At 49.4% G+C, this 281,768-nt stretch overlaps 3 protein-coding genes across 8 annotated transcripts; all 3 read left to right on the forward strand.

Annotated features, from left to right (window-relative positions):
* Positions 1 to 71,129: 71,129 nt before the first annotated feature.
* Positions 71,130 to 203,877, forward strand: GRIK4 (glutamate ionotropic receptor kainate type subunit 4). The gene is made up of 19 exons (XM_054223167.1): positions 71,130 to 71,258; positions 127,822 to 127,986; positions 135,152 to 135,249; positions 138,719 to 138,884; positions 144,508 to 144,686; positions 147,811 to 147,864; positions 159,554 to 159,715; positions 166,121 to 166,273; positions 167,406 to 167,510; positions 175,619 to 175,726; positions 176,733 to 176,936; positions 185,933 to 186,046; positions 193,515 to 193,624; positions 195,815 to 195,988; positions 196,129 to 196,294; positions 198,067 to 198,292; positions 199,722 to 199,850; positions 202,870 to 202,988; positions 203,512 to 203,877. The coding sequence occupies exons 1-19, from the start codon at positions 71,177 to 71,179 to the stop codon at positions 203,875 to 203,877; spliced, it is 2,880 nt and encodes a 959-aa protein (XP_054079142.1). The 5' UTR covers positions 71,130 to 71,176.
* An 11,968-nt stretch (positions 203,878 to 215,845) lies between these two features.
* Positions 215,846 to 238,362, forward strand: TBCEL (tubulin folding cofactor E like). 6 transcript variants are annotated; one of them, XM_054222907.1, is made up of 8 exons: positions 215,846 to 215,870; positions 219,911 to 220,060; positions 222,339 to 222,478; positions 225,634 to 225,815; positions 226,878 to 227,134; positions 229,895 to 230,021; positions 230,471 to 230,587; positions 235,680 to 238,362. In XM_054222907.1, the coding sequence occupies exons 2-8, from the start codon at positions 219,928 to 219,930 to the stop codon at positions 235,996 to 235,998; spliced, it is 1,275 nt and encodes a 424-aa protein (XP_054078882.1). In that variant the 5' UTR covers positions 215,846 to 215,870; positions 219,911 to 219,927; the 3' UTR covers positions 235,999 to 238,362. The 6 variants fall into 6 exon arrangements, 4 of the variants coding, with proteins under 4 accessions (XP_054078882.1, XP_054078881.1, XP_054078883.1 ...); XM_054222906.1 differs by lacking the exon at positions 215,846 to 215,870 and adding an exon at positions 215,935 to 216,040; XM_054222908.1 differs by lacking the exon at positions 215,846 to 215,870 and adding an exon at positions 216,657 to 219,226.
* Positions 238,363 to 244,485: 6,123 nt separating this feature from the next.
* TECTA (tectorin alpha) lies at positions 244,486 to 272,820 on the forward strand. Its single transcript, XM_054222903.1, has 23 exons — positions 244,486 to 244,549; positions 247,583 to 247,716; positions 248,981 to 249,268; positions 253,238 to 253,375; positions 253,907 to 254,072; positions 256,409 to 256,821; positions 257,107 to 257,677; positions 258,226 to 258,818; positions 259,269 to 259,842; positions 260,986 to 261,596; positions 261,916 to 262,477; positions 263,812 to 264,011; positions 265,414 to 265,797; positions 266,692 to 266,978; positions 267,064 to 267,344; positions 267,510 to 267,620; positions 267,965 to 268,167; positions 268,810 to 268,973; positions 269,120 to 269,368; positions 269,920 to 270,082; positions 270,335 to 270,422; positions 271,089 to 271,205; positions 271,872 to 272,820. Exons 1-23 carry the CDS (start codon positions 244,486 to 244,488, stop codon positions 271,970 to 271,972), a joined length of 6,462 nt encoding a protein of 2,153 aa, XP_054078878.1. The 3' UTR covers positions 271,973 to 272,820.
* Positions 272,821 to 281,768: the final 8,948 nt, after the last annotated feature.

The following is a 281,768-nucleotide window of genomic DNA, read 5'->3' on the forward strand; positions in this document are numbered from 1 at the left end:
GCCCCCCGCACCCCAGCTCCCTGCGCTCCCTCCCTCCTGCCTTCGGCCCTCCCTCTGTCCCCGGCCTCCCGCCCCCTCTCCGTCCCCTGCCCTGCCCGCGTCCCTCTCCGCCCCCGCGCCCCCCACCCCCGGCAGCCCCTTCCCGCGGCGCCGTGCCCCGGCAGCCGCCCCCCCGCCCCCTGCAGTTCCCCCGCTCGCCGCCGGGGACCCGCCGCCGCCGGAGCGGGGCCGGAGCAGCCGCGGGCAGAGCCGCCGAGCCCAGCCCAGGTAGGAGCCGCCCGGGGGCCGCGGCGGGGAGGGGGTCGCCCGTCCCCGCGTCCTGCCCGGGGGAGGGAGGGTCGGGCGGGGAGGGGGCGGCGGCGGGTCCCCCCTCCTCGCTCGGAGGCGGCGTCTCCCCCCCACCCCCGGCGGCACCGCTCCGCGGGGGTGCCCCGCGGCACGCTCGCCCCGGCCCCCGGGGGGAGCCGCTGCAGGGCCGGCAGAGGCTGGGAGCCCCGGGCAGGCTCAGCCCCCGGCGGCCAGGTGCGCACCGGAGCCGAAGCCCGCCGGCCTCTGGATGGTCGCCGGCGGCGGCGATGCCCCTCCGCCCGCTCGCAGGGCAGCACTTGCCGGAGGACTTTCCTGCTAGCCCTTTGCGGGGGGGGCGTCGTTGGCAGCCGCAGTGTTTTTAGCGTAGCGAGAGTTGCAAAATGTCATGCTCCGGGTTTCGGGAGAGCTGAAGTTCAAGGAGTGCGGGGAAAGGGGGGGGACTCTGTGTGGCTACAACTCCCATGGATAACCTGGGAGCGATTCCCGGGATGGCTCCAGGATGGGGAAGTGTGCGGTGGACATCCGTGCGGGAGAAGAGGAGCGGGGCTGGCTGGGATGGATGTTCCCCCCGTACTTGCGTGTTGCTGTATTCACAGCCTGCGTGCTACAGTCAGCGGCAGCGAGGAAAATGCTGTTTAGCAGATATTTTTCTCAGGCTTTGGATGGGAAAGAAAAGGCTCATTGTTCTGGAATGCGTTTTAGTGGAGTTGTGCTTGTGAATAATTTGTCTTAAAATGCATGAGGTACTCAGCGTGTGTGGAGACATGCAGGTTTGATGCTGAGACGTTCTCTCCCTTAATGAACATGCGGTGTTGTTTCTGGGCAGTGGGGGAACGCTCCATGCAGAAACCTCTTCCTAGGCCCAACTTTATTCTGTGTTATTTCTGCATAAACTATGGCATAGCCTGCAGCTCTGGCAGGGAGCTCTGCATAGGTGAGAGATGCTGCAAGTGCGATTCAGCTCTCGTCATCTATCAGGTTTCTTTCTTTCCTAGCCTTGGTAGGCTTGAGACCTCCACGTTGTGACCCCGGGGAAAGTTAACCTAACACACAGGGGTTTTGCTTTGTCTCCCACTCTGCCTCCTTTGCGGCGAGGTGCTGCTTGCTGGAGGCTCCAGAGCTGCGCCCTGCCTCCCCTGGAGGCCTTCCGTGAGCAGGAGGTGCTGAGGGTGAGGGGGATGCTCGCCCTGCCACCGCATCCTGGGCAGTGCTCCTATGTTCCTGGGCACCAGCTGCCCTACGCCGTGGCGGGGGGAGATTCCCCCTCTTTACCCCCAGCAGGAACCGGTCCTTTTGTCTCTCTGAGGTGAGACAGCCTTTTCTCCGAGAAGATGTTGAGCAGCCACATCCCGGTGGGACATGCCCACTGCCGTTAGCCGAGAGTGGAGCCTTCCCCGGACAGGGAGCTGAGGGTCTACGGCATCGGGGAGCGAGCGTCCCCATGGAGTCGCTGGTGCTCCTGTAGAGCTGCCGGCAGCAGCCAGCGGCTGCGTGTGCCACCAGCGCCTGGGCGTTAGGACGTGTGTGCTCACAGGTAGGAGGTGGATGTCAACTGTACTCGGTGCTTTTCCGCCGTGCCTTGCTTTCGTCGTCGTTTCGCATAGGGGTAGAAGCGTGCTTGCTGAAAGCAATCTGCAGCGAGGCTCCCACCGTGCCAAGGCATTTTTAAAGTCTCTCGATGCAAGTCTGCCTTAGTATTTATGCATATTAGGCTGTGTATTTGAAGGGAACCATCTGGGTAGAGAAATAGACGGTAAGCGGCTAAACCTTTCCCCGTTGGTTTCTGTTTCAGGGTTGGGCCTGATTAGTGAAGCCAGAAGTTGGGAAAGTTGCTCTGTGGCTCTTTGTGGTTTGCAGGTGCTTCTTTCCCCAGGTCTGGTATAATTTAACACCCTGAGATGAGAGACTTGTAGCGGGGAGGTGGCGGAGAAGGAGCTGACAGGCTGTGATGAGCAGAAGAAGGGCTATAGTGTCAGCACGGCAAAGGAGAATGCTCTTTTTTTTTTTTTTTCCCCTTTAAATGGCCATTTCTCTTAACCCTTTGTGGGCTGGCTCCTGTGGGGATGGTGTCTCTGCTCTTGGTGATGGGAACAGGGTGCCTGAGGGAGATGGACCCTGAAATGAAGGGCTGTTTGGGGGGCAGGCCAGTGGCTCCCGCAGTGGGAAGGGGAGAGAGCAAGGCTGGAAAGGCACCCTCAGAGGAGTCACCTGTGAAAGGCTGGCTCTAAACCGGGGGCTTAGAGCAGCTGCCTGCAGCTCGGAGAGAGACACAGAGACCGTGCTGCTGCCTGCAAGTTTCTTGCTGGAGATTTCTTTTGCAAGCTGTGCAAGGAAAAGAAGCCAAGGAGTCATGTGGGCTGGCAGAGGCCTAAATACCCAGATGCCAAGGAGCATGCAGTAATCTGTGGGTGAATGGCAAATGATTCGAGGGAGCTGGTCTTCAGAGAGCTCATCAAAGGAACGGCAAGGCAGGTATGTGGGGTGCTGCCTCTAAACTATCTATTCTGAAAGCTAAAGTGTGTCAGGAAATCCCATCTCCACTATTGCGTGTGTGTGCTCATGCTGATTTTTTGCTTGATGGAAAAGCAGCGAGTGAACTTAAAACTCACCCGGGACTTGGGGCAGACCCTCAGCTAGATGCCAGCTGATTGCACGAGTTCTGGTGGGAGAGCATCTGACTGCAGTGTAGGAGCTCTGCTTTCTGCCACAGCACCTGCTTTGACTGTGTTGGTTTAGATTGCTCTTTCCGTGGGAGAAGCCGCTGGTTCCGCCTGTGCAATAGGGCCAGAGGAGACCCAGGAAAGGCCTTGGGCACTTTGGCTGGACGAGGAGCTGTGTATTTCTACTGGGTGTGTGTGCAGGGCAGGGGGTGCTGGAGCCTGGGTGGGTGGAAGGGTGGGCTTTGGTGTCAGAGGAAGAGGAAGGAGGGGGAAGCAGGGCAGAGGAAGAGCACGGGGTGGCAGAAGTGATAAAGGACTGGGAAGGAGCCAGATGCATGCTTAGATTTGGCTATTGCTGGGCCGTATGGACAGAGAACTCCCTCGTCCCAGAAACTTCATTGTCTCTGAAGATGGTTTCAGCTTTATTCTGTATTTAGTCGGGACTGGGCATGTGCAGGTGGTCAGTGTCTTGCCCTTTTTAAAGGTTTGCTGATGTGCCTGGGTTGTGGGTATTGATTCTCGCTGACGTGGGGGGGAGGTACTCATGTGCAGCACTTGTTACGGTCAGAATTTCATGCTTGCAGGCAGGCAGAAGGCGAGACCAAAGTTTCTGGAAGTCTTCTCAGAAATGTTTTTCTGCTCTGGGCAAGAGGCTCCAAGGCAGCGTATACAAGGCCGAGGTACCTGTTAATACAAGGAACCTCTTGCTGTCTGTGAAAGTGGGGCCTAACAAGATGAGAACAGCTTGAAGGGTGTTTCTTAGACTTGAAGGAAGAGTATGGAGAAATCAGTGGGGTATTAGTGACTTCATGATGAAAGCTTTATACAGGAATGGAAAACTTAGCTTTCAGCTTTGTGCAGAAAAGGGACTGTGGTACTACTGCAGAGCTGTTGCTGGGCACAGGAGACTAGAAACTCCAGTTTGTCTGGCTGTACCCTCTCAGGGCAACTGTTAACACTGTTGTGGGGTTTCTGACAAGAAAACTGGGGGACTTGGAGAGATAGAAGAAGTTGTAAAACCTGTGAGGAGGTAATGGAGCAGTGTTAAGGATCCCCATAATAACTTTTCATCTTATCTGTGGGTCGTGGCTTGGAAGGACAATTTGTGATGTTAATGTGACAGTGCTTTTTGTGTTGTTTGTTCTGGGGCCTGTGCAAGACTCAGCGTGCTACAGGGGATGGGGCCGGCCGTGGCAGTTACTTTCAGTGAAGGTGGAGGAAAATGCAGTGAGGACCAGCTTGAACAGCGTTATTTCCACGTTGGTCAACAGCGAGTGGCTGCTGGGTAGAACAAAGCTGGCAAGCTTCAGGCAGTTCAAAAGCTATCAAGGCAGCAAGCCCAGAAATGTTTCCTGTACCTTAAAATGTTCAACTAGTGTCAGTAGGAGCTAATGTAAATAAAGAAGCGAGCATGGGACTCCTGGGGTACTCTTCAGCCGTACATCTGCGGGTCCTTTACAAGAGAGATGAGAAAGAAGGCTCGGCTGTGATTTATGCAGCTCTGTCGATACCAGCTTCTCTGTATGGCTATGCCGAATGAGGAGAGCTGGACACGGGACCTGTCAGCTGCAATGTTGTCCTCTGCTTTGTTTGCTTTGTCTCTGTGGGAGACCTTGCTGGGGCCGGGAAAAGTCTCCTCGTGTCCCTGGGTGCAGCGTGGCATAGGCAGCGCTGTGTAGGTGGTGTCTGACACGGATAAGCAACACCAGGATGCTGAAATGCCTCCAAAGGCAGTGGTAGTGAACAGAGGCTCCTGGATCCCCAGGAGGTAGGAGGAGCTGTGGCAGAGAGATGAGCTGGCTGGGGTATGAGGGGAGTCATTTCCCTGCACCAGGAAGTTGAGGAAACCCCAATTTGCAGTAAATGAGCAGTGATTGAATTGCTTAAAGAGGAAGTAATGGACCAAAGGCAGAAACCTGGGTGTTGTAAATCAGTGGACTGGGGATGGTTCTTCCTAAGGCCCCTGAAGTAAATAAGGTGTGAAATAGCAGCAGGTGTTAACGTGGAAGGGAGGACTCTTCCTCCTCACTGGAAGTTACCAAGGTAGGAGCCCAGGCGGTCAAAGGGAACTGCCAGAGACAACAGGAGTGGGTTTGCTGTGCAATACCTTTATAGAAATCAAACCTGAGGAAGAGCCAGGACGTTGGGCAGGTGAGTTCCGTTTCTGTTGTGTGCCAGCTGGGAGGGCCTAATTATCACTCAAAGATTTGTATGGGTCTAACCATGGAGGGCGATTCGCCATAGCTTATATGAAAAGGATGGGTGTGCAGTAGGGAAACCTACCTTCCTAATGCTGCTTGCAGTTTGGAAGGCTAGTAGAACTGAAAATGTACCAAGGGACCTAATTTATTTGGATTTTTTCATTAGATCCACCCAAAAGGGACTATTTTAGGAAATGAATAGCAGAATGTGGGCAATAAATAGCTGTAGAGTAAGGGGCAGAGTTCGGTGCCAGCTTTCCTAGTTAAGCTGTAGAAAATAGCAGTGTAGTGGAGGAGTGCTGATTGGAGCATAGATAGGTGATTATGTGAAGGTTCCTCACGCTGAGGCTAGGTTTATTTATTACCTTTAATGGTTTGGAGGTGGAAATGGATCAGAGCTGGGTTACAGAGAGCGAGCGTGCCAACAAAAAGGGTTTGCCTTTGCTGCTAAACCCGTGGAATAATTAAGAAACAAGGCTGCTGGATTTGAGCGTGCCAGTGGTTCGGCCGGCATAGCAGCAGTCAGCGTGTAACTTGTACTGGAGCATTACAAGCACATGAAAAAGGAAAAAAACCTGAGCGAGTCTTTCCCTAATGCTGTAGCCCACAGTGCTTCTGTGGGCTTCTACCGCGAGAAGGTGCAGGGGCGTGAAGTGATACGCACAGTTTGTGTGCGTGGTGCCCCGTGGCTGCGTGGGCACGGTGTGGGGGAGCCCCAGGAGATGCCCTGCTCTGGCACAGTGTGGTCCAGGGGCTCCGTGGAGAGTGGCGTCTGCAGTGCCACGGCAGTGACAGTCGGTTCTTCCCAAAGCTTCTCCTGGCAGACCAGGGATTTGTGGCTGCTGGAGCAGGGGCTGAGGGCACCCAGCTGACATCCAGATAGCCTGGCTGGCCTTAAAATGAATCAAGGGCAACTTTGATGAGTCCTGGTGAGCTCCTCCTTGTCTGGTGGGACCTTCCCCCGGATTTTCCAAGCGGGTAGATACCATGTTGCTGATATATCAGGGAAGGAGGAGCCAAGATGTAAACTGTCCATCCACATGGGTGGCCATCCCCAGTGCCTCTCGCCCAGAGGCCAGGGAAGTGTTTATGGTGTTTGAAGGGGAGCGTTACTGTGAAGTGCAGTTTTTGAAGAGGCTGCGGTCTCGCCGAGGCGGGAGGGAGATTAGAGAGCCCAGAGGGTTCGTGTTTCGGCTTGATTGTAAATCCCCGAGCCGGGTCTCAGTCAGGCGGCAGGGTAGCAATATTTATTCTGACCATCCTTTGCATGGAAGCGGCCGCATAATGCAATACCCAAGCAATGTCTCAACTGAGCACCCGGTGAGCCATCCAGCACAAGGGGATTTTCATGTCTGCTGAGATCTCCTGGCTTCAAAGTCTGCAGAATTTATTTGCATCCTTCATGAGAGAGAGAGCCAAGCATACGTTTTTTTCCCTGAGTCTCTCTGTTCCTCTCCCCCCCCTTCCCCACTGGCTTTTCAGTTTGTTTATTTCGTTAGCTCAGCATCAGCACAATGATGTGGAAATAAAGCAAAGGAGCTTGGTATTGGTCTTATTGCATATGCATAAATGAGAGAAATAGATCATACTGGCAATCCCTAGCTAGGCTACAGTTAATGGAAATTCTTTGGTGACCTTATAAACCCTGCTTTGCAAGGATTTATAATGAGTCTGCAAAAATTCATTCCGGGCACAAACAAGTCATCTGAGGTCTTAGACCCTGTGAGCACAAAGTAATAATAGTACTAATTTCCCACCCACTCAGGCCTGTGCTCGGGTCCTTAAAGATTTTGCTATTTTTAAAAAGCAGGTTTTTCCTTTCTGGGACTGTCATGGTGTGTGTGTCGGGGTGGGGGGGAGGAGGATGGCTGGTGGCGACCAGCTCTCTCTGTGCAGCATCACGCCAGCTCCCCTGCATCGCCTCCCTTGGGAGAGTCACTGTGGTCCTTCCCGCGGCTCGAGCTGAAGCGGTTTACGTCATTAACATTGCAGGCTGATGAACTGTGCGATCGCACCTCAGCTGTTTCAGCAGAAAATCAGCTCTTTCTACATGATCGTGGCTCTGCACCCTTCGCCCCCTTCCTACACGGACATCTGAATCTGATATCCAAGATAGCCTGGGCATGAGCAGGAGGGGATGGATTGTTAAAAATCTCTGCAACATTTTGTTCAGCCTTAATTTTTTTTTTTAACTTTTTGCTGAAAAGCTGAGAGTTTTTGGTTCAGTGACAGAAGTTGACATTTTTTCTGATGAATGTGTTGCATTTTGATGCTGAGGTTTGGGGGTTTTTTTTAGTGGCTCTCTGGCCCTGCTCAGAGACAGAGGGACTGCAGGGCTAGTTGTCACTGATGTTTGGGTCTGTAGTGGGATTCGTGTTGGGCATCAGCCCTGTGCTTTCTCCTTGTAGACTATGATGAAGCAGCAAATTGCAGTGTCCGATAGAGTTGTTCTTAATGTGGCTGGTCATGGGTGAAGCGGCGAGGCTGGGAAGTGTCTGAGCCTGGCTGCAAACATGCCAGTACAGTACAGTACAGCTAGTATGCACTTCGTTGAAGCCAACGCTGATCTGCAAACTCTTACACGGGCCAAATCTGCTTTTTTCACCCAAAGGGTTGATCTAAATATATTTTACTCTACCTGTGCTCATCGTTTGCCCTTGCTCTTTTCGTGTTTGGTGTCTGCTTATTTTCCATTTTTGCTCCACCTTGTGTGTGATCTGGTAACATCTGGTGTTAAATGGTTGTATGTGTGCATGGACAGCTTTGAAAGCAGGCTATCACATCTCTTTTTAGACTGAAAAATGTTTGGGGCAGAGACTGTGCTAATGTTCACAGAGCATCTGGTCCTCTCCAGGTCCAATTCATCACTGTCTTGCAGTTTGCATTATTGTTCACACCAAGGGAAAGGGGGTGTGAAGCTGGAATAATAATGTTTCACACTTGCTTTGCATTGTTTTTGATATCCAACAGCACTTTAACCTATCAGAAAAGGCATAAAGAAATTGGGTAGTTGTAACCTGTGTTTTCACCTTCCAAATAACATGTTAATTACCCTTGCTGAGGAGATGACCACTGTGCTCGATCCTGTGTCAATGGCAAGTTTAAAATCAAGATGGGATTTTGAAATTCGAACTTAAGGGTTCAAATCATTACTCAGGATTTAGCGGGTGAGGGCCTGTGTCAGGCAGCAGCGGGGCTCGGTGCAATGGTTCCCTCAACCTTCTCACGCTGAGCAAATCTTCCAAACGTAACTCCAGCGGGGCTGGGCAGCAGGATATAGTCCCGAGTCTGCAGAGGGCCCTGAACAGTATCTCTGTATATATGCCCTGCTTGTTTAAAAAGGGGATGGTGGGAGTACTAGTCATGAAATGTTAGATGTCAACGTTGTAGTTTCTTTAGTGAAACCTAATGGCATAAACATAGAAAGCATTTAATGCTCCATGCTGTATCTGAAGTTTTCTGTTTGGGAAAGGGGGCCTTTTGGTATCGTGGTAGTTGGACTTCCCAAGGGTCTTTAAGGAGACATGTCTTTCGGTGATTTGGACTGACGTGCCTTTTGTTCTGTTCCTGCTGAGTGTTAAATAAGATTTAAGTCTCCTCAGTCACTCTTTAGTTATTGAAGAACATCACAGACAACACAAATGCAAACAAAACTGTCTGGATGTTTGTTTATGCAACAGATCATTAGAAAGTCTGTAGGAAAAAAAATGTTCTGGTCTGTTAGATAATTAATCTGCATTTTAAGAATTGTCTAAAGACATATTTGCAAGCTAGTCCATTGAGCTGCTGCTCATCTAGTCAATAATCCCCATATTTAATGGTCCCTAAGAATGTATTTCCATAATGTGCTGTGAACAGTTGAGAAATCGGCATCTTTTTTGTCTTAAGATGTCAGTGCTTGCACATTTTCTGTGATAAATTTTTTTTCCTGACTGTTGGTGAAACTTCCAGACGCATTAGTTTCCAACTGGTAGGGCTGGGGATGAGGAGAGTGAAGGCCTCTTAAAGCAAACCCCTGGGTCCGGAGCCCTTCAAACACTGGATGAGTTTGCAATTTCTATCTGGCGGCAGATGCCAGTGTCGAGGCGCGAGCCCGCAACGTGCTGGCAGCGTTGCCCAACGCGTGCCTGGTGGCTAGCAGCGTGGGAGAGGGGCTTCGCTGGCTCCTTGTCCCTGGGTGTCAGAGAAGCAGGAGCATGTCTTGGGAAGGAGGATCTGAAGGACGTCCCGAGCGACATCTGAAGTGTCGCAGGGGTAGCTCTGCTGGAGTGTGAAACGCTGTCGTCCTCGCGTGGTAGATTGATTCTGGCAGGAGCCTGGGGCACAGACACGCTGGCACTGCTCGGCTCTGACCGATGGAGCTTATTTGGCTCCTGGGAGCTGGCTTTACCACGCACAGTGCGGCGTGGGACCTGTGGTCGTGTCTGGGCAATGCACGCCCTGTTTCTGCCCGGGATCCTGACAGCAATCGCGTTCGCTCAGGGATGGTGGACTGGGCTCTGTGTCCGCAGCAGAACCAGCTCCCTGTGTCATCTCAGCCGAGGTAAGCCCTGTCCCCATGTTGTGACAAATGAGAGGGTTTGAGAAAGGGCGTGAAGTTTTAAGTCAAGTTAGCTTGCATTTATAGTGGGAAAAAGGGTAAATGTACAGACAGCTCTTGCAGCGTGGCTGGCATGTGATAACTTACTAATCCACATTAACGAGAGCAGGGAGTAAAACCCACACTTCGAGAGAAGAACCCCTGGGAGTCGCCGCATCAAGGTGAGAAGTTGGAGCTTAATTTCATTATCTTATCAATAACTAGCTGGTCTTGTGCCGTGTTGTGAATTCTCAGGAGTGTTAATGCTATCTTTGGCTGTCTAAGCAAAGAAATAATGAATACAAGTAAGAGAAGCATTGTGTGCAGTCATGGTATCTATACCTTAAAAATGGTGTTGGCAAACTGGTGAGAGATAAGAGAAAAGCTACAAGGATGATGCGAGGTCTGTAAAGCATGCTGGAGAGAGAAAGAGAATGAAGCTCAATCTGTTTCTTTTAATAGAGAGAAGGTGAAGGGTGATTTGATTATTGTCTGTAAATACTTAACCAGGGGAAGAGACTTCTGCTGGCCAAAGGTATGAAGGCAGGACATGGTTCTGTGGATGGATGCTCGAGCTAGATAAATTCACATGAGAAAAAGGTGTGTTTTATTTTTGTACAGCTTTATATTTAAGCACAGGAGCAATTACCCAGGACTTGGTACATTTGCTGTTTTTAAATTGAAATGATACATCTTGCAGAGTTCCTTTAGGTCAATTGCAGTCTGTGGAGGCTTGGTGCCGGAAAACTCAGCATGAGTCAGTAACAAGTAAAACAAGATTTTCAAAATGGTCATTATCGTCGCTCAAATCTTTCAGTTACGTCATGAATCTCTTCTTATTTTCTTTTTTCTTTTTTTTTTTTTTTTTTGGCAGGGGCGAGCGATATCCAGCAGGGTTTTGGGCTGTAGTTTAGAAGGATTTGGGTTAGTGTCAGCTGAGCCCATTTCTAGGTCTTGGCCAGAAGCTCAGGCCATAACAGCACAGTGCTGGGGGTCCTAGCACTGTCCCCGTGTCACCCTTGCTGAGTTTTTGTTTTTGAGGGTGCCTCCTTTGCTTAAACAACAATTAAAGAATCCCCTCTGCCACTGCTGTTACGACAGGAACAGGCAGCATAAGCTTTGTCCAGAAACTGACCTGCTTCTGCTGTGACTTTATAGCTGGGACTGGAAATGTCTTGGCCAGAATTGCTCCTTATGGAGGGCGGAAGGTAGCTAGAAATCTGTGCTTACCACTCGAGGGCACTCGGGACGAATGGAGTCATATATTTACCGTACGAGGCGGGACAGTTCTGTTCTTTGGACAATGATGCAGAGTCCCGGAGTTTCCCGTGCACTAAATTTCAAAACAGTTCTTTGGCCTGTCGTCCCTCCCCAACTGACTTCTCCAGCAAGCTTCCCCCTCTTCCACTGCTTTCCTTCCATCTGAGAAAGCTGGTGTTCGGATGTGCTCAGGGCGGCTGAAGGGGTTCTGCTGTCATCAGACCCACTTTCCTCTTACTCTTCCATGGAACACACCAACCTTCAAAGCCTCCAGCGTACGCCTGCAACAGAAACAAAGGATGCTGCAACCACAAATCCCTTGTGCTACCACCTGACACATGTTCAGCAAACTCAGGGAGAGAGATTAAGAGGCATCATTACCATTCAGTCGGTGGCTGGCGTGTTAATTAGGGCACACGGTATGCTCAGGAAGGTTACTCTCACCCAGTACCTAGCTCCTCACCAACTGTAAAGCCGCAAAGCAAGGCAGAAGCGGGAAAGGAGCAATGGCAAGAAATTGCAGTGACACATTGCGCCTTGGAATGAAGTGTGTTTCACAAGTGACTGTGGCGGGGGATGGCCGAGGCTGTGTCTCCAGGCTGTTGAGCCAGTGCCCTCTTGAAGGACTGCACTGCCTCTCCCTTCTGGATGGAAGGAGTTGCCAGGTGGTCATGCTGCAGCCTTGTCTTGTCTCCTTCCACCCCTTTGACTCATCTCTTTGCAGAATCGAAGGGTATTTCCTTTCAGATGGCGGCATCTGAGTTTTTTTTCTTTCAATGTTTGATGTTGGTGCATTGAAGAAAATTGAATTAGGGTTGTATCGGTACGAGGGAGAGATTACCATTTGCAAAAACACATTTTGCTTAAGTTAGTAATATTGTAACTGTTAATTGAGTGTTCATTGATTGTCTGTCACTACCTTGATGTAATCTGTTATTCTCCTTTCAGGCGGATGGCCTACCACTGATTAAATGGTGTAGCTGCTCTTGCACCACTTAGCTGTCTTGACCGTTCGCTTTTTCTCTCCCAGTGATTCCATTTTACTGGCGGTATAATTGGCATCATCTCCTCCTCTTTGGAGTGATCTCAGCCTGCATGCCATCCTAGTTCTCTCCCAAGTGCCTTTAACGCACCTAATACTTCAGGGTTTTTAAGTGGCCCGAGACAAGAATTTAAGCAGGGGATGCATTTGGACTCAAGAGTCCAAGAGCTGTTGTCTGCCTGGATTTAGGGGCCAAATTTCCCCAGAAATTGCTTCATTCATTAGAGGTTCTTTGTTGCTGAATGTTCAATTATGGAAGCGGATAGTGTTTTATGGGAATGGGGGCGGGAAGAAAACCCAAACCCTGTCTCTCTTATGGTGTCTTTCACATAAACGGCTCCCTAGCCAGGTAGTGGTGGGCAAGTTGTTTGGGGTAACTGCTATGTAACAATGAGGCTGTGTGTGTGCTCATGGAATGCTTTTCCCTGGAGACTCGCCGAAGCCTTTTCCAGCGCTTGAGGCTCCCTGGGGAGGCGGTGAGCGTACAGGTGTGGACGGGTTCCTGTGCGGGGTGCGCACACCGGTGAGCGCAGGCAAGGGCTGGCACAGCGGGAGAGTGGGAGGGTTTGATGTAGCACCCGGATCCACAAGTCCTCGAGTCCTCCAAGTGCTTCTGTAGCACAAGTCAAGGAGCTGGCAGTATGTTCCGCTAATCCCCTGCACTAAAGGATGCTCCTCTTCTGTATCCACTGTCTGATTCAACGTGTCCAAAGTAATTGCGTTTTTTCTCAAAGAATGAGACTCATGACACAACTTGGTGCGGTTTTGCATATTCAATTATTTCTTCTCTGCCAGATTTTGCAGGAAATCTTTAAGATTTGCAGTGGGCTTTCCCAAAACTGTGGACTGGTCTTTAAGATCTTTCTGCTGTTTGTTTGGTGGACTTGAGCACTTTTGAAAGATTAATTAACCCTAGGTGAGACACTTTGATTGAACATTTATATAGGGTAGAGGGAAATTAATATTCTTTCTGCTATTCTGAGTATGTTTAAACTTCTGCTTTTGGCTTGTCTGACTTGGAATATCTTCTAACTAGTACAAATGATAGAACAATTTATTTTAGATGATGAGTTATGAGAATATTGCTCATACACCTAGAACACGACATTTTCAATCACATCTTCATTGCACTGGTAAGAAAAAAATGATCTTTGTTTCTTGACATGTTTATCCTTTGGAGACTGAGTCAATTATCATATTGTATAAGAGTTCATGCTATAGCTCTTAGGTCTCTGGAAACATCATCGTGGCAAGAGGAAAATCCTGCAGGGTTTATTCCAGCTGCTACAAAATTGGAAGGATAGCACAAGTTAAGACATATCTACAGGTGGCATTCAGGAATAGGAAAATGACTTAATAAAGGCGTGGTGTTAAAATATGTAAGCTAGAGCCCATTAAGTTCTATGGAAAAGCCGTCACGGGGAAGGACATTTGTCCTCTAATACTTTTTTGGTTTAACCTGCTTTAATTTCATGAGTATAGCCATGCAGACAAAATCTTAGAGGGACTGGGGATTACCTGGTCAGGCTCTCTGCTGTTTTATTACTGCACTATTAGTGTCAGTCCCCCTGGTAGCAGCCGTGCGTCTGGCCACCCTGGGCTGCTGGGGACTTTGTCATAGATCCCGAGCAAAGGATATTTTGCTGCTGGGTGGTCCTGAGAGTTCCTGTGTGCTCCCTGACTGCTTTCACTCTCTCTCCGGCTCCAAAGTTGGGGTGCAGGTAAGTTTTCCCCTCGCGGTGTGTCTGGGCTGGCAGAACAGCATCCTCCTGACACCTTCTTTCAACTGTTCTGCAGACACAAGGAAGGAAAGGGGACTCCTTACAGGACCGTAGGCTCCTAAATCCCTCATCATAGTGAAGTTTCTTCAGCTTCTCTTTCCATTGCAGGGAACTTTTGGCTCCCTCTTTGTGGTCTTCCTCCAGAGGCTGCAGGGCAGGGAGAGTTGTTGGGAAACGATGCGAAGTGACTGTTCAGCTGGGACATCCACATCGCTGTCTTTCACTGCTGCGCGATGATGAGCTTGGTCAGCCCGAGTATTCATTGGTGTCCTCTGAGAATGGCTCCTTGTATGAGATAACCTGGAGTGCAGAATGTGAGTGCTGCTGCCACTTCCCAAAAAGGCCCTGAAAAAGCAAATCGGCTTAGAAATGAGCATGTTTATGTCCTGAGGGCAGGCTGTGCCAGGACTGTGGCTGTGCTGGGCGCGGGTGGCCTGAGGAAGGGGAAGGCAGAAACGGCAGTGTGTGTGCACAGCGAGCTTGGCAAGACTGGGTATGTACGTGAGGCAGGGGGCTTAAAGCTCCAAAGAGAAATCAGTGACATCTTTATTTTATTTTATTATTAAATTTGCCTATTCAGTTTTTGGCAGTGTGCAGCTTTAAACTTTTCAGGGCCACAAGAATCAGAAACTTGCTTTCCATCGGCCTGCTAAAATGAAGGTGGAGATTCTCTTGCAAACTCTTGAGCTGGGGATACAGGGCTTTTAGCCATAGATCAGAAATCGTGAGCTGAATGATCAAATCAGTTTTGGCTTAAAGCTCTTTATAGCCCTTAGCTGAGGTAATTGATGGAATTTGTGCATTGCTAGCAGTAGTCTGCAGGGTTCATCCTGCTGCCAATTACATCAGTTTGAGTTGTTCTCCTCTCCGTGCTGGTAGATTTGCCGGTTGTTTGGTGGGGGGCACTGTACTGGAAAGCTTCTCCTCACTCCTCTCTGCATGCAGAGCATGGACAAGACTGTGCTCCTGGAAAGTGGCAGATAAAGATGGGTCGATGCTACAGGAGGTGGAAATACTGTGCTGAAACTACAACTCAAAGCAGTTTTCTCCTTGACTGTATGTTGAGCAAATTCCCAGTCACAGCAACAAAAATATCTGAGTCCCATTTGCAGACAGTGGTGTTAATACAGTGCAGCTGATATGCTCCATTTGCTTGCATAAATGCAGCTTTTAAAGCTGTCACATATGCTAGATGGAGCCACTACCCCTCACCTGCTTCTTCTTGGAATGGCAGTGTTTAGCAGGGATTCCCAAGACGATGGAGACGATGGTTGTATCTATGCGTTTGTGCATATGTCAGGACTAGAAACCCACCATTTCCAAGCTGGTGTGTATAGCAACACTTCAGATGAAATGCTCGAAATGCAGTTATACAGATGGAATTTTTGAGCTATATACCTTGGCTCAAGCGTCCCTGTTTCTGCAGCTTTGTTTACGTGGAGGTTTTGTGCTGGCTTTTGATTTTCCCATTATTGAGGTTGTTATGTTTTTATAGTGTTGCATTACTCATTGGTTCCTTTTATTCCTTTCAAGTTTGCCAGCCATGACTAATGAAGAGTTTTGCTGCAGCCCTTTTATGGAGCGGAGGCTCAAGCTGGGTTAAGGGGCACCTTTTCCTTTCCCACCACCAAAATTTCGTGCTTCAGTGCATTCGGTGTGGGAAGCTGCAAGCTGGCTGGTTGTGACTCCTTTCTCCCCTCACAGCCAGCCCAGGAGGGGATGGTTCAGGAGCGCTGGTGTGGTATCTCCAGTTTGGATGTGGCATGCTGTGGGCTGGTCTTTCTGGTCAGAGTAGTGCATCCCCTGGTAAAGTAAAAAATGTCCTGCCTTTAGACGAGGGGATTGTCCTTGTCCCTTTTCTTCAAAAAGGCATTGCGGGAGGATGAAGTGATCTACCTGTGACAAAATGAAAAACCCTGGGGCAGAACTGAGGGTTGAACACGCATCTCCTGACCTGTCAAAATTAGCCCCACTCATCCCACAAACCTGCAATGCTACTTCCCAACCGCCTGCTGTAAACATGTAGTCACTGCTCTGAAATTAAATTTTTGTGCATGTTCCTTCTGCCAGCCTTTGGCTAATTTTATTTCATTTTTTCCCCTGTACCTCCTTCTCTCTCTGTCACACATAGCCTGTCTAACAAGAACTGCATAATAGACTTTTAAAGGCCATTTAATGATGCAAACTTAAAAGTGCAGAGAAGGCATGGCGAGACAAAGCGGAGGAGCTTGCACAGGGCCAGGGAAGATAGCGGGCTGCTATCTAATCTTTAAGAGCCTCCTGTAGTGCAGGTGAGTGCAGGAGGGTCCCCCGGGAGCAGGTGGTAAATGGTGCCCCGGAGGGCTGTGATTACCGCTTTGCACGTGCAGTGTGCTCCCCCTGGGTGGCCCCCTGTGCATCCATTCTGTATTCTGTCTTCTTAAACTTGCTTGTAATTAGGAGGGCTGTGGTTGTCACAAGCATCCCAGAGAGCAGGAGCTCTGCTGCTTTTCAGTGCCAAGGCGTGCTGATAAACGTGGAGCCAAGTGTTTACAGGACGAAGAGGCTTGGGGGTGGGAAAAAGCAGGAATGTCTGCAGGTAGGTTTCGGTTGTGTACAAAGGCGGGTTCCTGGGTGTCGTTGTGAAACCCTGGATCTAGGTAGAGAAGTGACATCCCAGAAGAAGCTTGCTGGATCCGAGTGACCTTCTCACTGACTGTAAATGCCTTCTGTCTGCCTGTTGTCTGTCTCGCTATCTGCTTCATGCACACCGGCTCAAGCAGCCAAATTAAATGACCTAACCCTGAGTGAGATGGGCTACGACAGTACAGGGCTGAGCAAAGCCAGAGTCCCTCTATGTAAAGACTTTAGCTTTGGTGGACACCAGGAAGATCCCTTTCACCGCTTCGATTCTGCTGTAGCACCCGCCTGGTTAGAGGTAGCAGCCAAGCATGGCCCGGCTGGGGAATCTCTGAACCCTGCTGGACGCTGGCCCTCAGCAGGCAAACCTAAGCCCTGCTTCTTGCCCTTTCTCTCCTCTTTGTGCAAGCAGTCCCTGAAGTCCCAGTCCAGAAAAGTGCGTGAGTGGGTGAGTTCAGGTGCTGTGCTTTGACTATCTTTTGTAAACGGGGAAGGTCTTTTGAACATGACGTGAATCCATGAGCTCATGAATCCATGAGCTTTTCTGGGCAGCAGCTGTCCTGTACCTGTAGAGCACCTAAAACCAGAGAGCTCTGAGCACCAGCGAGGGACTCTGGTTGCATGGGATCCCACTGCGAAGGATTAAACGGTTGGAAAAAACTGAATCCAGTTTAAAAAAAACATCTATGAGGTTCAGTTTTGTAATGATAGGCAGGCTGGGTTCACCTGTGGTATGCTTTGGGGTCATGGCATTTTAGGATCTTGGCAGTGTTAGGAATCGCAAGCGGACACTATTTGAGTGGTCTTTCACTCCATCTTCAAAGTGAAATGATATATATGTTCATAAAAGATGTTTTCTTTGTGACAATTTGGATGCTTATAAGCCTATGTTACCCTTCTTAACTGTGAATAATTTGGGATGTGGAAACAGGTAGCTTTGGACAAGCATGCATTACTTAATTTCTATTAAAAATTTCAAATACACTTCCTATACTTACACAAAAAAAAAGGCAGTGGAAAACAGATTGAGATGACTCTTTTTTAATTGAAGGAAGTTGTTGACTTGTGTACTTGGATGTTCCCACTGAGATGACTAGCTTTTGAGTTTTAATTCACTGCACATTTTTTGTTCACTTTTTTCCCATATTGTCTTACTGAACTTTGCCCTGTGGGTGGAACTAGTGTTAGCCTTGTTAGAGCATCTAAAACTTCTAATTATTGGAGACATGGCTTTCAGTGGATGAGAATTATCAAGTCAGCTGCTGTGTATGTGTTGGCTGTTTTTCTTTTTTCCTAGGTGTAGATGTATCTTATTTAATTTAAACAACAGGGAGCGTATAAGCGTGGCTTGATTGGTGTGTCTGCATTACCAGCCTAGTCTAACAGAGCGAGGTGTATTTGTGTGTGTATGTCTTCATGTCGTGTATCCACTCCTGGCCAAGGGAGCTCAGAATTGTTTTGTATTTGGGGTATTGTTATTTTGAAACTGAAATGAAGTAACATGGAATTTTATTTTAAAAAGCACAGGGTAACGTGGAGCCGCCGGCAGCAGTTAGTGAATACGAAAAGGCAGCAGTACTAATGATGGCAGGGAAAAGTTCTTTATGGGATCTGGGAGCAAAAGGTAGGGAACAAATGGATACAGCCTGCAGAGCACAGGATGGAATTCATCAGGGAAACGGGGCTTGCAAATAATTGCATATTCAGTTGTTAAACTTCTCAGGTGATTAGTTAGGGCCTGCTGTCCCATCCTTCTTGGGCGAAGTGCCTGTAAGAAGGAAAAAGAAGGTTGCATGAACTAAAGGGAGATAAAGAAGCGACACAAAGGGTGTAACAGCATTATAGAGTAGTCTGTAAGAATGAAAAAGAGGAGGAAAGTATTGTAATGGAGGCATCTATCTGGATTCTAGCTATTTGCAGTCAAGCAGTTACTGGTGAGATGCTTAGTGTAAGTGTGTGAAAGCAAGCCTCCGGCACATGAAATGGGGAGGACAGTTAGCTGCCTTGTTTTCCTTTGCCATCTGCCTGTGAAGATGGTAAGGTAGTGAGTCCCGTGGTCCTTGCGGTGTCGGGCGGGAAAGCTGGGCAGTAGAAGACAGGACTGACTGATTTAGGAGCTGGTGGGTGTCTTCCCTGTCCTTAAAGCATGGCACAGCGATGGAGGCTGCAGCAAATGAGCAGGATGAGCTGAACGACAGCCTTCCATGGGGGCTGATGGGGAAGGGCAAGGACCACGGGCTGCCTTTGGGTGGGTCAGTGCCATTTCTTCGCGGATGAGATGCAGACAGCTGCCTTCATCACACATCGCTTCTTTCGTGGTCTCTGGGGAAATGGGAAGGATGGCTCTGTGCAGGACCAAACTGGCAAAGCCGGCTCTGGCTGTGGGCTGGAGTACATCCCGGGTGGGCAGAGTCGCATCCCTTTCAGAGTGGAATGCCGAGGAGGAAGAAGGGAGCGTAGAGCTGGGTCAACAAGGAAAACCCCTGTGCGTAAGGAGGAGCTGGGGGCAGAGAGGCTGCTCAGCAATTCTCCTTCAGCAACAGGTGTGAGGTTGTGCCCATCTCATTTGCATTGTGGTTAATCAGAGAGCTTTGCTTCTCCTTTCATTGGCTTCCCAGCATGCTCCGATTTCCCCCCCCCCCCATCTATTACTTTGTTTAAAAACTAGTTTGTGTTGCCTTGGCCCTCATTGGCGGTTGCTAGGTCCCAGCGATCTGGCACGGCACTGCTTTCCTCTCCTTCTGGTTTCCCAAGGCCACAAGCCAATGTTTCAAAGTTGGGAGCCCGAGGCTGAACTCCAACGTCTGCAGTTAAAGCACGAAAATAACCCTTCGGCTGTTGCGTCTCTGAAGGTAATTAGCTGGTCAGAAACAGAAACTGATTCTTTGGGTGCCCAAATCTGACTACTGGGCTCTGCCTGCTCTGTGGCCAGCACGTAAGGGAAAATCAGGCCAGAGCCTTTAGAAAGTGGCTGTTTCTAGTGGTTTCCATTTTAGTTGCCAGTATGAGACTCCAATACACAGAACTCCTGTTTGTGCTGTTGCTTTAGCCGTGCCATATGCATAGGCTTGGATGGTCATACAATGACAGCAAATTTCTGAGCTGGGCTTGCAGAGGGCAGTTCAGATAAGATGGTCCATCAATTCTGTTCTGTAATGTTTGATTTATTAAAGCATGGAAACCTGCGGCCATCTCGGCACTGAACACATGCCCACAGGAATCAGAGAGAAACACTCTCAAAGAAAGGGAATGAACTCTTCTCAACGGCATAAATTGCAGCAAGAAAAATTGAGGCTGGACATCAGGAAACATTGTTGAACAGTAAAAATAGTGAAGCACTAAAATAGATTGCTAAGGGAGTTTGCAGAGTATCTGTCACCGGAGATTTTAAAGAACAGATTAGACAAATGGCTTGGAAGGATTGAGCTTGTTGGATAGACGGGGGGACTAACAGAGCTCTTCATTTACTCCCTGGTTCCCATGGTGCCTTCATCGGGGCCAGGGCAGAGGGTGCGTTTCTCCCCGAGCCTGGCTGAGGCTGTACCAAGAGCACTTCACTTAACCTCTGCTGGGCAGGGTCTGGTCCTGGGGCATGCAGACCCCTGGAGGCGGGGAATTTGGGGTTTCCCTTGCACTTTCTTAGCACCGTATTTTTCCCTTTCTGACTGCAGAGGCGTCTGTGACAGGTATTGACAATAATACATGAGCAGCAGTTCTGGGCTACTACAAACTTAGGTTTAATTCATAGCTCCGTCACAGACCTCCCATGCAACCTTGGGCAAGTCATATTAACCTCTTGGACATGGGCCAAATTAAGCAACAAGTAGAGGCATCCATGTTAGGGACTTGAGATGAGTTGTGTTCTTTTACAGTTAAGGGATGATTGAGATAGTGATGATTAAGTGGAAAAGATCTCGACTTGTGTCCCATGATTTCTGAGAATGAAAGCAGGGCCAAACTTCACAGTAATAAACCTGTTTTCCTCTGTATCCAGGCCTCTGCACCCCTTCTTGTGCATGCTGGGAGTGGTTCTGCTCCCCATGGTGTGCAGTCCTTTCTTTCAAGCGGGTTTTATGTAAATTGGGATGGGCGTTATATGAAAACGTTGTATCTCAAGACTCTCAAGACTTTCAGGATCCCTGGAAGGAAAAAACCCCATGCATTTGGAAAATTAAGTATTTCTGTCAAGAGCATGATAAATCTTTTGCTGTTTAGAAAGGTGAGAGATTAAAATTGCAAAACAGGCAGCCAGGGAGCAAGTCAGCATGCGTGGCAGGGTTGGCTGGGTCGCCTGACTTCAGAGAGACACTGGGAGGGAATCAGCAGAGAGACAGAGCTCGTTCGTATTCAGAGAACTGGAGGAGCCCTGGTGTGGATGGCTGTGGTCTTTGTTTGCATGTTCAGGGTAACAGCAAGCTCTTACCGGGCAATGCTGAGCCTGCTTGTGTCTATAGTTATTTGGCTTACTTATGAGTGTTTTCCCTTGTCTTTGTAGTTCTGTGATATGGGAGTGCTGAGAAGATGGTGGGGGGGGCGCATATATTTGTGTGCTTTCACTGTGTGTTTTAATCTACAAAATCTCTACAAAGATAAATTGTGGGGTGTGCTGAATAGTAGATTACCAATGAATAACCAATTTACAAATATATAAGCATGGGGAGAGGGAAAAGAGAGAAACGCATGGGTTGCCTGATGATCTGCTAAGCACTGGAGTATACCGTAGAGCTGAAGGTTCAGATGTGCGATGGGGTAACTTCTGACTTGTCCTCCCTTTAAAAGGAAAATCACAGGGTGTTTTATTTGATCTGGAGAGACTGCATTCTCTGTCTTAGCAGGCTGTGTTAGCACTCTCAATGTACAAAGCACAAATTATGTCCTCCCTGTGTAAGAAAACCACTTCTGTTCAGCCTTTGCTGGTCTGTTGGATCCCTAAGGCCAGGTTTTTGCTATATAAAGCAGAAGACATCGTTGCCTTTTATTTCAGACTGAAGTACATTCTCGGAGGGATAGCTGACGCATTAACCTGTCAAGCATCCTTTCTGTGGTCGTGTTCGGTTGTATGTCCAGGCCCTCAAATGGGGAAGAACCTTTGAAAAACCTGGATTATAATCTCTGGGACTGCAGCGAGGGCTAGACAGGTGATTTGGTCAGGTCAGAGACCCTGGTCTGAGGCGTGAAGCTCTGGCTGGGTCCAAAGGGTGGGCTCGGAGCAGGGTGGCAAAGTGGCAGCATGGTATCCCCATTTCACAAGGGGGTGGAGCGGCTGGTCCGGAGTCACTTGAGGACATCTCCAGCAGATGCCAGGAGCTGATTCTCCATCTCCAGGGGCTTCTCCCTTCTCCCACTCAGCGGGAGCTTTGGGGCCCGAGCTGACCCCGCAGAGGGGCTGGGGGACCCCTTACCCATCCCCCCAGCCCTCCGCAGGGTGGTGGCAAGCGGGGTGCCAGGCAGCAACCCCTTCCCTCCCCTGCAGTGTGGCCCTGGCAGCTCCAGCGCCTCCGTTACTCCGGCAACAAACTGCGATCAGACAGCACCAAGCAGCTGAATTCAGCCCCTTGTTCCAGGAAAAAAATGCTCTCATTGAAGGCGAGCCGGAGCAAAACTCTCCTGCCTTCATTCTGCTGAATGACACCACCATCCATTCGTGCGCTTATTAGTGTGTGCGTGTGCGGTGGGGAGCGTGGGAGGAGGCGTCCTGCAGAGAGGGAGCCATCGGGGCCACCAAGTCGCTCGCCTCGTGCCATGTCCCTGGTATTTGGAGGTGGCGGAGCCCCGGGGGATGCAGAAAGGAGATGCAGGCTGGGGGTTAGAGTGCAAGAGAGCCCAGGGATGAACAGAGTGGGGAGATGCTGGGTAGACGTAAGAGCAGGAAGACCCGCTTGGCAGCACAGGGACCTGTCACCGAGGGCTCGACGTAAGAGGGAGGTGGAAATTCCGCCCTCATCCCGCCAGAATAAAAAAGTCTTGCAAAGCCTTTCTCTCTCTCTGCTTGTTTGTCAGCTTACAGCGGTAACAAAGGAATTTGTGGCACCAGGGATGTGCTGCTTCTCTGGGATCGAGGGAGCTGCCCGGAATGATAATTGGGTCCTTGTTCATTTTTTTTTTTTTTAAGAAGCTAACAGGCTACTGCACAAAGTAATTAACTGGACAGATGGATACAGCAGAATTTGTGAATGTTGACAGCAACAATAAGGCACCTTTTTTTTTTTTTTTTTTTTTTAATGGCCTTGTGTCAGCAGAAGGGCTCCAAGTTGGGGCTACCTTTCAGGGAAGCAGCTAGAGTAAATGAGACTTTAAAAAATTAATAATCTTGATAGCTGCATATGATGCAGGTGTCTGGTCGTGGCTGCATGGATAGCCTAAAGATGGAGAGGAGAGCAAAAAGGCCAGGATTTCAGTATAGCTCCTTGCTTGTGTGTGTATTTTGTTTTGTCTATGCAGAGCATCCCCTCTTTGTGCGTGTTAAGGGCTAGCTTCTCACCAAATGTGTAAGAAGACTGAAAAAATATGGTTGCTGCAGTACCAAGCCCAACCATGTGTTTTTCAGATTGTTACCTATACTCTGGGGCTGTCGGATCTATTTCAAGGTGTCTGTAACTGGTGATCAAAATGCTTATTTTGCTCCTGCCTGTAGTGTTTGGTTAAAGAGCGAAGGCGCATTTCTCCCACGCTTGTGAACCAGTGCTTTCAAATGTCTGGGTCTTTCCTGTACAACCTCAGTCTTTTCAGTCCTTGCCATTTTCTGGTTTCTCAGGGCAGTGAGCTCCACAGGTTTAATTATGTGTGGGGTGTTCATTAGTTTGTGTTGGAGAAGTGCTGGTCACTTCCTACAGCAGCCACCTCCCAGTTGATGGCCTGGGATATGATATAAAATACAAAGTGGAGGGCAAGCTCAGGGAGAGCTTGCTTGGGCACCACTAGACCGTGCTGCACTGTGCAATTAGCCTGACCTAAACAAGAGCAGAGTACTGGTGTTGGTTTGTAACAGCTTATTGGCTCTCATGCTCGCGTCGGTCCATCCAGCAAGACTTGGAGGATGTTGCCCTCCAGCATCAGCATCCCAGGAGACGTAAGTTCGGCGAGAAGCCCGTTTTCCCTGACAGCTCAGTGTATATCATAAGAACATCCATCCTCCAGATGAAATATTGTGGACACGGGAAGAAACTTGTTGCAAATGTGTCCCTGTCAATACAGCCAGCAAACAGGTTTTCAGGCTGGCTGGCAGCTCCAGCCCCGTTCCCACATGCCAGTGGTTGTGGCTCGGTCTGTGGCTCTGGCGTCAGCCGGCCATGGAGCGTCCCTGTGCCTGGGGGAACGGTTTGGTTTTGGGGGTTTGTTTGCGTATTTGTTTGTTTTTAGCAGCATAAATGCGTGCTCTCATTAGGGCTGGAGTAGTGTGGTTTATGGCATGGGGGTTATGGTAACATCACAGTAAGCGCAAAGTTGCCACAAAGATTTTGATGCTGCAACCCAAGGAGAACATCTCCGTTGGCATCTACAGACTTCCTTTTCTTTAATTAGCAGGCAGGAATGGGGACAAGTTGCACTGACTGCGTACGTGGGGGCATATGGGGAAAGAAACTGCGAAAAACTGGTGTTGTATTAGTGTGGCAAACGTCATTAGGGAGAGAGGGCGAGTGAAACGTTAAGAGGCGAGTGGTGTGAATTTGTGACAACCCTGCCTGGCTGAAACGCCCCTCACTGGCAAAGGGACTGTAAGGCATTTGACAGATCAAACCCTGTCAGGGAAACAAGGGACACTGGCGGGGGAACCTTGCCTAAATCATGCTTGGCTAATCAAGTTAGCTGTTTTATGGGATTGTGATTAGAGCTTTCAATACATTGATGATAAAGAGACCTTCCCTATGGTTTGTGCTTCTGGTTTTCTTTTTCCTCTCCTTGTAGAGGTACCCTCCTTCCTCTCCCCTGAGAATTATTTTAATTTTTTTAAATTTTTTTTTTGAAAGATGTTGCATTGGAAAAGGTTTAGTTTTCAATTTTTTTAATAGGAAAAAAATAAGTCCTGTGTTTCTCCCCTGGGTGGGGAAAAAGAAAGAGGAAAAAGAGAAGCATCATTATTACCTGTGTTTGGATGCAACAGTTTGAATTACTGTTGAAGGTTTGTTTTGTTTTTTCCCTGCCCTGCTGCAGGATTGAAGAACCTTATTCCAATCTAAATTGTATCGCCTTCACTAATTTTGGAGATGAATTAAGAGGTTTCCCTTACTTTCCACTTCCATTAGTCGAAAGTGGTGTTTGCAATGAGGAGGGGCGTTGGGCTGATGTGCCAGGGATTGCGTACCCTCTGCAGAAGCAGGGCAGGCGAGCAGTGCCAGCATCCCCCTCTCGTCCCCTCAGAGGGTTTTGGCTGGGGTCTCATGGGCCGGGGGGCTCTGCTGGAGTGTGTCCTCTGCTCTGTTACTGGGTCTCCACATGAGCAATGAATTCGTCTTTTTCCATATAACTCCACGTCTGCCTGCGGACCTGGTTGCCACGAGATATCCTTGAGACCAAAGTCATTCAGATTGGGCACTGTCAGGGATAACAGGAGAATCAAAACTAAGAAGAGCAAGAATTATGCAGTCAGTTTTTGGGTTTGTTGTTGGTGGGGTTTTTTTGTTTTTTTTTTTAGTGGTTTTTTTTTTTTTTTGAATGGATAGAAATCTTTCTGATGCTGGACATGGCAAAGGCTAGGCTTAATTCTCCCCCTGGTTTTCCCTGCAACTTGTTCCAAATCTTCCAGGTTGGTCAGAGAGCACATCTAGCACCGGGCATGCCAGCACTCTAACCATCAATTTATGAATTTTGGTGGTGATCTCTTGGCTTCTAGAAACTGACATCCAACAAACTCATGGGCCGCTATACCTCATGTAAGCAGCAGGCACAGGAAACAATCTTGAAATCCTTTCCAGCTTTGGTAGCTATAAAAGCAGCTTTACAACAAATTGTGTTGTGGATGAATTGTCTGCAATTAGACTAACTACGTGTTTTCCTTTTATGGGAAAAGCCTCCAACCATTCCTGGGTGCCTTTACTGTTCAAAGCAAGATGATGGGAACAGGTGAAGTCCCATTTATCTGAAGGCTCTTTCATAGACAGAGGCATTGCTGGGAGCACAATACCAGTGTTGCGTCCCTTGGATTTTTGTGCTCTATGCCAAAACGTTCAGGTCACTGCTTCATAAGATAAAAGACTCCTGACTTGAACATAACAGCTCTGCTACAAACTGCTTTAGTTCATTATGGTTGGGTAATTAATAGATGCTCTTTCAAACCTACCGAAGCTCGGAGCTGTCGGGCAGGGAGCAGGGGTAGGTTGTGAGCCTTTGTGCCTAGCAGGGACACAGACCAAAGCCAAAAACTGTCCGTGTTCGTGCAGAAGCCCAGTGCGGCTGGTCTGGAGGCAGCCTGTGCTTGTGCCACTGCCTCGGTCCTGGCAATGCCGGCGTGAGTTGAAACTGGTCCTGGAGCTGAAGGAAGCGTACGTCTGTCGAAGCTCCGCTGCGGAGCGCCTGGAGCAGGGGAGGGTGACTGGCAGAGCGAGCATTGGGTGGGAGGAGGGCAGCAGGGGTCAGAGACGCGAGCATACGTACATAGCACCTTTGATGGGCTGCTTCTTGCGTAGCACTGGGCTTTTTCTCGCACTTCTGCTGTTTGCTGCACTTTTTGCCAGTAATGAATAGATAATAAAGGAATGGAAATATCCTAGGAAAGACACAACAAGTCGATGACAGCATCTGGAATAAAGCTGAGTCTGTCCATTCACACTTTTTCTGGGTGAAAATGTGGAGGTGTGTAGCCCAGTGGCAACGAAGGGCCAGGCTGGGCGTCAGCATCCAGGCGGAGGAGGGAGGTTCTGAGCAGTTGTTACAGGAAACTTCTTCAAGCCATTAAAGCGTAAGGGAAAGCAGTAAAATTTTATATGTAAAAATATATGAATAGTGTAATCAACTGGAGTATTAGCAGGCTAGAAGTACTGCTGTGTCCGTGGATTGAGGCGCCTGCCTTCTAGGTCACGGGAACAATTACACTGGGGAGAGGAGTTAAATGCGGGTTATGTCCCCAGTGCTTGTCAGCCCTCTCCCTCTGCTCTGACAATTTATGTGCAGATATAGGGCAGGGATGACCATGAGCATGTTTAGCACCTTCCTCAGAAGGGGGTCTCCGGGAAATGTGTATCCCCATCCCCCTGCGGTCTGGTCCCTGTGGGCAGGGAACCTCTTCTCCTCAGCCTGGGGCTGACCCAGTCCAAGAGCAGACGTGACACAGAGGAACCCGAATTATCCCATCTGCCTCCTGCTCTGTGTAGGCTTAAGCAAACCCGTGAGCGTTGGAGGAGGCTCCAAAATGGCAAAAATACATACATGGAAAAGCAGTTGCAGTTTTGGAGATGAAAAGCAAAAGTCACGTTGCTCCTTCTCATGGTCTCTTTTCCCTTCTGCTCTTTTTTTTTATTTTCCTTTTTTTCCCCCTTCTGGTAAGGGCTTTTTTCTTCAGTAACCCCAAATAAAGGAGATAGAAACTGTGTTGCTTGAAGGGCTGGTGGGAAAAATTGGAAACTTCTCGGTGAGGGGGCTGAATTGCAAAAATTATCAATTTTTGGAAGAAGGCCATTCTCTTGACAAAAACTATTTGAGAAATTCTCCCCGGCTCTAGCTATAATGTGTTTTGGCCACCATCCTGTGTAATCACAGTTCATTATTTCTGAAGCACGGATGCTGCCTCATCGGAAATATTCCTCACGTGAGGAACGATTATGCCTCAGTCGGGCAGCAGCAGAGACCTGCTCTCCCCTCCTGACCCTGCTGGGGAGATGCGACGGCTCCCCTCTACCCCGGACATCTCAGCTCTGCGGGCAACCTGGGAACAATCTGATGGCTCGATAGAAAACAGCATGCTTATGCCTGGTAAAGCTTGGGCTTTGCAAGGTTTCAGGGTCACAGGGATGCTATCAACCCCCCTTGGTCATGCCCGCATCGTGCTGTAGCAGACGTGGGCTGCCCAGAGCAGCGTGGCTGTTGAGCTTGTGCTTTGAAGCAACAAGGAGCTCTGGTCCTTGTTTGTTGCAGAGTTGTGGCTACTGTCTTTCCTAACCTTGCTGCCACTGTTTTCCTTCTTTTGTATGAACAGTATGAAGCTGTTAAAAGGTTTAAGAGCCAATCAAAGGGGGGAAAAAAAATAATAAAAAATTAAGGCGTGTGGTTCTGCCCTGTCGCTCTGAAGCAGGAGCATTCCTGCCTCCCTCCCCTCTGCCCCTTTTCCTGCCATCGCCTCCCTCTGTCCCAGAAAGGCCTCCGGTTTCTGCTGTGCCCCTGCCCGTCCTCGTGTCCCCGTGACCTGGGCGACGGCAGCTCTGCCTGGCTGGCAGTGCCTGGCCTCCGCGGCACCGCCAGGGCAGAGTGAAGACTGACTTTTTCTTTGACTCTTGGTTATGGGCTGATTATGCAGTTTAAAGCTCCTTCTATTTTTTCTCCTTGAAGCAGACATGAGCATTTTGCAAATGTTTTGAAGTGCCAGTGACAGCAGTACAATACTGGTACCGTTCTATTTAGTTGCTTACTCTACCTCTCCTGCCTTCCTCCTCCCTTCAGCCTCCACTCCTCCCCGAACACCTGCCTTTTATCCAATTTAATTTTCACACCTCCTCCTGCTGCTGCTGTGTCCTTGCCAGTTATCTCTGTGGTTCTGCAGTGGGTGTCTCTTTCCTTTATTGGAGCGATTGCCTTGAAGTCTCCCATCCCATCCCCAGCTGGCTTCCATGATCCTGCCAGATCTGGTCCAGAGCTGACTCTGCCACATCTTCCCTCTGTCCTGGGGGAAAACACCTCCGAACGCCACCAAGACAGTACTAAAGCATAAGGTTAACTTCAAATTTGTGCTGAAGTCATGTTGATTTCATGCTGATGTCCCTTCATCAGTTTGGTTGTCTGTGTGTTATCACCACGCCGGTGTGGTGGAGAGAGAATGGCACATTCCTCCTCTGTGGACTTGTCTAGCTGCAGGGTGCAGATGCTGCTGCAAAGGCATCAGTCTGGGTACCAATTACCTTGTTTGGGAAGGAGATGAAACTATTGCTAAGATGCCTTTAGCAGCTCTCTTCCAAGCTTTGATTATGAATGTGGGGAGAATGGTTAGCATGATGTTTCTTAGTGAGGCATAGCTGTTTCCATTTCAACCACGGTACCTAACGATTCTCTTAGACACGTGCATCTCTTCTTGATGGCAGTGACCATCTCACAGTCGCTTTAGTATGGTTTCATCCTTAAGACACCTGTCTGCTTTTAGTCAGACCTCCCGGTGTTTATTCTCCTCCTTGCTCCTGCTATCCCTGCAGAGCCACCCCAGCAGCTGGAGAAGTCATCATCTGCTCTGGCTCGGGTATCACCAGAAGCACTAATGAAGCCTCAGCTGAAGGGCCAGGCAATTGCACTTCTATATCCCCCAAAACAGAGCCAGATTCTCCTGGGCCCAGCGGCCTCACAGGCTGCATTTGGCTTGCCTGATCTTTATGACTCATAATGGCCAGAAAGGAAAAGACCCAGCATGAGTCTCCAGCTCCCATCTGAGTTTGCAGGATTGGCAGTTAAGAAGAGGAGAGAGAGAGAGAGAGAATGATGTGCTCTTAACAGAGAAAACTGGGCTCATTTGGTCAGCGTAACTAATGTGCCAACAGGGATGCTTGCTCTACCATCCCATTTTTCAGACTGCGGATACCTTTTAAACAGGGCTGGGAAGGCAGGCCCTGAAAAGCGAGGCCAAGAAGGGTACTGGGTTGTGCACAACCTCCTCTAGCGAGGGGCATCCTGTTTATTATTAATCTCTGCTTGAGGATTTCTGAGCACCTTGCTAAGGTAAAAGAAAGGTGCTGAGAAATCCTCAACCAGAGGTTAATAACAAACAGGGTGCTCCTCACTAGGAGGGATGTATTCCCTTTCAGTTCAGCATCTGGTGCCACACTAGAGAGGGTGCAGTCACTTGTATAGGACTCTGCCTTGTCTCCACAGAGGATTTTCCCAACTCAGCTGCATCAGGGCTAGAAGAAACGGGAGGGAAGTGTTGGCACTATTCTGTGCAAATGTGCAGGACCTCATAACCATTGACCTCGAGGTACAGGTGCAGCGCAGAAGAATGAAGAAGACTCAGAGTGTGACAGTTATGTCCTTTTAAAATGGATAAACTGTACCCCCCAGCTATTTTTCGAAGTATTGTCTTTACTCTGTGCATAATATTTAGCACTTGTGTGAAATGATGTGATGTGGCCATCACTTGGAGGTACCATTCTGGAGAGAACAGCAGGGATTTGTAATTTGCTGCCGAGGACACAGTGGCTAGAAGGGTGGTGACACCTCCAGGGGTGGAGAGGCCCCGTGAATGAGCACCCAGGACTGCGGTCTCTCCAGTCCACTGTCACTGTACTGGTGATCTCTGTCACTGCCTTGCCTCTACCGAGATCTGAGCTGGGGTAATTGCAGCAGGGCAGCTAGTGTACATGTACTGCACACTGCCAGTAACGCCAGGACATTCCCTACTCAGACGAAATCTCTGTGTGCGTGTGTCTGCCGCCCCATGCTGATTTATTCAATAAAGGATGCAATCTGAGATGATTATGGGGGGACCTTGATCAAAACCACAGAGGTTATCCTAACTGGGAGGAAGAAAAGATGGCACCTGCACAGCAGGGCTGTCTGCAGCTGGTAACCTGCCGTACATCTCCTGAGTGCCCCTTCTGACTGAGGAAGCAGGGGAGGGGGGAAATTGCCGTCTTTTTCCTCAGATGAAAAGAAAACAAAGTATGGATGGTCATAATTTAGTGGGCTCCTGGGTAAATTTGTATTTCATTCCGATTATTGAGTGCATTCCCTAATTGCAGCAATAAAAAGGAATAGTCCATCTTCTAAATGCAAACGGTAGTGCTGATTGTTATTTAATTAGTTGATTGCGGTGGTCGAGGGGTGAGCTTGGAATTACAATTGCAGCTTGTATTATTTCACTGAGATTACCGAATTAATTAGAACAACAGGTTTCTTCATTGTTGACATCTTAAGAACTTGTGACAATAACTTTTAAACTGAAGGAATAATAAAAGGCCACGGTGGGTTCTTCTCCTGACACATGGAGCACTGCAGAGACACACGAGGGTCCCCCTATCCCCTGTTTCCTCCTCCACTGCCGTTCCCTGTTGTAGAAGATGAGATGTTTACAGTGAAGGCTCTAGCCTTGCTATGGAGAGCATCAGAGTAATGTTGTAGGAGAGAAGGAGCAGCTCTGCCACTCTGCAGCCATATGATTAGGTGTGTGTGGAATAGCAATAGCTGCAAGTGGGCTCAGCATCAGGTGCTGGAGCAGAGCTTGCCATTGGTGTGACATGGAAGAGAGGAGTCCTAGAGCATGGAGGGAGGAGCACAGCGTGCATCTCTTGCTTGCCAGTGTGCAATCATAGAATGGTTGGAGTTGGCAAGAACCTTAAAGATGATATAGTTTAACCCCCCTGCATGGGCAGGGACACTTTCCACTAGACCAGGTGTCTCAAAGCCCTGTCCAACCTGGCCTTGAACACCTCCAGGGATGGGGCAGCCACAGCTTCTCTGGGCAACCTGGGCCAGGGGCTCACCGCCCTCACAGGAAAGATATCTTCCTGATATCTAATCTAAATCTCCCCTCTTCCAGTTTAAAACCCTTCCCCCTCGTCCCATGGCTCCCCTCCCTGCTCCAGCGTCCCTCCCCAGCTTTCCTGGAGCCCCTTTAGGGACTGGAAGGGGCTGGAAGGTCTCCCCGGAGCCTTCTCTTCCCCAGGCTGAACCCCCCCAGCTCTCTCAGCCTGTCCCCACAGCAGAGGGGCTCCAGCCCTCCCAGCATCTCCAGGGCTTCCTCTGGCCCCCGCTCCAACAGCTCCGTGTCCTTCTGCTGTCGGTGCCCCAGCGCTGGAGGCAGCGCTGCAGGGGGGTCTCCCCAGAGCGGAGCAGAGGGGCAGAATCCCCCCCTTGCCCTGCGGGGGATGCAGCCCAAGCTGCGGGGGGTTTCTGGGCTGTGAGCGCACATTGCCGGGGCGTGTTGAGCTTCTCATCCACCAACACACCCAACTCCCTCTCCTCAGGGCTGCTCTCAATCCATTCTCTGCCCAGCCTGGATTTGTGCTTGGGATTTTCCCGACTGACGTGCAGGACCTTGCACCTGGCTGGTTGAACTTCATGAGGTTTGCACGAGCCACCTCTCTAGCCTGTCGAGGTCCCTGTGGATGGCATCCTTTCCCTCCAGTGTGTCAACCGCGCCACGTAGCTTGGTATTGTTGGCTGTGATGAGCAATGCTCCTCTTCACTTTATCATGCTTTCCCTCCCCTCCTTGGCTGTGGACCTGGGGAAGGTTAGGGTCTGGGCAAGGAAACCTAGTGCAGGAGGGTGATGGTGCTGGTGCTGGAGGTGACCTGATTGCTGCGTGACTTTGTTCCGTGTGGTGCCAGGGGCACGAGGCTGCTGAAGCTCTTGTCTGCTGCGGACCGAGCTCCCCTGGGCTCGCTAGCCCCTCTGCAGTTAGCCAGGCACACAGGAGACACACTCTGAAACAACGTGCAGCGGCACAGTGGTTGCAATACTTGTGCGGTGTGATTGTGTTGGCATCTGAGGAGGTTTGCTAATGGGATCTGGAGGCCAAACCCTACATGATTAGACAAGTTCACAAAAAAAAATAAATTCCTTTTGCTGCATTTGATGTGCAAGGTTTCCTCTATGATGAGCAGACAAAAACGTGTGGAGCGATCATTCAGGCAAAACCATCAGGAAAGACAAGGCAATTTAAAGTCAAACTTGAGTTGCTGACGTGGGTTAATTCCTAAGTATCGTGGAAAAATAGCCCATGGTATTCATTGTCACACAGTATAATTGAAGCTGAGAGTAGATATTTATGTGGCTTATCAGACATTTTACGGAGTTGTAAGTGTAAAGGCATAAATGAATAGAAAGTTATAAATTCTTATGCTTCAGGATATGACCTAACTTCTGCTTAATGAGAGCTGAGCAGAAACTTAACCTCGGGACAAGCTGCCTCTCCTCTGACTTTGCACTTTCTTCTCAAGTCCTCGCTGCTGGCTGCTGTCAGGCCCTGACAGCCAGACCAGAGAGAACACTGGTCCGTCCCAAGGGAGGCTGGCTCCGTGTTGGGAAGTGGTACGTTCACCTTAATGATCTGCTGGCCCTCCACCCCAGAAGGTGCCGCCTTTCAAGGCATCCCACTGTGGTGGTTTTATTAAACTGAGCAAAAATCGTGAAAATTATGTGCCCCATTCTTGTTGCTCTGCTGGTTGAGGATGCTTTGCATCCATGTCAGAATATTGATCAAGAAAATAAGGTCTTGCCCTCTCCTGCCATCATCCGGATGCACTGCCTGGGAATGCAGGCTTGTGGGAAAGCATGTTTCCCTAAGGGCTCATAACAACCTGCAAAAAACTACTCCTGAAGTGAAAAAAAGACAAGTCCTAAAAACTGAGGCAATTTGCAAGTGCGTCCATGAAACTGATGGGCAAGAAGCACGGAGGTTTTGCTCTGAAAAAGTTGGTTTTATTGTTTTTTTTCTCTCTCTCTTTTTTTTTTTAATATTTTATTGAAAATGTGTTTCATATAATGGCCTTTCAGCTGGTTTATTGTGATGTGGCTTTTATTGTAGCTGACTGAGTATTTGTGGGGATATTACAGCCTTGCAGTAGAAGAAAACACAAAACAGGTTTTCTCAAAGTACATGGGGGCATTATTATGTTAAAGTAATCATCTTTCCTGACCGAACTTGGCTTCCTCTTTCGTGGGAGCTCTGCAGAGAGTTGTTCCTTTCTTGTGTATATCTTTGTATTGTCAGGATTAATTTTTCAGAGGGACAGGTCCTCATAAGCTAAGTGTTATCCACTTCTTCCTTTTTAGAGGCATGAGGTTAGATTTCTTTTTTTCCTTTCCCCTGTAGAAATACTGTGGACTGAATGTACTACGTTGCTCGCTTTCTTCTTTTCCAGAGCCCGCTACCAACTTCACCGTTTTCCTCTCTCCTTTTATGTGAGTTTTCTGTGTTGATTGCAAGTACTTTGGGGTAGGCTCCTTTGTGGGAATTCGTAGGGATGGAGGGGAGCTTGTGAAAGGTTGGTGTGCTCAGAATAAAGCAGCTGCTACGGCTGCAGTGCCCTGGGGCTTTTGTGTCCCTCTCTGCTCCCTCAGGGCTGTCCGAGCCCGCAGTGCACGGAGCTGGGAGCCCCTCTGCCCTGTCTGTAGGCGCCGAGACGGGCGATGCTGAACAGAGTGAGATGGAAAATGCTATGAATGAGTGGTATGTTAAATATTCAGGTGTTTACCAGGGTGCTTTTTGGCGGGCATTTGTCTTCATCTAGGTAACACTGGGCAGAAACGCCTCCCCTGCTTTCACAATGTCCCGTCCTTCTTCCCCTCCTCTCTCCAGCTCCCGCGTCCCCCTGCCCCTCTCTTTGGCATGGCTTAGCTCTGCTGCTGCGGCTCATCCCAGGGGCTGTATTTCACCTGCCGGCAAGACCTCTTCACTCTGGCTGTGCTTCAGCTGAGCTTTTAGCCAGGCGTGAGTAAGTGCCTGTATCTCAGGCGTAGCCGGGAGCTTAATGAAGGAGAGCTGTGCCAGGGCAGGGCCTGAGCCCCTGGGAAACAGGGCAGCGTGTGCAGCCCGGCCCTGTGTCCTCCCGGTACCCTTGACCTGTGGCAGCGAGCATCCCTGTGAGAGAAGAGGAAGCTGGATGCTTTTTGGGGTGCAGGAGCTAGGAGGAGGTGAGTCTGTGGGCTGAGGAGGAGGAGGGGATAATGTTGGGGGAAGGAATGGGGTAGAAATCTGTGTGTGTGTCTGCAGGTTTCTTGGGAGGGGAGAGGGAAGGGCTGAGCAATGGCGGGATTCTGAGGGAGCCTTTGGGAAGGACGGCATGGAGAGGAGACTTCAAGAGCTGGGCGGGTAGGTTTGGGCAGAGCAAATCTCCTGAGCCTAAGCTGTGGTCCAGGAGCCAGGGAGTAAGTGTGCGCCCGTGTGTGAATATACAGGGAGAGGGAGGCGGGCTGCGATGGATGGTTGGTGCATGGCAATGGGGAGCACAAATGATAAAGAGAATACAATTTCCCCACCCCCTCTGGTTTTGATGTTAGAGTGCTTCAAGCTCTTGTTTGCTTGCTTCAGAAGGAAGAAGCTTGTGGCATTGGTTTCTTCTCTTTAGTCAAAATTGGTTTGAAGTACAGGGCAGAATAGTTTGCGGTATCTTCTCTTTGTAGTCTGGCTTCCCCCTTCTCCTCTCCCTTCTTCAATTATTAAACCATTTTCTCCCCTTACTTCTACTTGTACCTGACAAGCAAATGTCTCCTCTCCTTCTCCACAAGTACCTTTTCTCTCTCCATTCACTGATTTTTCTCTTCAGACTCCGGAACATCTCTAATCTCTCTTCCCGCACTGATAAGTAAAATGAGTTGTTCTTTTCCCCAGTCAGCAAGAGCTCAACTTGGACAGGGCTGAAGGGTAATTTCGCTCAGGCTGTGATCGACGGGACATCTTTGGGATATGGTGGGCTGTGGTGATATATTTCCCTCTTTCCCTCTCCTTTCCTCTGGGAGTTTGCCACCTGCAGGAGAAAGGGCAGCCGAGCTCCATCCCCGCAGTGCAAAGAGCAAGGGGAAGGAGACACCAACCGGACAGGGGCATGGGTGAGATCAGCCTTGCTGGGCATTCGTGGTCATGAGTCCATCAGCCAGGAGCTGGTGGAGAAAAAGAAACCTCAGGGGAGAGCAAGGTGAACTGGAGAGGTGAAGAAAGGAGAGCAGCAACGAGGAGAGAAAGAAAAGAATGGCACCCTGGAGATCTGGAAAAGAGCCAGAAAGAACAGTGTACAAAATACCAGGGAACTGACAGTTAATTTACAGTCTCCAGGAGATGAAAGGGAAAAGAAAAGGGGGAAAAAAAAGACTTTGTTGCAAAGAATCAAGTGATACGGAGGACAGTCGATGGTGGTGCGGAAATATGTGGCATCTTCCTGACTCCTAGGTTTTCTCCTCCTTCTACTGCCGTAGTCCTAGGTGTCCTAGGCAGTGCAAATCACATCTTCATGAGGAGCTGAGGGAAAGCCTTGTCCAGGAGCTCTCCCCTGCCACCGCGGGGAGGTTCTAGGTTAGACAAAGGTGATGGAAGGAATAAAAGAGCTGAGGTTGGAGCCTGAAGAGGAGGCCGTTTGCAGTTACGGTGCAAAGCTGCGACTTGGGGCGTGTGTTTTTGCTACAGATTGGATTTGAAGGGGGTTGTGCCCCTCAGTGGGCACCTGCCCACTGAGATCAAAGTGTGTGCGTGTGTACGTGTGGGGAAGTGTGGCTTCTTGTTTCTGTGTCTGCTTCTGCCCCTGAGGGGAACAGCACTTTGTTCTCTGGTCTGGCTTCAAGCTTTGTCTGGTGCCCTTTTCTCCTGCTTCCTGGACAATAGAGTTCCTGGATTTGCTGAGCCTTTGCCCAAATACGCTCCAGGGTCTGTTCATCAAAGAACCACTGGGAGTTGTGCTTGCTTACCTCAGAGCTAAGATTGACTTTCAACCTGCGCAATGAGGTCAGGTATTGAGGAATAAAATGGATCTTGTGTATTCAGTGATGGAAAACCTTGTGTTCTTCCTGAAGGTGACATGTGTCCCCAGAAGCAAGGAGCCTAAAGACAAGATGTGCCAAGGGGGAGGAGGAGAGCAAGCTATGAGAAATGCTATTTCTTTGTCCTTTGAGTTGAGAGTTCCCTACAGCTCTTAAGCTGGAGTTGTCGGAGCAAGCGAGTGGTGAGGCATATGGTGACACACCTCACATCATGCTGGTTCCTGCTGTTCCTACCAGGAAAGCATTGCTGGCAATTATGAACAACTGCTCCAGCACTGCCTGCCTCTCAAAAGGCTTCCTGGCAGCTGGATCTCTGTGGTCTCTGCTGCAGGACCAGTGCTCCCTGCTGGAAAGGCAACTGTTCCAGCCTCCCTCCTCCCGGGACCTGCGGCAGAGCCTGCCTGCGCAGAATCACTGCCCGCCTCCTCAGCTCCCCATCTCCCAGCTCTCTGGGACCACCGCCTGCTCTTCTGCTCGTGTCAGTGACCCTTCAAAGCCAGCGGGTCCCCCTTCACTGTAATTGCCGTTTGCTGGATAATTTACAGATTCCGTGGTCTCGGCTTAGGTGCGGTGCACTTTCCTGGAAGAATCCCCGATTCGGTTAATGGGATGCTTTAAACTGGTTGAAGCTGTGGTACTGGGGAGGGACTGGGATGCAATGGTGATCCAGCTTGCTTGGTGGTAGAATTCCAGAGTTTGAGAGTAGCACAGAGGATGTGTCCAGGTAGTTCATTTGCTGACCGATCAGCCACTGTCTCCTTTGACAGGAATATAGATGCAATGGTTCTTTTTCACTCTGTCTGAAATTGCTTTGTAATAACAGTAGGAGTTGGAGAGGCATTTTTATTGATTAAACAATTGAGGCTATTTGTCTTTACAAAACCAAAAATATAGAGGTGTCTTTTGCTTCCTACATATACATTATACATATTTATTATAGGCAGCAGTCGCTGTAATCAAGCCGATGTTTATGATGGACTGTTTATAACACTGGATTGAGATGGTATAATATGAACTGAAGTGCTCGGGAAACCTGATGTAAACATGCTGAATAACAAGGACTGGAGTCCAGGCAGCCTGTGAAGACAGAGAAGGAGGGAGGCCAGATGCTGGCTTCTTGCAGGAGATGTGTGATGCGAGTGAAAAATTACTTTTGAAATGTCTGCTTCTCTGCTCTCTCCCAGCAATGCACCAGTGATTTCCAAGACATTCCCTTGATCAAACACCATTTCAGCTATTGGAAAATTTGTAGCTGCACCTGTCTCTTGACCCTTTCTGCCAGTGTTACTGCGTGATTGCAGAGTGTCGGTGTTTCTCTGAGGCTACGGCAGGACGTATCTGTGGCACGTGTATGTCTGTGCAGAGGAGGAGCATCTCTGATGCACTCGTCTTTGTCTGCTCTGCCTTTGGCGCTTAGGTCCTCTTGTTTTGTGGCTTTCTCCGCCCTCCCCCTTGTTTGGCTTTATCAGGTTCTAGGTGGTACCCGTGATGCTCCAGTCCCAGAGCGCTGATACAGATCTCATCTTTTTATTTGTGTGTCTGTACTAGCTCATGTGTAACTGAGTGCTTGGGAATTACTTCTGACTGCATTTACTCTGATAGATTTTCTTTTTTTCTTTTCTCCCCTCCTCCAAGCGGACACATGAGCCTTTCTCTGCAAACAGGAACATGTGTGTGATGGAGCTTGGATGCCTTTAGGCACATATGGACTTTCTGAGGTCATCCACTGAATACGGTTTGCGTAACCTTTTCCAGCAGTCAGATATGAGCCCTCTCTTAGCTGTGTGCCTGCCTGAATCTCTAGCTTTGGGTTGGCAAAGGGGGGCTTGTTTTGGCAGGCCTGCATTGCATTGGCAGTAGCACACGTCCTTTAGGGTGCTGTGTTTCTCCTTGGTTTCACGCTTGGAAGCTCCCTTACCTGCCTTCCCAGGCAAGGAAATGCAGTCCAGGAAGGGAGCTGAGCCTCACCAGGAGCGGGGGAGTGAGTGGTTTGTCCAGATAGCAGTGAAGCAGCTTGAATTTGACTGACTTATTAAGCGATCGTTTAAATTTGAACACTTGATGATGAGCTGTTTGTTCCGGTCCTGTAGGCCTTCTTTAGGAAGCTGTGCCATACAGATTGGAGAGAAACCAGTTCAGTGTGAAAATGCCTTTGTAGGTGTGTTTGTTTATATGGTATCTTAGGTGCACAATATGTCTGTGTATGCCACAGCCACCTTCATCTTGAAGAAGTAGAGGGCTTGGCTGCAAACACTGTGTGTGTGGCACATATGTACGCGTTGCTCTGTTCTCCCTGTGTGATGTGTTGAAGGAATATTGGATGTAAGCCCGGACGGGGACCTTATGAGACACACAGTCCCCGCAATCACCCGTACCTGCCTCGGTAAAACTTAGCAAGCGCCATCTCAAAGCTACTGTTGTTTTTTTTCCCCGTGTTGGTTTTTGGGAAGGCTATTCTAGATCATTGCTGCTCTAATGGATGGGAACGCCTTTGGAATGCCAGCCTAAATTAATTCAGAACTTGCTTAGCCCCATTAGTTTTTGTGTCATTATTATCCTTGGACATAAATAGTCGTATGGAGGAGTTGTCCATTGAACTAATCTTCATCTGTAATTGTGCAGTAATGTGCTCATCACAGTAGCACGCGTGTTCCAGCTTACTCGGGTTGGGTTTTGCTTGAGAGTCCCTTTCAGCATGAAGCACAAAAGGTGCCCTTGCCACTGCAGCTTTGCAGGGGGTGATTTACATTTCCACAGAGCCCCCCTTCACAAGAACTTGTCAGACTTTCCCAGGTTAAAATGATAATGGGGAAAAACAAATACAATTGATAAGAAAGAGGTATCTTGTGAAAAACGTTCCGTAATGGAAAATGTCTTTTTTGATGTGACAAGCTTGTGTGTGCGTGAAGTAATGCCACAGCTTTGATTTTTGCATGGGTTAAAAACAATCAACTTTGTCATGTCCTAGAAGGGAGGAAAGGAAACGATACCAGTAGAAACGAAGTGAAATGCTTGCTGCTTTAGATGGAAGTTGTCTGCCCTCTCTCAGAGGGCCAGAGGAGGGACAGTCAGCCACGCGCTTCACGTGCCTGCCTGCAGCTTTTAGGCTGAGCCCTAAAAAAAGATGGCTGGAAAAATGTCATCTTCCTGTATCTGGTATTTGAGAATCTTTTTCATTTGAGTGCTTTCATAAAACACCTTCAGCAAGCAACAGCGTGGTCAGGGCCTTGGGGCACGGCAGAGGGTGGCCAGAGTGCCCACCTGTCCTGGCTGTGCTCTGTACAGCATGGCTCTGATGGCTTGGGGTTTTTTGGATGTCATTGTTGTATGAGGATTTTTGCATTTTAACGTGTATGATTAATGCCAGTACAGGCATTTGTGCAGTAATGGGTGACAAAAGTCCCTTGCCACCACGACATTGTGAGTACTTTTGTCCTTCAGTTTCTTGTGAGCTGAGCCAGTCCTTGCACCGGTCTCCCATCTCTTGTATTCATTTAGTGGGGCACAGGGAAACCAGGATGGTTTAAGTGGCACGTGTGAGGTTGAGGGCCGGCTATAGAAATGGGCTGGTGGCACCAGCAGCCCTGTGTGCCATGCGGAGAGGCAGAAACTGCCGTTCGGCTTTCTGCGGTGGCTTGCAGGGATTAGGGTGCCAGCTGCCTTCTACCTGCAGTGGTTTAGGGTTCATCGAGTCGTCTCTATTCTGCTACAGCGTCCCTTGATTCTAATCTTGCTATGTCTGCCTTAATTGGGTACTGCAGCAGTTATATATGTTAAAATAAATGAACTTTTTACTGCAAAAGGGGGAAAGAAGAAAGACAGATGATCCCTCAGCAACAGCTGTTTGGAGAAAGAATCCCACAGAAGGTGCTTCCTTCACTAATTAGAAATCTGCTTTCCTTTAGGAAGGATAACGTCGACATTCTTGACTCCTGTTCTTGCTTCTAATTACTTCTTGGAGAAATGAATAAAGGCACTGCTTCATATGTTTTACTTAGAGTTGCTGAGGCAGAGAATGTCGAGTGGAAATGTTTTCTGGAGATGGGAAGGAAGAAAAGAGAATGAAATAAAGATGTCAGATGGCACTTTGCATTTGAGGAAAGGGGGGTTGTGTTTATTCCAGCAAGAGCTGCATGAGTGCTGGATTAGAAGCAGTAGTAGAGCTGATATGTGGGATCTTTTGGGTCTCTGGGGAGAGGATGCTGTTCCTTAGAGAGGAAAAATCTGTGACAAACAGGTACTTGCGAAGATCACATTGCGAGATTGCCGACAGCCGAATGGGTCTGCTGTAAAGCCAGACAGCAAAGAGTTCCCTCTACGTCTGCAAATTACAGCTTGCTTGCACAGTGGCTTTCCTGTGTAATTTAAGCGAAAAAGGCGGTGGTTGTTGCAGTAGCTGTGTCCAGCCATGGGGGAAGAAGGACAGGGAACTGCTGGAGAGGGTACAGCTGCTACCAAGATGCTGAGGGGGCTGGAACACCTCTCTTGTGAAGAAAGGCTGAGGGATTTGGGTCTCTTCAGTCTGGAAAAAAGACGGCTGAGGGGGGACCTTATCAACGCTTATAAATACTTCAAGGGTGGGTGTCAGGAGGATGGGGCCAGGCTCTTCTCAGTGGTGCCCGGCGACACGACAAGGGGTAACGGGCACAAACTTGAGCATAGGAAGTTCCACCTAAACATGAGGAGGAACAACTTTGCTGTGAGGGTGGCAGAGCCCTGGCACAGGCTGCCCAGAGAGGTGGGGGAGTCTCCATCTCTGGAGACATTCAAACCCACCTGGACACGTTCCTGTGCCACCTGCTCTGGGTGACCCTGCTCTGGCAGGGGGTGGGACGGGATGGGCTCCAAAGGTCCCTTCCAACCCTGACCATTCTGTGATTCTGTAAGAATGAGTGACGCTGGGCTTGTTGCTGCCAGAAGGGATGCGGGGCAGAGCTTTAAGGAAGAGCAAGCAGACGTCAAACCTACCTATGCCTGAAGCTGGGTTTAGGTTTACAGAGGTGCTTCTGAGATCAGGAAATTGCAGGGAGGTTTAAAAGAGTTGCTGAAAGGCAGCTGTTGCGGGCTGTGGTGGGTGGCAGGCAAGGGGAGGTGCAGCCGTTCTGCTGAAGAGCCGCTGTGGGAGGGGAGGAAGGTGAGTCACGGCGAAGGCACCAGAACCTGCGCGGCGGCGGAGGGGCTCGCCTCAGGTCTCAGCTTCCCCCCGTGCTGCTCAAGGTTTGTTCCTGGGGAAGGAAGCGAATGGAAATAAGCCCAGACACCTCCATACCTAATTGCCATTGCTTATGGTGGGAATTAACTCTGTAAACCACTTTGGTGTTCTGGTTTGGGGATTACAGTACAGAGGGGCTCTACAAGTGCTCCTTGATATCTGGTGAACAGAGCAACTTCTTGTCAGAAGTTTTCAGTAAATACATCACAAAACAATTGCTTAGAAAAATGGAAGGCTAAAGCTAGAATTCTAAAAAAGACTAAATATGCTAGTTTGGCATCTTGTAAAAAAACAAGCTTTGAATGTTTTCCATTAGGAAATAATTTTGTTTTGAAATGTGTTTCATCTTTTTATTAAGGTTATAAATATTGAAGTTGGAACAAAGCATCTTACGCAACCTGAAACGAGCAGTTCTGTGTCTTCCCCAGCAGCTGATGAGCAGTTTGAGCCGCAGGGTGTCTCCTGCGGGGAGGGATGGCTTGGGCTGCTCCCCGGTGGCAAAGGCACGCAGGGGGTGGGGTTGTTGGCCTGCAGTGGTGGCCATTTGAACAAAGCTTCTCTCTGTCTCTGCTGAACTTCTTTAAGCCTTGAGCCAGGTGTTAGTTTTCAATCCAGCAATTCAATTACTCTGGGCAATAAATTTCAAGGTAAGTGTTGGAAGCTCCATCACTTCAAGAACCAATGTTTTTTTCTCCTGGTCTTTGAGGTAGTATCATCAGCAGTGGAAGTAATGAAGCCTGGTTTCCTATGGATTTCTTTCTCATGGTTGGGTTCTTTGATAACTAAATAAGTGCGAGCTTTGAATGAATGTCTTGGCCACGGAAAAAGCTTCAGAAAAGCTGTATTGTGTGTAAATTCTCTAATAAGAAGCAAGCTTGCATTGCATCCTGCCTGTCCGTGAGGATGCTGAGAGACTGTCCTCTATATTTGCGAAACTTTAGGTATTTGAGGGAGCTGGCTCTGTCAAATGTGGCTGCAGGTGGCTGGTGGGTTCATTTATGGCTGTGGGAGGCTGATAGACAGCCGCTCAGGGGAGCGTGTTTCCATGGGAAAGCAGGTTAGAAATATAGGTGGGCAAAGAACAATTTGGAAGACGTACCTTTGATGTGACCCTGGTGGAGTCAGTGACACCGCTTCTGGACTCTGAGAGGAGGAAGGAGTGTTTTTTCCCCTCTGGGAGTTGGTTTCTTCTGTGAGTGTGTGAATGAACATGTCCATTAACCAGGTGACAAACAGGACATGGCATGCAGGGTGTGTAAGCGTGGTACTTAAATTAAAACTGCTAGTTAACCATGACCGGTGGATGGGATTTAAATGCGTCGGTTGTTGTGTTTGGCGAGTACTGTATCCGCAGTTACCAGAGGGTTAGTTAAATGGCATGCAGTGTATTAAAAAATGATCCATTTCTCTACTGCAGACGCAATGTTCCTAAAATCAGTTTACCTTTTCAGTGTTAGTCATTTTCAGGAGTGTGCTTAAACAAAAGCAGTAATGAAAAGTGCATGTGTGTCTGGGCAATAAGAAGGAAGAGGAGTGAAATACGTATTTCATCTCTCGCCTAGGAGCCATACAGACGAGCTCCCATCTGCAGAACCTGTGGTTTGCCAGATGAATTCCCTTGGCTCTAAAGCTGGTGGGATGGTGCTGGCGTTCTCCAGCTTTGATTTTTAGCATCTGTCGTGGTTTAACCCCAGCCGGCAACTAGGACCACACAGCCGTTCACTCACTCCCTAGTTAGGATAGGGAGAAGAGGGAGAAAAAGGGAAGAAACAGTCATGGATTGAGATAAAGACAGTTTAATAAAACAGTAATGGAAGAGAAAATAATAAGGGTAAAAGAATATACAAAATTATGATGCAGTACAATTGCTCAGCACCCGATGATCGATTGGCCAGCCTGTCCCGAGCAGCATCGTGGATTCCTGTCCCCCATCCGGTCCCCATTTATATATCGAGCATGACATCTATGGTATGGAATATTCCTTTGGCCAGCTTGTCCTGCCTGTGCTCCCTGTCAGCTTCTATGGGAAGCTGAAGAAGTCCTTGACTTAATACAAGCATTACTTAGCAACAACTAAAACAATTTGCGTTATCAACATTATTCTCATACTAAATCCAAAATGCAGCAGCTACTAGGAAGGAAATTAACTCTATCCTAGATGAAACCCAGACAGCATCCAATGAAGGAGTAAAAATCAGGGCACAAAATCAGTATGGGAGAGCAGAGTGACCAATCTTTCCGTACAAATAACAAGTGATAAACTGATAACTGGTAGCCTGGGTACGCAATTAACACAATTGGTTAAATTAACTGATGGCAGGGATCTCCTCTATGTAGAGGTTTGCCTCAAGTCTTTATGCCCTTTCTGAAGGTTTGCGGGGAATAGCTGCGGAGGATAGACATCTTCAGAAATTAACAGTGACTTTCAAGCAGAATAGATGATTAATGAGAATTTATTGCTCTTGATGGACAAATGAAGCACCTCCAGTTTTCTTGTGAGTGATGTTCAGCTTTCTTTTCTCCAGTAAATGATTCAGCTGCTCAAACTTCTAAGAACAATTAGAAGTAAAGAGAGGGGAGAGAAGGGGAGAACTGGCCCTTCTCAGCTTGATTTATTATCTAACTCTTTTGTAGCAAGATTTCCAGTGTTGTAAAATATTAAATACAACCTTATATTCTATATCACATTTTGATACATTTCATGCCTCATTTGATACTGGAGTCAAGGACAACTTCACATTTTTCATGGCACAAGGCCCAGATTTGTCTATTTATTTATTTTTAATCACTACGTTTTTCTTTTTTTTTTTTTTACCTGTATCAATTTGGATTAAATCTTGGCAACCATAGCAACCTGTTCCACTGGGCGGTTTCAGGTTTCCAGAACGTGAGAACTTTTTGGCTTGGCTTATCCCCCATGGGCTGCTGTACAATAACCATTTATAGAGGATCATGGCTAGTAGGCAATGGGGGAGATACGGTTTTGTGCTGAGTGTTAGACTGAGGCAGGCAGCTCTGTCACCGGCAGTGTCACTTTTAAACAAAAGGCTATTTTGTTTAACAGCTCACGTGATATAATGAGGGAGATTAAGTGGAATTTGTTGCCACAGTTAAAGGAAGATGCACATAACTCCTGTTAATTAGGAAGGGCTCAGTATTTATCTTTGCCTTGATCTGTGTGGGAGTTTTTTGATTATTGCTTCTCGCATTGGGGAGCAACAGCTGAATGCAGTTGCCTTCTGTATCGAGTCACCAGTACGCAGTGACTCTGCCTCTGCAGGTAGGGATGGCAGCCTGGGAGGCGGCAGAGCCAGTGCTGCATCTTCGTAATTGGAACGCAGGCTCAATCCTATTTCAGTTGTCGGATCTTGGGTGCATCCTTTTAAATTCCCATGTTAAGCCAAGGATTTTCTACCGGACTGCCTTAACAGCTGGGCTGTGTGGAGGCTGAGTGGTGGTGTGTCTGTGTTGGCTAGGGGTTAGATTTTTCTGGGGAGAGCTCAACTCTCATACACATACCTCACCCCGGATCCATCTCACTTACCTTTGCTGAGGCATCTCATCTCCTGCTTAAGTCAATGTAGAGGGATTGGACTGTGTTCCCTCTGGAGGTGATATCTCAGATGTGAGTCATCCTCCCGGGCCCAGGGTGTCTGACTTTCTCTTTACAAAATCCTACTTTTCCTTCCTGCTGGCAAGGTGACTCCATTTTTTTGTCCAAGAAAGTACAGTAAGAGCCATTTGCAAGTAACTTGGAGCTTAAGAAACTCTGCCTAGAAATAAGACAGACGTTTTTGAACAGTGAGAGTAATTAGAAACTGTAATATCTCCCCTAAGGCTTGTGGTCAATTGTCCATGAATGGCAACTTTACATTGCGATTGGATGCTTTTCCTGAAGGATGTGCTTTAGCTGAAATTGGAATGAGCTCAAGAAGGCCCATGGCTGGCTGTTTTGGAAAGGGGCCTGGACAACCACAGGGGTCCTTGCTGATCTGTAAGTGGGAGCCGGTTTAGCAAAAGAGTCCAGTGTTCACCGATTTTTTTTTTTTTTTTTTTTTTCATCAAGCTCTTTTGAACTGCTTCAGCTTTGTCATTGAAGCCAAGTTCCTGAAAGAATGGCCAAGAAATGCAGGAGAGTTTGGCTGGATGGAAAATTTTAGAGCTAGCCTATTGATGGTGTTGCCCTTCTAGTTCTCGAGAGTGCACGTCTCCTTTCAGAAGTGGTCAGCACCCAGAAACTAAATCCTTTCAAGTTTAAGTGATAACATCTCCCAGTGGACAGGCATTTAGCTGCCTTTAGGGACAGGTAGTCACCAAGGACACAACACCCTAAAGGGGTGACTTTGATCCTTGGGTCCGTTGGCAAAAGAGTCTGTGAAAGAGGAGTGTTTCACTAATGATAAACAAACAGATTTTCTATAGAGGGGAGCTTGTATCTGTACTGGAGAACTTCTAAGATGTTGATCAAAAATACTTCAAAGCCCTTCTTTTTAAATGAAAGCATCAATAGGAGTCAGGGGCCTTATTAGTTTAGGGGCTCTTAAAAATCCCACTAGGTGCTCATTTGCCTCTTTCGGTGGCTGATGTCTTTTGAAAATCTGTCCCAAAGTACTTGAATCGCTCCTGAAAATGGAACTTAGACTTCTAAATTACCTCGTTGCCTGAAAGCTTTATCCATAGCATTGGCTTTTTCTAATAGCCGCATCAATTAAAAGCCTTTCCGCATCTTGCTGTCAGCAGGCCCTTGTGTATGGTCAGGAGTGCAGGAGTTTCACCCAGGCAGCTTTTTATGATCCCCATGGTTTGCAAATGAAACAAAATTTAGTGAGGGAACCTGTCTTTGTTCCCCTCCTTTCCATACAGGAAACTAATTGAAAACAACATGAATGTTAATGATGCATTTCGCATTTGGAAGTTAGAGGGGTGATTAATACTTTGTACGTTGTATATTAACACCTTCTCAGGGGCGTAATGAAGACAAAATATGTGCTCTGAGACGAGATTGTTTATTTCGCGGTGTGTTTCCTGTGTTCCACCATCCCTTTTCACGTTGAAATACAAGCTTTCCAATCCAGAGGGTTTTGTTTCAAAGCATAATTTTAAATCAATCAATAAACTTTTATGCCTTAATCCTTTTTTTCCTTCCCCTTTTGATTGGATAGCTGAAACAAAATGCACAAAGTGAATGGAGATGTGAGCGAGGCAGGAAGAGGAAAGAAAAGCAAAGAGGATGATGTGAAAGGCCAGTGATGTGACAAGTTCCTGAAGCTGTCTCCTCTTGATGTTGGTGGAAATGATCTGTTATTGGAGACAAGGCTAACACAAGGTAACCTGTTAGAGTCCAGGGAACGCTTTTTCCCCTCCTCTGCTCCTTGACCGATGGCTATCTCCAGAATCTTTGTAATGCTTTTTTTAATTATTGTGATAAATTGCTCTTGCAAAGTCTCTGGCGTGGCTGGAGGCTGCAGCTTGTGATTAATCTGTAAGGCATGCACCGAGTGCATCCGTGTGACAAGCAGAGATCCGTCTCCTCTGTCCCCCGTTGGTACTGGCACGACAACTGCTGTCTTAACCGGGCTGCTGTGACCCGTGACTTCTGGAGCACCCGTGCACGTGCCTCCTTCTGCATGTCCATCTGCCTTTGGAGGCACGTCTCCGCTGCTGTGGCTGAGGGAATTTGGCCCAGCCTTGCTGTCTGACTGTCCCGCCTTCTGCCCTGCGCTGATTTCAAACCCCCTTCGCTTCCAGGAGGGCTTTAGACAGGGCAGGGCTTTCTCTGCGGCAGCGACCGCAGGCCAGGTAGCCTGTTTTGGCGCAGGAATGCCCAGCGGCAGCGTGGCTGGCACTGAGCACCCGACTTACAGCCCGCCTGCGGCCTTGGCGGAGGTTTCAGCTGAGCTGTGGGTGAGCAGCCATTTCCTACTCATTTTGCAACTTTGCATTCTAAGAGAGTTCAAAAGTTGCCGACTTTCGTGGGTTTTGTTGCTGATTTTTGAATGGGCTTGTAATTTTAAGGGAAAGTTGCAATGCCTGGAGTCCTGCATCTTTTGTGCTACATCTGCTTTCCTTTTCTAAACCAGAATAAGTCTCTTGTTTGTGAAACAAACCTTAGGCACAACAAACATGCTCAGAAACGAGAAGGCAATTAAGAATGACAGCTATATTGGTATTCATGTTACTTCATATGGTAATATGTGTTTGGGGAATTGTTGCTTTTAGTGTGATTTTCTTGTAGCGACATTGGAGGTGTTTGCTGTGCTTGTGGTTTTGTCTGGGGTTGTTTATGGTGGAAAGGTGGGTGATTTTTTTTGGTAATGAAGTATATGTCTAGTTCAGTGCCTAGATGCGCTCACATGGAAGTGTGGCATCCGCTGAACTTCTCATAGATCTGCAGGGTCAGGGGAGCTGCCACCTGAGAAAGCTTCCTAAGCCCTTCAGGTGGGAAGGCAGGACATTGGTGTCGAAGGGTTTGAGTATCAGACGCTGCAAGAGAAGTCAGTGCGTCCACAACCACGTGATGGATCAAAACCTTAGCACCGGTTGGCAGCTGAAGCTGTGTCTGAAGTCTCTTAGCCCTTCTGGCTAGCCCAGGGAGCAGAGCCTCACAACTCGCGCGGATCACTTTGGCCCCTCTCTATGAGTTAGGTGTGGCGTCTACCTCTTCCCGTGGTCTCGTGGGCTTCCCGAGGAGCACGGAAGGTGATGAGCATCTGCATATTTGCGTCCCTCAGACTGCTGACGGTGAAGAGCTCTGGGAAATGACTCTGTAGCGAGATCCGTGCCGTATGCTGTAGTGTGGTTGTCGTAGGTGGGAGCGTGTGGTGGTGGCTGATGATGTAACTCACTCCAGGAAGGGAAGGAGATCACGCAAGCTGTAATGCGTCTATAATTAAGTACGATGAATAGCTATAAAACAACCAACACTTTAAAATGCCATTCTTGGCCACAACTGAATTATTTTTCTCCTTTGGCAAAGTCATTAAAGGGGAAGAGGGGGGGGAAGGAGCGAGGAGAACCATGTGTGTATCTATCCACTCTGTGTTTGCAACCTTTTTTTTTAATTATTTTTTGATGAATGAAAATTAAAGTCTGAGAATGGGTAGAAAGTCCTGGTGAGAATGGCTGAGTTCCTCCAGGCTGTTGGCAGCCTCTTATTAATAGCACCTGGCACTGCTATTCCCACCGGTTTGGTGATAAAGAACCCCAATTCTGAAGTGTTTTTCAGAAGGAAGCGGGGGGGGGAGAATCAACCCATAGTAATTACTACTTTGCAAGTTCAGTATTTATGGACTTTCTGAATGGTGAAGAATGGAAATGTGCTTTATATATTATAATATGCAAAAAGCCTTTTTTCTTCAGAACTTGACATTTTTTCCTGTTATTGCTACCCCCTAACCCTTTTTATCAGCCATTAAGCCATGTGTGTGCATGAAACCAGCTCCTTCTCTCTGTTTTGTCTGAAATGATACCAGGCTCAAATTAAGGCCCTCGAGCTTCTTGATGGCACATTCTACCTGATTTGCTTGGCTCTGTCTCGCTACCTTAGGAGCAGTATCCTGTGGCTGTGTATATGATCTTAACCTACTGTGGCTTGGCTGTATCTTAAACAGTTTCGTTGCTTGGGTCTAATTAATCTTCGATTAGTAGTGCAGCCGCAGAGATACAGTTACAGATTTCAGTAGTCCCATATAGAAGATCTGAAATTTAGAGTGATGGTACCAAGAAAAAACATGTCATCTTTCAAGATTGTGTAATAGCACAATTTTATCCTTCTTCTGTAATTTCCAGGCCAGCTGTGGTAGGAGGCAGGATTTACTGCTCCTCTTCTCTGGCAGGCAGGGTTGTTCCCCTGACCTTGTGCTCCAGCAGACATTCGAACCTGGACATAAATCTGGGGCTATTGCTTCTCCCAGTCATCTTGGTGATCTCACTGCTGCCTTGTGCTCACTGTTGCATATCTGTCTGTCTGCCTCCCTCTCCTCTTGTGCTCAGATTCCAATTTTTTGGGGGTCATGGAGCTGTGTCCTTGCTTATCTGTGGCTTGCAGAGCGCGGGAGAGACACGTGAAGGGGAGCGTTATACTTCCACAGCTTGGGCAGCATATCTGGTGTTGGCCTGAGCAAAACTTGCTGGATCTGGGAACCTGGATGAGGGGTAACTGACTGGGTTACAGTGGGCTGGAAAAAGGAGATGGTGCGGGAAACTCCAGGAGGTGGTGCAGGAGCTGCCAAGGCTTGGGTACCATCTATATTCTTGAAGTTAATGATCATTTCCTGTATAATGATTATTAGTTAATGATTAATGTAAGGGAAACCATTTTAAAGGAGGGGATGTAAGGTCCTGAATTGCTCAGCTGCTCATGGTCAGAGATTTCTCGACCCTTTTTCTCTGGCACAATCAGAGCCCGTCCTTCTCTGCTCTGGAAGTGTCTGTGTTGCATTGGCCTGGTTGCCAGCTCTCAAAAGCCTGTAAGGATTGCTGATGGCATTGCTCGAGGATCTTGAGGAGATCAGATGGGATGACCTGATGGCTGCATCAGCAGTTCGGGTGTGCTGGAATGGTCAGGCAGGAGCCATAAGTGACTGCTCTTATAACTGTTCACGTACAGAAGTTTCCCTTCTGCACCTTGATGCAGTAGCACAGCATAACTCCAAACTGTCATGATCCATAAGCGTGAGTCCTCATGTACAGCCTCTTCAGCAGACTGCGAGAGCTGCTTCCAGAACAATAACTCAGGTAATAAGGAGTCCCTAAGTTCAGTTAGTAATGGCTTGTAATGACTCCCGGAGAGTGATTTCAGCGTCCATAATCCTCCTGGCCGTGCCCACGTTCTACAGTAGTGTCTGTGATGAACCACACCTGCGCCAGGAGCACTCTGTTCCTTGTTGAAAAGCTGAATGCAGTGGTGTTGGTGGGGAGCAAAGGTACAAATCAGGTGGGGGGGCATTCTGTGAGATGGAGCATTACGTGGTTTTGGTCATGGAGTCGGGCACAGCGTGTGGGGAAACAGCACTGGGGCATGGAGGAGGCAAAGGGCACTGGACTGAGCGGATAAGGGCACAGACCTGAGTGTCATTTTAGAAACCCTGGTCGAAAAAATTCAGACTCGGAAACTGTTAAGACCAGGGCGAAGGCTCAGATCAATAGGCTTTGAATGAATTCCTATAAAAAGGAAGAATTTGGTTTTGACTCTGTAGGCACACTGCAGGAGAATCTAATCCATTGTCCCCAAAGGAGCCGTTCCAGCCCTCCTCTCATCAAGATACAGAGGGATTTTAAAACCTGCCAGGTTTTAGTGGGGTTGGAAAAGAAAAAAGGTGGGGGGGAGGCAGAAATTAAACCGTAAATGTTCACAATAAAATGGTGATAGAAATGGAGGTGGGCAGGGAAGAAGAGAGCATCTCGATTTAGTCCCAGGAGACCAGTTACTTCTCAGGACATTTTTGGCTCTTCTCAAGTCTTTTGCCTGTGTGCTGCAGGGGCCTGTGCAGGCTGAAGTCAGTCTGGTGTTGTGGTTTTGGCATATTTTGGGGTCAAGCCCTGCGATTCCCACCCAGGAAAATGCCTGGGTGCCCCCCACCTTTTGCAATAAGAGTTGTCCGAGCCTAGAGGCCAGGCCCAGAAGTGAGCGCTCATGAGGAGCGCATGCCTAAATGTTTTGCTGGAGCAGGGCCAGCGTGCCTTGCATCTTGTGGAATCAAGCTTCTGCAAGCTTGTGTTCTGCAAACAAATAGGTTTTCCACCTTGAAGCTGAGTTCTCTGTGTGTGCATATATGAGAAACTTGGTTTTTCTAATAGCAATATTTCATTTTTCTGTGGTGCTTCTCGGCACTAGCTCCCGAATCTCCTTACAAAGGGAGGTTTGACCTTGTCAGTGTGTGCATATGTTGCTGCGCACTCTGAGAAAGAGTTGAAGACATTCTTCTCTCCATGTAGCTGGTAAGAAGGCTTTACAAGCAACCTTTGAATCTGTGTTGGGACTTCCAGGCAAGCATATGGCATAACTGAAAAGACGTTTTTGAATCTCATTTGGATAGATCCATGCAGTACCAAGGCAAGAAGACCTAGTAGTGAGTACTTCCTGTTTTATAGAGGAGGAAACAGTGGGAAGAAAAGACATTCAGTTATTTAAGGATAGGGAACAGGGCAGTTGCAGAGCTAAAAATGGATTTCTGGAGTCCCAATTCAATAGACCAAACTATCACGCTGTGTGTGTTATCTTTACAGGCTCACTAGCAGGCACAAACATGTACCCACCCACACAGTTTTAATCTCAGTTGCTGTGTCAGACATTGCTGATGGGTGAACCCTGAAAACTCCATGAGGCAATTTTAGAGGCATTGCCAAAATTTTCCTGGCTGTTAGTCTAAGAATGTCCGCCCCTTGGGTCTACCAAACTGAGCTGGGAACCCTTGGAGATGCATCTGTTACTTCTAGTGGCGGATTTCCTGGGAAGTGGATTCCCCCGCAGACTGTTGAGCTTTAATTTTGTCCCTTCCGGTCCCATACAGAGCCAAAAATGGGAATGAAAGCATGAAACTCGTGCCACTTCCCCGTGAGCGTGCAAAAATCTGTCTCACGTTTTGATGGAGCATCTAGAGTACGCAGGAGAGACTAGATCCTCTTTGTGCTTGCCTTAACCTGCCTTGTTGGCAGGTGGATCAGGTGCTGCCAGACCCAAATCATATGCACTGACAATGTTTTGATTTTTTTTTTTTTTTTTTTTTCTCTTGGACCTCCTGGACTCCTGCAGAGTCCAGATACTGGGAGGTCCAAAACTGGAAGAAGTTTGCTAGCTACATTTCATGAAATCTTGCCTGTAGCATCGTTTTCTTGTTTTAGTGGGAGGATAGCATGTTTCAGGGCTTGCGGTGTTCTGCAGTGATTTCAGTTCAATGTCTTATTGACCATGGGCTCCCTTTGTCATTCTGGACAAATTGTTTTGTCTTTTTGGGTCTCAGTTTTCCCATCTGCAAAGTGAGGATTGATAATTGTGCTGAGGATGGCTAATTTTGAGGAGCAGCAGTATGTGGAGCTGTGAAGGGCTCCTTGCATCTGTCGCCTTCTGACTCTTGCTGGTGGCAAGTACCGGGTTTATCTGGACATGGCTGTTTAGAGAAGGCTACTTAGACTCCTCTCTAAACCCCAGCAAATCTGCTGTGGGATAGCAGCCATTACCGCCAAGCTTTGATACTCTATTTACACATGACAGAAATGAATTGTGGACACAGCGGATGACTAAACAGATTAGTTACCACATCGTTAATTACCTTCATCCCAGCACTGTTCTGGACGATGCTCTGAGGCAGAACAGCGACCTGACGATACCAATGCCGTGTCGCTTGTCCTGTGCCATCAGCAGGAGAGTTATTAGAACCGCTTGAACTGGTAAATCACTGGCGGCTGCTTTTCTTTAGTGTGAGAGAGCGTGTCTCTATAGAAGAAAGTTGCCTCGCCTAACCCATTTAGTTTGTGTTTACGATGAACTATCGGCATTGTTGATGTTGGAGTGACTTCCATACATCCTGTCCTGCTGTGGAGGTGAATAGGAATGGCTTGAGCTGACTGCACCACAGGACAGAAAGCCCTATGAAATTTGATGGAGATGAGGATGTTGTTAAAAGATGTTATCTTCTCATTTTACTGAATATTAGTCTTTTCTGTGAGTACTGGCTAAAAACTTTACACTGTGGAATCTTAATGGCAGCATCTTCTTAGTGAGCACAGCACTGCATTGTGCAGGCTGGGCTCTATTTCGGGTTCCCCTCCTGACTTTGATTTGCTGTGCGGAAACAGGGCTTATCTTGGTTTGGATGACAGGAGCGTAGTATCTGGGGACATGGTATCTTTGTCTGGCACCTCAAGGGTTTCGTTTGGAGTGCTGCTATAGTTCATAAATGACCAGTTTCCACTAGGCAGAGGATCAAGGTGTGGGTTTACTGAGGTTGGAGGGAGGGAAACACATTCCAAATGCAGCTGGAAAAATGCTGCTCCAGGTTTCCAGCCTCCGGGTTATTCCTGGCCAGAGCTAATGATGATATATGAGTCTTACAGAACACTCTTCATCCTGAGACCTCAAAAGCCCTTCACTGAAGAGGGCTGCAACATTATTCTCACTAGGTACAGGTGGTAAAATTAATACATTAAGAGATAAAGTAGTTTAGCCAAGCAGTAGAACTGGGGATGAAACCTGGGAGTCCTGAAACAGTGTCATGCTTTGCCTCATAGGAACCATTGCCTTTCCCAGCTCTTGGACGTTGCTGGTGCTTTGATTACTAAGTCAAGCCCTGCTGTTTTGGGAGGTCAGCAAGCTTACGCTTCTTGTTCATGCATACATCCTTGCTTGTCTGCTAGCTTCAGTGAGACCCTCTAAGGCGCTTTGAACCCTCTCTCCCAGCATCTGCTGTGTGCTTACAGTGACAAAATCAAACACAAGTTTATCATCATCATCTTCCTTCTGCTGAGCAGCTGCTGTGGATACCACATGCCAGTGCTTTAACTCTCGTAAATGGCTCACAAAGCCTGGGCAGAGGTGTTGCAAATTTTTAGGCCATTTTTTTTAGGGACCTTAGAGCTTCTGTAGCCTTCTAAAAAGCCCTGGAAAAGAGCAGGACCTGTGGCTGTTTTGGGACGTGGCCCCGTGCTCCCTGTAGGGTCACATTTCTACGTGCAGCGCTGTCTTGTCCCGTTCTTTGCTAGGAAGTGACTGCAGGCGCACAGGCATCCCTTTTCTTGTTTCTGGCTCTGGGGCCGTCTGGGTTATAATCCTCAAATTAGCATGGTCAAACCAAGTTTAAGGGCTGAATTACATCAGTGAGAGAGTCCAACACATTGGCTGCTCCTGAAATGCATCTGTATTCCTTCCTCCCTCTCTAGTTCCTTTCCTAGAGCGCTGAGCAGCTTTGTGACCCTCTGCCTTTTCTCTGTTCCCTGCCCTGTGGCTATCAACTATTAACTGTGTAAGCTTATTTCTTGCAGCTTGTGAGTTTTTGTCTTTTTTTTTTTCCCCCTGCATGGATCCTGATAAGCCATTTCACACCAACCCAGATACCTGCCAAGTGTGTACCTGGCTCTCTCCCTCCTCTTTGGCTGCAGCTAATGCTGTGCCACCCTTGCTCAGCACATGTGTTAACTGTGGGTATTTTTCTCATCCCCCAGGATGGGTTCAGTTCTCTCAGTCCTCTCTCTGCCGTGCACTGTGCTGGCTGGCTGTGGGCATCTCGCTTGGTTTGAGCTCAGCCTCAGTTTCTCGCCTTTATATAAGGCCAGTGCTTCTACCCTAGTGCCACGGGGAACGTGAGGAGCCGTGAGGCAGCCGGGTACCCAACAGGGAGGAGTGGAAGCAACGGTGTAAGCAGGACCCCGCAGAAAGTCAAAAAAATTGGGAGACCTTCATTGGAGAGGATCTGTTGCTGCCATCCTGGCAGAGCCCCCTCCGGGAGCATCCCCTCCTGATCCTCTCTTTTCCTTGGCTTCCCCTCGGTCGCCTGGTGCAATTCGAAGGTGTTGGCTCTGCTCCCTCGGCTTCTTCCTCGCCCCGGGGAAGAGTTGCGTCTCTCGGTTGCGCAGGCAGGCTGCCACCGCTGCGGAGAGCCCGGGCTGTGTAGGTGGCTGCCTCTTGCCGCTGCCGGAGCGCGGAGCCGGCGGTGCGTGGGAGGGAGTGGGCTCCGCATCCCTCCTTTGCGCTCCGTGGCTCCCTGCGTTGAGCGCCGGTGAGCTCACCCTCCCGAGATGTTAACATGCAGCACACAGATGGCCCGAACAGTTTGGGGAGCAGACTCTCTTCATTTGTGTAAAGGCAAATAGGCTTTGAAGTGGCTAAACTGCTACAGCAATAGCGACGGGGGAATTCAGATTATTATTTTTTTTTGGGTTTGTTCTTAGGCTTGGTTCCTTCAGTTGCAGCTAGAGGCTTTGGCACAGGCGAGGAAATCCTCTGCATGTTTGCGCTTCCCGGGTGGCATCCTGAGCTGCCTCTGACTGCGGCAGCTCCTGCGGTTTTGCTCTGGACTGTGGCGTCGTGTCACCATTTGTCCAGCATCTGCTGATAGTCACTTGGAAGGGGATATTGGCTCTCTATTGGGAAACTTCTTGTTCATTAAGGAGTTTATCAGTTGAAAAAGTCACCGGGGTGGCAAGAGCTATTTCTGCCCTGTGGAAAATCCCTGCCGTTTATTTTGTGAGCTAAAGGTCAACTCGGCAATCTCCCCTGTTTAGATAAAATGTGAAACCTTCACTTCTCTGCTGTAAGCCTATGCTTGCTGGACCGCTGTTTGGTATTTCAGCCTGCCGGTAGGAGGGAGCAATGGACTGGGGAGACTCTGGTGCCCTTTAGGTTTCTTACTAACTTGGAGGCTTCACTCGGTGCCTACCATACGCGCAGAGATTGCTGCTGCCGACCATGAGCTGATTAAATGCGATGCATCGAAGTTAAAGAGAGCTTGAGATTACCACTGCAGCTGTGATCGGCTGACAGGATGTGGCACAGACCAAAATTCTAGTCAGGCTAAAATCAAATTAAAGTTTCCCAGCATGATATTTTAGGAGGGGAAAAAAAAAAATCAAAAAAGAGATGGGAAAAGAAAAACCCCAAACAAAAAAGCCCCCCACAGAGTTCATCTGGTGGATGGAGTTACATTAAGCGAATGGAAATTAAAGGCTTTTCATAGAGATCTTCAGTATAATTTGATGGAAGACTTTAATTATTTCAAAGTGCCTAAGAAAAGGAGCTTGGAAAGATTTGGAGGGGGTGAGCTCTCATAAAAATATCTCTCTTCACAAGCGTTTTGAGCTGTTGTTGGGCTGAAAGGCGGCTGTCAGCTCAAAAAGAGGGATTTGAAAATCCTGTGCCCCCCATCCTCCCCAGAGACCGATTCCTGCATGAGTGGCAGTCAGTCTCGTAAGAGAAGGCCAGGGAGCTGCGAGGAGGCGGGTGAAGGAAGAGCGGAGACTTGAGTGCTGCCAAGCAGCTTTCTTTATCAGCTTTCACAAGGCACGGAGGATGAAGGGGGCTCCTGGCCGTTAACGTGAGGACGGTGGGCTGTGGTTGATTTGGATCTCTCGTGGCATTTCGGACAGCAGAGCCAGAAAGAGCATCTTCTCCCTGGCACCCCGGGGAGATGGTCCATTGAAGTCATAATGCTAAAGTTGTCACTCATCCAACTCTTGCTTGGACAGCCCAGGAATTAATGGGTCTTTGTCTAGTCTCCAGGTTGACATAAATTCAAGTATCTGGAGACCGGCCATTCTTTCCCCAGGACTTGGATGCTCTTCTGTCTCCAGCCTGCTCACTTTTAGGCAGAAATGTGGCCTCTTCAAGCTCTGAATGCTCAGTGTTTTCAACAGATTCTCTTCCCCAGATGTGCCATTTTTAGGTGCCCCTCTCCACCTCCATATGCGCCTCTCCGGGAGGGTGGCCTGATGGTGTTGCAGGAAGCTGCAGGCAGCACGGGGGCAGGACCGTGCCAGCCTGTACATCAGATAATAGCACTGCCCTCCTCTGCAGAGATGCTCTGAGGATAAACAAGGCCAAGGAAGTTCATAGCAAAGGAGTGGGAAAAACATAACCAACTTAGATAAATAAGTGTGACGGGGAGAACAGCCGGATCCAGTCCCAGGGACTGGATTTGATAGCAGTAGAGGGCAAGTACTCATTTCTCCTGCCTGTGATGGTGGGTGTTTGGCAGATAACTGGCAAAAAGGCATGCTTGGTAGCTATGGGGATGGGAGAAGGGGGATGCTCAGGTGCAGGTAGGAGCCAGGGCAGAAAGGAGGACAGACACACATCTAACGGGCTACACCAGGCAGAATAGGCAGATGAGCTGTCTCTGTTTTCGGTAGCCTGTCCTGAGCAATCGCAGCTGGCCTTGGGGAGCTATTGGACTTGCATGGCTCATGGGTGGAATGGGTCCAAAGTGGGAGCCATTGGGATAATTGTCCACACCAACTACCTAGAAAAATGAGCTCTGTATTTAGGAGGCTTGAGTGACAACAGAGTCACGCAGCCTGCCTGCTTGCGACGGGAGAGGGAGAAGGCGCTGCAACTTAAGAGGAGCTTGGTCTGAAGGGGCGTTGCGTTTGCTCAGCCCTTGATGAGCAGCTCCCTGGCAGTGCGGGCAGGCAAGGTCCTGTAGAGTGGTAGGTCTGAGGCTCTTTGGGGGCCAGAGTTAATCCAGCACTTCAGTAATAGGAAATTATGCACAGTTTATTGCTGAGAATGTTTGTTTTTTTAACTTGACCTGTCAAAGGCTTTCTGCACTGATCGTTCTTTGCTGCATTTCCTCCCGAAAGCTGCTCCTGAAAGAGTTTGTGCTGCGCGCTTGGCCAGGCTCCTGGCTGGTGTTGCTGCAGAAGTTTGAGCATTAACCGTTTCTGCCTTGCTGTGCCAGTATCAAACCACCCTCCTCCCACATCGCATCTCCTGCGCTCTGCAGGCGCCGGTGCCGACGCACGCTTGCGTCACCGGGCAAAATTAGAGTCCCTCATGAACCCCCGTGGGCCCCCGCAGACGACGTTCAGATCAGTGGCTGAAATCCAGGTGTGAAATAGCCTTCCCGACGTGCGTGTCATCTTGGCAGAGATGCTGCTTTGGTAGAATAGCTGTTTGAGCGCAGACAGCGCGGTGGTGGATGCAGACAGCTTCCTAAGCAACATGTCTTCAGGGCAGGGACTATTCGTATAACAGGATGCAACTGTGAGGTGATGGAAGTTGGTTATGTCTTTAATTTAAGGGTCTATTTGCACACACCGGGCTGTCCTTGTTCTGTTAATAACAGGATCTGCACACTGGGGTCACCATCTCGCTGCACTCTTTGAGGATTTGTTGTTTATGCAGCAGCATTTGAGGGGGGTGGCAGAGAGAAAACAGCCCCCTAATGTTGGGGATTTGAATTCTGGCAAAGCTGAGAGACAGAGAGGAAGGAAGAGCTGCTCCGCGTGGGGCTGGGGGAAGAGCTCAGGCTGGAGGTCTGACAAGTGACTGCCTTCCTTCACCTTCAAAATGCTCAGCATTGTCTGTCCCTCTGGGTATTTGAACCTCTTCCGCCAGCAGTATCTAAGCTACTTTTGGAAAGGAGCAATGCGGAGTTTAGCACTAATAGCTTTTTTTGGGGGGGGCGGGAGAAGATGCAGTGGCTGCCAGGCTGCCATTTGACAGCAGTTAGCAACAATCAGCTGGGCTGATGGCTACTGGGCAGCTGGAATAGTTGGAAGCCTGCTGGGCTCAAAACTGGTTCAAAACGAGTTGTGCTGAATCACAGCCGCTCAAAACTTCCTCTGCTTGGAGAGAATCCGAGCTGAAGTGAGTCCCAGAGGGTGGGGAGAGAAAACCCAAGTGGTTCCTGTAAGCTGGGGAGTTAAGGCAGCCTGGCGTACAGTTTGTGCCTCATGGCAGAGTTCACTAAGCTCTAACTGATGATTTTCCCTATATTTGGGGCATGTGTAACGTCTTTCTCTTGTGGACTCCTTGGTGCCTAACGGGAGTTGAGCTACACTTGCAGTCCTTCCCTCTGTGAAGAATCTTTCTCTCCTCTACTAGACAGCAATTTCGTGAAACTCATAGGAACTGATAGGTTTGTGGGTCTGCATCCCCATGAAATTTGGTTGGAAACCAGCCGTCATATTCCAGGTTGATTAGGGGTGGACACATTGATGGGTATTGAAATCACAGCTGTGTCAGTCTCGCTTTCTCTGGTGTCAGAAAGAGCAAGTTCAGGATGTCTGAGTCCTCTTGGCTCATCTGGCCAGACGGGCTGGAATTCGAGTTTAAGGATAACAGCTGCATTAGAATACAGTGCTGGATTTTGGATGGGTTATAGGGCAAGATGCAAACGTTGAAGTTGGGCTAAGGCTGGTTAATGAGGACAATTTATGCTTATAGCTGGAAGAGAATGATGTGATCAGGGTTTTCAGAGCGCTCAGCATGGGCATAACTTAGTCCTTTTGTACTTCCCTCATTTAACTGGAATTGATGTTAAGCCAGTGATGAGTACAACTGAAAAGCCAACTCTGGAAAGGTTTGTTCCTTGCTTGGTTTGGAAATGGGATATTGCTGATGAGGATGAGCGCTCTGGGAGCAGTTTTGAGAATGCTGCTAAGTCAGGAGCACAGACAGCCTGATTATAGCTAACTTGGAGCAACAGAAAGGCGAGGTGGTCGGAATGAATTTGTTCTGTGAACAAATTTGTTTTTCACACTGAGGCAATGTCCTGTGCCTTTGTAGGCCTGTGTGTTATGCTTCATTAATGAAGCCAAGTGGTCTTTGCTTGCTCCACGTCAAACCCCTGGATAAAATCCACAAGTGTGGTGTCATTCTTCTGCTTATATCGCACTGCAGATAGGAAGGAAATTCTTGCACACAAGTAAGAATGAAATGAAGGTCTGTTAAGTGTCTGTGAGATTTATCCCATTCTTGACTCTTTACAGTGGTGGTAAAATGCAGACTCCATTTGGATCAATGGTGAAATTCTTTGCTGGGTGTGGGGTTTTACTCCGGGCTTTCCTAAGGCTAGTTCTCATGACAATTCAGGAGTGTGAGTCCCATTGGTACTTTTAGAGATCTCTGCTGGCCTTTGGTGTGGAAGAGCTTAGATCTCTTGGCAAGGTCTCTGTAAGGGAAGAGACGTGATGGCATTTGGCTTGCTAAAGGGAGGGATGGTAAATAACTTAGGCAAAAGCCCATGTGAAGTCTGGAGTTGTCCAGAAATTGTATATGTTATGGCCATATCTGAAGGAAGGTGGCCAGGTACTTGAGAAACAAAGGATAAGGCAGACATAGAGCAGTTGTCTTGAGGCTTATGAAACTTGAGTGGTGCTTTGTTCAGAAGCACCACTTCTGTCATCAGACAAGCTGTGCTGTGCCTGTATTCCCTGTTACGCAAAAGACTCCCCGAGCCTTAGAATAAATACATTAAAGGCCATGAGACAGAGAGAAGAGGAAACTGAGAGATGGCAGAGCTAAGACCATGGAGAGTCATGTCTCTTACTGAATTCTTTGTGCTTTCATGAGGGGGAAAGCTGAGGAGCTTTTCGCCAAGGATGTGTGTGTGAAGATTGCTCTGGTCTTTTGCCTAGTAATGTATCGACAGGCCTAATAAGAAATTTCCTTTTGTTGGCAAACGTCGCCTCTCTTCTGTCCTTTCACCATCACCGCTACAAGGGTGTTCCTCCTGCTGAGCCAGAAAGGTGAGGGCTCATTTCCCAGTAAGGTCTTTTTAAAAAAATCTCTATTGGATTAAATGAAAAGCCTGTTCCCTCAGGCTCACATCCTCTGCAGTGACCCGGTGAGGGAGGTTAGAGATTTTTTTTTTAAATTAATTTTTTATTTTTCTTCCCCCCAACCGCTACCCCCAGAAACATTATATACTTGTACTTGTCTGGGTGGTATTTCTCATGTGGCCAGGACTCCCCTCATTTCTCTGCTGCTGCTTGGTGTGGGATTTAGCCTGTTGTTGCAATAAATAGGGGAAAAATGCCAGAGCTGTCCATTTTCCTCTGTCTCTCTGGGATTTGAACGTTTCATCTCAGTAACGCAGTAGCACTGCGCCTCTAATTGGATGCTGTTTGGTGTTAAACTGTTAATCAAACACCCAGGTTGCTGGTTTGAAATCGTTTTTGTGTCACTTATGCTACAAGCAGGATTAAAAGCTTCTCTCATGCGAATTAATTCCTTTTAAATGCAACATCACTTACCAGTTTGGACTTCAGTCCTGCTTTTTCTCATGCAAGACTATTGCTACAAGTCAGTCCGTTGCTCCAGCAGCTCTTTTGCATCTGGTGGTTGTGTGCAGCTCTGCTGTTGCATGTATGTGCATCTCCCAGCTCCCGTGTTCTCCTCCCCTGCTTTTGCCAGTTTCCTTGCTCTCTTGGGCAGACTCTTCTCCTCTGCCCCTCCTTTGCCTGCTCTCAAGCCTATCACCCCTGTGCTTTCTTGTGCATATTCTTAGCTTGGCATCTGTCCTCTTTCCCACCTCCTTTCAAATGCATATGCTTACTGTCTTCCAAATGCACACCCAAAAATTCTTGCTCCATTAAAATATACAAACCAAGTCTTACAAACATCATCTTCAGCCATTCATAAATTACTTTCTCCTTGCCTCAAAGTACAGGCTTTTTTGAGCTTGTGTGTATCAAAATGTTCTTTGGGTGATAGATGGGAGATTAATCTATTTATTTCACTTACGGTTTTGGCAGCTATAAAAAGAAGCAAAACTAGCTTTTTGGCCATAAACCACTTCTTGCAGGTTGATTTGGTAGAGGCTTCTTTGTTTTCCTTTCTTTTCCCTCTTGAATCTGCCAGAGACTTTAAGTGAAATAAATAGATTAATCTTCTTTCTGTAGCCCAGAGATCAGGTTGATGCATTTAAGAGCTTTCTCTCCCCCTGGACTTCAGATATGTTCACAGATCTGATTCATATTTTAGAACTTCCTTCATGTGTAAAGAGACTCAGTGGTAGCAGTAATTCTTCACTAACAGCAAATAGGGGTTAGTGCTTGTTGGATTTCTTTTCTTCTGAGAGCGCTGAAAATTTTCCATCAAAGCGTTTTTGATAAAAGGAAATTTTGTGGAAAAATATCAGTCTTTGTGTGTGGGGGTAAAAAAACAGCCAAAACCCGAGGATCTCCTTCAAAAGAAAAAGTTGGTATTCGGCAAGACCGTGTGTCTTCAAGAAGGTTCAATTGCTGCGAGCCAAACAGCTGAAAGCAGGTTTCCAAAAGTGTATATACTTATCAAAACAGAACTGTGAAAAAAGTGAAAGAACTGGGAAAATCACCAGTTTTGAGGAGGGGAAAATGGTTTTCTGAGCAGCTCTGCTTTCTGCCGTGAAAGGTTATACAGTGAGTCTAAGGGGGTCTCAAGGAATGGATTTCTTAAAGCAGTTTATTCTGGACACAGTCCTTGGCACATTATAGAGCTGGGGTCCTGCTGATTGGTTTTTTCTTCCAGCGTGTGCGCTCATATCACAGCTCAGCGAGAAATAGTCAGGCCACTTTGATGAACTGAAGGTTTAATGCCATCTGAGTCTTACGCTTACTGCCCAGGGAAAGCTATAGCATTACTAAAATTGTGTGGTGCGTCTGTGTCCTTTCGCAGCACTGCACTGGGAAAACACGAATGCCTGGCTTGCCCTTTCTCCTAGCTGGCTGCATAGCGATCCCCAGCCGCTTGCTAGATGAAGCCTGTGTCTCCGGTAAGGTAAATGTTTGACCCTGGAGAGCTTGACAGAGGCTGACTTGTGTCAAACCAGGAAGAGCGCTAGTGGCCCAGTAGGAAATGGCACCAGGGATGCTTTTGCCCTTACACTGACTCTTCAATCTTACTTTACTCTTGGCTCTTCTCACCCCCATGTACATGACCCAAGAGGACGCAGAATTTGGGCTGAGCTTGTGTCCTGCCACCTGCTTTCGAGGAGCACTTTGGCTTGGGGCTGTATATACCCTCCAGTGAAAGGAGCTTCTTTGCTTTGCGTTTCCACGCTTGCTATAGGACAGGGGTGTTGGAGGTGGGTTTTTTCTGCAGAAGAGCTCATGTTCCCAATTTCATTCGGTGGCTTGTGCCTGTATCACATGTTCACATCGGATTTGTTCTCTATTGGAACAAAACTGAAATTTCAAACCACCATTTTTATCTATTTCTTAATGTAAAACAATTGTTGGTTTAAAGGCTTTTTCTTTTTCCTGGTTAAGCTTTTTATGAAGCCAAGGCTCTGACTGTTTTTATTTATTCAGAGTCCCACAGGCCTCTCTGCAAGAAGAGGGATGTTGAGCAATTGAGATTCTGCTCACCTAGGAGTTTCCCCGTGCCACCTCAGCTGGAGAGATCAGTTTGTATTGCCCCTTCCAAAAATACTGGCTTGTACTCAGCTACGTGTGTATGCAGTGCAAACTACCCGCTCTCTCCCGCACCAGAGGTGGTTTAATGGAGGTGATGACCCGCAGAGTGGGTTGGAGTCTTCTGCTGAATAAATGTGGCATAATGTTTGATACGAGAGCCCTGGCCTTTATATATGGGAGAAACAGCTGGTGCAAGGCTGTACACTGAGGCTTTCCTGAGTGCCAGGTGTGGGGAGGCAAACAAAGCTTGTCTTGCTGCTTTTTAGATGATTTGGTGTCAAACCTGTCCATAAACTTTATCCAAGGTAAACAGCCCCATAACAGCCTTGTAGTTATAATTATCAGTATGCTTAAAATGGTTAAAAAATTGAGGTGATGTCACGACGTCCAGCTCCTTCGATGAGCGGAGCAGTGCTGGTGCGGAGGGCCCTGGCCCTCTTCAATGGCAGCTCGCTGTCCTTCTCAGCCGGAGGAAAACCTGCCTTTTTCCTTCCACCTACGGACGCTCCCCTTCCCCCAGGCTTGGCGTGATTTTTCCTTTAAGAGAACAGCTTCAAGCCAATTAAGAGTGTCTGAAGTGGGTAGAGCAGACATCGCTGTGTGAGACCACAGTGCTTTTAACTGCTATTGTTTATTAATAAAAATAAATTGCGGGCACCAGGGAGGGAGAAAATCCCACATGATTTCAGTTTTATCTCTTTGTTATTTTTCCCCGGTGAGAACTGAATTGTCGCAGCCAGGGAGGCTTTTGGCAGATGATGTCAGGAGGGTCGTGCTGGGATGGTTTGGAAGGATACTGGTCCTGTAGTCCCCTTGCACGTGTGCCCCGCATCTCCTTGGCTTGGCTGCTCTGTGTGCACTGTAAATCATTGCCTAAAAGCTTCGATGCCGGGCTGTGAAGCAGAGGGTGCTGAGGCATGGGCAAAGCCGGCGTTTTGCTGCCTCCGCTGCTGGGAGCGGTGGCTTGTGGCCAAGGGATGGGGTGGCCGAAGGCAGCATCCTCTTTGTCACACTGTGAAGCTGTCCGGAGCTCGTCTGTCACTAAACAGCCCTGTCAAATGGTCCTAGCTCTGTATCGGGGTGTTTTGCTCATGGGGCTGTGCACGTGTCCATCATGTTACGCGCCTTGGTGTCTATTGTCTCAAAAAACATCTGACTTTCTTTGTTGCTGTGGTGCTGTAAGGCTTTGCTGTGGAGCAGGGCAGAAGGACAGGGGACGGCAGCATGCAGACGGGCTCCTTCTGTGTGCCCGAAGAGTTTTGCCAGTGTGGTTGTACTGGCAAAATTTCCTAGCAGAGAATCAGCTTAAACCTGTTCCTAGAATAAAATAAGCTGCCCCAGCAAATGAGTTTTAATGCTCTCAAGTCGATGTCTGTAATGGGACTTTTGTAAGCACGACTCTGAGGGGGCAGGTGGGGTTTTCGCACTCATAATTCACTCCCCAGTGCCAATAGAGCTTTCAAGTATTGACCGACCCTGGGGGGCCTGATAGGTCGTGTGACAAGGCTGCGGAGGAGCGGATAATTGAATGGAGAACCCGGTGACTCAGCCTGAAACTCTAACTGCTGAAGTCTCCGTGTGTTCACGGGTCTGTGGTTGATAATGCTGGGGAAAATCTAACTTTGAGATAGCTGAGTCTATATGCAGCTTGTATGAGGAATTAGGATGGGTACATATTGCTTTTATCTCTGAGCAATGATAGGAAAAGTTGATCAGGCTTTGCTAATACTGGTGAGGATTGAGAAGGGTGAGACAAGAGAGAACTCAGGATTGTGGAGAGAGAAAGTTAAAGAAAATAATCCACAGGAATGAGAAATGTCAGGAATACATTTGTCCTTCTGCTTCACTGCCTCCAGAATTCTTTTCTCCTTGAAGTTTCTTGCTGCTTTTTCTGGAAGTCACGAAGGGGGGAGGGAGAAAAGAAGGAGAGGGAGATAAAAGAACACAGCCAGAAGAATAAAAATATATCCATTTTATGTATCAGCTGAGCAGGTGTTTATCACTAATATCACCTTCCCTCAAATATCACCTACTCTGGTGCTGACTGCCTGACCCTTCCTGGAGCTGTGCCGTCACTGTGGTGTGATGGAGAGACAGGGGTCCTTTTATCCCCCCGGCACCTGGGGAGGTGAGATACCCCTGGTCTGTCTCTCACCTCAGATGAGTTCATCCCCGACAAGCCACAATGTGAATATTGCGAGGGCAATGCGAGAAGAGGAAAGGCATGGTGGCTGCAAGTCGAGCAGGCTCTTTAAAGCTGATGAAATCTAAAAGGAGACATAGTTTTTATAGGAACATAGAAATTGCTAGACTGGAACAGAACTGTGCTTCATATTGTTAAGTATCCTTTTTTAGTGGGAGCTGCTTCCAGAAGCAGCGTAAGGAGGCTTGCCCCGAGGGGTGATTCTTCTAACCCTCAAACATAAGGAGTTAACCAGTGCCTTGCAGCGTGAAGGGTTTACGTGTCATCCAAAATCTTATTTTCTCTCTTTTTTTTTTTTTAAACTTTGCTATTGTAATTCTAGCTACTCATTCTCTTTGTAAATGTCTGATCCTTCTCTCAATCTTACTGAGGTTTTGACTGCAACAATACCTAGTGGTAATGATTTACCCATGGTAATTATGCATTTTGCAGAGGAAAACATATTGTTCGTAGCTTTAAGTGGAGTGATTTTTCAGTTTAATTGAACTTACATCTCTGTATCCCTGGGGCAGGCTTGCAATTTAGTTCCTCCTCTCCCCCTGAGACACACAGGCACTTTCTCAAGCCCAGCAACAGTCACCTGTTGAAATGTTTTTCAGGTTCTTTCCCTCTCGTCAGTTCCATTTAAATTTGAGCCTCTCTGCAGATGAAGCTTTGCAAAAGGAAATAGCTCTCTTTGCATGTCGAAAGAATGAAAAAGGCTCTGTTAAGTTGTTTGTTGATATTTTCTGACAGTTTTTCAGAATTCCTTGCTGCTCTGCAGCTGTTAAATTTGTTGTCTCAGCTGTGAGGATTACTCTAGCTTTGCTTGAGCTGCATTTTCTCACCATTCGTCAAGCTTCTGGTGATGCACAGATCCATCAACACCAAAGCCACCTCCAAACTCGCGTTTGGGTAAAAGTCTGCCTCCCGATTGCCTGGATAAGATTGAAGTTGCTGCCAATTTTCAAAGGGTGTTTGTGGTTTCTCAGTGAGCTTGCAGACGATGGCGTAGGGGTTTTGCAGTAGAAGTAAATGGAGGTTGCATCAGGATAAAGCGCACGTTGAGGTCTTTGAAAGCCTGGTCCTGGCACTGCCTTCCAGGACCGTGGAGCCAGGTGCCAGTGCAGCTGGGGATGCTGGGCTCCGTCTTGCCCATCGCCAGGGCTCCCCAACTTGCTGGGGCCAGATGTGGCAGGGCAGGTGGCAAACAGCTTTTGCAGGATGGCGGTATCTTGGGAAGCGTGACCAGAAATAGCGACGCATGTGGATTTCTTGAGTGTCCTTGGCAGGGTGGGCAGAGGGAACAAGAGGGAGAGCAGAGAGGTGGCTGGTGTTCAGGGATATCTTCACTATTGGTGTGGCAATAGTGAGAGTTTTATGCTGTGATCTAAAATTTTATTCTGCCTTTTGGCTTTTGCTATATTGTCTAAGAATTTTTCTGCAAAAATCTCAAAATATCAGGATGATGTGGCAATAGCAACGAAGAAAAGTACCATCTCACACAGTCATTAAAAATGTATAAGTAGTTTCAGAAGCAAGTTGCTTCCTCTGAGAAGCAAATCGTCCATAATTCTGCTTGGTATTTGGAGACTTTTATCTCCAGAGAGAACTCAAAACTATTCAGTATAGTCTTGAGTTATTTTATTCTCTTGAATTTTCAGAGCTAAAGATGAAAAAGGGCTTAACAGAAAAATTTCCTACTTCTGCTGTGCAGAGGGAGAAGCCAGGGGCCAGCCCGTGATCCACCAGCTATCCAGCAATTCATGTACCACCCTGAAGTATCTATAAAACTCTTTTCTAGCCAGCCCAGTTCTTTTGGGGTAGCAGATTCAGACTGCTTTATAAACAGCTGTCCATCAACCAGGCTTGCTTGCCACCCTAGCACACTGCCAGTACAATAAAGAGGAACCATTAATGCAAGAGCTGTAAATATACAGGCTGACAAAACTTCTCACATGGAAACTTTAGTAAAGTTTGGTTTGGTTCCACTCTTGGTGGAAACTTTAGTAAAAGAAGTTGGTTTGATTTATTTCCCGCAAGCTGTGGTGAGGGTGAGTTGGGATAAGTCATCTTCACATGTGCAAGAATTAGTGCAGCAAGTTGCTAAATATCCTTTTTCTCTTAAGTGTTTTCTTGGCTTGTAAGGCTTCCTGCTTTGTCTTGCATGAAGGAAGAATGTCATCTTCCTTCCCTCTCTGTGGAATTTTGGGCTGCACTGGAGTCAATACCTGAGTCGTACCTGCGATTCATGACTGCACTTGGACAGAAAGCACGTTTTATGACTTCTCGTGGGGACATGAGAGAGAGACAGATGCATCTTGCAGCTGTAAGGAAGCAAAAGCTGTTGGGAGGATGGCTAGCTCAGCAAGGCGAAAATTACTTTACAATGAAGGGTAAGGAGTTTGAATTGTGTTTACCACCCTTTCATGCCTGAATTCAGAGAGCAGGAGGCGGGAAGAACCTGGGGACTGGGGAGATGAAGAGAGCCGTGAGGACTGAAATACCTTTGTTCCTTTGAGAGTAGAAACCTTGATGTTAGGCTAGGAACAAAAATCCTCACTCTCTTTTCCCTCTCATTCTACATCTTGAATTCCAGTGTCTATTCCCACAGCTTGGTGGCGCAGGTGTGGCGGTGGGGAAGTGTCCTTGTGTTGCACTCCCTGGGTATTTTGCAAGCACCTCCATCAACCAGATGGTCTATGGGTACAGGTCGCAGGAGCCCATGTAGTTCTGCTGTTTGGCGAACCCCAAGGTGTATTTCTATTGCTGACAGCTGTTCCTTGGGTTCGTGCTCAAAAATCAAAGTACTAGGAAGCCTTTCCTAGCGGTGGGTAATGCGTTAGGTGAACGCAGCATCCCTCTGTGCTCCATGCTCTAGGTAATTACAACCCTGCCGCTCACGTAGCAGAGCACAGCAGGTGCCCTGTACTTATTATTTAGCTTTGCTATTAACTCTGAGCTGGTGATGCAAAGGCAGTTGCTTCTCTGGGAATCTCGTAATTCGCCTCTTCACCAAACCATGCTGCCAACAGGAGAGGTGGCTTTGAGGTCTGTCCCTCGGAGCTGAAAGTCGTGGGATCCTTTCCCAGACCTTGGTTGTTTGCCTGCAGTGGTTACCCTCCCGTAGTTTGTCTTTGCAGGGCCTAGAATGAGAACCACCCATTTTAGCATGGCGATCTTTTGGCAGAGAACAACGGGGATGTTAACTCCAGCATCCTCCTCAAATGGCAGGCAGGCAGTTCCCTCCACTGCTTTGGCTAGAAAATTATTTTGTTATTTTTTTGTCTGCCATTCCTTGCCTTAGTCCAGAGGTGCAGTTAGGCTGCTGCCCTGCTTTTTCCTGCCTTTTAGATGCAGATACGGAGTGTTTGCTGCAGGTGGGATCGTTGTATTTATCTGCACAAAGGCATGATCTTAAAACTCCTTGCCAGGTGATGCTAGGTGGATGTGGCCAATGTTAAGGAGGCACGCTGGCAGAGCAGGGGCGGGTAGTGGGGGGTGTAGCCAAAGGCTGTCATCTCTCACTGTCTCTACCAGAGGAACGAGCTCAACGCCGTAGCAGGGAAGCCTGCTTTAGCACTGGCATCTTCTCAGGCCTGGCTCTTTTTGCATCTCTGACCTCTGCGTGTGGGTGCTTCTCTTAATCCTTCTCATTTTGTGGGAGAAACACTGATGAGTGAGTGTCTGCCCCCGCTTTTCCCTGGGACCAAGCCATAGCCCATGTGCTGTCTGTTGATCCCTAAGCCCTCCTTGGCGAGTGCTGCGGGCAGCTGTGGGTTGAAGGGAAGGGTCGCACGGGCAGGAGGGGACAGTGGAGGAGAAAGAAAGCAAAACACACCTCGTCCTATATCAGATGCTTTGCTAGTTGAGATGTAGCTGTTACTCGCCACCGGCTGGCTAGGGCAGCTCAGGATGCTTTTTGCACTGAAAAGCCCGCCTAGGGTAGCGGTGCAAGAAGTGGGAGCTCAAGGAGGAAAACAAGACTGTGAGATGTGGGGGGCAGCTTTGGAGCTGATCCTGAGCGCGATGCAGCTCCTGGGGGTTGCAGACCTCAAGCTCCTCGTGAGGTCCCTCCAGCTCCTTCTCCGGCTCCGCAGGGGAGGGTTGGGAAGAGACGGCTGTGTGCGACAGTTCAATACTGCAAGGGCTGGTTCCACAGCCCAGGCTGTAATACCAGTGCGAGTAAATTTGACGTGATCCTGCTGTTTTGTCAATAACTTGGAAAGTTTTGAAATAACTGCTTCAGAGCGCTCAAATGATACGTTACTCCACAATCTGTCTCGGCTGCTGCCAGCCCTTCTAAGTAACCAATTTACCATGTGCTTAACCTTTTAGGGCTCTTCCTCCCTAGGCATTACTCTGTAACTCCTGCTTAAAAAAAGATAAAATTGCTATTGCCCTTCTCAGAGGTGGCTAATGATTTCCAGGTGTTTTTTGTCAGCTTCTGCTTTTTAAAAATGTGTTGAACACACAACTTTGGAAAATGGGGATGCTCTTCAAATGTCCGGCTGACGTTTGAGCCTGGCCTCCCTCGATTTTCTCAAAACTGAAAGAATTGGGACTCAGAAGCCAGGGCTGCTGGTGGGAGCTTCCCAAAAGAGACGTGATCAAGGCCCAGGGAGTGGAGACATGCAGGGGCTCCGGGCTCAGCCCTGCGTTGCCTTCATTTCTATGGCCACGTATCAGTATTTCTTCAGCCTCTCTTCCCTGTCTGTAAAAAGTGGATAGCCCCTCTGGGGAGTGCTGGGATGAGCTGGAGGAAGTCTAAACGTAATCTAAAAAGAGGTGAATTGAAAAATTACAAGTAAAAAGCGATGTCTTTCTCAAACAAAACTCCTGGTAACTTCAAAGGCAGATTAAAGACTTTGCCTGTGTCAGGACTTCAATATTTGGCCCAAGAATTAGACAAATGGAATAGTGTGAGAATGTTTGCCAGAAAATTGGAGAAGGGAGAGATAAGGTAACAGATGAAATACTCAAAGTCAGCATTTAAGGACATTGCTGCCTGTGGAGATAATTTTATCAACTTGAGGGACAACCGTTTCTCCTATAAAGTAAAATTTACCCTCTATGCAGCTGTTTAAAATGGTATGTGTTAAAAATTTGTTTAACTGTGCTGTGGTAGAGTGCTGTGGGACAACCAGGGCCGATATCTGTACTAGTAATAGCTTTGTGGATTCTCCGCCTGCTGCTCTTCGTTTTGACAGTGTTTCAACTTTGAAAGTTAGACCTCTGTGTGTTGGGGTGGTGTTACCTTGTAAGGGGAGAAAAAAAATGGTCTTGCTCTTGGTCCCGTGCTGAGTCCTCTTGTGCATGAGAGGGAGGGAAGGAGCTGGTGACCATCATGGGGGCTGGAGCAGTACCAAGACTTGGTTTCTCATTTGGTGGCCAAAGTGACTCTCTGTCTCCGACTCCCATCCCTCAAATTGTGTTTTGGTATGAAAATGTTTTGTTCTATACTAAAACCAGAAGCCTGTATTTTATTTATTTTATTTTAAGTTGCATGCTGCTTTGAGTAAAAAAAAAAAAAAGGGGGGGGGGAGAGAAAAATTAGATATGTGACTCAGTATTGATTTCCACTTGTTTTTGTGGAAATGCTAAAACTGCCAAGATGAAATATTTGGACTTTTCCATGTGTTTCTTTTCCATTTTTTGTTAGAAGCTCTTTGCCCAGTTTGACTCCAATTCCTGAATAATTCATAGTCTGTAAATAGCTTCCTCCTCCTCCTCCTTTGGTAAATAGACTCTTTGTCCCAAGTGCTTGGCAAGCTCGAAGCAGTGTCATCCTGCTGAGTCGCTGGTTGGAGAGCCGAGGCGCTCACGGCGGCGTGTGCTCTCTCTCTGCAGAGTTATGTCATGCCCAGACCACCGAAGGGCTCCATGAGGATTTATAGAAGATGCCCCGTGTCTTGGCACCTCTGGTGCTCCTTCTGCTGTGGCTGATGAAGATCACTGCCAGCCCCCATTCCCTGAGGATCGGTGAGTACAAAGCTTGCTCTGACCTGCGTTTAGCCATCCTTCTGCTCAGTGTTTGGACCGCTCTGGGTAGAAATGCTCGGACAAGGGAAGCCAAGCCTCGCCGGTAGTGGCTGGGCGCCCTGCCTTGGTGGTGGGCTGAGGCTCTTCCTGAGCTACAGTGTCCCACCTGCATTTTGGAAACGTTCTCTCCTTCATCGTGTAAATGAAATGCAGTTTATATTGAGTGTACATATTTGCATGGATTTTTATGGTGGTAGTGTTACCCGACGGGAATCTCTTTCTGTACAAATTTGAAGTGAAAGCCACTCCTCGAAGAGGCACTGAGGAATGAAACTTGCTATGCCCTACCCTTCTTGATGCTCTCCTAAGCCCCGCACAAAAGGAAATAGTTTTTTTTGTCACAAATTTATTTGTCCCCACAGTGATGAGCAAGGAGTGTTTGAGCCCAAACTGAATCTAGTTAAGTGGCGCCACAAGAACATTAATAACTCCAAAATGCTCCATTTGTAAGAGAGTCCTATGCATGTAGTCTCCTCTGGGCTTTATTAAAAAGTGTTTAGGAAGAGGGACCGTAATCTTCACTGGCTGCCTCTGTGGATTAGGGAAAAGAACTGCATCCAGAAACCTTGTAAGGAAGCTTGCTTTGTGGTATTGACACTTCACTCTGTTGTTTAGAAAGGAAACTGCTTTTCCTGACTGTTCTCTCTGAAGTTACTTGCTGGTTTTATTAACTATTTGTTGCAGATAAGAAGCAATTCTATTCCTGTCCCCATTTGCAACTTTCACAGGTGACACTTGAAGTAAAATTACTTCTCCCCTCTGCTAGCGGAGCATGGAGTGGCTCAGAAATACAGCAAGGGAGCGTCTGTGCTGGCAGGAGTCTGGGAAGGGCGTCTGGGTGTTTTATATCCCCGCATCTGTGATTCATGTGGGGCACTCGTGCTGCATAGTCTCAGCTCCGCAGGCTGCATTTCATGCTGATGGGCAGTCCTCCACTTGAGCCAGCGGACGTGTGGGGGATGCCTGGTATATTATCAGGATGCTGGAGGCGAAAGATCCTTCGTTAAGCCTTGTGCCATCTCCTTCTGTGGGGAAAGTACTGTGGGTGCTTGGGAGCGTGAAAGCAAGGGGAGCACGGAGAAGCACTGGGCTACAAACCAGTAGCTTTGGCCTCCCTCCCAGAGACTGCTCCATCAGTGGTTTTCAACTCTCTCGCACTGAGGTCATGCTCTCTTGGACCCGTCTCTCCAGTTTCAAGATCCTCGTGCATTTAGGGATTCTTTGCTTTTGTTTTACCTTTGCAAAGATAACGGAGCTGCTCCAGGCACTGTTGCTCGTAAAACTTACACCACGGCTGCCTAGTCCAGGATGGAAATGCTGGATTTCCTTAGCCTGGAGGGGCAAGGAAGTCTGTCTGTTGAATCCTCCTAGGACTGAAGAACTTGCATTAGGATGTTGCAAAGGCAATGTAGGAGTCAAGATTTCAAAGAAGGAGTAATGTTGTTGAGGGAATGGGAAGGAACTTTGCCGATCCTTCTAAAGGGCACTGGAGGTTGTGGCTTCTGTGCCAGACAGTGTTAAATGTAAGAGTGGGCAGAGGCCCTGCAGTCAAGTCACAGGTGTCTCCAGTCACCTCCTGCCTCCTGAGAATGGGACACCAGCAGTCCTGACCTTGGACCTGGCTGATTCCCACACGTGAGCTTAAAAGAAGAATTTCCTGAGGGAGGGGAAGCTCAGGTAGGCACACGCCTAACTGCTTTTGCTTTGCTCATGGCCGCAGAGCTGCCTTACCTGAAAATGCTGTCTGAAGCAGATGGGCAAAGAGCTGGGGAGGGGTTTGGGGTTTTGGTTTTGTTTCTTCAAGACAGTTTTATTTTAACAATATATCCAGCAAAAAAAGTTAATAAAAATAAAGTACAAAATAAAAGGAGAGAAAAAATATTACTAGCAGCCCTGAAATCATTCCCAAATGCATGCTTTTGGCAAGGCAGGGAGATATGGTATCTAGCAACATAAATCAATGCGCTGCATAGAAAAGGAAAACAGACCAGCATGAACATTTAAATATTAAAAGGAAATGCAAGCTAACATTTAAAATAATTCTGAAGGCCATCTGGTAATGGGCGGCTCAAATGCACAGTTTATGTGATTGGTAATGTGAGGTAAACATAGGCAATGCCGTGTCTGGTTTCTTCACCAAGTTGCTAGAAGAGATTATTGCCTGCTGTGCTTGGCTTCAGGGTGGAAGGAGGCACCGTGGTGCTGAGTCAGGGGCACTGGGCTTTTAAACTAAGCCCCGAGCTTCCCCACTGCTGCTTTCTTGAGCTTTTGGGTGGATCTTGGCCCTGCTGTCTCTCAGTGGAGTTTCTAGGCAGCAGATCGCTTAATCTTTGAGCTCCCGGTGACAGGGAGTTTTGCTAGCCTGGATGGGGCCAGCAATGAGTGTTGCATTGCAGTGAGCTTTACAGGCATCATCTATGCAAAAAAAGTGAGCAGAATATAGGATACAGGGTGACCTTCCCTGTGCCTTTGGCATGCATAGGAACAATCTGTAGACTATCGTATGCTCTATTTCTCTCCTTGGTACACAGGAGAAAACAATGGTGCAAACCTTTTTTTCAGCCTTTTTCTTCAGCTGTAAATTCTGTGTATTCTCTTCTGATCCAACCCTGGAGAAAGCCTCCTAGTTCACATTGTTCTGGAGACCTTTGTGGGGAAAAACACCGACCCATGTGCTTTATCCAAATAGTATCTTTTTTCTAAGAGTGTCTCTGTTTATCGGTCAGCTCACTTGGTCTGCTTTGGTGAGGTATTATCTCCCTGGATGCTCAACAGTCGATTGTGGTCGGGGATGAAGAAGCAGGGAGGAATGGGCATGTTCTTGGAAGTTTTCAAGAGCTCCAGGAGGTATGTAAGGAATTGCCTCGAGACATCCTGTGGCCCTTGAAAGACCCAATGTATGTCCTATCAAAATGTCCTGGGAGTAAAACCCAACAGTTGGTGCCTGTCCAACGTGTGCCCTTGCACATGCTGTCTTGCATCCAGCCCCACCAGAAGCACGGAAACACCAGCTGCCTGCTGCCTGCCCCCATGGCAGGCTAGCAGGATGGCTGGTGCAGTGTGCTCCGGGCCAGCATCTCCCCTGGCTCTGCTTTCCTGCAGCATAGATGGGCTGTAGAAGTAATTCTGGGTTTGTTTTTCGTTTGTTCACTCATGCTCAATAAAGTGTCAGGAAATTTACTTGAGTTATTTACTGAGTTATTTACTTGGTCTTGTAGAGCAGACTGTCAGAGCCCTAAATTGGTATTCTCTTGCTAGATTCATTGGGTGTACTAACAGCTCATTTAAAATTCATATACAAGCCAAAGTTGTAGTTTATACATGGCATTGCCCTAACTAGCAGTAGGCTCAGTAGAACTGACATACGATCTACTGACAAACTCCGTGCAAGGCCTCCTTCAGCTCTGCAGCTCTTTAAAGTGCTCTTTTCTGTAAATGCCTCTGTCTGTCCAAATCCCTTCCCTCCCTCTACCTCCCAACTTTGCAAACTTTATACAAAAGATGCATCTCTAGCATTAAGGGTATTTTGTTTGGTGAAACTTGGTGGTCTTCTATCCCATACCCAGTGAACATGCATCTATTATTTGCTCGGCTGATAATTGAAGCAATTTGCACTGCTGTCCCGGTGCTTGTGGTAGGGTTTCATCCACTAGAGAAGCAACGTGTGTTTGAAATCCCCACGAATCCAAACTGGTGGTGGGGTGTCGCTAGAAGTGCCAGCCTGGGACGGTTGTCCTTGTTTCTGGGCACGTTTCCAAAAATCTAGAATACCTAAAGGGCTGTGAATCTCCTAAATCTGCTCTGATCGTGGAACTATAATGTCAAGAAAATGTTCTTGGGATTCCCCAGAGCACGTGGAGTCGTGGGAAAGCACTGGTGTTTAGCTGCGCGTGCTGAAGGACGTGGGAAGAGGCAGATGAGAGACATGCATCCAGCTTTTTCTCTATCATGTGATTGTATAGTGCCCCTCTATTTGCTACCTATCACCCTGTCACAGACCTATGTAGCAGAGCATCGTTTGTGTGGCCTCGCATACCTCAGTAACGACCCTCCTGAGGCGCTTACGATGCTGAGCCGCTTGCGTAGTGAGCTAAAGCCCCCGTAGCTGCACGGTGTGTGCTTCTGCCCTGTCCAGTGGAGTTTGTACGTTGGTGTGTCTGAGCCAGAGGAAGAAGCACTGACCATTAAAAATGTGTAAGGCAAAAATGAACGATAATGGCAATGAACAGAATTGTGGACCATTTAGTTCAGCTTCCCCAGCTCCCAGAGGATATACATGATTCTCCTAAAGGCACAGCAGAGGAGATCCCACTAGGCAGCATGTTATTTAACATTAACATTTTCAAGCGTGATAGTGCCGCTGATGATGAAGGTGCAGCCGGTCCCCTGGATGCTGTAAATGAAAAATGGCGATGTCAGCCCCTGTGGGCAGGTACAAACGCTTCCTCTCAGCTGTGTGGTCCAAGATGGGGAGAAACACGACCCTGCCCTTTGTGGCAGGCGGGGAGAGCTGTGGCTTTGTGGTGGCTTGGCTTGTACCAGCCCCATGCCCTGACTGCGGCGAGCTGGCATGGCTTGAAACTCCCCTTCTCGCGCCTGCGCGGAGCCGGAGGAGTGTGTCTAACACAGGCAGATAAAGCACAAACTCCTTTCCTTATGCAGCGCTGCTTTCTGGCGTATCCAAGGCCTTTGTGGATGATACCAATGCAACCGCAATAAACTGCTGTCCACCACTTCGCTATTCCCCAGCAGAGAAACCGGCTTACCCTGGCTTTGAACCCAGCAAGGCTGCTGCGATCGGCTTAAGGCAGGAAAACAATCTCCGAGTCTCACATGGTGGTGCTGTTGCTGGAAAACCTTTCCGCTTGTAATTACAATTAGTGTTTAAGAAAACAAAGCTTCTGGTGGGGGTTAGGTGTCACTCTCCCTGGCCAGCTGTCCCAGCAGCGGTGGGAGCAGAGGCGTTAGGTGCCGCCTGTGCAGGGGGGGCACAGCTAATGACTGCTCGCCAGAAGGCAGCAGAGTGGAGCAGAAGAATTGGGCTGGGAACAAAGCAGGTCGCCGGGACACGTGTGGTTAGCTGGCGTCTCTGTGCGTGGACCTTACTGTTTTTAAAGGATTAAAAGTAATCCTTAAAAAAATCCTTGCAAAGAAACCATTGGAGCTGTGCGGCCCCAGTGCCCAAGGCTGTTCCCATGCGCCTGGTGGCAGCAGCGGTCGTTGGAGATGTGCTTTCAAGTCCCGTCGTGTTTGGACTGTGATAATACCAGCCTGAGGAGTGGGGTGGGAGGAGGATGTAGGGGTCAGGTCGAGGGGTACCTTCTGAGCGCGAGGGACAGTGGAGGAGTTAACTGTTTGCGAAATCTTGGCCTAGTTGCATCTGGAGAAACGAGGCATGGACGGAGGGCTGGCCCCGTCCTGCGGTGCCAGGAGCAGGTGTGGGCAGCAGCTAGGTTGACATTCAATGTGGGTAGATAATTTTCCACATGTATGTTGGTGTCCTAGTCCCTAGGAACCCAAGCTAGAGGCTTTCCCAGGCATGCCCCGTGGTTCCCCTCATGTCCAGACAGTAGTTTCCCGTCTCCTGGAGACCTGCCCTGGGATGTGGCCCACCAGCACACCCAGCCCTTGGAGCAGGGAAGCGCTACTGGCTGCCCGAGTTCAGTTCCATCCCCTGCTCTGTTCATGCCTCACTGGGCTCATTTGAGCACTTGCATCTAGGGTTTGGCCTATATTATCTTATTTTTTTTGAAAAGGCTATCACATTTCATTCAGGACTTTCCTGGAATCTGAGTCTAAAGAAACGGAATTGTGGAGGAGGAGGAGGAGGAGGAGAAGTATCCACATCTTTGTTGATGCATGATTTATTAAATTTGTCTGGCTGAAACATTGTAAATGTTTAATGTCCCCTAATATTAAAAAGGCCCAGTTGAGTTCATTAAGGTGAAGTAGATTCATAGTTATTTGTCATTTGCTGCTGAAGAGTAGTGAGAAGTAGGGAAAAATACAATATTCATTTATTAACTATTTGCCCTTTTAATTTTGTTTTCATTATTCTTCTAGGAGAGTGATATTTTATTTGTGTTTCACGATTTCTGTGCATAAATCTTTATTTTTAAAAAAGTCACTAGTGTAGATGCGAGGCCCTTTTCGCAGTGCCTTGTCTAGACTTGCCCTTTGGTTCTTTGCGGTTCTGCCAGGTTCTGCTGTTTCACGGTGCTAGGAAGAGTGGCTAACAGTGCCCCGTCTCCTAGCCATGCCTTCCCTGCCCTGAGTGGCCTTGTAAAGGCAGCTCATCCATGGAGGCTACTTCCAGGATAAAAGGAGCCTTTTTTCCCATGAAAAGGCAACTGAAGCTGTTCAGAGGGGCTGCACGCTGCTGGCAATTGCTGTGGTCTCTAATCTAACCCGTTCTCTGAAATGACCGGGCGAAAAGTGGTTGTCTTGAATGCTTGTGATGTTGGATGCTAGGGCAGAGCATTGAGGCTCCCTGCACACGTGCTGGGGTTGGTGTCTGAGGAGAAGGGGGTCGCTGGGTGGTCACCATATGTGGGCTGGGTTTGCAGGCTGCTCCCGCTGGCTCTGGGAACGCCAGTTGTCCTAGGGGTGCGCTGGGCAGGTTCTCTGTCTACAGAGGCAGGAGGCTCATTAGCACCACCGAAGCGCGAGCGAAAACTGCAGGAGCAAAGGGAGCGCTTCCGAGCCCTGGGAGAAAGCGAGCGGAAATCGGGTTGAGCTGCAAGCGAGTACTTGGGGGATACAGAACTCCGGCATCCCTGCTTCATTTTGCTTTGATTTTAAACAGTGAGGGGCCTGTTTGGCATACTGGCTGAGGACTGGGTACCAAAGTGGGAGGGACTGATGGGTTCCTCCACTGTAGATGTTTCTACATTAATTGCCTGTGCTCACAGAATCACAGAACGGCCGGGGTTGGAAGGGCCCTCTGGAGCCCATCCCGTCCCACCCCCTGCCAGAGCAGGGTCACCCAGAGCAGGTGGCACAGGAACGTGTCCAGGTGGGTTTGAATGTCTCCAGAGATGGAGACTCCCCCACCTCTCTGGGCAGCCTGTGCCAGGGCTCTGCCACCCTCACAGCAAAGAAGTTCCTCCTCATGTTTAGGTGGAACTTCCTATGGTCAAGTTTGTGCCCATTACCCCTTGTCCTGTTGCCGGGCACCACTGAAAAGAGCCTGGCCCCATCCTCCTGACACCAACCCTTTAAATATTTATCCCACACTGTAATAATATGAATAATAAATAATAAGCAGGTTTATATCTTAGATCAATGCTGCAGGGCACAGAGTGAGGAGAGGTGTGGATTCAGTGAGACAAGCCATCTCTTTATGTGTTTTGCACCTCTGTGGCCGTTATTTTTACTGATCTGTTCCTGCTCATTAATGTCTGAGATGCAGGCTACATCGTACATCCCAAGAGGCCTTAAGCTTTGTTCTGATTCATTATATATCCCCATACATATGATACAGGTATAGATCTCTCTGTGCAGAGCATCTGGATGGGCAAGTCAGCTGGTAGTTATGGAAAAGAGCCATGTTGCTTAAGTAGCAAGTCGGCACAGAGCTCTATTTTTTCGTTTGCTCGTTTAATGGAAGTTATTTGCTCAGGAGCACGGGTAAAGCGGTGGTGCCTGGGCACAGCGGCCAGCTGCTGCCCCCGTGCTCTGCTGCTTTGTACATCTGGAAAGTGACCGGCTTCGAAGCAGGTGCTAATTCAGCAAGAAGAGGAAAATTTGCTTTAAGGAGAGGAGCCAGGGAGAGAGGGACTGGTCGCTGGAAAGGTCATATATATAGATATAGATATGTATCTTACAGGCATAGTCCCGGGCACTCACAGGGGAGCGACAGAGGATGGACACGGACAGGGGCACGTACGGAGTTTTGCTTCAGGGGTCTGAGTTTTGACTTCTTTTCCTGAATGTTGATGATTCTCCCTGAGCCAAGGATCAGGATCTGAGCACCGTATAACCTTTTTTATATCTAAATACTGTTACTGCCCCTGGGCAGCACTTTGTGTATTTGCCGCTGAGCCATTTTTAATACAGATCTTTTTGTTTTGTGGAGTGAAAGCTAGTCATAGCAAGAGCTACTCTTTCATTTCTTTCATTATTTTTTCATGTATATATATGAATAAAAAAGTCAATTACATGAATGAAAGATGTTTGGTTCCCTGCCTAAACAGCTGCCAAAATTAATTCCAACACTGAGCCAAACTCGGCAAAGCTGGAATTTCTGCAGAAAGCTCCAGTGCGGCGTGAGATAGGCTTGTGCATTAGTCTGCATTACAGATTACCGCTGCCCTTGGCTATCCGTGTGGGCAGGTGAGGAAGGATGAATTTCACACGCTCTGTGGTGAGCTTGACTTCACTGCAGAATAAGCCTGAATTAAACAGCCTTAGCAGACCCTTGCTGGAGTGAGTGCCATCACACTGCAAAGCAGTGCTCACTTGATAGAGAGCAGCTGTCTTGGCAGCTCAGAGCACCTGAAAACTTAGTGCCAGCATCAGCAATACTTCGAGCTTCAGATTTGTTCCTCCCCGTGGACCAATTAACTTGCATTTAAAGAACTACCTGGATCGAACAGGAGATTTTTGGGATGTGGGCAGGAGCTGGGCTGAGTTACAGAACTTGAATACGCACGCAGGGGAAGGAAGCCCTCTGTCCAGGCAGCAGCTGCTGGTGTGGGAGGGCCGGGAGCAGTTATAAGGCTGATTACTGAGGACGGGGCACCTGTGGATGCATGGCTGAAGAACATGGTTGCTTGCTTTTAGGGAGATGCATATAGTGACTATAACTAATGGTTTGGAGGTTGTTTTCAGGAAGCGAGGTGGAGGATAGCCTTGCAGATTAAGGCAAGTTTCTAAAGGTGAGGTGAGATAAAGCCAAAGTCATTACCTGTTCGCTGTTATAACCTTTCGGAGAAGGCAAGCTGGAGGATGGCAGATGGGGAGGAGGAAGACAGCAAGGCAACTCCAGCTTGTAACAGTCCGTTGGAGCAGAGCTGAGATCCTCACACTGAGCGTAAGGTAGGGTTTCTTTCTCTTTGAAGCGATACGCCTTGTGCTCAGAGGTTTATTCCTCGTTCTCCTGCTGTGTAGCTCTTGGCAAGTTCACTTGTCCTTGCTCTGTAGATGGCTGGACTGCAAGCTCGGGGGCCAGCTCTTAAGGTGCGCAGCTCAAGGTGCTCAGCTCCCCGAGGTGTTAAAGCCCTTTCGCTAGCATTAGGCACTGCCGGGCTGTTGGGCAACCTTCCCAGAAAAGGTGCTTTTGACCTGAAAGGGCACTTATCTCAAGTGCCCCTCTGCAGCTAATTGCTTGTGACTCAGTTTAAGATAAACACATTCCTGTAAAGCTAAAAGCCCAAATTGTGCTGGCTTGGATTCAGAAGCTCTAGCTCTTGACATCCAGGTGTTTTGAACCTATAGCATTTTAAAAAGTCCCAACCCCAGAAGTAGAGAACAACCAGCTGACAAAGCAGGAGAGTCAGATCCTGGCTCCCTGCACGCTGGGCCCTGGGCAGGGCTCTGGCCGCTGTGAGGGGGAGGACCTGCCCTTCCCTGCAACGCCTTGCTCCTGGCTTTGTGCTCCCCTTCCTCCTCTTCTCCCTCACAAAGACCTCACAGTGATGAGACTGAAGCTACTGGCTGAGATTGCTGAGGAAAAAGGGAAGGATGGAAGAACTTGAAGGAATTCGAGTTTTGCTATTCTGTAGGATGTCGGCTGGGAAAAGCACAGAGCTGTAGGCTGTGCTGATGGGCAGGGGAAGCAATGTGCATGTGGGAGAGAAGGGGGCAACACCTAGGGCACGATCCCTCCCTAAAATAGCCATGAGCAGGCTGGAGAAATGGGTGCCTTCAGCCCTTATTTGTTGTTGGGAAAGCCATCCAAGAGGTCGATGTTGTGTTAGGGTAGCATCGTTCCCCAGAGCCCTTCTTTGGGGTGTTATCTCTGGAGGAGAGATGGGTGTGGGAGGCATGAGGAGCAGAAGGTGAAGAGCCCGGCTGGAGGAGAGCGGTTGAAATGAGGAAGACCTGGGAGATGCTCATAACCATGGCTGGTTATGCCTCGGCGTGGCAACCTGGGGCAGTGGCAGGGCATGGACCACAGGGCTCTTGGGGCCGGCAGAGACCTCCCTGCGGGGAGGGACGTGCAGACCTGGTGCTCGTAGGGCTGGGAGAATGAGGGAGCTCCGTGGCCCGTGGATAAAAATGAAGTGCTAAGCTCAGTGGGCAGAAACTCAAAGAAGGCAGATGCTCATGTGTCAGCAAAGAGGTGTGGACTTGAGCACGGATTTAGAGGGGAGCAACAGGGGGGATCTGCAGTGGAGGGGCAGCTTAGCCCGTTGCCAGCTCTGACTCGACCTCTGCCAAATGAGGACGGTGGATGTAAGAAGGCTGCAGGGAGGGATGGCTCATTTTCCCAAAGACACCACTAATGAATTCCTCTTGCACCTCCAGACGCTGTAGGGGTTTGAAGAGACTAAATGGAACTTTATGTGAAAATGATGGCTGAATGTCAATTCTGCTGTCGAAGCCAATTTGGGAGCTGGAAAGTGCTAAAAGAATTAAGATTGTTAAATGGAAATAAGTCTACTTGGTTGAGATGAAATAGGGTTTAAATGAGTGAAATTATCTGTGGATTACCCTTGTTAGAGTACTGCCTTATTTAATAAACTGAGTTTTAATCTGCTGCAGGGATTCCTGAAGGAAAAGCTTAGCCTACAGGGGTACATGTATGTCATGAAGGGGAAGGACCAGCTGTGCTGTCATCCTCCAGAATGGAGACACAAGAGTAAAGGGGAGGTAATAGTTTGCCCATGAGCGCGTTGTACTTTCTTGAGCATCTTGTTTGCTGCTTCGTGACTGGTTTGGTCTTTGTGCAAGCTTCTGGGGTAGTTCTCTTTCGCTGCAGAAAAGGAGGCCACTTCTGGTTAGGCGATGCCTGTTCTGGGTACCGCCTGGGCAGCATTTCTAGCACAGGGCCATGCAACACTTCGTGCTTCCTGGGGTAAATGTAGTCAGACCCTGAGCGCTGTAAAGGAGGGCTGCAAGGGGACGAGCTCTTGCTGTATTTAGGAGGGAAAAAGAGTGTGCTGGAAATCTTGAGGGCTGCAATTTCATTGCAAAGAGAGAGTCTAGTAATTTTTAATGGGCACTGATTATCTGCTTCTACAAGAGCAGGTCTGTTGCAGAGGAGCACCCGGTACCTCTAGCTAACTTAACTGGCCACCTGACTTAATGCAGATGTTGCCTGTCTTGTCGCATGTGTTTCTGACCCATCTCTCTTTAGTGATAGTCACGAAAGCATGACTGCTCCAGATGCTTCTAAAATTGTCCGTGGAGGGAAGGACCTGGTCTTAGTGCTAAGCACTTTGATTTTTCAGCACGGTGGGACTCCTCTCTTGGCTGCTGGAGCTTGCGATATGCAGGAGGGGCACACGGCTTAGAGGGGAAGGTCTGAATGTGAGGTATAAAAGGCTAATGCACAAGGAGGGATGGGGCTTGATATTCCTCTGACTTTTCAGAATGTTTTATGTTCTGTACTTGGAAGATTCAAGAATTTACAAGGTGTTTTCAGGCAGTATTGAGAGAGAAATCAACTCCAGAGTCATTGGTGGGTTAGGAGTCTCAGAGGTGATGCAAGAGATCCAGGATCAACCCTGTAGGAGTCTGTGGATAACCTGTCTGGGTTATGCTCCTCTCTGTTCAAAGGAGACTGTGTTCTGTAAATATTACATTGTCGGTAGCCCTTGTTGTTGCTGTCAGGAGAGCTGATAAAACTGGATGGCAGGCAGAGCTGAGCCATTGCTTGCCAGAGCCTTCCCATCCTATATTTTTGGTTTTTTTCCTGGGACTGTCCTGACAACCTGGTCTCTATAATTGCTGAAAGTTCTTGCATCTTGTGCTGCTAAAATTGTGTTCAGGGAGGAAGTTCGAGCTGGGATAGCAGGAAGAAGGCAAGGAAGGGGCTCTATTTTCCCATATATTTTTCCCTTGCTGGGGGGATTGCTGTTCACTACCTCATACTGTAGAACAGAACAGACTCACTGGAGCTGGGCTGTATGTGCTGTGTCCTCTGGAATTATTCCTGCTTTCGTATCATAGAGGTGCAGGCCGGGATGAATGCCTGAGATCTAGCCTGAGGCTCATCCCACATGAGCTTTAGACTTCTGTGATCTTCTTGCCAAGCCCAAGGGATAATGAAGTCTGAAAAGTCATAATGTGGTTTCAGCTTGTGTTTGTCTGAGGATCTACACATTCTCATTACAGTTTCCACCCCCTTCGCAACCCTGATTTGAGGTTCTTCTGCTTGGCAAGAAGAATCGCTAACCTATATCCGATAGGACCAGCTGCCCCATCTCTCTGCTAGAGGGTTTTGTAGTCGCCAGTGTCTTACAGAATTTGTGCTTATGGATGCACGTGTGTTCACACCATAATGTTTGACGGTACATTTGATAGCCTCCATTTATTTTTACCATGGCGGGATGCCCCTAATCATACTCCTTCGTTCACCTCGCAGAGTGGTTTTCTGGTTGTGTTCAGCTGCCCCACACATCTTCCCATTTGACCGGAGGCAGAAGTCCATTCTGTCGTTTGGCTTCGACACTTCAGAACATTTTGTTCCACATCCCTTGCACAGAAGATAGCCTGGCAGTTGCAGACCTTTAGCATTTATTATCTGTTGTGTTCCTGTCCGTTTCGGTGGCATGTGGAATTTTTTGGCATGCTTGTTTCACTGGGGGCCCTGGTACAGTGGGAAGAAGTCTTTTATTATTCCAGGCATGCTCAGAAATATCATGATCTCAGCGATCACACAAGACAAAGCCAAAGAATGGTTGAATTGGCAATGAAATATCTCAAAGTACTTATGCAAAGTCTTGGGTATCCCATGCAATAGCCACCGCAGATGCCTCATCAGCCCCACTTGTGCTGCTTCACTGCACAAGCTGGTGTTGGGCTTCTGGGGCCAGGTGAGGCTGCAGTGGCTTTGCCCGGGCAGCCAGCAGTGCCCCGAGCACTGCAGCGCCCAGAGCTTTGCCTCAGAGCCTCCAGCACGACCAGTCCTTAAGAGGTGATGTTACAGGATAGCTGCTTACCGGCTCTGGCAGAAAGCAAGGGCCGTGGTTGTCCAGCGTGGCATGCCTGAGGAGCATTACCAGGGTAGGACGGGGTCTAAGCACTTGGGTTTTGGAGCAGAAAGCTTGTTTTCGTTGTAATGGCTGTGGTTGAAAAGCCTGTGCTTCTCTCATGCGTTTAAATCCCATGGAGCATCTCATTAGGAACAAATGATGCCTCAGGCTAGTGGAGCTATAGAAAAGTAATCTTTATTAAGCACCCTCAGTGGTCAGAGTTACTTGATGAGCTCCAGAGTTTTATTTGCAGGCAGCTTGGGTTGTCATTTAGCTGGAAAGCGCTTTGAACTCCCTCCCTTCCCTGTCTCTAGGTTACTGTTTTCTATTTCTGTGTGTTTTCAGTCCCTACAGCCCTGTGAATACTGCTGGTAAAATTGTTGACACTGGGAACAAAATGAATGGAAGAGACTGAGTGTGCATAGGCCAGGAACATGCAGCCGTGCTTGCAGAAGGGATTACAAAGTGCCTGTAGCGCATCCTGAGTTGCCCTGAGCAGGACACAGGCACAGCTGTTTCCATGGGAAATGGTGTACAGAACCCACAGATTGCTGTGGGAACATCTATGGGAAGTTCTGTCTCCGGATGCTTCATTGCGGCATATTTGGGGCAGGAACAGCCACTGGGAGAGCAGCACCTCCTCTAGGAGCCATCCTTTCTGCCTCTCTGTGCTGGCACATACAGTAACCTGCACATCTGGTTGTCTTTCATCTCTGGACTTTGCAAGTTCTCCACAGGTGGTAGAAAATGAGCTATAAACTGTAAGCACAAAGACCAGTGAAAACCAAAACACATTTAAAACAGCATCCTGTCAGATGTTTTGCTTTTTGCTGGCTAGCTAGAGGCAGAAGGAATAAACAGCTCAGAAAAATAAAGCAAGAGGTGGGGTGTGAGCATGAAGGTGTTGCACACCTCGGCAGCATAGCTAACCCCGATAGTTGTTTGAGGCTGTGTGTGGGATATTTCCAGATTGACCTGGAGGCAACCCTGGCGTCACCCTCTGCTTGAGTGATATCAGGGCATCTCAAGCTAAGTCCGGGAAGAGAAAGGGAGAGAGAAAAATTAATCTGTGGCCACTGTACTTGTCTTTATGAAAAGGAAATGAAGTGAAGGCAGGAGACTCAAAAGTTTGCCTGCGTCTGTCTTGTCAGGCACGTGGAGCTGACACAATGATGGAGTCATTACAGGCTCCTGTGTAAATACAGGCTCTTCCTATTTTTTTAAATTTTTTTTTCATAACATGTCTCATTTACTTAATAGCCTGTAATTGCTCTGGAGGAGCAGTCACTGTTTATCAAGTCAGAGCCTCTTGGTCACGTCAACCAGCTCTAGCGTTCATGGTCCAGAGGAGTTCTGTGGCATCGGGGTGGGCACGAAGCGCAGCAGGGAGGAGGAGGGTTCAGCAGGGCCCTTGCACAGAGGTCTCCTGGCAGTGCCCCACGCTCTGCACTGGGACGGGGACCTTTTAGGAGGAGGATATTTGCCATGGCACTGGGGGCAGCTGTGCGTTGCCAGAGATGGCTTTGAGCTGGTCGTGGTCCCTCCGCTGCCTTTGCTTCTCCTCCTCCTCATTGCCTGGCTCCAGCCCTGCTGGATGGCAAACTGCAAGGGGTGGGTGGCTGTTTGTTATCCCGGGACTGTCCGTTTTATTGCAAGCAAACGGGAAGCATTTTCAGGCATTGGCTAGCAGCACAGAGAGTCTTTGAGCAGAAGTTCATGCCACTAAGCATGCTTTTGAAAGATGTGTCCTGATGCTTAGGGAATCAATTAACCTCAAAAAGATTTGGTGGCGTGGTTTAGAAGAGCACCGGCTTTGAGGGTTTCATTTCCTGCTACTTGAAACAAGCCACCTCTAGCATGAAGCATGGATGCTTTCTGACACCAAAAAGTGAAGTGAGAACAAAAATGAAATAAAATAAAATTTAAAAACCCACAGCAAAACTCCAGAAGAAATGCAAGAAAGAGCATCTGTGTGACTAACGCCCAGAGCCCTTCTGAAAAACAGTCATTTGCTGAATATAGCTGTACACTTTTGTTTTAAATGCCCTGGCTCTACTCTTTGCTCTTGGTCACGTCTGGAAAGCATCCAGCATTATTCATGCTCGGAAAGGCAGAAGTGTCTCTCAGTGCTGAGCTGCCCAAGCTACAGCCAGCACCTGCAGGGAGCTGTGCAACAGGTTCCCGGCCGCTTGCTTCTTCCCAGCCTTGGGAAGGGAGAGCAGAGCAATGGGTGTACAGGAGTGCGGGCGCTGGGGACGCACATCCCCGCCTGCTCCGCTTCCACGGCGCGCTGCAGCCTTCCAGGGCGAAAGCTCCCCGCTCTTCTGGGAGCTGCCAGAGTGCAGCTGTGGAAAGTGATAGTTCATTGTGGCTTGCTCTTGATGCTTGGAATATCATCGCTTCTCTGCTGGTTTTACAGAACTCTCTACTACAGCTGAATTAAACGGGTTCTCCAGTGCCGTGGGGAAGAGTGTCCCTAGCTTCCCAACCAGAAGTTCCTAACCACCGGGAACATCCTTCCCAGTTTTGCAGTGGGCTTGAGGGGGTGAATTTTGCTTTCAGTTGCAGAAATGGAAAACATAGTGAAATTAAATGCAGGCATTACTTTTTCTTGCATCTCTCCTCCCGTGCCCTTCTGCTTCTGGCAATGGACTTCAGCCAAGTGTATACCAGAGTTTTGAGGCATCTGGGTTGTCTGTAAGATAGAGCCATTTCCAGGAGAAATACCAAACTCTGTCTTTCCCTTCTCGGAAAATCTCTCCCCAGGTAGTGAATCTGAATGTATTCAGATAGAAGCTGAAAATCTGGAAATGTAAAAATATTAGCATTGTTTTCATGTATTTTTCTAGCTGGGATGTCAACGCCTGAGTGGTGAGACCAAGTGGATTTCTTGTTGCATGGAAGAGTGTCTTGGAGAGCAGCAGGGTCTGATAGCTGTGGTTGTGGTACAGGGTTCTGCTCCTGCCTGGCTTTTTTGTCTTCTTTTTGTAAGCCTGGGCACAACACACACATGCTTTAGATTTCAGTCTCAGCTAGCTAATCCGCTTTCTGACCTATAGAAGAAAAGAGCCAGTAATTATTTGTTTACTTCGTGCAATTCAACTTTGCAAGCGCTTCCGTAGAAGAGCCAGGCTAGGTGATTAGTAGAGGGGGTTTGTTTTGTTCTCCCTGTCACATTGTCTTTTAATTTGGTAGGACTGGATTTCTTGGTTTTTGCCATTTTTAGGAGGCCTGAACCCTGTTACTGCATTAACTCTGTAACAGGAGGAATCGAGCAAAATCTCTCAGTCTGAAGCAGAGAGGCGCTGTGAGGGAACGAGAAGTCGATGTATGTGGTGTATGGGGAGGGGAGCAGGGGAGCAAACCAGCCCTCCCCCAGCAAAGCGGTACCACACTGCTGGATGTGGATGGGACTGTGAAGCAGTGTTTGCTGAATCAGGTTCCTCTTTCCCCACGTTATTCCTCAAAGTCAGTCTGACCCTGCTTTGCGCTGTATTTCCGTGAAAGCTGGAGGGTGCTGAGCATCTTACAGATGACAAAAACTCGCTTTTAGGCTGGGATTATTCAACTAATCTCGTGATTATGGTGATAATCCCCTTTGCAATGGTGCCCCTCTCCAAGGAGCTCTTCCCTCGGGGACTTCCAAGTCCCAAATCACATTTTCTCCTAATGCCAAAGTGCTCTGTATTAAATTAAGGCTCTCTCCAAGGATGAGAGGTGTGCAAGTCCCCCGGTATTTATAGCTTTGGAGTCCCTGGTGTATCATCTGCTGTTTTATTGACCCTCTCGGGGTTTGGGGTAGGGATGGAGGCTGCGGGCTCTCCTGTTGGAGAGGAGATGGCTTTTTACACTTGAGCCCATGTCCTAGCAGCAGAGAAAGGCAGCCAGAGCTGAGCCGCCAGCCCTGGGCATTGTCACAGCCCGGTCAGTAATGCCTGGGGCCCGACAGCTTGCTGGCTTCGGAGGTTGGATGCTTTTCGGTTGGATTTTGCTGCAGCCGAAGAGGGCAGGCGTCTGATGTGCTGCTGCCTCCGAGGGCAGGCAGGGAGAGCGGTGCAGCTCTCCGAGCTGTAATCTCTTCCCAGTCCTGCTGCCAGGTACTTGGCGGCAAATAAATATTTTGCTCACAACTCATTGGAGGTGGCACCTAACCAGATGTGCTCTCACTTGGTGCGGCAGGAGATTTATTTGGTTGTCCATTTATAGCTTATTATTTTCTTCTGTCTCCCCCCCCCAGCTTAATAGCAGTTTGCTATCCACCAGGGTATACATTTTCTTCTGATTAAGTGCCATTTAGCCGTTGGCTGCTTGCTCATTTTACTTTTATAGACACATTTACAGCAGCACAGATAGAGGCACGAGCGCCTAGGAGCAAGGGTAAGGAGAATGGAGAGTTGCAACAGCTTGATTAGATTGGATTTTAATAAAGTTTTCCAGCTCAGCCGCATCACAACTATTCCTCACAGCGGAGATGCTGGGGGTGCTGGGATTGGACAACTTCTCACCTGGTGGGACAGCCAGCAGGACCTGCGCTGGAGCCCGCTGGAGCTTCTCGTGAAATCCTTGACCATCAGGGGTGTTTGAGTTCTGCGTATCTTGGAGCTAGTCTCTAGGGTGAAGAGCGATTTCCCAGCTTTCAGCAGCTGCTAATTAGTTGCAGATGATGAGATAATTTATAAAAATTAGGAGCGATTTTCTTCATTGTGCTAATATCGCTTGGCAATAAAACCGCTCTTTTAAAAGGGTGACTTTTCTCTAATGTAGGGATCAAGGCTAAAAATATATATGTGTGTATATCAGTAGAGCGAGAGAGCGTGATTCTTAACCACATGCGAAGAGGTATTTCAGAAGTTCATTTGAACCATAAGAATGAATTCAAATTGAAATGCAAATTTCAGTGTCGCTTAGAGCACTGTTTGGAAAAAATGTTTGACGGTGTCACCTTGGTGGCAGGGGAATAGAAAAAAATCCTCTCCAGCGTGCTGTGGAAGGAGGCTTTAGCGTGGAGCAGACAGCTTGCATTACGTGGGGGTTTTTGGCAGTGAATCAGCAAAAGGAAGGTCTCTTTTCTCCCCCTTCCCCAGGAGTGACAGTGACTCATTGCCAGTTCCTAACGTCATGCAGGAGTAGCGGCTGGCGGGGAGCAGCGGGGAGGGTTACAAGAGGAGTGTTTTGTCTCTTGTGAAGAGTGCCTGGGGGAAACGGGACGCCTGAGCCAGGGGAAGCCGTGGAAGCAGAGCGGCAGGGAAAGGCTCTGCCTATCCAGGGGCTTCCTGTGGCTGTGGAGCTGAGATGCTATGGTGGGATTCATTCCCCGTGGAGTTGGGCGTAAAACACGGTGGTGGGATTTGTTCCCCATGCCATGTCGGTGTTTGAAGGGGAGCCCTGTGCTGCGGCATTGCTGCTGGACCCCTCTGCTTCTCCTGAGCTTTGGGCATTGTTTGCCTCTTCAGCTGGTCTAAGAGTAAGCTCAGCCCTTGAGAGTACGTGTGTGTTTCTGGCTGGTCTAGTGGGACTGAGAAACCTGTTGTAGTTGTTTGGAAAAAGACATTCATTATGCTGAGGAATGAATTTTCCGCAAACTCAGGTGGCCTCCAGTACTCCATCAGGTTTCAAATGATTTTGTCAGATTCTTAATCCCTCAGGTGAGCGGCAGCATTTTGATATCAGCAAACAAATTACCTTTCCGCATAGATAACCCAATACGGAGTCAAGCGTGAGAGCAGAAGACAATTCATCAGCTTCTAACGGGGCCTGTGGATTTCAGGCAGGGCTGGACTCAGCCATGGTGCAGGAGGGAGCCCGTGCCTGGGGTAGCCGGGTTTGGCTCGTGATGATGCCCAGGATTTGCAGCTGGGATGGAGCACCCTCTGTGCCCCATGCTGTACAACGTTATTTCTAGCGAGAGGCAGCGTCTGAGCCTGAGAGTTTACAGGAAGGCACATCATGAGTAGAATGGAGAAGGTGGAGGGGGCCGGTTGCTCTGTGTCTCTCCTGGGAGGAGAACCAGAGGGTGCCGAGTGAGGCCGAAGGCCTCTCCAAGGGCAGAAGGAACAGCAGGGTGCTGGGTTTGTGCAACAGGTGATTGATGTGTTGAGCTCAAAGGATGTTGTGAGTACAGAAAGTTTTCGTAGATTTAAGGGGAAACTAGGCTAGCACAGGGAAGAGAAAAGCACTTAAGAGTTATTAAATATATAAACAACATCAGTTTCAGAAGTTTCCTAACCTGAGAGTAGCTGAAGGCTGGGAGGCTATTAGTAGGAATTATTGGATGGACTTTTGGTTTGACAGTAACATTTGTTCTTACGGTCAAGATACGAAGCCGAGGCACAGAGAAAATGAAAGGAGTTGCCTGTAGCAAGCTCTCAAATTAGCACCTATGTCCCCAGGTCTCGCTCTAGCATACTGTCCATCAAGACAGAGGTGTTGAAATCCGGCTGGGATCTTAGCAACGCGCAGTGGAAACTTGTGGCTGCACTGAGCCGTGTCGGTGAATGCCGGAGCGAAGGGCCAAGAGGCGGGTGTCAGGGGATGGGGGTAGGTGTGGGTGCAGTAAGTGGAAGGGGGGAGCAGTTTGCTGCGTGCTGGTAACGGTGGTGGTGTCTGTGTGCCGAGCCATTGCCGCTCCGAGCATCTGATGGTAATTGCCTGGGAGCCCGCATGCACATGTACGCCAGAAAACAGCACTGTGTGAGCACGAAATTGCTTTCCAAGCCAGGGGGGATGCGGGAGGGCAAGTGTGTGTGAATGGAGCGGAGCCCTGGGAGTGCATCAGCGTGACGAAGACCAGGATATGCAGCGGTGTGCGTGGGGTAGCGGTGAGCTGGCGCTGGCTGTCCATGTGTGAAATAAGCTGCAAGGGAGCAGGCGGGCGCGGGAGACCTGCAGGAGGAGCGGGACTGGCAGCAGCTGCTTGCTCGCAGGAGCCAGGCACCGGGGTGTGCCGACAAAACCAGAAGCGCCTGTCTGCTCTAGTGGCAGCGAGAATTGCCAGGGGACGGTGCTGCTGGGGTATGTCTTGGTGCAAGCATCTCATGGTTGGGATGAAATGGAGAGGCCAGCACACGCCACCTCCGTCATTGGCCGCAGAGCCACAGCGACTTCTCTGGGCCACGTGGGCTGTTACAAACTGATCAGCAAAGCCTTGTGGAGGTGGTATTTGCACAAGCCTAGCACTGGAAACTGCTGCTTGAAATCATTCCCTGGGTTTGCGGAAGCAGAATTAGCTTAAGCCTGAGTTTGTTCTTTTTCTTATGTGAAACAAAACACCCTTCTCCCATTTCTGTAGCTGCATGTTCATTTCTTCTTTTTAATGCCATCCTTAAATATCTGCTTCATCTCTAAGTGATTCTCTCTTGCACTTTATGGTGGAGCTATCTTGCTTTCCCAGTCTCTCCTACCCTCTCCATGCATCAGTTTTAGTTGCCACTTTTCTAGGAAAAAGCATGTTATGTTCCTTCAACCTCTATGTAGATGTAGATAGATAATTCTTTCCAGCATTTTCTTATCCTCCCATGGATCCCTTCTAATTTAAACTTCTTTGGTTTTACATTTTTGTGTGCCTTGCTTTATCTCTCTGTATATATACATAGAGCTGTGAGCGCAACCTCATTGAGTCTCCATTAGGAGGACTTATATCCTGGCCTAATCTTATCTGTGATATGCCTTTGAATCTTTCCTTACTGCGAGTCCTTTTCTAATTCCATCTCTCATGCATCTTTTCTTCAGCCTTGTTTTTCAAACCAGAAGTCTTCGGATGGCGTTGCCTAAGACTGCATGGCCTCAGGCTGTGGTCTCGTCCAACATGACGTGCTGTGTGAGGTCAGCTGGGGCAGGACATGGACTGGAGACCACCACAGCAGAGCTACATAAGTGGGGCAAGGTCGTTCAGCGTGGTCTGTGAAAACATTGCTTGAACCAATGTGCGGTGTACTGGGGAGCAGCTGTTACCTGTTTGTGGATGCCTCATGTGCATCCTGATGCCAAAGGCCCAGGAGATAGGACTTTGTGATAGGCACATGTAGGAGCTTTCCTAGTGATGCTGGGAGGCATGTGCTTTTCTCTGGAGGTTTTTTGGTGTCTTACTACTTTTGTCCACCCAGATGTTGGATGCCTCATAGTTGCTGGAGACATTATGAAGTCTTGTCTCTTGTAGTCCAAATGAATGATCTGAGTAATGATTATTAACCCAAATGTCAATGGCAAAGCCTTGGAATATTAGCCAGGATGCCCTGGGCTTGCCATCAAAAGGACCTTGTTTTAATTTTCCAATTGCAAGGGCTTCATGAGCTCCTGGCCTAAGTATGTAGCTCTGCCGTGTGTTAGTAACCAGCTTATGCAATAGATGGAGTCACCCCTTTTATATATAATGAGCTCAGGAGTATCATATCACCTGTCTGCTGGCTAATGTGGATCTGTCTCAGGATAAATTGATCTCACTGCATGTACCAATACTTTTGCTGCTGTGATGCTTTGTATAAGATAAAAGGCTGCTCTGCTGTAACTCATCACAACACAGTGACAAGGGTCCATTTTTGCAGCACAGTTTGAGTGCTGGAGGCTTCGTTGCTTCGCAGAGAAAGTGTGGACCAAATTCAGGCCAAAGGTATTGGAGGTTATTTTCTTTATCAGTGTACATTGTGAATGCTGTCAGCGCTGCTCACAAACCCGCTAGTTGAGCTCTATGCTGTGTGGTCACTGAAGTCAGAGAAGGCAGCTTTCCTGCCCAGTACCGTCTCCTTTGAAAACCTCTTTCCAGGTCCACAGCGGCCTTGTTCTCCTGAACAGAGGAGCCGTCGGTGATGCCTGCTCTAGGAAGTTTAGGTAGTAGGGAGGTGTGTGTTTGAAGCACAAAGAGGCTAGAAGCTGGCACGAGTCCTCTCCTAGCTTTCCAGTTTGACAACTGAGCAGGAACGCGGCAGACTTTGTTCATCACTCCTGCGAAAGTCCTGGATGGCGTCTGTGTCTGGCCTTGTTGAAATGAGGTGGATCTGAGTGATTACTATGTGTTAAAAGGAACAAAACGGGGGACAGGGGGAAGCAGCTGATGCTTGTACACGTCTACCTTTCCAAAGAAGGATTTTCCATCTAGTTTCTGCAAGGAGACAAGTCCATCTGGTACAGGGAGGGAGTCCTGCTGCGGGCGGGTTAGGAAACCTTCCGTGGCAAGGGAGGTGTGTGGATCTGAGAGTGTGTGTGCCACCGGCGTTGGGATGGCAGTATGAAATGGGTCAAGCTGCTGTCTGTGGGTTTTGGCTGCAGCCGGACAAAGCGGAGGAGGGAAAGGTGAAGCAGAGAGATAATGAGGAGGGAACCAGGCCATCTCTCATTAGCAAATAATGCTTGCTTTTTAAAAGGAAAGAACAGAACATCTCAGTCCCCTTGCCCTTCAGGTCAATAAAATGAACACTTACTAATGGCTGAATCAGAGACTCAACAACTTCATTACATGGGTAAAATCAATCACCATTATCTAGTCCTCTTTCTATTGATCCATGCTGCAGTATGTCAACATGTTCTGGCAGATGGCTGTGAGCAGACGTTGGGCTGCTTAATATGTCCATGTGCCGTTTCGCTGAAGCCCATTAGAAGACACGCTGAACAGATCGGTCTCTCCCTGATGGGTCAGACCTTCCTTGGGTCTTCCATCTGGGCTCCCTGCAGGTGACTCCCCACACCAGCATGCTGGCGAGCTGCTGGCCAGAAGGTGTACTGGTGCAGCGAGGCCACGAGCTAAGCAGACGGGTCAGCTTGCGATGGAAAAGGCCAGGCAGCCTTGTGAGAAGGGCTACTGAAGCGATTTTGTAGCTTCCGGACTGCTGCTGGGAGCCTTGGATGTAAATGACAACGTAGCTAATAAGGTCTAATTGGCTATTAAAGGAGGAAGCGGCCCCAGAGATGCTAAGGGCCAATTAACCCTGGGAGCCGGGAGCGTGACACTGTGTCGCTGTGCAGTGATGTGTGCATGAGCCTTTTGTAAATGGGTGTAGAAAAGGAGCAGTGGAGGTTCTTACCAAGATCCTTTGGAAATAACTGGGGATATTTCAGGCATACAGCAAGTTAAGCGTCGGCTCGCTTTTGTAGCAGACTGGAGGCTGGATTAGTGGCTGACTAGCGTGGGCACACCCAGCGCAGATCTTACAGAAACCTGTGGGGATCAAAGGGTTCGTAGTGAGATGGAACATCTCAGGTGGCTTTTTTTGTATTTTTCTTTTAATGTCTCCTTAGCTCTGACGAACGAAAAGCTGTCTCAGGTGGGATGGATGCATGGGGGGAAGCCTTACTCCTGCGTGTTGGCAGGGGTTATGGGTGCGTGCTGGCAGTGGGAGGATGTGCAGGCTGTGACTGAGGCTAGGGTATGGTTACAGCAGGGCATGGTCACGCAGCTGGGGACCAGGAGGGAGGCAGGTCTGCTCTGACGGGCCTTGGAAAGCTCGTTTCTTGAGCAGCACAGTCCAAAGCCTGTGGAAGTCAACAGGGGACTGTGGGCGGCTCAATCAATCATTCTGCCTCAAAACCTCTTCGGAGATCAGGGCTGTGGGGAGCCAGTGTTTTGACACAGAATTGTCACTAATTTGAATAAACAAATTGTATCTAATAGCTTTTGTCCTCTAATTGATGCCACTGCCTTCTTGTAAAAAGGTAATGGAGATATTTAATGTTGCAAAGCAAGCTACCTATTTTCATAGTCTATTTTTCTGCTAGGGGCATGCAGACAAAAAATGGGATTGGGTGGATTTGACTAGGAATTGGGACCCATCAGTCTCTGCATAATGTGGGCCATGCGGCATAAGTCAGCATCTATTGCCTTCCGAATCTTTATTGCATGAGGCTGGCTTTGTGTGTTGCCGTTGTGATGGTGATCATTCTCTCGTTCCTCTTCCTCCCATTGATTTTATTATTTCTGGCTCCTTCATTTTTGCTGCTCTGAACTTGGCCATTCTGTACTGCAGTGAGTTCAGTCCAAGCTGAGGATGGATTTGACGGCAGGGCTCAGCTTGTGGACTTGGAGGAGCAGCAAGGATGATATTGTTTGTCTTCTGCTTGGCTTTGTGCAGAATAGAGAGGAGGGGACCGTGACTGTAGGGTCTGCCTTACAGTAGCACACCCATGTTCCACTGGAAGAAATAAGACTGATATACTGCTAATAGCACAGTTCTCACCATAGGTTTCCATGAAAAGCAGAGCTGAGCAGAAGGAAAGAGCTGCTGTCCTCATTTCCTGATGGTCCCCAAGGACGTTTCTCTCTTGTTGTGTTCACGAAGCAGATGAGAAGAAGATGTAGTGCTGACCTCAGCAGTATAGAGAAAACTGATTTGCATCGTTAAACCTGTCGAACCATCTTTTAGTCTGTCTGGGTCATGAGACTCCTATTGATGATGTCTAGTTTATGCACTTGCTGATTTGGAAGTGGGCTGGCCTGAGCTGGAGTTCCCGCTCGCAAGAGCCCGGCGGTGTGCTGGGTGCTGAGACCCGCCGCGGTCACCCCCGGGCAGGGACCAGCCCTTGCAGGTGTGGGCTCTGCTGAGCGCCCGCCACAGCCTTTGGGAGAGGGACAGGGGGTTCGGAGGCCGCTTTCTGTCTTGACTCGGGTACAGGGGAGACAAAAGCTTCTTTTAGCCACGTAGCCTGAAGCACTTTGCTGAAATAATTTCTGTTACCTTTTTATCTGCCTCAAAGGAACACTTAAAAAAATCACTCTGCCCATAGCGGGTAACCTGATGAGTCTAATTTGGTGGTATGAAAACACAGCCACTTGGAGCTTTCCCTTCCATGTTCTGGCTAATTAGATATGCTTCCCCTGCTAGCTTTTGCCCGCTGTGCAGTGTTGCGTGTGTTCAAACACCCTATCAAGAGCAGGAGGTGTCTATATATGTGCATTTTGACTAATACGTTTGTGCAGGTAGGAGTTGATATTATTAATTCTCAATGCAACAGAAAATAGGATGTACCATCTCCGGCTGTAAAGGCGGCACGTACCTCGCGGGTTCCTCCGTCTTCGACAGCCCACGAACAGCAGCGTGCGGGGGTAACATCGCAGTCTGCTTTTCTCTTTTGGCTTGCGGATTTACTTATTTTAGTAACCTGTGTTTGCAGGCGACACTGGAGAGGTTTTGAGGGGAGGAAGGCTAATGTTCCGCCAGGGGAGCAGGGGCTGGGAGTCGCTCGCCGTGGGTGGTGGCAGAGCGAGGATGTGAGAGCGGCAGGACTGCAGCGCTCGTGCCCGGGCAGCAAACACTCAGCAGCTCTGGGTCACTGCCACTTCCAATCGGTAGACAGAAGGGATGATGGCATCCCATCTGGGGGAGATGAGGCCGTGCACTTGAGGGGACCACTCTGGAAGGGTGGCCATAACTGTGCAGCCGATGCCTCTAACCCTCCCAGTGTCTGCATTTACAGCTGTCGGGGTGCGTTGTGTTCGGCACAGAGATGGAATTGACTGAGCGGTTTGTGTGTGTTGGGATGCAGCACGGGCTGAACGAGAGCTGGCCACGCACTGGGTACAGCTTGCAGGTCTGGGTGTCTAAACAGAACTTCCATCCCTGGGGTTGACACGTTGGTGCCTTTCCACCAGCACTGAATTGCTTTTGAAAACAGACTTTGTTAGAGGTTTGCTTGAGGAGAAAGGTGGACCAGTTTTACTTAGGAGATGACAAAGCTTCTGTTTTCCCTCCTGGATGGAAAATGTTCTCTGTGGTTCAATGCTAGAGGTATAAACAGGACCTCGGGGCATAGACGGACAAGGCAGGACACTGAGGAGAGTTTACTCCCCCACCAACAGATTGTTTTGGGTCCATTTACAGATGCTGCCAATGCGCGTCCTGTCGGCGCACACACCTTCTAGCACAAACGTCAGCTGTGGGGAAAAGGCACAGAAATTCAACAGGCTCTGGCTGAGGTTTTCACCTCGGCAGCAAATAAATCAGCTGCTGCTGCCGCTATTCTTTTTTCTAAATTGGCGGTACCTGGAATAGGGCCAGCTTTCTCTCTCTTTCTCTGGGAGACACCTATTGCTTCTCCAGGGAAATCTGTGAGGGGACCTGGGGAACACGACTGGCTCACGGTTGTAGCAAGCAGCAGGTTGTTGCAAAGGTTAATTGCATCCAGCTGATGCGCTACTGAAAACCAGCATTTTGGGATGTAAAATTACCGTAAAACTGAATCCCTGGTGTTGCCATAGCCTCTGCCCAAGACGTGCGCGTGTTCCTGCCTCTCCCTTTCTGCAGGGGTAAATGGGCACATCATTTGGGTGCCTGGGCAGCAGTTTACAACAGTCTCACACGTTTGTACCCAAGCTCTCCTACAGGTAAGCATTCATACACTGATGAGCCTAAGAATATTATCGGTTGTGCCTCTAATGGCCAAACACATGTTGCAGATTTTCGCTTAAATGAAATCTGATGTATTCAAAAACTGCACAAATCTCTTAAAGAAAATGAGATCTCAGCAGGAAGTCTAAAACCAAACAGAAGGCTCTTTATTGACCACCGGATGCTGTTCTCGAAAGGATACTGCAGGTGGCTGTTTCTGTGTAGTAAAACATGTAGGTTGGTCTGTATGTGTTTTTTCAGACAGTTGAGAAACCAATAAAGTTAAATTGGTAGAACTGTCTAATGTGATTACAGCAAGATGGGGATGAATGTGGCTTCATTAGATCTTGTTTTGAAGTTGGAGACTGTCATTTTCTGATGGAAAACTGAGATGACAGGGAGTATTGGTATTTGAAGTGCCTTTTTTAAGAATGACCTGCTCTGTCTTTTTGACATCAAACATATGTATGCAGAAAGAGAGCACTGGTTTATTTTTTTCTAGTGCAGCAAAAAATGGAAAGCTCCATTTTTAGTCTTAAGTTTTCTATCAGAGAATTTCATGAGGGAGGGGAAAAAAAAATCACCCTTGGATAAAAATGCTTGAACGTGTTGTTTATAGCGGGGCATGTGTGCAACACCTGGGCTTGAGCTGAGACCACGGTTATGTGCAGGCGTCTCCCATGTAGTGGCTGCTGTGACCCCAGTATAGCCTGCAAATTCCAGCTGCAGAAGGGTGAGCCGTATAGTGCTGTACCGGTCTGTGAGGTGCTCGAGGGGGAGTCTACTAGTGAAGGTGCCTCCTGGTTACAAACTCATGCATTCCAGGGTATCCCAAGTGACATACTATTAGTGGTAGGTTTTAGTTTTGGTGCAAGTTCCTGAGTTGGTGGCACGTGCAGGACAAGCCACGTGCTTAGATCCGATGTTCCTATCTTTGAGGTTTCAGGTTTTGGGGAGATAGGGGTTATGTGTTGGGGTAACTCCAGTCCTTAACCATCCTGGAACAAGGAGTCTGAGTTGTAAAGATGGTTTTCTCTAGTGCAGTTGGTCTCCTTGCCATCAGCATTTCATAAGAGATGCTGAACTTGCCCCTTTGGCGCCACACAGACCTGCCTTGCTTCTTCTAGGGAGAGGGCTCAAAGCTGACGGTCAGTTTGAGTCTGGTTTCTTTGCCTCCTGGCTCTAATCTCACTGTTGGTTATGAAATGATTCACAGGGACTTCCCACTGTCCCTGGGATGTTAATTAAAAGACTTCCAGCCTTAAAAATTCCTTTGCACTGTTCCTAGCTTCTGCAAGAAGCTACAAAGTAGATTGTTATTTATGCTATTAATCCCCTGGGATCTCCAGGAGACCAGCACTGACTGGAGCCATGGACAGATTGATTTTTCCTGGTGGTCGGGAAGAGAGAAAAGTGTGATGTCTGATGCCCCCTGGCCAGGAGATGAAATCTAGGAGGCTGAGTATAGAAAAGCACCAAGGAGGACAGGAGAGAAAAGGGATGGCTCAGATCCCGTTATAGCAAAGATGATATGCCATCAAATGAGTAATGCTGATGGAAAATGTAGCAAGTGACTAATGTTGCAGCCAGAGTAATTGTTTGGAGGACTGGCATTTCTAGTATGAAAAGATTTAGAGTGAGCTTTCAGTAAATAAAGAAGAAATTGGCCCTGAAGTTCATGGCCAAGATTTGGCAGCTGAAATTGAAAAAGGGGGGTGTTGTTTTCTGTATTTTAAGGAAATAAAATAATTTTTTGAACTGCATTTCAGATAATTGAATACCAACAAGAAGGGCTGGACCAAAAATATTTATTCCCTAGAATAAACGGAACAAGTGTCACCTCACCTAGGCTGCTCATGGCAACCAGCCCTGGCCATTGAAGTGTGCCCTGCCGAGCTAAAGGGGACCTTCCACATCCCTGTGGATGTAATCCCATATAATTATAATTTCAGCCCCCCTTTCTGTGCTGTTAGGAACATAAACTAATTCGCTCCTTGGGCAATCTCTGGTGTAGCTGCTGGTGCGAGACTGCTTATGCAAGGTTTTCTGGAGTTTGCTGTGTGCGTGGTGAAAGCAACGGCAGCTTTTCTGAGCAGTGGATGCTTCCCTGGGAGCCGGGATTAGTCCATTTCCTTCACGGATATTGGGTAGCCAGGGCAAGGTAGAAATCCCTTTGTAATGGGCTGGCTTTATTGTAGTCCGTAACTGGGATTTGAGGCTGTCTAGAAGAGCATGTTTGTGTAAACTAATGATCCCATTTTCTTGCTCCCTTTATCCATCTCCTGATCTTTCTGCTCTCTTCTTCAGCAGTACCTTTCACTGGGTTAAATCAAAGCGCAAAGCTCTGGTTATCTGAGTGAGTTAGTGACCCTCAAGATACTTTAGACCAGGGATGCCATCAAACATCAGCTTTTGACCCTTGTTCTTTAAGGGTTTTACCTATTATGTGCGTGGAGGGTGTAGAAGAAGGGGTTCGTTAACGGGAGCAGAGCAAAGCCAAGATATGTTCTAATAAGCTGCCATTTAGAGCTTTTATAAAGGTTTGTGGAGCTGCTTGTGGCTTCCGGATGGGCAAGGGTCACCCTTTTTTTTCTTCCTCATTTCTCCCCGGACTCCTCTGGTCAGGATCACGAGAGCAGTTTAATGTTGAGGACACAGGTCTGGACCTGTACCTTCAGGTTCAGGTCCCAGCTGTGCCTCAGGCTTGTGTGGGGACCAGAGTGGGAATGGGGCTGTCTCCTCCCAGCCGTGCAAAGACCAAAGCCGTTGGGGGCCTGATACCAAGAGCTCAGGGGGTACCTTGGGTATGCAGAAGCTGGCAGGACAAAAGGAGATGATGGTTTCCATTCAAAGCACACTCTCTTTGCACCCTTTGTCCCTGCCTGCCCGCAGTGGGAAGGACAGCATTTCCAGCGTGGAGGAGCTGGCGGGATGCCCGTCCCCCTCTGCCTTTGGCAGCCCACAGGTTAGGAGCGTGTCATGGGAGCCCGTGAGCGCGGAGCTGAGCTCTGGGCTGCTGACGCTCTGATTAATACTGCAGCAGGGCTTGTTATGCTGGAGAGGAACCTTTACTCCAGAGACATTAAATATTAATAGCAGCAATAGAGACACAGATAAACAAGAGCGAGTTATAAACTGTTCATTTTGAGGGCATCGGTGTTAACTCTGGCAAACTTGTGTTACAGCCAGCTCGGGAACATGGGCCAAAGGCCGGTGCTGCATTTAAATCCCTGGATTTCTGTCTGTCCTTAGGGTTCCTGACTGTTTGCCCAGCTCTGCCCTGCAGAGAAAAATCTTCTTACCCACGATCAGGCCCCCGCAGCAAAGTGGCAAGGTCTTTAACCTGACACCAATGCTCTTACTTGGTCTGAGCTTCCCCAACAGCTGCCATCTGTGCATTGTGTTTGCTTGTTCTACTTCAGTGCATCTGCTCTGTTCAGGAGTTTGTTCAGGAGTTTGTTCCGCGAGTTCCTTAGACAGCTGAAAACTTACCTTCAGAAATCAGATAGCCTTGTGTCTTGCCAGGTCATTATAAAGTGTCCAGGCTGGATCCTGTCAGGGTGGGGAGGACAGCCCAGCACTGTGGGAGATGGCAGGGATGCTTTGGTGGGACGAGACCTTCCATGGCCTGGTCTCAGCTGGTGCTGAGAAGTGCTGTGCTGCTGGAGCTGTCAGTGTTCAGGTCTCTCAATGGGGCATCTGTGTCCAAGGGCCCTTGCAACACACGCCACCTTATTTATTTATAAATCCTCCCGACGCATGGTGGCACTTTATGAATCAGACAGGGTGTTGCATGCTTAAAACTTACCACTTAATGGTGGAAATGTCTAAGGCTTTTGTGATAATATTAGGTGTGTGGGCTGGGCAATCATCACATCACTCCAAGAGCTGGGCATATAGGAAAAACACTAAATACTTCCAGTGCAAACTGAGAATCAGTAACACGCGTTGTGTTTACTCCTTAGATTAACCAGCTTTCAGTTGAGAAATGATTGTAAACCCATATTTTAGTAATGCGAAGTATTATTGACTGAATTCAAAGTGCAATCGTTTATAACGTGTCGTGTCAACATTTCTACTGTAATTTATAATGGATTCTTCTTCCCAAGGGCGGGAACGGGGGAGACTGTTGCTGAATGTTGTGTCTCACTGGAAGCAGCTGTGTTTTTGGTGTTTTGTATGGTTTTTTTGGGTGCACTTTTGGCTGTACCCCATTATTTAGGGAGGACCACCGGGACCTGACCTGGAATATATAGGGAGCTCAGAGGTGCATGAGCCTTTGGGCTAACCTGCCAGTCTTTAAGATGCCTCTTTGAATAAGCAGGTCTAGAAACTGCTTCTTTTTGAAGAACGTGAGGATGGCGGGAGAGTTCCAGCCCCTCCTGCAAAGTAAGATGATGAAGCACTAATTGTGCAAAACCACCTGGGCAATGACGTGATCATCTCGCTAGGTGACTTGGGAAACTCCAGTGAAGCAGAACCGTGGAGCTGACCCAGCTGTTGGCACGCAGAGCAAAAATAATAATAATTAATGTAAAAGTAAACAAACCCCAACCAATGGCTGTGGAGGGAAAAGAGCAATAAAATGAGCATTGCTCTGCCATCCAAAAGCTGACCAGTGGGGTTTAAAATCCCCTCTTAATAATGTATGCAGCAGCAAGGAAAATCAGACGGGGAATCTAAAGGTTTAATATTAGGAAAAAATCAGTCAAATAAATCTTTGTTTAAAAATTTGCTCCCCTTGTAAGAGAATTATATTAAGTTTCTTTTTTTTTTACATGCCGTTGGGACAAACGCATAGTTTAATCATTGGATTTTAGCATGGCCAGCCTCAATATATTAAGGTGGTATTTGTACAGACCTTTTCAAGCATTAACAGATGGTGAAGAGAAGATACTGAGTTTTTTGGCTAAAGATCTAATCAGTCCTTATACACAGAGTTCTTATACCGCTCAACTGGGTAGCACAACGTGCTAAAGCACTGGTGAGTGAGATTTCTACACCCTCCTGCAGAATAAATTATTGGTACTAGTTACCTAACGAGGTTGTCTATACTGTAAGTGGCTATAAACACGTTGCTAATCAGCCCACGCTTAAAAGTAACCAGGAGAAGTCTGTCACAATAGATTATCTGTCTTCAAAGCCTGTATCTGTCTTTTATTGACCTTGGTATTTACGCAGAATATGAAGGATGCTTTCTGGCCCTTTTTTACACATGGTTGGTAATCCATATTGATGAATCTTACCCTAGGTGTCTAGCATTTTTATAAAAGTTTCAGTAATTAGCTTGGTAAAGCAATACTTCATCTTCTGTTTGTGGAGCCTAGTAGCTGGTATGAAATAGAGTCACTTTGCATGCTCAGCCCTTGTTGATGACAGCTTTGGCCATTGGAACAAACTGTCAAAAAGCCTGTGTAGTCTCCGTCTTTCCATGCCCTCAGATCAAGAGTTGATTCCTTTCTGCGAGGTCTGTCTCAGTGGATTGTGGGGTGTTGGGTGTCCTGCACGTACAATGTGACAAGATGGTGGGATCTGTGATAGTTTGCTGCTTCTGGCCTACTGCATAGTAGTGCCTTCTTGTCATAGTATGTAAACCCAAGAGGTGTGACTTTTAGGACTCCGATCTATAGCAACAACTCTTTTCCCTTCAGGTAGACATGCTTACTGTTTGCATGGTTGGGTTAAAGGTCTGCCATTAATTGTTGATGGCTTGGTTGTGTTGCTTACAACTGGAGAAAGCTAGGTTGCGTTTGGTGATGGTAACGCGAAGCTGGGAGGCAGTTAACTCCCAGGTTTATTCACTGCTGTGGCTCTGGTTGTGTGGCAACAGATCCAGTTGTCTGATGTCTCACCATCCTTCCTGCCTGAGCTCTTCTTGGCCCCTGGCAGGTTCCTGCGCCTCTCCATGCACGCCATTGCAGGTCATGGAGCCCCACTTTACGACTGATGGAGAGAGATGAGTGTTTTACAAAATTGGATGGCATACTTAGAAAATAGCCCTCGTCACTTATATTTATGTTATTAATTCACTCTTCTGTGATAATTGGCAATTGTACAAAGCCCTTGTCATCTTTTCTGGTTAGAACACTTGAATGTAGTTTGTCTTAACATGATTTATGGCAGTGGCACTTTAAAGGTAATTGAGATTGCTGCAGCAGTGTCTTGAAGAAATTCTGAAGGATGTTTTGGGTGGTGGTGGGGAATGAAGGGTACAAGCGGGCGGCAGTTAAATATCTGACTCCTTATTCCCTTGCCACTTGTGATGCTGGCAGAAACATCTGGAGGTCGCCTGTGCAGAACGTCTGCCTCCACCCCAGAGAGACACATAACCACCTCTTCCTGCACCGTATAAAGTTTACTGTCTTTTCTGGAATGAGACAGCCTAAAAGGGGAAGAAAAATACGGAGCAAAGTGTTTGGCTAATGCTTGATTTCAATGCACCAAGACTTGCTATCATTATTTCTTCCAGGACGGCTTTTGGTGGCATGGTTGAGAGATGGATGGAGCAATTGTGAACATCGTGATGGGAGTTCAGCAGTGTGGAGTCAGAGGGAGAGGGCTGTGAATCTCTTGGAAGTGTATTTCAGCCAAGATCCTACATAGGCAACAGATGTTGGACTGATTTAACAGTGGATTTTTATACATCCATTTCACCCTTCTTTGAATTTGTTGGTAAATTGCTGCTCTTTGTAGCCACTGTGGTAACACGTGAATTGCCCCATTTACTGTTCGGTGCTGTACAAATCCAGGCAGGGAGGGAAACAGAAGATCTCGCTGTTAGATGGTGAGGCACCAAAATAAACCAACCCAGTTAGAGTCAGATGGGGTAGAGCATTCACATTAGCTCATGGCTTGAGCTGTTCGGTTCAATACTGGCCATTAGAGTGGAGTTATATGGACAGAGCCCTCTGCCCACAGAGCTGAAGAAGTCATTGACATTTCCAGCCTCCCTTGAGAGCCCTCATGTCACCTTTCTGTGTACTTGGTGTTAGCTGGCTAAAGTTATTTGTGCTTTAGTTTACCTTTCCAGGAGCTTAATCTACCCAACCTTTTCTATTTGGAGCTCAGTCCCACGCTGCCAGGGAGCTGCGGAGCCTGGGCTCTACTCTGCTCTGCCCCAGGAGGTGGTGGGAGAGCTGTGCCGGGCAGCTCGCTCCCTCTTCTTCCCCCTGCGAGGCTGATGGTGATGCCACCGAGCAATAAATTTGAGCACACAAATTGCGCAGGATTTTTTGGTTTTGTTTGTTTGTTTGGTTTTTTGTTTTTTTTTTTGGTGGCCTGGCAGACTCAAAGGAGAAGTCCAGAGTGAAAATTTCTAAGTTGAGGAAATTGTTGAAAAAATTAGATTCAAGAGACCAGAAACTCTCTCCATGTGTTTTGTGACCAATCCACAAATAATTGAGGCCATGGAACAAGGAGAAAGCTGAGCTAGAAAAACCTCAGTTCTTCTCTCCTTTCCCTCTCACGGATCCAAGTCAGGAAGACTCCATCAGCCGACAAAGCAGGCTTTTTAAAAACCATGGTGTGAATGTTGCACACTTGCAATAAAAACAAGAACATTAACGATAGCCATGCCTGGAGTCTAAATTATTGTAATGCCATTTGTCTTGGTTATTGCAAAATATAACCTGGTGCAGAGCTTTGCTGACGGGATCATAAAGTTTGTGTGAAAAGCGCTGGAAACAAAACAGAAGAGAGCTGAGTTGTTTGTTTTTTTTTTAAAAACCCTAAATTGGCCCTGGCTGACAAGGGGGGCATGTGACAAGGGATGCTGTGGTCCTGCAGGGTGCACAGGGCGGGCATGTGCCTGGGCTGGGGAGGAAGCCATGCGTGTGTAGGACCAGCAGCCCTTGTGCCATGTCCTTCGTGCCAACTTAGTCTATGTCTTCCTGCTCCTGTGCGCAGCCCGTGAGCCTCTGCCCTGCCGGCATCCCCTTTGCCAGCCTTCCTTTCTCGCCCTCCTCATCTCGGGATCCAAGGGGCTTCTGGCAGCCCGTTGTTCCTGCTGGAGCTGCACGGAGAGGCAGCAGGCGAGGTGTGGAGGAGGAGGGGACCGAGAGGCAGGGTGAAGTGCTGGCATCTGCGACGCGGCTTCGTTCAGTCGGTGATGCCAAGAGGCAGGGTCACTACTGCCGAGCCTCCCTCGCCCTCTTGCTGGCTGCGCCGTGCCCGGTGGGTGAGAGGGAGGAGCAGGTTTTCAGTGAGGGCATCAGCGAGATGGAGAGCCGGAAGCCCCAGCCCTCCTCCTCGCTCCGCTTCCCAGCAGTGAGCGCTCTCGGAAGGCTGTCTGCGAACGGGCTGTGACTGTGCCAGGGCCCGGAGGAGCGCTGGAGTGCTACCCAGCAGCGGAGGAAATGAAGAACGTGTGGCATGCAGTCAGGGAGCAATGGCTGGCCCGTACTGATGCCGCCTGATGTCCTGTACTGAGGCAGTGCCCTGGGGGCTGTGCCAGCCCTGGCAGTGCCTCTGCACTGGGAGGTGACACCGCGGGGACGTCGTGCTGGTGCCCAGGGTAGCCCTCGTGCTCAGCTGGCAGCGCTGTGGGAGGTCGCTCTGGTTTGTGCTGGGGTTTTGCCCTGTCTGAGGGTACGGCGAGCTGGCACCTCGAGCCCTCTGAGCATCCAGCCTCCTGCTTCTGGTTTGTTAGTGCCTGGTGAGCTGCCCAAAACTCCTGTCATGCGGGAAGAGTGGCAGCCTGTCCGCATCCTTCTGAGCTGCTTGGTAAGAGGTGCCGTGCTCTTGCAGCACCTCAGGGGTTCTTTTCTTTATTTATTTTTAATTTTTTTTTCTTTTTTTAACCCCAACTTCGAGGTACACGTTGAACTCCTACGCTCTAGGGTAGACCCTTGGCAGACCCATTGCATTGGAGTTATTTTAAATGGGAAATAATTTCCTTGTTTGGAGTGTTCTTTTTGAAAGTGGCGTACAGAAAGTTCCTGCACAAAAGCATGGTTTGATTGATGTTGAATGAGAGTCAACCTTTGCTCCTGAGTTCGTGCATCTCATTCTGCCTCCCGTGGAAACCAGAGGCGGTGTAAGCAGCTGGTCCAGGTTCAATGCAAGAGGTGACTCTGGATGAAAGTGGTGTATTTGTAAAAAGAGGGGTGGCCTTAAAAAGATCTGGGCTTCTCAGATATAGCGTTTGAGTCCCTAATATTTGTAGCCCAAAATGGAAAGGAGGAGGTAATTGCCATGCAGCTTCCTAGGTTGAAATGCTTCAAAGAATAGCCCCAAAATGAAATTTGTTGTGTGGGGAAAACTAGTTCTCCCCTGTTCCCCTCCACATTTGTTTATAGTTAATAACAGTGTGTACTCCTCTTTGGATCTATCCCAGGCTGAAACCAGGCTACAGATTTTGCAGTACTTTGTAATGGGAAGCCTCAAATTAAATTAAATATATTTATTTCAAGCATGTATGTAGACAGGCCACCTGGTAGCAGAGATATTTATTTTTTGCTTTAAAAAAAGAGTAATAAAAGAGATTTTAGGTGATGTTACTCCTGTGGTAGCCTCAGACTGATCTTTGCTACGCAGTGTCATGGTGTGATATGGAATGTATGTATTACTTTTTTTGCTTGTACACAGAAAGCCTCAGCTCCACCGTAGGGTCCTTTTTCACTGGCATCTTGTCCTGCGTTAGATGGTTCAGCTGACTGGGCTCCTTTGAAAGATCATGGGTTTAAATTCACCGCCTGCCCGTCCCCCTGAGTCTCTGCTTTCAGGAGTCGGTTTTAATGGAAGCCAGGGTGGCCTTTCACAGTGAGAAAAAGATTTCAGTGGTGTCAGCAGTGGATGTGAGGATAAGGGCAGCATTAATCCTCTAGTGACAGCACCTCCAGCTAGGTTGTTAGTCCCACATAAGTCTTAATGTGTGCATGAGGCTGAGACTGCTTCCCTAGCCAAGTCCTAGGCTCAGCACCGTGCTTTGGCTGGTGGGGATTCAGCGGTGGAGATCTGGCCCAGGTCGGGTACAGAGCCGTGCCCATAATGGCATCTATAAGGAAAAGTATTTTCCTTTCGTCATTGTTGAGCTAATTATTTGTCAACTGTAGTCCCGCTCCAGAAATCAATAAGGAATGAAGCTTTGTTTGGCTGTTTTTTGAGAGAAGGTGCATTTTTACAGTCTTCCCTTGGCCCTGCAGCAAATAATAGCAATAACAAATCTATATTTCTGCTCGTTGTGTTTTCTGTTATCTGGATCTCTTCAGTGAGATAACACGGGGAGCAAGAAATTGTAGTGTTCTCTCTTTTTTTTACTTCTGTCTGTGTGTTTTCATATTTTTTAAATTAACCTTATCGACTCAAATATTGCAAGCACTGCTCTCTGGCTCTGGGAGGCGGGGGGGCTGCTCTGCTGTGCCTGGAGCCTCTTCTCTGGATGGGTTTTTGCACCTCTAACCGCCAGCTCCATGCATTTTCGTATATGGGGATAACGTCTGTTGACTCATGAAGATTTTTGCCCTTTCGCAATCAACATGCCTACTTGGGTCATTAAGGGCCGGTAGCGAGTGGCTGTGTCTTTGCCCTGTCTGCTCCCCAGGGCCAGCGCTGAGCCACTCTGTCAGGGGGTGTCCCGTTGACCCCATGGGCTCTCAGGGCAGGCACGCAGTGGGTGAAGCTGGGAGGGGTCAGGGATCACCCTGTGCTTGGGAATTGCCTCCCCGCTTCCCTGGGCCATGAGAGCACTTTCTCCTGTTTCTGACACCAACACCTTGTCTCTTGCAAACTTTTACCTGTCCCCACTGGAGAGTTAAAGCTGCGCTGAAGCTTTGTAGGGCACGTGATTCTTTTTTTTTTTCTTTCTTTTTTCTCTTTTTTTTTTTTTTTTAACCTTTAAGCAAGCAATATATATTCAAGACTAAAATTAAAGATACGCAGGAAATGAAATTGCTAGCATTGCTTCTGCTTGGTAGGGAAACTATTTCTGTCCCTGCTAATGGAGGGAGGGGTCCTGCTCTCAGCTCCGGAGGGTCTGAGGTGGGGGCACAGAATTAGCAGCAGCCACAAAAATAAGAGAGGAGGAGAAAGAATAACTGAACAAGGCCAGGGAAAGCCTCCGAAGGTGCTTGCATATTGGCTGTGTTCAGGCCGTGCTCCATCCCCTGGGGTTTTCCTAACATCTGGAGCAGCTGGACACCCGCCCAGCCCTGGATGTGGGAATATCACCAGGAAAACTGCCCAGGAAGCCCCCACCACCCCGCCAAAGGCTCTGCGCAGCTGATGGATTAACTGCAGCAAGGGATAAACCTCCTGGAAAGCCTTCTAGAGGAGCAAGTGATGCTACTGTAGGCCCATGTAAGCTGACAGGCTCTTAATAGAGGGATAACCCTGCCGTTCCCCTGCTATTGAGTCGCTGTGCTTCAGCTGGCAGAGAAGGGCCAGGGCACAGAGGAAAGAGGTGAAATCCCAAAAAGGCTACGAGTCCTCCAGCCTCTCCGCGGGAGAGCGGTGGCTTTTGCTGGCTTCCCCTGCAGACAGACCGCTGGGGCCCTGGCAGATCCCTGACAGAGCTGTGCCAATCTCCGACTTCGTCTCCTGGGGTGGCAGGAATAAGAACATCAGATTAAATAAGCTTTTTTGGAAAGGAAAATCCTAAGAGTGAACGAGCTCAGAAACTTAAAGGCAGGGATTCAAGTTTCTATTGCTGTTGATTAATTTAATGTGAAATACAAAGAGTGGGGATGGGAGGGAGTTCTGGAGGGATTTGAGGATTGTCTCTAAAGGAAGCCCACTGCAATAGCCTGAAGGCGACACGGGGATGAGCAAGCTCTGTGAGGTCTATATAAGAGTGGAAAACTGGCAGCTTTCTGGCCAGCTACTGAAAAATCACCTCAGGCAGCTGGTGCTACATGAAAAAGGAAAAGCAAGGAAGGCCCCTGAAATACCTGCTGTCTTGGGGGATAGTTGGGTTGATGGATCAGACCTTGCCTTTGCTCATGTTCTAAAAACTCTCTTCCCCGGGCTCATCGCCCGGCCACAGCGGGACCCCGAGGCACTGCAGACCCCAGCTCCCAAGGGAGAGCCGCGGTGCCCGCAGGCATCCTGATCTCACGGCGAGTGGGGTAAACCCCTGGCAATGGCTGGAAGATTGCTTTATCGGTGCCAACCATCAAAGCACAGCGCTGTGAAATGTAGAAAAGCTTTATGGTTTTTTGTTGAGAACTACGTTAATGTGACAGTTTTAAAGAAAATAAATAAATAGGGCTGGAGGTGAGAAAAAGCACATATATAATTTCTCAGTTACTGCTCCCATAGCTTTTTCAATTTGACTGTTTCCCCTCTGATGTGTGAAATCTGAATCTGAATCCAGGCTTTCTCTGCTCCCTCCCTGTTGACCTCGTCAGAAACACTGAATGCAAGAGAAAAAAAAAAAGAACAATAAATTGCTTTACGTAACTCCAGACAGGAAAACCCTGCACTTACCCTCACAGGCAGTCTTTCCCATCTGTTACCTCGCTGTGCTGCCTCTGGGTTACCTCAATAAGAAAACTTAATTGAGGCAATGTCATGTCAGGAGAGAATGATACATCCATTTTCACAGGCTCGCTTTTGTAACCTGTTTCGCTCTTAGCAGAACTACACTGGGCTTCGTTTCTTCCAGATTTTTCCCATCGTCTTTCTAATAATAACCTCCTTTTGTAATCTTTTTCATTCATGCACAGACAAACATTTTTGTGGTGTTACTTCTTTTGGTTTTAATAGCTGTGTTGCGGTAGCTGTCCTGTGCGTAACCATGTGTGTTTAATGCGTAGATGCATAATGAGGGAGAATCTCTGCTGCTTGCAGGCTGGACTAGATAAAGTGTGCGAGAACAGAAGGATTATCCCCCTGCTTTTTCAGACAGGGAGATGACATGAGGAGACTAATGGGAGGTTTTTAAAAGTAGTGACAGACTTAAGGGGCTGTGAGCGTTCCCTTCCTGTCATTATAACCCAAAGCAGGGAGCTGGTGTGCATTCAAAAGTTAAAGCTGAGCCTGTCCTGCACATGTTCTGCTCATTGATGGCTGGGGCTGGACCTCCGTGGTTTTGAAGAGCCTTTGTAGTGCAGGAAGCATAGCTAGTTAATTTAGCTGCCTTAGAGGCTCCCTTTTCAGGGGCTGCATCATCTAGGGAAGAGAGGTATGGACAGGCAGCCAGGAGCTCAGCAGTCTGTCTCCCGCCTTTAAAAAACACTATTTTTTTTTTTTAAACTAGCAAACTTGCCTGAAGAACAGATCAGGGATGGGGGTGGCATGCCGATGAAGCCCCCCTGGCTCCTCAGTGCTTGCAAGTTCATGACAAGGAGGGTTTGGGGCTATGGGTTTGGCCAGGGTTCCCTCCATATCTTGCCCCGTCATCTCCCAAGAGCCCCGGGGCATCCCTTTGGAGCCAGGAGGGCGGCAAGGTGTGGGGAGCCAGCCCTGTGGTGCAGCACAGCCTGGTCCAGTACCTCCCCGCGGCATCCTTCTGCACCGAGAGGTTCCTCAAACCACTTTTCAGGGAGAAGTCTGTCTGTTCCTGTCACTCTCATCCCTTTTCAGAGTCAATATGAATAAATGGCAGTTGAGCGGGGGGGGGAGCCGTGTTTATCCCGTGGATGCCAGGCAGACAATGAACCTCGCCTTGCCCAGATGGCACAGGCTCTCCTCCAAGCAGATAAACAGGGCTGGTGCCATTGAAACGGGCCCAAACGCACCGAGTTACAGTGGTAGTATGGTAATTACAGCGCCTCCAGTGACCATCTGGACACACAAACTGGTTTTCTATTTGTAAAACCTCTCCTATGTCTCCAATATTAGCCATGTATGGGGATGCTAATTGATTTAATTGAAGCTTTCAGTGTTGAGCCGCAGGGATTGCCAACCTTTTCGGTGTAGGTACGTGATGGATTTTAATGTCCGTTTGAGGGGAGAAACTGGGGTGTGCATGCTCTGCACTTGAGGTAGCTGTGAAAGGAAGGTCTGTTGGAGGTCCTGGAGTCTGGGACTCGTGAGGTTCTTCTCCAGGGTGAGGGGAGGTGGGGCTGCTGCTTCTGAGCTCCCCTAAGCACAGGGACGGAACTTTTCTGCTCCTGGTAGGGCTGGAGTCTTGTCAGCGTGTTGGTTGATTTTAAACAAAAGTTGTCTGTCCATGGTTTATTTGTACATATACACGCAAACGTGTGTTAGATTTTGGTTATATGAAAAATAGAGTCATGGCCAAGTGATTAATATCCTTTATTTTGTACTTTAGTAGCATCTCGCAACTCTGGTCATGAACCACATGCGAGGTCCTGCATGAATACCCAAAGACAAAAGAAAACATGCGTTTAAAGGCTTCCAATGTACTGAGAGCCCTCTCTGTGCCCTTGAAAAAACTGTTTACTGGGCTTGTTTTCACGAGAAATTTTAATTTTTTTCATGGTTTGAAAATTGCCAGTTTTGGCCTAGAAGACATTGTCAGGGGTTCCCATGCCAAAAAATTATCTGAGTCTGTCTCTTTTTTCTTTATACGACCTTTTTCTAATAAACAAACAAAAACAACACCCCCCCCCCCCCTAACCTTGCGGCAAAGTTATCCACTGAAAGAAATAGCAAAAAGCAACCTCTTGCAGAAGTGACATAGTCAGAACCTGTTGTATTAGAAACTATTCCCAGATGACCTCAGGCTCTTACTTAGTAATATTCCTGATCATTAACGTGCTTCGTTGTGTTAAGGAAATGTAGCAGTGTACCATCAGTGGTATGTGTTCCCCACGATAAGCAGTGTCCTTAGCACTTTACCTCTTCCCCTGTAGCTTTTTGCCACTCCTCTTGAGGGAAGTATTTTGGATTTTTTTTTTTCCTGTGCTTTCTCTTGTTTACAATAGGGGGGATGTAGTGGCTCATGTTGCCTTAATTTCCTGTTGATTTTGCTCTGTCCAGATTCCTCATTAACTGTTTAATCAGGAACATGGGAAACAGCCAAACGTTTTTCTGTGAAAGGCACGTAGAGTTTGGAGGGAGTAAAGCAGCTCAGAGGAGGCACCTGCAAACAACCGAATTATTGGCCTGAAATCTTTTTGTCCCAGTAGGCAGCTGGTTGGGAAAGGGGAGATGATCTTGGTTCTGCAGAAGCAGGGGTGGGACTTTGGCAAAAGGTGGGAGCGTATAGTTCTTCTCGCTTGGGAAACTGATGGACTCCTTTTGGCCATCGGAACAGCGGGAGCTGGGGAAAACCAAAGGATGGGGAGGGTTTTGGACTTGAGGTTTGGTGGCATCTGGTGTGAGCAGAGCCCAGGCTCGCTGGTACAGCGAGGATTAGTCCCTCTGGGTCTGAGAGGAGGCACCACAGCACCCGCTGCCCTCGGGGAGTGTGGGGGTACAGCTGTGGTTTAAAGCCAGCAGCTGATGGGAACAAGAGTCAGGGCGACTGCTTAAATGGAAAATAGTTACCATGCCCATCAGGCCCCTGTGCAACTTGTTCCCATTAAGCCCTATTTGAAGAGATACAGTGACACACGGATGTCATGTCGACCTCTCCACATAGGGCTGAATCCAGAATGAAGCGTTGTGGGACATCTTGCTCTTTCCACACCAAATAGCCCTCAAGATTGCTGCCAAGCTGATCGACTGGTAGGTGTCTAGTCAAAATACCTTTAGAGATCCTGGGCTTCTAGCATCAAAAAGCAGTGACATGCTGACATTCTCCAACATGCAAAACGTCCTCCATTGCCACCAAAGGCAAATTCTGCAAGATGGGCCTTGTGTGCTCTGGGGCTCCCTGGGGAGGATGATGTGAAGAGCGATGGCAATCTGCTGGGGAGTTTACTCGCACTTCTCAAGGGTGGAGGCTCCTGTCAACTGGCTCTCACAGGAGACTTCAGAAGTAATCTTCCCTGATGTCAGTGCACATGTTAATTGGACTTGACAGATGATAATGAAGAAGAGGCTGTAACCGAGAAAGGGTAGAGGGAATGTCATAACTCTTGGGGGAGGAGGGGAAAACAGAAAAGTCCAGATGTCCAGAAGTTACGTGAGGTAACTCAAAATATTCATCTTTGCTATTTCTGGTACGAGAGGTGGTAGATGCGGTGGAAAATCAGTAACTCTACGGTGTCTTGCCTGCAAAGGTGGTTTTCTTTATCTCCAGTTCACATTCATGGCTTGGTCTTGCTGTTAACCTTTTTACGGAAGTGAGTTTTTTGGTGAGAGATCCTCCTCTGTGCAGAATGTCATAGTGGTGTGGGGGGACCGTGCACCCAGGGGACTGAGTTACCGGTTATTCCTGGCAAATAGGGATGGGGATTGGCTTCCTGGGTGCTGTGTCTTCAAGCACAGAGCTTATAAGCAGAATGTAGCACTGTTTCTTGGAGCTGTGGTTCCGTGCCCAGGTGCCTCATGGCTAATGTGTAATTAGCCTCAATTAGCTTAATTAGTCTGGAAAACATTTTTTTTTTTTTGCCTTTGCTAGAAGGTCAGCGTGTCCTCCCCTGGCTGGCTGGATGTTCTGGCCTGGTGCTATTGGCAGCGTGTGCAGGACGCTGGCGGTGCTGGCAGAGCCATGCTGGCTGGTGCGTGGTGTACCACGTGGCGCAGCCCCGTGTGCCGCGGCATCGGAAGGGGTCTGCCAGCCCCTGGCAGTGCTGCATGCTCTGGGGTTCAGAAGGTGCATGTGCAGTTCCTCTCCCAGATGACGGGGAAGTCTTTTAGCCCTTGAGCCTTTCGTGCGTGACTCGCATAATGATAAAACTCCTGCAGAGACTAGCTCCTTGAAATAGGTGGGATTTTGCCCCCTCAGCGGTAGGATTGGTGTCTAAATGCCACTGCAGAATTGGGCTGTGGCCGTTCTCTGCCTCTGCTCCCCATGAAGTGGAGGTGACAGCACTTCTCTCACTGCTGAGACGTGGTGGCAGAGGGGCTTGCCCGGAGCACTGCAGGCAGGGGTATAGGCTGTTTCAGAGAGTCCTGTGCAAACAGTTGATAGTTGCAGACTCAGTTGCCCCATGATTGTGCAATGAAAAGAACAGCCTTGTTTATCGTCATCAAATCAGATAAAAGTGGCATCTGGCAGTTGCATTTGTAGTGTGCTCAAAAGAGGATGCTGTGTGCCAGAGGCAATGCCTTCCCTGTGGTAAGAGCCAGCACAAGGACCCAGCTCTGTTGAGGTGACTGTCACCCTCGGATTAGTTTAGAATAACCTCTTCAGCAAAGTCATCCTGTGATCCTTGCTGCAAGGTTTCAGGGAGGACAGAAATCCTCCCATTACAGCTCCTTCTGATGTGTGTTTCCTGATTGTGGGCTCTCATATTTTTCTTGTAATTACCAGCAAACTGCCTGAACAAGAGCTGAAATGCTTTTCCCTGACTGTCAGGAGCACAACACCCACTGATGAGTCAGGAGAGGAAGAGCTCCTGCTTCACGGGAGAGGGTATCGGGGGAAAGGAAGGGGAGAAGACGGGGAAGAATAGCTGCCAGAGAGTTGTGGAATAAATGACATTTGTTTAAAGACACATTAGAAGATTAATGATGGGAGTTAAACTATGAAAGCAACAGGGCCTAAGTGTACTATTAATGGAACCCATTTTCTTTGCCATCTCCTGCAGGAACTCTTTGTAAGTACAGAAGGGGGAAAATCACTTTACAGTAATAACTGTTATTTATATAAGAGAACAACATTGGATGTATCAAAATGTGAGGTTTCAAGGTAATAACTGGACCCTCACAATCATTGTTATCCATTTAAAAGGCAATTTCTGTGATGGTGAATAGATGGAGGAAATAGCCCCAATCCCACAACTGATCGTAAACGAGGTTTATTTTATTATTATTGTTATTAGTCAGTTCCCAATCTGGTGAGATTGTGTTAAGAAAAAGGGAAAAGACTGGAAGAGATGAAGGAGGAATCATCCTTGCAGAATTTTTTGGGACCGTTTGATGGGCTCATTAGTGACTTGGGGCCTCATCTTGGCTCCCTCCAGTCGGTCAAATGTCCCATTGCAGCATCGTTGACTCACATCTCATAAAGAGCAGCAAGCAAACAGATGACTTGATCTTGTAGCCTCAGAGAACTGCTCCTGTTCTCCACCTGTAATTCACACTGGTGGAAGGTGGTGTTGCAAGTATAGGGTCAATTAATAGTGCAAGCTGAGAGGATAAGGATGGCTGTAGTCAGTGATTGTCTCTTCTGGGCCATGGACCACAGGGGTTGTGCTGGCAGGTCAGCTCAAGCTCAGGCTGTGTTTGGGTACAGCTCAGGTGAGCAGACTGTGGCTCTGCTCCATGCACAGAAAATCTGTTCTGCACAAAGCATGAGCCCAGCTCTTCTGCAGGAATCAGGACAGAATCATGAATGATTCATGAGGAGGGGCTGGGGGTAGCAAGGAAGGATGATAATAATATTCTCCATGTGGTCAAAATATAACAATAATTTGACCAGCTCTAATTTTTAATAACCACTGGGTTTGTGAGCAGATGTGATAGATGAGCTTGAGCAAACCATAGCCTCCCAAGCTGGCTTTTCACTTCAGAGCAGCAAGGCTGCTCTCTGAAAAACTAGAGCTCTGTAAACCTTGTCAGACTGTGGGAGGAAGGAGCAGAAAGTTGAAAAAGAGGGGAGAAAGGGTCTGTCCTGTTTTTATAGTACTCCGATTAGAATAAGTGTCAGACATGAGCCTCAATTCATCCCAGTTCAGAGCAGTGCTTGAATGGGAATTTTATATTTAAACCTCAAGTCTCACCGAGTGAAGTCTTTTATAAGGGCCAGGGGTTTTCCCCTTCAAGTCTGCGTGCATGGCATTATCTTGAGCGTGGAGCCTCAGACTGTGATGCACGAAGTAAGAGGCGTGGCAAGGGGGGGTGATGGTGGGGGAGGTCTGGGTGTTTGATGGTGAGATAGCAGTTTGCTGTCCCGGAGGTGGCCCTGGACATCTCTCATGTTGGAAGAGGCTGGGGAGGATGATAAAGCAGCCCTGTTTCTGCAGGCAAGTTCTGCTAGCTGGGATAATGAAAAAGAATTGGATCCGTGAGGGCAGCTGACACAGCTCGCGGTCTCTAAGATGTTTTCAGTGTTGTGTTAAGACGCCTTTTACAGACTTTGAGAACTACAGGGAATGTGGTGCCGCCTGCGGCTGGCAACCATAACTCTTCGTGTGACAGCAGCAAGAGCAAACCCCCAGCAGAGGAGCCTGGACCACCCACTGAAACGCAAGCTGGTCCCAGACTTCTCATGGTTGGAGGGTGCCTTGGCAAGAGCCCCTGTCCTGCCCTTCCCTCCGGTGTGTGCTTGGGCTCGCAAGTGTTGATATGTCTGTATTCAGCTCTTGCAGGTATCCTCATTAAGGTGGTTGAAAGTAGGAGGATTTAACGATCTGAACCATGACTTTAATTAATCAGCATAAATGTTGCTTATTTATAACATAAACCAGAGCCTATGGATAACTCTGTTGTTTAATTAAGTTTATCGCTGTGAACCTGATCCAGTTCCTTGCTGCATTAATGTAATCCAGTATCCGCTCTAAGAAGCATCATAACGAACTACAAGGGATGTAATTCACTCCACTCATCCTCTGCTTTGCGAGTGTGGCTGGTTCTGGTATGTCTCATTCGTGACCCAGTGTGGGTACCGATTCCTCTCTGATCCCACCAGCCACGCCTGCCTTAGCGTGCTGCTGCTTCCAGCACGCCTAGCGCCTGGGAGCCTGCAGTAGCTTTTCCTTTGGGTTTCTTTCACCTTGTTAACTAAGGATTTTTGTGTCCAATTTAATTTAGTCCATGCAGCTGAGCTTTTTCTTCGTCCTTGCCTTTTGCTTTCTTTTCTTCCTCTTCTCTCAGCCTTTCCCGTTTCTGTGTAGCGTGTTTAAAACTTTTCCGCGTTGCACAGATGTAGGGGAATCTGTAATGAGCTCCCAAGCTGAAAGCAAAAGCTGTTTGCCTAAAAGTTGTTCTTTACCTACATTGAAGAGCATTGTACTAGAAACCTCAGAGATTCTTTGGGAAAAGTTTGAGTAACTTTTAAGGATTTTGTGGTTATTTTCTGTTGTGCCAAGGATTCTCCAGGCAATGTTTGTCACCCCACATAGGGATGGTCTCCAGAAGATGGTAAGACAGATTGCTTCGAGCGGCGATGTTACTGTGCATCACTTCAGTCACTTAGGTCTCTGTAGGTCCCTTCTCTCAAAAAGTAATCTAACAACAAAGTGGGGCTGCTTTTTTTTCCCCAACAAGAGCATCCACCTGAGAGTTTAATGTGCCGTAACTGGTGCACATTACCTTCAGATCTTAATTAATTTCGATTTTCCTGAGTATCTGTATGTTTCTGGACCTCTTCAAAATGGGCATGGTAGTGTTTCTTTGCTTCGTGGAGGTGTCGTGAGGATAAGTAGTTGCGAAACTCACAGGTTGTGTTAGAGATGGAGGGGTTTGCAGGAGGTGCCAGTGCTCAAGGCAGAAGATGGGCCTCTGGCAATCCCAGTGGCGTGACTGAGCTGGTTCAGCTCTAAGTGTCACAAGGCACCATTTGGCTTGGGCACTGAAGTCCTACGGTCACACGTCCAGCTGCAGTGCGGATTCAGTGCAAGGCAGGTGGGCACAGGTGCTGATTTGGGGTTGAACGGGAGCCACTCTGTACACAAGCAAAGAAAGAAAAAGCAGTTCTTTCCCAGTTAACACATCATCATTTTCTTAGCAAAAAAATGTACAAACTGGGATTAATTAGCGGTTTGCTGCTAAAATGGATGGAAATTAAGGGAAAACCATGTCAGAGTCCAGGGAAAAGAACATTCCTGTTTTGTTTTCCCATCCAGAAGGCAGGGGAAGAAGTCATCGGGGAAAAAAAAGCAGTGAGCAGAGCACACTAAAGAGGAAAGGCAGGAAGACATTAAAGTAACCTATTAAATTGCTGAAGGCTGAGTGGCAAAAAATAAATAAATAGAGTCTGTGTAGATTGATGGATATTGGATCTGAAGGGCTTCCACATCTGGTGTGGCAGCTCTTTAGCATCTAATTTCAGTGTGACTCAGCAGGAAAAGTTGTTTGTTCTAACAGTAAAGCAAAGAGAAGAAAACAATCCTGAGGCACGTCAGCGAAGGGCTCGCATGTCATTGTTTTGTAATTGGATCAAACTCTTTCATGCTATTTAATACATCTGGATCTTCTGCGATAGGGGTGAGGCTTCCAATGTCACCCTTTCCCACCCTTGTTCATCTTCTACTCAGCTTCTCTGTGATCACCTCCTACTCTTAGGCCCCACTCTCTTCCTTGGAGAGGGACCACTGCAGGACCCCAGGCAGTGAGGTTTCCTATGGGGCATAGAGACCAGTGACTCTAAAGTCCAGCTTGTTAGGGACAAAGTTTCAGTGTCTGTAAGTAAAAAGGCTAAGGTGCTAAACAAGGGTTTCTGAAGTCTCTTGGTGTATTAAACTCAGTTTATTTGCCATGTGGTCTTGCAAAACCTTGAGGAGTTGCTTTATCTCTCTGTGCCTCTGTTCTTCATCCATCATAAGAGAACGAAAGTCATTCCACCCATCATTTTTCTGTCTTCTATCTTTAAAGGAACTGTCATATCTGGTGTCTACATCCAGCATGGTAGGTCCTTGTCCTTGGATCCATCTTTTAGAGATTTGTAATAGTAGCAATGGTTGATGATTTGTAGTGAGTACAGAACTGGTGCAGAATACCTCTAAGCTCTCCATATTAGTGAGAGCAAAACCCGAGACCCTGTCGCTACTGCAATTTTTGTCCCCTTCTCACCTTGACACTGGGGATATGTCCAAGGCTATTTGCTATCTCTGTGTATGCGATTAATCAGCTGGTGGGGGGAAGCCTGGAACTGGGGCCTGGCACTTACGTACTCCATCATTTGGTCTAAGCTCTGCATCCTCCGCAATGCACTGGTGTGTGCCAGCCTGGGAGGAATCGGCAAGTGGTGCCAAAGCCCTCACATCCTTGGAACAGGGAAATGCTGAAAGAAGAGCAAATGCACTGTAAATGCTACGATCCCAGGAAGGCTTAAGAGCAAAATGGTCACTAAAGGCCCAGCTTACATAAATGGAAATCCACTGGCTTTAGAGGAGCCCCAAATTCCTTTAATCCGGAAGCATGCTGGAGGTTCAAGCAATGGCTCCCTCTGCAAGAGGCAAAGTGTCAGCTTTGGAAATATTGCTCTCCTTACATCATTGTCAATCAGTAAATCCTAAAGCATTGCTGAGAGTTGCGTGTATGCTGGAATAGCCTTGGCTGCCACTGAAACACAGCCGCCTCTGGGGATGGAGCTCTGGGCTTTTGTGGTCATCTGTCTTGTCGGTACAGAAGGGGCTTATTGTGGGTGTGACAGCAGGAGAGCATCCTGCGTCGTCCAGGGCTCTGCAGCGGTTTCCTTTCTGCCTCCCCATCCTGTGGCTGCTGCCTGCTCTCAAACGCAGAGTCCCACCGCTGCATTGTGCATTGCCATCCCTCAAATCTATGATTATAACTATAAATCCTAATGGACTTTCCCCATTTGTTTTTTGGCACTTTTTTTTTTTTTAGCTTAGAATTTTACACATTGTTTCTTCCTTCCTCATTCTTTTTGTTTGCCTGGAAGTGGCACTTGGGCTTTGTGTGGTTATTTTTCTTGTACTTATACTCTCTACTGACTTAATTAAGTTCTTGCTTGTTTCCTGGTCTTGCCAAGTTTACTGGCCCCACCAGGGCTTCCCAGTGCTCTCCTCCTAAAAACCACAGCTGCTGCCAGTCCAGCTGCCACCTGAGACCATGAAAATGGGCAGAAAAACTTCCTCTTGAAATTCAACTTGACATTATTGAAACAAAAGACAGGCAGGAAAACGATGTTCCCAACTTTGGACAGTGGTTTTAGGCTGGTTTCCTGAGAAAATAAGATTTAGGCTTTTAGAGTGATCTTGTGTGGGTAAGTGTCCATCCAGTAGCTTGAATTTTGTGGCAAACGGCAGTCCAGCTTGACAGATAGGCTTCACAGAGATGTAGAAAATCTGCGCTAGAGAGCACTGTTGTGAATACCTCCTGCTGTGAGCAAAGCCTCAGGGAAACAAAAACGCATCCCACCACACCACGTACGCACATGCAGAAACAGGCTCTTGGTGGCTGGAATTGCCTGTTCTCTTGCTGGAAGATTTCTGACACCCCCAGAAGGCTCTTCCCTCCTGGTACCCATTTGCTTCCGTGTGCCTTTGGCAGCAACATCCCTGGACAGTGTCCGTGGCTCTTGGGATGCTTTGAGTGAAAGGTGTCCCTCTGTGCCTTCCTGTCATTCTATTTTTAGCATTACACCTTCAAATCCTTCCCTTTTCTGTCCGCAAAACCCTGTCCACGTGAGATGGAGAGCCCTTCTTCTTCATTCTTCCAACCTGTCCTGCTGGAGCCCTCGCACATCCCTTTCTTTCAGAGCCGTAATCTTTTATTCCCTGCCTCAGCCCTGACCTTTACACCTCAGGAAGGTTAAAACAGTCATTCCTCCTCCCTGCTTTTCTCTCCTCGTTTTTGGGAAGTCTCTTGACAGTCTTTTCAGGGGATTAAGTAGGATTTGTCTGGTTGCAAACACACTATTTGAATTCACAGATCAGGACTTTACCCGTAGCTGCAGCGTGCCTCAAGTCTGCGGCTGTGGAAGCCCGTAGGAGTTTCCCTGTTGGCTTTAAAGGCCCTCAGTTTGCTGCCCTGCTTTTGTACGAGAGGCTGGCTTCAGATGGCATTAGCCAGCTCTGGTCAGGGCATTTCCATTTCAGACCCCTTCCCTGTCCCTTCATGCTCTTTCGCTTCGGTCTTCGTGCGGAGGTTGTTTGCTGGCCGCCTTGTAGCGAAATTTGTATTCGGAAAAGCAGGTGATCTTTGTCGGAAGAGCGGGACCTTGTCTCATTAGTGTGTTTTCCTCTCCACACGTGAAGCAAGGGGCTGAGAGGCGAGATGAGAGTCATCTTGCAGATGCCTGCTTTCAGAATGGCAGCTGGCGTGGGGTTCCCCCTCCCGCCCCATTTTGGACATGAACAGCCATCTCCGTTTCGGGTCGGTGTGTGCGGAGGAGGGAAGCGGAGGCTGGCAGTGCTTTTCCTGCCTGGACCACAGGGATGGTGTTTGCTGGGGCGCAAAGATGAGCTGCCCCCACTGAGGTGGCATCCCGGCACTGTGACAGGTCGTCACCTTGGCAGGCTGAGGGAGGACGAGCGGGGAAGTGTGACAGCGTTCTCTGTCTTCCTGGAAACTCCTGGTCTCAGAGAACGCTATTCTGATTTTATGTACACAAAGCAATTATTGAAGAAGAGAAAAGAGAGGTTGTGTTTCAAGCAGTAGGAACTGAAGCCCTCAGCTGTTTGTATCATGTCTCCCCTTCTCTCTCTCTCTCCCCCCTGAATTCACTCTCTCTGGATAGCAGAAATGAGAGGGAAGCGCCATTTAAATGCAGATTTCAAATGTTGGCCAAGAGCAATAAATAGCCCTCTGCTACACTGATCAGACAAACATTATCAAGTCTCTTTGTGAAGGAGGGTTTATGTTTTTAGATTTTCTTTTTCCTTGATGAGATCCTCTTTCCTCTCAGAGTAATAGCATATTGACGACTTTTTATTTTATTTTTAAGCAGCGCTTCAGAGATTATAATGGAAACACAATCCCACCTGTTTCTCCACTGGAGCTATACTTGACAGCCCTGTAATGAGGAAGTCTGCAAATTTCTTATCATTTACTGTATAGACAGCCTGAAGGGTTGATATCGTATTCAGCAGAGGTGAAGTGTGCAAAGTAAGAGAATCCTGCAACCGTTTTCAATCAAATTCCCCCTTGAATCAGGAGCCTTGTGGTTTTGGAGGCAGTTTGGGGTTAATGAAGCTAAGAGCAGCTGCAGGTGGGTCTCTGCTGATAAGGTTTGTGCAGGTGGTCGGGGAGCAGCCGGCAGGAGCAGGGGGACATGCGAAGGTCTGGGGTGATTCCCCCACATCCCAGGGCATCTCCCGAGGCTGGAATTCCCGAGCAGGACATCGGCGCTAAAGAGCAGTATTTTTTTCTGGTGTGCCTTTGATCTGAAGGGTTCCTGGCTTTGAGACATAAGGACTGATCAGCTCCAGTGGTAGGTGTTGCATTTCAACGTGTCTAAACCTGCTTGAACTGAGGTTACAGTTCTTAATTTGAGAGTCCATTCATCACGTAAACGTAGAGGATCTGAGGACTGTGTTTATGGTATAAATAAGAAAAGGTTGTAGGTGTGATCTTAACCTGTCAGAGGAGGCACTGGAGAAATATTGCGGATGGCTTTATATCTTTTTAACTTGGAGGGACAGGTTATGAGCGGTGAAATACCATCTTTACTAAGCCAGCGCTTTGCTAACTCTACGTCATCAAGAGATGACTTGAGATGGCAATTGGGTTTCTGGGTATGGCTTTACATCTCAGTGGTATGGAAAGCATCCGAGAAAATGTAACGAATCTGAATAAAGTTAACAGGGAAAGGTCAGCTGAACACTGTTTGTTGTAGCAGTATATAAACCTCCTGGTAACATCTGTTCCCTGTTACTGTTATAAAAATGCTACTTCATTAGATCTTGGTTGGATCATGAATTAAGTAGTGATATGTAGTAAAACTTGCAATCATACTAGGCTTGTCAGAGTGCATATGTTGTGAATCTGGCTGGTGGCGGGCAGCACTCTGGGGAGCCACATGGCTTGGGGGAATGGGAGAAAGGGAGGCTTTCTGCTTTTTTAGCACTGGTTGAAACCCAACTGAGGGCAGAAAGGATTCGATTTCAGCATTGTCTGTAAACTGGCTGGTGCACTTAATAGGATGAGTTGCCGAGTCTCAGCCCAGCTCCAGGAAGACAGCTGTCTCCATCGCTGAAAGCACACAAGCTGACAGCACCGCCTGTCCCCCGACTCGCTGTTTCGGCGAAAAGGAGTAGGACTGAAATGTTCGGGGTGAGAAATGAATGTCCTTCCTCTTCCTGGAGAAGTTTCTCCAGGGTAAGAGGAGAAAAGACAGAGCATCTGCCTTTCATACTGCTGCGGCTCTGCTGTGCTTGAGTGGAGTGAAAATGCTGCGCGCAGATGCCACCCCCCAGCTGTCCCTCTGCATGGGGCAGCACGTGCTGTGGGGCCGATGGAGCCTAAGGAAGCTGTGTCTCTGGGGAGCCCCTTGTCTATGCACTATGTCCCATGGGCTGTGTCTCGGCAGGGCAGGGCTTAGACCGAGTGCGCACTAACACACGTGCACACAGGTGCGAGCACACACACTCCCGCATATCGTCAGAGAGCCCCAACTCCGTCCCCCCCGTCCCCCATCGTGTCTGCCTGCCTCCAAGGGCTGGAACATCACTGAGGTGAGGGCAACCCGTGGGGAAGTTACTGAAATCTGTTTTTCTCAAAGGGCACTGTCATGTCATCTTGCATTTCTTTGGCTACCAGTAATACCGTTTTTTTCTGGTTCTTGCTGTTAAATCATTGAGTGTTGCATTTGAAATTTGTGCTTGATGAAAATTTGCAATTGAAGTCACCTGTTTCTCAAATCTTGAGCAACTTGTAACCCAGCTATTTTCATTGCATACCCAAAGCAATAATCTCTTCTGGTTTGTAGCCTCTTGGGTTTGTGGGGTTTGTGTGAAGAGTACGGAAAACCTGTGTATATTGAGTAAAAAAAGCATTATTACTATATAAAGGATGTTTATCTATCAAGATTGCAACATCCCATGGGAAAAGATGTTCCAGCCAGTTCTTCTTGAGAAAAGCTCAGCCTCTGCCAGTCCTTGCTGCCTTCGCTTGAAGCTGTTTGAGTCTCAGTCCCTGTGAAATCCTAAGCAGCCCTGAACTGGGCATCACAGACCCAGGTGCTCCCGAATCCCTCTGAAATATTTTTCTCATAATTCACAGAGAAGGCAGTCTAGATTGGAGACACTTATTATGATGGGGAAGATAGAAGTGATTTTTGAGGCCAACAAAGTTCAAAGACTTTGCTGTAAGTTTTCAGGATTAAAGATTTACTTGATGCAGCTTCCCATATTTAATAGACAGGAATAGATGAAAGGGAATTTCTATAAAGATTTTCGTTCATACTTAATGATACCACTATTAGATGAGCTTTGGCACTGTGTCCCAAGACATGAAGTTTTAAAACCAACCTTTTTTAAACATTAAATGACCTTTTTCATCGGGTAGCTTTAATAAATAAAGATTAGTTCAGCCTCATTACCTAGTCTGTTCTGGGGGATGGTTTAATATTTGGTAAAACTAACTAGTCTCCCAAAATGCAAGTGAATAAATTTTGCTGCTTTTCTATATACAAGCCCTGCAGGGAGCTAGGAAGGGTAATGTAGTTTGATTAGTGGCTGGGCTCTAGGAGTGCCACCGCCACCTCCATCCCGGGATTTAGGCTGTCCGGTTGTGTTCCTTTCTTTTCCAAAACTTGCTGTGGGCACTTTCCCCTTCCTCATGTATTTGCTCCCAAGGTGGACTGCAAAGTTGAAATTCAGTCAGAGCTAGGGAAAAGAGGGTTTTATTTGGGTTTTTTGTTGGTGATTTTTTTTTTTTTCCTCAGTTGCAGGGAAGTTTTCAAGATTTCCAAAAACAAAAATGGAAAATCCCATCCTGCATAGAGACAAAATGTATTTGTGCAAACATTTATGCCTAGGTGGCCTGAGGAAAATACTTGATATGCTTTGGTTTTGAGTCTTTTGTTTCTAAAATGTATTTAACTATACATTAGCGGAAATGAATTTTGTTTGAAAACACAATTGAAGAATACACTTGAAAAAGGTGTCCGGTTTAGTTTATTTTGAAGCTTTAAAATAGAAAATAATGAATCTAAGAATGCTGACGTACACTCTTCCACCACTGATCTTTAATTTTGCTATGTCAGCACCTGGAATGTAAAAAGCATTTTGTGATGTTCATCAGATCCAGTACATTGCTTTACCCTTTCCTGGAAACACAGCAATAGTGAAAAGTTTACACCCATCAGACAGTTTTGTGTTTGAGAAAGTGAGGCCTGGCCAGAAGTTTCTCCTCTGTCTGCTGACGCTTTCCTAGAGAAGCAGGGAGTTGAGCAAGCTGCTTCTTGGGGCACTTTAGTATCCCAGCTTCTTTTTAATTAAGAGCAGTCACCAGCCATATCGATGTCTTGAAAAGCTGTGATCCGTGCTCCTGGCCTTAGAGGAAAGCACAACCTTTTTTCTTCCATAATGAGATTAAGATTAACTGCCCGAGCTTTGCAGATAATGATGGTGCTCGCGTGTTAGCAGAGCAGAGGAGATGGTGTCGCCTGAAGGACTGGGAATGTTCGCCAAGACATCTGTGCGTATCGTAGAAGTATGGCTGTTTGTTTCTTTAGCAGTACTTAGTTCAGTTTAGCTCCCATAAAACTGGGGAAAAAGTAGGAAGAGAACGAGTTCTTGAATGGATATCATTAGGATATGAAGTAAATCAGGTTAGTATGGACCAACTTTGCTTCACCGCTGGATTTGGTATGCGGTTGCCTTCCACAGCTGGAGCTAGGGCAGGACTGGGAAACAGAGATGCTCCGCAGTTTTGTTGTGAGAGAAGGGATCCCACTGGGACAAGCATAGCAAGGCTGAGAGAAGAGCCCTTGTGAAATGTGATTCGAGTTGGTGGTTGGGCTGTGCTTTGAGATTTGGGTGGGTTCAAAGCAGGTCTCAGGGGCAGGAAAGCCCAAGTAAAAGGAGCCTGAACTCAAGACAGGTTTATTTATTGGGCCGGGCTGTGCTGGAGGTTCTGTGTGTTGGTGGCAATGAAGTGTGGTCAGTGCCCACGCACTGGGGGAGCAATGAGGACCTCCAAAGCATAAACTATCTCTCTGAGGAATGTGTTCAGTCCCACCTACGGCACAACATCACTGTGCTTCTTTTCACAGTGGTCCCAGTTAGCTGTGTCTTCAAAATGTGTGTATCCTTGGACTCTCCTCTCAGCTCTTGCTCTCAGGGAGGCGGGATACCTCCTGTTTATAGCCCATGTGCTTTACTGCAGCTGCCAGCTGATTTACATGTTTCACTCTGTTTTTTCCTATCTAAACAAAACCCACAAACAAACTAAACCCGCCACAGCACAATGATATGTTTCAAAGCTTCAACAAGGCACCCAGCTGCTGTAGTTCGTTCCATGTTTCCCTGACACACAAACTAGCAGAGCCCCTCTAATCCCTGCTTTGCCAACCTACGTGGTGCAGGACCTGATTCAGCTGCGCCTCCATCTTCTCCTGAGCAGTTCTGAATGGCATCGGTCCCATTGGAGTGGTTTTTGGAAAGGGAAGATAAGCATTGGTGCCTTTTTAATATACACAACAAAACTCGATGCTACTCTTCCCCAGGTACGACTGAAGAGCTGCAGTCTGGGAGGAGACCTCCTATTAGCTAGGATAAACCCACTGAGGTGCAGGCATCGTGCCAGCTCGTAATGAAACGCTGTGATTAATGTTCCACTCCAGTTTCTTCTTGCCTTCCGTCAAGAAAATAAAAATAATACCCTACACTATCTCCCTCTGCCTAACGCAGATTTGAGTGGGCAGGCCCAGGAGCTGAGTTCAAGAGTCAAGTGCTTTCTGTTTGAAAAATATTTGTCCCTTCCCACCCACGGCTGCCCACGTGCTTCCTGAAATATTCCAGCTCTCAGCACCGTTACCAACGCTTTCTCGAACGAGCGAACCGAGGCTATCTGGGGACGTTCTTCCTCTGTCGGGATGCGAGGCAGTGCCCGGATCCGGGCTGCTGGGTGCTGCACAGCTGGATATCCCTCTCTGGGAGCACCCGTAGCGAGCAGCGGGTGCTGGTGCTGCCGTGGGTGCCGCCAGGACCCCAGCAGTGTGGGCGGCCGTGTCGTGCTGCAGCGAGCCGGCAGGTAAAGCAGCCGCTGCTGCAAAGATTTTGCCGCCCACGTGTCTGGCAAGACCCAGGAGGTGGGCGAAGCGGCGGGAAAGGCCGCGTGTGGGAGGGAGAATGGATAGATGGATGGATGCGCTAACAATAGCAGCGGCAGGAGCAGAAGTGCCAACGCGGCGGCTGCTTGTGTGGCAGCGGAGATCCCGAAAAGGGGATGGGGATGGGGGAGTTGCATGGAGCTGGGCCGGGTCCCTGCCAAGCCTAACCGCTGCCAATGCCTTTGCTCCCGCAGCTGCCATCCTGGATGACCCCATGGAGTGCAGCAGAGGGGAGAGGCTCTCCATCACCCTGGCCAAGAACCGCATCAACCGTGCACCCGAGCGGGTGGGGAAAGCCAAAGTGGAGGTGGACATTTTTGAGCTGCTGCGAGACAGCGAGTATGAGACAGCAGAAACCAGTAAGTATGCCTCCACGTAGCTGGTCCTTCCCCAGTTCTTCTCTCCGCCGGTTTGCAGGAGGTGTCTGCTTGCTCCAGGGGATAATTGTGTGATAGTCAAGGAAGGGTACAAAGGGTAAAAAGTACCTCTCGGCTCCTCTGTCAACACTTTGAAAGATTAACACATGCTTCCATGGAATTTTGGTGTAGGAGTTGGGTACGGTCTGGATGCGGGTGCAGCATCCCTTCGGGAGGTGCCTGGCACCTTTACCAGCAGCACTCGCCGTGTGTTCAGCGCCAGCCACATGTTCACATTGGCTCCGGGGTGCATCCGCCACAGCGGCACAGTGGCACGTAAGCAGAGGTTGGGCTTGGAGGGCGAGTGCTGGGACCAGTTTTCATTTGAGGGTTTAGCGTGGTGTTGTGAGGTGAGCTGTGGCGTGGACTGAGAGGATCTAGGTCCCCGATAAGCTTTGCCGCCACTCAGCTCAGTGACTTGGGACAAATTATTTTCTTTAATCTGTGTGTCAATAACCAGAAGTAATGATACAGGAGGCGATGCTCTTTTGTAAAGTACTTAATGGTGTGCAAATAAGAGACTCTGGGCAAGTTCAGCGCAATTAAGTTATTTTTAAAACCCCACGGAACACAGTTTGTCAGCAAACATGATAGCTCTTTCAGTGCTTTAGATTGGCAGTGGATTTGTTTACACAAAGTGAAGTTTTCAAGTGATGTTTAAAATCATGTGGATTAAAAAGAGCTGATTTTGAAAGAGCAGTATACTTCCCATTTTGCTTTAAAGTCGCTTAATACAAACTGGTCTCTACTAGACGTGTTCCTCTAGATGCCCAACATATCAACCCCATGCTGATGAATAAAAAAGGAATTGATGGTCAGTGTCCCACAGACCTCTCAGGACCTTGAGTGAAAGAAACCCAAAAGATCTAGAATAGCTTCTTCCGGTAAGAGGGAAAATCCTTTGGAATGGATAGCTTCCCTTTAGAATAATTTTTAAGATGACCTTTAGAGTTCAGGGGAGGACTGTAATTTTTTATTACAAGCTGGCTTGAAAAAGCTGGAGAAATAATTTTAAATAATAGGGATTTTGACTCTTTTCCCTTTGGTTCTCTGTTCCAAGCTTGTACAGTCTGCAGGGTATCCCCGAAAGGCGTGGTGGTACGTTGTGGTCTAGAGCAGGCTGTTTTTTCACATAGCTCTGGTCCTTATTCTGCACAGCACTGAGCATCCCTGTGCCTGGGCGACCCCGTGGTACCCAGCGCTGGTGAGGAGCAGGTCTCTGGGTAACTGTCAGAACGAGCTCAATAGGCCTGCGAGATCAGCAGATCGCTCCTTCATTTCCTGAATTAGCATTTGCATTATTTATAGAAGCGTTCAGTTAATAAAGTGCATTTCAGCAAGTACCTGTATGTCTATTTATAGAGCCTGTCACCCACGAGGCAGTCTAGATTAAGATGATCACACACGGCATCACAGGGAGTGTTTAAAACAGCAGTTCTTTGCCTTTTTGGACCCCTTATCTCTTTTAACTTTTTTTTGGTCTTTCCCATCTGTTCGGGGTTGCGCACATCCTGCTTTACCCTCCTTTGGCACAGCAATAGGGCAAATCCAGTCTGACTGGCCAGGTCACGCACAAGGGATGGGGGCTGCTTGTGTTTCCAAGTCAGTTTGCCCCCAAAAGTATCCCAAATCTCTCAACGAGCCTCCTAGGAAATGAGAAGACTGCTTGCTTGCTTGAGCCTTCAATATCTTTGAAAGAACCAGCATTTTTAGTCCCATTCTTCTTCCTTCCTCATAAATCTTCTGCAGATAGCAGTGTGTCTGTTGTTTAACTTTGCTTGGGAAACAGGCTGGATTGCCGAGTGACCCCGGAGCTGCGGTGGAGATCGCCAGCGGGATTTCTTTCTCGCTTGCACCCCTGTAACACTGCTCAGAGATCTTTCTCTTGGAACATTTTTCAAGCAGCAGAATACTAATTTGCTGAGAATGAAGTATTATGCAAGAAATTGTTGATTTCGGCAAGCGTGGTGCGTGGGGAGAACATGGAAATGGGATAAGCGAGGAAGAGGCAATCTTCCATTTCAAATTTTTACCTCAGGGTGATTTTCATTGTTTTATTTTCTTTGGCTTACAGAATGTAAAAAGTAGAAATCAGAGCAAACTGATTTGATTTTGGTGAAGTGAATATTCACGTAATTTTGCAATATGTTATTTCCCTTTTCTTCAGAGGGAAAAATCTCTTGAAGCGTTTCTTATAAAAGGAAAAAATCTGGATTCTGCATGGCTCCGCTATTAGTGTCAGTGAAGTTATTCTTGATTTATACTGGTAGCAGAGGAGAATCAGATCCTTTAACTTAAATTTCAAGGCTTTCATGGCTTTCAAATGTCTGACTTCTCAGCTTTAATACGCACTGATATTTGTTATCACACGTAATATTAATAAAAGCAGTTTAGATGTTTTAACCTATGACTGCAAAGCTGTTATACATCTGTTTAATACTGTTCTCAAATTTCACGCCCTTTGAATCACCCAGAAATATCACAGCTAGCATGCTTAGCCGACTGATCTAGGAATGCTGTGATTACACCCCATCAGTGATATTCCACGTACAATTAGTGCTTCAAGAGAAGAAAGTCGTTTTGAGAGTTAGTTTTTATTTTAGTGTCGAACTATTTTTCTGTCTTTTTTTCCCCCTGACTGACTCAGGCATCTTACTATTAGGGGGCCACAAAATGACAATTGCTATAGCAGATAAAATATGAGTCAGTCTTATTCACATTCATGCATGGTTTGCCATTTCAGCTTTATATGTGAATGAAGACAAACATTGACTGTTCCTGTGTGCAACATCTGTAAAGTCCCGTGTTTTGAAATGAGTTTGCAGTGAAAGGTTATGGATAGAGCTTTTTTTGCCATTCTAAGTAAAGCCTGTTCTCTGTGTTTGATGTTTCAACTCCTTTTATGGAGATCGAAAGTGACTTGTTTAATCATATCTTTATCTAAAACACCTTATTCCTTTTGATGTCCAGGGAGGGACAGATTTTCTACTTGTCACCCTGTCCCCTATCGTCTTACCATTCTTTTAAGCATCTTTCTGTTGTTAATCCAAACATCTCGGGGCAAGTCAGCAGTCAGAGTGAGCGAGCAACTGGAGGATTTTTAGTTTTTATTTATTCACACCAATATTTTGAAGTGACTGATACGTCCATTCAGTGACATTGGCTCAAGTGTGCTATTAACTGTCCCACCATTTTTGTGGATCCTGTTGGATTTCACATTTAAGCCTTCCTCTGGTTGCGGGTTCCTGTTAAGAAGCATAAAGGATGCTGCAGGGAGCAGTGTTGGAGCCACGGCGCAGGATGCACCCTCTGTAACACCGTCTGCTTATGCACTTGGTGCTTTTTGTATGAGAATTCCAACCTGACCAGTCCCTGGCATTCAACACCCTCTGATATGTTTTGCAACCATGGAAATGTTGAGGTAATCGCATACCTTCCCTCCTCGTTTATTTTCAGTTAGAGGCAGGAGTCGTCTTTGCGTGCTGTTTGAAACCCTTGTATCAGGTATCTCTGCAGTGAAGGAGATGCTGTGTTTTGCGCTGTGGGTGGATGCTCTTACCAGAGCGCTTTGAGCGTGCTTTGAACAGGGAGAGTTCGTGGAAATGCTTGCCAAGTGCCCTGAGATCCCAGGAGGTGAAAGGCACTATCTGACCATGACTGAGTGAATGTACATACATACATAATGCAAGAGCTACTCATTTGTTGTGCTTTTTCATGTTCAAAAATAAGCACGTATTTCTATCTTCTTTTAAAACTTATCTTGCTGTTTCCTGAGTGTCCAGACCTCTAGTTAATTCCCAAATATACTTGTGGAAACTACTAAACATGGCCCTTTCTCACTCACGAGGCAGGGCAGACTAGTATGAAAGGAAGGCCACCGTTTTGCATTGCACATTGCACGTGCAGCTGAGCTGGCGTGAGGGCCACCTCCTTGCTCCAAACCGTAGCCTGTGCTGGGAGAGGGACAGGACACACTCACCCCACTCCTGCTTCTGGGCAAAGCCCATAACTGCGCAGGTAGGGGTACCATAGCAGGACATCTGAGCCACGCAAGCAGCAGAGGCAGAGAGGTCCGGGTACAAGTAGAAAGGCAGCAATTGTCCATTCACACCACCCAGGAGCTGCCCCCATGTGATGACAGGAGGGACCTGTCCTGCCTAAACCAGCGCAGGTCCCAGCAGAGAAGGGTGGACCCTGGGATGTTTCCTTTTCAAAGACTTATGTATTTTAAGAGTTTTGTTAAGAAATCTGTTTGCTAAGCCTGTTTCTTGTTTTTCTGTCCCACTGTCCTCAAGGATGTTACCTTGTCTAGTGGGAGGTGTCCTTGCCCAGGGCAGGGGGTTTGGAATTAGGTGATCTTTAAGGTCCCTTCCAACCCAAACCATTCTGTGATTTTACGATTCGATGTTAACTTAGTACAGCCGAGTGCAGGCAGTCCATAAAAATGCCTGGAATAGGAAGTTGGGCACATCTCAGGTCTTCAGATCAAGGATAGTCAGTAGTACCCACAACGCATCTCATGATAAAGAGGTTTTTAACATGGTGTCACTTCAACGTCCCGTATTTCTTGAGGTACTGAACTCTGAAAAACATAAAAAATGGACACGATCTTGGGCAGAGGTATCTGAGTCTGCAGCAATCAAAAATGTGTCCTGCACGGTATATAGCTTATGTGTCACTCGTGTTGAGGTATGAATAGACTTGAGCAGCAGGGGCTACACCAGTATCTGTGGTTACAGTTTGTGCAGTTATGGGGGATGAATTTTTGGTACAGAGCTGACATTTCTGCATCCCTGCAAGTGCTTGTCTGAATCCTCAGTGCCCACAATGGTGGCAAGGTTTGAGCCTTTTCTCCCTGCGGAGGCTAACAGCATCAGGTAATGTTCTGCAATAGGAAATGTGCTTGGATTACAAGAGAAGAAGCTTTCCAAATGTGGTCGAAACCTTTGCCTCAGGCACCTCCACTTTGTTTCCATTCATTTTTCCTTAATTTTACTGGATGTTTCACCCTTGGCGAGATAAGCCAGGTCTCTTTCTTCTGACGGTTGTTGCAACTCTGTTGCTATGACTACTTAACCCACTTTTTGTTCTCAATACCAGCGATAAGAAGAAAAGTGCTCGTCAAACTTTCCCCTGCATGCACAACAGAATTACCCCCAGGACTTTTTCCCTAATGACCTGTGGATAAAGAGGACTCGGAGCAGCTCCTTTCTCCTAGGTACTGAATCGCAGAGCACCCAAAGGGTCTGCCGTGGCTCAGAGGGACTGATGAGGGCCACTGAGATAGCATGCGGGGTTTTCAAATTGCTGGTGCTCTTATTTAAAAGGATCTTCTGAAGAGGTGTAAGTGCCCGTAAATTTTTAAGCACAGAGGAAAAGCAAGTGCTGGATTCCTTTGAAGATGCTGCAGGAAAATATCACTCGTTCTGTAGCAGACTGAGATGGTGGAGGATGAGAGAGCATGGAAGGCAGGAAAACCCAAGAGAAGATGTTTGCATATCATCGGCACTTTCTGTGAGAAGTCAAAGCGATCAGTATGTTTAGGGACTTAGTAGTACAAGGAGATTTTCCTTCAAGTGGCGCCTGGAGAGAAGTGAAACCAATTCCCCGAAGTGACAAACTAAGTCCTCAGCTTTTGGCCTCATATTCCAGTCCTGAGGCTGTGGAGACTTATGGAGTCTAAGGCCAGAGATGACCGACTTGATTAGCTGAACTTATCTTCTGCGGAAAATGAACTGTAGACGTTCACTTGCTGAACACTACGCTCAGCCCCATAGCTTGCTGTTCTAAAAAACCCTCAAGCGCAGTATAGGCTCTCACTTCACGTCCAGTCTTGATTTAAAGGCTTGAAGTTGGTAGAAAACCTGCTTTGATCTGTTGTACGGCAGTTTTGATGATGAATTCCCTTCGCTACAAAAAATATGTTCTGGTTTGAGTTTTTCTAGTTTCTTTTTCCAGCCGCTGAATCTAGATAACTTTTTACAACCATCACAAAAGCTTGTCTGACATGTAAGCCAGGGACCTGCAGTGAGGATGGTGCTCCAAAAACAGACCAGCCATTTGATACTGAAGAGGCACTATCTTTAAAATCTCAGCTTTGTGATACGGTGGTATAGTTTTTACATATGAAAATGTTGTGAGCTTGCTCTTGCCAGAACTGATAAGTGATTGCGGTACCTCCTTTCTCCCCATGGTATCCTCTTTCTTCAGAAAGCGCTCACTTGACGCCAGTTGAGCAAATGCGGCTTTGTCTGTCCGGGAAGAAAGCAGCCGAGTGCGTGGCGATGCCGAGGCAGGTTTGGTATTGCACAATAAGCTGTGGCCAGCACATGTTCAGACGAGCCTTTCGGAGTCCGGGGATTCAGGCGCGAGGGGCTCTCGCCTTCTGTTCGCGAGGCTTTGCCTGCTCAAGCTGCTCTGGAGGAGCGTTTGTGAGCAACATGGCTGATGGGGATGGCAGCGGGGAGGTGACACCAGCTGGGGTAGTCCTTAGAGTGCCATTCAGCTAAATTTGTGCTGTGAATTAAAAGGACAAAAGGTTGCAGTTGAACCTGGGAAGCTTGAGGGAAGAGATTTAGCTTCTTCATTTTGTCAGGGTCTTCTTATTGTTTTGCTAACCTTGGTGGCGTGGAGCCAGAAGATTAACTACTGCCAGAAAAAACAGCAAATGAAAAACAGTAATATGATCCTTATTATTACCACTGAGCTCTGCAGAGGATGAGGGAAGAAATTCATAAAAGTTTGTTTGCTGCTAGATGATGCTTTGAAGCTAGGTCACTGCTGTGTTTAGCATCTTCTGTAAACTGTGGGTAACATTTTATCTTGGAGCATAGCAGATGGGGCCAAAAAAGGGTGTTATTAGACAGAGTTCTGGGTCAACAGTGAGGATACCGGTGCTCTGGGGAGAGTTCAGGTGGGATTTAGAAAGCCTGGGGAAAGACGGAGAGGAGGGTGTCACAGGCAGGGTGACAGTGCTTCAGAGGGAATGGAGGGATTTGGATTTGTGTGGGAGATAAATGGTGGGGAGTATGTTGTGTGAAGGATGCAACAGGCACTGTAAGCATGAGGATGAAGTCTAACGCATGTTTCCTCTTTCTGGTGCCCACAGTGTGCCAGATTCTCCCCAAAGGAGTGGTAGGCGTCCTGGGACCTTCCTCAAGCCCAGCCTCGAGCTCTATTATCAGCAATATCTGTGGTGAGAAAGAGGTAAGTGGGAACGTTCCGTGCCGGAGTAAGTCTGTGCCCTTGCGCCGACTGACTTGGCCCCAGCACCCTGGTGGCCGGCGGCTGCCCAGGGCTGGCAGGGTGATGCGGGAGCCCGGGCTCCTTCCTCCTGGTGTTTCATGTCAGGTCTGGGGTGAGAACGGAGTCACCTGCTGTGGGCAAGGGGCTCCGCAGAGATCCTGACCCGTTCCCCAGCCCCCACCTTCTGCGTGTTGTCCTTCGAACTGAAGACGCTCTCAGCAGGCTCTGGTCGCAGCAGTGCTTCACATGGGCTGCTGCCTGGTGCTGGGCTCCCTGGGAACACAGCATTTTGCTGGTGAGTTAGTCAGTATGGATTAGGTTTTCAATTTACCACTATACCGAGCAGCAGTGTCTCCTGTGCAGATCCCATGCAGAAGGGCTTTCTGCAGCCTTGAAAGGTTTCATTTGAGACTGTCACGTCTATGCCAAGTCCTGGCTACAGCTGCACCACTTGCTGCAGCTTCCAGCTCTGCCTTACGCTGCCTTCTCCCTCGCCTGGGTCTGCCTCTTGCAGTTCTCGTTTGAGTCTGGTGCTCTGTTTCTCAGTCACCATTTCTGTGTACGCACACCTCCCCTTTCCACCCGGCTCCCCAGACCCTCTCCAGCTGATGTCCGTGTGCCTCGTCATCCCCAATGTATTCTGTTCTCGTGTCCCAGCAGCAAGGCAGAGCAGGGTTGTTAACCTCTGTTAGACAGGAAAGTGGAGTACCTGCCTGTGGTACTCCAGGACATCCTTGGCAAAGATGACTTGCTGTAGTCATCTTACCTGCTATATTGTCCTTCCCACAATCCGCCTTGGCTTCTAATAATTAGAGTTGAGAACTTGCCCCCTTGTTCCTAATGGACATATTCTTGTAGCTTCTTCCTTTTCATTTCCCCTCTCTCTTCTGCCTGCCTTGTCCTCGTTTTCAGATGTGTCACCTTTTACTTCAGCTTCCTTCACGTGCAACACCGATGTGAGCCATGTCCCCGCTGACCGGGGGGTGCTAAAACCTCAGCTTGCCCTGGTGGATGCCCAGCCTGGCCAAAGCTCCTGTGACACGACTTTCTGCACATACTTGGAAAGCTGCACCCCTTTCTGTTTGCTGCTGTTCCATCGATGCAAACCCTTTTTATCTGTGTCCAGACTATGTGCCTGATTTAATATTTCATAATCCTTGAACCATCTTACACTGATCTGGCTCTGCTCTCGGGAAAAGAAATTGAGTTCTCTTCTCATAGTTCATCCCTTTAAAGCCAGATAACATCTCTCTGCCATTTAGTGGTCTCTCTCTGGAGCCCAGCCTCCAAGGAGGGGAGTGCCTGGAACCGAGCACTGTAAATAACTTGCATTCACAAATGACTGCTGTTCTTTGTTCCCTGAGAATCAGAAGTGTTGAAGAGATGGAAGAATTCTTTTAGATCTAGTGCTCTGGGCTACAGCGGGATGGGTCTCTTGAGAGTATTTTGTAGTGCTTTCTCCAGTTAAATGTCCCAGACATGTGCTCCATCCCAGGCAAAGGCAACTCTGCAGTAACAGATTGCGAGTGTTTTTCCCCTGGATTTCATATTCAGTCTGAGTCTCTGATCTAAGTCTCCGTTTTTTGTCAGAAATGAAAGGTGAGTGCTTGTGCACTTCTAAGGTATTTGATTCACAAGCTTGATCTCGGATGCCCTCCTAGTGATGTAAACCTGCAGTAACTCCCCGTGATTTATATCACGGGAGCATCAATTGGTTCCACTGTGTTAAACGTGATGCAGCAGCCCCACCAGAGCCATTGTACTTACAGCCATCCATCAGGTAAAGGAAAGAGTGTCCCTGTTTTACCACCGAGGCGCCAGGCGGTGGAGTGACTGGCCTGGTGTTCACCAGGAGCCTCTGGTGAAACTGGGGGATGAACCTGTGTTTCCCACGCTACCCCTCTACTGCCTTTGGCCCAAAGATTTTCTTCCCTCCTGTCCAGAAAGTGGTGTTGCACTGGGGCAGTGCTCTTGGAAAGGAGAGGAGGGCTCTGGGACTGGAGGTGAGGTCTGAACCAGGGCTGTGATCAGCTCTGGGCACTTGCAGGAGCTGCCATGGTGGTGGCTGCCTGCACCTCTGTCTCTTTCTTCTCTGTCAGCGGCTGTTGCTGCCAGTCTCAGACTCCATCTGGCTCCCCAGAGTGATCAGCTCGCTTGTACTGGAGCTGCCCTGTCTGCTCTGGTTAAAGGAATTTGCCTTTCGCTTACAGTCTGCTTCTCTCCCTGTTAACAGAGCCCACGACGAGGGCTGCAGAGCGAAATCAAGGCAGATAGCAGCTTATTACTCTTTAACTTTCCTATTGCTAACCAAACAGCTTATGCTGTCAATAAAGCAGCCATCACAAGCTACTAATAGCCTTTCCCAAGAGGAAAGAGATGGGAGGCATAGGATGATAGCTTCCGGAAGGACTAATAATGGAGGAAAAGAGGACTTGACACTCCTGTAATGAAGCCAGAGCAGATGTTTCCCTTTCTCTGTCTTCTCTTTCTTCCAAATAATTCACTCAGCAAAAGGAAAATAATATTCCTTCTCCTTACTTGGCTGAACCCCTGGTGTCTGAGCTTGGTCTGTCTGCCCACCCGTTCCCTCCACGCAGAACGGCGGGATGTGCGGCAGCGCTGCCTCGCGGGGAGCCTCGGGCTGCCCTGTCCCCCTGTGCGCCTGCCTTGACCCTGCTTCCCCGAACTCCCCAGGAAACCGCATGCCGCTCCGCCCTCCTCTCCGCTCTATTAATGAGAAGCGCAGCGTTATTAGGGCTCATGGTGACGGTCCCATTGGAGCTTGCCCGCTGTATGGCCACCTGTTACCTCTCTGCTGATCAAAAAAGCCCAAAGCTTCTGGCTGCTGCATCTGTTCTTCTCTCTCCGGAGCCTTGCCAGAGCAGGGTCATCTTATTCTTCCCTTCGTCTCTCCTAATTACCTGACGACACATCGGCACTGCAGGCAGAGGTGGATTTGCAGCGCTTCATCCATCTAGCACACGGCAAAGGTCTGGGGGTCTCCGGCATGGGCTGTGTAACCCCCTGCCTGCCTGTAAAGCAGCCTCCGTATTTACCCAGGCAGCAAGCCCAAAATGAAGTGTGGGCCTGGCTACAATTAGTGCCCAAGCTAATTAGGTTGAACTCATCCGGAATGGTTTCCTGTGCTGTAATCACAGCCCCCGTTGCCTTTCGCTGAGTGGCTCAGCAAGACTTTTCCTGATCCACTCCTTCCAGTGGCTTCTAGTTGCTGCGATAATTATTTTCCTCTGCTGTTGCACAAATCCCACCCTCCTCCCCTCACTCTGGTGATGCTTCTGCAGTTTTATTGGGATATTTCACTTTTGGCCTGCTGTGCATTTCACACCAAAGGTCCTTTATGGTAGATTTACTTGTTTTTATTTCTTTTTCCTCTTTAATTATGTTTCTTTTCCCCCTCCTCCCCACTTAGGTTCCTCACTTCAAAGTGGCACCAGAGGAGTTCCTGAAGCTGCAGCTCCAGCGGTTCACCACCCTCAACCTCCACCCCAGCAACACCGATATCAGCGTGGCTGTGGCGGGGATCCTGAACTTCTTCAACTGCACCACTGCCTGCCTCATCTGCGCCAAAGCTGAATGTAAGTTGTTGCCAGGCTGGGTTCGGCTGCCCCTCTGCTCCTTCTGTTCTAACTCCTTCTGCATGTTGGGTGCTGCTGGAAAAGGTACCACAGGCAGCGTGTTGGAGCCGCCTGGCTCTTGCATCCCAGGGCGTTCGTCTCGCCTGGTTTGGGGTGGCAGGGTCTCTTCTGTTGGCAGCGGGGTGGGTGGACGGTCAGAGCAGCCCGAAACAGCGGAGACCTGTGGGGCAGGTTTCCCACCCTGTTGCCCCGTTGAGGGTGTTTGTGGTGTTTCTGAGAGGAGGAAAGGCGATGGGGGAGAGACTTGCCTGCCTTCTGTTTGACAATCTGAAGAGTGTTTTGCTTGCACAGATGGGTTTTTGAAGTGAAAAAAAAAAAAAAAGGCTTAGCCTTGTTTCTGGAGATTATTTTAGGCAAGTAAAGCTTTTTGAAATATGTCTTTCCCAAATCCACGTGCAGTTTGTGGCCTAAAAGCGGGACTTGATTAATAGTCAATACACTGCACACCCTCTTGGGCTCTGCAGCCATACATCTGTTGGTAATTGTGCATCTGGATGCTGGAGCATTCACCTCAGCAAGACCGTATTTATCTCTGCATAACTCTGCTGCCGTGGCTGGAGCAGGCTCTGCATCGTAGTGGATAGAGTGAGTAAAGTGTGTCCTGTGCTTTCTAAGGTTGGCGTGTAGGTAGGTAGTGGGTATGTAGTAGCCACATCTATTTTGCTTTTATTATCCTGTATCCAGATTCATTAGCACCAGAGTTTACCATACAAAAAAGCCTAGGAGAGGGGCTTTGAAAATGCACGTGGATCCAGTGGGAGCTTTGGGGATACTGGCAAGAGCAGTCTCTGAACGTGGGGCCAGGTCGAAAGGAAAGGTAGCATCCTTTCCAGCTAGCCCTGGGCAAACTTCACACCGCCAGCTGTGAGAGTAATGCAGTGTTGTGGCAGACTCCTGCACAGGGACAGAATGAATAAGAGTGTCTTTGCCTTTTCTTTTTGCTTTACGTGTCCTGAGGAGACCACATCCTCAGCTGATGTACATCAGTACATTGCCTGCAGTAAGCTCGCTCAGATTTACCCCAGCAGAGAACCTGACCCAAAATTACACAATTAAAATCATGCAAATGTTCTCCGACATTACTTCTAGTGCTGGAATTTTTCATTGTCTAACCTTAACCTTAAGCAAAATGTTGCGGGGGGCGGCGGGGGGGGGAGAAAAAGGAAGAAAATCTAATTAGATTTTCTCACCTGCCGTGCAGGATGCTCACAGCTCTGGGCTCGCACTGCTGCCAGGCCCGGAGCACACATCCACACCACCAACCGCCCTGCACCCCTGCCCTGCTCCCCGGTTACGTGCCAAAACATGCAGGTGCCTCCCATTGAGGCCTGGAATTAGTATGATTCTTCATTTAACTGGATCAAAACCTTGGGAACCAAATAGCTTGCATTAAAATAACACCCTTTTAATTGAATCAATCCAGTTTATTTTACTCTGGTATTCCTGGATAATTCAGTATTTAGGAGTTATCCTAAGCTCACGACCCGAGTCCCCTTCCCAGGCCCAGGGAAGCAGTGGGACGGGTGCCTTTCATGCATCCTGCTCTTTGTGCTCAGTGAGGACCTTACCTGAGCTAGGCTTGAAGCACAGCATGCTCTGACTATAGCGGAGTGCAGAAAGGCATAATCCAGCTTCACGTAGGAGCACAAGCCCTCATTTTCCCTTAGGACAAGCAGTGCTCCTAAGCGCAGTCCTGAAACAACTAACTCGAGGCACTTTGGGCTTTCGGAAGGTTCCCTGGAGGCAAATAAGGGGAGCATATGAGCTGTCTGCTCATCAGTCAGGAAATGCTGTTTTGAGGGTTGTTATTATTTAGATCCCAGGAGGTAAAGTCGTAGCTGGTTTTGTTTAAGTACAATGCTGCGTGATGGGACTCCTGGGTCCTATCCTGTCATGCTCACACTGTCACTGTGAGGAGTCGCATCCTTTGGGGACTGAAGGTAATTTCTTCTGGCAGAGGCAGAAAATGACCCTCAAAGCCCATGAACTTAGGCCAGCCTAAGTGTAATGGAATGGTGGATCGAATAAGATTATGTGACTCAGTTTTGCTGCGGGCCTTCCCTGCCCCCCAGGGCTGCTCCCCGGCGGTGGGCTGTGAGCTGTGCCGGCTGCTCTGGAGGGGACGCCGCATCTGCAGAGAGCCGGGGGCAGGCTACTCCTCCCAGCTCCAAATGTTTGCATAAGAAAAGGAAAAATAGAATAAGCAAGATCAGGACTTCCCGCTGGCCAGCTTGAACCACCGACCTCCCTCTGTGTGTACCTGTGGTCCCCATAGGAGTGTTCAGACAACGCGTGCCAGATGCAGCCTCTCTGCACACGGTGGTCCTCACTTTGTACTTCAAAGCTGTCAGGAGGTGTCTACAAGCCCTTGCTCGTGTTCGGCCCGCCGAGCAGCCTTCTGAAGTGCCAGTCTGTCAGCAGCAGCATCATCTCACATCCTCTCCTCATCAAACAAAGGGGAATCTCTTCAAATAATAGAGACTTCCCTCCACGCGGCAAGAGGAGCTGCAAGCAGGCGGCCTGATGGGGCTACAGGTAGGATCTAACATGCTGGAAATTATAATTTCCTCAAGCCAGAGGAGGAGATCAAATGCTTCCTTTCTTCCCTGGTCCCACCTCCTCCTCTCTGTGCCTGACGTGCTTTAGAAACTTTGCAGCTGGGCTCTGCCTTCCTCGCCGCAGAGGCCGGGGTGGCTCTCCTACCTGGGCTCGTGCCTCCTAGAGAAGGCTGCAGCAGAGGTGCAGGTGCAGTCAGCAAAGAGAAGGACAAAGAAGAAGCTGAGGGTCTGCTGTGAATCACGAGCTCATAGTAGTTAGCAGAAGGATGCTCTCCAGTTTGCAAGATTAGCTTCCAGCTGAGATATACAACCTTTGGCGTTAAGGAGCAGGATTTAATTTTAATTCTGCAGGCAATTAAATAGAAAAGGTGCCTTTCCAAAGGGAACGGATGAAGATTTCCCTCCAGACACCCACACCTTTAAGTGGATTTCGGTCCCCTTGAAAGCCACATTGTGGTGTAAATCTGGGCTTCTCCCACCGGCACAGAGTGTGCAGAATAGCGCAGCTTTCCCTTTTCGTCCAGGTCTGTCCAAAGCCGAGCGCCGTGGGGCTGCGAGCTCTGGCAGCGCCCTGCACCGACTGTAGTGCCAGCACTCCCTGCTGCCAGCCCCTGCTGCACCCTGCTGCTTGCCTGGGGATGCTCTCCAAGGGCAGAAGTGTCTTATGTTTGCTGTTAGTCCTGGGGACTTCAGTCTGTGGGCTTCAGTGCCAGCAATAGTGGGTCCTGGTGTTGGTGGCTGGGTGTGCTCTGCCCTCATCACCAGCTTAAATTGGGTGCAGGTTTGGCAGTGAGTGCCTGGGGAGCTGCAGCTCGTGGTGCCTCCCCTCCTCCACAGAGTTAAATGCCAGGAAATGTACATCACTGTGGGGAAAAAAGGGTAAGTTCCTATCTAGTTTTTTTATTGCAAGACTTTTATAAAGTTAGTGAAGTCCTCTTAAAATCTTCCTCAGTTTTGCAGCAGCAGATTTTGCTGGGTTGAGCTGTGAGTAAACTTGGTATTCTCAGGACTGTTAACTTGCAGCAACCTGTCTGGTTCCTTGCAGATGTGGGATGAGGTGGAAATAAACCTCACAAGGATCAAATGGAGGACTTGGGTAAAATTTGCTGTTCGCTTGAGCTAGCACACAAAAAAAGTATTCAGGCGAGGTCTAGTCCATGTGTCCTGTACACAGAGTGAATTCACTGGCTACTGAGAAAGAAAAAGAAGCTGATGTGATACAGAGGAGTCCTGGCCGCGGCTGTTTTTATAGTCCCTTGCTGAGTTCGTATCTGTACTCGGAGAAGAGGTAAGAGGCGAATGCATTGTAAAGGGCTCAGCGCAAACTTGGCGTGCTGAAAAACTCTCACTGTGAATGAGAGGCTCCTCATCTTGGATGTATCCCTTTTAATGCACTGCTTTGTTACCTTTGTGAAGCGTTGGGAGTCCTTGAAAGGAGCGCTCTCTAAGGCTAATTACATCACATTGTATTGCTTCCCTGGCCCCTGACCTTCCAGTGAATGAGTGGTTTCATGCAGTCAAAAGTACAGCTAGGTTAAGAGTAGGGCTCTGACTTGAGGGTGGGTTTTGCCCCTCCGCCAGCTGGGACGTGATTCTGCTGATAGTTCTATTTTTTTCAGTTTCCTTCAGTTTAGCTTTCCCCTTCTTCTTGGATTGTCTCTCTGTAGAGAGGGGATGTGTGACCATGCTGGCTGTCTCTGTCTTGCTAATGATTACATCTGGTGGTCTCTCTGGTCAATCAAACTCGACAGGAGGTTATTTCCTGATGAAACTCAGCAGCTGGATAGAAGAGACAGACTCTATCAAATATGCTTTCTTGACTAAGAAAAGCTGCGGCAGGAGCTTTGACATCTTATTAGACATCAAGGAAGCTGTGTTGGAAGGAGCCCTTGCTATGACCTAGCTGCAGGAAGAATCTTCAATCAGCAGTGTCGAAGGCAGTAGGGCACAAGTCCAGGGAAGTCGGGACTTATCCATGTGGGTGCTCACTAATTATTACTTCTTTTCTTCAGCTCCCATCTGAAGGGAGAGCCCAGTCCTGCGGACTGCGTGGGGAGTGCCAAGGTAGCCAGGGTCTTGGCTCTTTCCCATGGCTGATCCCATCCAGAGGCTGCCTGAGGAGGCCGCGCCATGCTGGGGCACCTGGGGGGCTCAGTGGGACATGGGGGAGGCAGAAATGCAGATGTCAAGGCAGAAAGAGGGAGGAGGACTTTGCTGTGGAGGTGGAAGGTGGGTCTCCAGAGACCTTGCCCAGTGATGCAACCGCTGGACTGCGAACATTGTTCTGCTTTACTCTCTAATTTCTCCATAAAGCACCAGATATGCGAGTTGGTTTGTTTGTTTTATTATTGGTTCCTGTGTTGCTTTAGGAATACCCAGTCCACAAGTAGTTCTGCACTGTGCTAGGACCATGCTCACAATTCTTTTTCACAATGTAGACCTGATGTATTTTTGCAATGATCTTTGCTTTGTCTGAGTCTCAGTAGAGCTTTCCATCCCCAGGGACACAATGCTCTTGGAAGATGACAGCTCCCCATCAGAGTGCTCCAAGATCTACGAAGTTTAGCAAGTTGTGCCTTGCAGGGCAAGTTTGGGAGCTAGTAATGCAAAGGCGTGGGAGGACGAATTGTCCTCCAGCAACCAGCATTAACCAGAATGATTCCGCATGCAGAAAGATAACGGGGAACTTGTCTGGACTCTGGGGTCCTGAGAAAATTCATGTCAGCAATGTTATCTATTCCCAAGAGGCCTTTGGAGCCACTTTTTGTCTGGAGAATAACTGGAGTAGCTCCATCATATGCATCTATGGCTCGAGCAGCGAGCCTGCGCTGCAGCCCCAAATCCTTTCCTTTGCAGCACATAGATGCAGAATGGCAGGACTGCTTCCTACCAGGGATGACTATGGGCCACGGGAGAAGTTCTTTTTGAACAAACATAAAATGTTAAGGTGTCTGTTTTTTGTTTTTTGTTTTTTTTTTTTTTTTTCTTCACCCTTTTATTTGAAGGCCTTTTAAACCTAGAGAAGTTGCTTCGGCAGTTCCTCATTTCCAAGGACACACTCTCAGTCCGGATGCTAGATGACAGCCGGGATCCTACCCCTCTCCTAAAAGAGATCCGAGATGACAAAACAGCTACCATCATCGTACATGCCAACGCTTCCATGTCTCATACCATTTTGCAGAAGGTAAGTGTCTATTAAGCATCACAGTGGTAAATGCTGCTGCTTCCACTGAGCGAGATACTGCGTGTGGTACATGAGCGTGCACGTGCAGGTGTTGTGGGATAATGGAGTGTAAAAATTCCTGCAGCAACACTGGAAATGGTCTCTGCTGGGAGGGGAATTGCCACTGATGGCGTTTCTGGGGAAAATAATTTGCTTTCTCCTTCCAGGACTGCATCTGTAGAAGCAATGGTTTAATTGCTCTGAGCTGATGTGTTTGCTTTCTAGAAGTGGTGTGTGCTTCTGGCTCCAGTTGCCATCCAACAGCCGTGGAGGGGCTGCTTAGGGCTCTAAAATTAGTCAATCAATGCAAATAGTATTTTTTCTTTTTTTCGTCAAGTACATTTCTAACTTTTTCCTTCCTTTTTATATTGTCTTATTAACCGAGATTTTATTTTAATCATGTTTATTTTTAAATGGTCTCTTGCTGCAGTTTTTAGCATTTGTTTTGATAGCCGACTTCAAAATTGAGCAGTGGCTCCAGATGGAGCCTAAAGTTGTGTAGAGTTTCCCACATCCTGGAAGGAACAAGTACTTTCCTGAATGGAGGCAGGATCCAAGCAGTGGGGTCCCCCCTTGGCTGTTGGTGCAGGGATTACCCGGGTGTCCTGGCTGCGCTGTCAGGGAGTCAGTCATTCAAAGCCCTTGGCTGTGTCAGGTTTACCCCTGACGACAGCCAGCAGAAACCATTAGAGCTGTTTTTATTATTCCCCACCCACCGCCTCCAAAGATTTTTATCCCACTGCTTGCCATTTTGCATTTTTAATAGGCGGGTTTGGGGGGGTGGGGGGGGTGTTTGGGTCCCCTCTGTGCAGGTGGGGAGTGGGATTGTGGTCTCTTTTCTTTCTTTTTCTCCTGGTCCCTGTTGCGTGCTGCATGGCTGCTGAGGGCTGTCCCCCTCCTCTGTTGCTATAGTGACTTCCCGCAGGCACACAGCAGCACTCTTTGGGCACCCGCAGTCTCCCTTCCCGGCTCGAGCATCCTTCTGCCACAACTGATAAAGATGTCAGAGATTGCCACGATTTTTCAGCAGTCCAGTAAAACCTAACATAGCCTTCCCGGCTGGAGGATTGTAGGAATGGAAGGTAATAAACAATGAGCTTCTCATCTAGCAACTTCTTGCACCTTGGGAGGCTGCAAAGTATTTTCTTTATAGAGGTGCAACCAGAGCAGGGAGTGAGGTTGTGGTGAGTAAGTAGGTACCTCCTTGGCCCCTGCCCACAGGTCACCAAAAGCAAGAAAAATGCACTATTAGTTTTAAAGTGCCTTGTGTCAGACCTGTCTCTGGAGACTGCTCCTGGCCTCGGACAAGGAGAGAAATTGCAATTTCTCATCTCTTCCCCTCCACATATGGTCTGGAGACACATGGTTGCTTCCTCGATTACCAGCCTGTCCCGGCCGCCCACCTGCCAGCGGGCACGTTAAATGGATGGGAGCGATGCTCGCAGGAAGCGCTTTGTTGCTCGCTTTGAATTTCTGCCCTTGAAATCAAATGCACTGGCTTCAAAGTGGGTCAGAAGGAGAGCTGACATTATCGCTGTCCCCAGGAAGGGAAAAGGGAGGGCAACGGGTGCCAGGTTTTGTTGCGTAGGGGCTTAAAAATGTGGCAGCTGTCTGGAGAGCTGGCTGAAAGGCAGGTCGGCAGCCACCTCTGGAGTCGTGCCGCTCTTTTGCTAAAATGACTTTGCTGCATCCATTTTGCCACCTGTACAAGGGACAGGGTAACAATGTGCAACCGAAGGGCTGGACGCAGTCAGACCTAAGCCACTGTCAGTCCTCTGTGGGCATACAAAGCTTTTCCTGCTGCCCGTGTCTGCTCCCGACGCGACGGTGGTGGCCTTGATTTTGCACAGAAATAGGTAAAGAACAGGGAGCTGGAAAGAGAGTAAAACCATGTAAGGAGGTGCTGCCTTTGGTCCCTCCCTCCCTGCCTCCAGCTCCTCTGTGTGGTCTGGGGTGATGGGAAAACCTCTTTGCCAAGGTCCGGAAGCATGATTTGAGACCGGCTGTGCTTGGCAGTGAAACATAGGCTTTCAGGAGGATCTGCAGATTAATCCCCCACTTCCCTAAGCATCTGCTCCCACAACCAACTCCTTGTCTACTGAGAATATTGAATTTTGGAAAAGGACTTCAGTGGTCTGGTCTGTGATCTCTAGAACAGATCATCCCATGGAAAAATCTGTGTCCTCCTCTCTGCATTTCCATACACTTTTACCCTCTTTTTTTCTATTTTTGTGGCCCTCGAAACCCTGTCTAAGTTCTGGAGAACAGGCTGAGTTACTAGGTTTCATTCATGCTAATTAATTTGTGGGACTGGAGCCCAAATCTGACTGATACACGTGCGAAAACCACCTCTGGGATGACTGTTCTTTTTCTGGAACTCCAGTGGAGCTTTTTCTGCCTTGCTCTCTGCATCGTGGTGAAAGGGGACAAGCCCTGAGCTCTCTCAACTGCTGCTTTCCCTCGTTATGTTCAAGAAGATGTTCGTAGCTGAACAGGAGAAAAGCAGCATGTATTTACAAAGCAGGAAACCTCACTTTTCTCCAAAACATGCAGTGCATCCAAGGAATTCCTCATCCCAAGGGGCTCTGGAGGCTTTGGGCTGGGGCTGCAGGACCATTTCTGTTGGGGGTGCAAAAGCTTTTGCTTCCAATGGGCATCATCCTTCCAGGTTGTCCTTGGCTGGATACACCCACAGGATGGGACCAAGTGCAGAAATCCCTGAATGTCATCTTGCGCCATGCCACAGAGGGAACGGGGGATCACAGGGGTCTGGAACTGCAGCCCGGGCAGGGTCGGGTGGTTTCTCCCTGCCAGGCAGCCCCTGTGCAGGTACTTTGTCAGCGCTGTCACGGAGAGGAGACCTCAGAGGTAGGCTCAGTCCTGCTGAAAAATTGCTTCCCTAGACTTTAATTTCACAGGTCAAATTGTGTTGCTGTGTCCCACCCATCCCCGCCTGCAGGAAGACAGCAGTGCTCGCAGGGAGCGATAAGGATGAAAAAGCAAATGTGGCCCAGTCTCTGCCTTGCCAGAGTGGAGATTGAAGATTGTCGGGCGCTGGTCTAATCTCCTTTCCTCTCCTTCACAGGCAGCTGAACTGGGAATGGCGTCTGCCTATTACACGTATATCTTCACTAATCTGGTAAGACGTTTTTCTCGGCTTTTCTCTCATGTGCGTGTAGAGTCATGTTAATGGGAGCTGATCTCCTCGGCCCGTGGGGAGAGTTGGGAAGAGCCATGTGCTTGGGGAGAGGGGAAGTCACAGATGAGGAGGGAGGGGATGCAGTCCCCTGCATCCCTCAGGGCAAGTCTTGCCCTGCTCTTGGGGAGGTGAAAGCCCAGGGGTGATCCCGCGCAGCTGCCAAAGGCTGGATTTGTAGACATTGCGGCCGGAGCCAGTGCGATGAGATGTGTGGGTCCTTGGGAAGCATCAGCAGACGGGTGGCTCCTGACCGAGGGCTCAGGAGGGTGACGCCGGAGGTGTCAGCCCCCCCGAGCCCATTCCCTGTGCCGGGGGGAGGGCAGGCTGTGCTAGGGCGGGCGTGTGGAGGGCATTGCAGCCCCGTGCTTTTCCGCTGTGCCTTTGAGAGCGGCTGTGCGAGACAAGGGAAGGATGATACCATAAATGTTGAGAGGCAGAGCGGGGTATATCTTCAGCATGGCCCCTGGTGATTTGGCTTTATAGCTACTAATAACATTAATGGGGGGATCGTGCGGTTAAATCCCTGAGTACTGTGCTAAACAAGGAGTAATGGGCTTAGGCAGCAGCAGGGGGAAACCCAAAATAAACATCAGAGAAACTTCTCTTGCTGCAGCAGCTACAAGGCTCTTGAACAGGCTGCCAAGTGGCGTGGTGGAAATGCTACCGCCGGGGAGAACAGATACCTACCTATTAATGCTGGTGCGGGGAAGATGGAAACCTGAGTGCGGCAGGATGGGCTGGATGATTAAGTGGAGGTGCCTTCCAACCCCAAATGATACTCATATTCTCTAATTTCTATTAATATTTATGCCAGGGTGTGCGTGTGCCAGGAAAGCCAAGAGCTGAATCACGCTTTGTGTTTGGGTGGGAGACAGACGGGAAGGGATGGAGCCAAATGTGTAGGCAGGAGAGCTGGAGTGGAGAGGAGGAGGGGGAAGGAGTGAAATGGAGGGGTTGAGAGCCAAGAGAGCAATTGGGACAGAGAATGGAAAAGGGATAAGGAAAGGAGATGTCAGAAGAGAGAAAAATGCAAAAAGAAAGAAAAAGACACAAGCTTCCTACCTGAACTAATAGCATTCTGTTTCCTGCTTAGCACTTGATCCATAGGTCCTAACCTTGCTCAATATCAGTCCGGCAAGAATGAGCTTCACTGCTCCCATTTATCCCCATGCAAATGATCAGTGCTGGGCAGGAAAGCCAATGGAAGAGATGTACCTGGAGGGGATGAGCCAGTGATAGATGCTGAAGGTCACTTGTTTTAAGGCAGTGGCTGCTGCTTTGTGATTTCTCACCCCCAGTGCCAGCCCCGGGTCAGAGCGTAGCTGTGCTGGTGCTGCTGGTAGAGCTGGTAAGGGACAGTGGCCATCCCCATCAGATCCTGCTCACAGCACTAAACCACTCCAGTCGTTTCCCAGTACCAGCAAGTAGTGCTCTTGTTGCCCTCTGGTCCCAACAACTGTTCCTTCTTCCACTTGCCCTCTCCAGTCCCGGCAGGACCGCAAGGACCGGGACTATGCATACAGTGTAAGGGATTTCTGTTTGCACATCACCAGCACGGTGGGGTCTGTGTTCCTGGATGGTGCTCAGACAACAGAAATAACTATAAAAATTAAGCTTCCCACTGCTACCGCCACCGCCAGACTGGTTTTGAGCATGGGTGTGATTGAGCGTTTGCTCGAGGTCAAGAGGTGAAATTTGTCTTTGAAACCCATTTGTCTAGTGTAATGCAGTTATGGCAGGTGAAACAGAAATGAATTTTGTTGCCATTCACTCTCCCAGGATATTAATCTGTTTACCCAGGTTATTTTACCACTTTGTCCAAAACAACAGCCCTCAGCAGAACTAACTGGATTTTTGGCAGGGACTATTAAAGAAAGGTGACATCGGGCAAAAACCTGGGCAGATGGAAGAGATGTTTGAGGAAATTAGTAATATTTAAATGGGGATGAGAGATGGGAGTGAGCAATTTAGACTAATAAATCTGGAGGGATTATCAAGCTTCTAATGAACCCTCTGAGGTTTCGCAATCACTACCTAATAGAAAAGATAAAATCATAGTGAACCGCTGTCAGGGAGAGCAAGCAAAAAGATGGCTTTAAATGGAGGGAGAGCCCATCAGGAGGGGAATAGACAGTCTGTATAGCATTAAGCTGCTTGGAGATGGGAAAATATTTCATGCAAAAAAAAGAAGAGAAAAGGGGATAAAATGCTGAATTAAACACCTGCCCTGTGGCACTGGAGGGGAATTCTGTTTCTGTCTTCTAGCATTAATTTTATTTAATAAGCACATCCCAGCCGACAGCTAGTTGTGTGTCGCAGCTCCTCTCTCCGCGGAGCGGTAGATGGAGGCGACTGCGACTCCCCTGGCGCCGGTCCATGGGGAGAGGGATTCGGGGGTGATGGCTCCTCCGTAGCTGGCCTGATGACTGCAGAGAGCGTCAGCGTTGCTGTCCCCACGTGAAAGCAGATGCCAGCCTTTGGCAGGAGATTGCGGGAGCAAACGAGGAGGAAGTCCTCGGCCCCCGATGCATTTCCATCCCAGCCGAGGCGAGCAGGCTGATGTAAAAATATCCACAGGCTAATTTACTGCGTGCGAATTCATTATCAGCCTCCTTCAGCCAGCTCAAGGGACCCTTTTTGTCAGCAACAGAAGCTCAACAAATTTTCCAGGAGTCCTAATGAAACTCGCAGAACAGAGCAGGTCTGTTGCATTTTTCTTCCCCCATGTCCATCATCTGCGTTACGGGGTAATTGTGGCAACTGAGCACCCTTCTGTCCCTCAGTCCCCTTGCAGAAAATCTCAGTTTGACCCAAGTTTCTTCCTGGCATCTCCACATGGAGACAACCCCGCCTTGCCGCGCGGCCTACCCTCCTGGGAGGGCTGATTTCCCGATGATTAATGGCAAACGCTGACCTGCGCCGCGGTTGTGCGGTGCTGAGATGAGCTTGGCGCTGCTCCTCCACTCTTCCGCGCTCCCCGGCAGGGCACAGGCTTTCTGTGTATCTACATATCTTATGACCATGTAAGCGGGCGATGCTGTGCTCCATAATAATAATAGTAATACTAATAATACTAATAATGGCAGTGCACAAATAGAGCATTGCAAGCAGGCTGTTGTGCGTAGAAAAAAATGTTCCTCCTGGTGCTGGAAATCCTTGAAGTCAGCAGCACAGAGCAGGGAGGGGTGTTGGGCACCTCCAAAATCCTGTGCTACAATTAATTCTTTTAGCTTCTTAATTCTGTGTAGCTTGGGCCGTTTTTTCCTCTTTTTTTTTTTTTTTAAATAATTTTATTTAATGTAACGTATGGACCTCAGGCTGGGTTTAAATTTAAAAAAAGTTTATCAAGGAGATTAGATGGAAGTAATTGAAACAATTAAAATTATTATTGTAAGAAGGAAGGTGTAAAGGAGTTTTACTGGTGCCTTGAGTCAGACGCTCTATTCATTGGACGCCGTTTTGTTCCCTGACAATATTGTGCGGAGGTGTTGTTGCTGATAAAACATCTGCCATATTCAATTTCCAGAGACTAGATAAATCAGTTTTGGTTTGGGTTTCTTTTTTTGTTTGTTTGTTTCCTGTTTTTTCTTCTTTGTTAGTGATTTATAAAGAGGTTGGTCGGTCTTCATATAGGATGATGTTTTCAAAGCTGAATTGTGGCTCTGGATGCCCTGCTGTAACTCGAGGGGAAAGTGGTGTCCAGATTACCCAGACAACATCGCAGCTTGTCATTCCGGTAACATCCTTTGGAAGGAGGGAAAGATGTGAAGTAAAGCCAGAGGGAAAGTGGACTACAGGTTAGTTTCTGGCTGGGACTGTGGAGCTTAGTGCTTTGTGAGATTACCTTCTCTTGGTGAAAGGACCTTCTCTTTCTGTGTGTGGTTGTGCGGTGTGAGCTCCAGCACGGGCCGTGGGGTTTGGCCCAGCTGCACCAGGTCTGCCGGCCACGAGCACCCTCGTTCTCCCTTGTGCTCTAGCACAAGCGAAGAACACGGACTTTCTTGTTATACTTGGGCAGATTTTACCTTATGGGCTAGCCAGCCTTCCCCATTCCCAGTAGGTGATGCAAACCTTTTTTGTAGAGCCCTGATCATTCTCTGGATTTATGGTTCATATTTTCAGTGGCATGTGGTAGCAGGGCAAACAAATCAGGTTTTTGCGAGGATGCCAAAGCAATTTCTCCTCATTCTAGTTAGCATGAGAAAAGGAGGATTTTGATGAACCAATAACTGTACCTCCCTGTGTTTTGCTGCCTGTGCTGCCTTACCTGTCTTGGGTCTTCCTTATGTGTTGTTCAGAGTCCACCCTGTGCTTGATTTCCAGGTGTTGAGTAAATCATTCTCTCAGATACAGCCCAGGCCCTCTGCTGTGAGAGCAAACCTCTCTCTTTTCCTCTGCCCTCGTGGTGTCTTGTCCTATTTGTCTTTCAGACTTTCTAGCCCTGGTTTTCCAAGAGCTGTACTTTTCAGGTCCCAACATTAGCACTTGACCTCTTTGCTCTTTGAGGATTTGTCACTCTTCAAACTGCAGGCTCCCTGCAGATAAGTTGAAGTAAATTGCTTTTACTAAGGATGTGGGCAATGTATTTTCTTAAATCGCTTTCGTTTGAAGAACAGCCTCCAAAATTTAGTAGCTCTCCTTGCATGAGGAGCTAAAAGACCCATCCTTACTGGCAAATGGCACACTCTGATGCTTTTGTGATGCATCAACTTTGTAAGAGCAACTGGATTCTATATGGACAGTTCCCCTAAATTGTCCCTAAGTTCATTGAGATCACAGTTCCTCTTTAACTACGCGAATGGCTGACTAACAGTGCCTTGGGTAGATCTCCCACATCCACTTACCTACTCAAAAGGTCACAATTTGTTGCTGTGATGACTTTTTTTCTTCCTGAGAAATTGATTTTTACATGTGGCCCATTATAAACTTATTGACTCTGTCAATACGTTATAAATAAACTGAGCCTTTCAAGAAAACCATAAAGCACTTAACATAATATTGTCCACTTGAGTAAATAAATAAATGTGTTGTTAGAGGAGCTTAAGAATTATTAACAGACTCAGCAGCTCAACCCTGAGGGCAACAGGATCTTGAGAGGCAAAGGCAGGCATTTTCTCCACTGCTACATCCAACAGAGGAGGTGCAAGGATCTCGGGGGAGAAATTGGTCACTGGTGACAGACTGCGAAGACCTGACCATTGCACAGGCCAAATGCCCCAGTCATGTAATGAGCACACAGCCACGCACGAGGCTGGTAGGGATGCTTGGGTGGCAGTCCCTGGTGTGCCTCTGCTACAAAGGAGGATAAGAGGTACCACCAGTCTCCTGGGAAAGTCATTCATTTTAATCTGTGTTTTCTGTCCTTTGTTGATTTGCACGTTTTTCTTCCTTGTTGTGCTCTTCCTGCTGTTAATGATCTCCATCAGTATGAGAGTGCTGTAGGGGACCTCAGTGGCACAGGAGCCTCAAAGTCTTTTCAAGCTTCTTGTGAGGAATCCATGTTTATTTTTTAGCCATTTATTTGGGTGTCCCTGGAGGAAGAGTAGTCCTTCTGCTCCCCTCTCTGTCGGTGAGTCTTGCTCCGGACGCAACATGTTTTTTGTGCCTGAGCTGTGAAAACCGGAGTAACTGCAGGGCAGTGGCACCAGATCCGCTCAGTGTAAATGGGAGCAGGGTGTGCCTCCTGCCCCTTCGGACTAAGCGTACCAGTCCTGCCACCCGTGGCCTGGGCGCAGACTCCCTGGGGAGAGTTTTGTTTGCCCAAAGAATGAAAAGCTGAGATGCTTTATCTCCCTGGTTAACCCTAAAATGGTGAACAATGCTGCACATTGGCATCCAGTGATGTCAGCAGTGAAGTCACTAGAGCTGCGCTGACTTTGCACTAGCTGAAGGTTTGGCTCTTACGTAAAAACTGCCAGACAATCTCAGGCTGGGAGTTGAAAGTCTGTGTTTGGAGGGTGACAGCTTTTCTAAGCACCAAATACTCTTGAAATGGAAGTTTTTGCCAGAGCGAGGGCTTAATAGAGAAATGGAAGCCTTGGCCCAGCGTTCTCCTTCCATCCCATATAAAAGCAGAGAAGGAACAGTACAGTGTGTTCTGCAGCCACAGCCTGGTGTAAATCAGTCTTCGCCGCCATCAGAGGGCCGGATCCTTGGCTGGGACCGGGGGGAATGAGGTCAGTGCAGGCTGCTGAGCTTAGAGCACCAGGAGTTTCTCCTGCAGAGCAGTGGGCAGTGACAGCGTCAGAGGGTGTTTTGGAGGCTGCTAATCAACAGACCCAAAAATCCAATAAAGCCCTTGCAGTAATTAAGAGAGGAAGATACCGCATGTGTTTGTGTGTAAGTAAGAGAGAGATGGGAGGGAGGGAGGGAGGGGGTCGTCTTACTGTCACTGTAGGTTGAATTGAGCAAATACTGTTCCTTCCAGGGGCTTGGGATGAGATCGAGCAGGATGTGGGAAGGTCTTGGAGTCACTGAATATGAAACGAGCCCATCTTTATGCTTGTTTCTAGTGTTCAGGTAGTGGTTGCTGTCTCCCTGCTTCCTGGGTGATCTAGGTTATTAAAAATGTGATAAGAATCGAGTCAGGGAGCGAGGTTCTGCACACACAAATGGGATGCAGAACAATATCACCAGCTGAATCGATAGAGCTGGAAGGAGCTCAATAGCTGATGCAGAGCGCTGAATAGCAAACTGGCCGTCTCACCACTGCGGGGTGAGCAATTACCAGCAGCCACTCGCTGAAGTGAGACCGCAGCGGGGCAGTGCAGGGGAGTCTCAAGGGTTCGCAGCTCCACACTTTAAAAAGCATTTGCTTATCGGGCAGCCTGTTATGACACTAATAATCAATCCCCTGCTTGACTTTCCACGCAGAAGTCTCCAGCCTCTTCCCAGACCTGGGAGGGCAACTGCGATCGGTGGCAGTGGGGCCATTAGTGAGGGAAGACCTGGCCGTCGTTTGTGGGGTCCACTTTAATCTGGGAGTGGATCACTTAGGTGCAGTTTTGAGAGGATATTTCATTAGTTACATGCTTAAATACAAATCCTGGCTTTGGTGCTTTGCATTGTAAGGCGTGTTGTTAATCCGTGTCTCTCTTAGGCTGAACCGTGCTGTCCAGTTTTTAATTACTTGCAGTTTTTTGCTCTGTGCCTCAGTTTCCTCCTCTGTATTGTGGGCGGAATGACTTCCTGGCAGGAGTCCCCACAGGATTTTGTACGTTCCCACGGCGCTGTGCTGTGACAGCGTGAGGAGCAGCGCGTTGCTGCTGCTGTTACCGAGCCCGAGTGAAAGGGGCAGGGCAGGAGGGGGATTTCCATCAGAAACCCAACAGGGAGTTGCGGGAGCCCCGTCGCAGGCTGAGGTGGGAGCCGAGTCCTGGTCAGGATGGGCTGGCACGCGATCCGAACGTGTGAGTCGAGAGGCTCGCACAGAGTAATACCATCGCACCTTGTGGTTTTATGTTCCTAATGGAATGGAGACTACAGCCTGTAAATCTCCCGATAGTAACTCACGGCTAGCGATGCCAGAAAATCCAAGCTCACGGCTTTAAAATCATGAATTACAGAGCTTGGCTGTGTGGCTTTTATTAGCCAGGTTCTCCCAATGATCTCAATGTTTGGGTCACTCTGTAGGTTTTGTCTGCTGCTGTAAAGTGAGAATGCGGGTCGAGTGCCGCATGAAGCACAGAAACCCAAGAGTGACTTCATCCTCTAATAACTCCTCCAGTGCCGTCTCCCAGGGAACCCCTTTGTATTCAATTAGCTAATGTGTGCCTTGCACTTTGAAAATATAGAGTGCCATAGAATTGCTAAGTGTTGTTATTTAACAGCACGTATTTAGCGGTTGCAGCCCTGTAGTAGAAGTCAGAAAATCTACGCTGTAATTGCCTGGTGCTGCTGCAGAATTTACTGTGATTTGAGCAAAGCCTGGGGATTTTTCCTCTGTAAAAGTTCATTAATGTTGGCTGCAGACCCTCAAGGCCTACTTCTTCCGATATCTCATGAAACAGGATATTGACTTTCGGTGGGTGCTTTAAAAAGCAGACTGAAAAGAGGGGGAAGAATTCAGGCAGCCAAGATAGGTGTACCTGAAATTAGCCTTGGCATGATTTTTGATGGTCTTCTCTGTGCCTCAGGTTGCACTGGTTGGCATAAAGGAGCTCGACTGAGACAAAGGGCAAAGCACTGGTCAACTATTGCAATTGTTCCAGTGTAAGGAGGGGAAAAAAGTCATGGGCAGTGGAATAGGAGGTAATGAGGGAGATGCTGTTTGCACCCATCTCTCTGATTCGCACCCGCTTGTGCACACCAGGTACCCTAATCTTGCCTGAAAGTATGTGGTTACAAAGCTGGATTTGCACATGCGGAGGAGGCTAGGGCAAGGCTTGGAGTCCCCCATTAAACAGAATCTGCTGGCAGGTGTGAGTTATTTTCCTAATGGCTCCTTGCTCTTATTGCATTGGAAAGCTATCTTCTAGCCTGCAAAAGCACCAGCCAGCGCTGCAGATAAGGAAGAGTAACTACCCGAGGAGAGGAGAGCGAAGGCGGCTGTGAAACCATTCTGTGTAAGCCCTAGCCCCACCAGCTTTGTCTAGCAGTCAAGGCAAGGTCAGGTACGTAAACCATAGTTGTGCTTGGACTGTTTAAGTTTTTTCCTAGCTTAGGCAAAAGTCAGCTTCGGTACGTCTCAATGCGAAATCCTTGGATCTGACACCAAATCCCTGTGCACCCTCTATACAGCCATTCAAGTGTTTGAGTCTCGCTTCTCAAACACGAACAGTATTTCTCTGTCTCAGTCTGATCTTTGGAAAGGGAAATGTGTTAACCCCTGGTCAGAGGAGCCATCTGAGATCCCCTCCAGGAGCAGAGTTTTCCACCCCTTTTCCTGACTTGCCAGGTGGTGTCAGAGGCTCAGCCGTCACTTGCCATTGGGAGGGCAGGGCGGGAGGCGGGACACGGGCTGACAGATGGGGCATCAAGTGCTGGAAATCAGCTGAGTGGTGCAGGGCTTGAATGGCAAATGAGTTTGTGTTTGCAAAACGTGGGTTTGGAAATGTCAAGCGTGGTGAATGACCATGTAGGAAAGGAAAAAAACAAGTAAGGACAGAAGCTGAGCCGGCAGCTACTGGAGTATCTGGATGCTCTCACCCCTTTGCCCTCCGTAGCGAGCCTGACCTTACCAAATCTCTCTTATCCCATTGCAAATGGAGTGTGTCCCCCAAGGACGGTTTATCTCCATCTCATTGCATAGGCAGGTCATGGCTCATTTACTTGTTTCTGACCTGGGTCCGTAGGATGCTCTTGTGCACATCTGATGGAAAAACATTTAAAGGCAGGGGGTTGGAGCTGGAGTGGAAGGAAGGGACAGGGAGCAGTGCAGGGAAAGGGTCGTGTCCAGGCCATGCGATCCTTGTGTGTTACAGAGACGGATGCTTTATAAGCATGACAGCAACAGAAATGGGCTTTCTGCAGCTGGAGGCTTGCCTAGGAAAAGACAGATACGGGGAGTGTTGGCTGTAGAAAAAGACCAAAGCTTGCAATGACCAGCCACCACTAATGGGAGCTGGGAAAAAGCTGCTGTTAACATTTGAACCAGAGCAAATTGTTGGCTCCGGGGGGAGCACGTCTGGGTCTGCCTGCTGCTTTGTCAGTCACTGAGCGCTGGCAGCTGCCTCCGTCCTTGGCCGGGAGCGGGAATTTCCCCAGGGAATTGGGATGATGCGGGCAGGGGTCCCTCCCAAAAGCTGCGCAGGGAGCAGAGCCGGGGGCCGGGACTGACCCCATCCCTCAGCCAGCCCCAGCAGACGATGCCCATGGGTTCAGCCTTGCCACTGCTGCGTGACCGGGGCAGAGAGTGTGCCTCTGCCTCAGCTTCCCCCATGCGAATTGAGACCAGAGGGGCTCATTCCTGCATCCAGTAATTGCTAATTTAGGAAGTAAACAACCTGCGTAACAAGAGCGTAACAAACCTGCCAGGGCCTGAGCAGCCTCAAAAGCTTAGAAATGTTTTTGGAGGAGAAAAGGCGTAATAAATAAAGGCACTAATTTCAGCTGCCTTGAGATTGGGGCGGTCTGACCTGAGGCTGAAGCCTTGGACTCTGTGGCTGTTTTGGTAGGTAACATCTCATTTTCCTTCTGCATATACCGAAGCCAAGAGGGCAGTCGGGCAGCTGCTCGTGTTGTGCCCCATGCAATTTGCCTTCCGGCTCTGGCTGGGGGCAGGTAGTATTTTGCAGGGGCTCAACATATCTCCTGCTGCTCTGCCTGCATCCAGGATCTCCTCGGGCCCAGGTCCTCATTAGCCATCTGCCCTCGCTGCGCGGGTTGACAGGATGCTGTGGGTAAATGGATAACCTGTCAGGAAGGCAGGAGGATAATATCATTCAAATGAATCAATAGTTCACAGGCAATTTCATGTTACCTAACGTTAATGCGGTTGTGTCCAAAATGCACTTAATCCTGTGTCTGATCACATTCTCGTGGGAGTTTGCCGTGCTGGAATAGTCTTGTAACTCCGTGTTTCAGAGATTTACAGACATTGTTCCTACGTGCACGCATACGCAGGAAAGATAAAAAATGACTTGACTTGCTGAAATCTCATAGTCCACGGAGCCAAAAGACATTCGTATTAGTGATGGAAGAGAATGGGTATCCAGCAGTTTCTGAAACTATTACTCCCACCTTCTCACTCCATTTTAGCAATTAGCAAAAGAGAAATTAGTGAGGAAGGCACCATTATTTCCTGCTAATAGGACAAGGAGGGCTGGACTCTTCTCCAGGAAACTGGCTTTGTCGTGTAACTGCTTACATTGATGTGAGTAGCAAAATGGAGCGCTCTCTTTTTGCTCTTATTTTTTTTTTAATATACAGTCATTTTTATGCATCTTACCCCTTTGCTCTTCAGAAATGCAAGAGAATGGCCACACTCCAAAGCCCACAGTCAAAGCACCTTCCCACCCTCCACGGGGCATTAGGGTGTCCCGTGAGTGGCATCTCCTCCTGGTACCCGATGGCAGAGAGGAGCAGGGCAGGATTGCCCTGTGGGGAGGAACTGATTTAATTTAACAGTTTAAACTCAGTGTCACCAAATTGGATATGGTGGTGGTAGAGCAGCTTTTCTGAGCAGACGATGTTGCTGCCCAGGCTGGGGTCCAGTTATAGCAGGTTACTGGCTTCATCTGAAAAATATCATCCACCTCCCTCCTCTGCTGTAACCTCTGCGTTACAGGGAACCTCCTGCCAGAAGAGCAGGTTTATAAGCTGCGGAGAATAACACCACACGCAGGTGTGGCTGCCAGGAACCACAGCTCAGAAGTGAAAATTTCCCAAACCTCTTTTGGAGGGTTTTTGGTCTTTTTGTGGAACTTAGCCAGTAAAGTACTGGACTTGCCTGACATCTTCACTAACAGCATAAGGCAGGCAGCACACTGAGTCGAGTTGTGGTTAGCACCCAGGCTCTTCCTTACTGGCCAGTGGGTGGTTTTCAGCCCCAACTTGGAGGTGGTAGGTTCCACAAGCAGGTTCTCGTAGCTGCCTGGTCCCCTCTCCTTTTCAAGGGTATTGAGTGGTTTTGAAGCTTTTGGTGCCCGTTTTCTTCCCTAATCCTGTTTTCTGTTTTGGGCTGCTTTAGGAGTTTTCCCTCCAGCGCCTGGACAGCCTGCTGGACGATCGAGTCAACATCCTGGGATTTTCCATTTTCAACCAGTCTCATGCTTTCTTCCAAGAGTTTGTCCAGAGCCTCAACCAGTCCTGGCAGGAGAACTGCGATCACGCTCCTTTTACTGGGCCAGCCGTAAGTAAAATTCATTCCCATTGTCCGCAGCCTCCATGAGTCAGAAGGTGCTATAGTCCACCAGGAAAAGCTTGTGAAAAGAGCTGTGGGCTGGTTCTGAACAGACACTGGCGATGCAGTGTGAGTGAAGACCATGCAGAGGTAGAAACTCTGGTCTCAGTCTCAAATGTATGGGTGCATGGTATTGACTAATTATTAATCCAGGTAATTCCTGCGCTAAAGAGCTTGGGCACATCACCAGGCTGCTGTTGGACTGCTGTACCTTGGATTGGCTTTTGCGGTTGTCGCTCTTGGGGAGATGGCGGTCCAGGAGTGGGAAGGATGAAGCAGACAGAGCATTTTAGTTGAGTTAAGTAGGTAGGAGAGGACTTGGGGTGTCAAGCTGTGACTTACAGGGGAGGCGTCCTGTTCTGGAGCGTACGAAAGCGATCCTGGAAGCCTGTGGTTGCCCAAAGGGACCTTGGGGAGCTGCATGGGTGCAGAGCTTTAGAGGGCTTGTCTGTGCGTGTATGGCTGTACAGCGTTAAATTCAAGCCTAATCTTAATTTAAATTATATTTATATGCGAGTGCAGGGGATGATGCAGCCCTGATTCAGTGTTTCCCTTGTGAAATTTGTATTTACCTCTAGGAAAATGGCTTGTGGAAGGGGGAGTCTGGATGCAAATAGCATGGAAAGGGCTGGCCTTAAGCAGATGCCAAGGGGCTGTGTTGCATGCTCCGACATCTCCCTGATGAGAGTGCAGATCGGCACCGAAATCTTCCCCAGGGACTCTTCATAACTGGGAAGGTTTGCAAAGCAGATTTGCCAAATCGGGGGTGCAGGGGGCTGCGGCTGGAGCTGGGGGAGGGGGCAGAGAGAAAATGCCATCAGTGGAACCCTTTGCATCATTTTTAATGAACTCAGAGTCCCCTTGACAAGCTGAGGCAGCTGCGTACTGCTGAAAACCTCCTTATTATCACTACAAAGTGATCTTAAGCAGGGAAAATAAGGAGCTTTCTGCCCTTTGTGTCCACATCCCATTGGTGTGACACGGAGCTCAGGCCATGGTTAGTATGTGACTGGGACCATCCTACTCTCCCTCCTGCACAGAGGGCAGTGAGCTTGCTGTCTGCCCTGCTAAATTTCTCTAGGATTGCTACCAGGAAGCTTCTTTTTTGGATGACAGTTGCAGACACTGTTCAGAGTCATTAAAAATAAATGTCCTTCTAATAGTACAAGCAGAAGACAGTAGGAACAGGAGTGTAGCAGGTGTGAAGGGGAAATAACTGGTCTCATTGTGGCTTCTTACTCTGTGTTATCTTGAACAACCAGCAAAATCTGTAGGTGGAAGGGGGCAAGGGTGTGCCCCATTGCAGCACTTTTTTTTTTTTTTTTTTTTTTTTTTTTTTGAAGTGTGAAGGAGTTCAGAGCTGGAAGGAGCTGTTTGGTTTGTGAGCCTGAGCCTAAATCACCCATCAGTGTAATATTAAGCCAGCTGGATGCTACTTCAATGCATTCATAAAGCTCAATCCGCCATACAGCAGGCTTTCTCCTGGGCCAGGGAGGACATGTCTGGAGGGAGGGGACGCTGCATCCCGCTGACCTGAACCTCTCCATCCCTGCTGCCATTAGGGGATCAGCCCGGGGGCTGCAGTGCCTGCCCAAGCACCTGCCTGCTCCTGGCTATGCTGGGAGGCTCCCCCTGTGCTGGCTGGTGGTCAGCTGCTCAGGTTGGACTGCTATTCTTGGTGTACAAATGGGAAGTGGAGGTGTGGAAGGGAAGTGACTTTTCCAGTTACATCAGAGTCAGGGAATCTACAGCACGATTGGAAAATGGGTTCAGTTCTTCTGAACCCTAGGGTAGAGTCTTAACCAAAAGATGATTTCTTTGTGATGATGCAAAGGTTCACTCCGTGTTTGTAGCAAGGCTTCCATCGCCAATGTGCCATGTCCCAGGTGATGAGAAAAGTGCCTTGCTCTGGGTGGTGAAGATACAGAGCAGAGGTGAGGTGAAATATTCCCAGGCAGGGCATGTGTTTCCTCCCCTGTGTCTGCAAGGGAAAGCCAGTGCCATTTTGCCATGTGTTGTCTCTGCCATTGGAAGTCTGGCGGGTCTCATCTGCCAGAGAAGCATCTCTCTGTGTAAGAACATCCCCTTTTAGTGCTGTGAAGCAGATATCTCGTGGCATAGCTCATACTAAAAAGAGAAAAGGAAGCTCAACAGCTGGAAGTGACAGGAGGGAGGTTTCCTGTGAGCTGCAAAATCCCAGGGCTTTCTTGCTAGTGCTCAGAAAGCGTCTGAGGAAGGAGGAGGGAGCTGCTTGCTCTAATGCCATTCTCATTAATCACATTGCAAAGAAAGGAAATCAGAGAAAATCATTCAAATTACAGATGGCTAGATTAGGTAATTAGAATTTAGTCTAAAACAGATGTTTGTAATTAAGTGTTTATGTCATTGAATAAAATCCAGATTGTAAAGTCTATTTCAGAGGATTTTAATGGTTTTAATTCTCTGTGTTATGTTTGGGGGCAAAGATACAGATGATAATGTTTTAGGAAGATGTGAAAAAAACCCCACATGGCAGAACCCAGACTAGCCAAACCTGTTCATATTTGCCTGGATATCAGTTTACCTTTAAGCATGGTCTTTATGTGGGAGATTACCATAAAAAAATAATAGAAGAGGGATCTTCCACTCAGGTATGCTTAACCTGCTGATAGTTTCTAGAAGGGCCGGTCTGGCGTTGGAGGAAGGTGTGCTGCATCCAACAAGGAGCTGTAGTGGAGCAGGGTAGAGCTCAGGCACCGCCCGCGCTCCCGAGGCGCAGGGCATCCCATAGCGTTAGTTGCCTTAAAGATGCTGGTGGGAATGGTCCTGCCAGCTGATGTGCGCGAGGGCTGGAGGTCTGTTTCTTGACCCTTTCTAGTTGTTCCCAGGGCTTTGTGTCGCAGTTGTACCCTGCAACAGCTCCTTAATTCTCGGCTACAGCCTCTCCTCGTGCTGACCGGTGTGCCGAGGGGAACGGAGCAGTGAGCCCGCCTGCCCACCCCACCATCTGCCCCCTTTTCTGAAGCCTTGTTCTGATGAGGCATCCATCAAGTGGCAGTTTTTATCAGCAACTTTCATTGTTACAAATTGGGCTTTGGGGATAGAGGGAAGTCCCCCATGAATCTGCGAGCAGAGGACCGCCACTGAGCTTATTTCACGTGCAGCCTGTCACGGAGCTCTGGCATTGCAGAGACAGTACAAAAACAACAGGGATCTGCACAAATCAGATGATGCACGCAAGGAAGAGAATCAATTTGTTAACAGGCAAATCGGCTTTTTGTGACAGAGTGACAAAGCTGTGGTTTAAAATGAGAACATAAAAGGTAGTGAGAGATTTTATAGGCGACATGAAGAAAGTTGAGGCGATGTACATGAGAGCAGTGAGAGTTCCCGCTTGCTGAATCTCTGTCGAGGATGTTAAAAAAGTGCTGCCTCCAGCTTTCCCTCCTCTGCTGGAGATTATGGCCCCAAGGTACGAGAGACCATGTGGCCCCTCTGCTTCTCTTCCAGTGCAAAGTCAAGGAGCTTCACTTAGCACACCACTAACGTGCGTGAGCCCTCAGGGAAGCGGAGTGGGTGTGCTAAAGTGACCCAGCGCTCATCCGAACTCTCTGGGCTGCAGGAGGTAGCTGGAAGCAGTGAGTTTGTGTTAACCCCCCCAGTTAACCTTGCAAGAAGACACCTGCCTACCTATGAAAGCCAGAGAGACCAAAGAACCCAGAGGAGCTGCTGCACTCCAATGCCATATGACTGTGAACCATTCCCTCTGCAGAGCCTGCGCCCCGTTCCATACCAAGAGGATTGATCCTGTGCATCGCAACCCCCTCCCTAATCCCTAAATTGCTTGAAATCATAAGGGGGCTGCCAGGAATCCTAACAAATTGTTCGAAGCTAAGGAGTGAAATATTCCAATCAATAATGTCAAATGCTTCACTAAGATCTACAAGTCTCTTGCTCACCAGCTAATAAGAGATCATTAACTGCTCAGGGAAAATGGAAATGAAAACCCAACAGAAGAAAATTAAAAATGCTGGGACAATATTTGGATTTGGTATGAGATAGTGAAACTTTGGGGTTATAGGGGTTGTGTTTGTTCTCATAACATTTTCGTTTGGCCAACTGGTTCCTAATTCAGGAAAGCAATTGCTAATTGTGTATGGTATTCTGTAATCTGAATGGGATTTGGTCCACAGTTAAAATTAAGTATATGCTAAAGAGCTTCATGGAACAGGGGCCAAGGGCAGGACAGGCTGGAGAGATCCTATTAGGAGAGGAGCTTGTATTGAAGGTAAAAAAGAAAGGTAGAAGAAGGATATATCAGCTCCTTTAAGAAGCTCTGGAAAATGTCTCCCAGGAGGGGGGAATGTTTAGGTCAGATGTGAATACTAAGAAAAAATAGTAGCAGACTTACCCCTGAACAGAAGGGAAGAAGCCCAGGACAGAGGCTTGTTGCTGTTGCAAAGGGAACTGTGGTATCTCATTGCTGAGGCAGGACAGGACCAGGATGCCCAGTTTCTGTTCCCACTCTGCCACCAATTCTTTGTGTGTCCCCAGGCCACTCAGCTCCTCCAGTGTTACAGTTTACCTCCTGCAAAACAGCTGTAATAAAGTTTCATAGCTCTGGAGCCAGTCAATCCTTATTACTAGCAGAAAGCTCCCAAGATAGGTGACCAAAGGTGCTGTCTGTGGCATGGGAGAAGCATCAGATTCGGGGCTGACAGATGCCGGTTAAGTTGGCCAGAAAGTCCCTGGATGCTGTTTGTGTAAAACATTAAACTGGTGTGTGCAGGAGGAACGTGACAGAGCAAATGTGAGTCTGTACCAGGGTTGGGAAAATGAGGGGTTACTGGTGCCATTAGAGCTGGTGTTGGGGGTTTTGCTAACATTAGGCTGGAATTGTGCCTTTTAACTTGTGCCGGCTTGTACGTTTTAAGATTTCGTGCTGCTTGTTAACTGCTGAATCCCCGGGCCATGCTGGTCAATGAGGTCTTACCACTGATCCGAGTAAGATCAAGCAGGGTTAAGTCTCACTCGCTCTGTTCCAATTAGTTACGCGGTTGAAGCCAAAGGTTCGTTGGGATGATTGGACTGGGCGAGATTGTTCCTGCAGGGCCACAGGCAGAAGCGAATAAACCTAATCGGGCTTTGGGAGGAAGAGGGATGCAGACGCTGCTGAAGTGCCGTAAATCGCAAACAGGGTAATGTCAGAGAAAGGAGCCCCGGGCCGGAGACCGAACCCATTGCCAGGAGCTGGGATGGTAGGAGGATGCTCTTGGAAGTAGCCATGAGGAAAATATAGCCTTGATAGTAATGAGCTGCAACGGCTTAATTCCAGTAGAGTCAGGGGGTGACAATAATTAAAAGTGAAATCTTAGGCACAACAGTGAACATGAGAGCGCAAATGGCTGCTTATTAACTAGATAAAAAACATCGAAATGGTTGTGCATGGGCGAAAAACATGGTTTGTGAGGCCTGATGGACAAAGAAATCTGATTAAAGGCACACAAAGCAAAGATGAGAAGGAGAGGGGACAAGCTCTGTGATTCTGGACATTCCTTCAGCAAAGCCATTACAGAGCAGGTGACACCCAGCAGGAAGCTGGAGGTGGTAGCAAGGGACTAGATGGTCTCTATGGCATCTGAAAGCCAGGATTTAGTTGCTTAAAAGGCAGATCTAATGAAATGTTATTTCTTGTGGATCTATCTCTCAAAACATTGTTCAAAACACTTTCTGGTGCGTAATGAAGGCTGAAGCAGCACAGTCATCTTTTCTTCTGCGGGTGCAGGCACAGGATCTTTATTCTGCCCAGCTGCCTATTTTAAGAAATCCCTGGCCAGCAGATTGATCAGAGGTCACCAAAGCACCAAAAAACCTACACCTTGATTAGAAAGGGATAGTTACTTTAGGAAGCTGAGATAGAAAAGAATGGGAAGGGACAGTGACAAATAGAGACAGAAGGACGATAGTGATGGAAGAACCCCAGAGGAGCAAGCAAGCAGAGACATAAAAGGTAAGGAAGCAAGCAAGAAGACAAGGAGAAATGTAACAGACTGCGAGTGGGACTGGGGCTGGCAATGGGTATCACTTGTCCCAGTGATACCGACACAGTCACAGCAGTTCAGGGATACCATTGCTTTTGTCTCCCTGCCCTCGGATGGATGCAGATGGGCTGCAGGGTGTTGCTGGAGCACCTTGCTGGTAGGGAAGCAGTGCTTGCTATCTGCACGGAGGAGGCCAAGGATTTTGCTCCTTTCTGACCCCTCGCTGAGGCTGTGGATAGAGCACTCTCCTGCTTGCTGCGAGGTCCTGAAGGTGCAGCGGGAGGCCCCAATTTTATCTTTCCATCTCACTTTTTTTTCTTCCTTTTCCCCACAGCTCTCTTCCGCCCTGCTGTTCGATGCCGTGTATGCCGTGGTGACTGCTGTGCAGGAGCTGAACCGGAGCCAGGAGATCGGTGTGAAGCCCCTGTCCTGTGGGTCTGCCCAGATTTGGCAGCACGGCACCAGCCTGATGAACTACCTGAGAATGGTGAGAAGGGACTGAAGTTTGCTGGTGTGCTAGGAGCTAGTGCTCGTCACTGCTGGAAGCAAAAGGCGTGTATGTACATGCTGGTGCTGGCACAGTTCTCAAGCACAGAGTGTCGGTCTGTTTGAAGGTAGCAGTGGGAACGAAAAGAGAGGAGATCTGAGGGTTGGTTTGTCACTGGCCTTGGAATGACGTGAAACTCTCCGTTTTTCAGGCTTTGCTGCAGAAAAACTGGAATTCAATGGATTTTTTTGTAAAGTATGAATGTTTCCAAGTGATTCGAGCTCTGTATTGAGTGAACTTGACTTGATATAAGGTCATGCAGTACAATTGCTTAGAGCTCAGTGGCAAGATGTGAGTTTCCCTGCGAAGGGGCTTGGGCTCCTTTGAACCCAAAAGTGTGGTTGCTGGAACCGATCAAGCCTAGTTCTGGCATGAGCACAGACCCTGAAGTTTCAGCCTTATGAAATAGTTTGTCAATGTGATTCCTCAGGGCTGAGCTTGACTGTACAGAAGGAGCATCTTTTCTGAGTCTTTTTGGGGTGCAACTGAATCATCTTGAGACTTTTTTTCCCCCCCCAAAAGGAAGGCTCAGCTGAACCTGAACCTTGTACCACTTTGGTCCATGCATGTGAACCCTGCTTTAAATCTCACCCTTTGTCAGAGACAACAAAATCCTTCAGCTTCCCAGTAGCTTGCCCTTGCTTCTGAAGAGGTGCTCCAGCAGCAAGTGAGCAGTGTCTAATCTGCACAGTGAGGCTTGACACTCATCCTGGCTCTGCAACATGCTCTTGTGTTAAATGCTGGCCCGATGCTGTGAAACAGCACATGATGCTTTGTGGAGGAATCCCCAGCTAACAATTTGGGGCAGAGCAGCACGGTGGTAGCCCGCGGGTGGAAGGAGTTGGTGAGGGGCTGCAGAGGGCTGCAGCAAAGAAATTCAGGGAGCCCTGCACCTCGTATTCCTGCTCTCTGCTGGGGATTCTCCTGCTCCCTTCCACATCTCTCTGCTACCCCAGCCAGACTCCAAAAGCAATTAGGACTGAGACACGAGGATTGCGATGCTGTACCTGCTGGGAGGAGGTGCCACCCCTGGCACCTCGATGGGCGCTGTAACTCATTCTCTCTTGGACAGGTAGAATTGGAAGGTCTCACCGGCCACATCGAATTCAACAGCAAAGGCCAGCGATCCAACTATGCCCTGAAAATCCTGCAGCACACGCGCAGCGGCTTTCGGCAGGTAAGAGCGGCCATGCTGCCCCGGGGATGGTGCCCGGGGATCGTCTGTGCCTGTCTGGGCTCAGGGTGCTGCTGCGGGGTCCAAAGGGGGCTGCAGACCCCCTGCTTGGCAAGACGAGGTGTTCAGCAAGCGACAAGCGCGGCGTGGATGTCGCAGTAGCTCTCGCAAGGCCTGGGTTGGTGAACACACAGCGTTTTGCTTCATCAAGAATGTGTCTCAAGATAATTTACATTTGTCTTAATGTATCAGGCAGCTGAGGCGGTGATGTTGGAGCCAATATCTGTCCTGTCACAGTAACCCTCCTTTACAGGAGGTAATTTAGGGCGTAAAGTGTGTGCTAGGTACAAGCTCACACTCAAGACACTTTTGTTCTTAAGCTTGTGGAGACACATTGTACTCAGAATTATTTGGATAATTTTGGAAAAATTGGAGAATTTCCCATGAAAAGGGCAAAAAAGAGTACTATGAACCTTTCCAAACAGCTGCTTCTGGGAGGGAAAGCAAAGGGGACAGTCCCGTGTCAGGAGCTCCCTACCACCTCTCCCCAGCGTGGTGTGCGGGAGGACGCGCAAGATAATTTACTTCTCGGTTTAAGGTTTATGTTCCTCTGTAACGAGTTTGCTTAGCTCAAACTTTAATTTGCTTTTTGTCCCAGAGCTTGCGGGTTCCTCACAGCACTGCGCCTTTTTCTGCTTATTGCCCTCTTTCTGTCCAAGGGGTATTTTCTGGCTTCAGCTAAGGTTAAAGATAAACGTGTGGGGCCACAGATATCAAACTGTGAGATTACGTGACACAAACCCAAGGAATTAGGGTTTTACTGGTAAATCCAAACCTCCTTCAGGAAAAAACATGGGAGTCCCAGGAAAAAGGGTTTTCATCTGTCTTATTTCCCTGCTGGCAGCTCCACGCCTGCCCTTTTCTCAGAGATTGCCACTTCTCCTAGATGCTGGCAGAGAACAAAAGCTATTGTGTCCTACCCCACACCGACAGAGCATTTTGGCATTAGGAAATCCCTCCTGGTCTGGCAGCAGGGAATTTTAGCCTTGGCAAGGATGTTGCCTGCAAGTTCTTACCTGTCAAGTGACAGCTCAGCTTTGATGCTGCCTTTGCTGAGCGAGCGGGGGATCGGGATGGCATTTTCCCCACAGTAAGATCTCTCGTAGCACCAATGCCCTTTTAATCATTTCCCAGACCCATCATACTCTGAGCAAAAGTGACAGATCCGAGCTCATCTGCATTAATAAGAGCATGCATTCAGCTGGAGCAAAAGAAGCGAAGGCTGTAAACCTCATTTCAACGGCTCTGGTTTTGATGTGTTTAAATGTGGCAGGGAGTTCACATTAAACACACCAGTCCTCTTGGAGCAGTGCTGCTCTGTAGAGGGCTCTGACTGCAGCCTAATCTGCCCTGAGACAAAAGTCTCAGCTTTTCTCCACAAACCCGGTCTGACAGGAGAACACCTTTTTTGACCTGTTGCGACAGCTGGGTAAATAAACAGCTTCATGTTTCAGAGGTCTCCAGGAAAGCTGTGCTGGGACTAAGCTTTTCCAGTTTCCCATTGGAGCTCAGTGGTGATAAGACACGGTAACACAGCGCTGGAATGACGGAGCAGCCCCTCGGTGTGCAGAGCCGCCTGCTTTCTGAGAGCCTGTGGTGGCTGCAAGCCCTCTCCTGCCAGAAACCCACCAGGGAGGAGTTTGTCTTCATAAAATTGCTCCATATGCCTGCGGCAGCCTTTCTGCCCTCTGCTCTCCCCTCTCCGGGGGGCCGTCGTTGCCTGACTGATAGCGATGCTGGGAGGGGGGTTAGGGCCCTTCGCAGGCTGACAGAGATTGTCCTGGTGTTGCATCTGAGCATCCCTGGAGAGAGCTGCGGAACCTGGGCAGGGTCCTGCCCAATCCTGCCCGCCACTCTGCTCTGCCATACATTGTTATTTTCTTCTCGCCAGCCCAGCATCTTGTAATAAAAATGACTAAATAAATAATTAGAAATAATTTCATTAAACCCACCATGAGGGGACAGGGTAAGGAACAGATATTCATATCCTGAAGACAATCTTGTTCCCAAGGGTTGTATTAACCGATTTGCTCAGACTCTTGTTTGAAACACTCCTATTCCCTCCTATTTTAATCAAGCTCACGCTCTCTGCCCATTCCTCTCTTTCTCTCTTTCTCCTCTCTCTTTCTCTGTCCCCCCCCCCATTCCTTCCATCCATCGAAGCCACAGGGACTTCCAGCTCATCAGGTTTGATAGAGAATTCACTGCATTTTGAAGCTGATCCAGCCAGCAAACAAATTAGAGACACTTAGATTTTCTAACTTGCTGTTGCTTTTGGGCAAGGAGAGACAGGGCTTTTTGACATCCAATTTTTAATACATTTATGTAACACACCAAACGTGTCTTTTCCCGATTTAGCTTAACTAGTGGAAATTTTTCCCCAGCCATATGAGAGCTGCTCTCTGTTCATAGGATGTGCGATAAAGCACGGGCTCATTAATGTGTTGGTGATCCATAGATCTGACAAGGACTGAGTTTGTAAATGTCATCTTTTTATTTTTTCCCTTTCTTTGCCCCTTTAAAAAAAACATTGCAGCACACCCCTCCAGTTTCAGTGTAGTTATCTGCAGTAAACCAAGAGCTACGGTTTGGCAGCTTAACAGGAGAAGGGAACGAAGAGGGGCTGTGACTTAGTTGGCCCCGGGGAAGGCCAAGCGTGCAGAGGAGACGCAGGGGAAGCCGCTGTCGGGGCTGGAGCCCCGCCGTGGGCACGTTGTCCCCAGCTCTGCCAGTGGCCCTCTGCTCCCCCCAGTCCTAGGTGTGGCCGATAGTTGCCCTGTAGCTAAAGGCTCTGAGACAGAGCAGTGGAAATATTGAGGATGTCTAATTGGTATGTTGACGAGATACAGATGAGTTACCAGCCGATAGCTCTGGGACCTTCTGCAATCCCCGCCACATCAAACCTTTTTAACTTCGAAGCAGCTAATCAGTCTCGATGGGACTTGTTCCTCTTTAGCCGTTACCCCCAGCAAGAGTTCAGGGACAGGTCCTGCCAAGAGCTGAATGTCTTTTGCCCCCCAGGACCTGCCGAACTCGGTGTGTGCCATCATCAGGTCCTGCCTGGGCTATGCCAGGTGGCAATTGCGTCGTTTAAAGGGGACGTCTGGGGAGGAAGGGGATTGCAGGGGTTGCTGCGTGGCCTCAGGGGTGGGTTGTGTGTGTGTGTCGTTGTTGTACAGGTTTTAATATTGGTGCTCTCTGTGTCCCGTGCTAGCTCTATGGACAAAGATTTTGCCTGCTGGCCTTGCAGGCATCAGTCTTGCAGTAGTGTCCTTTAGGAGTGCCAACCATGTGGCAGACCTGTGCAGTGTCCCCTGAGGGCTTTCCTTCATTTCTTTGTTTTATTCCCTTTCCCACCCCTCAGATACCCCCAATTTCCCTCCTCTTTGGGCCAATAGCAAGTACCTAGTTAATTTTGTCTCTGGCACGGTCTCTTTCCTGTTAGCGCTGACAAGGCTCTCCAAACCCAGACCTGAGAGATGGCAGCGCTTTGCACTCCCTTTTCCTGGGGACACGGAGGAAGGAGAGGTGATGAATGCAATCTGTAGGACAGTGCTTGCTAATCAGAGCCCAGAAGGTACCTGGGTTTGTTGAAGTGGCTGATTTTAAGACATCCATATTCAGGACTGGCTTTACCTTAATTTGGCTGGGGAGTGCAGGTGGTGAGTACCTGTGATGCCTCTCAAGCTTATAGAGAAGTCTTGCCATGTCATATCTCCCTGCCATCAGCTGCAATTCAGGCCTGCGGGGCACTGAGCAGAAGACTTCATTAGAATCATTAGCCTGAGTGGTATTTTGTCATCTTGCGCCACAAGGATGATGGAAGCCCAGGCGGCGTTAACGTGGCTGCGTCTGAACGGAGGGGCTGAAGGATTGAAGGAGTGAGCTGGGAATGCCCCACTTGCATCATGTTAGCCACTGGTGATTTTCTAGAGAGATGAGAAGTCTTTAAGTGTCACCGATGCAAATAACGCCTTTTGCAAGGCAGCTGATTTGAGGGACCTTGCCTGCCTGTGGGGATGGGGCAGTGTCACAAGCAATGGCACTTTGTTACTTATTCCAGGCTTGAGTCTCTTTGGGCTGGTTCGCTCTGAAACTGTGTGTTTGCTCCCTGCCTTTAGCAAGGACATATAGCAAGACAGCCCTTCTGCCTCGAGAGGCTTGCTGGCAGGACGGGCAGAGCGGGGCTGGCTCTCCTCACGGCGGAGGCGGAGGCCAGAGACGATGCCGTGGGGGTCTGCAGGGGGGTCACACAGCATGAGGGCATGGGGGGAACTTTTTTCCATCCAGGCCACGGGCTGTCACCTGCCACCAGGTCCTCTAATCCCTCTCACAAAGGTATTGAGCTCCAGCTTGCAACCAGGTGGCTGTGTTACCCTTGCTGCTCTTCTGGGAAAGGTATGGCATCACTTCGGCTCCTCTGATCATTAGCAACCCTCTCCTAATTTTCAGCCTGTTTATTTCTGGCTGGTTTGCATCTATTTATTTTTGTGCCAACGCTATCATTTTAGCTTCAAAAGCTGTTCTACCTCTTTGCTATGGACCTCCTCCACCTGGTGTATTTATACGGACCAATCATATCCTCTACTAAAAACTCCCAAGTCCTAAAAAACTCTTAAGTCCTAGTTCAGAGCCTTAACAACAGGATCATCTTATCCGTGTCCGTGTAGAGCACTTGATTGTTTTCTAACACGTTTTGCAGATGAATATGTTTTCTATTTTTCAGAGGCTCTTTATTCATAGATAGAGATGATTAAAATCACCTTGACATCCATCTTGCAAGAGAGGGAGAGATCTGACGATCCCAGATGTCTTCTGACACATTACACTTCAGAAACGGCGAACAGCATGAGGAGTCCATTAGTGGCTTTATCGCACTGTGAGGGGGACAGTGGTGAGCTGGAACGAGCCAGGATGGGGTGGAAGTACCTCGGCACAGGGGAGCGTTTGGCTTTGGTGCTGTGTTTAAAAGCAAGGTCAAACCCACTGCGCTGTCAGAGGAGGAGGCAGTCAATTAGTCTCAGTATGCCAGCAGGGGAGGGACAAATTTGAGAACAGTGAGGGCTGTTAAAATTAAAGTTAATCTGTCACTAATCTCTGGTTGTGAAATCTGGGAGGAAAAAAAATTAGGCAATGTTTATGACTGATCGCTCGCTCAGAGAGGCAATTGCGGCAGAGGGTCTGTTGTTTCGCAGTCACAGCAAGAGGCAAGCACCTTTGGGCAGAGTTGAGGAATATAGCCGGGATAAATCCATCCCGTCACACCAAAGCACACTCTGCACGGGCCAGTTAAAGCTGTGCTTCAAGGACTCCCTGTCCATGAAGTACACGGTAAATCTCCCAATTTGGGACTGTTGTTCCCAGAGATGAGTCCTGCACTACAGTGTCACTGTGATGCTACGAGCTTGATGGTAGTTAAGCCACAACAAGCTGTCAAGAGATCTGCTCCCAGCTCGTTCCGACACACCGTGGCTGTGCCTCCATCTCCCCGTCTGTCAGGTGAGGCTAATAACCCCCCAGTGCCTCTCCTCTTGGTGGGGAGCCTCCAAGAGTTAACACTTCCAACGTGTTCGGAGGTCCTGGCCATGACAGGAGCTTTTAGCAGAGCACTGTTAGTGTTGGAGAAGGGGCTGGGCTGACAGCTCAGAGGAATAATCTGTGTTGTGTTATCTGCAGAGCAAACAAGCTCCCCCGGGGACTCAGCTGGCTTTGCCTGCGCTGCCGCATCCCGGTGCCTCTGCTCCAGCCAGGGAGGAGAGCAGACACGCACATGGCTGTCCTTTGCTTTCCCTGCCTGCTCTTCTTCTGCAGAGCCGTCAAGTGTAAGCTGTCCTGTTTGCACTTCCCACTGCTCCTCATGCCTAGCGATGAGGAGACTGGACTTGGGACTCCTCGCAGATGGCCACTGTTGTAATGGCTTGTCAGTCGCTTGGGCTGGATTCGCGCTGACAGCCAGGAGGAGAAAGGACTGGCCCTTTCCTCATCATCCAGAGCAATTCAGTCTGCTGACAGCGTAGGAGCATGGCTGCAGTTTCAGGTTGTGTTTGGCTCAGATGCATGAGCTGGGAAGTGACTCTGAAGTCCTCGAGCCCATCAGTCATGCCAGAGGCAAAGCACTGCCAAGAAAAGCGCCTGAGTGCATGGAGTCAATCCTGGGGCGGTGTAAATCAGCGTGCCTCCCATTCATTTCCATGGCAGAGCACCCGCCTGGCCCGTAGCTCTGCGTCGCTTTCCACCCACCTCTTTGAACATAATAAGATTACTCTTTGACGGAAGAGGAATCGATTTGTTCCTACCACCCTGACAACCGTGGCACAGCGAAAGGATAACCTGCCTTAGACCGACAGCGCCTGAGACGGCTTGTGTCAGAGGGAGGGAACAAGGAACGGATTTGCTCTGGCACCATGGCTATGGAGGAGTCATGAAGACACCCCTGCATGTTGGGGTCACCCACTACCTCTTGGGGTTACAGCAGCTCACTTCAGTGGTGTCAGAGGACGTAGGCTGTGGTCAGCAATCCAGCACGCAGAGGGATGAGACCTGATAGAGACAGAGAGGATTTGCAGGAGAAAAAGGAGAGAGAAGGGGTCTCAGAGGGAGCTGGCCTCCTTCAGCCACTGGTCTATCCATGAGAAAAAACAGAGACTCTTTTAGGGAGCACGGGAGAGCAAGAGCCTAATTTGCATGCTCTGAACAAGCTGCTGGAGGTGCTGATCTCCCTGCCCAGAGCTCTGAGGGAGGGAGATTAGGCTCTTGAAGTTATAATTAGGTTATGTTGAATATTCCTCCCCCTGGCTGAAAGCAGCGGCTGGTTGCGTTGCTGTCACAGCTGAGTCACAATGTCTTCCCAAGCGCTGGGGGACTGGTCCCCACCACCAGCGGTGGGAATTAGGTTTGCTGCACTGATGCTTGGATGGGTGAATTAGGTGGTCCATGGACCTGTTGGGTGTGATGAGCCTGAATCAAAGGGTTTGGAGGTCCTTAATCATAGTAGTTGGCATCCATTAGAGCAGGTAGAGGAGATGAGTCATGGTGCAGCACTGCTGAGAACGTGGCTTCATTTCACCACTTGCCACCAAGGTGGAGCTGCTGGTTGGGGTTTGAAGGCGTCTGCCACACATCGGTGCTGCTGCCCTGGTGTTTGCAAGGGAAGCTGCTATGCTGTGATACTCCCTGAGAAGTGGCTTTTCCCTCCTAGGAACTCACAGTGGCCTATACCAGCCTCTAATTAATGTCAGTGACGCTCACAGGAGGACAGCAGGAGGTTTTGCTTGCTTTCAGCCGGGTGAAACCTTTGTTCAAAGTTACAGCTCATGAAATCATAAGACTTCAGCACTTTCTGAGGTTCTTCCGAGCTGTGTCTGTAGACATGGTGCCCATGAGAAGAGCTCAGTGTCATCCAACCTGGGCATAGTGATGACCCTGCAGTGTGTGCCGGTGCTTGGGTCTCCCTGTGGGATGGTGCAGCCGAGCCAAACCCCGGCTGTAGCGTTGCCTTTCCGGCAGCCTCCCGCAAAGCGCCTCTGTGCCCTGTCCCCTTTAGGAGTTGACCTCCAGAGATGAAGGGGTCCACCAAAATGCACGAGGTTGAGTTAAGGACCAAATCTTCGCCCTGTAGCTGTGACCGAACTGATTTACCTTAGTGTGAGGGACAGCAGAGGCTCCCACCACAGTGGGAGGGACAAACTTGCAGATTTGTCTGCGTGGGGGCTGCTGGGTAAGAATGGACCCATCTTGGTGGCATTTGGGGACAAAGCCGTGAGCCCCAGGATGCTGCCCACCGCACAGCTCTCTCCTGGTGCGGGGCTTTGCCGCCGTGAGCAGGGACAGCATTTTGGTGTTGTCACCTCAGTGGGGGTGTGCCGCAGCCGTGCACCAGCGCGTTAATCTCTCTGCTGGCCCATTGTGGGGGTGCATTGTAAAGGTAATGGAGCATTCATAAACACCTCTTCCAGGGACAGCTTGATGGTTGTCAGTCACCGGAGCCATATGGCGGGTGCGTACAGTAATTTGCCCTGTAAATTCTCTTATTGTGCTGTTTATCTCTCCAGATCGGCCACTGGCACGTTTCTGAAGGACTCAGCATGGACAACAGGATCTTCTCCTCCAACATATCAGACAGTCTGTTCAACACCACGCTCATTGTCACCACCATCCTGGTAAGTGAGAGGGTCACCTACAGTTCCCATTAGCTCTTCGCCAGCCCAACGCTTAGGGGTGTCAATCAGCTAGAATATTATTCCCTCTTCCTACCCCCCTCGGCCCCCAGCATGCAGCATCGCACACTGATTTCATAAAGAACAGACGATCAGATCTCTAATTACAGCACTGAGGACAATTCATGACAGTGTAATTAAACTCAAGTTGATGTTTCATATGGAAATGATATTTGATGAGTTCAGAAGCAGCTGGGGAGAGGGCTGGGATGGGGATAAGTTGCCATTTTACATTCATCTCTGAATGATGTTCTTGTTTTGCGTACAGCTGGTAAGTTGGAAGGGACAGTTGTCCCTTCTACCCATAAAATTACTGAAATTGGCCAAGATGGGTCAACTTTTATGAACCAAGACTTCACATCTACTGGCACCACTGTCCTTATTCAAAAAATTCCCTTTCTAGGTCCTGCCTGTCCCATGATTTTGTCCAGTGTCTCTGCTCCTTCTTTAAAGACACTCAAAATCCTGAAGAACTCTGGGCACTATTTCTTCGTCTCCCACAAAGTGGGGACAAACTGCAGAAGTGGCCATATGGCAAAAGAGGCTGGGATCTATAAGTCTTGCCATAACTCAGAGCAGTCACTGGGCTGCTCTGGCATAGGCCAGTTGGAAACAGCCACCATAGCATGATCCCGTATCCTAAACTGGGATTTATCTGCTGCACCTCCAGGACATCCCTGACAGAGCAGGGCCAGTGAATACCAGTGTAGAAACAGCTCTGCTAGCTTTACACCACTTTGGATTTCCAAGTGACCAAACCAGCTTTCCGTATCTCTTATACCCTGGTGGAGGGGCGTATATCGGGATGGGGGGTTGGCTTGGGTGCCCCTTATCCAAAGCCTCTGCCGTCCCAGTGCTGCCAGGGATGCCTCTCTGCCCCATGCTCGGCGCCGTGCTGATGGGATGCCTCGGCTAAGATGGGAATGACAGCTGCCCAGTTTCAATGCAGGAAAACCCTTACTTAATGCTGAAGTGGAACCATCAGGAGCTGGAAGGTAATGACCGCTATGAGGGCTTCTGCGTGGACATGCTGAAGGAGCTGGCAGAGATCCTGCGTTTCAACTATAAGATCCACCTCGTTGGCGATGGCGTGTATGGAGTCCCTGAGGCAAACGGCACGTGGACAGGGATGGTCGGGGAGCTGATTGCTCGGGTAAGTGAATTAGCTGCTCTTTTTAACTGTGCTCTAGTGGGACTTGGCAATGAAAAGCCCTGGTGCTTTATTAAGTGCTCCGTGACGATCAGGATGGATGGGGGTTTTAGTCCATTTGTGAGACTTTGACCAGAGAATCTCCATGTAATGTGTTCTCCCAATGGCAAATGTATTTGTTGTGTTGATGTGACAGTGTGGGAAGCAGTCAGAGCAGGAGTCAGGGCCCCTGGGTGCTCCCAGGGGTGCTCTCTTTGTTGGAAGGGAGGCCTGGACTCTGGGATCCCTTTGTAAGAGCTCGGATACAGAATGGATTATTTTTTTCCCCAGTGGAAAAATTATTGAAAACCTGAAACAGGAAAATATGCGGGCTCTGGCAGGGTTGGTAGAAGCTGAGGAAAACTTACAAAACCACACTGTTTGGGAGGGGAAAAAAAGTAAGAATCACATTTCTACCCAGGGAAGTTTTGGCAGATTCATTTCAGCTCCTTGACTTTGAGTATTGTTTTTGGAGAGGAACATTTTTTGTTTGCTTGAAGTGCGTGGATTGAGGTCTTTTTGTGGTGTTGCTGCACAGCAGCTAGGCTGAAAGCTGAATGCTTTTTTTGGGTTTGACAACACTTCTGCGTACGTGTGCGCTCAGTCAGCCTGCACACCCCTCCCTGCTCTTTGTTTTCCTCCGCAGCTAAAGGTAGTCCTTCCCCAGGGATCCTGAAGCTTAAATACAGTTCATGAAATGCTCTAAGATCCTTAGTAAAACAGGCTTAGCGAGAGCTAACATTAAGACTGATGTTATTTAAACTAATACTTCCTTGCTCACTGATTTCTACCTGCCTTGTTATTATCGAAGCGCCGGTGAGAACCCAGTGACAGTTTCTCAGCTGGTGGGAAATCCGCGGGGAGGTGTGTTTATGATGATCCACACCACTGTGGGAGAGGAGCTCCTGAGCCACCCCATCATTATCCTCACAACAGTGGCACGTCCTCCTGCAAAGCAGAGGAACGAGGGCCCAAATCCATCCCCTGTGGCTCCAGGGCTCCTGCCGCAGCTTTCCTCCTGGCTGCAGGAGATGAGTGAGCATCTCTAGGTGCTCTCTGCTTCTTCCCCAGGTGGCGAAGGGGACCTGGCTGATCATCCTACCTTAGGAGCTTCAGCTGAGTGTCTAAAGTCAGATGGGACAACTCTAGGTCTAAAAGACTTGCTGAGGGTCAGGGACAGGGCATGGTGTGAACTGGAGATCCTTCATGAACTTGGCACCCTGACTCCTGGGTGGCCCTTCCCCGGCAGAGCGATAGCTCTTGACGCCAGCTGAGATCCCACCTCCGTCTGCTTCTTCTAAAGAGCCTTCTGTACGGTTGTTTGCAAATGCTCTGGGCTATTGGCATAGTTTTTATACATATCTCTGTGTGTGTATATATATACACACATGCACAATTACAGTTCTGCAAGGTTTCTTTTGGGAGGCAGGAAGGAAGGCACAGAGAGCAGCGTGTGATCTGTGCAAACAAAGGAAGGGAGCAGCCATCAGATTTTTGGCCTACTAACCTTGGCAGTGCCTCTCCATTAAATGGGAGCTTCTGGAGGGATGTTTTTCTTTAGCAATAAGTGTTTTAACTTCATCTTCACATAGAAACCGTTTGTTTCTTCTGGTGCTTGAGCCTTATTTAGGAGGATTTTTACTTCTGCTTCAGCAGGGCAGAGCTGGCAAAGCCTGTGTTGAGGCTGAATCAAAAATTGGAGAAGAGAAAAAGCTTTCCCTGCTTTGTTCTTCCTAGGCCCTTTCGGGTCTTTATAGTGGTTTCAGGGTGTTTTTGATCAGCCCCGGGGACTGGCCCTTTGGATCAGGTCAGCCAGGGCAGAGCTGGCCACGTACCTGCTGTTGTGTTGATTCAGGGCTGCTTGGGACATTGCCTTCTGAGGCCATTTCACCCCCCGAGGGGTTCCTCTCCTTCCTTGACAGTCAGCCCCCGAGAGGGTTTGTCTTCGGTGCCAGCCCCTTGTTCATCCCCTATCCCACCTCAGGACACCTCGAAGCTGAAGAGCCAGCAGATCCTATGTTGGCCACACAAATTCCTCTTTCACTGGATTTGTCCCTTGGGCGCTTTTCTCCGTACAACTTTCAGCACAGAGAGGGCATCAGTTGGGACACAAAACTCTCACGGGGGTCAAAACTTCCTAAGTCCTACGCAAAATAAAAGCTCTGCACCTGTCTCTTCATGCAGTGCTGTATAATTGTAGGAAAGTGATTCCTCCTTGAGCCTGAGCAGCTGTCAGAAAGTAAGGTTTGACTCACATGCACTTAGCGTGCAGCACCGGAAGATCAGAAAATTATCAAGCTCCACGCAATACCTTTCCAGTATTTTTTTTTCCTCTATAAGCCCCCTGTGGCACTGAATCTCCTCAGAGCAACTATAGGCTATATGGGAAAAGCGTTTCATTTTATTGCTTCCAAATTAACCAGCTATTGATTTATTCTTAAGTGCTGAAAATTCTATTACAGCTAATTGTGCACTATGATATGATGGAGAAGGATGCTATATAAACATAAATTTGTTGTTGACCCAAATCCACCAGTACATATCTTATCGACCTGCTCCCAAAACTAATTAAAATGCTGAGGAAAAAGGGGACCGGGATGGCTTGGGGGTTAGTGGAAGAGCTGTAGAGACTCCTGTGTCTAGGTCAGCAGTCTGCCTCCTCGTCAGATCAGGAAACCTATACGCTTTGTGATCAGCCGATGGAGACATGGCTTGGGAGAAACCTCTTGGAAGGACCCAAGCCCATTCCTTAGTGAAAGATGTCACAAACTCAGAAAACACCGAGCTAATTGGTCCCTCTGTGCATACGGGGCAGGGAGGCCGAACACCCTGCTCATTCCTTGTGTGAGCAGGGGAGTAAAGCCGCTCTCCGGCCACGGGACTTTCCCCCGTTAGCCTTGCTGGCTCTGGCACAGACAACTGCAGTCGCCAGCAGTTCGGCTGACACTGTACACGTGTGCTATCCATAACAAGCAAACGGGGGGAACAGCAAATCTTCCTGTCTCCTATTTTTTTGGCATCAGAGCCTTAGGGGACCCTAGGGCTGGAAGAATTATGTCTTGCTCCTTCCTGCTGCAGTGAAGTCTCTGGCTCGGAGTCCCTGCTGCTTGCCTGGTCTTCCCTTTCCCTCTCTCTCCAGCACATCCTTGAGCTGAAATGAATTCACTAGTCTGATACGAGGCAACAAGTGTATTTTCACAGCAACGTGACAGCCTTCCCTTTGTTTCCACCATGCCTGCATTCGCTGTCTTGGTAGCGTAGAGCCGTGGTGGCTGTGCTCGGTGCCTGTACATCGGCTCACAGCGAGCTGTTGGTGCTGGGCTCCCTTGCTTCTCCCCAGGGAGATGGGCTTGTGTCTGAGAGATCCCTCAGCAGCAGTTTCTGAATATACCCATCTCGGCAATGCCCCTGGAGAATAGGGCTGAGCTAACAAGAGATGGTGTGGTTTGGTTTTGCCAGGAAGCTTTGTTGGCAGGAATCCGATGTTGCGGTTTTGCTCTAAGACCTCCCAGAAACCTCCCTGTGATGCAGCCGAGATCAGTACCCTGCCTGGCTGGGTACCAGCACTAGGTGACGGTCCCCTCCTCAGAGGACCCGTATCACAGGGGACGGGAAGAAAAAAGCATCCCCAGCAGGAGCACGCTCCATGGAGACTGGCCGTGTGTTTTGTGCAGCCTGTTTCAGCTGCCCAGGCTCCCTTCGGCATTTTTTAAAAAGTGTGTCATGTTTGGTGATGGTAACACAGCAGATCCATGGGTGTCTCCAGGGCAAGTGTATTTGGGTGAGGCTGGTGCTGCTGCAGAAGGTGCTTTTGGGTACATGGAGTGAGGAGGGGGCCGATTGGGGACGGCAGGCTCCTGCTTTTCCCTTCTGCATGGGATCATTCGGAGAGTGAGATGTTGTAGCAAAACGCTCGACCTTTGGTGGCTGTGTCAGTGGTTTGAACCTGACTGGGATCCATGGTGATCAAAGCTCTTTTCAAAGTCAGGGAGATGAAGTTGTCCATCTCGTGGAAGGGTCTGGCCTCAGGAGCAGCAACATGAAGAACTGAAAGGACCTTAAAGCTGTGGGGTGATGGTTTTTCCAGCTCCCTTGCTGGTGACCAAGTGCTGCTTTACAGTCAGAGTCCGTCTCCCTTCAACTGCTCCAAAGAGGGGGAATGGCAGGAAGGGGAAAGGAGAGGGAAGATATTTCCAAATTGGCAGAGTCCTGCTCTCCGCTCGGCAGTGGGTGTTGGTGTTCAGTGAGAAAAGCTGTGCGTGGGCGAGGGGAGGGAGGGGGAGTCTGTTTGCATGCTATCGCGCTGGCAAGTGTGACATGGGGGGGCTCGAGAGGGTGGGGAGCGAGGGGGAGTGGGGAAGCGAGGGAGCGGGGGATGTTGAGCAAACACAGCGAGGGGATGGGCAGAGGGGTTTGCATCACGCTGCTGATTTTGCCAAAATCACGTGGAAGATGCTGGGTGTGCTGGGAGCTGGTTAGGTCTCGCTGCTGCACCCTGTGGGCTTAGGGTCCCCGTTCCTGGTGCTTCACCTTAACTGGCGTTTGCCATGGTGAACATCTGGCACAGACATTTTCCTCCCACCCCTAGAGGTAGTCCAGGGGAAGAAACATGAGTGAAGGCAGACCTGAGGCTGACATCTGCACTGATTGCTGGTCATCCCTTCCCTGACTGGGGCTTAAATGGAGGGCTGCAGCCTCCAGGGCTTTCAGGCTGTCACTTTTCATATGGCAGAATTCATGCGCATCCTTAAAAACACCCAGACACCGGTTTTGAGTGACCCTCATCCAGCCCTGCTTTTAAACGCAAGAATATGCATCGGAGCACACAACCTGGCTGCTGCTCGCTCCATCGGGAGAAGCCGAGCAACCCGAAATAGCTCCTGTCAGATCAGATGGGCAGCTGGAGCAGAAGCAGTCAGTACATTGATCCGGCGGCCCAGCCGTACCCATCGTGCCGTGGGACAGATCTGCAGATGCAGAGAGACGGCTCTGTCATTGCGGCGGCGGCACGGGAGCCGCTGCCCAGGTGAGCAGGCTGCAGCCAAGCCGCCGCGCAGAGCCTGCTGCTTATTTCCCAGAGTTGCACAGGATAGCAGAGGTTGGAGGGAACCTCTGGAGATCAGCCAGTCCCAATCCCCCACACAAAGCAGGGTCACCCCCAGCCGGGTGCTCAGTGCCACTTCTAGGTGGGTTTCCAGTGGGGCGAGCATCTGCAGCAGCAGTGCTGATGCTGACGGGTCTGCAGTGGGGGTTATAGCTGGGGGTCTGGTGGGTCCTGAAGGTTGAACACTGATGTCAGCTCTCCAGAAGGCCCTCTAAGCACAAGGGCAGTGTAAGAAATTGCTTTCCCTGTCCTTGGCCACGCTGTCAGTGCTCTGTGGGCAGCGCTGGTGAGAAGGGTGCTCTCATATGCACCCACGGGATGCAGCATCCAAGGTGCTGTTCAAGGCAGGAGTCTCCTGCCCCTGGAAGAAATCCCAGCCTTGCGCTCCCAGAGCCGTCCTTCAGGCTTCTTGTCCCTGTGTTTGACAGAGACAGCCCAAAGCCTTACACTGCTTGGACTTCTCGCTGTATTTTCTTTCAGCGCGGTGACAGGCAGTTGTGTACTGCTGCGGGGCCGGTCTCCTGGCTTGTCCCCAGTGCTGCGGGAGGCTTTGGCGGGATCCCCTCTGCCCGGGCTGGGTGCTGACGTCAGGCCCCATTCATCACCATTAGCGCCCAGATGAGCCTTGTCAGCATCCGCAGCGAGAGGAGGCGGCCTCCTCCTCCGGACTGGCAGTCCCTGCAATTTGCTTCTTAAGGCTGCTTAATTGTTGTTCCTCTTCAGGAGCCCGGCTCAGCCCCCGTGTTTAACATCCTTTCCAGTGGCAGCGTTGAGCCTCTCTGCTAATGCAGGCAGATCCCACGGTTAATGCCAGGTACGGTGGTGGCAGCTCGTGCTTTTAGCTCAGATGCCAGCCCACCTGGGCTTCCTCTCGCCTAGCGAGAGTTTGGCCTTGTTTAAGCAGTGTTTTGTTAAAGAAGTGTCTGTCTCTACTCCCAAAATGCTCTGGGTCTTTTCCTAAGCCTATTTCATGCTGACATTTATAGCAGCAACTGTGCTGGAAGGATGAAAATCCAGCAGTGTTTGCCCCCTTTTCCCTCCATCCTTTGCCTCCTGTTTTCCCCCTCCCCAGGGCCCGGTTGCAGACAGAGCGCAGAAGCACAAAGCGAAATCCATTTCTTCCCCCAGTGCATTGTTTAGCCTATGAAATGCCAAATCCTACCCGTGCTCAGGTGGGGAGGGCTGGAGAGCGCATGGGTTTGCAGAGCTCCTCTGTAACTACGAGCCACTGGCCTCCCTGAATCACAAGAAGTTTGGTGAACGTCAGAAAGTCGAAAGCGTGAAATGGATGATATTCAGGCAGAGAATACATTGCGTGCCATTCCCAGATCAAAGTTTATTGCTGTTTGAAATCTGCTCTTAACTCGTGTGACTTCTGAGCCTGCAGAGAGAGACAGTCGTCGAGAGAGCAGAGCCCCAGCCAGCGCTCAAGGAGATGGGTCTCTGCTGGGAGCTCTGGCCCAGGAGAAGGCAGATGCGCGTGTGCGCAGGCTGCGACCTGCTGTAGCTCTGATGCTGGCAAACATCCTGAAAGGACAAAAGTTGACCAGGCAGGGAATGAGTGGCCGGAAATCAACTCTAATGGAATGGCAGGACCCTCCAGAGGCGAGAAAAGAGAGCTGGGCACAAAACCTCTGTGCCCGGGGAAGGCAGCTCTGCTCTGTGGGCAAAGGGAGGGGGATGGATTTGCATTATATTTCGCATAGGAAAGAGTGGCTTTCAAGATGTTGCTGCCTACATGATCTGGAAGGGTCCCAAAGGATGATAGTTGGGGGAACGACCGGAGTGCACAGGTTCCCTGACGGCATCCACGTCCCACCCCTGAGAAGGTGGGGGCAGGCGAGGGGTGGTGACTGAGCTGGGCAAACCTTGGGGGCTGCGCTGCTCCTTTCAGCAGCACCTTTGTATTGGCCCCTGGATGGGAATGGAAACGTCCTTAGAGCTTTTGTGTGAAGCACCTTTGATGCGGCATATTTACTGTCTATTTAGTCTACAACTTTGCTGGTAGAATCGTATTCAGTTTGGAGAACTGGGAAAAGAAATCTGTTGTTAGAATAAGGTGTATCTCGCGAGGGGCTTCGCTGGGAGAGCTCTCCCCAGGACAGTAGTACCTGCAAACCCTTTTAAGTATAGACAAGAGGGGTTTAGGAAGCTTTAGGCTTTTCTTGTGGATAAAATTCCTCACATGCCATGTTCCACAGATGAACTGATCCCATCTTAGTAATCTGCTGGTATTTACATAGGGCTCAACTGCTCACACACCATGTTGTGATTATTGGTGCTTTTTAAAAATCCTGTGGGTAACTGTCTGGCTAGGCAGAAATTCTCTCCAGCTCATAATTCATTCCAGCCTGCACCTCCTAGGAATCTGTAATAGCTGCTTGGAAACAATTGCAAAAATCTGGCACTGGGCTTGTCCAGTAAAGCAGTTCTGCATGGACTGTGAAATATCACCTTCTCCATGACCCCCCTCTTACTGGGCAGGTTTGCAGATCACCTTGTCTTTCTTTTTCCTTTCCTTCTTCCTGCGGGCTCCAGCAGCGCTGCCCTTTGCTCCTCCAATCCTGCCTTTAAGCGGGGAAGTCTGTTGGGGCAGAGGGGAGGAAAGACCCACCAGCAAAGCTCTGCCAGGAGGCGATTAGTCCTCTTTCTCTTAAGGAAAACGATGCACGAGCAGCAGGGTTAGAGAGCATGGTAAGAGTGATGCACCCACAAATTTGCTTTTGTGTGGTGTATCTGCAACTAACGCATGGATCCGGGGAGATAAGCTCCATATTTTACTGGGTTTTCAGGCCCAATGGTGCCTTGGCTTCTGCACAGGCCTTATGAAACTTAGGGACAGCAAGTGCAAATAGCTTTTTTCTTTTTTTCTCCCCCCTTCTCTTTTTCCACTTGCATAATCACCATCCTGCAAAGCAGGCAAACAAATGTATAAGGGAATGGAGGAGGTTTCATTTTTACAGAAAGCAATTACAGACATTAAAAGAGCTATAGTAATAAAAATAATATTTAAAATTCAAATCCCTTATCTATATTACAAGGGTATTAACACTGGAAGAAATTATTTTAATTTTTTTTCCCCTGATCTCATTTGCTTTGCAACTCAATCTGGAAATTTTTATGGCAGTCCTCTGAATTTTTTGGAGATCGATCTGCAATTTTGGAAGTCTGGGGTTGGCAGGCTTGCAGGCTTGGTGACTCGGGGCACAGGGGTAATGGTGCTGCTTTGTCATGCTTTCCTACCTATGGGGCTTGCAAGTAACAGCCTTGTCTGGAAGGGGACAGCTGTGTTCAGCGGGGCTTTTGGAAGGGGGAGGTGTATTTTCTTTAGATTAGTACAATATTGCCCCGATGGCCCCTGTTTTGCCAGGTCTTAAAGCATTCAAGGAGCAGAGATGGCAATCAGGCTGTGAGTACCTGGGGGCAGGGGCTGCTCTTTGTTGGCTGTTAGTACAGCTCCTAGCACAGCCGGCTCCCCACCGCCAGCTTTGTGCTTTTCCAACCTGCAAGTATAGAGATAAAAACGCCCAGGTGAGGAAAGGAAAGATGGGGAAGATGGTCCAGAGCACAAGGTGGGTTAAACTTTGGAGCGTGTGTGAACAGGGCTTATGTGAAACCAGGGAGAAGGATGAGGGAGCACAGTCTGAACTAGCGGGCATCACCGGCAACACTCCCACCATTCCCCCAGAGCCTGGGTTTTGCACCACGGCAAATGCGCTTTGTCCCGGAAAGGTGGGACATCCACCCACCGGGATTTGGTGTGGTGTGTGGCCCCGAGCACAGCTCTGCTGCTTTCCCTGCCCCGCGCCTTCATGGGCTCAGCGTCCTGATCTCCTCTGTTCTCCTTTCTCTCCAGAAAGCCGATTTGGCCGTGGCGGGGCTGACGATTACTGCGGAGCGGGAGAAGGTGATTGATTTCTCTAAGCCGTTCATGACTTTGGGAATTAGCATTCTCTACCGAGTTCATATGGTAAGAGACTTATTTTATAACCGTTTATGTCCCTCCATTATTTGCATGCAAACGTGCCTAGTTATAGAAGAAAAATGAATGACTCGTAAAAATATTTTAGTTTCTTATTTAAACGCAAATGTGCTCGACCTTTATTTCCTTCTTTTCTCTGTCTTTCTGCCTTGTATCAGCCTGGTGGATTTGATTCCTGTTGTTTAACCCCCCCGTCCCTGTTGGCTCCCCTTCCCCATCCTCCCTGGGCACACAGCACTTCCAGGCGTGATGGGGGGGCCATGAGCAGAGCCCTGTCAGATCGGTGCTACCAGGGGAGGCGTGGGTAGATGTCAGCTTGTCTGGTTCTGCTTCGGGCCCAGCGAAAGCCATAGGATGGCTTTAGCATGGCTTTGAGCCCGCTGCGGTGAGGCGTGCGAAGGGCAGGCTTGGCTGGACGGGTGCAGCAGCCCAGCAGCGTGGCTGAGTGGCTCCACGACTGCTTGGAGCCACCATCAGCTTGCACTTAGTGGGGAGACTGCCCGGGAGGCTGCTAGGACACCTATGGGTGCACTTAGTTGGCGTTGGGGCACAAATACCCTGATGTCAGCCGTGTTCCCAGCCCCTATGGTGTGCGGACTTGCTGCCTTCTCATGTCTGAGAATAAGATCAGGCCAGGAAGATAGCTGGGATTGCTTTCTTTGTGGTGACCTCCTGTAAATGCCCTCCAGGCAGATCAGTCCCCTGCCTTCTTAATCACAGGCAGGAAAAGGGCAAAATGGCACTGTTGGGGGGCAGGCAGGGCGGCAGGCTGAACTCCGCCGTGGGCATTTAGCTCCATGCCCCGCATGGGCTCTGTTTCTCTGCTCTCAGCCCTTCTCGTTTGCCTCCTCTCAGTTGTTCACCCTAAAGATCGGCGGGCCCTGCAGCCCGAGGATGGCTCCTTACTCTCTTAGGGTGCTCCTTGCCTTGCACAGGTGCTCTCGGTCCCCCTTGCACCTGCATTGGCTCGGGAGGAGCGAGAAGGGAGGCACACTGTTGTTTGGCAGCTATCTCTGGTTGTTGCTCTGCTGTGTTCAGTAATCTTTTGCGACCCCAGCAGCAGCAGTGTGGTTAGCCACGGCTGCCCGAAAGGCAGGTCAGGCGGTGGCTCGGAGCAGAGCGGCTGCCAGTCTGCCCAGGGATTCACATGTGCAAGTACCTACAGGGCGTTGTGTCGTGTCTTTGCTTAGACAACACTCCTTGTCTTAAATTCTCGTAGAAGAGGAGAGGACAGACTTTTCCGTATGAGCCAGGCAAAGCCCCCGGTTTCCCAGTGTCACAGGAGGTGAGCTCTGGCAGCCAGCTCCTTTGCAACAGGATGTCATGTTATTCCCAATCTGCATTTTGGAAACGGGCTCTGCACGGTGCCGAGTGCGACGTGAATTACAGTCTTGGTTTCCCGTCAGCTCAACAATAGCAGCCAAAAGGATAGGACAATTAAAGCTGCCTCTCCCAGCCCCCCGGCTCCATTCGCGAGGCTGTTAAGGATGCAGCGTTTGGTATGAACATAAACAAACTTGCGCATACATCTCCCTGTGCTGAGCGGCTCCTGCCAAGAACAAACAAGTAATTAAAATCTAGTTAAAATTCTGTTTTCTCTGGTACGTGCAGAATTGAGGATCAATGACTTAACTGATCAAACAGGGTCAGACACCGGGAAATCAAATGGAACTGGCCCATCCCCACTGCTCTTGCTGTTTCACACCACCAGCTGCCCTTGGATCGGGAGGTGTTTCTACTAGTATCTCTTGTCTGGGACTATAATCGAGTTTCTTCCTTTCTCGCATGCATTTTTAAGGTTTGGGGATTGAGCACCATGCGTGCTCTGCCTCTGATTTACACCATAACCTTCAGCAAGTCCCTTAACGAGGCATCATTCCCTGAACAGCATGAGGCCGATGTTGCTCCCTCCAGAGGAAACACAGGAATATTTGTGCAGGGTTTGCATGTGATCTGCTCTATAAGTGCAAGGCATTTGCTGCTGCCTCTGCGTGAGCTCGATAGAAATGTGTCTGACACATCTACTTAGAGTGTAAGCTCTTCAGGGCAGGGACCATCTGCTGCTTGTGCTGGTACCAGAGTAACGCAACACAGCTATGTTCCAGCCTGCCCTTTAGGTATTTACCAAACCGAACAGGATTAATAATTACAGTCTTAAAAAGCGTGGGGCAAATACTTCCCTGCCGTCGGTCAGGACTTTGGTCTTCAGCTGCCCAACAAAGGACCCAGTTAGGACTTTGAGTGGGGGAGCTGCCCAGTGACCCAAGGGGGCTTGCAAGGGAGACGCAGGGTATCTCCCAGGTCAAGTCACCCCACAACGAGCCCCTCTCTGCTGCATTGAGGCCACGAGGAGTGATGGCAGGGGTGGGCTGGGCTCCTGCCCTCCCCGAGAGCAGGGGGGTCTCCCTGGCAGGGAAGCTCGGAGCCCCCTCTTCCCTCCACAGAACTTGGCCCCTCTTTGCACAGACCTTTCCTGCTTAGCTCGAGGAGAGATTCTGAGCGCTGTGCAGCAATTAACTAATTAAGTTGGTAAATATTTATTTAACAAGGACAGGCAAGATAGCTAATTGCTCTGTTTTTTCTTTAAGGATGTGGTTTGCAGAGCAGCGGAAGGCAGCCCCACAGCCCCCTCTGCTCCGGTCCCTCCCTTCCCTTCCCCACCCCACAAACATCTCAGCAATGTCAAAACCTGCAGCTGACGTGTGTTAATCACAGCGCAGATCAGACCTAGCCTAATAAATAACCACAAATGAATCTCTTGCTGAGGAGTTGCCTCCACACCCTGGGTTCCTCCCAGTGTGATATTTTATTTTAATTTCCATGTAACTCCGGTGGCAAATGATTTCTCCCCCCTTTCTCCTCCCCACCCCGCCACCACAGTGCGTGTCTCTTATCACACATAACCAAATATGGCAGCTTTAAATGGAGCTGTCATTTTTCTCAATTTCACTTGTTGTGATATAATCAAGTAAGGATTTCTGACACGGGGACTCTTAATAGGCTTTCTGACTTGCAGGCTGCTGAGAGAAAAGGCTTGCTTTGTTTTATTATGTTCCCATTCTGACCAGCTGGTGGGACCTGTGGAAGGCAGGAGATGGATCACGAGTCCTGAGCAGTCACTCTGCTTGGAAGAGGGCTGAAATAAGGTGCCCCGTGCCATTTCTGCACGGAGGGATGTTGAAAGTCAGGTTTATGTGTAGCATACACACGCTTTTGCTCACCTACCTGCCCCTATGGCAGGGAGCGAGGGACTATCAAACACATGATGCTGGCTCATCAGCCCTGAAAGTCCTTACTGTGCTCTACTTTAAGATGAGAAAATGTAGATTTGGTGAGTACACTGGAATAGCTGAGTTTAGGCCAAGTGAACTGAGGCTTGAAGTGTTTCTACTTGATTGCTGCCGAAGAGACACGAAATGGGAAGGACCAAATGAATAGCTCCTTCATTCCTGCCAGAGGAGGCTTGACAGCCGAGGCAGAGGAGCCGAGAGGAGCTGAGCGCCCTCCTGACAACCCTTGCTGCTCTGCCAGCAAGCCTCCCGCTTCCCTGGAGCAGGGATGGAGCAACCGCTGGCCCAGGCATGCCCAGGACCATGGTATGCGTTGCCCTGTTGGTTGTGGACCATCCGGTGACCCCAAATTAGCCTCAAGATTCCCAGCTGCCTGTGCTTGGGTTTTGCTTATAGACTGCAGAGAAAGAACCCTGGAGAGGGAGGGATCTGGACCTGCATCTGGATCAGACATGGTCATCCTACAATGTGCACTCTTTGTTTTGGTGAGACCAAATGACTGCAGTTACGCCTAGCATGCGTCAACATTTCTGCCTTGCCAGGCTGAGTTTTCTTGCTTTCCTTCTGACTTACGGGGCCAGAAGCGAGCTCTCCTGCCTGCCTTTTTTAGGGAGAAATGTCTGTGAGAAATGGTGTAGGTAGGGCCGACTGTTTCTGTGAGAGGGAACTGGAGAGCACTGGGGTCCCTTCAGGCTCTGTGTGTGCAGGGCAGGCAGGGTGTGAGGTGTCTTATGGACCCGAACACGGGTGGATCCAGATCCATGCCCATATAGTTCTGCTCCTCCTCCTCTTCCCAGATGTCCTGCACGTTCAGACTCTTCAGTCACAGGTACCTGCCCAGAAAACTGGTTCTCTCTATCTGAAAATGAAAACTTCCAGGAATGACAGAGGAGGGCAAATGAATCTCTCTTGCATCCATCTGAGGATTTGCAGGAGGCCTTCATCGATTATTGGACATTTTGAACATTACCATTCCAGGAAAAATAGCTCTTCCAATTAACAAAGCTGTATTGGGACCGGCTAAAAATATCTGACAGACTCCAGATATTGTCATTCCTGTCTTCAAAACAGACAGATAAGAGAGAGTTTGTGCCCTCCATGGGAACAGAATATCTTTATTCTTATCCACAACTGTGAATGAAAAGAATATGTAGCAGCAGCCTGAAAATGACTGTAGCTGAAAAGAACCAGAACTACTACTACTGTAAAGTCACAGGAGAGAGTCATTGCCAAGCCTGAGACTTAAAGCTTCCAACGCAATTTCCTTAATGAGCGTAATTTATTGACAAACTGCCCCAGAAACATACAGAAGACATCATCAAGGCCTTAATTACAGAAAGGAACTTTGTTACAGGAGCATCTCACGAGGGAGTAAGAGCCAAGGCACCACCAGTGCCTGGGATTTTCCTGCCAGCTCTGGGACGCCGGGCAGGGATAAGCTGCCCGGGATGATCTGCTCAGGCAGATGGTGCCCTCCACACCTTGCAGGTTCCCATTGCCTCGCTTCATTCTTGAGTGTGTAAACACCTGTGGGAGAAGAGAGGCAGCTGCGCCAGTTTAGCTCTAGATGAAAAAGGGAAGCAGGGGCCTGTGGGGCATCCAGGAAAGCCATGTGGTCGCAGAAGAGCTTTGAGATCACTACCTTTGCCTTCCCGTTGGCATCGAAAAGTCCGTGATCCTCTGTATGGGATGAGCGAGAAGTGCAGAGGGAGCACACTTCGGAGCCTGCGGATGCATGAGACAGTCTCACCTCTCTGAACTAGCAAGAGGAGCTCCAGCAAGGTGAGCAAAGGATGTTACTGGAAATGTGAGTCCCTCTGGGACGCTGGGGGTGTCGTTTCCAGCAGTGTCTGTGTCTCTGAATGCCCTTGGTTGGAGCCCAGGTGCTGGCTGTAGCAGTCATTTGTCTCTCTCTGGGTTTCTGGGAGAAATATAAGGAAAAGCAGAACACAGCAGCAATAGACCAAAAAAAGGGAAAAGGACAAAAGAAGAAGGTAGTGTCTTTCACTGTTTGTACCTCACCTGCTTATACCAAGCACTGTACGATACCTGGGCATGGAAGAGAGACCTTGTCTTAAAGAGAGACTCTGGAATTACACCCAGGAGAACCTGAACCTTTGCTTGGCAAGTGACTTTAAATTGATCTGAAAATGGACGCAGAATGGTCTGAACCACTGATTCTTAACTCATCTATTTATTAAAAAGCTTAATAAGCCAGATTCTCTAAAAGTTCTAATGTAGATCCCAAGCTCAAACTCATCTTGTCCTTAAGGATACAGAGATAGGATGTTACGGTGTGGTGGTTCTTCATTTTGTGAAGGACAGAGTTTGCTGTAGAAGGTTTCTGAGATTTTTACGGTCCCAGCTGGTGACTGGAGCTGAGAATATCACAGTATCCTAGATATTTTTAGTAGAGGAAGATTTCTGTGCAACAACTATTGCCTTTTCTAGCAACAATTTAGTCTTCGGAAGAACTACCAAGACCTTGTGAAATTCAGGTTTTGCATAAGATTAGGCATACTTCAGTAGTAAAACAGGGTTCTTTAATGGAAATGGAATTTAAAGTGCTGCTCTGAGTCTGGGGAAGGGAAAAAAAGAAAAAGCAGCTATGTTTTGTGGGGACTTTTGTGAAACCAGAAAATTATCCACCACCTTTGGATTAAGCACAGCTCTAAAATGTCAGGACTCCGGTCTTTGATGCTCTGGGTTTCCTATGGCAATTGAAGTTAGGTGTTGTTTATTACTATTATTAGTTTACGTGGTGTCACAGACGGGCAGGGTAAGGCAGTGGACTAGGGGGAAATGAGGCCTCTGTGTGTCAAAGCTGATCCCCGGCAGCAGCTTTGGTGTAAAGTGAGCAAACTACAGCGGAGCAGCTGCCGTGCTGGAAGTGCTGGGAAACGGCTGCTGGAGTGGGCTGCATTGAGCAAACAGTGATAGACGTTTTCGGCGCACAACAGAGCAAGGTGCCAGTAAGAAATACGCTGACAGCCTGGCCGAGTGTGATAAAAGGCTGTTTCCACTCTGGCTTTACAATAAAAGCCTTCGCAGGAGCTGTGACTCGTGGGGAACTTCCCGGTTACAGGTGCTTGGGAAAAACGTAGAGCTTGAGGTTTTGTGGTGCCAGGACTGACTTTGTGGTTCGGGGCAGAGGATACAGGCTCCTGTGACCTCTCCCCATGTCCTCCATGGTGGCGTTGAGTGTGCTCGGAGGACAAGTAGTGTGGCTGCCCTTTCCACCCTGGAGAAGGCTGTGCTGCTGGGGGGCTGCACACGCAGGGCTGGTGGTGGTGGGAGAACGGCAGGTGTTCAGCTTTTGAGGTCCTTCTCCTAGAAATGTATCCTCCAATCCTTTCTTTGCTCAGATTTTGCTAAATTTGACGGGATTTCAGTGGTAGCAGTGTCCTTGTAAAAATTTAAGGTACTTTGAGAGAAGATCAGCCTGTTTTTTTTTGGTTTTTTTTTTTTTTTGCAGTCTGGCCTTACTTTTCAAGGAAAGGTGGTTTGCTGAGAAAAAACAGGAGATTCTGACGCATCCTGGAGATAAAAATATCGTGTTCCCTGAGATAAAAGTAATAATTTGATTGAGTTTTGTAGAGAAGAAATGTTTCAAGGCTGAAGGAAGAAAACCAGAAATATTGCAAACTTTTTTTTTTTCCCTTTTTCTGCACGAAAATATTTTTTTCCCCCACTCTGCTTCATGCAGAGGATCCCAGCCACCTCCCTGCTCAGGAGGGTGCCCCCTCCTGCCCAGCAAGCGTGGTGGGCAGCCTGCTTGGGTGGCCAAGGGCTGCAGACGGGGAGCAGGCGAGGGGTGCAGCACATCCTGCCTTGGGGAGGGCAGAGCCCTGCAATTATCTCGATTTTTCTGTCCATTCAGCTCTTTGTTTGCCTGGAGGAACAAAAGTGGCAGAGGTGGGGAGAAGAATAGTCTTAGGAGATGAATCCTAGGGGGGAGATGCTGCTGGACTTGGTCATTTGTTGCATTTGCTGCAGCCTGTTTTCCCTGCAAGGCTTTTGCAAAGCCGCGTTTACTTTATTTCCCTTTGTTGCTCCCACAAGTTGTCAGCATCAAGGCAGGTGTGTTTCTTTGTGTCATTTTCAGAATGGACTACTTAATTTATAGAAATACAAGCAGCTCAAACTCCTTTTTGTTTCCCTTTCAGGGCCGCAAGCCTGGCTACTTCTCGTTCCTGGATCCCTTTTCCCCCGGCGTCTGGCTCTTCATGCTGCTCGCCTACCTGGCTGTCAGCTGCGTCCTCTTCTTGGTCGCTCGGTAATGTGGCTGGCAGTGCCTTTTCCTTCCTCGAGGTGCCACCTAGCGTCACGCTCCCACACCCGGGGGGGGATGCATGGTGAGGGGCTGGGCAGGGGGACATCCTCCGGGTCACCAGTTTGGAGGGTGCAGTAAGGGGGACAGAAGCGTCCCAAGCCCCCTGCCCTCCACCAGCTGGGGACTGGGGACTCTGTCGGCAGAGGCGTGTCACCGATGCATATGGCAGCCCCTGGCTGGCCAGGTTAACGGTTGGGCTTGATGATCTTAAAGGTCTCTTCCAACCGAAAGGATTCTGTGGTTCTATGGCTGTGACAGGGTGGGCGGTGTGCTGTGATTTGGGAGTGAGCGTGGCCACAGCAGTGGGTGCGGGCGCCGAGAGCTGTGTGGCAAGGGTGGGGAGGGGGTTTGGGAGTGGGGCTGGTGCTGTGCACGTGGGGCTGCTCCCTGTCGATGCTTGATCTGCAACAGATGAACCAAGCACTTGCCTTGAGCAGGAAGGGTGGAGGTTGGCAGGTACCAGCAAATGCATTCAGAGATACTAACGCAAGTTCCAGAATTCCAGTACTGGTGTTTGGTTCCTCTGGCCCTGTAGAACCCAGTGTGTACAGAAAAAGAAAGTTCATTAATAGCCTTCAACAGCCTCTTGGTTGATGTGCAGAGCCTCGCTTGACAGCTCTCAGTTCCGTTTCCTTATGACTAATTTAAATCAGCCTTAAAATACATCACTGAGTGCTTGTCTGCAGCGTGTTTCCTGTTGAGGCCCAGGGTCCGTGCTCCGATGCTGTTTTTCCTGACCTCCTAACAAACTGCTTGTCGTTGGTGGCATAGACGGGCCTTTTCAGATGGAGTTGAGCTGTGTCCTGGCAATGTGTACCAATGACGTGCTCAGGGCTTGAAGGCTGTTTCAGGACATGGTTAATACTCAATTCTCATTACAAAAATTGGAGCTGTGCTGTCACTGGGTCCCTTGGCATGGATGAAGTTGTCGTCTGACAGGGCTTTAGTGGTTCCTCTGAATGCTGTTAGAGCCTCAGAAGCGTAGTTCTGAAGAATCCATTGAACAATGCAGTCTGGTACTCTGTGTGGACTGAGATGTGGTGCCCCTTTAGACCCCTCATCATGTTTTAAACATGATCCTCCAAAAAGTTGCCTTTACGCGGTTTCCTGCTGGAGATGGAGGTTTGGATGCTGCTTTCGGCTTTGCTCAGCAATAAGGAGTTTTTGACCCTGTGAGTTGCAGAAGCCTCTCCCAGAGCAGTTTTTTTACTGCCAGTGTTTGATCCAACCATAGAAAGTCTTCAGGAAATAGCCTCCACTTCACTGGCATCACAGTGAGGTAGGAGACACAGAAATGAAAATAAACATCTGATTTTTGTTAAATGCTGCATAAGCTGGCAGAGCCCTGCAGCTGTATTGGCAGTATCCCCAAAATGACCCTCCCAGGCACCAGCTTTGTTAACCATTAGCAATATAATGAACTGCAGAATAGGAATTAGAAGACTTTCTTAGCAACCAGGGAACTGAGGATTGGAAACAGCAAAAAATGAGAGCTAAGCTACAGCCGCTTCCGTGACAGGCTGGCAGTTATTTCAGAGTTCCACCTCTGTCCTGTCCCTGTGAGCGATGAAAGTGTGTGATGCTTTGGAACACCAGCACTTGTTTTCAAACTAGATCCGGGACCTAGACCTTGCTGGGGCAATCAGACCTTCTCAGAGCAGCCATTTGCAGTTACTTTTTTCTTGGTGGTATCATGCAGTCAGGTCTCACACACTTCACTTTTGAACTTCCCATTGGTGCTCATTCTCCAGCAGGGAACACAACCCAAGATGTTTGTTTTCAGTTTCACATCAAGTCCATGTGTATCTGGAATTCTTGTTGTGGTTGTCTGTGGTACAAATCTGCACACAGGGCTCCAGTCTCCCCCCAGCCCATGCCCAGATTTTCAGCAGAGCCTCTCAAAACTTTTGCAAATCTTTACAGAAAAGCTTCTGGCGTCTGAGCCTTAGAGCAAGCATTTCATACATACAGCTCTGAGCCCTGGGCATCAATTGACAGCAAAGAGTTTCCTCCTCAGAAAAATCTGCCTCCAGGAGAGTTAGGGCTTCACAGCTTTTCTTTTTTTACTATTTTTCTCCAAAGTGCCTCATTTCCCAGTGAATTACCTGAGCTACCCATTTCTTGTCATTCTAGGTTGACACCGTATGAGTGGTACAGCCCCCACCCCTGCTCGCAAGGCCGATGCAATCTTCTCGTGAACCAGTACTCTCTCGGCAACAGTTTGTGGTTCCCAGTCGGGGGGTTCATGCAGCAAGGCTCCACCATTGCCCCCCAGGCATTATCCACACGCTGTGTCAGCGGAGTCTGGTAAGGAGGGCAGCCCCCCTCTTAAGGGAGGCTTCTCTGTGGGTCTTTTCTGGGCAGAAGCAGGTGGAGGGTGGAGATGGAGATCAGATTCAGTCCGTGGGTAAATCTCGAGTCCCCATCTTCCCTTCCCCTTTCTGTAGGTGGGCGTTCACCTTGATCATCATCTCCTCCTACACGGCCAACCTGGCAGCCTTCCTCACCGTGCAGCGGATGGACGTCCCCATCGAATCCGTAGATGACCTGGCTGACCAGACAGCCATTGAGTACGGCACCATTCACGGCGGCTCCAGCATGACCTTCTTCCAAGTAAACCCCATTCTTTTGCTAACCCGGGGTAGGGAGTGCAGAGGGCACCCTTTAATCAGATTTAATCAGTCACCCCAGCCTGTCATGGCTGTTTCATTCCAGTTTCTGGCACAGAGTTTCTGGACCTTTGGAGAGACTGCTGGCTGCTTGCTTGCACAGGACCGGGCAGATCCACAGTGGGTGACGATGGGATGAATGGTGGGGAGGACAGGGAAGGCAGGATTTTCTAACACAGCGGCTGGCATGCTCTTGGGGTGCTGGAGGACTAGGGTCAGGACATCTGTGCTGGACCCTGGGGGAGCAGATTTTCCTGCTTGGGCTTAGAAAGCAACTGAACACTTGGAGTGTCACCGCGTGGGTGGGAAAGTGGTACACATCCTTCTGTCACAGCGAAGACACAATACAGTCTTCAGGAGAGGAGCATTTCCAGCCAAATTTCCATGGCTGTCTATGCGGTTTTGATGTGATTTCAGCTTTTACAAGAGAGTTCCTCAGGTTGGGTAAGCAAAGAAATGTTTGCAAACCCCAGGTAGGCTAGCGTATGTCAAAGTGCTGGAGTCTGTGTGTGGTCATTGGCACCGAACACAAAAAAGTCAAGTGTATGCAAACTTATGCGTGCCATTTAGCCCAATTTAATTTTTTATCTTCCCTGCTTTATTCAGAAGGGAAATAAATGAGTGGATCTTTTCTGCAGTGCTCTGAATGCACGAAGAACTGCTTGAGGATTATTTATTTATTACTTGTTGAAATTCTGAGGGGAGAGAAAGCTTTTCTCACTTTTTCCCACCTCTGAGTCTGAACTGAATTGGGAAGCCCGAGAAATCTCTCGAGTAAGCCTGAGCTTTTCAGCCCAACTTTACACCCTTAAGGGTTTGGCATAAAGCTACTTTTAAGCAGAACGATACATCTAAAATGAGTTGAACAGTGCCCAAGTGACTGAGGTGGTTCTGTACGAGGCACTCACTCAGTTCTTTTCAGGAAGGCTTTCAAGTTTAAAAACCCGACTGTGGCTTTGCGCTGCCTGGCGGGTGCTGGAGTCGCTGGTATCAGAGAAGGAATTAGCGAAAGATGTTCCATTTGCAATGTTTAAACTATGTTGGGATCCATTTGCCTCTGGTTCAACCACCAACAAAGTCTGACGATTTGGGGCTAGTTGAGCTTTAGTTTACTGCAGTCAATGAAAAGATTCCAGTTCTCTTAAGCAGGTATTTTGATTTGCCTTACGAGGGGGTGAACCAGAATCTGGATTCAGGGAGCAGCAGACTCCAAAGAACTTTGGTGCAGCCCCCAGCCCTCAGCGCCCTTCTCAGGGTGACGGTGTTTGGCTCTAATGCTGGTGAAGTGATAAGCACAAGGTTACGGTGAGAGACGATAGGGTGTGAGCTCTACAGGGAGAATTCCGTGGTTTAAATCAGCCATGCACAAGCTATTTATTCTGCCTTTTTTGTGTATTTTTGATATACTGTTATGGAAAATACGTGTTTTTCTAAACTTGAATTTATGCAGAGAGCTTTGCTGGAACCTATTGGAATTAGGCATGCATTTCATGCCCAGCTTTGCCAACAAAGTCTCAAATCCACCAAGATATTCGGGCCTCTAAATCTCATTGGAATAAATGGAGGTTAGGCATCTAAATCCTTTTTGAACCTGGCACCAGACCTGCTTTGACTCCTTTCCGCATTGTGGCCTTTTCATAGTGGTGTCTAATTTGGGGTTTGTGTTAACAGCAGGACGTTCCCACCTTAGCTGCGCTTGCCTCCTTTCTCCTGCAGAACTCCCGCTACCAGACGTACCAGCGGATGTGGAACTACATGTACTCCAAGCAGCCAAGCGTCTTTGTGAAGAGCACGGAGGAAGGGATTGCGCGCGTGCTGAACTCCAATTACGCCTTCCTGCTGGAATCCACCATGAACGAGTATTATCGTCAGCGCAATTGCAACCTCACGCAGGTCGGGGGCCTTCTGGACACCAAGGGCTACGGGATTGGCATGCCCGTCGGTAGGCAGTGAAGAAAAATTCTAGTCCTTCTCAGCTGTCGGCAGAGGACCGGAGCATTTGAAAGGCTGAACCGGCTCTAAAGCCAATGTCACGTCTCACAGCTCTGCCCAGGGTCATTTTTTTTGTCTCAGGAGGAAAATCAAATACATTTGAATTGCTCAGAGCCAGATGTGCGAGACCCTGCTCTGTTCCAGAGCCATGTGACACGCAACTGCGGCTCTTTAAATAATTCATGTGAAAGATGTTTCAAAATTGCTGCTTATTTTCTGCATGTGTGCTCTTTGCTGACTGTTTCCCTTTTGAACCAGTGTTTTTGAATCGCTTTGTGCTCCTTGTTTTATCTTAAAAGTGCTGTAGAAGTAATACTGTTTCAACTCTTGTAGTTTTTAGCACAAGCTTCTTAACAGCTGATGTTTCTTAAAAATCCAGGACAGAGAATTGGGCAATTCAGTGACTATCTCAGTTAATAATCACGTTTAACAAATGCAGGGTTTTTGTCTTTCAAATATGAGAGCTAGCAACAGAACATCATCTCCCAGGGCAGCACAGAAAAAGGATGTAGTATTTGTTATTCCAAGCAATCGGCTGATCTTTTGGCCAGTCTCGAAGGCTCAGGAAGCCTTGTTCCTGACCTTTAAGCACCTGCACTTAGCAATACAAAGTTAAGCGGAATTGCATAAGAACCATCACACAGTCAGTCACTATAGTTTAGCTAACATGCGTCAGCTTGTAAAGTCACAGTAACCTGATCGTGAGTACAAATCCTTACTTTCAGGACTAAATTTGTTCTGACATTGTCTTGTTAAACAGTGAAACTGTAGCAGATAAGAAGAGCAGAAAGCTGCTCGCTGGGACAATAGTGCAGAGTTACCAGGAGAGCTGCGGTCTTTCCCACGGCCCTGCTTCGGAATCTCCGACAGCAGACATCATGAAAACTGCAGCAGAGCTCAGTACCGAGCGCGGGACTGAGCCTCCTCTACCCAAGAACATTTAGGCTTGCGTGTATGTTGAACTTGGTGCTGTTGCAGTGCACCAGTTTTAGGGAAGGAGCGTTAGAGTAAGGTTGAAGTTAGAGGCGGGATGACAGGAGAGGGACCTCAGTGGTCTGGAGGAGCAGGAGTCAATGCTGAACTGCCTGTTCAGCCCCTGCCCATGAAGCCAAAGTTCCTCCTTGTAATGGACCTCTTTAAATGCCCTATGTGGGTCTTGGACAGGCAAAATTACCATCTGCAAGTGACATGAAGTAGTTGACAGTCCCAGTTGACAGTCCCAGCAGGGAGGCTGCAGGTTTCAAGGGCTTATGTGGACTAAAGTCCCTTCCAAACCATTCACAGAAGAGCTTTTGTAGCTGGGCACACTGGCAGGGCATCGTGGTGGGGAGGAAGGCTGGCCGAGGCGGTGCCTTACCGCGTACCTCTTGGTGTTGCAGGCTCTGTGTTTCGCGATGAGTTCGACCTGGCCATTCTCCAGTTGCAAGAGAACAACCGCCTGGAGATCCTGAAGCGGAAATGGTGGGAAGGAGGGAAGTGCCCCAAAGAGGAGGACCACAGAGCCAAAGGTAAGCCACGCCACTCTCCGGTAGCATGCTGAAGGGACCAGGCGGTAGAAGCATCCTCGCCAGCAGCAGAAGGATGAACATCCATCTGCACGTGAGCACTGCCAGGTTTTCTGCCTGAAAATTACTTTTTCCCCTTCTTCTGACCTGAGATTCCTTCCTTCACAATTCAAGGAGAAAGCCAAACAGCTCTGCTGTGCCTCATGCTGTGTGTTTTTGCCTGGGGCAAAGATAGCGGGAACAACCAAATGACAAATATTGGAGGCATATGGAGGGTAAATTAGCTTCTAATGAATGTCTGCAGCATTACATGGGAAAATGGATGGCTAACGGGATCAGACCAAAATCCTGGGTTCCTTCAAGGGAGATGGATCTCCACCACAGGCCCGCTGGTTAATGGCTCCAAGTGAAAGCGCCTTTTAAACAGCCGAGGGAAGGGACACAAGGACTTTATTAGTACATCTGTAAACTGAGGAGCAAATTCTTTTGGGTAATGCTATGCAAATTGCCATAAAAGCTACCACATTAGACTGATGTCCCAGTGTGACAGCAGTTGCCAGCTTAACGCAGTTACTGCATTTTTTAGTTTTGGCAGTCGCCCTTTCCTCAGCAAGTGCTTTCTGGGAGGCCAGCGGGTCCCCCCATTGAAAGGACAGTCTTCTGATCTTTCTGAGAGCAGAGATGGAGAGCCAAGCTGCGTCTGTGGTAGCTCTCTTGTTTCCCTGACATTGCAGTAGGAGTAGGCGTGTGTCTGGGCAGCTTGTGAGCTAGGCTGGATGTGACCTGTGAGCCATGCTCCCTCCTGGGCAGTGCTGCACCACGGGCAGCCTGGGCTGTTAGTCTCGAGGCAGAAGGTGTTGTCCCCATGCAAGACATCAGGCCTCAGGGCAAGGTGATAAGCTATTAAAGAAGTTGCTTTTGAAGGCGAGCAGGCACATGGGAGTCATTTCCTCCTTGGACTGTGCAAAAGGCAACTCTGAAGTGGAATCTGGTCCGTGGGCTGGTTGGAGATGGCTTTGGAAGGGGGTGGCTGGGAAGCAGGCTCCTGGGCTGTTTCTGGCACTACCTGGCATGCTCTGTGACCCCGGACAAGTTTTTTCTGCTGTTTTGTGCCCTCTGCGGCCTCAGTGCAGGGAACTATGTAATGGTGATGGGTGTGGTGCGGTCCTGCAGTCCTGAGCCTGTTCGTCGAGCGATAAAGATGACATCTTTCTGAAAACCCTGTGCATAAGTATATGTGGAGCCTTGAAGTGGAGGATTTGCACAGAGTCATCCCCTAGATACTTCTTTTTATGCCTAAAATAACTGGAAATGTACTTTTTTTTTGTGAGCATGGCTCAATTTCTCAGTTTGGGAAATGAGGAAGGCTGTAGCCTGGTGGTATGTGTATGTGGAGGAAGGAAATCTCTCTCAGGTGAGCTTGGTGTCTGAGGTGGCGCCCCAGTAGAATGGTAGAAGGATGTAGAGAGAAGCACTGGCCCTAAATTCAAAATTGAGAGCTGCTGGGAAGAGAGGATGGCCTTTATCTTGGGTTTAAACTGCAGTCTGTGTTTTCTGCCCTGCAATTGCTGTCTTAGTGGGAGCATCTCTCTGCAAAGGGCTGATTTACCGAGTCACTAGATTGCTCCAGAGGCAGTGCCAAAAGAATGACGGAGGAGGAGGGAGAAATGTGACCTGCTAAGTTTTAGAACAAAACAGGTCAGCGATTTACAAGGATTTTGGTGAGATTTTATGTCTAAAAGCCACGCAGAGATTAAGTCAATAAATCATTGATTCTTACACTTTGATTTAATGTTACAGAGGGGAGAGGAAGATTTTTATAGATGTTCTTGTTGAGTAATGGCCTCCTACAGTCACCTCGGTGCAAAGCACCACATGCTTTTTAGTAATCAATCCAATCAGCGGCCCAGTCCACTTGAGACCCAAAAACCAGCAAGCACAGAAGAGAAGAGCCGTTTCTCGGACTGCGTGTGCCGAGGCCGGTGCTGCTCCCTGACTCCTCACAGGGTCGTGTTCTGCGGCGCCGGGTTGGAGGCACCAGCTGTGGTTTTGGGGACACAGGTTGCAGTGGGAAGCAGGGTGACAGCCTTGGCACACGGAAAGCTCAGGCCAGGTCCTTGAGGGGTGGATTTTCCTTCCAACTGATGAGCTGTCTGAAGTGGAAACTGTGTAGGACAGGGCTGGCAGCTGCTGTGCGTGGGATCTAGTCCCTCGTGAGGCTGCCTGCATGTGCGCATTTGTGGGGTGAACAAGCGTGGGGTGGCTGAATGGCTCCTATGATCAGCAGAGATGGCAGTCATCCTGTTGCAAGCAGTATGTCCAAGGGATGTGAGATGAGTTTTCCCATGGAAGGAGTTGGTTCCTCCTCATGGGCCAGAGGGTGCTGGGAAGAGAGCACCAAACCCATAACCAGGTTCTGGGTGGCAGGGACCCCCCTCGGTCACCGTATAGTGCCAGACAGTGTTGGGTCCTGGTTTTGTTTGGAGCCTCTCCTTGCTACTGCAATACAAGCAGCTGTAATCGTTTTTCACCAGCGCTTTGTAATGCAATCAAAGGAGCTTTTCTTGGTGCCAACTTCCTTTAAAGCCCTTTCTTGTCTTCTTCATCTCTGCTTCTTTAACAACATTGCTCATCTGCCTTTGCGAAGTTCAAAGCAACTAGAGCTGGGTAAATAATTTGCAGGGATTAATGTGCCCGATTGATCTCTCATTTTTTTCCCCTGTTTTCAGTTTGTCCACAAATTGCTTTGTACTTCCCTCCAATGTACTTGCTGTTTATCTGCAAAATCATCATTTCTGAGAACGCGTCTTCGATCGTGCACTTATTGCAAGTCATCCAGTTTGCCATCTGAGTCATGCGGTTAGCTATTAATAGGACAGTGCTGGCTATGTGTTTTTTGGTCCCTGGCTGGGTATATGCAATGCCAACTAAACAGCAAAGAGTTGGGATTTCTGTACAGTGATGCTTGCAATTTATGTTGTGTCTGCCTCTCCCCAGCATTGTCTCTTCTGCTTTATTGTAGGCCTGGGGATGGAGAATATCGGTGGAATCTTCGTGGTGCTCATCTGTGGCTTAATCGTAGCAATTTTTATGGCAATGCTGGAATTTTTGTGGAGCCTTCGGCACTCTGAACAGTCAGAGGTAGGACCTGAAAGCGTCCTGAGGGGATAGTGTGTGTTTATTGCTATCGGCAGGGTGCTCTGCAGTGCAGTGCTCTGGAGCAAGTAACACACCCAGGCTGAGATGAGCATTACGAGGAATGAGAAGGCTAGGTGCATTGGGCAGGGTCTGACGTGCAGGAGCTTCTCATGCACTCCTACTAAGATCCCTAGGCTGTAGGATGCTCCAAGGGCTTTTGAAGGGATCAAGGCTGTGTACAATGTCCAGGTACCTTTCCTGGAGACGGGATCATCTGAGGATTGAACCTGCCATGGGTTTGGGTCTCATGTGGATTTGGGGATCCAGAATACAGGAGGGTCTCTGACAAGAGGTGCGATCTGTTGTGCTAAATCAAGCATGAATATCCAAGCGTTGGTTTCAAAATCCAGTGGCCAGATTAACGACCGAGTCCATAACACTTTGGCATCAGAATCCAGAGCAGATGCAGCGCTGCTGGGCTCGCAGCTTACTTAGGTGAGCAATATGTCTCGGGTCTGCCTTCCAGGTGTCGGTGTGCCAAGAAATGGTGACGGAGCTGCGCAACATCATTCTCTGCAAGGACAGTTTCCACCCTCGTCGGAGGCGAGGGGGAATGATACGGACTCGCCCCGTTATCCCAGAGGAACGCCGAGCCCGCAGCACAACCACGCTCAGCAACGGCAAGCTGTGCAGTGGGGGCGAGCCAGATCCCCTGGCACAAAGACTGGCACAAGAAGCTGCCCTGGTTGCCCGAGGGTGCACACACATCCGAGTGTGCCCTGAGTGCCGCAGGTTTCAGGGGCTCCGGGCACGGCCGTCTGCGGGCTCGCCCGCCCAGAGCGAGGAGAGCTTGGAGTGGGAAAAGACCACCAACAGCAGCGAGCCCGAGTAACGCTGGGGCGGGGGGGCATTGGGGTGGGCTGAGAGGGTCCTGTTCCATTTTACAGAACATGGACTTGTACAATGTCGACTTGTTTTTAAATTAAAAGCAGTTACCCAGCTTCTCCAGAGCAAGGCGGACCTTTGGGCTGACGCGTGGGCCTGGACAGAGGGACAGCTTTGGTTTCGGCGTCCGAGAGGACGCGCGTCTCGCTGAAGCCGACGCAGAAGGAGCGAGCTCCTCCAGCCGGCCTGGCTCCAGCGGTTGTCCCCGTGCCACCGCTTGGCTCCGAGGAGGGAAGGAGGGACGTGGCGGGTAACTGGGGTAGCAGGTATTGCCCACCCAGGGGAACTTGGAGCTTCTCCGCCCCAGGCCAGGAGAAAGGACGCTGGCGCCGTCTCCCCATCACATAGACTTAACTGGGGGATGTTCTCAAAGGGCGGGGGGGAGGGTCTTTTTATTTGACGCGGATAAGGGACGGGAAGGGAGGAGTCATTATTTTGTTTTGGTTTTGTTTGGGTACGTCAGGACCTAGTCTCCAAGGCACCAGGTCTCAGGTGCTGAACTCTTCTTCCTTTTCAGAGTGTGGCAGGTGGATGGAGGGAGGGAAGGAGGGATGGGACACGCTCCCCGTGAGAAGCAGCATTTGCTGAAAGTCCATTTGAGGAGTTGTTAAAATACATATATAGATAAATATATATATATACACATAGATATATATATATTGCAATGCCAAAAACCAACCAACGAACACAGTGAACTCAAAGAGGCCTTGAAACGCCTGGAATTTCAGGGGTTCTGTGTCTTTTGTTTAGTTTCTGGGGTTATCTTTTGCTTTTTTTTCCTTTCTGTTTTCGGGGTGTGGGTGGGGGGAGCCTTTTGAGGAAGGTGAGGCTGGAGCAGGTGAGAGCGGGGTGTGCTGGGGAAGGCTGCCCTTTCCCACCAGCCGAGGGAGGTGGGGTTTGCTGCCCACTGTGGCTCCCCAAAGCATCCATGGCCCGTGCTCTGCAAGTTCCCGAACAAGTGACTCCGAGCTCTGCCCCAGGCTCGTGAGCTCCCCTTGTCCATGACCCACGGAGCACCCTCAGCCTTGAGGGTGACTTACAGCCCTTGTCTGGCAGCGATGATGCCGCACAGCATTTGAGAAAACCATTAGCCCTGGATCTGGTGCAAGGAAAATATTTACTTCCCTAGCAACAGCAGCAGCTCACCCTCTGCTTGGTACAGACATGGGTTTTACATTGATGAGTTTAATTTTCTGATTGAAAAAACAAATTCTATGCAATTTCTGATTGTAAAAGGAAAGAGATGACAATGGAGAGGGGCAGGGGAGATAAAGCCTTGAGTTGAAGGTACATCCTGTTCTTGAATTGTTTTCTTTTCTTTTTGTCTTGAATGTACTGAAATAAAAGATGTCCTTGTATAATCATGCTTTTTTTTTTTTCCCTCTTTCTTTCCCTGTCCACACTCACAAAGGTCGTGAGATAGTTCAAGCCCCATCTGCTTAGGGAGAAACCCAACATCTCCCCACTGAAAGGGAAGAGGTGCTTTGGCTGCAGCAGGGCTCTGCTGCCTGAGTGTGTCCACACCTGTGGTGTTGCTGAATGGAAAAGGGAGAAAAAAAGAGAAGGCCAAAAAAAGAAAGCCCAAGATAGGTGGTGGTAAGGGGGGAAAGTACCCATAACCACCAGCAGTGCCGTCTGTCCGGGGAAGGCCAGGTTTCTTTGCGTTGAGGACCACGGCAGCTACAGCCTTCCCAGACCTGCTGGTGGGGCCCAGTTTACCAGGGGCTGAGGGTTAGGTACAGCAGGTCAAATCCATCTCCTTCTCGCAGGCGGGAGCCTGTCACCAGCAGATGCTTCTGAGGAGGACATGCAGGGAACGGGATGCGATGCCATGGCAATGGGCACGTTAGGGTTGCTCTGTTGTTTCCAGCAGCGTGTGAAAAGAAGCGTCTGCCACAGAGCAACAGTAAAATGGGCACACTCAGAGAGTGCTCGTGCAACGAGGAGGAGACGATTTAGAGCTTGTGCGGGATGTCATATGAGATGTCCATAAAGGTCCTTTCTGGCCTTCATATCTGTAAATCTTTGGGACATTACCCTCTCCCTGACTAAACAGAGTGGCGAAAGTGCAAGCACGAGATGAGGTAAGGCTTCGCCATGGGTGCCGTGGGATCGGAGGGGCAGATCCTCAGCTGAGGTAAGTCAGCAAAACCTCCATCCCTGCACTCTGCAAGGAGCCAGGCTTGGGCTTTCAAAGTACTGACAGCAACACTAGAGATATCTGAGTGTGCCTGTGTTGTGTTTAAAGGCTGACATGTTTTTACGAGCAGCAGAATATATTAATCAAAAAGAAGCTGCTTTTTAAAATTTATTTACAGATTAGCAGAAGAAAAGGCTCCATGAATCATTTATCAGACCTGATGTTTTTTCACCCCTTCACCGCAGTGAATAAAGAGGGATCTTGACAGAGCCAGACATTATTCCTCTGCCTCTCCAAAGATCTTGCAGTCATCTGCTCAGACAGGGGATGTCAGGAAGAAAATGATGAGAAACCACCTGATTTCTCACTGTCTTTTTTTGTCTTTTTATCTCTCCCGTTAGCTTGCTCCACCCATGTGGTATTTTATACCTGGTTCTGTATTTTGAGGAGACTATTTTTCATGTCCTTCTTGCCCTCTTTTGAATTTTTTTTTTTTAAATGTTCAGAGTGTTTGCACTCAGAGCAGAAATGGACCTCAGGAGAGGAGTGGATGGATGAAAGCTGCTGTCATTTGGATGCCTTTTCTAGCGTCTCTGTAGGTCCCGTCTCTTCTGCTCACCCGTAAATACCCACAGGTTTTACACTGGAGGGACCCCACAGCAAACGGCATTACGCCTGTGCCTGGGCGTGTACTCACATGCATTTGTGTGCCCAGATGGGTTTACATCTCACACGTTCTCTCTCTCCCCAGTTTTTGCTCTCCTCTTTGAAACCATTGTGGGGGCTCTTCTGCTCAGCCAGTCCCGATGCTAATGCAGTTCAAGATCTGGAGTGGTTTGCCATCCAAAAGGCACTTTCCCAGTATTGCCGTCTCCTGATAAAACTTGAGTAATTCTAGTAAGATATCTCTGCGAATTCCACTGTGAGACAAAGATTAGATCAATTAAAATGTAATACTTTGCTTTATCCACTCTGTTTTGTTTGATCCTCCTGCTGTCTGGGCAGCCCGGCAGCGGGGCCGAGGGCTCGCGTCTCTCCCCGCGGTGACAGCCAATTCTCCAGCCCCGGCTGGGTCCACAGCAGTCTGGCAAGTTCCGAACTTAAAAGGCCTGGGATCTCTCCTCATGCGCTAAAACCCATGTTTGTGTTGTTATTGCAGACAGTTCCATTTTCACCTAATAATAGAAAGCTATTTTCTCCCCAGAGGTTGCATGGGTGAAGGTTTTAACAAGGCTTGGACTAGCCTGGGGGCGTTTACTGAACTGAGTGGCATAAGTAAAATAGAAAAGGGTTGTTCTGTCATCTGTGAGAGCCCACAGGACTTTGGGAAGAAAGACAGTGAGCTATAAATTATAAAATAGCAACTAAACCCTTTGGACCTTAGTGGTCCTGAGGCAGGAATCTTTTTAACCATTTCAGATCCACAGAAATCTTCTCTGCTTCTGCCCTGCCAAGTCCGCTTCTCTCCTTGAACCCTAAGTGCCTCACCAGGTAAGGGACCCAAAAGGTGGAGGAAGAGGCAGAGGGAATGTTTTTGGTGTGCTTTTCTTTGCAGAGATACTGAGTTACAGAAAGGGTCTGGAAGGGGTGTGAGTCCCAGCAGTCATATGGAAGCTGGTGGAGATACCTACAGCACTGATGACTACAGCTGTGGGCACAGGGTAGCTGGGCTAGACACAGGAATGTAGGTAACTGCTTTTGATGGTTCTTGGGTGGTGATGACTCTGTATGAATGGTAAAGACATCCCTCGGGAAAAGGAGGGGACCTGTAAGTGAGGTCTGCTTAGTGGAGGCTGGATGATGACTGGTTTCTAAGCTTAAGAAAGAGCAAAGAGGCGAAGACGGGCTGCTTTGGTGTTGTGTTTGGGGTGATACTGTCACGATTTGGCTTTGAAAAAGCTGGCATGAGTAACCGAAGTCCCCTCCATCAGCTTTTGTTTCACTTAGCTCTGAGATTAATTACCTCCAAGCTAGGTGTTTCTCTCCTCTACTTCAGTTGTGCATCCACAACTGAAATTTCTCATGGTGTGTAAAATATGGCTTTGACTTGAGGAAGAAAACGTAGCCCGGCCCATCAGGTGGAGAGCCAGTCTCTGGAGGTCAGATTGTAAAGCCTGCCAGGCACTGCTGTGAAGCAAGGGAAATAGCCCCCATGACCTAGAGGCAGAAGTGGAGGCAGAATTAGGCCAGTGATCTGCAAACTGCCACCAGACATGGTAAAAAGTAAGCCTGGGCTCACACTTGACACTTGCAAGTCTGCTGAGATTTGTCCCTCCTTGCGGAATATCGAGCCGTGCAGGGACAGCACGTCTGCCTGAAGCATGGAGCTGCAACTGGAACGGAGCGAGCAGAGCAATGGCTCAGCGTGCTGAAACGCCTGCTCAACGGAGGATAAAGCACCCACGGTTCCAGAAACCCCATTAGAGTTTGATGGCCACTAACTGATTGAAAATACAGAGCTGAACTCTTCTGGGTACAAAGTAGCACTGATGAATTCAGTATAAATAGGCTCCTCTGGAACTTGATACCACACTGGGAAAATCAGCCCTGTATCAGCGGGATGGGACAATGGGCAGGTTTATGCATCCTTCAGGGAGATTTTTTTTCTCTCCAAGGGGGAATCTGCCGTGCTCTGGTTGAGTTAATAGTCTGATTTGTGGCAGGGCTGCAACATTTCATCCCAGAAAGCATTCCAGCCAGCAGATGAGGATCGCCTGCCTCGCCGCCAATATGCAGCTGTCTGCAGGGGGGGGCGTGCGGCAGTCCATCACCAGCACAAAGGGCCACACAGCAGTGGCTCTCCGAAAGCTCTGCCGGGGCCAGATCAGTAAGAAAATGAAGGAAGCTAGCTTAATTAACAAAGGCTTTCTCCTCTGCAGTGTTTAGGTCTGCAGTTATCAGCGTAGCTGGCAGCTCTCAAAGACTGAAATGACAGTAGGTGGCTGTAAAAGAGATAACTGCCAGATTAGCTGGTACATATCTTCTGCCTAGGTTTTCTATATCATACCTGTCTTGAAGCATCTCCATGTATCAAAAGGACTAGTTGGCCATTTGCCTCTAAAAACTACCCTTTCCAATGTGATAAATAAAGGCCTATTACAATGGAAAGACCAAACATTCCTTGTTTCTTGACTTAGGCTGTTTTGGAATAGTATTTTTCGCGATCTGATGAATTTGTATAGACTAATCCTTTCTGTTGTTTTTATTGTGGTGCTCGTGTTTTCAGTTTCTCGTGTGCTGAGCTTAGGGTGCAAGGGGTAAAAAATATCTTGTTGGAGTGTAAAGGCAGTGAGAAGGGCCGTTCCTGGCAGACAGAGGCCCTTCCCATGGCCCATCAGGATTCCTGCGGAGGCACATCCTCGGCTTCTCTGAGTCAACTGGGAGCTGTGCTGTGCCGTGCCTGCCAGGGACCTGCTAAAAATCCAGACTGGTGTGCAGCGTGGAGAACAGAGAGGACTTGCTGCTTTGTTTGGGACAAAATGTTACCTGAGGTAAGCGGGAATTTCACTGACATTGATGAGCAGAAGGCAATTTAGGCCAGTACGGGTGAGACCTGTGCTCTTTCAGACCTGTTATCTTCTGTCTTTTCTCTCTCTCTGCCTTCCAAGCACCTTTCTCTTTCCTATTCATCCCCCAAATACTCCTCCTCATGTTGCTCAGTCTCAGAAAAGAAGGTCTCACATTGGCTTTTGCCTGAACTCCCAGGAAATGTTCATGAATGTAGTCTTCTGGCTTTTCAGGCTTAGCTCTTGCTGAGCTGAGATTTAAAGCAATTTATTTCAAAGCCAAAAGTGAATGTAAATGAGGGGAAAGAACTGGGGAAGGAAGAGAAAAAAAAGACCTCTTACTCCCAGGTGAGCACTAAGACGTCTGATCCGCCTGCCTAAAACTGATTGTTCTTCCAGAGTCTACAGTAAATACCCTTGCGCGTTAGTGAGCACAGCTGTAGAGGATGCTCTGATTATTGCTTGCTGAACTAAACTGGGACAAGGAGGTGAACACACAGCCTCTGGTTTTATTCCTGAGCCATTGATCAGCCACAACATCTTTAGCCCTCAGACAGCTGAAATGGAGGTCACGCCGTGGTAGGGAGCCAGACATTAGCAGGAGGCCACCAAGTGTCCTCACTCTGAGGTCCTGTGAGCCAGATTGCTCTCTTCTGCAAGGGAGGTTTGTTTGCTGGCTGCTTCAAATGGCCTTCGCACGCTGATGGCCATCTGACCTGGTCAAATGGTGGAGTATTTCTGCCTGAAGCTATACCTTGAATGTAAAAAACAGAGTTTTGTAAGGGAGTGTCTTTGTAGGGGAAGTCTGCTGCTTTAGCAGACGCAATAGTTATAATGAAACAGCTTGGTCAGAGTAATTGCCCCGTGTGGACACTGTATTTCAAGGGGGCATCATTATTCTGGAATGAAGCCCCCTTTCTTTTTTGGTTTATTTTTGGACAAGATCGTGTCCACAAGGAGCTGTTAGAAAGCAGCAGCAAGGGTGGCAAAACTGGATGGCAAATATGCCACCAAGCCCCAGCAGGCACAGTGGGAGATGCTCTCGTAGAAGACGCTATTCTCTGGCTGGCCCACGCTTTGCTTGTGGTTGTTTCTGTCTGTGGTGGCCGTTGTGTCCCAGCCGCGAGAGGAGCAGCGGAGCTATCGCTCTACCAGCTTGCTGATCCACGTTGGACTCTGGGCTAAGCCTGCATCCCTTTCCTGCTCGGGCTTTCTTGAGAGTGAGATAAGGATGAGGACCTGCCAAGCAGAGGAAGGCTGGTGCAGGGTTTGAGGCGCAGGGTGAGGGACCACAACCCCTCACTAGTGCTGCACCGGCAGCGCTCGCTGGGGCTTTGGGAATGTCCCTTTGCCACCCTAGGACTCCACTCTGCCTCATAAAATGAGGATGACCCCAGTACTTCCCGACCTCACTGTGTTTACTAAATACCCTGTCAGAGAAGAGAAGCAGAAGAAATTCTTTGGATTAATGTGTAGGACTGGAGGGGGCCTGGCAAGGTTTAATCTGTTCATGTTTGCAAAGGACTCAGAGAGCGGATGAAAGCAGGTGGAGATTTGCCAAGTGTTTGCTAACATTAATGGTTAATTATTATGAATGCTGGCAGCCTATATACTCAGCCAGCATCGTTCTCCGAGTGAGACCCAGACCTGAAATGGAGTTGTTACACACACAAGACAGGAAGAGACAGCTTCTCACTCAGTTTTGTCCTGTTCTCCCAGCCAAAGTCCCATTCCAAAATCAGAGAGCAGCGGTACTTTTCTGTCTCATCATAACAACTAGTTAGGAATCCAGAGCATTTGGCAGAGGAAGGCCTGGCCATTTTCATGCCTGGACTCGTTTCTGTCTGCTGGTGCCCTTTTTGTCTGACTGAACAGAATGGAAACCGTGGTCCAAAAGGAGATGCGTCCCAGAGGGGGCAGCACCCGGGTGCCGTGCTGTGCTGCGCAGCAGGGACAGACCCAGAGTCGACTGGAGAAGGGCATGGGGCATCACCTATGCCCAGGTTTGCCCTTCTTGCTGCTCAGGCTGGGTCAGCGAGCACCTGGCCATGCCCTGGCACTTCCCAAGGTGCGAGATGCCACGCTGGGGATGAGAGGAGAGGACGGGGGCTGGCACAGCAGATCACACGTGCCTTTGGGGAGGCTCCCGAGGCCAGCTGAAGCAGAGCAAGCCTGGTCAGCTTCGTCCTGTGCCGCATGCCCAAGCATAGGAGAGAAGCTGCGTCGTGATGGAGAGGGTGAGACGGCAGCCAGCTGAGTGGATCTAGCCCCGAGTGTGTGAGATTAGATTTGCCAGACATAATTTGATGGCCAGTCCCATTGCAGCGGTACCTGAGAAAGCTACCTTTATCTTACAGTAGTCATCCAGAAAATGAAATCAAATGAATAAAAGGCTCAAGGTCCACTTGGTCCTATGAACATGCCTAGCAATTGCCAAATTATGAAAATCCAATAGATCTTCAGGCTGAACCAGTACTGATTTATTTTTTATTTCTACATTTGAATGTGCAGTCTGAATTTCTGAAGTTGAAAGCTGCATCGTTCCTATCTTTTGGCTACTGATAATATTTTAGAATTACGACTGTGGAGTAATGTTTGCTCTAAAAGGTAACTTCAAGGTGCATTAGTCTCAGATAATTGACAGAGACGGAAGAAGTGATTTGGGAAGCACTTGTGCGGAACCAAAGATCTGAGTGAATTGTTACCTTAAATTAATGGTGTGGTGAGAAGCTGCTTGGGAGTTGATCAGCTGGTGGTAGTACTAAATGAAGTCAGGCTTTAAAGTTATTAGCAAAATATCTATGAGACAGTGCTGCTAAGGATTTATAGGCTAGCTTTGTGTCTTAAGGGGTCCAAATCTGCCATGTCCTCTGAGTCCACAGGACTTCCCCGGCTACGATGGGAGCAGAGAGCACTCAGAATCTCTCAGGATTGGGCTCTTCAGGGCACTGAAGCTCAGGTTAGGCCAGTGTGGCTAACAGGATTCACACCTTTAACTCCATTCTTAATCCCCAGATGAAATGAAAGGTCTTCTCTCAACACTTAGTAAATCTCCAATTTTATTTCTCATTATTAAATCATGAAATTGGCCAAAAATGTTTAAATTAAGTGAAAGGAAGAAAGATTTGTGAGAAAATTGAAGTCTCTTTGAGGAATTGAAGAATAATCTCCAAGGATGAAGAAAGTTGCAGTTGCCAAACCCGTAAGTGAAAGGATCAAAAGGCTACAGAAAAGAAGCAGAAAATTGCGTATGTTTCAAATCCTCTCCCCCACCCTCCGTCCGAAACCTCTGGTGATTTAAATATAGGGAAAATTATTCTGATAAGCAGCAGAGTCTACTAGATGTTTCTTCCTCTGCTGCTGCCGCTGTCTCCATGTGCAACACAGAGACTCGGTGGGTCCGTGTCCCCATGTATGAGAGTGACGCTGCTGCCCTGGGCGCAGTGAGATCTGTCAAATGTTATTAGTGTGGACTGGGAATTAATATGGACTAGAATGAGGCCCCTTTTTTTTTTATTTTGTATTTTTATTAACATAGTGAGTAATTAACTGTTTGATTTTTTCGCAGACTGTGTTTGATTCTTCATCTCAGGTAATTTTTCAGGAGTACACGAATTTTTTATTTTTTTTTGCCTGAAAGATCTGCTCCAGATCAGATGGGAGTGAAATTAGGGAGTCTTGTATTCTGGACGTTAAGAGTGGTTTTCTTCTGGCCTCAGTATGTACGAACCCATGAACCTGCTTAGACCCTGGTAAGTGCCCCCCTTGACAGTGCATGGTATTTCTTTGTAGCGCATTAGAAGCGTGAGTAATGAGGGAAAGATTGCGACCAGAATGTTTTCGGATATTGAGGATGTTTTTTATGCTAAGGTTGATCAAGTCCAGCTCGAAAAGTATGAACCTAATGAACTTGAATTTGGGTTGCTCTGTCACCTAACATGGACACGTCACCTCTTAGGTGGCACTTGTTCTGTGGGCATGAAGTAGCTCCAGCCTTGCTGAGTACCACCGTCGGTATCCCTGGCGCGACCAGACAGGGAGGAAGCAAGTAAAGAGGCGACTCCAGTTCCCATGGCCTGTTTAATCCCGGGGGAAGTGGCGGTGGGAAAGAGGGGAGCCTGCCAAGGAGGGGTCACCCAGGATGGCCAACTCTAGTATAAGCTTTGGCAAGCAGATACTTATCTGTCAGGGAGGAGTAGATTGAGACCCATCAAACTTATTCCGTTTGAACAATAAGACAGCCAACAGACGATACGCGTATTCAATCAGCGCTAGCCTGGGCTGAATTCAAACCAGCCCCTAGAAGTGAAAGACTATATTGTGTTAACAATTCCCTGACTTGTCCTGTCTCTGTTGAAATGGTCTTTAATTTAGGCCAGGGGATACACTGGTCACTTTCTCACACTTGCAGCACTGACCTGGCAGAGGTTAACACGGACATCTGTTATATCCAGTTGATCTGTAACTATAGAAAGCAGCAACTGAAATGTGTTTAAAATCAAAATGTAGCCTCCTGGTGCCAGTTACCAGTTACAGTATGCTCTGTCTGCCTTCTGGCAACTAAATAGCACAGGTAAGCTGTGCAAAAAACATGAGGATTGTTAGTAAAAGAGCATAGCCTCTGAATGCAATGAAGTTCTTTATCTCACTGAAACAGATACGAGAAGCGGGGGGGGAAGGAAAACCAAACGGAGACAAAACTCTCTCCGGAATGTATTAAAAGAATGAAATAAGCCATTCAGAGCATGTGGGTAGATGTTTTTTATGGAGCGTTAGCAAGGCAATGTTCCTCTGTGCTGGCCCGTATAGGAACAAAATAAAACCAATGTTGTGTCAACAGGGTAATAAGAAAAAACACCAAAGTGCTTTTCTCCCTGTTAAAGGGAAATCAGGCCCATGAAAGCCATGCATATATTTCAGGGCTGACAGTGCTCTACTGTAAAGAGTCCGGGCGATGGCAGGGTGACCCACAGCAGAATTACAAAGAGATGGTGCACGTGACTTGGACCACCTGAAAACCCTGAACGCTTTCACATAGCGGCAATGGTAGCATTTGCCCCAGGATATACGGCAATAATGTGAATCTTTCATAATCCTGTATCAGGCAAGGCTGGAAAGTCAGTCCGTCTTTCTCCACCAGTGTCTTGAACATACATACCCAATGCTTTGTTTAAAAAGCTGCTGTGTGTGAACCAAGTCCCAGCACCAAGGAGAAGTTGGGAACGGGAGAGAGAGTAGCTGAATTTTAGGAGCAGCAGTAGGTTGGGGCACTTCTGATTAAGCCTAATGCGGCTTTTAACTTTGCAACTGAGGCTTAGTTAATGTGCTGATGGCTCTAACTCTGCCAGTGGTCTGCCCAAGGGTCGCCTTGCTTCTTGGGATGGTTATTTTCTGCTGAGATATCCTCAGTCAAACTGGATTAGCACCAAGGGTCCCCGAGGAACTGTCTCCTTGGCCTAGCATGTGTTATCTGTCTCCTGCTTTAGTCTCCTGACCATAAACCAGTGGGTGCAAGCCTATGCCATCAGTCCGAGGTGAGGCAGGAAACACATGACAGAGCAGGAGTTAAACCAGTCTCTCACCCTCTCGGCTGATGCTGAACACGTTTTCTTGTCCTCCATCTGGGCAGCACCCACAATGCCGCCATTGTATTCTGCTGCCTCAGTGGAGTGCGCATAAATCAGAGTAAGTAACAGGATAAAGTTGTCCCGATGATGTTACAGGCTGGGGAGAGCATGTAGATGCGCTGTGGCTATTCGGCCATGACTAATGCAGCTCTCCTCCAAACTTCCCTACCTGCGGCAGGAACGAGAGGCCGTGTTTCAGGCAGTTTCTGATCCTTATCATGTAATCCCGGAAAGGACAGAGATTGGGAACCAGGCAGGCTCGTTGCTAGGCAGATTCATCTGCCACGGCCTTACTCCCTGCATGATTTATCATCCTTCCTTCCGAGGTAGTGACCAGCCAGCACAGAAAAGACGGTGCCACCACTGAGCGAGCAAACGGGAGCGACACAGGCAAACTGGTAAAGCACGGCCGGGCGCTGCCAGCCAAGGGGGGCAGCTGCTGGAGAGGTCGATGCAGGGCGCGTGCCACTGGCGTTACACGTCAACAACACGCAATATTTACCGATTTGCAAGGTTTACGTAGTGCGGTGTGGGCGGGGCGGGACTCTGGGGCGCTGGGCCGGCCTGGGAGCGACCCCCGCCCCACGGGAGGCCCCGGCGCTCGGCCCTGGGGCTGGGGGGATCTTGGCGTCACCCGTCTCTCTCCCTGCCTGACGTCAGCGATGAGGTTAGGTGACATCACGGCACGCTGCCCCGGGCGTCGTCGTCTCCACGGCAACCGCGGCGCCTCCGCCGGCCGGGCCCCCGCTCCCTCACGTGATCGGGCACAGGTCACGTGATGTTTGGCTGCCGCGGAACTGCTTCCGGGTCAATGCGGGACGCGGCCGGCGGGCCTGGGTGAGCGGGGCCGGGGGCGGCGGGGGGCCGCGGCTGTCACCGGCTGTCACCGGCCCCCTGCACGGCGGGGGTGGCGCGGTACCGGAGCGGGGCAGGCCGCTGTCACCTGGGGGCGAGCCGGGGCCCGGGCTGGGCGGGCCGTGCGAGGGCAGGCAGCGACAGCTTAACCGATGTGTCGGGGCCGGGCCGGCGGGGGCTGCACCGCCCGGGGTTGGGGGCCGGGGACCCCGACCTGTCGTGTCCCGCCGTGGGGCCCGGCGGCAGAGGCGGGGACCGGCAGACGGGCTCCTCTGCGGCGAGTTGGTTTTTCCAGCAGCCCCTGAAGGTGTTGCTGGTTCAGTAGCACAGTGTCAGGGTCCCGGGCAGAAGCACGCCAAGTGACATGCCCGGTGTCTCTCGTGCTGTGTCCGATCTCCTCGCCACAGTCCCTGCCATTGGCATTGGCTGCTTCCAGACGCGTGGTACTGTGGCGGGTGAGCAAATAGCTGTGCTTGCCTTGATGGAGTCCCTGACAGCCCTTTTCGTACTTGGTTGGCTCGTTCTGGTGGCTCAGAGGGTCAGTCTGTCTACCCTGGCAGTATTCATTTGTCTGTCTCTCGAGATCACATCAAAAATAATTTCCCTGAATCATGTCTTCGGAGAAGGACATACCAGCGTCTTTTAGACAGATGTTTGTTCTGTTGCATCTGTTCCTTATGTTTTGTTTTTCATGTGTACAGACACGTCAAAATGCATTAGGTGTGTGACTTGTTAGGACCTGCTCTGAAGGCATTCGGGTAGTACTGGAATTCATCAGAATGTCATTAGTGATGTAATTCTCCTGAAGGGTCTCTTATTCACCTTGTAGGCTTATAGCATGGAGATAGAAATATTTTTCATGTCATTTTTAGTGTCCTCCTTTCACTTCAGTCATCAGCTGCAGCAGCCCGCTGGGTTTCCCTTGGATCTCAAGTCACTGTTGTGCTCTTCTTTGCAGACACTTGCCATGTTGCATGTCACTGGGGCCACAGCCTTCCAGCGGAGCATTTAAATGTAGACAACAAAGACTATTTGTTGACATCTTTCAAAGACTGAGCACATCTTTTGCAATCTATGCTGTCATTTAGGAAACCCAAAGTTATTTTAGGATATGAATTGTTTCTTGTGCCGTCAGGAGGAAAACATGCAGAAAAGCATACCTTGCAAAATCATCCTGTCCGGCCCTTGTACAGACAACATTCACTTGAAATGTGTCATGCTTTCTTTGCATATTCTGTGAATCCTTGCTCTCAAGCAAGCGTAGTCATTCAGAGAAGACACGTGCATGACAGATGGTTATAGTGAATGCGAAATCTGAGGAGAAGGGAAGAGGAAAAGGTGACTGTGCACCCCCTGACATTTTTGTCATCTGGCAGTGGCATTGGCTTGCAAAAGCAAAGCTTGAGAAAGAAAATGCTTGTCATTCAAAGTTGATGGATGTTAACATCATGAGGGTTTTGTCTCGGTTCTGGATTGCTCTCGTACTGAAGCTGAAAACACAATTTTTTGCCTCTACTGTGACGTTAAGTTGGCTTTCTCATGTGAAATTTCCAGTTGATGTTTGCTTAGTGGATAAAGAGGAACGGAGTTGATAGAAAAGCAATGTGAAGGACAGAAAGCTTTATTCACGGGGGAGTTCCAGAATTTCCAGACCAGGAGGTCTGACTGTGCATTTAGAAAGCAGTATCTGTCTGTCCTACAGTATTGAGCTCCCAAATCACTCTGGAGTGGGGCCTTTCAGCCTAAAGCCTTGGCTGTCAATGCAAATTGTTTCTGTAGCGTGTGTAATGTTTTAGCATAAAATTAAATGGCGTATTCCTAACACAAGCTTCAATTTGAGGATTTTTTTTTTTTTTCTATTCTAGACAGACTAGTGACATGAAGTTAAGTTTGAGATGTGAATCAGTTGAGTTGGTGAGGGCTGAGAAAAGTGTGTTGTTTGTTTCTTTAAGATAGACCTATCCTTTAAGTCCCTATTTGTAACGTGTAAGCTTTATATATAGTATAACAATTACAACAGGCTTCACTTGCGGCTTATTGTATTGGAGTCCTTTGTGATAGAAGTGGTTTAGATAGTCTGTTCATGAAGAAGTAAAGTAGAGCTTGTTATAGGTGATTCTCAGCAAAGGAAACCTGAACCTTAGTTAATTCCCTATTGTTCAGGATTTTATATTTATCCTTGCCTCTAATAAATCTAAAGGAAAATCTATGGCAGCAGGCAGAAACTTCAATTCGGCATTGGTTAGCTACATCACTTCAGCATATGTGTGGCCCCACCATGAACTCAAAAGTATGGATTTCCACTAGGATTCTTGGAAGTGCAGGTTTATGTGCAGAATGTACATATCTGTGTGAGCTGGGTTTTGCTAATATGCTAAAAATGTAATTACACAGTACTTAGTGAAAACACTGCTCCATGACTGATTGTATGCTATAGGAAATCTGCAGTTGATTCCTGCAAGTCTGTGCCTTGTGTTGTAAGAACAGGCGGATGCGGATCTTTCCATCATGTCCGTGATGGGTAGCAGGCCCTGTTTTGGAGGACAAGACCTCTGTGAAACCTGGGAACAATGCGGTTCCCTTTCTTTGTGCTTTTATCAAGCTCGACTCCTTTATTATCCAGGAAACCATAAAATACCAAGGTCAGAGTACATGAGGAAAGTAGGACAGCTAAGCTTAGTTCCACCTAGGGTACAGCAGAATGCCGACCATCATGGTATCTTTGTGCCAAATATACTTCCAGCTGACACTTGATATCTTTCTAGGCAGGTCAGCAGCCTGCGATGTGGCGAGTCTTTTTTCCTGTGCTGTTCTGTTCTGTGGCACATGTAGATAGGAAGGGCATGTTTATCATCCAGATACATTAAGCAGCTGCAAAATTGAATTGGCAAAACTTGCATTTTGGACTGGCCAAATCGTGTGCTCATACGTGCTCGAGAGTGTTTTGTGACACAGCATTTGTGTTCTAATTAGAAGCCCAGGTTTGCAGGCAGGACGGAAGAACCGTAGTTCTTGTCAGAGGAGAAATGTCAGAGCAAATGTCAGAGGAGAAATGATGACGCTCCGTTTGAGGCCAAATCTTGCTTTAAGTGAGCCACTGCTGTCAGTGAAGATGAGAACCCTGAGATATCTGGAGTGAGCTGGCTATCAAACTCAAGTATTTCCATGGTACCCAGTGGGCCAACTGATGGAAGTCTTGCTTCAGAGGCTGTTGAGCTCCAGGCTGTTTGCAGTATTGGTCTGATTTTAAAAAGACAAACCGCAACCTGTTTTGCGTAGTGTTTCTTTATAAGCAGTTAGGGAGCTGTGGATCCTTTGTCTTTTCACGTTTCTTTTCCCCATCCGAAAAACTTACCTTGACTGAAAGTCCTGAGTTAGAGGAAAAGGAAGTTACAGGGTGAAAACACCTGTTTGAGCAATCTCTTACTCAGAAACAGCTCATTGCTCTTTCCCCTCCTTGCTGCCCTGGAAATGCTTTTGAAAATAGCTATGAATATCTCGCAATCCTCTCATGAGGCACAGAAGTAATCTTTGCAGGCTGGGGCATATTGGGAACTGTCCTGTAAGAGAATGTGGGGCAAGGAGGTGGTGTACTTGGCCTGTAATATGGTATAACTGAAAGCATGTTTGTGTAGCTTGGGCCCTCTTTTTTGGTTTTGGTTTCTTTCCACGTAATGTTTCACTGTAATCTTGAATTTGAAATATGACCTGTTGGACTAATCTGCAGTTCAGAAGAAGCAAAACCCATGACGCAGCTGGTCACTTCCTGTCCTGTGTTCCCAAGGACCACTGCTGGAGATGATTATTAGTGGCTGACTGTTTATATGCTCTGTTTTTTTCTGCATTAACTAGAAGTCCAAGAAGGGAGCATGGACCAGCCCAGCGGAAGGAGTTTCATGCAAGTTCTTTGTGAGAAATACAGCCCCGAGAACTTCCCGTATCGTCGTGGACCTGGTATGGGTGTGCATGTCCCAGCAACTCCACAGGGTTCACCTATGAAAGGTAGGGTTGTGGTCTGATTCTGAGCATCTGTGGGGTTCTGGCTGGGATCAGTTTCTTGGTTGCTGCTGCTTATGTTGAAAGAAGAATTGCCCTGAATTGACCATAAAAAGAAACATCACGATGTATTATAATGTGTTTCTTACTGAAGAGCTGAGAGACTGGAATCTAACAAAGACAGGAAGTTGATCTAGTGACTGAACCAGCTGCTGTAAAAAAACAAGTACTTTTCTTACCCCTGTCATTGCCAGCATAATTGAATCAGAATCCTGTCAGTGAAAGATGGAAATAAGGCCCTGTGCAGTGCTGAGTTTTGAGGGTTCAGCAGTCCCTGGAGCTTATTTTCTTCACACTAGTGGTACTGACTATTTTATTAGTGGCTGCAACAATGCGTATTTTGACAGAGATAGCTTAACAAATGCAGAACACCTCAATCTAAACTCAAGGTTGGTGCACATGCTAGTGGTGTCACGCAGTGCCATCAATTTTCATTCATGCCTGCAGGTACAGAAAGATTCCAGTGTTCCACAGGACTGGACCATATTTCAAACCAAGCGATAAGTCATTGAATCTCCAGCTAGGCTTCTTTTGTGACAAGTGATGTAAATGAATTTGTGGTTTACTTTGGCTCTCTTCTCAAGGCATCAAATGCTCTCTGACCGTGCTTACGCTGACCTAGTGGAGAAATCGCCTCTCTCCTTTGCCTTTGACCTTACTGCCTTGAGGGAGTTTGACAGATGTGTCTGAAGCGCTGTGCTGCTCAAGTGTGTCCTTGTGCCTCCTATACTGTGGAATCTGTGTCGCTCCTTCCTGCTCTTTGAACTGGATCCATTTGACACCCTGTAGTCTTCCCTCATGCTCTGATGTTAGCATTTGGTTCTCGGTTTGTACAGATGAGTCTGAGATTCACATTTATCCCACCAGAACTGTCCCTTCTTTGTGTAACCTCTTGCCCATCTTGATCTGTAAGGGTAGTTTAAATTTCCGTCAGGTCAATTTGTATCATAACCAGCCCCAAAGGGGAAAATAGCCACAGAAGTCAGCTGGATGAAATTTACAGTAACTGAGCTTGACAGAGGAGAAAAAAGGGCCTGAGTTCAGTTGAGGATAAAACTACTGCGCGTCGCTCAAAATTGACACGAACAGAAAATTGGCCTGATGGCATATTCAGTCAACGCCCTCTCTCCTGTGTGCGAGCACCCGCTTACCTGAGCTGTTTGGATGCTGAAAGGAGGGCACATGTTTCTAAGTCTTACAGTGTGACGGAGACATGACTTACAAGCACGTCATGACTAATTCCCAAAGTACAACGCTATCCTTTAAAGAAGCTGCTAATGAGCCAGGAAACTTGAAGACTCAGATTGCTCCAGATAATTGTCTGCTGCTAGAATCCCTTTCTGGTTGTGTAGCTGTCAAGTATGAAAGAGAGAAAAAGGGCCACCTTTTCAGGAAAAAGCTTGTTGTTAAGTTTTAACAGATTTTGATACTCCACAGAGGTGGGAGAGCCGTATCATATGTTAAAGAGTGTGAGACTGATGGCTTGCCTTCCCTAAATGTGGATTTCTTGTGTTTAAATGGTTTCTTGTTACAAATCCACAGCTTTAACTTTGCCATGTTTTGGCCTTAGCAAATCAGGCTGTGATTGAGATCCAAGTCCTTGTGTGTGAAAGAGTTGCAAAAACTTTACCTGCGTGAGAAGGAACTAGAGCAAAACCGAAGCAGAAACATAAAAGGCCGAGTAGAGACCTAAGTTTTTTCAGGATGTAAGAATGCTAAACATTTTACATTTTTGAAAAGTGAAAGCTTAGAAATGTTTAAATACATCCTTGCTGTTCCCTAACCCCAAGTGGGCTAAGTACAAGAGGATAAGGGAGTCTGACTCTGTTCAACTAACAGTCCACCCAGTCCTGTGTCCTATCTGCAGCAGCAGATGCCTGAGAAGAGCATAACTTCTGGCAAGAACTGATATGAGACATACTATAAACTAGCAAGGACTGGCCCGTCCTCGCTGCGGTGTGGACAGAAATACATGTAGTAACTGAAGAGCACTGATACCGAGTGGTACTTCGTGTTTAGACACCAGAAGACTTCTTGATTGATGTCGGTCACTTGTCATAAAATCCATGTTTATCCTGAGATCCTTAAATATGTGTAAATTGTGGAATAACTGGTGGATCTTTTCTTTTGCTGAGTGTCACGCTTGTTTGTGCTTGTTCTTACCTTCTGTAACCAAGCAATGCAATGCTGGCTAGAGGGCATCTTTTCTTTTTCCTTGTTTCAGATCGCCTCAACCTTCCAAGTGTGCTCGTACTGAACAGCTGTGGCATAACCTGTGCAGGGGATGAGAATGAAATTGCCGCCTTCTGTGCTCACGTGTCTGAGCTAGATCTTTCTGACAATAAACTGGAAGACTGGCACGAGGTAAAATGGTTACATGTGCATCTTTCTGAATAACTTTTATGGCTATTACTATGACTGCAAATGTGTTGCAGGTTATAAGAGTACTTCGTTCATTTAAAGGAGAGAGATTTCCATTTTTTGTGGCTTCTTACTCATCTTTGAAGCTGATGCTTATTTACTTTGACAACAACTGAGCAATAAACATGATTAATTTAATCCATTTGGGCACTTCATTTACCTCGTGACTTACGATCTTGGCCTGTGGGTGACAATTATATATTTTTTTTTTTTTTTAATTGTGCAAAGCACTGAAACTGGCATTTCCAATGTCAAGAGGTTAATGGTCAGTGCAGTTTTTAACAGAGTAAGAACCAAGCAGGTCTGAGTAATGGGAGTTGACTCCCAGCTTTGCCACCGATTCTATGAACGCTGGGCAAGGTATTTATTCTCTCTCCGCTTTTGTTTCCCTATCTGCAAAACAGGTTTAATGACATTTACCTCAAAGGATATTTCTGAAGCCTCATTAATTAATGCTAAATGCTATTGTGAAATCCACTGAAGTGCTTGGATGAAATATGCTAGATAAATGCCATGTAATAGGAGTAAAACAATTGCAGTCTGTTCAGGTGTTGTTAACAGTTCCTCCCTGGCTTATGCTCTGCTTTTATGTTAGTGTTTATTGTTGGAAATACGTAGAAAAAAACAGGATGTGCAACATAAAAATGATCATGTGTTTGTGTTGCATCAAGCTCCTATGTCTTTAAACGGATAGTTAATGCAGTGTTAGCAGAAATGCTCCAGCTCTGGCATGGGGGTTGCAAAGTCAGAAGTGGGATATGTTTGCCTGTTCCTGTTATTTCCTTCTTAGCCTACAAGGTATTAGCTCAGCGGGTGGGAGAGAGAGCTTAGGCTTGTCTGTTGAGATCAGAGCTAGGGAAGATGGTTTTGTACTGAGGGCATATCTGCTAAGATCTGGGATGGTGTCTCCTGGCACGTTCTATTCTGACACCGAAAGGCCCCCTCCTACACTAATGAAGCGCTGTCTCTCCGCTCCCTCTTCTGCCTCTTGCTCTCAGTGGGCTGACCTCACATCTGGTAAGCAGCTGGGAGAGCTGCACATACGCTTGTAGCTCAAGCTGCATGCCTCACACCCTGCTATTTGTTCAGTCTGTTTAGCCTACCCTGGGCGGCACAATTTGCCGGCTTCTGCATGAGCTGCAGTAAAGCAGGAAATGAAGGGCCTTCCGTGTACTTTGGCCCCTTCCTCCGAGACGGGATTAAGTTTTCGTAGCCCATCCGCAACAGATAGATATCTACCCGACTTGTAAAAACTGCCAGTGATGGGGATTCCAGATCCCTGGGTAGCCTGTTCCCATGCTTAGCTAATAACCTCGTAGTCTAAACTATGTAACTTAAGTCTCCCATGCTGCAATTTAAGCCAATTGCTCCCTGCCCTCTTCTCAGCAGGTATGGAGGAGCATTCATCGCTGTTCCTTATACAACAGCCTTTTATATCTGCAAAGAAGAGCTTTCTTGTCTCCTTTTCCTATTTTAGTATAATACTGAAAAAAATCCAGTTCTTCCAGTCATTTATCGTAGGCCGTTTTTTCTAAATCCTGTGTTGTTTTTGTTGTTGTGATGTCATTCCAGTTTGTCTACTTCATTCCTAAGGCGCAGTGCCCAAGACATGACATCACCTAAGTTGAGGCTTCATCAGCACGAAGTGAGGCAGACTAATTACCTCCAGCATCTCGTATGCAGCATTTGAATTCAGCCTCTGCATGAGACAATTGCCCTTTGCTAGAAAATGGGCCTTGTTATTGACCTGTGTGTGTCATGGTCTGCCCCATCTCCTCCCATCCCAATTGCTTGATGGAGTGCAGCTCCCTAGCCAGGTGTTTTCTGACTTGTAATTATTTTCTGGATTAATGTCTTTTTCCCCAAATGTTAGTGCTTTGACTATCCTTGAACTGAACTTCCATCTTACAGGTTTCAGATGGCTTCGCTTTGGTCTCTAGGCTTGTACCGCAATATGATGGCAGCCTTTCCCCACCTTAGTGTCACCCACGGGTTAAGACAATGCATAGTGTTCAATTATTTTGGTCATGGTAAACATAACAAGTGGTGTTCTGCCATAATACTTCCTTGGTATGTCTCCTGGCTTTGTAGTGAACTCTCAACTTACAGTGGTACCCCAGGCACTGTAAGTCCCCAGTTTGCCTATTGTGACTGGTGTGTGGGTGGTGTTGGAAGCTGTCATTCCCTTATACTACTTCCTACTGAATCAGTTACCCAGTTAAAAAAGAAAATGAGATTGACATGATGTGTTCTTTACGAATTGATGCTGCCTGGCTGCTCTCTCACTTAATCATTATTAGGTGACTACAAATTGATCATCTAAATAACCTGTTCCTGTATCTTCCTGTGTATTGGCAGTATCTAGGTCAGCAGCTACCCTGATCACACAGCCCACTCCAGAGCTGTACAGTCGCCGTCTCTGGTGTTCCTTTCTCTTTCTCGATCTTTCTTTGTTACCTCTCTGCTACTTTGCCCTCAGGTGTACGTCTGTACGTACAAAAAAAGAAAGTAGCCCCAAGCAGAGCTACCTGAACATTTGGATTGATTGTAAGAAAGCTGCTGTTTTCAGACTAATGGAATCTAATCAGAAATTCATTGCATGTGCACAGTGAGCTTCTGTCTGTCTTCTGTGTTAGGCAAAACAGCAAAGTCTGTGGCTAATGGGGAGCAGTGGAAAGCTGAGCAAGTGATCAGATTGTTGGCCATAAACTTAAGAGATGTGCCCATTGCTTCCCTACTAAACGGGGGGTACGGCATGCTGGGTCCTGTAATGTGCTGCTGCTTAAGCTTGGTCTTGAGGTGGATTTTATGACCTCTCCCAAGAGACTGGCTTTTTCTTATCAAGCTGCTCGGAGAGTGTAATTAAATGAACTGTTGAGGTGAATGAGCAATTAACCAATCAATCTAGATCAGTGAATAGCTGGAGTATGAATTACAGGTAGTTATTCAGAAGCCTTATTTTTTTCCCCCTATATCATTTCTTTGGCTTGTGGTGATTCTGAAGGCCCCCTTTTAGGAGATGGGATATTATTGCATGAGGTCCGATTACTGCCTGATACGCATTTCTTTCTTTCTCTTTTTTTTCCCTCCCCACTTAGGTCAGTAAAATTGTGTCCAACGTTCCCCACTTGGAGTTTCTAAACTTGAGTTCCAACCCTCTCAGTTTGTCCGTTTTAGAGAGAAGGTGTGCTGGGTCTTTCGCTGGTGTTCGCAAACTTGTGCTCAACAACAGCAAAGCTTCCTGGGAAACAGTCCACACAATCCTGCAGGAATTACCAGAGTAAGCATGGGGAGTTGGGCATAGAAAGGGGTGCTTGCTGCACACAGGTCAAGGCTGGCTTAGCAAATCACAGGGTGAGGGATGAGAGGGGTGTGAGGATGCAAACACAATTGGTAGCGAAAAAGGGATTTTTTTTCCTTTGGGAGCTTGGGAACCGGCCAGGGGAATGCTTTACATTGTCTTAAAGGCTGAACTTGTGTGGTGCTGCAAAGCCCAGGGCTTCTCGTCCAAATCTAAATACCAGAGACGGATGATCATCCCGACAATGTAGGAGGTGGCACGTTTTCCTCTGAGTCGCTGCAGAATGAATGCTGCAGTGCATACCTGTACTAATAGCTTTTGAATGGGATGTAAGTCTGAGGGTCTGGCCACTTGTCAAGTAATATTTCATCATGCTTTTCTATGCAAAAGCGTTGATTTCTGTGGCTTGGCCACGGTCCACCTTGGCAGTGGCATTCTGCTTCCCCAAGTGTCCTTGGTGGCTTCATTTTGATAACAGATTCCTCTTTGTACAGCTTTGTAAGTGGAGATGATGACAGCAGTATATCCTGTGTGGCCAATGTACACTTCCCTGGGATTAGGGGAGCTAGTTTAGTCATTTGAAAACTTAGTGGGACCTCTTCTTTCTTTAACGGGAATCTTTGGCAGAACCAGTGATGCGGGGGAAAAAGGGTCATCTGTGTTGTATAAAACCACCTTTTTAAGTTAAGTGGTGAGCATTGAGAGCAGGGACCAGTCACCATTGGCGCTGGGTTGGTGGCTTGTTGGGTGCAAATGTGGAACACAACCCCGTGCAATCTGGTAGGCAATTAATACTGGGAGGCAAGGGGAACACTTAGTGTTTTTTATCTGTGGAGGAAGTTTACAGACGGGAGCAGAGACATAGTTGAAACACTCCGTTTGGAGTGCTCAAAGGTCTTCTCCACATCGAGGTTTCAAATCACATAAGAGCCGTTACAGAAAGTCATGTTAAAATCACATATGTATGTCCCTGTGCCTGAGATGGGAGCTATTTCTGAAGGTATGTTGAGATGATGATATGATTTTTCTTCCCCTGTGCAGCTTGGAGGAGCTCTTCCTGTGCCTTAACGACTACGAAACAGTGTCTTGTTCTCCGGTTTGCTGTCAGTCTCTCAAATTACTCCACATAACTGACAATAATCTTCAAGACTGGACTGAAATTCGAAAATTGGGAATTATGTTTCCATCGCTGGACACACTTATTCTGGCTAACAACAACCTCACGACCATTGAAGAGTCGGAAGATTCCCTGGCAAGGTTGTTCCCCAACCTGCGATCCATCAATTTGCACAAGTCAGGTGAGAGCCTGGTGGCAGCATGCTTTTTGTTCTCAGCATAAGTGACAGCGGTTGATCAGTCTGTCATCCTGAGTAGGTGAAAAACACGCTTGCTTTGTGCTCTTCGAAACTTTGGCCTTGGGGTGGTTGCTTCTTAGGCCTGTGTTAGCAGTAAGTAGCCTGCAGTCAGCATTGCTTCCTGCAAAGTACGAGAGAGGGCAGGTGAAGGCAGAAGTGCTGAGCAAGAGCCTAAACCTTTGGGATGGTGCTGTTGCTGTATCAGAGATGAAAATGCCCGGTGACCTTTGTCCCGATCTATCGTGGCTTCTCGGCAGAATCGAAAAGCTGTTGATAAATGTAGTCCCGGCAGATCTATCATCTTGAAGTCCAGTTTCCTAACAGTGGTAACGCAGGGCACGCAAGCAGATGTACTGAAGTGCACTGTCCCAAAGAATGTAGCGTTATGAGAGGAAAACAGGCAAGAAATCAACTTGCCCGTCTCTGTGGACTCTACCTGCTGATTTTGGTAGTTAGTCGTTATCTAAAAGATGAGTCAGAGTAGTGTGGACTGGCAGTTATTCAAAATGAGCTGGCAAAGGGTTTTTACGTTAGTAGTTTCCCTCTCTTACCTGTCCCTGCCTCAGGTGCTCCTGGCCGGAGAAGGATAAATAAATGTCTGGAAATGGAGGGGATGAAAGAATCCCACGTGCATTTTATTCCATGTTTTATCCTGGGTAAAATGAGCATTTGTGTAGGTATGTGGCGTGTAAGGGCTGAGCATTCACCAGCCAAAGCTGTCTGTCATCTCTGCTCAGTTACTAGAAGCTCACTACAAGTTTTCTCAAGGCTGCTTTTACACTTCAGCCCTAGAGAACGGTCAGCCAGCGCTCCAGAGAGAGAATAAGCATTTGGCATATCGCGAAGGGCACCCCGCGCTCAGAGAGAGGGAGCTGCAGGGCACCTGTGAGGGCTGTGAGGTGTTTGTGAGATGACACGTACGCCAGAAGTTCTTCTGCAGGAGTACTTAATGCATCATCATCATCTTTTGTTCTTTACAGCTTTATGTGCTGTACAAGCGATAGTTAAGTGTTAGCCAAGGTAGATGGTACTTCATTAACATGCTCTGCAATGTAAGCATCAAGGAATCCCTATAATAAAAGCTTAAAGCTATCTAGAAGAAGAAAAGCCTGTTAAGCTGGATTTGAAAGCACTGTCTCACTGAGGAGCAAGCGCTCCTGTGGTAAGTAGTTTTGCAATTTTGATGCCAGGTATTTAAGAACTCTGGATTTTGTATTGCATTTTGATATTTTGGGAGCTGAAAGTCAAACAGAAATCCCAAGGAGCATGTTAATTTTTTATTTTTTTTTTTTAGGGAAAGCTGCCGCACTCCAAATTCTGTCACGTGAAGACTCCAAACTGGCACCGCTTTTTGCAGGCACTTTTAGCTTAGTGGAGATCAGGGATGAGCTAAAGATAATGGTTTTTAGTGAAGTTGTAACACAACGGGGTCATGAAGGGATGAACAGATGTCATAGCTGACAGGAATGTCTCCTCCAGAGATGGTTGTGTCTCTGCACTAGCTTCGTCCCAGCTACAAGAGCTTTTGGCCCTTTCAGAGCAGCGTGATTCGGAGAGGTACTGTCACTCTTTGGTGACATTGTGCCCCAGAGATCAGGTGTAAGAGTTCTCCTGTCACAAGCGTCTACTGAGTTTGTCTGTAAATGTAGCTGATACTGATAGCCCGGAGGATGGCTTTAGGCATAGGTGACCCTGGCAGAGGTGTTTTGAGTGCTGTGGGGAAAGGACACCCTCTCTGACCACCTTGCATACAGTCCCGTGATACTTACAGGAGTTTCGTTTCTGCTCTGAAAAGAGCCCCTTCTTCTGAGTTGTGGTTGTGACACACGCTTTGGGCTTGAACTTTGGCATTTCCTGACAGGCTTAGCTCAAATGAAATCCCTGATTTTGTTTGAACTGATAATTTTTCGGTTTTTTCACATTTTCTGTGCTGTGTGGGTGAAGCTGTTGAATGTTGTTCGGAGAAACAAGTTTTCTAACTTGTGTTGCCAGTATAAGCTTCTGGAACAGTCATTGGAAAAGGATTGCGGTAAATGTTTCCGCAGTCACAGCAAAGGGAAGCGAAGACAAGTAGTGTTGATCTCGCCACATAATCAGCGCTGTGCTGTTGCTCGATCCTCAGCTTTTTTTATTTTACCCTCACTGCTTGCCTTGTTATCCCAAATGTCAGGTATTGAGGGGGCTGAAATTGAGTTAAAGCCTTTTTCATTAAATGGCTGGATGGCTCCTGGGACTGTTTTACCATTGGGTCGTGAGCGGAAATAGGACCCAAGGTGGTCATGTGTGCAAGGTAGAGCCATTTGATGGCTATTTAGTGGCGCCTAGAATGACAGAAGTCCTGATGACTTTAATACTACTTAAGGCAGCATCCCTTTATAGATGGAGCAGTCATAACTGATGCTAGTCAGTCCTCGGCAGTGAGGCCAAAGAGTGAATGGTCCATAAAAAACTAAGCTCCCTAATCAGCCATGGAGATCATCCTTCTAGACTTACAAAACAGCATGAGAGAATGTAAACTACTCTGTCTTGTGAGCAAATGAAGGAGACTTTTTGCAGCACATCATGAGCAAAAAGCCAACTTCTCAAAGAAACAGCAGCTGACGCTCGCCTGTCACATATATCCTTTGACTGTATCTGATTATCTTGGATACACGATGTATTTATTATCTGTGTTTGTGTAAGCAAGTTTTTTCTTCTGAGCAGGTCTGCATTGCTGGGAAGACATTGACAAGTTAAATTCTTTTCCCAAGCTCGAGGAAGTGAAATTGCTAGGAATCCCTTTGCTGCAGTCCTACACCACTGAGGAACGCAGGAAGCTGCTAATAGCCAGGTCTGTTGCTTGTTTATTCTCCTTAGCAGAAGCATTACATGGCAATGAATGGCTGGGAGCGGGTAATTGGAGGAAGAGGCTGTTAGGAGATGGGGTTTTGTAGGAATTCACCACTCAAAGATTTGAGCATTTTTTTGTTGTGTGGGAAAGTGGGAGTTGTGGAAATGTTAAGACCAACGTCTACTTTTCAGAGACTTTTTGAGTCCCGTACATGCCTGTGCACACGATGCGTATATGTGGCAAAATGAAAATGATTAGTTTTGAATGTGCTTGGAGAAACTGCATGGAATTTGCCCACTCTCTCTCAAGGGGACTGAGGCGTAAGCTACCTGGCAGGATTCTCCTGGAGTTGATGTTGTGGCACGTAGCTTTTGACGGTGACTGTCTGGTTGGTCACCCTGTCCAGGTTTCTCTTCTCCCTGACTGTATTTCTTGGTGTCTGCATGCAGGTTGCCATCTATTGTCAAGCTCAACGGAAGCATTGTTGCTGATGGGGAGCGAGAGGACTCAGAGCGATTCTTCATCCGATACTACATGGAGTTCCCAGAGGAGGAAGTCCCATTCAGGTATGAATTCTTTGTCGCAGAATGGAGAGCAGGAACAGAAGGGCGGCGAGGCAAAAGGAAAGACGACTGAACAGATGATGTTACATGGGAAATCTGGGCTAGCTGTTCCATGAAAAAAACCATCCCTCGCCTTCCTCCTGTCTTGCCTTCCTCAATCTGTTTTAGTTAATGTCGTTATATTAGCATGTCGTCTTATGACTTGTAGAATCACTTCTGAGTCAAATGTCGTCTTAAAGTGTCTGCGTCAAGTGCCATTAAACAACATGACTGTTCAGTTCATGATCTTCATTGCTTCCTGGCCTCTCCCATGGCTAGCTTCATAATCCACCTGTGTATGGGATTGCCCAAAAGCCAGTACAGATCGTGCTCTCTGGTGCCAGGCCAGGGCGTCTAATTCTCTTGACCATCTGGTGTGTGGAATGTGACTAGCGATGGGAAGCTGTCCCCTCACTTTCAGGCCTGCAAATCGCAAGTCTGATGGCTTTTCTTTGCCAAAAACGTATGCCCAATGATCCGTTAATCTTGGTAAACTAATGAACTTTGACAGATGCTGTTCAGTCGGTATCTTCTCTGTGCCAGCATCTACTTACTGCTTCTTAATGGGCTGAGGAAGGATCATGGATAATGAAGCCACTGCATTTACGTGCCTTTTGCCCTAGAACCCTCATGCAGACAACAAAGCTTTATAGCCCTTTGTTTACTGAAAGGGGGTAGGACAAAAGTGTCTCTGTGTGTGTGTCCAAGGGGACAGACAGAGGTGGGGATAGAGAGAGGTTTGAACCAAGTGAGGTAGGGAAGGACAAAGGTGCAAACGGAATCTGGTCAGTGTGTACGTTGGCTGGTCAGTGTTTCCCCCAGCTTAACTCTTAGGTAAAATGTCTCTTGTTTTTCGAAAGCGCCGTGTATGTGACCTGCCAATACAGTAAGGGCATGGGAAGACCGGAAAGGGGAATGAGACCACGGTGTTTTGTATGAATACTAATAGGTCCAGCGATTATAGTATTTGTTAAAGTCATACTAGGGTCAGTTCAGAGGCGAAGGGTACTAATGTAGTCAGGGAGACAAGACAGCTGGTGATCCCTCTTGTGCCTTTTTCTGAGGACAAGTCCTGGCTTGTAATTTTAGAAGCCCTTGAAGCGGAAAAATTGAAATAAATATTGGAAGGGATAGCAGCAGAGGCGGAGAATGCAGGGGAGAGGAAGGGGAGACAGGCACTGCGAGCTCATGTTGCTGCTCCTATAATGGATTATTTTCCATAACATTTTATTTCTAAGAAAACTGTTTCACGTCTCTGTGTTCATGGCTCCAGAAGGGGAGAATAGCAGGGCAACTGAGCGCAACAGCTTCAGTGGTGTCCTGTCCTTTGGTGAACAGGGCTTGGACTGACCTGGAAAAACAGCTGGGAAAAGGCAAGGCAGGCCCTTGTGCTGAAAACAGCGTATTCGGTTGCAGACTGGGAAGGGAACTAAGGTGTGAGTAGCCCTTTGATGCTGGTGGAACGGGTGTGCCACCCTGACCCCAGGAGGAAGGGTTTGCGCACGAGAGGGAAGGCAAATAAATAGCTGGCAGGCTCTGAATCTTTTCCTGCTGGACTTGTGTCTCTTGGTATTGTGGTGATAGTTGCCTTTGCGTGTGCAGGACCTATACATTGCTGAGGAGGAGGTGGTGGGGTATAGCTTTAGACACGCATGGTGCTGCTGTTAGGACGTGGACTTTGGGAACAGGCTGGGTGCATCCACATAGTTACAGAGTATTACACACATCTGGGGTCGGTTTCCAGGTGAGAGCTCGTGCAAGAAATTACTAATCTCTCACCCATCCAAAAAAGCTGGGCTGATCTTGACCAACATGCTAGCTTTCTGCTATTTTGGTAAGATACAGGAGGATTACCTCCCCCTCTGATTTCTTAACCGTTAAACACTGTTATGGCCCTTTTTGTGGTCAATGGGCTCTTTGTCTGAATCCCTTCATCTGTGCAGCGTTTCCAAGAGACTTGTGCAGCTACTAGAGGGGGTTGTTCTGTTCTGGAGGAGTTGTGTGCCGCTACAGACTGTATTCTAATGAGGCTGCAGATGGCTGAGAGTGTCCCTAGTGCTGAGGGCTGGGTTTCAGTTCCTGCATCCGTACACAGCATCCCTTGTAGGAAGGGAAACCTAGTATTCTTTCCAGAGGGATTTTGTGTGTGTTTGTTGCTAAAGCTTCCTTTTCTCTGCTCCCACATCTGGTGTGGTCTGTCTGAAGGTGGTTTGTAATTAGAATCTAATCAGGACACACACATGTTGTTGCTGGGGGTACAGCATCTGCATTGCAGTGCTGCCTCAAGCGGAGGAAGAAGACACACTTGGGCACGGAAAACTTATGAGTGTAAGCAGCCCCCCTCAAGACTGTTGGGGTGTAGCATGCGGTAAGCAAGCAGCACGCTCTCTCATGGCAAACCCCCCTGCTTGCATCACGCGTCTTCATGCGCTGCAGCGCAAAGGGATCAGAAGGGGAGGGAAATGGGCAGAATAATTTCTCTCTCTGGATGTCATGGGTTAGAAAGAGCGCCGAGCGTACAATCCAATATTGGCTGTCTTCTTGAGTGACGTCTTTGTGTCTGGGGGTTTTTAATGAGTCCTCTGCTTGTCTGGTCCACTGTTTATCTGCAGGGTATCAGAGACAGTTTTAGCCAGGCTCAGTCTTCAGCATCCTCTGCTCTGGCAGCCAGCGTCTGCCAGGCTGCAAGGGGTGATTATAAAAGTCTCCAGGGTGCCTATTATCAGGGTACAAAAGAACTGTATGAGCAGTGTGCCTTCGTCCTTATTGATTTGAGAGAAGCCAAATATTCAAACTCCTAACTTTCTTTGGAGGCTGCAGCTAGCATACAAGGAGCAGGCTGTGAAGCTTGTTCTGCCTTTCCTTGACATGAGAAAATTTAAGACAACGTTGCCTGAACCTCTGCATCTTTACAGCGCGCATTTGGGTAATTTTAGCTTCCTCATGGTACTTCTCTCTCTCAGCTTGCTTGAAATTTGTCCCCCTCTGCATACTCTTCGCACCATCAGCCCTGTTCACTGCAGTTTTCCTTAGCGCATGAACTGTGGCAGTACTTCTGGTCAGCACGTGAGAAATTGTTGCTGGTCTGCAGTAGAAACTGCTGCAAAGAAATCCTCCCTGTCAGCCACACGTTGGCTACTGCTCACTCTTACTGCAGGCAGTAGCCTGGTGGGTAAAATATGGGGAGCACGATGTTTCCTTTCAGCACTAATGACTTTTCCAAATAAATAGGCCCGATTGATTGTATCACCCAGGTGACTGTGAGAGCAGGGCACCAGCCTGCCTTCGGACGCTCTGCCCTAGTGAAGGCTCGTTTTGCCCGTGAGACTGGGGAAATCCTAGTGCGTTGTGGCCCTTACCTCATTTCCCGGCAGACAGAGGGTCTGCTGTTCTCCAGGAACATTCCTGCCTTCGGCAGGACTCCCTGGGGTCACCCAGCCTGCCAGGTCCCATCATCTCTCGACGGGCTGTGACACAGCACCAATCGCATTCAGCTCAGGCTCGGATGGGGAACAAAAAGAGCTTTCTGTACAGCCTCTGAAATGTTACCTTTTCTCGGCAGCTCTCGGTCTTTGTCATTTCAATCACATTGTGTTTTGTGTTGCCGTTTCGCCTCTTTCCCAGCCAGGCAGGGGAGATGCAGCCTTATCTGATCGGAGCGATACCTGCTGAAGGCGGCGGGAGGCCGAGCCGGGCTTTCCATTGCAGGGGATGGATCCCCGGGACGGACCTTGTGAAGAACAGTCGAAGAACTTGTCCCCAAGGAGAAAGTGATGGTGGAGTGTGTGGCTCTGCTAGTAAAATTCCCATGTTGTTTTAGAGTAGGTGTGATGAATCAGTTGGCAAGAAGTCCCCCGTTTGTTGTCAGCTTCTAAACCATGCGGCAGCTCACCTTGCTTTGGTAATCCTGTGCTCAGTGGGGTGTAACACTTGCGACCTAGCTGGCCTCTTGGAAAACAGCAGGAATGTCTGAAAGGGCCGTGAAGCCACAGGTGCTGGGAATGCAGGCTGAGGGCCGCATCATTTGTGTGAGCGCTAGCTTGGTTCTGGCACTTTTTAGTGAAGTATTTTCACCAGAGCAGGAGGCATAGTCTTGTTGTGAGTGTAGCGCCCTGTTTTTCTTCCAAATCCCGCTGCAGCCACAACTGGGGTTTCTGAAGTTGTAGGAGACCAGTAGAGAGCTTTGCTGTTTAGTTTTGTTCAGGAATCTGTTTTGAGACCAATCAACTGGAATGCCTCAGGTCAGTGATAACTTCACCTTCCTCAGCTAGATGCCTCTTCCCTAGTCGGACACTCACTCAGGTTCATGGCGGTGCCACGGTGCAGCTTGGGGACTGTGAGACAAGGTGACTGGAGTGGATGGGCTTTCTGGGTTTTATTTTCTCCTTTTAAGCATCTTGCATGAGAAACACTGTGTGCTCTGTGAAGCGTCATGCTGGCAGGGGAGGAAACAGGACTCCTACCACCCAGATTTATTCCTAATGGATGTCTCTCCAGGTCATCAGACTTGAATTGGGGTGAATGTTGTCTCATGTGAGGAACATACAGCTCCCCAAAGTGAGAGAGATTTGGTGGCAAATGGGGAAGAAAGATGGGGTTTTCTTTTAGTTGCTGCTGGGCAGGAGATTTGTATGGAGAGAGGCATGTACTATGGGCTTTGAATGCTAGCTCGGCAACGTTCTTTACTCATGAGAGCCTCATCCATCCTTCCCACCTTGCGCGAAGTGCCGGTTAAACTGCGAGATGTTTCGGAAGAGCCATATGCCAGCTAGTCACTGACATGGAGGATGAGGACAGCTCATTGCTGTCTGGGTTCTGCTTTTAGCTCCCACCAAAGAATTCTGGGCTTTAGGTGAATCGTGCCTTGGAATCTGCGCTTACCCTCTTGTTACTCGGTCACTGTACTCTCTGTGCAGATGTTCATTTATACTTTGCAACCTAGTAGCATGCTTGGATAAAGTGCAATAGTATCGTAATGTGAAACAAACTGACTTGTGAACCGTGCATTAGCCATACGAGCAACTGTACCGTAACTCTGGACTGTTTAATTTTTCAGGTATCATGAGCTGGTCACAAAGTACGGGAAGCTGGAGCCCTTGGCAGTCGTGGACCTTCGGCCACAGAGCAGCGTGAAGGTGGAGGTTCACTTCCAGGATAAGGTGGAAGAGATGTCAATCCGTCTCGATCAGACTGTGGCAGAACTGAAGAAGCACTTGAAAACTGTAGTGCAGTTGTCAACAAGCAACATGCTGCTCTTCTACTTGGACCAGGAAGCTCCCTTTGGTCCCGAGGAGATGAAATACAGCTCGCGAGCACTTCATTCTTACGGCATTCGGGATGGAGATAAAATTTATGTGGAGCCCAGAATGAAATAGCCTCTTTTGACCTCGTGAGTGCACGGCCGTGCACACACATGCCCCCACACACCCCCACACATGCATTAAGGAGTTTTTGCAAGGTTTTTCTTTCGGTCGGTTGGTTGAGGTTTGGTTGCGTTTCTGTAGCAGGTGATTTCATAGCCCGGAGGGAGTGCCCTGATCTGAGAACCGTGCCGGCCACCCACTGCAGGTGACCTTGAGGTGACAATTGACTTCAGTGCGTGTGTTTCAGTGTGTGCGATACTTTGATGTTTTCTTCAATGCTCCGGTATACTCGTGATTTGGCATGAATGGTCAGTTGTTCAAGCTAAAGAATGCTAGGGCCTATAAGGGAGAAGATAGCTCGGTGCAGAATTTGACCTATTTTTTTTTTCTTTTTCTAAATTTTTGGGGATTTGGTTCCACCAGAGCGCCCCTTTGGCCTAGCTATCCGACTGCGGCTCGAGCTTGCTGAAGTATTTTTTTGCAGCTAGGTGCTGTCTCCACCTTTTGTTGTGCTCGAGTTTACTGGAAAGATCTAAAACAGTATTCTGCTTGATTCTGAGCTCAGGTATTTAGTGCATCCACTTAACTCCACTGGTTTGGTTTGTGTGAGTGCACAAAACGGGGGAAAGAAAGAGACCCTTTTAGAAAGAAACTATCTTTAAAACGCACGCTCTATATCCATGCTGTCCTATTCTGATTTTGAGGGGAAAAAAAGTTTTGATTTCTGTACCCATCTCACAGAGTGTCTGCAACCTGTAGCACCAGCAGTCTGGAGGCAAAGGGACCCTTGTGTGCATTGCAAAGTGAATTTTGGAAGGCGGCGGATGGGTGTTGCGTTGGAAGGGCTTCTAGAGGAACCGGTCAAAAAGGGGTTGAAGAGAGGATTCCCCCATTGGCTGTGATTGATCCCCACAGTGCTGAAGAGATCCTCCAGTATGCACTTCACCTTGTACCAGTTTGTACTGAAAGTGGAATGGCTAAAATCGCTCTCCTGGGAGAGAGTAAGAGTAAAGTTGAAGTTTGTGTTTCTTGTTGTTGCACCAGAAATGAAACCTAGCACTTTCCCCTGGGGCCCCTGGCTGTGGGGTCCCTGCTTAGGGTCCGAACTGGGAGAACGTGTTGGCTCGGATCAGTTTCTAGAAGATGAGTAACAAAGCAACTAGACTCACGTTTATTGTAAAGCAGGTTTTCACTATCTATATTGGCTTCCCCCCACACGCACCTCGTAGGCATCGCGTGCTGCTGCTTAAATTAGCCCCCATTTTCTACTGCAGAGCAGATTTTCTTTCTTGTGCGATGAAACCCTCCTTCCTTTATATCTCTTGTTTGGCTTTCCTGTGTCTTCCCTTCTTCCTCTGCCGCCCTGACAAGTTGAAGACTTTTCAAATTACCTAGTTACAAGCAGCTGCATAGAAGTTTTTGAAGCTGTGCAGTGAGGGCTCTAGTTACACATGAACTTCTGACCTTAATTTTGCAATGCTCCCTTATCCCCACGTGCACTTTCTTTCCCATGATGCTTTTGTCCACATCACCGAGCTCCTTTTATATTCTTGGAGTTGTGTATTTCTCTTCATATTTTACCTAGATCCTGGGGTGGGGTAGGATGGGGAGGGGACGAAGTATTCTCTATGCTTCTCATAGTCTTCAGGTTCAGGATGTGGGGACCATTGGGAGGGGAGTAGTTCCGCATCCAGAGTAATGATTCAAAATGGGAGGATTTAAGACAAGTTAATAATTCGTGCCTCATCCCCCTGCCAAAAATGTCGATCTCCTGGCTCCGTTGAGATGAGCAATAGGAAATGGAGCAAGACTCGCCATAGGTAGCATAGAGGCCGCGGCACGTAGCTATGGAGACGTGGTACCCATAAAACAAAAGAGCGGGGAGATGGTGGCAGTGTAACATAAGATGATGCTTTTATAAGCTAGAGCTTTACTGAAGATGTATTTTCTTTTTGGGCAGAGAAAGGCATTTGCTGCCTTATAGCAGAACTCTTAAGCCAACACTTGTGTATGATATATACATACATACGCATAGGAAAAGTTGTGTTTAATAAGATATTTTGTTATAAAAAAAAGTTTTATGAAAATATGGTTGTTTAATATTAGAAGCCTATTTCTCCTGTTGACCTCCAGTTTAAGTAGGTTATCCCTCGGTTGCTGCAGTGTCAGAGGTAAGCGACTGATGGGGATGCAAAAGTATCTCTGACCTAATTCTATAGAGCAGTAATTGCCTACATGGGTATATTTATGGTATTGTAACTGGTATTAATGAGATGCTGTAATTATTGACCAACTTCCTCAGCACAATTTAATGTCTCAGTTTCAGAGAAGGAAATAAACAAAGACCATTAAAGAATTGAGTGGGATGTTAAAGAAGACCCAAGTATGTGCTTGTAAGTTTGTTCGCCCACAAAAGGTTTATCTTGTCCTCGTAGGGAACGGCGCTGTCACCGCGCCGGCTCAAAACTGTCAGTAAATCATGCTTTTATTTACAGCGGACCTGGTGGGAACTGAAAGGTGGAAAAAGAGAACACGTACTGGCACACGAGGTGGACAAGCGCCATGTACCTGCCAGGGATTTGGTGCTAACACCCAAACGGGCTCCCCTGGTCTGTTTGGGTCAGCAAAAGTCACAATATGAATATCGCCGCCTTGCCACTTCTTTGGGGGAAGGTTGTTTCTGGATGACATTCTCCAGCCATTCACCTTCTGCGCAGCTAGCAGAGAGCTCGTGGGGAGAAAACCAAAAATCTCGGTTGGCTTCCCAAGGAGAAAGACTCACGTCTAAAACCTGGGGACAGTTTATGCGTCCAGATGATTGACTTTGAAAAGCAGAGCCAAATGGCCTGCAACCGATGTGGCAAAATATCCCAAGTTGGCGTGCTTTCCATTTGTAATACCTTTTGGGAAAGGGTCTTGTATGTCTGCCATGTTACTGCTTAACAGGGGACCATTTCTTGGGGAGAGAGGGGAGGGCTCTGAGCGAGGGAGGAGGTTTGGGGCCAACAGTGGGTGCCAAGAATCCAGGAGGGTCCTGAGAGGGCGGGAGGTTTGATTTAAATCGGTGCAACGTCACCAGGGGCTGTTTCCCGGTGTTGTTAGCGTATACCCGCTTTAGCAAAAAATCCCTGGGTCTGTCAAATTCCTTTGAGAAAGCAAAATAGATTTGCAAGCTACTCTAGCTTTTGTGTCCTTGTCCGAGGGCTACTTTTGTCAAGAACTGTTTTGTTGTTCATGCTAGTTCATGCATAAAAGTCTGCCGCGGGCAGTCTATGCAGTGGGGAAAAGCACCTGGTTCGGAAGGAATTAGGTGACAGCTATATACCAAAGTGTCGCATGGCTCCATGTGTGGAGATTAGATGCTGTGCCGTTGTGTTTTTGGATACATTCCTCTTGAACATCCATATTTTGGCCAGATGTTTCAGGCAGATCATCTAACCGGCGATGTTATGAATACGTGTGGCGTGGCGACTGTCCTCTGCTCCCTCGCTGGGGTTTGCAGCCCCCTTTTGTTGGGAGTTGCATACATCCCGGTGGCAGATGATAGTGCGGCCCGTGGTGGCTTGGAGCAGCTCGGAGGAACCGCGCCTCACGGTGCTTGTTGCTTCTGGGGAGAGGCTCTGGGTTTACCCTCGCCTACTTGGGTCCGGAATCCACAGAAGGCGACACGGTGGCTCCGCCTCCGTCGGTTGCCCGTTTTGCTTGTAAATGAGATTCTGCAGATTCTGTTCGTGTGTGGATTTGAAAATGCAAACGAGGTGCTGAAAGCAGCCCGGAGGCTAAAATATGTATTCCTGGCAGCTGTGCCTCCCTCATTTGAATGTGGCACTTTTGTAGGCAGTAGAGAGACGCCTTCCCCAGAGCAACGTTAGAGGGGCTCTAGCCATCTCGGGCCTTTGCCTCTGTGATTGCTTTTCTGCAGTTACTGGAAACTTCAAACATAATTTAAACATGAAGGACTATTCTTGCTCCTTATTAATGATGCATCTCTATGTAATTTTAAAGAAAAAAGAAGAACTGTAAGTCCATCTCGTTTTTTATTCTGGTTTCTCTCATGGGGAATATACTTCCCACTCCCACAATTTGCCTTTGGTTTGCTCGCAGATTTAGCGATGGAATTCAGGCCAAACAGGTAATTGGTTTGGATCAGTTCAATAAACTTATGTAAGTTTTTACACAAAAAAAAAAATAGTGTCCTGAGTTTTGCACTTTTGTGTTCCCTGAAGCAAACTGTCTCACCTGCCCACTTAACACGCACCTTTGGGAGAGTGGAACTGCCGAGAATTTTTGTTGTGCTGAGCGTTCCTGCCTGGTGAGCTCAGGCACAGCCACCCCCCTCTGTGAGGTGCCACCTGACGAAAGGAGAAGTCGCAGTGCTGGAGGACCTAGTCCTCTTCTGGTCTGCGTTTCTCTGTGGTGGCGACTTATCTCCACTTGCAGGTAAGGAACAAGGCTCGAGCTCACTGTTACCTGCTCTGTGTCCCCGGTGGGACCGGCCTCAGGGTTAAAACGAGTTTCACGCTTGAGGAAAAGGCTTATAGTTGCTGATGGGGAGGGCAATACGGCCCGCTAAAGCAGTAGAAATGGGCTTAGCCCATGCTGGCCTGCACCCAGTGACCCTGGGGAGATGCAGGAGGAGGGAGATGCCCCTCCGGATGGGGCGCAGCTCCTGGGCAAACCCCTCACAAGGGCATCTGCCCTGGGCTGGGCTGGCCGCCTTGAAATGGGAATGCGACAAGGGAGACGGCTGCCTGCGGTCGCTCTGCTGAGGTCAAGCAGACACACACCCCCTAGCTCTCATCTCTTAATGCCTGTTTTTTTGGTTGTCCGGCTCCGATGTGCTCAGCACTGCATGACGGGAGCATCCCCTGCCAAAAGAAAATAGTCTAGAAGACAAAGTCTTCCCCAAAGAGACAGTGAAACCTAATCAAACTTCATCGGTGTAGACTTGCCCAGGACAAACGGGACCAGAATATTAAACTGACAAAGGAGCAGAGGGAAACCTATTTTCACCTGTTTTCTCTGTTTTACAAAACAGGATGAGAAGAGTCAGTTGATTTTCCTGGGGCTGGTAGTGTTTAAAATTTGTATGGGAGGGAAAGGAAGAGCTGGGGTGCGTGGAGCGGCAGGCGGGAGGTAATCTGCCCCTGGAGTATCAGCCACTGCATAATAATGCCCCTGCCCTCCTAAAGTAGTTGTTGGTTTAGAAAAGGGAAAAAATAAAATAATAATAAAAAAAAAGGTTCCTGCTAGCAACACCATGCTTGCAGGATAAAGAGAAAGCAGACTCCAGGATTTGTTGCGGAGGCAGAGCACTGCCTGGTGCCCTGGTGTACGAAAAGAAACTGCTGAGGTAAGGTACGGGGGTGAACTTACTTAAACACACTTCTAGGAGCACCCAGGGTCCTGGAAAAGAATCTGGGCTTTTAGGTGTTTCTTGTCTGGCTGCTGGCATTCCTGTCCCCTCTCCATTCCTGATGAAGGGATACCCACCCACCTCCTAGGAGAGAAATAGGTAGTAAAAGGCCCCCACCCAACAAGTCAGAAGGGAAAAATCCTTCTGCGAAGGTTGGGCCAGGCGGTTATGTCCATGAGAACACAACTGCCTTCCCACACGGACTGCTGGGGTTGGAGCACCGCCTGCCTTAACTGAGCCTTAATGCAGGCTGTGAAATCTGCTCTCTAACGGGGTGCTGTGGCTTGCATCCTTCACCCCTCGGCTGCTTTCTGCCTCTCTCGTCTCACACTGAAGTGAATGAAATCAAAGCAGAGACCTTCTCTCGGGCTACGGATCAGGCTCAGATGAAGAGCTTTGCTCTGTGTAACGCAGTTTGAGGCTTACAGCCCGCAAAGCTTTGGCAGATCCCACTCTCCGGGGCTAGCGGTGGTCCTGCGGGGTGTGCGAGAGCCCGCTCATCAGCACGAGTGGAAACACTCATCAAGTGGCCACCGAGCACCCAGGAACAATAAGCTCAGCTTGGAGAGCCACAGCCTTGTCCCCCAAGGGAGTTGTGTATCTAGCAAACCCCCCGGACTGCAGAGACAGGCCGTCGCTGGGGGAGAGGGGAGATGGAGTCAGAGAAAAGGCTGGGCTGTGGGCGCCTGCAAGAGAAGGGAGATTGTGCCGAGAGAGGATTTCAGCAGTTCCCCAGCTGCTGCAGATGCTTGCAGGTGTGCCACACAGCCCAGAGGCAGGGAAAATCCCTGTGGACACTGCAGGTTGTGCGAGTGAAAACAGTAATATCGCTCACAGCAGTCCCCTGGTGAAACTCCTCACCGGCCTGAGTGAACACACAAGTCAGCCCTTCCAGAGAGGGTGGAAATTGGAACAGCACTGAAATCTCCAGGGGGTTTGCAGAGAGCATGCTGCACTGGGTAAGTTTTTCCTTTTCCACCTGTAAAAGCAGAAGTAAGTCACGCTACAGAAAGTAAAGCAAGACTTGGATGGAAAAGTAAGTCCATTGAAACTCTGGGGCACTGCCTTTGAACGGTGCTTTAAGCCTAGCGCTGTTTCATGCTAATCCTGTAACATTATATAGATGGGGCTTTTTTTTCCACTTGCACAAAGGAGGAAGGGGCTCAATTCTGAGTTGGGTTGGGTTTTTTTCCCCTTCAGCAAAAAGCGATGCTGAGCAGCAGAGCCGCGAGCCCAGCCCCGGCTCGCTGACATTTCCATCTGAATCCACCTGAAGGGGGTGAGCTTTGGAGGAAGAAAGAGGCTTCTCTCCCTCTCCAGGCCAGAATCTGATCTCCAGATTAGCTTGCTGGTTATCAATAGAGGCAACAGTGGCGATTGCAACTCAACACTCCCCCAGCCCTGGAACAGCATTGACGAAAACGGACTTTTCAATTGCGAGAGCAAAGGGACTGAGACATCAGCGTTTCAGTCATCAGCAAGAGTTGGCAAAGGAGGACCGGCATGCATTCTCCATTGACATAGGATTTCTCCCTGCTCTACCAAGATTGGTCTAAAATTTCAGACCTGAATTGCTCCCCTAGTCTACGAAACAGGTTGGTAATTTTCTTTCCATACCTAAAAAAAGATGTATTTTTGAATGTGATATGTTAAGCAGCATATTCTCTGTTGTCTGTTGTGTTTCCCAAGTGGTGCTGGTCTCGCTCTTCTTCGTGGACCGCCGTAGTCTCCACTAGTCATTGTCTGCCTGGGCTCCGCTAACGAATCCGCAGTGACTCAGATTTGTGATCTGTATAAAATCCTGTCGTAGCCTTTTCATCTTTCCAAGATAGGGAATGGGGTAGAGCTTTTCCTTGGCGGAATGAATTTTTCTCGCTGCAGAGCGCGGTTGCTGGAAGCAGACTGTGGCCAGCGTTGATGCGAGTGGCACGCTGAGGCGCGGTGAAACAGGGAGGAACTGTCCTTCCACCCTTTTCCGAGCTCCCGGTAAAGGGAGTCAAGTGAAGGGATGCGGCACAGACGATGGCTTGTTCCCTGCTATAGTCCTGCGCTCTGTGTGTTGTGTAGGTATGTGGATCTATTTAGGAGGAGTTGGATCTGTTGGTGCCCATGAATTATAAAAACGGATCTATAAAGAGATGCTGGGTTTTGTAGGCGGTGTGTCCACGCAACTGAAGTGCATGGGATGTGTAAAAGTGAGAAAGTAGAGAGGCTGGTATTGAAACCAAGGCTGGAATTAATGGATATAGTTTGTGTCTGAAGCTGATGGCGTACTTTTGCTGGGAGCACCAGGATACCTTCCTGGGAGCCCTACGTGAGCCGTGCCGGTGTGTCGTGCACAGAAGCGACAGGCGAAGAAATCAAAGCAGGTGTTTTAGCGATATTCTGTATTGGATTAATACTGAGTAACAAATTGCATTAGGCACGGAAGGAATTAAAGCTGGCACAGGATTTCTCTTTCATTTTCCCGGCCCCGTATCTGCTTCTCTCTCTCTCTCATTGATTCCTGTACGGCGAGGAGTTGCCCAGCTGTGTAAATGTTTGTGCTTCTTCCACACTCATCAGAAACGGTAAGCAATGGTGGTGTTAGAAGCCAGCACAGGGGATTAGTGGCAGCGGTGTCTGAAGCCCCTTAACCAGGAGAGCACTCCGCAGCTCTGCCTCGGCTCTCGCGTTCGGAGCAGGGAGAAGCTGCTCCCCTTGAAGTCAGGCCGGAATGTCAGTCGCCGCGCTAAGCGGATCAGGGAGGAATTGCTCTTGAACTATCGGGAAAATAGACAGCCCATGGAGAGCCAGGGTGATTTACAACTTCCAAGCGCTGTGTGAAATTAGCAGCAGCTCTTCTATGTGGTTATGGGCTTACTTTGACAATACCTGCAGGGCAATTTGCTGTTATCACCGGGGAAGTCTCATTACACCACTGCATGGAGAAAGCATTTCAGGTCCGCAGGGCAGGTGAGGGACCTCCATGTCTGAAACATCCATGTGTCGACAGCAGCTTCGGGAAGCGACAGCAAGGTTTGCTCGAGGATGCAGTTTCCTACCGATGTGATGCATGTCTGGCCTGCTTTCTTTCCTGCAGGATGAACAAGCGATCGTTTCTCGGAACCTGGGTGGCCCTGCTGGTGATAACTGCGCGGCAGCGAGGTGAGTATCTCCCGCTCGAGCACTGGGAGGCCGACACTCGTCAGCTCTGCTAGGAAAAATCGGTCACTTTGAAGCAGTGCTGTGCCCAGAGACCCCAGAAGTACGGAGGGGCTGGAAAACACACCCAGACCCTTGGCTGGAGCAAGAAGAACCAGGGTGAACGTATTATTTCCCGTGGGGAGGGAGGGACCACCGGTTTGGAAGGGTGAGTGCTAAGTGGGGAGATTGGGGCACCTTCGTGGGTGAGCACAGGTAGCAATTTTGCACGAGTGACAGCTCGCGCCACAGGAGATGGATGGGCAGCCTGCGCAAACGGCCCTCACTTCATTGAGAGCAATGAAGCGACAATAGCTTATATTGAAGGAGGAGCTGGCGCGCTGTGTTGAACACGAAGCTGGCAGGACACACAGGCCATGAAAGCTGTTGAGCTCGCTGAGCATTTTATGTATGGGTTCATCTATCACCTATATGGCCGTGTGTGTGCACGTGGGGCTTTCCAGAGGTGGTGACGGTCTGTCCAGTCACTAAGAAATGGAGTTTGAAACATTTGTGGTGTTAGGATTGCTGAGCGGGTTGACCAACTTACGTCCAGTAAAGGGCAAATGGGGTGAGCGACAGCAAAACGTCACGGTTTGTGGGTAGTGAGGTTCCCCGGGACGCTGGTGGAGGACACCCAGGCTCTGGCAGGGTCACAGGGCTGCAGGAAGCCTCTCCTTTTGCTCGCACCCCATTCCTCGTGCTGCATTCTGTTTTGTGAGGAAGTAGGTGGTGGTCACATCTGGGCTGGATGCAGCCCCGAGAAACCTGCTCTGACTGTGGGGTCAACTGTGCTTTGGGCAGGAGGTGAGACCAGCCAGCAGCCGGGGACCCCTTCCAAGCTCTGTTTTTCTATGGTGTTGAAAAGTTCACTAGTCTGTTGGAGAAATTAATCTTTGCCATGTTTCAATTTGGAGAAGGGCAGGTGGAGCTGGCATGGGCAGGAAAAGCCTCCGTAGTTCAGTAACGTGGCAGATGTGTGCTGCCTGGCTGGTGCTGGATGTGTGGCTGGCTCGAGGATCTCTGAGCAAAGGAACTTCGAGCTGGGGAGTTGAGAAATCTGGAAGCTGTTTCCCTGGTCAGCTGCTGAGTTGCTGTCAGGCTGAGGATGGCTCAGGCAAAACCTGTGGCTCTCTTTGCTCATGCGGGAAACGAGGCCACCGGTTCATCCCTGGGAAATGCCCCCGGGGCAAAAATCAGGATCAGCGGGACCCGCTGGGCTGTGTGGCTGGAAGAGGTGATGCATGCAAAGGTATGGTAGTGGCGCAGTAGTATCTGTAAAGAGGCTGGCTTCGAGAAGGTTTTGCTGAGTTTCCTATCTAAAGAAGAAGTAAAACCCATGTCTCGTAGTGATGCCTTAGCTGTAATAACTCATCAGGTGCGTAACAGCTGTGAAATGAATGGTTTTACTACCTGGCAGCCAGGAGTTTTGCTGCAGCCCTTCGGATACATCTGTGAAACCAGGCTTGCGGCTCGGACACCGTCACACGCCACCTCCCTCGATGCCCGGTGGGGCACTCGGGCCACAGGCGTGTGTCTTAGGAAGTCAGGATGCCAGCGGGGTTAGGCCAGGCTTCTCCCTGTCTCCTTTTCTCCAAGGAAAGTCAGACCGGTTGAGCCTCTGAAGAAGGGTCAGATGGTGACTCTCGCCTCTCCCAGGCAGTTTTGAGCAGGGAGCATCCTCAGGGTGGCAAGGAAAGACCATCCCCCAGCTTGGGCAACACCGAGAGCCCCTCCTGTGTCCATAATGGTGTGGCACAGAGTAAGCTGTCCTTGGCTGGAGGCCCCTGAAAGAGCAGGGGTAGGGTTTAGGAAGTAAAAGCATGTCCTGAATCCCGGTGAACAGAGCAAGGATTGTTCAGAGCCCGGTGGCTCCTGTCGGCCAAGATTGAATGTCGTGAGGACAGGGCGCTGCTTTTCTACATCAAAGAGGGGAAGAGGGGGAGGAAAACCCGGCAAAATCTCCATTTGCTCTGTAAGGAGCCACACCAGTAGCTAACTGCAAGAAATGGGGGATGAGATGACAGCAGACATCTGGCAGGGGCGGGAACGGGAACGGACATGTGCCCTAGCGCCAGAAGTGCCCGCCTGCGACTCAAGCCGATGGATTTTTAGTCTGGTAGAAAGCGGCAGGCTTGTATCGAAACACATCAAAACCGTCTTCTGCAATGTTTTGAGGAGAGACGATTATGTTCACTGGCAGGGCCTTTTAGCAGGAAACCTCATTTTGCCAGGAAATGTCTGAGCAGCCGTGACAGCTGGGGCTGTAACCCCCCCGAGGAGCACTCGGGGGGCTGGGGGGGCCTGGCCCTGGTGCCCGGGAGGGCTCTGCCGTGCGGGCAGGAGGAGGGTGGCCGCTGCCAGGGGGTAGCTCCAGGTGCTGCTTGGTCTCCAGGTGCCTGAGCACTTCACCATCTGAAACAGCAAACCCCCCCTCCTGGAGCCGGGGGAATGGAGCTGTTGTCCTTGTTGCTGAGGCATAGGTCTTACAACTCGATGACAGTCACACAGAAAGTAAAAATAAGCAGCTGCGAGCTTAATGTGTGCCTTTTGGTCCCTTTGTTGTTGCCCTAAATAACCTTTAAGTGATGCGCTCTCTGATGACCCTGTCCCAGAGCCAGTCCCAGAGTTAGCACCTCTGCTCTGGCTTGAGCAACCTTTGGCTGCTGCCGATGCCGGGGTTTTTGGTGTTGTTTTCCCCAGCGGCAGCGATGCAGAGTATGGCATGGTGGCCAAGTACTGGTTCGACTAGTCAACATTAGTCTGTCGCTAGTCACCCCTGCACCGAAGCCCTGCCTGGCGCAGGCTGGTGGCCAGCAGACCTTCGGCATCCCCGGCGTGTCCACGCTGAGGGAAGGAGGTGAGGGCAAGGAAGGGATTTTTCTCTTCCCAGGAGGTCAGCGTCTGGGGACAGGCAACCCCAGGGGACCTTGCTGTGGCCCCTCTGAAGTCAGTCCTGACATTGCTATAAGGACTCTCTTCTCTTTCTCCTTCCAGCTCACGCCATGGCGAGTCTCTATCCCTTCTGGCAGAACGACACAAAAACGCCCAAAGTTGATGATGGAAGCTCTCCCGAGATCAAGATCTCTGTCCCATTCATCTTTTTTGGAGCCCCGTACAGAAGCGTTTATGTAAGCGGAGAAGCAGATTTTCCCTTTATTCTTTTCCTTGCCATTAGCAGCTGCATTTTAAACGCGCTATCCCCATCGTCAGGAATCAGAAGATTTATTAGCACCTACCTGACAAGTTCTTAGATTTCATGAACTGATAGGTTTTATGATTAAGAAAGTCAAAGGTATATTTAATGGGCTAATGTTCATGGGGAAGGAATATAAAAGGCAATAAATTTTCTTTGTAGGTGATTAAATGGTACGGCAAAGCTAAGGCCTTGACACAAGAAACATTATTCCTGTTACATGACAAGAAACAAGAACATGCAGAGACCTGCAGGGGGGAAAAAAAAGGGCAACGGTTTGGACCCGTACATAGGTGTCCGAGACAAGGACAGGCTGCTGCCGCTCTCAGATGGCAGCGAAAGCCTGGCAACAGGGTCACGGGCTGGGCTAAGAGAGGGTTCACCTGAAGGCACCTAAGTCAGCATGACCGTAGGCCAGATCCCAAGCACAGCCATGTTGTGTGGCAAGGGAGCGTCTGTGGGTATGCCCGGTCCAAATACGGGATATAAACTTGCCAACCCCACAGGTTCAAAAGAGAGGCAGAGATTCATTTGTTCCCCGGCCCTAATTTGTACACAGCGATACTGGGAATGCAGTAATCCTGAGGGGGTGTCGAGGCCTTGTGTGGTGGGAGATTTCATCATGCGGGTCGGCAGGACCGCTTGTTCTCTACGCTTTGCAAAAATAACGGTTGTTTTAGAGAGCACCTTCAGCAGCCTCTGGGGATGCTGCCCATAGCACCACGTGTCATGCTGCTCTTGGGGGGCCCCAGAATCTGTCACGGATGTCAAAGCTGAAGGCAGCGGGGCCGATGCTTTGTCTATTTTACCTGTGAGCCATCGTGCCATACGACTGGGTCTCTCAGTGCTGTAGAGCTGCTCTCCAACGGCCAGGTAAACCCAGGGCCCCAAGGCAGGGTGCCAGCCAAGCCAGGCGCCATCCTGTCCTGATGGGTGCCTCTCCTGTGTTGGCTTGTAGGAGCCCTGTTTTGCTGACTTTTCAGGATTTTGTCCTGTCTGGGGCTGCCTGCACTCAGCCTTCGGCCACTGCTGGTAGGATGAAGTTGAATCTTTGCCTAGATGGTCAGGCTGTCTCTCCAGCTCTCAGTATTATATGCCACCTTCTGTCAAAAGTTGCTCACCCCACGTTTTCTGATAAACCGGCAGCTTCCTGCTAGCTGCCAAGGCTTGCTCAAGCTAAAGCGGGTTTCTCTGTGCAGGTCAACAACAACGGCGTGATTTCCTTCAACGCGCTCGTCAGCCAGTTCACACCAGAAGCCTTCCCCCTGACCGATGGCCGGGCCTTCGTGGCGCCATTCTGGGCAGATGTGCACAACGGCATCCGGGGAGAAATCTACTACAGGGAGAGCACCGACCCCGAGCTGCTGCGGAGAGCCTCCAAAGACATCCGCAAGCACTTCAAAGACATGTCCTCTTTCTCCGCCATCTGGATCTTCATCGTCACCTGGGAGGAAGTCACTTTCTATGGAGGAAGCAGCACGACTCCGGTAAGAGCGATAAGCTGTGCTTCGTGACGGGTGGTGTTTGATGATTAAGTATATGTCCATATACATATATATATATGTATATATATACACATATATATATAAAAAAAACTATCCTGGCCTTTGTGGGGAAAATTGAGTGAGTGGCTTTGTGTTCACGCTCCTCAGCTCCCTTCGGGCAGAGGGGCACCACAGTCCTTTCGGTCTTTCCCGCGGGAGCCCGTACAAGCCTCGTTCCCTGCTCTCAGATCTCCAGGGAAAGCATCACCTCTTCAGTGTTTATAGGCCACGTGCATTGATCACAGTGTGGTTATTTTTTGCTAGATAAAAATGCAGATTTCATTTTTCCTCTGTGCCGTGGTATGCAACCTTCAGTTCCCTGTGCTTTCACAGCGATAAAACTGAGCTATTTGTGCAGGGGCTATGGGCACCTCGGAAGAAAGGTCTTTATAAAAGAGCCAAAGCATTGAACAGTAGCTCTGTCGTGATATAAACCACTCGAGGCTCCCACCCGCTCCTGCATGGTCAGTTTATAAGGAGTGATTCCGCTTGAAGGCATGTTATCATGGCAGCAATGTGGCCAGGATGTTGGGTGAGACCCAGAAGCTCAACAGTAGCCAGCCTGGTGCCGAAAGTAGCCTCACTGTGTGTGTGGCACCTGAGCGTGCTGAGGTGCGGGTATGCGCGTAGAACAGGCTCCTCCCGAGACTGCAACGTGGTGAGCGGTGCCCAGGGATGGAGAGGAGAATAAGGATGCATGTGCTTTCATCCCATGCTGGAGGGCAGCCCCCCACTGACTGTGCTGGTCCATCTACCGTTGGGGTCCAGGATAAGCTGGTCCCACACTCAGCGGGGTGACGGAATGAGCAGGCTCTGGAGGTGGATGGGAAGCCATCCCTTGTCTGGCTGGCCAGCCATAATCTTCTGCTCCGTGCTCCCTTCTTCTCCGTGGTCACCCTCTTCAGACAGGATTTTGTAACTTGCCCTTCCCTCCCCACTGCTCATGTCTGCCTGGGATTCCATGCAAGTCTGCTCGGTTTTGCACCCTGAGCTTGCCTTGCAAGCCTACGGCAGCTTCGAAACCAAGCTAAGGTTGTTAATTGCTCCTTGCCTCTGCGAGGAGCTCTGGCAGAAAAGCGCCTAGCTCGGGAATCTGCATGAAATTAAGTTTTGGTTGCAATCCACTCTCTGAGGAGTTGGAGACAGGAAAGAGAAAATGGGAGCTTTAATTTGTATTTCTTTGGCAAAAAAACTCTTTTGCTTTCAAACTGTGATGGCTTTTTCTGCAGTGGAGGCTGAAGAACCCTCTCTGCAGCGCTAATCCAAGGGGTCAGCGAGGGCATCTTGTAGAAAAGGGTTGAATGAATGGTCTGAAATCCTGTGCAGACACGGAGATAGGAAGGGGAGAACCAAAGGGAATGCTGACAGCAGTTTTGCGATGACAACTGCCGTGTCTGCCTGGGCAGACTGATCTGGAAGGACCAGAGAGTCACGCTGGCGACTCAGCCGTGGCAGCTCTGTTGTGTTTCCATAAACGTGCGAGTCGTGTCTCAGAGAACTGGGATGGTGGTGTGTTGTTTGTTAGGGCGTGAACGGCTTTTAAATGTCTGGTTAATATGTGAATGGCGACCGCAGCTGACATGGGGAGGTCCGTGCCGTACCGCTGACACATCGCTGTGAGGCCCCATGCAGAAGCTTGGGGTGCAGATAGTGAGCGAGGGATCCCTGCTATTGTTTGGGGGAAGGGTTGTTTAGGATCAGCCTGTGTGCTGTGAGTGCCAAAAGCTGGCTGCTTCTGTCTCGAGGAGCTGTCTCTGATAAACAGTTCAGCTCTTTTCCATTTGTTAGAGAGGCTCGGGATTTAATGCATTTTCTTTTTTGCCAGTCCTGGCAGCGCTTGCAGAAAAAAAATACATATATATATATATTTGCAGACAGCAAGCAATATAGAGATTCGTGTATTGCCTGAAGAATTACATTTGCAACACAATGCAATTTATTTTGTTATAGAGCAGCCTTCCCGTTCGATAGCGGCCAGGGCTCCGGGTTGGCACGCGGAACAGCACGATGCAACTTAAGCAGGAAATTCATCGCAATGCAGAAAAGCTGCAGAAAACAATTTTGCGAATGTGTCCTCGGGGATGCTGTGGTTACTGTCTCTCGATGACGCCCGAGCAAATGGGTTCAGTTTCCGCGAGCCTTGTTAGATGGTGAGGGTGCTCGATGCGTGTTTGGCCGTGAGTGACAAACAGGGAAATGCCTGTGGTTCATGTAAGCGCTCGCAACGAGCAGCACCCAACATCCCACACGTCCTGGTACCAGGTCAGGTCCTGTCGCCCTCCAAGAGGCACCTGACCGGAGCAGGGTGTGTTGCTCTGTGGAAGAGCTGTTGTTGCACTATAGAAAGCAACACTGCCTTTATGTTTTAGTGCCTTCTGATCATACAGTGGTGGGAAAAGACTTGGCAAAGGTGAGCAAGCGTGCTGAGGAGGTGAAGAGGAAACCAGACGTAGTCGGCAGGATCCCAAGGAAAGGATGAGGAGTGGAAAGGTGGCTTCCCATTAGCTTGCTGTCCCGCTTGCCCCGGTATGAACTGTGCCATTTACAGCTGCCGTGAGGCACCTCTGCCCACACCTCTCGCTCTCCTGACAGCTCGTACAGGCTGCTTCGCCTCCGTTTCCAAGATTTCTCATGGCAGGAGCCTAACACTCCTTGGAAGTGACTTCCCTTGTGGCACTCAAGTAGTGAGTGCAGCCCTGGGGTCCCCTTCTCAATCCTCAGGCATTTGTGCTCACCTCGGTGCCCATAATCAAACGAGCAGCTTTGCTGTAAGGGAATGTGAAGTGGTGCAAAGCGATGCCCAGCCCCTCGGGGCTCTTCAGTCTTCCCTTCATCCAGCAGCAGATGTGAACTGTTGTTAACGCCGAGCAGCTCAGCCCTGGCTGGCAGGGTAAGACCTGGCGCTTCCTAGCGTGAGATGATTCGATCGATGTGCTTCCCCATATCACCTGATAATTGCTTCTGTGGCAGTAGTTTCCTTCACAGTTTGCAGCACCCAGGTAGCTGGGATCCTCGTAGTGGTCTTCAATAACTAAAAGAGGAGCAGCCCAAGCTTTGTCCTCCGCGGAAATCCTGCTCGCTCAGAGGCAGGAGGAGCAGTCGTTAATCATGGCACGGTCCCGGCGCAGGGCGGTCTAGGATGGGCAAGGATGGGAAGGACAGGAAAATGCATAAAGCTGAGAGAAGTGAATGACTGTTAGCTCCCAGTGGTGATGTCTGCTGATGGATCTGCATGGATAGAGGGGATATCTCAAGGGGAGAGGCCTTTTCTGTCTTTCTGTGCAACAGTAAAAGCGAAGGGGTCAGGGCTATGACGCCCTCGCCGGCTGGCAAAGCACACCCTTCTTGTATGGGACCCAGCCAGTGGCGTGAATGTGTCTGGAGTTCTGGGGGCTGGAAGTGCAGAGTCATTTCAAGTGAAAGGAAGAACACAAGCAGCGGATTGAGCAGGTAGCGAGGGCAGCCAAGCACGGCGCATAATATACATGGTTGACTTGGATGTAATCCACTGTTAACGGTATTGTAGGATATGAATGCGGAAGGGAAGCGGGTAAGATAATGCGGCGAGGAATAAAGCTAAAATAGTGTAATGGAAGATAACAGGTCATAACAATCCGAATCCTGCCAAATGCTTTTTCCCCGCGAGCTTATTCTCATGCTGCCATCTATTGGCGTTAGATTGGATCAGAGAGAGTCTTGTCCTCCCACGTGGGGACAGTGACATGGATGGGAGCTGGTGGAGTCGCAGCAGCAAGGGCGAGCTTATTTTGGGGCTTGTTAGGCTTCCACCGCTCTTCACCTCGAGGCTCCTGTGTCCCACCCGGGTCAGAGACAAACATGGCAGAAGGGCAGGCAAGCAATGTGAGAAAAGCAGGCTCCTCACCTTGTGAATGTGATCATGGTTTTCAACAGGTAAACACTTTCCAAGCTGTCCTGATCACAGACGGAGTGTCATCCTTTGCCCTATTTAACTACCACGAAGTCAGCTGGACCACGGGGACAGCCAGCGGAGGAGACCCCTTGACTGGTCTCGGTGGGGTGATGGCTCAGGTGAGGCTCTTGCTCCCGTACTCCCATCTCTGCTGAGCTCTCAGATGGTTGCCTGTAGCTTGCTCATGCCACACAGTGCCTCAATGTCCCCAGCACTGGCCTTGGAAGCCCAATGGACAGTGGGATGAGCACCCCAAAACTTGGTGTCAGCAGCGGTGCCACAGCCAGCCCATCTTCCCAGGGTGTGACTGAGGTTCCCTGCCTAAGGGGAGCTTCACTCCATCACCATGTCTCAGCCGCTCAATACATATACCCATATGTCTGTGTGTACATACATACAAGTATACATATACATACAGAAATACATTTGTATATATACGTACATAAATGTGTAAATATACATCCATACTGCTTGTAGTACCCATTGAGCTTTTCCCTCACATCCGCACTAACTGACGTCTCTGAAAAGAGACTTTAAAACCAAAGAAGATAGGCTCAGGAGTTATTGCTGGGGGCAGAGATGTGCGGAAATGCAGCATCACTTTCCCATAGCAAAGATGTATAATGGAATTTGCACTCTCTCTGTTTTAGGCTGGCTTCAATGGTGGAAATGTCACCAACTTCTTCAGCATCCCGGGCTCCAGAACCCCAGACATAGTCAATATCGAAGAAACGACCAATGTTAACGTCCCTGGGCGCTGGGCTTTCAAAATAGATGGCAGAGAAATAGATCCGGCCAATGGCTGCAGCCTGAGAGGTAAGGGGGAAAGGGCATTGCTTTTTTCCAAGTCTTGGGGTGCAGTGGAAGGGGAATGCTGTTGGGAAGCTGGTGGAGAGGTGCCTGACTGCTCTGGGCCACTGCACAATTTGTGGTTTTGCCAATACATCCCTGGAACTGCAGCTGCGGGGACAGAAACACGCGAGTGGGGTTTGGCACCTTTGTGCAAAGTCGTCACCCAACTTCCAGCGATAATTGTCAGCCTGCCCACTGCGGAAAGCTAACTCCTTGAAGAGCGGGCAGAGGGGCTTGTCATTGTTTGGCACATCTTGTTCAAGCGAAGAACACGCTCAACAGAGTATGAGAAGAAGCCATCATCAGCCATTCTTTGCCCCTCGTCCTGGCTGGTGTTGTCTCTCCCAGGGGGATGTTGGCATGCTCACGGGTCGACAGACCTGGCTCACAAGGAGTAATTGCAGCAAATTCTCAGTGCGGACGAGGGCAGACTTGGCAGCTCAGAAAAAACTGAGAGAGGCCCATAAACGCTCAGGAGTTTTCTCAGCTCTTGGTGTTGCTTTCAACCACCAGTGAGTAAAATTGTCATCCGTGCTAGGTTTTTTTTTCCTTCCTGGGATTTTAGTAGCACAGTGTTGCTGTAAGCCTCCATTCCTGTGTCGCAGAAGGAGAACCCTAACCCAAAGTCAAGGGTGGATGGGGCTCGAGTGTTTCACAGGAATTGAATGCTGCCGAGCCATCATCTTGATTCTTTTCCACGACGCTGATGGTGACAATGGGAAAGACCTGTAGATGGCAATTTCCTCTTGCCCCCAGAGTGGGAAAGCTGATGGTGTGGTTCCATTTCCCTTATTGCTGCAGGAAGAATCGCAGGTTTTCCAGGTAGGAATGCCCTTGCACCAGCGACAGTGTCTGTGCATGTGTCGCCGACGGCACGGGGATATAAAGGGAATAATAAACGTGCACAGCGACTGCACACAGACTCGGCTGCAGAGAGATTATTGTATTACCATTTGATAAATAAAACAGTCAGGAGCACTCGCTGTGCTCCGGGAGCCTTTCTAGCAAGAGAGGATTGTGACTTGCCGACGGACGCTGGGGATGTCACCACTCTGAGACACGTGGCTTCTTTATGTCCTGGTTTAGGACTGTACCGAAAAAGGCCTGTGAGACCCTGAGGCTCTTGCAGCCCCAAGCAGAGTTTTTGGGTCCAGCCATTCCAGCCTCTTCCAGCTGCCGACCCCGGGAAGAAAGGCTGGGCTTTGCAAAGGGGCTGAAAGCCCGTTTTGGCTTTGCAGGTACCAAGGGCGGCGTGGGTAGATACCACTCACGTTTCACAGTGGACAGTTGGTCAGCCCCCCAAGAGGAGATGCATCAGCTGGGACGGTTGGCGCAGGAGCCTCACTAAAAGGACATGCTGTTTGTTGCAAGGAAATGGAAAATAGCTTTTTTTTGTAGGAGGCAGGGAAGAGAACAAAAAGTTTAGGAGAGGTAAATTCAGGCAGCGCACACGGTGGAAGCCACGCGCATGAGAAGTGTGAAAGACGGCCATATGGAAGAGAGGGAAACTCTCACGGGTGTTTGCCACCCTTGTTCTCTCGTCTTCCCTCATGTCTCTCACCAGACAAACCTGCCTCCCTTTATAGTACCACCGTGTAACAAGTCTGCTCAGTCTATTGCTCTGCGATCTCTCATCGTTTCCCGTCATCGCTGGTGTATGGCGTGGAAGTCACCTATCGACAGCTCTTTGGTTTCATAACTACTATGAGCACTTTCTGAATGGGAGTGAATTGCCTCTGGGTCGCTCTTCAACCAGCAAAGTTATGTCAGTGGAGGAATTATGGAGATGGTGGAGGATGAAGGATCATGAAGGATGGGACCAGTACAGCGACAGCACTAGAAATGGCCTCCAAAAGGCACGAGCTTTACCAGTGGACTTTCCCTTTGAGAAAATTGCACAGGTGGCTCTTGTGTCCCACGATACTGAAGCAGAATGAGGTTGGTGAGTGTCCAAAATGGAAGGATTAGCCTTCAAGTTAGCCAGCCTCTGCGGTCCGGCACCGACCCCGGATTTGTGACAGCGCTCGCACCATCTGATGGACTTGCGGTGAGGGTAGGAATTGAAAGAGGTGCACCGTACACTGAAAATAAAGCTTGGGATGGCAGCACTTTGCTGGGTGGCTCCTGCCAGGAATCTGCACAAAGACAGCAGCCAAGAAGCCCGGCAGCAGGACACTTTGGCAGCAGTCTTGACCGTAGGGCCAGCAGACCCCTCCGAGGACTGACGCAGTGCAGTTAAAGCATGTTCATCTGTTTAGAGAAGTGATGTAGTGTGGGTTTTTCCCTTTTTGTCTTTTTAGGACAATTTCTCCGTCAAGGGGAGATCTTCTGGGACAATGCCAACTGCACCACCAAGTGCCGCTGCCTGGACTTCAACAATGAGATCTTCTGCCAGGAGATGGCTTGCGGCCCCTTTGAAGCATGCGAGCCGAAGACCAAGTTCTTCCAGTGCGTGCCGGTGGAGAGCAGCACCTGCGTGGTGTTTGGAGATCCACATTACCACACCTTCGATGGCTTCCTCTTTCACTTCCAGGGTTCCTGCTCCTACCTCCTCGCCAGGCAGTGCTGGCCAGGCTCCCAGCTGCCCTACTTCAATGTGGAGGCCAAGAACGAGAACCGAGGCGGCTCCTCCGTCTCCTGGCTGAGGGATATTTTTGTGGAGGTCTACTCACACAAGATCGTCCTCCCCAAGGGCAGCTTTGGGAAAGCGAAGGTAAGAGCCCTGCTGAAAGGGGAGAACTTGCCAGGTCAGCTCCTCTGAGGCGGCAGCGAGACCGCAACGGCAGCCCTGGGAGTGTGGGACGGGGCTTCTGGGCCCCGCATGTCCCTCAGGGAAAGGGCACAGGTGACAGGCACAGCAACAAATGCCCGTGGCTGTCCTGTGTACATCCCTAACCCTAAGACCCCATAACAGGGCCATACAGGTCCTGTATGTATCACGGTATGAGGGCTCTGCTATATCATGCGCCGGCTCAGTTGTCTGCTGTTGTTCCCACAGGTGGATGATTTGATGGTGTCCCTACCCATCTCCCTGGAACTGGGTGCAATAAAAGTCTACCAAAGTGGCTTGTCCACAGCCCTGGAGACCGACTTTGGCCTGCTGGTGACCTACGACGGACAACACTATGCCTCCATCTCCGTTCCTGGCACGTACATCAACACCACGTGCGGTCTGTGCGGGAATTACAATAAAGACCCCGAGGACGATACCCTCCGCTCAGACGGGAGGTTGGCCACGTCTGTGCCGGAGCTGGGTGAGAGCTGGCGAGTGCCGCACCCCGAGCGGAAATGCTCGCCCGGCTGCTTGGAGAACTGCAGCCTCTGTGACGCCGCCACCGAGTCTCTATATTTCACCTCCGAATACTGCGGCTTCATCAACAAGAGTGGTGGGCCGCTGTGGGAGTGTGGCGCCGTTGTGGACCCCACTGCCTTCGTCCACAGCTGTGTCTACGACCTCTGCAGCGCACGGGATAACGGCACCGGCCTGTGCCAAGCCATCCAGGCGTACGCCGCAGTGTGCCAAGCCCTAGGCATCTCGGTGGGAGAGTGGCGCACCCAGACGGGATGCGGTAAGTGTTTGCACGCTCGTGCCAGGAGCCTTCCCCTCTGGAGGAGGGGAATGATTTCAGGGGTCTGCCTGTGGTGCCCAGCAGTGTGTGAGATGAAGGGGGAGAAATCCAGGGGAGGGAGTCAGGCAAGAGCCGATCGGTCCCTCCTCTCCATGGCATCAGACTCTTGTACCGGCAAAAGGGTGGTACGAGGCCGGGAGCTTTGTGTTGGTCTGCAGACGGTTGGCTGCCGTGATGAGAGATGGAGGCCGGACCGGAATGGGGACTGACCAGCAGCATGCTTCTTGGCCCACCCTCCTCGCTCGCAGCATTAAATAGCTGCGGGTGGCTTGAGGGCTCTGGGGCTGTTTTGGAGAAGCTACTGCTTGCATGAGGGGAATGGCTGGGGAGGCATGTGTGGGAAATGGAGGGGCCAATTCTACTGTCAAACAGGGATCCCAGGTCACCCTACGTTGTCTCTGTTGTTGGTCAATGGGAAATGGGTAATTAGAGCTGAACCATACCATAATATGGTCCTCCTGTTGTTTGTCTCCCCTCTGCACCCACAGGGATGGCCGTGCAGTGCCCAGAGCTCAGCCACTACTCGGTGTGTGCGAGCCGCTGCCCCGCCACGTGTTCGGACCTCACGGCCCCGCTGGCCTGTGCCTCTCCATGCGCTGAGGGCTGTGAGTGCAACGAGGGCCACGTCCTCAGCATGGACCGCTGCGTCCCCGTCCAGAAGTGCGGCTGCGATGTGGACGGCCGGTACTACACGATCGGGGAGTCTTTCTGGGCGGCAGCGGACTGCACGGTGGAGTGTCAGTGCGAGGACGGCGGGGAGGCCAGGTGCTTTAACACCACCTGCCCTGAAGGAGAGGTCTGCGCCATTGAGAACGGCTACCGGGGCTGCTACCCCAAGCGGGAGAGCCTGTGTTTGGTGGGGCAGAACCAGGTGCTGCAGACCTTTGATGGCATTGCCTTCCCTTACCCACTGGAGCACTCCTACACGCTGCTCAAAACCTGCCCGGAGAGACTGGACTTCATCGAGGTGGACATCAGCCAAAAGAAGCCCGGATCTGCTCCCAACGGGCCACGCGTTGTGCGGATTCAGGCAGTCGGCCAAGAGGTGAAGATGGGAGGCACCAGCCTGTTGGAGATCAAGGTGAAGGTGCTGCCCTTAGGGCAGCCTACCCCAGGGCCGGGATGGGAGGCGGTGGTTCACACAGTGGGTCTGTGTCCCCAGATTGGTTCCCCACATCAGAGCCTCAAGCACTATGGTGGTACTTGGATGAAACCCATGTCCTTTAGGTGCCTGGAAGTTGTCGTCACAGCACTGTTATTCCCCTTTGCTTGCTGAGTCAGCTCTGTAGACTTTCCCACTGGTGTGGTTGTCTCCTGCAACTTGTTTTTTCCCTGGAAAAACATTCTTTGTTTGTGGGGTGCAAGGAAATAGCCATATCCCCCCACGTGAAGGAGGCTCTGGGCCTTGGAGGGTGGTGTTTGGGTCAAGAAGCATTTTGTGTACCCAGCATGGTCCAGCCAGCAGATGGGAACGGCCATGCAAAGTAAAATCGCCCTCCCTGAAGTGTCTCAATCCACTTGTTACTTGTAGGTGAACAGTTATGACGTGGAGCTGCCCTATTTCCATCCTTCTGGCCGCCTGGAAATCTACCGTAGCGACAACAGTACCATGATGGAATCGGAGGGGCTCCTGGCTGTCAGCTACTATGATTCGGGCCTCCTGGAGATCCGCCTCTCCACCGCCTACTTCAACTGCACTGGGGGCCTGTGCGGCTCTTTCAACGGCAACGCCAGCGACGAGTTCTGCCCACCCAAGGGCAAGTGCACGGACAGCCTGGAGCTCTTTCTGGAGAGCTGGACCACATTCGACGAGATCTGCAACGGGGAGTGCGGGGACCTCCTCAAGGCTTGCAACAACGACTCAGAGCTGCTCAAGTCCTACAGGAGCCGCTCCAACTGCGGCATCATCAATGACCCCACCAACAGCTCCTTCCTGGAGTGCCACAACGTGGTCAACGTCTCAGCCTACTACAGGACGTGCCTCTTCCGCCTGTGCCAGAGTGGGGGTAACCGGTCAGAGCTGTGCGACTCGGTGGCACGCTACGCCAGTGCCTGCAAGAACGCTGAGGTGGACGTCGGCCAGTGGAGGAGCCACAGTTTTTGCCGTGAGTCCGCCAAAGCTTTTAAGTACTTGGGGTGGGCAGAAGGGGACGTAGACCCCACCGACCTCGCGCAGTCTTTTTGTCAGGAGCTTGTGGTTGTACAGAGCAGCTTTTCTTATGGGATGCTGAAAAGTACAGGCTCTCTTTCCCCCACCTCCGCTCTCATCTCTGGTGGGTACCCCTTAGACACAGGGTGCTCCTCTGTGGATCACTATAGCAGAAGGGCTGTTTGGGTGGGATATCCTGACCCAACAGCACTTAAAGCTGCATTAGATGTCCGAAGTCATACGAAGGTGTAGGGGCGGAGGTGTCTACGCACTGGCAATCTGGGACAATTTTCCTGCTCCCTTCACTACCGGTCAAAGACCAGCTTTGCCATCAAAAGAGCTACGCTCACTAGAGCTTTCTGCCATGAGGGGGACCAGAGTGTACAAAACGATCTCCTGCATAGTGTATGGAAGGGAAAGGGGAATTGCGGAAGGAATGCAATGTCTCATGAGCCTGAGGGCAAGGCAGCGCTGCTCCATGTACCGACAGTAGTTTCTAAGTAGCGCTTGTGCCAGCAGAGACAGATGTCCCAGGGAAGCAATTTCAGGGTGGCATTTCAGGAGGCATCAGAAGTTTTATGATGCGGTGTAGGAGCATTCCAGAGCCGCAGATGGTGTCTGACAGTGCTGTACACCACCACCAGTGGGTAATTTGAATAACGTTTGTTTTTAGCTGTTGCTATAAACTTGCTGTTGATGGGAAGACTTCCATAATTCAAAAGTGCATGTGAAAAATCCCCAGTGTGGAGGTACAGGGTGGGGAGGCAGCGCCCGTCTCTGCTGCAGAGCTTTGAGGGAGGTGTCTCTTTGGGAGCCCTGGCCTCATAACCTCTGAAATAGCAGGAGGAGGTGTCACTCAGCACACGGTGGGACAGGTTTGTGATGTGAGGATGGCAATATCCAAGAGGAGAAGGGGTTGCAAAGGAGATGGCAAAAGCCAGTGGCCAGCAGGATGCTGGGATGGTTTCCCCTCTTGCTTTTTTTCCCCCAAGTAGGTTGCCGCTCACCCCATTCCCACTTTTTGCCTGTTCCCCGACCCAGCACTGCCCCGGGGCTGCTGGAGCCTGGCACTCACGCTCCGTGTTTGTTGGCTCCACAGCTCTTGCCTGCCCAGAGAACAGCCATTTCGAGGAGTGCATGAGCTGTGTGGAGACCTGCGAGACCCTGGCCGCGGGGCCCGTCTGCGCGGACACCTGTACGGAGGGCTGCCAGTGTGACGAGGGCTTCGCCCTCCGCGGCACGCACTGCATTCCCCGCGGCGAGTGCGGCTGCAACTTTGAGGGGCGCCAGCTGGCCACCAACCAGACCTTCTGGATGGACATTGCCTGCCACTTCCTCTGCTACTGCAATGGCTCCGACAACAGCGTGTACTGTGAGAATGTTTCCTGCAAGGACGATGAGTACTGCCTGGAGGAGAATGGCCTCTATTACTGCCATGTCCGCACCGACGCCTCCTGCATCGTCTCTGGCTACGGACACTACCTCACTTTTGATGGCTACACCTTTGACTTCCAGAGCAGCTGCGCGTTGGTCCTGTGCACCACAATCACCCGGCCAAGGGTGGAGCGCTCGGACACTTTCCCAGCATTCACTGTCACAGCCAAGAATGAGGATCGGGACACTTCTCTGGCCTTGTGGGTGAAACAAGTTGAAGTGGAGGTCTTCAATTACCATATCGTCATTCACCGTGCCTACAAATATACTGTGCTGGTGAGTTCAGGACCACAAAGGCCTGGGGTTATTTCTCCCTGTCGTGGCTCCCAAACCATGGAGCAATTCCCTAGGCATGACGCCTTACAGCTCACAAGGTTTTCTGGGGGTTGGGAAGGGCGTACGCTCGCATTCACCCCTAGGGTGCCGCCAGGCGCAGCTTTCAGAGAGGGCTTCCATTTTGGCTGCCTTGTTTTGGATGTAGAGGTGAGGCTGGCGGAGACCTTGTTCCAGGAGCACTAAGCAGCCCTTGTTGGTATCCTCCTGTGGCAACTCTTATCATTTCTGCTCACAGTGCATCTCGTTTTCTTCCCCACAGGTGAATGATGAGCGTCTCTACCTGCCCCTGAAGCTGGGTCAGGGCAAAGTGAACATCTTTGCCTTTGGCTTTCACATCGTGGTTGAGACCGACTTTGGGCTGAAGGTGGTGTATGATTGGAAGACCTTCCTCTCTGTCACTGTCCCACGCAGCTTCCAGAACCTGACCTACGGTCTCTGCGGCCGCTACAACGGCAATCCCGAGGATGACCTGGTGGCTGCGGGCGGCATGCCGGCCGCCAGCGTCATTGACTTCGTCCACAGCTGGGCGAAGCGGGACGCATTCTGCCGCGTGGGCTGCGGCGACCGCTGTCCTGCCTGCGGGAAGGTGGAAGGCTTCTGGAAACCCCAGCAGCTCTGCAGTCTCATCCCGAGCCAAAGCGGCGTCTTCGCCAAGTGCCACAGCAAGATCAGCCCTGGCTTCTTCTACAAGAACTGCCTCTTTGACACATGCGTCGACGGGGGAGCCATGCAAACGGCCTGCAGCTGGCTGCAGAATTACGCCAGCACGTGCCAAACGCAGGGCATCGCCATTACTGGCTGGAGGAACTTCACCTCATGCTGTAAGTGCCACCCTGCCTCCGGGCCCTTCTTTTCCTAGACATGCTTCCTGGGGCCGTCCACCGTAGCTGTAGCACTTTCCGGAGCTCACCCCATAGAGAGGCAGCAGAGCACCATGCGGAGCACCAGCAGGCACCTGCTGTCTCCAGGCTATCGACTCGGACATGTCCCAGGTCCCCACGGTCAGTGCTCAGGGATCTCCCCAGGGGTCCCCTCCTTCCCTGTGGCTGACGGAGCAGTGAGATAAAGCGATGCAGTAGGCAGGCACATAGTCACCGCCAAGCGCAGCAGACCGACCTGTCTGCGGACCAGGGAGCCGGTCCCTCCCATGCTTGCCAGGGGGGCGATGGTGTGGGATCAGGTCTGGGGCGCTATGTTCTTTTGGAGTTGTTAGGAACCGCATGTGGTATAGGGGGAGCACAGATGGAGAGGGGAAAGCCTCCAGTTTAGAAGATATCTGTTATTCAGCAGGAATTGTATTAGTCAGCTCCAAAGGCAGGAGTACGTGTTTGCTCTAATGAAGCTGCATGTTCTTGTCAATAAGACTACCATGCAATCTTCAATTAGGCTCCCGAGGCCGGGGGCCGCGAGCCTCTCTGGCAGCCAATCTATCTGGCAAATTAGATGGGAAGTAATTGTCTTTGCTAACAAGACTGAAAATTAAATTTATGTTGTTCTTGCTTCTAACAAGCAAACTCCTGGCTCAGAAGGCACGGCTGTCACGGGGCAGAGGCAGCGAGGGCACCGACAGGCGCCCTGCGTGCTGGGACCGAAATGGTCCCTGGCAAGCCAGCGGGGTGCAGGGAGAAGCATCTTGGCCAGGCACGGGCAGCAGCCCTCGCAGGCTTCACGCTCCGACAGACCAGCAAAAACACATACCCTGAAACATGTCCCCACACAGAGAGCAGGGAGGCTCCGTGCAGTGGTCCCAGGGCCAGCAAGGGCATCCCTCCCGGAGGCAGATGTTAGCCTGGTGTCAGTGAGGAGGCTGGTTTGCTGGAGAGCGGGGAGCACGGGGAAACGGGCTCTCGGGAAACTGGCGTGCAGGAGCTCACAGACAGTGGTGAGTGATGGAGAAGTGCTGCTCAGCTTAGACTAGGCAGCTGGCGAGCAGCGTAGGACGGAGGGGTGAAGGCTGCCTTTTCCTTTCAGTTGCGTGCCTGGGAGCTCCGGGTCCCTGTCTGGGCAACACGGTCCATGTTAACCACCTTGACAGGGGAGTTATCTGCCCAGGGATGCCAGCAGTGGGGTTACGGCCCTGTGGGTGGCCAGCAGCCAGGTCGGTTTTGTCCGGGGAGCTAATCTGTATCTGTGTTGTCCCCTGGTCATGTTGCAGCTGTCAGCTGTCCCCCCAACAGCCATTACGAGAGCTGCGTGTCCCTGTGCCAGCCCCGATGTGCCGCCATCCGTCTGAAGAGTGACTGCAGCCACTACTGTGTGGAGGGATGCCAGTGTGACCCCGGGTATGTCCTCAACGGCAAGAGCTGCATCCTTCCCCACAACTGCGGCTGCTACTCGGACGGCAAATACTACGAGGTACGATGCTCACGTCATTCTCTTGGGGCTTTCTCCCCCGACTCTTTCTGATGGTTCCAGGCAGAGCCTCGTACCCTGAGTGGGGACAGTGGCCAGGACAGCCCCTTACAGAGTGTCGAGCAGTGTCTGTTGGCCAGGGTCATAGCCTCAGTCAGAAAGAGTGCTCTGCAGGGCCTGGAGGGACAGATCATCAGCATCACATGTGTCTGCAGCTCCATGGCCATGCTTGGGGATCGTTGTGAAGTCTGGTGGTGTTGCACCAAGGAAGAGAGGGTCAGGAACAAGCTGCAGAGCATGCAGGTGTCCATCGAGGAGAGGCGGAGAGAGGGGATGCGGGCTGCGTAGCGAAGCCCGGGCAGCAGCCTGTGGGACGCTTGCTGGTGTTTGCTGAGACCAAGCTGTCTTGCGGCGTCCCATGTTGTCCTGTGAGCTGCAGAGCATATCACCATTGATCCTGTCGGAGGACTCCCTGTGTCGGGGACGGCGTCCAGCTCTGATCTGACCACCAGCTTGTATCTCCTAGAGGAGTGGAAAAGTAGAGTTGGTAAGAGTGCACAAGGCGAGAGCCCGCTACCATGCTGGTGATGGAAACGGTGGTTGTTGGTGAGGGTAGGGATGATGCAGCAGTGACACAGGACTCCAGAGGCTTCAGGGGGTAACAGGGGTAGAGAGAGGAGGGATGTTTTCCCACAGAGTGCTGTGTAGCGAGTCTTTTTGCCTGGCAAAATTGTGACAGGGCTGTTGGGTGAGGGTGAATCGAGTGTCAGGCAGGGATGGGAGGGAACTGGAGGAGGGGGAAGAAAGCGTGGTGACCAGGAAGGCTGGCTTTGAGGATTGCCAAAGTCCAGTGCTGTAAGACTGCATTGCTTTTAGGTATTCTGCACCGGGGGGGTTTACTGTTTCACATGAAATTTACCTATTTGTATGTTACTTGGGACTTTGCTTGAGCAGGTTGTTGTGCTGGTGGCATGGCTCATGTTATAGTGGGCTGTAATTTGTGCCGGTGAAACTGTCCTGCATACGGTGTCTTTGCCAAGCCCCCCACACAAAGGGAGCTAGTACTGGGGTACTGTCATACAGGGACCCTAGCAGACAGGTTGTCGGCTGGCAAGGGTGCACGAAAGAGGTCAAGGAGGTATTTAGCATATTGTGGTGTTTGTGGGAGTAAGAGGGGCGAGGGATGCTGTGGTGGCAGTGGAAAGATTCAGTTGCCTCGTGCCTGTGGGTAGCAGAGATGTCGCAACATAGGTGCAAGTTGACAGTGTGTTCTTTGCACCTTTTCCTTTGTCCCCTTGCTCTCGCTTGCCATGCAGCAGAGGGGCATAAACCCTGGTCCAAGTGTCTGCAGAGGGTAGGGCAGAGGTCCCCAACCCTCCCAGCCAGTGACGGGTCCTTCTTTCAGCCCAAGCAGCTCTTCTGGAACGGGGACTGCACCCGTCGGTGCCGCTGCTTCCGGCGCAACCTCATCCAGTGTGACCCACGGCACTGCAAGTCGGACGAGGAGTGTGCCCTGCGCAACGGCGTCCGCGGCTGCTTCAGCACCAGGAGCTCCTTCTGCCTGGCGGCGGGCGGCGGCGTCTTCCGCACCTTCGACGGGGCCTTCCTCCGCTTCCCCGCCAACTGTGCCTTCGTCCTCTCCACCATCTGCCAGAAGCTGCCCGACTTCTCCTTCCAGCTCATCATCAACTTTGACAAGTGGTCCTCGCCCAACCTCACCATCATCTCCCCCGTGTACTTCTACATCAACGAAGAGCAGATCCTCATCAGTGACAGGAATACTGTCAAGGTAAGGTCTCATCAGGGGCACCAGCTCCCTGCAGAGCAGGGCTGCAGAGTGGGCGACAGGGGACCAGCTTCCGAGTGGAAGGTAATGGTGCCCAGGGCCACACAACGGTCTCCACGAGGGCCTCAGAAGGCTCTGTCAGCGGCTTTGCATCCCAGCCGAGGAAGCTCCTATGGGTGAAGGATGCATCTGTCCTCTGTTGGGCTTTGCGGAAGGATGCCAGGGGAGGTTTCGACTGGATATTAGCAAAAATTTTTACACTGAAAGGGTTATTAAGCATTGGGACAGGCAGCCCAGGGAACTGGTTGAGGCACCATCCCTGGAGGTATTTAAAAGACGGGTAGACGTAGTGCTTAGAGATACAGTTTAGTGATGGTTTTTCTCAAACTTAGGTTGCTGGTTGGACTAGATGATCTGAAAGGTCCTTTACAACATAGGCAATTCCATGAATCTATGCCAGCAGAGATAAAAAGGCTGGCAGGAGGCAAGACCGTTCACAGCCCAGGAGTTCGTAGTCGAGTGCCCATCCACATCTCGGTGATGTGGATGAAGCTGTCCTTTTGAGCGGAGGTGTGCAGAGGACTGGCTATAGCTGCGGTGTCGTTCAGTCTCTGAAGGGCACAGTCTGTGGCGGTGGTGAGTGATGAGTCCCAGGCTGGAGCCTCTGCACACGAGTAGAGTTCCCTTTGTGGTGTAGCATTGTGTGAGCATTTAAGGGAGGCGGTGTGCTCAGAGCGATCCATCAGCCGGAGGAAGGAGGAGAAAGATGTGCCGGCCCCTGCCGAAGAGACAAAGTGGTGTATTTTCACGGCTGGGATATTGTGACTTAGGCTCGCATCCATGGGCAGAGGGAATGGGAGGGAGGGGATGTTAGCCTCATGTTCTCTCCCGTACCAGGTGAACGGCAGCCATGTGAGCATCCCCTTCATCACGGGGCTTTCCACGAAGATCTTCAGCCAGGAGGGCTTCCTGGTCATCGACTCCAGCCCCGACATCCAGATCCGCTACAACGGCTTCAATGTCATCAAAATCACCATCGGGGAGCGGCTGCAGAACAAGGTGTGCGGCCTCTGCGGCAACTTCAACGGCGACCGGACGGATGATTATGCGACGCTGCGGGGGAAGCCGGCGGTCAGCAGCGTGGTGCTGGCTCAGAGCTGGAAGACCAACGGCATGCAGAAGAGGTGAGCAGTCGGACAGGCCTTCCCCGCCGGGCGGGAGCGGGGCTGGCACCGACGGGAGCCCCCGCGACTTGTCCGGTGCCCACAGCTGCAACGAGCTGCAGTACTCGCAGTACACCGCCTCCTGCGACAACGTCCAGATCCAGGAGCTGCAGAGTGACAGCTACTGCCTGAAGCTGACGGACATGAAAGGCTTCTTCCAGCCCTGCTACGGCCTCCTGGACCCCCTGCCCTTTTACGAGTCCTGCTTTCTGGACGGCTGCTACAACCACAAGAAGGTCCAGCTGTGCGGCTCGCTGGCCGCCTACGGCGAGGCCTGCCGCACCTTCGGCATCCTGGGCACCGAGTGGATCGAGAAAGAGAATTGCTGTAAGAGAGCTGGGGGTCTTCAGGGTCGAGGGGAGCCACGTCCTGCCGGGACCGCAACCCCCAAAAAGCGGGAGAGGGGCCAGCGGGGCAGGGGCAGTCAGAGATGCTCCTGCCCCACGGTCGGAGGGTAAAGATTGTGTTTGTGCTCCGTCTTGTGCTGTTTAGCAGGAGTGGTGGAAGATCCCTGCGTGGGCGCCGACTGCCCCAACCGCAGCTGCGAGCTGGACAACGGCGGGGAGCTGTGCGGGTGCATCGAGCCCCCGCCCTACGGGAACAGTGAGTCCTCTGGTCCCCGCTGCAGGGTTGGCACGGAGTGGCACAGGATGCACGTTAGGCCATCATACTGCTGGGGCTTTGGGAAGGGAGGTATCGAGGGCTAGGACCTCTCTCAACCACGTACAGTTCAGGATGGGAGCAGGGAGCAGGTTTTCTGGAGCACACGTTATGGGCGTCTCTGACTCAGAAGCACTTTGAGCAGCAGGGACGTTGGACAGGCAAAGTCTGCTGCAGGAGATGATCCTGGCTCGTTTCTGATGGGTGGAGAATGGCGGGGTGGGCAGGCGGCCCGGGTCTGTAGTGCCATTTGTGGTGGTCTGAAGCTGTTCCATCTTCTCCTCTAGCCACCCATGACATCATTGACGCAGAGGTGACCTGCAAAGCCGCCCAAATGGAGGTGTCTATTTCGAAGTGCAAGCTGTTCCAGCTGGGCTTTGAGCGTGAGGGGGTGCGGGTCAACGACCGCCAGTGCCCCGGCATCGAAGGTGAAGACTTCATCTCCTTCCAGATCAACAACACCAAGGGCAACTGTGGCAATCTGGTGCAGGTGAGACGGGGCACGCCTGCCTGGGAGCAAAGGCTGGTCTGTTCATCTCGGATGTCTTCTTATTCATACCAACTTGAGGGTGGAGGAGGCGGGGGGAGGATGCTTTTGGGATATGACTTGGAGCGACTGGGACCTGAGAATCGGCTGGCACCTGGGATGCACACATAGCTCTAAATGTCGATCGGTGAGGCTTGCGTTTGGGCAGTAGGTTACGGGTGGTCTTTGTAGCACATGAAGTCTTTTGGCATGGGGTTGCCATGACTCTGCTGACGTCCTGGTCCAGAGGAGGCAGAGGACTAATTGGGAGGCTGAGGAGAGCAATCTGTGTATTCTGAGTTGTTATGCGTGCTAGAATCTTGTTGGAATGGGGCGCATCAAGGCAGTGCAGCTTCATGCCAGCCGGGCAGTCCTCCTCCTCGGCGGTGGTGGCCCAGCTTGATGGCAGGGACAGGGTGGGGGGTGCACGTTGGTGCGAACGATGCTCAGGAGATGCTTTAACGGTATGGGGGCTGGGAAAGAGAGGCGTGTGTTGTAGAGTAAGGATGCTGGCAGTGGAGGGGCGGTGGGCCATTTAGGGGCATCCTTAGGAGCGGGCCAGCAGAGACAGCCAGTCTTGAGCAACACTCTGCGTTCCTTTTGCAGTCGAACAGCACACATATAGTGTACAAGAACACAGTGTGGATCGAAAGTGCGAACAACACGGGCAACATCATCACCCGGGACCGGACGATCAACGTGGAGTTTTCCTGCGCCTACGAGCTGGACATCAAGATCTCCCTGGATTCGGTGGTGCGGCCGATGCTCAGGTAGGAGCCGGGGCAAGCCACGTGGCCTCTCCTGTTGCAAGGGCACGGGAGAACATGTGCAGAGGGCGAGGGTCTGAAGCGATATGCTGAGTCGGGGGTTTGTTGCCTTTCCTCTGTCCAAGTCGGTATTTTTTTGTCATCGTTAGCGTGATTAACCTGACGGTGCCGACGCAGGAAGGGAGCTTTACGACCAAGATGGCCCTGTACAAGAACTCCTCCTACAAGCACCCCTACCGGCAGGGCGAGGTGGTGCTCACCACCCGGGACGTGCTCTACGTGGGGGTCTTTGTCGTCGGGGCCGATTCCAACCACCTGATCCTGATGCTGAACAAGTGCTACGCGACCCCCTCGCGGGACAGCAACGACAAGCTGCGCTACTTCATCATCGAGGGAGGGTGAGCGACTGCCGGCCAGGTGGCCCGGCGCGCCCTGTTGTTTTTTGTCATGTCTGTCGGGGAGGGTGTTCGAAGGGGCGCCGGCGTCAGTTGGAGCAGGGGACCTTGTGGTCACTGGGAAGGCTGACCAAGATCTGGGAATGGTGGGCAACAGCGCAGCCTGTGTTGTTAGAGCAGGAGTTAGTTCGCTTAGGGTAGAGGTAGCCGGAGGCCCCACATGGGATGGAGTCCTGGCTGTGGAGAGAGGCAGCCTTCCTTGTGTCGCCGATGCGGTGGGTGTCAGGGTGTCTCGGAGGAGATGGGGGGAAGGGAATCACGGCAGAAATGTCTTGGGAAGCAGGAATACAACAAAATTGGATATGCCAGAGAGAGGTCATGCTACAGAGGCAGGGCACGACGCCCTTGTCTAGAGGAGGCGGGTACGGTGGAATGTAAGTGTGCTGCTGCAGGACCCGGGGCGAGGGGCTTTATGGGGACAGGGGCGAGCGGCTTCCCTCGAGGGAGGGTCCCGGTCATGGGAGGTCTGAGCTGAGCCTTGATGCTTTGTGCAGGTGCCAAAACATGAAGGACAACACCATCGGCATAGAGGAGAATGGGGTGTCGTTGACATGTCGTTTCCACGTCACTGTCTTCAAGTTCATTGGGGATTATGACGAAGTTCACCTCCACTGCGCCGTCTCCCTCTGTGATTCGGAGAAATACTCCTGCAAAATAGTAAGTGGGGCAGGCGTCGAATGACGGGCGGCTTGCTTTGCAGGGCTGTGGCAGAGCAGGGTGAGCCGTTGACCCAGCATCAGAGAGGTGGCTGGGGACGTAGCCCTGTAGGCGAGGCTGGGAGGAGAGCCTCACCACAGGATGGTCGTCTCCGGACCTGTGCTCTCTGAGAGCAGTCGCAGGGGACTGAAGTCAGGGGTCCCGTTGGGAGACGGGCCGAGAGTGACGGAGGTGGTGTTTATTCCCACGCAGAACTGCCCTCAGCACACGAGGATGGCCAGCATGTTCGCTGAGGAGTCCAAGGAGCAGATCCTCTCTGTGGGGCCTATTAGGAGGAAGCGTAAGTGTGTGTGACCCTGAGGAAGGCTGTGGTGTTTTGTCGGCCATCCAGGTGGAGCCCGGTGCCGTGCCATGGGGCAGTGCCCAGGCATGTCCCGATCCCGGGACACTGGGGCGAGGGAGAGCGCGTGTGTCCTGTGGGGCGAGGCTGTTCCTTTGAGCAGCAATTGGGAGGAGCGCAAGAGAGTGCCCAGGGTTTTTTTTGCTGCCAGAAGGCAAGGTGTGGGTGGGATCGGTGTAGGTGTGGGCCATGTCGGGGCTCTGCCTTGCTCGGGGAGGCATATTCCTAAGGGCCCGTGGGCGGTCGCGCAGGAGATGATGAGACAGCAGGGTGGACGGCGGGAGCCCGGGGTGGCGTGGGGTGTTCTGGGTTTGCCCATGTGTCCCTGTGCGGTGGGTGTTCTCTTTGTCTTCCTGAAAGACCCCCAGAGGGTTGTGAGCATTGGACTAGGGGTTGCTTTGGGGTCGTGGGGGATGACGGAAGCCTAAGTGGGCCCTAGCATTGTCCCCATGCTGCACGTGATGTGGGGGTGTGCCCAGAAGGGGACGGGTGGGCTCCCGCGGGCGCCGTTGTTGTAGCAGGGGGTGTGGGTCTGAGGCAGCCAAGGGTCAGGGCATTGGGGTCCAGAGCATCACTCAGGTGTCCTCCTTTGCGCTCTGTGTCCAGGATCGGACTGGTGTGAGGACAACGGAGGCTGCGAGCAGATCTGCACGAGCCGGGCAGACGGGCCCCTGTGCAGCTGCGTGACGGGGACGCTGCAAGGGGACGGCAAGAGCTGCAGGGGCAAGTGTTGGGGGCGGCGCAGGAGGAGTCAGGGCGAGCATCACGGGGGGCTTTTTCCTCCACAGCTGCAGGGCCGTAGGGGTGCGCGGCGTCAGGGAAGTGGCTGGAACGTGTGGCGTGTCGCAGATAGGAGCAAGGCCAATGGTGGATGACTTTGAAGAATCATAGAATGGTTGGGGTTGGAAGGGACCTTGAAGATCACCTCGTTCCAACCCCCCTGCCCTGGGCAGGGACACCTCCCAGTGAACCGGGTTGCTCCAAGCCCCGTCCAGCCTGGCCTTGGACACCTCCAGTGACGGGGCCTCAACATCTTCCCAAGGCAACCCGTGCTAGTGCCTCAGGACCCTCTTAGTGAAAATTTGTTCCTTCCAGTTTGAAGCCATTACCCCTTGTGCTATCACTACATGCCTTTGTAAGGAGTCCCTCTCCATCTTTTGAGAGCTGTCAGGCAGTCTGTTGCAAGGCTGGTGATGGTGTCTGGCGTGGTGTGTGGCAGCGGCAGGGTAGAGTAAAGGCCATGGGTAGAGTGCGGAGCCCATCTAAGGGGCTTGTGGGAGGGGGTCCCAATGACACGTTGGGGCACTCGGGGTGTCAGCGGGGAGGGAGGCGCCCGTTGCATGTGTGCCGGGGTCCAAGCTCATGTGGGTCTTGTTGTTTTGTTGGCAGCCTCCAGCTCTTCAGGGGAGCACCGCGCCCGAGCGACCATGCTGGTGGCGGCCCAGCTGTGGCTGTGGCTGCACGCAGCTCCACGGGACCCGACCTCGTAGGTGCAGCTCTGCCACCCAGCCAAGGACTGTTCTCGCGTCAGCCTGAGTCTTTGTAGGGTAGGAGACAGCACCCCCACAGCGGCCCGGCTGCCACCGACTCGTCCATCCGCGTGGAGGCAAGAGAGGGATTCAACCCGGAGAGAGATCTGATGGGAACTTGGATGTGAAGGTGGCACGTGGCAAGCACCGCAGCAGCAACAGCAACAACGAGGCAGAGCTGGATGGTTGTCGGCATCAATGTAGAACTTGGGGTTTTTATTGCAGGTTTCTGGCATCGATGTGGGACATGGAGTTTCTTTTGCAGGTGTCTGGCATTGATGTGGGATTGTGGGTTGGTTTTTTTTTTGCAGCTTTCCATTATCGATGTGGGACTTGAGGTTTTTTTTTCGCAGTTTGTCAGAGGCTTTTCCTTGTAGCGTGCACTGTAGGCGGCCCGCTCCTCTCGGTAGCGCAGGCCGGGTCGGAGCGTGTGACGTCCCCGCACACAGCCATGCATGGGTCTCCAGCGTCCTCGGGAGCTGCCGTCGGTGTCTCCGGAGCACACAGACTCGGCCAGAGGTAGGTGTTGCGGCACGGGACGCGGGCCGGAGCGGCACATTATTGTCATCGGATGTGGTCACACCTCGGGAGCATGTTGCCCCCTGGCTCTCTGGAGCAGAGGTGTGGTTGAGGCATGGGGCCAAGGACACAGCTTGTCCCCGGGGATCCGGCAAGCCTATTTGTGCATTGTGGTTGCGAGAAGCCGGTCCCAATGTTTGGAAAGTGGTGCTTTCTGGCGGGCAGGAGCGAGAGCCAGAGAAAGGCAGGGCAGGATTCCATCTTATGCGCGCGTGTTGTGCCGCGGCAGTTTTTGTGGGTGCGGGGCAGCGTCAGGGCAGCTGGCGGGAGAGTCGTGAGTGGCATCGGGGCGTTGATGGGTGCGTGGGGGGGGCTGTCTGTGTTGGTGTCTTGTTTTGTGTTTGTACTCTGTGAAACGGCTGCGTGGGAATAAAAAATGTTGTAATCCTTCGTAAGCAGTGTGGTCCTGTGTGATGGTGGCCGGGATGGGGTGGGGAGCAGGCAGGGCCGGGAGTACGTCGGGGCCAGAGAGGGTCCCTGGGAGGGGAGGGGAGCAGGGATTTTGGGGTGCCGGGCAGCGGCTGTGTGTACTCTGGGTCCTGCATTGGGGCTGGAGGAAGGAGGTGCACCTGTGCTTTGACAGGTGGGGGAGTAATAAGCTGTTGTAGGGAGGAAAGAGGGCACCCGAGGTCTCTGCCGAGGTTCTGGGGAGATTTGAGGAGCATGGTGGCTGGCGGTGGGCAGCAATTGAGGGAGTCATCAATGCTTATCAATACGTAAAGGGTGGGCGTCAAGAGGACGGGGCCAGAGTCTTTTTAGTGCTGTCCAGTGACAGGCCAAGGAGCAACAGGCACAAACCAGGACAAGGAAAATTCCATCTCAACAGGAGGAAAAAGTTCTTTACTTTGATAGAGCAGGCTGCCCATAGAGGTTGTGGAGTCTCCTTCTCTGGAGATGTTCCAAACCCACCCAGATGGGATCCTCTCCAATGTGTTTTGGCAGGAGGGTTGGACCAGATGATGTGTGAAGGTCCCTTACGACCCCTACCACTCCGTGAATCATAGAATCATAGAATCTTCATGGTTGGAAAGGACTCGAGGTGAGGCCTCACCAGTGCCGAGTACAGAGGCACGGTCACTTCCCTACTCCCGCTGGCCATACTATTCCTGGCACAGGCCAGAATGCTGTTGGCCGCCTTGGCCCCCTGGGCACACTGCTGGCTCACGTTAAGCTGGTTCCACCAGCACCCCCAGGTCCTTTTCTGCCGGGCAGCTTTCCAGCCACTCTCCCCCAAGCCTGTAGCGTTGCTTGGGGTGATTGTGACCGAAACGCAGGACCCGGCACTTGGCCTTATTAAACCTCATACAGCTGGCCTTGGCCCATCGATCCAGCCTGTCCCGGTCCCTCTGCAGAGCCTTCCTACCCTCAAGCAGATCACCCGTCCCACCTAGTTCGGTGTCGTCTGCGAACTTACTGAGGGTGCGCTCAATCCCCTCGTCCAGATCATTGATAAAGATATTAAACAAAACTGGCCCCAAGACTGAGCCCTGAGGGACACCACTGGTGACCGGCCGCCAAGAGGATTTCACCCCATTAATCACAACTCTCTGGGCACGGCCGTCCAGCCGGTTTTTAACCCAGCGAAGAGTACACTTGTCTATGCCATGATTCGCCAGCTTCTCCAGGAGAATGCTGCGGGGGATGGTGTCAAAGGCCTTACCAAAGTCCAGATAGACAACGTCCACCGCCTTCCCCGCATCCAGAAGGCGGGTCACGTGGTCACAGAAAGAGATCAGGTTGGTTAAGCAGGACCTCCCATTCCTAAACCCATGCTGGCTGGCCCTGATCCCTTGGCTGCCCTGCACTTGCCGTGAGAGCTCTCTCGAGATGCTGTTTGGTGAGGGAAGTAGCTGTCTCAGTGTTCCTGGTGAGGGTGGGCTGTTTGGGGCGAGGGGCCAGTCGCAGCCGGGGCAAGTCCGGGAGGACGGGGTCTCTCAGGGGGAGTGGGAGCAGTCACGAGGGGTGGCTTGAGCGGAGGGTGTGTGGCGTGAGGGTCCTTTCTGCCGGGGAGCACAGGGAAATGGGGGGGTGAGACTCACGTGGAGCCCTGGAAGAACTAGAAGGGTGTCACGCCCCGCTCTCAGGAAAAAGGGGGGGGTAAGCGACTCAGACGTGTAGATCCCCAATGGCGTGGACTAAGGTGTGGTAAATCTCAAGGTCCCTATACAGACATGTATTAGTTTCCCAAAATCATTAGTATAGGTCTTAACAAGTCCACGATAATGGGTTAGGCATATGACAAATTATGGCAAGCCACGAGGTACACGTGGTGTTACTTAACGGCAGGTATGCGGCAACTTATGGCAAGCAGTCCTTAAGGTTCTTACTTAACAACTCTAAGAGACACGAGGAACTGAGGGATAGAGAAAGGAAAAGACAGAGAAAAAGACAGAGACGAAGAGATCGCCGGTCACGATTCCAGCATCTTTATCAGGGAATCTTCCCAGACATAATCTTCTGTCCCGGGAAAAGTCTTCCCAGGCACGATTTTCCTCTTTGTTCTATCCCCAGGGGCACTTATTTTCCCCTTGTACGTTTGCTGAATTATCACGGTCCACCCCCTTTGCCAAGGAGAGCCTCATCTCAGGTTTCTCCCTTCTCTCAGGTGACGCGTAGCGTGATTTGGGTGGAGAGACGAGTGCCATAGTCGTATATGTTTAGCTTGATCTCTATAATCTTTGTTAGCCTATGCAGGAGTGTGCATTTTCATGTGCATTTCGTGGCTCATGAAGCAGAGGTCACTTATAGGAGTAAATGGCCTCGAGACAGAGAACTGGGAAGCTTAGGACAAGTGGCAGAACTATCTCATCTTCACAAGGCAGTCCTCCCACACTTTTCAGGTGCCTGTGTGCCTTATTAGTTCTTTGAATGTCAGGCAAGGGGTATTTATTTCCTTGCGAGCGTTTGAGGCGTTCCATTGAAGGCTCGGAGGGCCTTCTGCCCCCGGTCAGGGAATTTACAGGCCGTCTCTTAGGAAAGGTCAGTCATCTGTCATTGTTATCAGGGAGACTCAGTAGAAGGATCCGAGGAGAGGAGCACCGGGCGGGGGGGCTACGGGCCGTCGAGGGGGGTTAGGCAGGGCAGGGGCGGCGGAGGTGAGGATGCGGCTGAGAGCCTCTGGCTGAGGACTAGGGGGATGCAAAACGCACGGGGATGTCGCGGTGGGCATTGACTACCGATAGCCCGACCAGGGCGATAGCACCGGTGAGGTATTCTGTAGGCAATCAGGAGCAACGGCTGGATGGGTGGCCCTCGTCCTCAGGGGAGACGGCAGCTTCCCGGGCATCGTCAGGGAACATCACACTGCACTGACAAGGAGGTTTTGGGAATTTTTGTAGTTAGTAGGAGAGACGAGGTACCCAGCGAGCCGCCTAGGAAAGAGGCCCTGGTAGACTTGCTATTTGTGAATAGAGAAGGATTCGCGGGGGATTAGATAGCGGGGGTCGACGTGACGACAGGCGGCCGTCTCGGCCACAGGGATCATGAAGGAGTTGAGCGTAAAATGTGCGATGTAATGAGAAAAAAAGGTCAGCAGAGAGGCTGCCCCGGACTTCAGGAGAGCAGTCTTTAAGGTATTCAGGGAGCTCTTTAGCAGAGCACCCCGGCAATCTGCCTTTGAGGGCTTAGGAGTCATCGGGCGCCGCTCAGTGTCTGTCACCTTTTAGGAACGCAGGAGCAGGCGATTAGGGCGTGTAGTAAGCGAAGCGAGCGGGGCAGAACGTCAACTGGGCCCAACGGGGAAGTCTGCAGGGAGCTGAAGAGGAATCGGAAATTGCGCAATCTCTGGAAGGGAGGTCGGGCTTAGGGGGAAGAGTACAGAGGTGGGGTTTGCACGTGCGGGAAGAAGATAGACACGGCCACAGCTCGTCGGGGTTGAATCTGGCCAGTGTTGTTTCAGATAACAAGAAGGGCTTTTTTAAGGACGGGAGGAAACATCCTCAAGTTGTGCCGTGGAAGGTTTAGATTAGAGATTAGGAAAAATGCTTACACGGAGAGGGTTATAAGGCATTGGAGCGGGCTGCCCAGGAAAGCGGTGGAATCGCCATCCCTAGAGGTATTGAAAAGACCGGTAGACGTAGCGCTTAGGGATACAGCTTAGCGTTGGGTTTTTTCCGTGGGAGGTTGGTGGTTGGACGTGAGGTCTGGCAGGTCCCTTCCAACCTAGGCCATTCTATGATCCTAAGTATGTGAATAGCAAGAAGAGGACTAGAGAGAACGCTGGGCTGATACGGGGTGAGGACGGTCCTCTGACTAATAGGGATGAAGGAAAAGCAGAGGCGTGCAGAGACTGTGTTTTAGCTTCCATCTGTAACGAAGCAGATAGACTTCGGGCCGCCCGGTCCCCCCAGTCGGAGGACCGCGAGCGCGGGAACAGCGACTTACCTTGCGAGCAGTGAGATTGTAAGGGGCCGGATGTGTCAGCTGAACGTTCACAAGCCCACGGGGCCCGATGAGCGTAGAAGGAGGTAGGGGATGTTGGGGAAGGACGCCTCCGGAAGGTCTTGGGAGGCAGGGGAGGTCCCCGCGGACAGGGAGCCAGCCAGCATTATTAGCGGGTGCCAAAAGGGCGGGAGGGCAGTCCCAGGGAACCGCAGACTGGTTAGCGGAACCTCTGTTTCTCGGGGAAGTCACGGAAAAGCCCACAGCGGGTGCTTACCGAAAGGCATTTAGAGCATAAGGCAATTATTGGGCACAGTGTGCATGGATTCACCAAGGGAAAGTCACACGTATATACTTTTATTAGCTTTTATGCTAAGATCACCCGCCTAGCAGAGAAAGGGAAAGAGGCAGATGTACCCGTTTCGGGTTTTAATGAGACTTGTGACGCTGTCTCTCACGGCATCTTTCTGGATGGGTTGTCCAACCTCGCAGGACGAGCGGGTTCGCAGCGTGGGGGGAGTAGAACTGGCCGAAGGGTCTCAGCGAGCGGGGCGGCATCTGTGCACGGAGCGGTCACCGGTGGTGTTAACTCGGGGCTTGATGCAATGGCCAGGTCTGTTCAATACATTTATCGGTGATGTGGAGGCATCATTGGCAAGGTTGCTGATCCCAAAGCAGGAGGCGCCGTGGCTCTTCTCGAGGGACAGGATGCCTTGTACAGGGATCTAGATAGACGGGAGTATCGGGCAGGGAGTAATGGGGTGAGAAGTAGCAAGGTGAAATGCTGGATTCCCCCCCTAGGTAGGAGCGCTGTAGGGCATGACTCTAAATCGGGAAAGGAGCGTCCGGAGAGCAACCTGGCAGAGAGGGATCCAGGGTTTTTGGCGGGCAGCTCCGTAGGAGCCAGCACAGCGTGCCCGGAGAGCCGAGAGGGCCACCCGTATTTTGGGGTGCATCAATCACCATATGACCCGAAGTGGCGATTATGTCGCTCTACTGGGTGTCGGTGGGGCCTTCCCCTGAGTAGGGTGCAGTTTAGGGTCCTGCGGTTGAAGATGGACGTGAAGGTGCTCTAAAGAGTCCAGAAGAAGGCGGTAAGGTTTGAGGGAGGGCCGGAAGGCACAATCTACGAGGAGAGGCTGCAGACTTTGAGCTCGTGTGGTTTGGGGGAAAGGAGGCTATCGCATCCCGCTCGGGAAGGGTGGGGTGTCGGCGGGCAGGCGAGCAATGCCGTTTACAAATCCCCAGTGGTGTAAGAGAAATCTCAAGGTCGGTATACAAGCATTGAGCAGATTAGTAAGCATGTTTTAATGAGGCTCGTGATAACCGTTTGGGTATATAACAACTTACGGCAAGCTTTGTGTGACCTAGGAACAGGCATACGAGAAATTTCGGCGAGCGGTACTTAATAACAGAAAGACGAGGAATTCTGGCAAGTGGTGCAGTATGCCTTGGGGTATGTCTTTGAAAGAAGAGAGGAAAGAGAAAAGGAAAAGGACAGAAAACAGAGGGATATAGAAGGAGAAAGAGAGAGACGGAGAGAGATGAAGAGATCACCGGTCCCGGTCGGTCCAGCCAGTGCCGGCCGTTGCCGTAAGAGCGCTCCTCTGCGTATCCCCAGGGAAAAAGCTCCTCAGGGAAAAATCTTCCCAGGCAAAAATTGTCTTTGGGGACAGCCTTTCCCCATTGTATGCGTGCCCACTCCGAGGGGCAGTTTTGTCTCAGGTTTCTGCCCCCTCCCAGACGACACGGGGCATGTTTCGGGGTGGGGAGATGAGAGCTATAGTTGCGTCTGTTTAGCGTGACGGCGGTAATGCTCAGCAGTGTGTTTGGGGGTGTGAACTTTAATATGCATTTTGTGGATAATGAGGCAAAGGTCACCATAGTGCATGGCATCTTTCCGAAGAAGCAGGTTGTCCTTCACGAGAGGGAAAACGAGGGCTGACGCTATTTGCGTCAGAGGGTTCTCGGGGCGCCGTTTTTTCTCTCTCTGGAATCACGCAAGAGGTGTAATGGGCGTTAGCCCGATCGGTTCCTTGAGCAGAGGAACTCGGTATTTGTGAGCGTCGGAGATGTTAACAACCTCCTCGGGCTGCTTTGTTTAGGAGAAATTTTGACTGGTCTCTTACGGTGGCTGAAGAGCGACCTCATGCCGCTCCACAGCCTTCTGAGGAGGGGACGGGGAGAAAGAGGTGCAGAGATCTTATCCCCGGGACCCAGAGATAGGACACGCGGGACTGGCTCTGGGCTGCGCTGGGGGAAGTGTAGTCTAGCAACTAGAAAGCATTTATGTACCGTGGTCAAAGAGCGGAATAGGTTTTTTGGGGAGGTGGCGGATGCCGGTTGCCTGTGTTTAGGAGGCATTTGGATGGTGACCTTAGTAACGCAGTGCAACTGTTGGTGAGTCCCAAGGCGGTGAGGAAGTCCGCCTCGACGGTAGACGTAGGTCCCTTCCAACTGAAGTGGTTTAGTGCGAGTGAGTGCCTGGGACAGGGCGCAGGAGCACACAGGGAAGGCTCCCGGCGAGGCTCGCCCATCTGTCGGGCAGCTTCGGGGCTCTGTAGGGCCGGGGGCGGGCGGAAACAAGACGTTGTGGAGCAAGCAGCGGGGCGTTAGGGGCCCTGCCGGCTTGTCGCTCGATGCGGGCCTCCCTGGGGTTGTGGGTATGTATGTGGCAGGGGACAGAGGCCTCGCAGCGCTCTTCTGGGCGTCAGAGGCCACAGGGGAGGGAAGCCAGGCAGAGACAGGCGACAGGATGGGATGAAGTGGGCATGCAGGGGATGGGCGCATGTTGGCTGGCGGAGAGGCTCAGAGAGGAGGTTGGGAAGCGGGGGAGGCAGGTGTCTTGGGAGGGGGGCACCGTCGGGGCGCGAGCTGCCGGCTGGGTCGCGGCGTCCGGCAAAGGGGCGGGTAGGGGCAGAGCGGGCCAGGCGTGGTGGGGGCTGCTCGGGCACGTGGTGTCGGGAGGGATTGTCTCGTGGAGCTGAATGGGATGGAGAGGGGGCTGGTTCTTAGAGGTGCACGGGCGGCGGGAGAGGCCGGCAAAGGCTGGGGCGCGTCCTCGTGCCGGCAGGGAACGCGGCCGGGAGGGGAGAGGGAGAAGGAGCAGGGGCCGGTGGGGTTTGGGGCCAGGGGGTGTTTTGGGGACGTGGTGAGGGTTGTGTTGTCTGGGGCGGGTAGTGTCAGCGCAACGGGTGGCAGAGGCCATTGTGGGAGATGGCGTACCTGTCGGCATTGCGGAGGGGTAGCTGCTCACGCAGGGGTGGTTAGCAGCGAGGGGCGGACGAGGAGGGTGCCCGTGGCTGGCAGGGAGGGGGAGAGGAGCTGTGTTTTGGGAGGTGGGATCCCGGAAGGGGCTCTGAGTGGTTGGAATAAGCGGTGTCGCGTGTCGGTGGGACTGAGGTCTTTGGCATGAGCAGAGCTGCATCTGGGGCGGAGGTCTGGGCGCGTGGAGGCACTCTCATGTCCGAGACGTGGGTTGTTTTCCAGGTGTGCCAAGTGATAATGCACAGAGCAGAGGTATGTCTGAGCTTATTCCATTAATTGGAAGAAACGGGGTGCTCGTCCCAAGGGAGCACAGCTTCGTTTCCAAAGTTTCCCTTTTTATCCACCAACCGATACACGGTGTGGCAACGAATATGTAATCATGGTTGTTCTCTGTAAGGACCGGTTGAGATTTCATCGATTCCTGTATCAAGTAGTGGACAGACTCGGTCATCTTCTGTCACTGGGCTCTTCTGAGGAGGCGGTATCGTTCGGGCAGGTGGTTGAGGAGTTGGCGGTCGCGATCTCCTCTAGTTGACATTACCTTGTACCCGCTTCTCCTCAATGTTGGCGGCGCCGGGTTTTTTTCTCGGTTCGCTGGCCAGGCCTGCACTTCATCGCCCTGGTGACGGGACCATTCTGCCTATCCACTGAGCTACATTGTCTAGCAGTTAGTTTTTGGATAACTTGTGTGGCGTTGCTATTTTTTTTTTTTACAAATTATGTTGAGGCCGCATAGAGGACTTGCAGAAGCAAAGGCAGCGTTGCTTTGAGCTGTGTGTTAACCGGAGCGGTGTCTTGCTTTGAGCAGTGTATCACTTTCAGCAGTGTATTAATTTGAGCAGTGTCTTGATTTGAGCAGTGATTTAATTTCAGCACTGTCTTGCTTTGAGCAGCGTGTAACCATGAGCAGTGCGATTGTTTGCGCAATGTGTTTCTTTGAGCAGTGTCTTGATTTGAGCAGTTTATTAATTTCAGCGGTGTCTTGCTTTGAGCGGCGTCTTGCTTTGAGCAGTGTCTCCTTTTGAGCCGCGTATAAATTTCAGCAGTGTGTTGCTTGGAGCAGTGTCTTCCTTTGAGCAGTGTCTTAATTTTGGCAGTGTTTTGCTTTGAGGAGTGTCTTGTTTGGACCAGCATCTTGCTTTGAGAAGTTTATAAATTTCAGCAGCGTGTTGCTTTGACCAGCGTCTTGCTTTGAGCAGTGTGATGCTCTGAGCGGTGTCTTAATTTTGTCAGTGTGTTGCTTTGAGCACTTTGTTGCTTTCATCGGTTTAGAAATTTCAGCAGTGTCTTAATTTCATGAGTGCGTTGCTTTGAGCAGCGTGTTGCTTTGAGCAGTGTCTTAATTTCATGAGTGTGTTGCTTTGAGCGGTGTCTCGCCTTGCTCAGTGTCTCAATTTCATGAGTGTGTTGACTTCAGCAGTGTCTTAATTTCAACAGTGTGTTGCTTTGAGCACAGCCTTGCTTTAAGCAGTGTCTTAATTTCATGAGTGTGATGCTTTGAGAGGTGTGTCGCCTTGCTCAGTGTCTCAAT

The sequence above is a fragment of the Rissa tridactyla genome, chromosome 17 (assembly GCF_028500815.1).
Source record: "Rissa tridactyla isolate bRisTri1 chromosome 17, bRisTri1.patW.cur.20221130, whole genome shotgun sequence".
NCBI lineage: Eukaryota > Metazoa > Chordata > Aves > Charadriiformes > Laridae > Rissa > Rissa tridactyla.

What these genes read in the sequence shown, in the direction of transcription:
- GRIK4 (XM_054223167.1), top strand. Translation starts at nt 71,177, where the DNA reads ATGCCCCGTGTCTTGGCACCTCTGGTGCTCCTTCTGCTGTGGCTGATG. An exon ending in TCGGGGAGCTGATTGCTCGG is followed by an intron (nt 176,937 to 185,932) that starts GTAAGTGAATTA and finishes CTTTCTCTCCAG; the next exon opens with AAAGCCGATTTGGCCGTGGC. An exon ending in CGGGATTGGCATGCCCGTCG is followed by an intron (nt 198,293 to 199,721) that starts GTAGGCAGTGAA and finishes TTGGTGTTGCAG; the next exon opens with GCTCTGTGTTTCGCGATGAG.
- TBCEL (XM_054222907.1), top strand. Translation starts at nt 219,928, where the DNA reads ATGGACCAGCCCAGCGGAAGGAGTTTCATGCAAGTTCTTTGTGAGAAA. An exon ending in CATCAATTTGCACAAGTCAG is followed by an intron (nt 227,135 to 229,894) that starts GTGAGAGCCTGG and finishes TCTTCTGAGCAG; the next exon opens with GTCTGCATTGCTGGGAAGAC. An exon ending in AGGAAGCTGCTAATAGCCAG is followed by an intron (nt 230,022 to 230,470) that starts GTCTGTTGCTTG and finishes GTCTGCATGCAG; the next exon opens with GTTGCCATCTATTGTCAAGC.
- TECTA (XM_054222903.1), top strand. Translation starts at nt 244,486, where the DNA reads ATGAACAAGCGATCGTTTCTCGGAACCTGGGTGGCCCTGCTGGTGATA. An exon ending in GCGCACCCAGACGGGATGCG is followed by an intron (nt 257,678 to 258,225) that starts GTAAGTGTTTGC and finishes CTGCACCCACAG; the next exon opens with GGATGGCCGTGCAGTGCCCA. An exon ending in AGAAATACTCCTGCAAAATA is followed by an intron (nt 270,083 to 270,334) that starts GTAAGTGGGGCA and finishes ATTCCCACGCAG; the next exon opens with AACTGCCCTCAGCACACGAG.